The sequence below is a fragment of the Dermochelys coriacea genome, chromosome 1, assembly GCF_009764565.3.
Source record: "Dermochelys coriacea isolate rDerCor1 chromosome 1, rDerCor1.pri.v4, whole genome shotgun sequence".
Taxonomy (NCBI): Eukaryota; Metazoa; Chordata; order Testudines; family Dermochelyidae; genus Dermochelys; species Dermochelys coriacea.
Genome location: NC_050068.2, coordinates 158,978,798 through 159,263,997, shown reverse-complemented (window position 1 = coordinate 159,263,997; position 285,200 = coordinate 158,978,798). Strand labels below are relative to the sequence as shown.

Here is a 285,200-nt window from a genome sequence, read left to right as displayed (position 1 = left end):
GAGCAGGGACACTCAAACTGTGGTACTTGCACCACTGGTGGTACATGAGCTTGTTGGAAGTGGTACACCAAGAACTCAAAAAAAGATTTAATTTCACATGAAGTCATAGCATGCACTGCAGCACATCAGAAGAGGCTCAAGAGGCAACATGCACTTTGCTTTCAACCATAACGGTAAACATTTGATCATGCCAGCATCGTAATAGTATTATTTAGTTGTGTGTTGTGGCTGTGCAAAAGGATACTGTATTCTCATCTGGTGCAAATCTGGCTGTCTTTCTACTAGGCTCAACCTTCAGCTTGTGCTGAGCTGCACAGCTAGAGCTACTGGGGGAAGCTTGATTCCATGTCATGCCACCAGAGTTCCCCTCATAAGAATGGCCATACTGGGTCAGACCAAAGGTCCATCTAGCCCAGTATCCTGTCTTCCAACAGTGGCCAATGCCAGGTGCCTCAGAGGGAATGAGAAGAGCAGGTACTGATCAAGGGATCCATCCCCTGTCACCCATTCCCAGCTTCTGGCAAACAGAGGCTAGGGACACCATCCCTGCCCATCCTGGCTAATAGCCATTGATGAACCTATCGTCCATGAATTTATCTAGTTCTTTTCTGAACTCTGTTATAGTCTTGTCCTTCACAACATCCTCTGGCAAAGAGTTCCACACGTTGACTGTGCGTTGTGTGAAGAAATATTTCCTTTTGTTTTAAACTTGCTGTCCATTAATTTCATTTGGTGACCCCTAGTTCTTGTGTTATAAGTAGTAGTAAATAACACTTGCTTATTTAGCATCTTCTTTGAGATGGGGCGACCATATCTGCATGCGGTATTCAAAATGTGGACGTATCATGGATTTATAGGAGTCAATATGATATTTCATGCCTTATTAATTGTCCCTTTCTTAATGATTCCCAACATTCTGTTTGCTTTTTTGACTGCTGCTGAACATTGAGTAGATGTTTTCAGAGAACTATCCACAATGACTCCAAGATCTCTTTCTTGAGTGGTAACAGCTAATTTAGACCCAATCATTTTATATACATAGTTGGGATTATATGTTTTCCAATATGAATTACTTTGCATTTATCAACATTGAATTTCATCTGCCATTTTGTTGCTCAGTCACCCAGTTTTGTGAGATCCTTTTGTAGCTCTTTGCAGTCTGCCTGGGACTTCGCTATCTTGAGTAGTTTTGTATCTTCTGCAGATTTTGCCACATCACTGTTTACCCCCTTTTTCAGATCATTTATGAATATGTTGAATAGGACTGGGCCCGGTACAGATACCTGGGGGACACCACTATTTACCTCTCTCCATTCTGAATACTGACCATTTATTCCTACTCTTTATTTCTTATCTTTAACCAGTTACCAATCTATGAGAGAACCTTCTCTCTTATCTCATGACTGCTTACTTTGCATAAGAGCCTTTGGTGAGGGACCTTGTCAAAGGCTTTCTGAAAATCTAAATACACTATACCCACTAGATCCCCCTTGTCCACATGCTTGTTGACCCTCCTCAAAGAATTCTAGTAGATGGTGAGGCATGCTTTCCCTTTACAAAAACCATGTTGACTATTCCCCAACAATTTATGTTCATCTATGTATCTGACAATTTTGGTCTTTGCTATAGTTTCAATCCCTTTGCCCAGTACTGAAGTCAGGCTTACAGGCCTGTAATTGCCAACGTCTCCTTTGGAGCCCTTTTTAAAAATTGGCATCACATTAGCTCTCCTCCAGTCATTTAGTACAGAAGCGGATTTAAATGATAGGTTACAGATGACAGTTAGTAGTCCTAAAGGAACTCAAATGTGAAATTGCAGAACTCTTGGGTGAATACCATCAGGTCCTGGTGATTTAGTACGGTTTAATACATCAATTTGTTCCAAAACCTCCTCTAATAACATCTCAATCTGGGACAGTTCCTCAGATTTGTCACCTAAAAAGAATGGCTCAGGTTTGAGAATCTCCTTCACATCCTCAACCATGAAGACGGATGCAAAGAATTAATTTAGTTTCTCCATAATGGCCTTATTGTCCTTGAGTGCTCCTTTATTATTTAGATCATCCAGCAGCCCCACTGGTTGTTTAGCAGGCTTCCTGCTTCTGATGCACTCAAAAAAAGTTTTGCTATTACTTTGAGTCTTTGGCTAGCTGTTCCTCAAAATTCTTTTTTGGTCTTCCTAATTATATTTTTACACTTCATTTGCCAGAGTTTATGCTCCTTTCTATTTTCCTCATTAGGACTTAACTTCCACTTTTTAAAGGATGCCTTTTTGCCTCTCTATGCTTTTTTTTACTTAGTTGTTTAGCCACAGTGGCTCTTTTTTTGGTTCTCTTGCTATGTTTTTTAATTTGGGGTATACATTTAAGTTGAGCCTCTATTACAGTGTCTTTAAAAAGTTTCCATGGAGCTTGCAGGGATTTTACTTTTGGTGCTGTACCTTTTAATTTCTGTTTAACCTCATTTTTGTTTAGTTCCCTTTTCTGAAATTATATGCTACAGTGTTGGGCTGCTGTGGTGTTTTCCCCACCACCTGGATGTTAAATTTAATTTTATTGTGGACACTATTACAAAGGGGTCAATGCTAAAAGACCCAGCGGAAATTCCCTCCTGTCTTCAGGGGGAAATTGTGATTATTGTGAAATCAAACATTTGAAAGTCATGTGTTAAGCTCCAAAAGTCTGAAGGTTTTTTGTTTAAGTTAATAAAATGTTGGGGGTGGGGGTTAATTTGCCTTCTGGTTTGAGGCTTTAGGATGAACTTACTTCACATTCAAGCTTTTCTCTGCAAACATGACAAAATAACCCCTCCCCCACACACACACACACACTCCCCGTTAAAGCAAGCAGAGAATCTCGGAGCCTCTCACTTTCAGGAGCTGGAATTTAAGAAACACCAAAAATATCACAAAAAGAAAAGGAGTACTTGTGGCACTTTAGAGACTAACAAATTTATTTGAGCATAAGCTTTCGTGAGCTACAGCTCACTTCATCAGATGCATTTGGTGGACCACCAAATGCATCCAATGACGTGAGCTGTAGCTCACAAAAGTTTATGCTCAAATAAATTTGTTAGTCTCTAAAGTGCCACAAGTACTCCTTTTCTTTTTGTGAATACAGACTAACACAGCTGCTACTCTGAAACCAAAAATATCACGACTCAAGTCTCAAGAGTTAGCACAGGGATCGCAACCTTTGGCACGTGGCCTGTCAGGGAAATCCACTGGCGGGCCGGGATGGTTTGTTTACCTGCAGCGTCTGCAGGTTCAGCCGATCGCAGCTGCCACTGGCCGCGATTTGCCGTTCCAGGCTAATGGGGGCTGCGGGAAGCAGCAGCCAGCACATCCCTTGGCCCACGCCGCTTCCCACAGCCCGCATTGGCCTGGAACGGCGAACCGCGGCCAGTGGCAGCTGCGATCGGCCGAACCTGTGGACGCTGCAGGTAAACAAACCATCCCAGCCCGCCAGCGGATTTCCCTGACAGGCCGCGTGCCAAAGATTTCCGATCCCTGAGTTAGCAACACTGGAATGCTTGGCTGCTATTTGAGCCTCTTCTTAGTAGGTGGAAGATACTGTGCCATTTGCCCTGCATTGCAGACATCCAAGGGCCCTGCTTAGGAGGGTGCTAGAGCTACTGAGGAACTAAAGGCCTCCTGGAACTGAAGCTGCCAGAGACCTATATAAAATCCTCACTGCCAGGAAAGACTTTGGCTCACGTTCACCCATAATCCAGATCAATTTTAAGTCCCTGCTGCTGCTTAAGATAGACCAATTTAAAAAGCCAAACCAGAGAGTGTAGTTCAGTGGCACACACCACGATAAAGATTTCCTCTATGACATAGTTGTTACTTGTTGTTTGAGTAACATGAGGTTCATAAGTAATAATAATGGCTGCTTTATAGCATTTCTTTTTGGTGCCCTGTCTGAAGACCTGAGATGTTTAGAAAGGATGTTATAATTGAATATTTTAGGCTTCCTTTGGCATTTATTACTATAGAGTCCAGAGATACTTAAGCCTATTAAGACCTCAAATGTGCACAAAAAGGATATATGTACATATGCTACTTCAAACATCAAATTAAGGTGGAATGTGAGCCACTGAAGTTTGCTGATCTAGAGTTTACTATGATGTCTACGTAGCTTTTGTCTGACTCACAGGTTAGGTGGGGTATGACTCAATACCAGGGCTAGAACTGTGTAAAGACTGACACCAGGGCCATCCTTAGGATTTATGGGGCCCTATGCAAGTTACCTGAGTGGGGATATTAAGGGATGGGGGAGGCGGGGGCTCCATTGAAGGCAGTCCCCAGCTGGCGCCGCTGACCTCAGGATGTCGAGGGGGCACAGCTACCACCCCACCTCCTCTGCCCAGTGCCACCCTGCCCTCTGCTGCCTGCCCAGGGCACCTAGGCGAGCTCAGGGCTTCTTTCACCCCACGGCTTAGGCTGTCTGCTTGGGTGCCCATTTTTCTGAGGATCCCATATTGGCCTGGGGGAGCGCTTTGTGCACATGCCCTGTTGGCTTGTGTGTTAATCTGCATGGGGGAGCAGTGATGGAGGCTCTGGCCAGGACCCCCCCTCCCCCCACGCACCCAACTTTGAGAGGAGATGCCGCTCTCCAGCACACATGGCTCCCTCCCAGCACTCATGTCAGCTCCTACGTTGTTGACCTCCCAAGGGGCAGAGAGAAACCTTCCAGCCAGCACGGGCTGAAGGGAGTGAGCAGTGGGCAAGGGGGAGGGGCCAGGCAGCTTCTTCCACTCCCCACCTTTTAATTTCCCACCCATGCTGCAGATTGGCTGTCCTGATTCACTCTGCACATGTGCAACAAGGAAGACACCAGGTACAAACTGCACACAAGCAACCCCGGCCAGCCTGCCCACGGGTAGGGATAGCGGACTCAGAGCACATCACAAGCTGAACAGGCTAGGGCCCCTCAGCCCAGGGGTGCCCCAAATTTTCAGGTGCCCTACCCAGCCATGCATGCTACTTATGCCTAAGAACAGCCCTGACTGAGACTGCTTAAAAACAGAGGCGTTGCAATAGGTCTCTGTGGTACAGCTAAAGAGGAATGTGACTTGGCTGGAGGGCTGAGTCACTGAAACTGCCTAAGACTTACACCTCAGCAGGGGGTGCTTGCAAGAGGTGGCCACTCTGTTACCGTGGGCAGGGGGTATTGTAGGCAAGGGAGGGCATTGCCTTCCCAAACAGCCTGACGTCCCCCCGACCCATGCTCCACCCCCAGCCCCCATCCTGCCTGCTGTTCCTTGGGGCAGGCAGGCTGGGGGCTGCGGTGCACCCCTGGGGCTATGCCACACCACGGCACCCGTCTACCCAGGGCTGCTCTGGCCAGGGCCGGCTGCTCAGCTCTCCGGAGCCTGGGGCATGCCAGCTGGGGATTGGGCTGGGCGGCGCAGCCTGGGAAGACTGGGGCCATGTTGCCCAGTGCTCCGGGCCCCCAGGGGGGCTGGGACAAGGGTTGCCAACTTTCTAATTGCATACTGCTTCACCCGCAGGCACTGTCCTTCCCCAGCTCCCATTGGCTGGTTCTTGGCCAATAGGAGTGTAGAGCTGATGCTTGGGCAGTGCACAGAACCTTGTGGCCCCCCTGCCTAGGAACTGGACCTGTACAACACTATATCAGAACAGGTAGGGACGAGCCTGCCTTAGCCGGGCAGGACCACTGACCAGACTTTTAACGGACCAGTAGGCAGTGCTGACCGGAGCCCCCCAGTCGAAAACCGGACAGCAGGTCACACCGTAGCTGGCGCCATACTGCCCGGTGCTCTGGGAGGCACTAGCTTGGGGCAGGGGCCAGCCGCCACGGTGGGGGTTGGGCTCCTGTGGGCACAGAAGGGGTGGGGCCTCAAGCAGAAGGGGTAGGACTAGGGGCCTCCTCAAGCCAGAGGTTCACCCACCAACCATGTCTGTTACAGTTGTAGAGAGCCTTAAAAATGGGATGCAAGCACAAACTAATAGTTTTGTCATTCTGCTGAGAGGGGAGCAGTTGGGATTTGCTGGAGGGACAAATGCAAAGAACAAAGAGGAGCAGACCAAGCCAAAGACGAAAGAAAAGGTGCAATAACAGACATCACAAAAAATAAGCATATTTTCCTTCGGGGGGGGGGGGGTGTAGAATGCAATAAGGTGTTGCACAAATGATAATATTTACTTACTAATTAAAGTCACATTGGAACAACTTACCAAGGGCTGTGATGGATTCTCCATCACTGACCATTTTTAAATCAAGACTGGATGTTTTTCTAGACGATGTGCTCTAGGAATTATTCTGGGGAAGTTTTTTGACAGATGTTATACAGGAGGTCAGACTAGATGATCACAGTGATCCTTTCTGGCCCTTGGAATCTGAGTCTAATACCTGTGGAAGCCTCCAGCTGACATCACTAGGAATTCTGCTCTAGATGAAGACGAGTACTGCATATACCAAAGACTACACTCCACACTGAAATTCAGATATCCTTGTAGTAAATGAACCATCTATGAACCCAAAAATGGAGATTACAAGACACTTTCACTCCCCAAAATGCTGCTGGAAAGCAAAAAGTTTTTGTATGAAGGCAGCTTCTATTTTAGTGTCCTGAGATTAATATTGCATTTGTTATTACTGCCAGCAAGAATTGCTCCTCTCTAGAGCCACCTTCTTGTGTAACCGTGGATAAGTCACTTAATTTCTCTGTGCCTCAGTTTTCTATGTAAAGTGTGTTTCATGGTGATATGCTTCATAGATGTTCTCCTCTGGCTGAATTCATTAATCTTTGTATAGCACATTCAGCTTTCCAGACAACAAGGCACTAGAAAAAGTGAGAAGTATTTATTATTAGCAGCTACAGGCATAGGTGCGGACTTGTTTTAGCCTGAGGGTGCTCCACCCTCGCTCTACCACCTCCACCAAGGCACCAGCTGTTCTCTACCCTCCCTGAGCCACCAAACAGTTGTGACTTGTGGGTGCCCTAACTCCAGAGCAATTCACAGAGTTGGCACCTGTGACTACAGGGACAAGGTAAAACAGATTCATAGATTTTTAAAGCCAGAAAGGACCATTATGATCTAGTCTGACCTCTGCATAACAGGACAAAAAACCTCACTCAAGGACTTCTACATAAAGTCTCTAATTTCTGCTTGAGCTATGGGATCTCTTTTAGAAAGAGATCCAGTCTTGACTTAAAGGCTTCAAGTGATGGATAATCCACCATGTACCACAATAAATTGTTCCAATGATTAGTTACACTCACTGCTAAATCATGGCCTTATTTCTAAATAAGTTTTTTTAGCTTCAGCTTTCAACCACTAGATCTCACTATCCCTTTTTCTGCTAGAGTAGAGAACAACCTATTATGAGAAATTTCTTCCCTATCTGAATACTTTTAGACTGTGTTCAGATCACCTCCATCTTCTCTTAGATAAACTAAGCAAATTGATCTGCTTGTATGTTTCACTATAAAGCATATTTTTTGGTACCTCAGATCATTCGAGTTGTTCTTTCCAATGTACAAACACCCTTTCTGAAATGTGGATACCAGGATGGACACAATATTTTAATAACTGTTTCTAATACTAGAGAGAGAGGCAATACTACCTCTGTACTCCTACTTGATATTACCTTGCCTATACAGCCAAGGACCATGGTCACCCTTTTAGCTACATTATCACATTGTGAGTCCATGTCCAATTTGTTATTTATGACCATTAAGTCCTTTCAGATTCACTGCTTCCAGGAGACAGTCCCCCATCTTAGAAGTGTGACCTCAGTTCCTAGATTTGGCTGGGTTAAAAATGAATGTTCAAATGAGCCCAATTTACCTAGTGATCCAGGTCTGTCTGGGTAACTGACCAGTCATTATTTGACTACTCCACAAATTTGTGGATCTGCAAATTTTACTAGCAGTGATTTTATATTTTCTTCCAGATCAAGATACTGATTAGCATTGGAACAGATCCTTGCCAGACCCTGTTAGAAACAACCCCATTGAATGAGGAGTGTCCATTCACAGTTAAATGGATTAAAATCTGGTTAATATATGCTATATTTTGTAAAGACCTATTTTTTAAAATAGTAGAATCAGAATATCACACAGGACACCGTCAAACATCTTATAGAAGCTTAAGTAAATTGTAAGTTCACAATTTTGGCTGGAAAAAAGGTCTCTCACCAACAAAACTCAAGTTTGTTTGATAAGACCAACTCTCCTTAAAGCCATATTGATTGGCATTAATTATGCTGCCATGTTTTTTATTGATTGTGTCACAGATCATGCTTTGATTCCCCCCTCCCCCCAGGATCAGCATCAGGCTAACTGGCATCTCATTTATCCTTTTTAAATAGTGCCACAACTCTGACTTCTCTTCCCCCCCCCCCGCCCCCCACCCAGTCCCTGGAATACTGGGGAAATTTCAAAGTTAACCTTAATGATTCAGAGTTCCTCAGCCACTTCTCCTAGTACTCTCAGCTGCAAGTTATCCAATCCCTCAGATTTTAAAATGTTTACTTTAATAGTCAGGTTTCAGAGTAGCAGCCGTGTTAGTCTGTATTCGCAAAAAGAAAAGGAGTACCCGTGGCACCTTAGAGTCTCTAAAGTGCCACGGGTACTCCTTTTCTTTTTACTTTAATAGTCGTTTCACATCTTCTCTAGTTACTGATGGCATAGAAGTAGTTTATAGTAAGATACGAATACATCATGTTATATCTTTCTGAATACAAAACAAATAATGTTGAATACTTCTGCTTTTTCTGACATGTGATTGATAATTCTATCATTCTTGTCAAGTATGTGAAGGGCAGGGATAGAAAATGATGCTTTTCAGAACCCAATGTTGAAAACTAACAGCTTGATAGGTACAATTTAAAAAAAAAAAAAAAAAAAAAAAAAAAAAAAAACACACCCCACACCACAACCCACCTTGAGGGGCTAGTATGTGTTCCAAAGGAAGCCATAGTTCAAACAAACAAAAAATCCTAGGTTTTAAAAGGTTGCCCTCCCTTTTTACACCTTCTTGAAAAATCAGTTAATCTCTTCCTTTTCCTGGCCTCTTTTTACACCCCAGCTGCAGTACACACACCCCAACCAAGTTTTTTTTTTTTTTTTAAACCCTAATGCCTTGAATTTCTCTTCCTCTTATTTCCCCTTTAGTTAGGAACATGGATCTTGATTTGGATACAATATGGCAGTTTCTATCTAGTCCAGTAACATGTATGACAGTGGTCGATATCAGATGCTTCAGAGGAAAAATGTAAGAACCTAGCAGCAGGCAGATTATGTGAGGGAGAACTATTCACATGAGACAAGGATGAGACCTAAAAGGCTGTTTTAAGCCTCATCTTTGCTCCTCTTTTCTTTCCCAGAGGCATATGCTAAAGTAAACACACCCATAGCTAAAAGCAAGCTAGCTAGAGAAACACGAACCTGTCCTATGAGCCATAAAATGACTCTTTAGGCCCAACCATATTGGGATCCAGGAAGTGGGCGGGCAAAGCCTGTCCACTGCTAAAGGATCCCCCCCAGCCTAAGAGGGGGGTTCACAGGACCTGGAAAGCCAAATTATGGGGGACAACTAACGAACAACTAGGACAGGGGTGCGGTTAAAGGGTCAAACGAAGGGAACAGGACGGGGACACCGAGCAGAGAATCCCGGACAGCGCCTACTTCTCCTTGAAGATGTCAAGGAAGTCAGCGGACGATGCACAGAGGAACTCTGCCCGGAGGCGTGAATGGACAGAGGATCGGAAATAGGCCCCACAGTCACAGGAGACTCCATCGGCCAACCTCCTCGCCCTGGTTTTATAGATCGCCACTTTAGCCAGGGCCAGGAGGAAGTTGGCCAGAAGGTCCCATGACTTGGTGGGGCCATGACCAGGGAGTGCATAGATAAGAAGGTGAAGGGAAAATTGCAACCAAAATCTTAACAAAATATTTCTGAGGACCTGGAATAGGGGCTGCAGCCTGGCACACTCCAGGTAGATGTGCGCCAGGGTTTCCCTCAAGCCGCAAAAGGGGCAGGTGTCCGGGATTGGGGTAAACCGCACCAAGTACACGCCCATGCTCACGGCCTCTGTGAAGGAGCTGCCAACTGATATCCCCAGCAGGCCTTGGGACCAAGGTGGAATAGAGGCCAGCCCACCTGGGCTCCTCACCCTCTAGGGGTGCAGGAGGTCTTGCCACTTTGTGTCAGAGTGGGACGCGAGGGTGAGGAGCATGAGCGTGTATAGATGTTTCCTTGGCGCAGCCTGGAAGTGGACCAGCTGCAGCTCGTGTAGCCGGCTCATGATTAAGGGGTGAGGGGAGCTGGTCGGGTCCACGGAGCAGGGGTCCAATGAAAAAGTCCGGAGGGCCTGGCGTGGAGGGTGGGTGGGGCATACCCTCCCTTAGGATCCGGTCGAGGTAAACCCGAGCAGCGGATGGCAAAGTGGCCCTCGCCTCCTGAAGTACGCGCAGGGGAGTACAAAGTCTGGAGAGCCCCATGCGCTGAGCGAGCGTCAGGGGATCCAGCCAGTTTCCCCAGTTGTAGTCCAGGAGGTCTCCAACTGGTGACTTCTGCCAGGACCAACCTCCGGCGCACTGCGGGGGACTCTGCCATCTGCACACGGAGCTGGGGGTTGTGTAGCAGAGGCTCCGCAAGGAGATCTTCCCCCATGGAGGACACCATGGACCTGGTCACTGTGAACAGTTTCCAGGTCCGGAGAAGGTCTTGGTAGAAGACCTGCAGCTTGGAGAGGTCTCATAGAAGACCTCTCGGATGAAGATAAAGGAGCTGCCGGCCATATCAGAGCCCCCAGAGGCGGCACAGGAAGGCGTGCGCCAATATGCTCCATGCTGGACTACCTGCACCATAAAGGAGCCTCTGGAGGTGGAAGACATGGACCTGACTGCAGAGACTTCAGGCCCTGCCCTTCCTCCTCCAAGGGTAGATGTCAGGACCGCACTGGGTCTCTGCAGGGGTCCTCCCAGAAGAACTCCAGAATCAACGTCCGGAGGTTTACCAGGAAATCCGGGGCTGGGACCAGGGTGTTGAGCCGGTACCAGAGCACGGACAGGACTAGTTGATTAAGCACCAGTACCCTCCCTCGAAGGGAGAGACACTGGAGTAGTCCTGTCCATCTCCGGAGCCGCTGTACCACCCTGCCCTCTAAACCGTGCTAGTTCTCCAGCGGAGAGGCATGCGTGGCAGAAAAGTAAATGCAGAGATAGAGCAGCGGACCTGTGCTCCACCAGATGGCCTGAAGCGTGGGTGGGAGGGAGCTTGCCTGCCACCAGTCCCTTACCACCAAAGCAGAGCTCTTGACCCAGTTGACCCGGGCGGAGGAGGCTGCCGAGTAAACGGCCTAGCAAGCCTCCACCCACGCCAAGTCACCCGGGTCCTGGACCACGAGGAGCACGTCATCAGCATACGCCAACAGGACCAGCCACAGAAATGGCTCGATCACCAGAGCGTACAGCTGGCCCGAGAGGGAGCACCCCTGCTGTACTCCTCGCCCAAAGCTGACCGGTTCAGTCAGGGTCCGGTTGAGCCTGACCAGACATTCTGCGGAGGCGTACAGCGCCCAGAGAAAACCCACAAACTGGGGTCTGAAGCCAAACACTTGCAGAGTGCTCAGGAGATACCTGTGATCCACCCTGTTGAATGCCTTCTCCTGATCCAGGGACAGGAAGGTGAATGACAGACCGTCCCTACACCCGAGTTCCAAGAGGTCCCGGACCAGATACAGGTTGTCGAAGATGGTGCGGCCCGGGACGGTGTAGGTCTGGTCTGGGTGAATCACGTCCGCCAGCACAGACCCTAGCCGCAGCGAGATGGCTTTTGCTACAACCTTGCAGTCCATGCTGAAGAGCGAGACGGGACGCCAATTTCGTAAATCGCGGAGGTCCACTTTCTTTGGCAATAAGGCGAGCATGGCTCGCCTGCATGAAAGAGGGAAGACCCAGATGGTGACTAGGTCTGGGCAGAGGACATCCCAGAACATGCGGTAGAACTCCACGGTCAGCCCGTCCATGCCCGGAGATTTATTGGTGGGCATGCGACGGAGGGCTTCCGAGAACTCGGCCAGAGTGAGAGGCAGCTCTAGCCGGTCTCAATCACCCACGCTAACCGTAGGGAGCTCCTCTCAGAGCACTCTGCAAGCATTAGGATCGGTCGGATCCGGGGAGAAAAGGCTTGCGTAGAAGGCTCTCGCCCTCCCGCACATCTCCACCTGATCCGTGAGGGGGGTGCCATCTTCTGCCAGAAGGCAGATGACATGTTTCTTGGCCCCCCTCTTTTTCTCCAGGGCATAGAAGTGGGAGCCGCGATCCATCTCCCGAACGAGGTGGATGCGGGATTGAACAATGGCACCCCGGGCCTGATTGTCTTCGAGGGCCCAGAGCTCCTCCCGGTTCTCCAGACACACCCCGCAGAGGGATGGATCCTCGGGTCTGGCGGCCAGATGCCTCTCAGCTTTAAGACCTTCCGTTCCAATTGCCCTATCGCCGCATCCCTCCATTGGTTGGTGCCCTGGGTGTAGTCATGGCAGAAGAGCTGGGCGCGCACCTTTCCCGGTCCCACTACTGCTGCGACGAGGGAAAGGCACGCCACTGCCCTCGCCAGGCCAGCCAGAACTCCCGGAAGGATGCCACGAAGCCCACATCCTCCAACAAGCTGTTAAAACGCCAATAGGCTGTCCCCGGCCTATCTGCACAGAGAGATACCGTCATAGTGGCTAAATGGTGATCAGAGAACGGGGCCGGCCAGATGCTGGAGGAGTGGGCCCGTGAAAGGTGGAAACTTGATAAGTAGATGCGGTCCAACTGGGAGTGGCGTGACTGATGGGCCTCCACCCAGACAAAGGTGAAGGTCGAGACGTCGTCCGGGTGGTGGTCACGCCAGACGTCCACCAGGGAGTGATGGTCAACTATCTCCCAGAGGACATCCGTGGCAGCTGGGCACAGCTCAGTCCTGCTCCTCGAAGGTAGTATTAAAGTCCCCGCCCAGGACCAGGCACTCGTGAGGATCCAAGGTGCCGAGGAAGGCGGATGCCTGCTGAAAGAAACGCAGCTGCTCCGAGCCCAATGTCAGGGCATAGACGTTGACAAGATTGACCACAAGCCCCTCCATACAGGCCCAGAGGTGCAGCAGGCGGCCCGACACAGCCTCGGCAACCCCCAGCACCTCGTGCCGTAGGTTGGGGGAGAACAGCGTTGCCACTCCAGCCATACAAACTGTGAGATGGCTAAAGTAGACCCTGTCCCCCCAATCCAGCCACCAGCTGTCTTCAGCAGTTGGGACCATAGGGGTCTCCTGCAGGAAAACCACAGGAGTACCGTTTACCGTCCCCCATGAGGGCCCTTGCGGCCCGGAGGATTTGTTGGAAGTCTCCCCATCGTGGAGAGTGAGCTCCACCTTGTTACGGGATCCACGGATGTCCTCAAGGAACTCCCACAGCTCCTCTCGCAGCATATGGGGGGCCGGGGTCATTAGCCCCGGCTTTCCTCTGGAGGGACCACCGACAGCCCCATGGCCCACCAAAACGGGCAGGCAAGGGATGGACCCCCGATGTGGTGCCCGATGGGCTGGCACCACGTGGCCCCCCTTAAACCCCAGCTCAATTGGGGACAGCGGAGGGAAGATAGCAGCCCCTGGTGAGTCGGGACTGGGAAATACAGAGGCCGCTCCCTGGGGGCCATACTCTGGGAGCAAGGAGATGACAGCACCAAGGGCAGCAATGATATCATGGGAGGTGGAGGGGACAGGGATCCAGAATAGGAGCAGGGCAGGGATCGGAAGCAGAGTCAGGGAGAGGGGTAAAGGCAGGATCCTGGTCTCCAGGAGCCACACAGCTGGATGTTGGCCCCCCTCAGTTGAGCTCTAGGGACTGTGGGGTGGGAAGGGGTCCCTCCATAATGCTGGGCTCTGGCACCACGGCCGGCAGAGTAGCCACAGCATCTTCAGTGGGGTCCCCGCCCGGGAAGGAGGTCGGTTGCCCCATGCCCACAAGGGACAGCCTGTGGCGCCTGGGTCCCAGCCGCACGGCACCAGCCGTCGCCTCAATGGGCTCGGCGGCCGACAGCAGGATGCCACCCACGGCTGGGCAGATGGAGGAGCCCAGGCAACCCTCAGAGGCGGGAGCAGAAGCAGCAGTTGGGGGGGGAAGCATTGAGAAGGGGGGGCCGGGGTGAGGTCACTCAGATCGAGGCCCGCCGGCAGAGGGTCGTCCTCCCCCTGGGTAACCGGGGTCAGACCCAAGGCCTTGTTCTCCTTGTAGACAGAGGGGAGCTCCCCTTCCACCACCCTTGAGGTCTCCCCGCCAATGCCCGAAGTGACACTGTCCGGAGCCCCGAGGTGAGCAACGGGGCAGGGAGGGGCTCCATCAGGGGCCTTGGAAGGAAGGGGCTCCAATGGAGGGACAGTATTGCCCTCCCATGCTGCCAAGTCTTTGCCAGCTGGCACCGGGAGATGGAATGTGCCCGTGGGCAAGGCAGAGGGCTCGGCATCGGTGTCCCCTTTTCTGGTCTTCCTAGGGGCTTCCGCATCGGTGGAAGGGAGCGGAGCTTGAGCCTTCCGCTTGCCCCGCTTCCCCTGGACTAGGGCCCAGCCCTCCATGGCATCATCAGGGGGCCGGCTAACAGGGGTCGGGTCGGGGGGTGGGGGTGGGGCAGCATGAGGGAGGGAAGAGTCCCCCTGGGGCAGGCCCTCTCCCATGCTTGGTGGTATCCCTGCCGCACCCTCCTTTAGGGGCCCCGCGCTCGTCTGGGCGTGCTGGGGGGAGCGCCCCTTGGGCCAGAGTGAGAGCAATGGTGGACTGAGTGGGAAGAGGGGCGGCTCCGGGCAACCTGGGGCGATGACGGCGCTGGTGCCCTGCTGGGGCTCGGGGGTCCCGGATGCCCCTCCTTGCCAGGCCAAGTCCCTCCAGGCATGCCCCATCACCCGGCAGAGGTAGCACCGGGCCTCCCCCATGGAGTAATGCACCCGGTAATGGGCCCCCTGGTAGGGGGATCAGGAAGGACTCCTCGAGGGCCTCTCCCTCACGCGCCGGCGGCGGCAGTTGAAGCTGCACTTGCCGGCGGACCGAGAGGATGTGACGGAGGGCGGGGTCCTTGCAGCCCAGTGAGAGAGGGCTAAGGATGGAAGTGGGCTTCCCCAGGGTCGAAAGGGCGGCATTGGGAAGAACGGGAGGGACGGAGGTCAGGACGAGGCGGACGCCCAGGTTGCCCAGTGGCTCCAGGGGGACGAACACGGCCCCCACCGCCAGGCCCTTCTCCACCGCCTCCTGGGCGGCGGCCTCCAATGCTAAGACGACGATGACCTTGCCATACATTTTGGAGGCCGCCACAATGGCCGTGGGCCCCACCACCCTCGCCCGCACGTAGGTCTCCACGTGGGGCGAGGCGGGCACCAGAAGGCAACGGCCGCCGTGCTTCCTGGTCATGGTGGGAGAGGGGCCCTGGTCACTATAGATGGTAGCGGAGGCGGTGGGCGGGAGAGATGACGTAGCGGCGGGAGTGGGGGGGGGGGCTTCCGCCACCTGGACGTACGCCATGGGGGTTGGGGGAGGGACACCTGCAGAGCTGGTGGAGGGGCGCCCCAGCTGCTGGTGGGGCTGGGGCATTGGGGGCAGCCCCTGCCATGGAGGGCCTGGTCTTTTTGGCAGGGCCCTTCCTCTTTTTCCCCTGGCCCTTCCTGCCAGCTGGGGGGGCTCCCCTGGTATCTGAGGGGGCGAGAGGCATGGTAGCAGCGGAGGTCACTCTGGTGCCCGCCGCTGCCCCGGCGGGGGCAGTGGCAGGTGGTTTGGCAGTGGCAGTTGAGGTAGAGGCTTGGGGGGGTGGCGGAGGAGCCCCACCTATCGCATCCCCCCTCCATAATAAGCAGGGAGGGAGGGGAAAACACCAGAGAGAGGAGGGGAAAGGGGAGGCAGGTCAACCACTCTTCCCTGCTAGGCTGCGGGCAGGGGAGGAGGGTGCCAAAATGGGTGGGCTGGATAGGGGGCTATCAAGTGCTTGTAGGGGACAGTCACCGACTCAGGATAGGAATCCGGCTCCTCTAGCTGCACTGGGGGGGGTCACAACAACATTAGGGGGGTAAAGTGAGATGGGGCAAACTCAGATAGGGGAAGGGCACAAGCGCATGGGTGCGGGCAGGGGCACACTGAGTAAGGGGCCAATCAGGGCAGGGGTACCCCGTGGGGACAGGGGAGAACCAGGCCGGAGGCAGGACAGGGAACCAAGGAGCTAGCTGCAGAGGCCCTGGCTGGGCAAACAAACAAAAGCTGCAGAGGGAAAAGTGCAGGGCAGGCAAACAAAACTGAAGCCAGTGAGGTGCTGGGGTAAAGGGGAGGGCAAAAAGGCTGCAAGGGGCAAATAGCAAGGGACAAAGCTGGGGGCTTGCTAAAGGGGGTCCAGTCCAGTGGGATGGGGGGGCTCGTGCACCCACGTGCGCTGTCAAAAAGAGTCAGTGGGATCTGGCTGCTGCTTCAGGCCCAAAAGCTGGGGAAAGGACGTGGCAGGCCTAGCAAGCAGCAGAGTCCCAAAGGCAGAGCCTGAGGCAGATGGCAAGTGTCCACTGGGGGTGGTGGAGGGGGTAACGATGACGATGGGTGGGGGTTAGGGGGGACATGCAGATGGACTGGGGGGCAGGCTCCACCCCACACCCCCCCAAGTGTCCCCACAAACAGTCAAAACCCCCACCACAAGAGCACAGTTCAAAAAGTTACTCAGCCTGAAGGCCCCCTCCACAGTGGTCTGCTGCTGGGGGAGCGCACAGCGATTCTGCAGACGGCCTCATCCCCTCCTTCTTCGGGGTCCAGCAGCTCCCAGGCAGCAAAGGCAGCAGCAGCCCGGTGGCCAGGCAGGCAGAAAGGACCCCTCACAGGTGGTGGTGATGGTGGTGTCCACAGCAGCAGTAGCGACGGCTGGGGTAGGGGTCCCTCACTCCCCCTCTCCAGGGAGTGGGCCAGCAGCCCCCCCCAAGGGGCTGCAGCTGGAGCAGCAGCAGCACCCAAGCAGGGGAGTCCAGCAGCTAGTCAGCAACCAGGTAGCAGAGAAAGGGGGAGGGGGTGGTGTCTGGCCCAGCCCAGCCCGGCCCAGCCAGGGAAGTAGCTGGAGTGGTGGCAGCAGCAGCAGCAGCAGCAGCAAGAGCCCAGGGCCCAGTAGCAGCAGCAGGAATCTCCCTCCTTCCTCCAGGCCAGTTGGGTTCAGCAGAGAAGTCAGAAGCACCTGTACTAGCCACTGGGTGAACAGGTTGCTGGTCCCTGAGTGACCAGGGCAGGGGCTGCAATAGAGCAATCAGGAACCTGCCAGAGCCAATTAAGACAGGCAAGCTAATCAAGACACCTGGAGGCAATTAAGAACTTTCTAGATTCAATTATGGCAGGCAGGCTGATCAGGACACCTGGTTTAAAAAGGACCTCCCATCAGTTAGTAGGGGAGCACACAAGGAGTGAGAAGGCGTACTGCTGGAGGAGTGAAGAGTTCAAGCGTGATCAGGCTTCAGGAGGAAGACCCTGCAGTGAGGATAAAGAAGGTGCGGGGGGCAGGAAGGCATTAGGGAAGTAGCCCAGGGAGTTGTAGCTGTCACGCAGCTGATACAGGGAACATTGTGGACAGCTTCTATCCACAGGGCCCTGGGCCAGAACCCAGTGTAGAGGGTGGGCCTGGATTCCCCCCCATCCCCTGGTTGGACACAGGAGGAGTTGACCTGGTCTGTGAGAAACACCAGAAGGGAAGGTGTAAATTGGAAAGGGATCTGCCCTGTCCTCAACCCACTAGGTGGGACACAGACAGCGGGGATTTGTTCTCAGTTTCCCCCCCATGTTGGCCAGTGATAAGGTTAACTGAGTGGACGGTAGATTTGAGCCATGCCCAAGAGTGGCCAAACTGAGGGCTGCCATGAATCTCTGAGACAAGTAAATCCGCCAATAAGTGCGGGACCCAGTAAAGCAGAGGAGGAACTTTGTCACACCAAGTAAAATTTAAATATTTACTGTAATGCTTCAGAAATGCAACTTTACAGCCTCATGAATGCATTATATCCAGTCCATATGGCTGTAATAAATAACATAATGTATGCAATGGATCATTCATATGCAATATTCATGGTCAAGACTTACAAATGTTCCTGAATGCATTACAATAGATCCATGCCAGTTCTTCTGACAGATCTGCAAACAAAGGAGATGCACACACTAAGTCTTGGACGTTTTCAACTAATGCAGGCAGAAGAGTTAGGAATTCATATTCATCATTCTGAGACAACTTAATAGCTTCCAAGAAAGAAAAGGTAACTGGATTGTTGAGACTTTAATCACTTTCCTTCATTCAGAAGTGTTTTGGCCATGCCACCCTTTACAAGATTATGGGACAAGGCTAGGAGGGCAGGTCACACCCTCAAGGTGGAGTTGTAGTGCCCTCTGGCCAGTGACAGCCCTCTTTGTTAGAAGGGCTGTTAATCCCAGAGCCTTAAAGGGTACATCTACATAGTCTGCAACAGCAAGTCTCAAAGCCCAGGTTGACAGACTCAGGGTTATGGGGCTTGGGCTACTTCACTAAAACTAGCTGTGCAGATGTTGCAGCTTGGGCTCTGAAGCCTATCCCACTCCCAAGGCTTCAGAGTCCAGGCTGCAACATCTCCACAGCTGGTTTTACTGAGGTAGCCCAAGTCTCAAACCCAAAACTGTCATCCCAGGCTCAGACTTTCTGTAACAGGCTGCCACTTTGTGTGGACACATCCTAAGGAGTGCTGTGATTGGCTGGCAGGTGGGGAAGCACCTTGTGTTGCCAACTCTTGGGACTTCATTGTGAGTCTTGTGATATGGTGTTTCTTTGAACCCCAGCTCTGGGAATTAAGGTAGTTAATATCTCATCTTTTATAAAAAGAGAAAAAAAGTCTAGCCCCCATGGTTGCAGACAAGCCTGAAAAATGTGACCCAAATGCAGCCTATTCAGAAACCAGAAGACAAATTAAAAACTATTTTAAAAAAACCCTCTGAATTTTTAGCCAGACTCATGATATTTGAATGCTTGGGGTCAGCAAGAATTAACTCTCAAATGATGTGCCAAACCCAAAGCAGGACTCTGTGCTTTCACCCTGCCACCTCAGATACCTCATCTGCCCCCATAATCTTCTTTGGCTATCCTTCAATGGAAGGATAAGGTCTGCCAACGGGGTTCATTAGTGAGTTTAAGTGGCTGAGGAGCCCAATTCTTGCCTTGCAGATTTTCCCACAGAAGTGACAGGCATAATCTTGGAGGAGATCTTGTTGTTGGCTGGACTGTTGTGTCCTTTCTTTCCTCCTTTGTCGCTTCTCCGACTCATGAGCACATCTGTTCTCCTCAAAGTGAGCTGCGGCTTGGCATATGGTGTAGCTTCACTGTGTTCTGTTCCGCACCAAGTCCTCCCAGTTTGTTGGGTTGATGCCTCCCTTTAAGATGTACTTTCAATAGAAATTTGAAATGCTTCCACTGCCCTCCGCGAGCCCTTCTTCCCTGACTTGAGAGAAGAGTACTTGTTTCGGGAGGCAAATGTCAAGCATACATACACAGTGGCCAGCCCAGTGGAGTTTTTTCCTGACTTGCGTTTCTATACTGCTGATGTTGGCTGCAGAGAGAATGCTGTTAGTGTGTCGGTCTTCCCAGCTGATCCTGAGAATCCTCCAGAGACAGCGCTGCTGGAACTGCTCCAGCCGCTTGAGATATCTGTAGATTACCCAGATCTCTCACCCATAGAGAAGGATGGGGACGACAACTGCCTTGTAAACCAAGATCTTGGTACCTGTTTGTAGATCCCTGTCATTGAAGACTCATTTGAGTAGTATTCTGAAAGATGTGCTGGCACAGCGGATCTTTTATTCAATTTGTATCAATGCTGGCTGTTTGGGAGAGGTGGCAGTCAAAGTATGGAAAAATGGTCCACATTTTCCAGGGGTTCTCTGCTGATGGTGATCTGTGGAGTATGAAGAGTAGTTTGTGCAGGTTAGGTCTGGTAGACTGGTTTTCCCTGATGTTGGGGGGAGGGGGGGGGAGAGAGAGGCAGTGATAGGCAGCTGCAAAAAGATTTAAGGTGCTTTGCAGGTTGGCCTTTGTGTGTGCAAGAATGACAGGTCATCTGCATACTGAAGGTCAGTGATGCCAATTCTCGTGATCTTAATTGTCTTTGGAGACAAAGATTAAGGAGATGGCCATCCATATTATACACAATCCTGATTGTCAGGAAGGCGGTTGCGAATGAGCTTCAAGGTAAATGGAGAAGAGTGTTGGAGCAATGACACAGCCCTGCCAGACACTGCTGCAAATGGTTCAGTCTGAGCCATTGCACAAAATAGTGGCACTCATCCCATCATGGAGTAGTCAGATGATGGAAATGAATTTCTGTGGACAACCAAACCTACACAGTAGCCTCCATAGGGCATCACAATTGATAGAGTCAAAAGGCCTTGGTTAGGTCGATGAATACCATGAACAGTTCCTGGTGTTACAACACACTCAGGAGAAGTGCAGAGAGTGCCACAAAGATCACGTTGGTTGTGCCTTGGGGTGGCCTGAAGCCACACTGATTCAGGGAGGAGTTCATCAAGGGGAGGAGGCAGTTTAGTAGTATCTGGGCAAGAATTTTCCCTGTGATGGAAAGGAGAGAAATGCCTCTGTGGTTCCCACACAAAGATTTGTCCCCTTTCTTGACTATTGTAACAATGTTGGCATTCTTAAAGTCATGTGGAATTTCTTCATAGGTCCAGATTGTCAAGGAGTTGGCAAAGTTTGTGCTGGAGCATTGTTCCATCAGCTTTAAAAAGCTCAGCTGGGATGCTGTCTGGGCCTGGTGGCCTAGGATTTTGTGTCTGAGTGATGGCATGCCAGACTTCTTCAGAATATGGGGGGGGGGGGGAGAGAATCAGCAAGGTGTTCAATTGCTGAGCATTGTGGAAAAAACTTTGTCTTCTGAGACTGTGGATTCATGGTTTAGTAGCTCTTAAAGTGTTCCTTCCGGTGTTTAATAGCTGCATTGTTCCTGAGGAGGGTGGAGCCATCCCAAGAACGTAATGGGGTTGGGGCCTTTGGAGCTTGGCTCACAGAGCTTTTGTTGCTTGAAAGAAGCTTCATGTCATCCTGGTCTATGAAACCCTGGATCTCAGAGGCCTTCTCTTGCCACCATTTGTTTTTGACGGTACATAGCCTACTTTGGCTTTAAGCAGGTGATAGGCCTCATGTTTTCATTTGTTAGAGTAATCATTTTGCCAGTTACAAAGTGCATTTTTTTCTGTTGAATTAATGCTAGGATTTTTTGTTTTCATCAAACCAGTCTTGGTGCTGATGAGTAGAACATTCTGTTTCAACACATGCCTTGTGAATGGTTTTTTAAATTGATCCCAGTGCTCTTGAATGTCAATGATGTTGTAAGGCAGGTTAGAGTTTCTCAGACAAGTGTTGCTGGAATGTCTCACAGCTGGCTTGGTCCTGAAGTGCTTTGATGTTGTACCGCTTTTGCTTAGTCTTTTGGTGTTTGCAGTGTGGTGGAGTGAGCTGCAGGTACATGACTGATCTTACTAATCTATCATCTGTCCAACAGTGATCGGCACCGCTCACAGCTCCTGAGATGTCGGTATAGTCTTGGGTTCTGACTAGGACAGTCAAGGAGGAGCCAGTGTTTGGACTGAGGATGTTTTCAGGTGATAAATTTGTTGATCATAAATACCATCTTTAGGCAGAGTAGGTCATGCGCCACACATTTGCTAAGAAGGAGAATACCATTGGGGTTTACATTTCCCACCCCTTTACCTATTGTGCCTCTCGAGTTGGGAATCCCATCCAACTCTGGCATTGAAATCTCCCAGGAGGATGAGTTTGTCGGCCTTAGGTGTGGTTGTGAGGACTACATCAAGAGTTCTATAAAATGCTCCTCTATAAAAGTCTTCCTCAGAGTGTTGGGCACATGCATGGATGACCAGGGCATATTGGTTGTTGCTAAGCTTGAGCCAAAGAGTCATGAGATGCTTGTTAATCCCCATGGGAAGCTACAAAAGCTGATTGGTGATCTTATTTTTTCATGGCAAAGCCAATCCTGTGAATGTGTCTCTTCTGGTGACTTTCCTTTCCAAAAGAAGGTGTAGCCACCTCCATCCTCTTTTAATTGGCCCTCATCAGCCCAGCAGGTCTCACTAAGAGCTGCAATGTCAATATTGAATCTTGCCAGTTCTCTAGCAATTATGGCAGCTCTTCTTTCTGGGCATTCACTGCGCTTAGAGTCCATAATAGTGTGGACACCCCAGGTGGCAAAATTCATTGTCTTGTATCTCATTTCAGCCCCGGAGTTGAGTGAGGCCTACATGCACATTTGTGATTAAAGACTCCCAGAGATCACTGCTCCCGTCTTCCCCAAGACTAGTCTCTCACTGCAGGACTTTGTGCAGGTGTGAACCCTTTGGCAGAGACCTTCACATGAAGTCTTTTAACATGGGGAAACTAATGTACACGGTTAACCACACAAAACTTGACAGAAGGAAAACCCTGACCCAGTGGCAAGGAGATCCAAGACAGCCAGGATCCTCTCTCCTGCTGCAGCCCCCATCTGCCTTTGCAGCTGCAGAGTACTAGGTCCTCTATATGCGCCCGATTGACCATTGCGATCTTTTGAAGTTTGGACCACGGTTAGTCAGGAGCTTTGCCTCAGACTTGCTTGCCAAGGGGGACCCTACCAGGAGTATAAAGGCTCCAGACAACATAGCTCTGAGGGTCATCAGCCTATGCAAGCCTCTCCACCACAAGAAGGTTGCAGTTTATCAGAAAGGGCCCCATAATATAGGCTAATGGTCATGTGAGTAACATCAAGGCTAACAGATTGGTGTGTGTCCAGAATTGGTGTGTTTTGAACTAGAAGAGTTCAGAACTCAGCAAGTTTCCAGAATACCTTTTGGACTTTGAAGCAATAGCACAAGGTGTATTGCTTAGGCTTTAGTTACTCAATATATGCACATACATGTTAAATTTGTTTCTTTCCTAGGATCTCTGCTTTATGTGGTTTGTCCTGGCAGCAGGGGTTAGAATTACTGTGGGTGGTGGTTTGGTCTCCCAACCTTGGAGAAGGAAGGAGATGAAGTAATTCTCTTTTGTGAGTTCGGCTGAAGCAGCTGGACCCTGAAGGATGCCCAAGGTCTTGTGTGTAGTAACCTGTGTAGGGCTGAAGGCATTGGAAATATCAAAGCCTTGAGTGGAAGTGGGTTAATCAGGCTTGGGACAGACCAATTATTCCAGTTTTGAGCACCAAAATGGAGCAAGCCAGCTTGTTTCCTCCAATCGCTGCCAGGACAGGTTGTATTTTGGGGTATTAAAAAAACCCAACTATGATCATTTGACCAAGCTAAATTCTTGTGCTTGTCTTCACTGGCTCCTGCCATTTGCAAAAAGGCCTTTGGAACATTTTTCTATAGTGTTTAATACATTAATCTTCCCTTTGGCTATCAATAAGTTTTTACTAAATTAACCCCTCTCACCACAGTCCCCTGGGACATAAATTCCTGCAGCCACTAGGTGATATTTGTTGTTATTTCAAGTGAACAATTTGATCAGTTGCAAGCATGTCACTGAAAGTCTGCAAGCAGACAACTTGCTATTTGTAACTACCTCTGGGTTAGGAAGTGAAATCCTCCCTTCCCCAGCAAGTGGTTGGAAGTTCAGACACAGAAACAGACTTGTCAGCTGGCATCAGTGATAAAGCACATACAACTTAGACCTGGTCTTCTCTTAGAAGTTGTACTCCTTTAACTATGCTGGTATAGTTAAAGTGATGCAGCCCCCTGTTGTAGAAGGGGTTATTGGTAAAAGGTGAGTTATCTGTATAGCTCATTCACCTTCATGCTGGGAATAAGCTATACTGCTATAAAGCACCTTCATGCTGCATCCACACTAGGGCTTGTATCAGTATAACTATTTGGTTTTAAAAAAAAAAAATCACAACCCTAACCAAATTTTGTTATACAAATGCAACTTTCAAGTTTAGACCAGACCATAAATGTCAACTTAAAACAGAGCACACATGGAATTCCCTCTGGGCAGTGTTCAGTCTGCACTTGCCACACTAGTACAATCCACAACAAGAGTGTAGAGGGTCTTTCATACCTCCAGTACATTTAATTCTAAAACCTTTGGTTTGGAATACCAGAAATTATGGGAGCTATAAACTGTTACTTAGACCTGATTTAGTAAAACGTTTAAGCACATACTCAATTGTTTACTGGCTCATGGCCATAAGGAGTGAGACATCTTCTTCACATATGTACTGCATGCAGGAGGTTACATTTTTGATAGTTTAGCATTTATTTTGCTTATTGTGGCCTATCCTTCACAATAACTTTCAGTAGCTATTTCCAAAATTTGGTTGACTAGTCACTTGTGACATGAACATGTTCCCTGGTTCTTATTTTAATATCTGTTCATGCATCGGTTTATGGTACCAAAATGATAGGTCAACTCTGCAAGTCAACTGAACATAAGATTTTTTTGGTCTGCTAGCAGCTGATGACTATTACCAAGTACAGAGTCACATGAATAGAGCAACCATTTCTATACTAAACATGTCTTGTTATCTGTACAATTGAAGACAAACATTTCCTACCTACGTTTATAAAAAGTCTACAAAAAAAAGTAAGTCTTAATACATTTTGCCATCTTAATCTAGGAGGATCAGCTCAGAGACAAGCTTTTGCATTCCCCAGATCCTAGGGTCAGTCAGGGGCCAGTCCTGCCCCCCAATGTTAAAGCCACCTTAGTGCTGCTCTAACTTACACCCAGCTGCCAATGGTGCCAAGGGGCAGGATTGCCAGGGCATAAAAGCTACCCAGCCAAATCCCTGGTGCCATGCAGAGATTCCCCATCAGCAGGGAAAATTGTGGGGGGACTGAACCCATTATGGCAATCAGAAGAGTTTTAAGACGAGGCATTGAATGTTCATTTACCTTTCTAGAGTGGTGAATACAGACTCCTGTAAAATAAACACTCAGTTGCATTTTGACCATCAAGTAATAAAAAAGCAGGTTCTCTTTAGTATCAATTCCATACACTACCACTGCATACAGGTCTCAAACCATTTTTCAAAAAACACATTTTCTTTAACAAAAACACTTTAGAAAAGTGTCAATTTCTCTTCATTATTTCTATTTGCCAATAAAGATTAAATACATACGCTTAATGTCTTCCAGCTGAAACCCTTGAACATAGGGAACAATGTCAGTGTTCAACTAGGGTATATTCCCCCTTAAAATGGCATACAATATTCATTGGCATGCAAGAACAAGATTGTCACTCAAAAAAAAAGTTTCTGCCTCCAAGTTACACATCAAACTTTATAAATTTAAATATTAGAAAGTTAAAAAGCCACCCAGAAGGAAATAATGAAACTTATGTCCAGACAACTGTTCTTGATGAAGACAAGCTATTGATGCTCAGAAGCATAGAAATAAACTATACACAATCATCTGAACTGTTCAGGAAAGCCTCAGTTGCATCACTGATATTTTACATTTAATGTTTAAGAAATCACAGCAATGTCATACTTAAGAGGTTATATGCACATACATGTACCACAGCCTTGATGGCTGTGAAAGAAACCCCAAAGAGTGAGGTGGAATAGTCAGCTGGCATAAATTGTCACTACTCCATTGACGTTTTCATTAGTTGAAGATCTGCCCCTCAGAAGCCTTTTCCTGTAGGACTGACTAGCACTGGGTCAGATCTTGCAATAAATTGATTCCTTCCCCTTATATTTTTGAGCTGTAAGCTCTTTGGGATGGTGAGCACAACTTCCTGTGTGTTCATCCAGCACTTTGTTTAACGGTGCCCTGATCCTAATTGGTGTCTCTGGGTGCCACAAATATAAAGTGTGTTTCTTTTGCACAGGTATTTCCTGAAAGGGAGAGGTAGTTTTAAATATTTTTAGCCAATCAGAAGTGTCCTTCTGTGGCAGAGGGAGAGGCTGTGGTCAGCTATTACAGAATACCAACCAAAAGAATCTTAGACATGTGGAGTAAAAAGGCAAGATTAAATTTCAGCATTTTTGACCAGCTTCCTTTATTTTCCATCAAGCAGAAAAGCAGCATGGTCCACTGGTTAGGGCACTAGCCTAGAACTTGAAGACCTGAATTTGAGTCCATATCCTGCCACAGGCTTCTTGTGTGATCGTGAGCAAGTCACTTAGGCAAGGTCTGCACAACAAGCTTCTGCTGACATAGCTATGTCAGTAAGGGATGTGATTTGTGACCACCATGGCTGTACCAACAGAAGCTTCTAGTGTGTAGATAGCTTATTTGTAGATATAACTTTGTGATAGGGTGAATTCCCATCCTCTGCTAGAGAAGGAAAAAAACAGAACTAACAATATGTCCACACTTGGGGGGTGACTAATTGTCTCTTGGCTGGCAGTGGGGGAGTGGATGAGCTAAGTGATGAGCTCTAAGTCACCTGGGTCTTATAAGCAGAGTGAGGGAGCTCAGCAAAGGGGCTGTAGAGAAGTCAGGACTCTCCTACAACAAGCAACCACAGGAGCAGGGTAGGCATAAGCTTCTGTGGGCATTATTTCCCTTTCTTTTAAATTGGTTTTAGTTTTGCATTTGTAATTACTTAAATACAATTTCTCACAATAGACATAATTCACAGGCCCTTAGTGCTGTGCCTTTCAAAATAAACATGAGTCATCACAGCCCTTAGGTAAACTTCATGAGCTGGCTGTTACTGTGAACTAGAGCTGCAGCAAGCTGTTCGCCTGAGATTCAAACTCCTAAAGCTAGTAAATACATTTCCATTTACTGATTTCACTCATGATGGTTACCATCATCACTGCAGGACCATTCAGTTTACTACAGTCTTTTCATGATGCTGTTGCCAAGATTATTTTCTTCACCAAATGGAACAAAGTATCATTGCCCTTTTGGCTGAGCTGTTGGCTGGCATTCTGGATCTTGGAGGGTTATTTCTGTTAAGTGGGAAATTGAGGAGGATACGACAAGGCATTCTTGGGCTGAAGAACGTACACAAAGCAGGTAGTTTTTGCCCAGAAATCCTGAAGTCTGCACTCCAGAAAGTTCTATGCCCAAGAAGCCTTGTACCCCTCCTTCCTATTAGGGTCACACTCAACACCTTCTCCTAGCTTTCTACCTTCAAAGGCAGGCAGCTTGCAACTGATAGGAGTCCCTGTGTTTGCAACCAGGGGAAACACCTTAGTCCACATGTCTTAACTCTGACCTGCCACATAGCTTAACCTCAGGAGATTCCCACCTTCAGCAGTTTTTACTATAGGGGATGACCAATGGCCCCTTCTGTTGAGCCAAAAAGAGTTCATGGCACACCCATTGGCTTTAGAGTCGTGGATGGACATTGGATCCAAGACTCCCTTTATGGCAGCCATTAGCATCTCTCAGCCTAACAATATTATACACCCTGCAAAAGATCACAGGTCATATCCAGCTTCACTGCCAGCTTTACCTTGGACATGCTTGTGACCATGGGAAACCCTCTGCTTACCCACCTATAAGAGAGGCAACAACCTTAGCACCAGTGAAAACCTATACACTCTTAACTGGACACATCACACTTCTATTAAACCAAGGGCTCATAAATGAATTTGACCATGACAACAGCTTTTTCTGTGTCTTTTGGCGGGGGGGGGGGGGGGGGGGGAAGAGAGAAGAAAAGGAAGGAGGAAAGAGCTGGTTTATTGGGACACATTTTTGTGCATAAGGCCCTAATACTGCAAAACATGACAAAGCTTAAACTTCAGCACAATACTATTTTGACCTGATTTCCATGGGACTACTTGTATTTGAAGTAAGTCACACGCACGGAGGATCATCAGTGAAGTAACTAGTTACATATGTTACTATGTCTACAGATATGACTAACTTTAGACAAAGTCAACTGAACTATTCACAGCACATAAGTTGTAAAGATCCTTAACAGAGAGAGCTAAGCTTTTTTAAAAAGTTGAAAAATGAAACAGACTGTCTTGAAAACATTCAACACAGGTTCCTCATTGATCACGATCAGTTTTCGTAAGAAATCCCTGCAACAAATAACTGCTTTGTGCGGTTAAACATTTGCAGCCATTCTACAGTATTTGAACTTTCAGGATGAAAAAGGGCAAAAAAATTTTCAAACAATGCATGAGTGTCTAGAGCAGCAGTTCTCAACCAGGGTCCCCAAGCTGGTTTCAGAGGTCCCTATGCCCCCTGTAGGGCTTAAAAGCCTCAATCCCCAATGCCCTCCCAGGGCGCTGAAAGCCTAGAGCTCTGGTACTCCCACAAGGCAGAATCCCCAAGTCCACCCCCATGTGGGGCTAAAGCTGGGAGCCCAGCCCCTGAGGCCTAAGCCCTGGCACAACATAGGGCAGAAGCCCCAAGTCCCCCATGACAGGTGGCTGGAGTCCTGAGTCCCCCATTTCATGGTTGAAGCCCAGAGGCCCCCACACAGTGGGCCCTGGAGTTTTTATAGCTAGGGGGGAGGGGGTGCATTCAGAAAGAAAGAGATTAAGAACCCCGGCTCTAGAGTCATCACCTGCAGTCACTGTTAAACCTGTCACGGGCTTTACCTTTAAAGCATCCCATTGGCATGAATACTGGTACTTTCCTCTGTCCTCAACAGTTTCCTGTTGCAGCAGTGCTTGTTATACAGTCACTTGGAAAGGGGCTGCATCTCTCTACCTACAAGTATCAGGGAGGCAATCCTCCCTTGTTCTGGGAGTTAACAATAGTCCACATAAAAAAAAAAAAAGGTACAATTGAGCACTCTCATAGTGCAGGGTTACCCCTCTCTCCTTAGAGGAACAATAGCTCTAAGTGTTTCTGAGATAAGGCTATATTTCTAACCCTTTGTCAGCCTAAAGGCTGAAGCAGAGCTTTCTAAGCTCTGAAGAAAAAGAAACTAAACTAAAGATTCCTCTATTTATACAGGAGGTTAAGCAATAGGTTATCTTTAGCCACTTGCTTAATTAGCACTCTCTGCTCTGGGATCTAACTCTGCTTCCCTATAAGTTTGCTGCTTATTAAGCTGGAATCCTTCCTTGTAGGGAGCTGCCTTCTCCAGGTGCAGCAGGTCTCACAGGTGCATTGGGTTGGAGTTGACTATACCCCAAGAGGTCATTAACCTCTTTCTGGCAGGTATGGAAGCCTGTCCCACCACAACTTCTTTAAAGAAGACACAGATTGCTGTAAGTATTACAATAAGCTTGAATCCTAGCACTTCCTCCTTCCCACATCTGTGCTTCTAATCTTGATGCAGATTCCAGACCGTAAAGAGACACCAGGGTAGCAATATCACACTTTGCTCAGCTTTGTGTAGAACAAACACTCTAATATGCTTTCAGTTGAATGTAGCTTTTTTTTTGTTAAAGAATGAAACATTACTTTTTGGTATTGCCAACTCTCTCGGTTCATGTGAGTCTTGTGATGCTTTTCCTAAAGAGGCAGCTCCTGGAGTTAACTGCTTACATGAGAATTTCAGCTTTCATTTAAAAAAATTCTAAGCCGCATGGTTGTGAAGAAACTCTTGATAATGTGGCCCAAGTGCACCCTGAAAACTCAGAAACCACAAACACCAATAAAGGAACCCCAAGTTAGGGTTTATTTAAATCTAATGATTTATAAGCTAATATCAGGATTTTTTGATGGCCTAATTCATTTTGAATGACTGAGGTAGCAACAGCGTTTCTAGTTCTTTAAGTTTGGCTACTTATTACCTTTATCATTTGTTTAGCAGGACTCGTTTGTTTTGTTAAATCCAAAACTTTCCATAATGTATGTAGCAGTATTATGCATGCTATTTCATACAGAAAATAACACCAGGCCTTTGCCCTGCATAAGGTGAGCATGAGACCGGTATCAAGCATGAGCAGGAGAGAGAGATGTTTTTGGCTGCTACCGTGCGGGCTACATAAGCAGCTGACACCTAAGCCAGGTCAGGAGAGGGTTAGCAGCTGAGGATCCCAAGAGGAGGATGGTGTCTATCTCTGGCCCGTGAATCAGGTCAACCACTTGAGTGCTAATCCCCCTTCCCTTTGCATTTCACTCTTTGCTGACTTAGGCAGTATCGACTCAGCTTGCTGGAGTCTGCGGATTCCCTCTTTAGGTGCCTAAGTCTTTCCATGCATTGTAAGGGGAGCCTGGGTGCCTAGTTAAGGGCTGAGATTTCTACTAGGCAGCAGGGCAATGACCACTTAGGCATTACAATGCAGAGTGGAGCATTGTACATTTGAGGATCTAGGCATGTGTTACCAGGCAGTGCATATTTCAGTATTATGTAAAACTTCATATCAAACAAGTACAGAACATCAGTGATTTGTCTGATGAATGTTTCTCTGGCACTAACTCTCACTAACTAGTGTTTAGGGAGTAGACTCCTGTCACTGCACCTTTGCTTTACTGATGTTCCCTTTGTTATAAGCCTGTCAAGAGAGTTTTGTTCGGACATGTACGTGTCTCTCTTACATCATCATACATGGCACTGAGAAACATAGAATTATGCTGAGAACTATGTAGTACATTGATTGATGTGGGATTTGTAGGTAGTTAAGACCTTTGAAAATCAAGACACTTATTTAAGAGCGTAATTTCAGTCACCCTCATTTTAAAATATGTACTAATTACACATACTGTCCACAGACAGACCCAAACCATTACCATTTACCCAAAACTTCCGTACCTTGGGGGTTAAAATAAATGGAATCTAGAGCTGAACCATTAGCCAAAATCAGCCCTTGAACTGTGAACATTTGAACAGTGGAATAGCTTACTTGATCCCTGTCGTCTGTGATGGGAATCTGAAACAAACAAACTCTCACTCTCACTCACTCACATGGCCCTGGCCCTATCTTTATAATGAGTGCAATTAAAACCCTGGTTTCAAACACCCAAGAACATTGGTGTGTTTAATACCCAGATACAGAACCACATTTTGCAGCTTACACCCATTTCTAATTTCTATCCTATCAGTGTGACGTGGATGAGGTGCAGTGCTGTCAGATGGTCAGGAATTAATTCAGGGAAATCCTATGGACTGTGTTATAAAGGAGGTCATACTAGAGAATCACAATGGTCCCTTCTGGCCTTATAATCTATGTAGGGCCAAGTATAGTAAAGCAGCACACTGTATTTGCAAAGTAAAAAGCTACTTTGTCTTACTTTCCTGTTTATTGTAAAAACAACCTTGTTTTTAAGTTAAATGGGAAACAACTGAGTCAAGTGAAATATCTGTCTCAAAACAATTTTATAAAAGTCAAACTAAACACAGAATGATAAAAGTAAATTGCCACATTTTTATTACATGGCAGTAATTTCAAAATAAATTACCAAGAGAGGAGCTCAGGCGGTTTATCCTGCAGTGTGCTGCCCTAAATCCAGGAATGCCCATGTAGCCATATTACATAGTGTAAACAAGATGATCACAACTAATGACTTCTAATCTTAATGGGTTATCTTGCTCCTGAACTGTCACGTTAACTACTGTAGGTCATTCTGTATCACACAATAGATATGTATTTTTAAAGCAGCAAATGTTATAGCGGCTGTTACAGCTTCCTCTGCTAAGCAAGCAGATACTGCTACTTGTGATCTTGAAAATTATTTTCCCAGTCATTTCTCTTGCCATTTCTGGCAGAGATCCAGCTTGTCTTTAATCTTGTTTAAATAGATGTACACATTTCTGTCTTTAAATAAAAAGGACTACTTTATTTTTGTTGTGCATTACAAATACATGTAATATTTGATTAATGTTTCTGTCCTAAGGAATGCTGCAAAGAGCCGAAACTTACTCATTAAATAATATTTAAAAGAAAGAAACAAGTCACTTGGTTCAAACCACAGATTTCTCTGGTCGGGAACCTACATATTAACTGACCTGGGAAAATGAGATCATTTGTAAGTCACCCGGTTCCTTCCCTCTGCTTTCTGCTCCATTCCTGTAAACAGGCTGAGAATTGAAATGTCAGACTCTTATTTCTTAAGCATTTATAGTCCTACTGATTTTATTAATACTTAGTGCCTTTCATCAAGGAATCTCAAAGCACTGTACAGAAGTGGATGTTCTATCCATTTTACACATGGAGAAATAGAAATGGAGAGTGAAATCCTAGCCCTATTGAAGTCAGTGGGAGTTTTGCCATTGATTTCAGCAGGGCCAGGACTTCACCAGAAAGGTTAAAATGACTTGTCTACGGTCAAATGGGAAATCGGAGTCAGGAATAAGGTCAAATGAGAAATCAGACTCAGGAATAGAACTAAGCTTTTCTGACCCTCTGTTCCTTTCTTTAACTTTAAAAAATGACACTGTTTCTATTGAGAAGGATTACTACCTGTTTCAGTACCCCATTGGCTCATAAGATGGAAGATAGGATGTGGTGGGACAGCTAAATGTGTCTACTTTCCCTATGGGGGGAGGAAGGGAACAGCACTGGCCAACCTCATTTACATAATGTCTAACCCATAGTTTATCTATAGTTCCACATGGTATGTTTTGTTGGTTTAGTTGGAATTTGTCTTGTTTTGATTGTTACTATAACTGTTATGAAAAGGCACAGAAATTTGCAAGATATCTCCTGTATTCAGTGGATCACCCTGGTTTCATAGGCAGTATAATAGTTTAGCCACAGAATTCAAGTTCAACAAAAGAAGCTAGCAGGCTCTGTCTTGGGGACTAGGACATCTATCTCATGGAGAGCCCTGTGTGCTTGGGTGCCTCACCTAGGTATCTGAACTATGCAGAGAGTGGTTCTATATGACTGGGCCAAGCTGAATTGGCAGTGAGGACAGATGAGACCAGCAGTGTTGACAGCATGGAACTGAACCAGGTAACCGCACATCAGAGTAGTACCTGGTGGTGCAGACTTCTTTGGACAGGAGCAATCAGATGGAAGAGAGCACCTACTTACGTTCTTAACTACTAGTGAGTCAACTTGGACTTGTGAGTGTGGTTTTAAATAGGTGGGGGTGTTTTGTGAGTAGGAATTCTGGACTTAAAGAGGCCAGACAATTAATATTTGGGGCTATGGTGTTGGTCATATTCCTGACTGTAGTGGGGCAGTCACCCTGCTCCGGCCCTGAAAGGGTTAAAGCCAGCCTTGGAGACAGCTGGGGCTGTGAGAAAAGGCTGGGCTGATTGGGAAGGCAGTCACAGTTGGGGCCACACCCCAATCAGGCCACAGCTGGCCCTATAAAAGGCCAGTGAGCCAGGAGCTGGAAGAGTTTCTCTTTAGCTGTAGAGAGAGAAGGACCTGGTTGCCTGGCAGAAAAGGGTACTTGGAGTGGAGCAGGGCTGGGGAACCTAGGCTGGAAAACCCCTAGGCTATAGGCCTTGCTAAAGGCCCACAAAGGTACTGGGGCTACAGAGGGGTAGCCTGGGAATAGGCAGAGGTAGCTGGTCTAACCCCCTTGCTGATGAGTGGTTTACAGACTGCCCTATTGGGTGGGGGCTAGAGGGTGACTGGCAGTGACTACTAAGGCAAGGGGGGGGGATGGAGGATTGGGGGGTGGCCCTGGGTGGGGAGACCCAGATTGTGGGTTACTGCTGGGGCAGAATCCTGATATAAAGTGGCATGGGGTGTGGGAGCGGGGGCAGAGGCAGGCGAGACACCAGCCTGTTGAGGGTGCTCTGGGCTGGAAGAGCTAATTCCTGAGACAACCAGTGGGAGGCACTGCACTGGTGAGTCGTGCCTTGCTACACTGACTGGGTTTTGCTCAATTTGTTGTCTGTAAATCTATATACATGGTAACTGTTTTCTTTTGTTCTGTTCCCCCCCCCCCCCCCCCCAAAATAAAAGGTACATTGATTCCACATTCCTAAGGACTCTGAGTCCTTGTGCGTGAGTCAGGGCTACTTCCAAAAGTGAGCAGGGGAGGTTCTATTTTAATTACCCAGAAATAGGAGTAATTGGTAAGTAGGAGCTCTGGCAGGGCTCTAGCCTTTATTTTAGAGAAGGACCTGGGAATTGTTTCTGCCATTGTCACCTAGCAGAAAGGTTTATAGGTTAGAACTTCTAATTTTAAGTAGAAAGTCCCAATCCATGATCCTTTAAAGCTCCTTGCTGTGGGAATGTAGGAAAAATTACATCTTGTGTGCTCATTTGCCTAGTGAGATGGAAATGGAAAGCCTGTCATCAAATCCTTATCTTAAGTACTAAACCCTAGTGTCTCTCCTACAAAGGTTCATGGCCTTTCAGTGCTCAGCTAGACCAATTGCAAAACAAGTGGAGTAATGCTTACCCTCCTTCATAACGTTTCTGAGACCCACAGAGAAAATGAATTAAACCGGCAAAAAGCATTATTATTAAATCACATCTTTTCCAATGTAATAACAAAGACAGAAGTGAAGTGGCTTGGGTAGGAGCCCCACTGACCAAATACATTAGGCCAGTGGTTCCCAAACTTGTTCCGCGCTTGTGCGGGTATAAGTGGGGGAATAGTCCTACTATTGTGGGGAACTTTCCTGGCTTCTTCTGCACTACCTTGATGAAGTGGGCTAGCAAAAGGATCTGAGTCCTCGCTCCCACTTCCTTTACAGTGGCCTCCCTGCCCTTGAGGACTCCCCTTCCATTCTCCTGTCTGGCAGAGTCCCTTATAACCCCAACAAGGCTGGGCCCAGAATTCCTGGGGGCTCGACCCCCAAACTGCTGTGGTCACCTAGGACAGGAGCTAGGGTGTCCCACTCCGGGATACTCTCTCTGCACTGGGCACTTCTCTGACCCACTGACCATTACACAGAAGTTTAAAGCAAATGCAAGTTATTTAATCAACAATTAATTTTAAAAAGAATAAGGAAAAAGGGGAAAGGTTTAAAGGAAACACATCACCCCACCCTGTGGCAGGGAACATCACAAACAGTGTCTCTGGAATGTCAGGCAGGTCACAGTCTGTTTGTTGTAAGTCTCAGGCCCTGGCTGTGCTGTGGGTTGGACATGTGCTTGGTGTGGCCACATGCTCTCAGGCTCCAAGTGGTAGGACCCTTTCTTCCCAGTGTTTAACCCCAACAGGGCGGGGGCATGATCCAAGCCTGGCGCAGAGCCTCTTGGCTGAGGCGTCTCCCTGTGCTGGGCCAGGGTCCCCCTCAGTCTCCCCTCTGCTCATCAACACCCAGCTCAGCCCCAGCTGCACCACTCTGTCTCTGCACTGCTGCTGCTCTGCCTCCAGCTCCCTGGGCTGCTTCTCTGGCTCTGGTTGCTGCAGCTCTGCTCCCAGGACAGGTCTGCTCTGCAAGCTGCTTCTGTGACTCTGCTCCCAGCACTGACCTGCTTCCTGGGCTGCTTTTCTGGCCCCTCTGGCTCTGGTTGCGCAGCTCTCCTCCCAAGGCAAGTCGCTCTCTCTGGGCTGTGCCTCTGGCTTTGGGGCTGCAGCTCTGCTCCCAGGACAGAGTCTGCTTTCTCTGGGCTGCTTTTCTGGTCCCTGTGGATCTGGCACAGCTAGCTTAGCTTGGGCCCCTGCTTTCTCCTTAGCTCAGCCCCACTCTGTTTGACCCCAGGCAATTCCAGCTCCACACGGAGGATGGGACCTCCTTGGCCTCCTGATTAGCCTGCTTGCCCGGTCATTCAGGCTGACCTGGAGCACTGCCTCTCCCTATTGTTCCTGGGGGACTGTCAGTCTCTGGGTCCTGATTCCCCATCAACCTTTCCCCCTTTTAGTACTGGAAGCTAGCAACTAAAACACCCCCACTGAATGTTAGTAATGGGGAAAGCCCCTGGCGGCCCGGGCCAATTTGTTTTCCTGCCGTGTCCGCAGATTCGGCCATTGCAGCTCTCAGTGGCCACGGTTCACCACTCCAGGCCAATGGGAGTTGCTGGAAGCGGCGGCCAGTAAGTCCCTCGGCCCGCTCCGCTTCCCGCAGCTCTCATTGGCCTGGAGCAGCGAACCGCGGCCACTGGGAGTCGTGACCGGTCCGAACCTATGGATGCGACAAGTAACAACTGGCCCGGCCTGCCAGGGGCTGTTCCCCGCACAAGCGACAGAACAAATTTGGGAACCACTGCATTAGGCATTAGCTGTTGGTACAAAAAGACCCACGGTTTAGTTTAGGATCTGCCACTAAGTTTGCTGTTTCTTTTAAAGTACTTTTAATGAGTGTTTGGAATGAAAGGAGGCAGTGCATGTATGTGTAGCTAACATAGGGCATGTGGTTCATATCTTGTAAGTTGTGCATGATTAAGGCTTGTTTAGAGATGCCTTCCTAATCAGGGCACTTGTAGAGCCTGGCCTATCAGAAATCTCTCATTTTGAGAGATCACTCATTTTAATTCCAAAATTACCAAATTTTACTCAAACTGTTTTCCTCTCTTTTATTGTTGAAAGTTTATATCCTCAGAAATAAAGAATCATTAAGCTAAAGGTTATAGAAAGTCATTTCTATTAAAGGACTTAATTCCACAGCATTGTATGGTTTCCTGCATGAATAATTTTGTCTGCCACTTACACTGGCATGCAATAACCAAAGAATATGACTAAGACATTTTAGCGTTTGTAGATCAAGATTAGAGTAAACTGACTTTCTTGAAAGATGTTTGGGTTTTTTTCCGTATTGCCCTAACCTCCTTCCCCTTTGTGGCATCACATGGCAGTGCCAGCAACTGGGGTGTGGCTAGAGAAAGAATCGGGCACGTTTTAACAAGAGCTTAGGGTCACAGCAAGAGCTGGAACCAGAAGGCAGAGCAGGGCTGGAGAAACACTGTCTGGTTGTTCCCAGCCTAAGTGCTGAGCAGCCAGTAACCTGTGCTGCCTGGTTCCCGTCAGCCAATCAGGTAGTTCTGCTGTAACTATAAGTGCCAGGCTTGGCTGTTGGCCCTCATTCCTGACAGGAGGGAGAGTTGTTTTGGTTCCTTAGCATGTTTGTATTTCTTTCATGTGTAACTTTAATTCAATTTCCTGGGTTTGTATCCCTATCATTTTTTTAACCTTGAAATTACTGATATGTACAGGTTCAGAGTCGCAGCTGTTAGTCTGTATTCGCAAAAAGAAAAGGAGGACTTGTGGCACCTTAGACTAAAAAATTTATTAGAGCTAATGCTTTCATGAGCTACAACTCACTTCATCAGATGCATTCAGTGGAAAATACAGTGGGGGAGATTTATATATACAGAGAACATGAAACAATGGGTGTTACCCACACAACACACACACACACACACCACACACAAGCTTATGCTCAAATAAATTTTGTTAGTCTCTAAGGTGCCACAAGTACTCATTTTTCTTTTTGATATGTACACTCAGACTTAATTCCATTTAACAGGTTTTTAATCTCAAAATTCTTTATCTTAGAAACCCAAAAGAGGAGGCTACCATGTGATACTAAATAGCTTAAAAATAATAGACTTTGAATAATTTCTTTACTTTTAAAATCAGATTGGAGCACAGCAGACAATTTTAGCTGATTTACCACTGTGTTGCCACCACTAGAGAAGTGGAGAGCAATCAAAGCATACTGGTGAATCTAGCCCTTAATTTGCAACCTTCGCTGCTTTAGAGGGTGTTAATGAGACTGGCACTACATGAAAATGAGCCGAGGCAGACCCAGTCCATGACTTCCCAATGTCTGTGCTTTAAGGGACCTACAGGTGCTATTTCAATCTATAGTGAATCATAGAATATCAGGGTTGGAAGGGACCTCAGGAAATCTAGTCCAACCCCTACTCAAAGCAGGACCAATCCCCAACTTTTGCCCCAGATCCCAAAGGGCCCCCTGAGGGATTGAACTCACAACCCTGGGTTTAGCAGGCCAATGCTCAAACCACTAGAACTATCCTTGCCGCACGCCCCCCTCCCCCCGGCCACGGAGGTGAAGTAGTTTTGCTATGTAGAGCCTTTAAAGATCCCATGGGCATGAATGCTTGAAAACTCTCTACTAGGCTTCTTCTTAGCCTATGCACATATCTCATATAGCATCTGACTAGGATTCATCACTGAACTGATCTGCTGGTTGAATCATTAGCTTCTCCGGCCTTGGGTCAGGTACTAACAGGGAGTGCAACGTGAACACTGATCCATGCCCTCCATTCTTCCAGTGAGAGTTCTTATAAGTGTCCAGTCTTCCTCATGCCACTGAGTCATTACAACCAATAGCGCTAATGCATATAAATTAGACTGTAAATGATTGGTGAGTATTTCTGATGTTCCAATGGCACATTTTAAAATAAACTGAGCCTGCTGCCTGTTTCTATAATCATAAGCTATTAGTTGTATTATCTTAAAAACTAGTTCTTCAATATAGTATATGCACAAGATTTCAATTAATTTTAGTTATTGGGAAGTTTGAAGTGCCTGCATTGTTCCATTGTTATCATTTGTATGAAGAAACACAGTAAATTCTTAAAGGACCCAGTTTTAATTAATTTTAACTCAAGCTAATTAACAGACTTGCCGGTAAATTCTCAGAAAATCATTCTGTGTACATGGAGTAAGGGCTGACAGTTTGGAGATGAGGCGCTGTAATTTTACAACACAGGTTGTATCCCTGATCTAAGTGTAAAATGGAACTTGCTTAACTATAGTCCCAACCAGCACCTCCATTTTTTTTAGATTAGACTATAAAGTATACTGTTAAGTACAGATATTTTATTGACATTGATTTAGTAGCTCTATAAGAGTATAGCAGGAGAGAGAGTGATGTTAGTTTAGCATATAAAAGGCCTTATGCCTCTGTCAGCAAACACTTAAGTTCTTTAAAGTATACTGGCTGGAGAAATCCTTTAGGCTACAACTACATGAAAAAGAAATTAGAAAAGCAGTGTATTCAATATTCCTTTCTGGATAGGAGAGCTATGCAAAGCTTTGTGTCCTAATCTTTGGGCACCTGGAGAGTAAGTAAAAGCACTCTTCATGTCCCATAGGCATAGGGAATACTCCATGCTTTTGCTATACTCTTTACAATAGCTGTCCAGAGAATATCGCGTAGGAACTCGGCCTGATGCACAATAGGTCAAATTCAACCTGATTGAAGTCAGAGTTGCACTTGAGAAATTTCATCCAATCATTCATTCAGCTTCCTTTGCCTTCACAACATCAGTAAGAAAAGGTACTCTGCTAGCTTTCCCCATTGTCTTGGGAATGGTGAGGCCACATTTAGGCTCCTGCTCTGATTACTTCAAAGAATAAGAAAATCCATAGGCACAAGAAGTGTTTCTACAGCACAAGCAATGCACAGAGTGGCAGTATGTTATCCACATCTTTGTGTAACATCATCTTTGACTTGTTAGCAGTCAGCCATAAGCTAAAGAATTGGCCAACAAACTCCAATAAACTAATTTGTAAGGCTATGTTTCATATGTGTTAGTGATTTTAATCAGTGTTAATTACCCTGTCTTCATTCATATATATATATATATATACACACACACACACACATATATATATATGTGAGACAGCATATACACAGACTTCTTTTTTATTGGGCCATATGGCAGTCTGAAATATACTGGCCAAAAAGTATAACGAGAGAGACTCACAAAAATCAGTCTGCTATGGAACACTCATTGATTATTTTCAAAATGAATTTCAGTGTTTGCCCAATACAGGATGTGCTGTGCTGTTCTTTCCTTACACAGCCTGGCTACAGGTGCAGACCCAAACTGCTTCATGTGACCATAGGACAAGATGCTGATTCTCAATTCCAAATCCAGCATGGAGGTGGAGAGAGCATTAACAGTTAGTGCTGAGCTACCCCACTTCCAAAGGCAAACAGAGGGAGATGATTGTTACAAGTAGGGAGACTCCAAACCATTAACTCTTGACTATGTCCAGGATTGGGCTCCTTTTCCTCAGTTTGGGGATTTCAGAAGGAAACGCTATCCGTGGTCAGGTTAAAGAAGTGTGGAGCACAGCTCTTCCTCTTCTGCTGAAAAGAGTAGGGAGAGTTCCGCCTTCACTCCTTTTGAAGGCATCTCAGCTTGCACACAGCAGTTGCTCCTCTTACTACTACTTCACAGACATGATTTTGGTAATTAATTAATCTTTAAATATTCATGGTAAATAGGCCTAATAGCTTGTGATGGGATGTTAGATGGGTGGGATCTGAGTTTCCCAGGAAAATTCTCTGTAGTATCTGGCTGGTGAATCTTGCCCATATGCTCAGGGTTTAGCTGATCGCCATATTTGGGGTCAGGAAGGAATTTTCCTCCAGGGCAGATTGGAAGAGGCCCTGGAGGTTTTTCGCCTTCCTCTGTAGCATGGGGCATGGGTCACTTGCTGGAGGCTTCTCTGCTCCTTGAAGTCTTTAAACCACGATTTGAGGACTTCAATAGCTCAGACATAGGTGAGGGTTTTTTTTGCAGGAATGGGTGGGTTAGATTCTGTGGCCTGCATTGTGCAGGAGGTCAGACTAGATGATCATAATGGTCCCTTCTGACCTTAGTATCTATGACTGGTGAAATGAGGATATACCTGGTATAGGCCTTGCTGGTGTGCTAGGCTAGACAAAGGTGTCCCTTCTATGACTGTCCCTTTATACTTTTATACAAACCAGTCACATATTACAGTCCTGACTAGTTGGTTACCACCCTTATCCTTGTAACTACTAGTTTGAACAAAACATCCCCATCCGTTACCCTGTCATCTCATCCTTATTGTACTCGGGGCTGGTGTGTTCCTGTGCCTTCTCCTAGGAATGTGTTTACGCCATTACTTGAGAACTCTAGGTGTTCCTATTCCATCCTCTCAGGTCAAGAATGTGCTTACTTGGTGTTAGCTAATACCTACAGTGCTGGTGTTTTGTCAAAGTCAGACCTATTCTGGTTCACAGCCTTGAGTTCACACTGTTAGTTATGCCTAGGGCTCCCACAAAGCCTACAGCAGTTAAGATACTACAGTGCAAGCAGCTAGAGGAGCCAGTTCCCCGGCTGCAGAGCTTAGGGGGCTTCAAAAGGAGTCCCCCACCACTGACTTGCCCTCAAGAATCCAGAAGCCTACAATGATCAGATTTCCAATATACTGTCACCCCTTTTGGCCCAATCAGTTAATCCACAAAGCCTAAAATACTGGCTGTTTCTATTAGGGGAAGAAATTCATGACAGTCATGAATTTCTTTGGAGCTATCCTGTTTGTGTACATCTTTGTTAATAAAGTCCTGTTTCCTTCAACACAACAGGAACAGAGAACAGCAGGCAGTTTCCTTGCTCACAAATCCAAGCTGCTTTCCAGCCAGCACTCTGCCCAAAAGCTTTCTCTTGGCTTTCTCCTAATGCCACACTAAAACTGCTTTTCTGTCTGCTTTGTGCAGAGGCTTTCTGCTTCTGACCCACACAACAACTGTTGCTAACTCTTGCATTTTTTTTTCCCTACAAGTAACAGATTTTGGCTGGGTCTGGAGCCAGCCTGGGGAAGCCACGAGGACCTCCAGTGCCTCTCACAAATTTCAGCCCCGCTAAGGGGGAAATCTCCCCTGAATGGCTGCCTGCCCCACTTGCCCACCTCCTGGGAAAGAGCAGCCAATTAGAGCTTCTGCAGGAAGCAGACAGAACTCTCCTCCTCTGCTTAGGAGCAGACACCATTCTCACAGGAGGGGAGCAAAAGAGTCCAACAGCTCCAGGCAGCCCAACTCCCTCCTCCCCTTCCCTTTCTCTGAGCAATGGAATGGCTCCTCTGGTCCCTTTTCCCAGGCTGGGGCACAGGGAGAGGGGAGCAGATGGAGAACCCCAGGAGAGACAGAAGCAAGGCTGAGGGATGGGGGAGTAGAAGTGATGCAGAAGCTGGGGGCAGGATTGATCTGGAGATTAGTGGTAGAAGTAATTCCTGGTCAGGGGTTGCTTAAATATGGAGTGAGACCTCCAACAGCAGGGGCCAAAATCCCCTCTACCTAGTACATTTCGGAGCATAAGCAACACTAATTGTCACACTGGGGACGGGCCTCAAGTCAAAGGCCAGACCAAAAACACACAATATAATTTTTTTTAAAAGAATACCTAATTTGGGGAGCCTGGCTCATGATTTTTGAGACTTTGGTAATGGCAAGATGGAAGACCCATGCGTTGCTTTGGGCACAGCCTGCTAAAGTTGCCAGGCTAATGGTCTCAGAAAAGCACAAACTCTAATCTCAGCTCAGACTGGTAGAGATGCTGAACTAGAGACTCCAACTAGATCCATTTACCAAGCTATACATGCTGAGCCTGACCAATGATGTCACAGAGGCCTGTCACTTCAGATTGACCCAGCCCTCTACTTATGATGAGCTAGTTACATCACAGACACTTGTTCCTTATCAGTCCAGCAAGTTACAGAGGCTAAACAAGAATTAGAGCGGGTGGGATTTGCAGTGGGACCAGCAGTAGGGGCTGAATGTGGCCTGAGTGTTTGAATTTCAGGTCTTCCTGCCAGTGGGTGGAGCAGCAACTGAGGGGAGGAGAATTCTCTAAGCTGGGAGTCCCCTGAGTAAAAAGGAGACAGATGCAAATAGTTAAGATCTGTCTCTCTGCTGGTTTCCCTTTGCCTGCAAGGCAACAGAGATGAAGATGTGACATCACCAGCAAAGTGCTTGCTAGAACATTGCATTCCAAAGGAGTGACTGTGGATGGGGGCGGGTCCAAAGGGATTGAAAATTTGTTATTAATATGAGCCTTCAATTCAATCTGTATGGGTGGATTTTTGTACCCCCATAGAGCCCTCTTGACTTTACTGAGGCTATACAGAATTACAATGGTCCACCTACATGGATCCAGTTGCAGGATCAGGGTAGTGCTGATGGTCTTTCTAGCCTTTCTATTTAGAGCATTCATACAATACCACTATGATGGGGTTCCCAGGGTTCAACCTGGACTGTGGGACCACTAAGCCCTCAAAATGCACCAACCTGGGCTGCCTCTCACACTGTGACACTGATGTCAAGCTACAAACCTCTGGCAGCCTCTGCTTCCTTCTCCTTTAAGGCTCACAGGTGCCAAGGTGCTTTAGCACCAAGATTTGCTGCTGATCTTTCTCCTTTTTGGCTGCTTGCAGTTTTTACAGTGCCAAGCTTGCAACTGCATCACTAGTGCTAATTTTTATACCTTCCCTATCCTGAAATAAGCAGACAGAAAATAACAAACTGGTAACCTTCTCCTTGACTGTTCTCAGTCACCACACTTAAAGTCTCACTTAAAATCTCTACACAGTGTCTGACATGCAAATCTCACTCAGAACAACAAACTGTTTCATTTTACCCTGCTCACTGTGCCGAGGTACAAAGAACTGTGGAACCACTGGGTCCCCCCAAACCTACCAACCTGGGTTGCATCTCGCGCTGTGATGCTGATGTAAACAAAGACACTGAATGGCTAGCCAACTACACAAGCAGTTTTCTCTCCCTTGGTGTTCACACTTCAACTGCTAGAAGAGGGCCTCATCCTCCCTGATTGAACTAACCTCCTTATCCCTAGCCTGATGCTTGCATATTTATACCTGCCTCTGGAAATTTCCACTACATGCATCCAATGAAGTGAAGTATTCACCCAGAGAAGGTTATGCTCCGATACATCTGTATATAAGGTGCCACAGGACTCTTTGCCGCTTTTACAAACCTCTGCAAGGCACTGCACTTACACAGACATCCACAGGCAAGGACATACCCAGCTGGCTTACATGAATGAACTCCCAGTCACTCATGAACCATCAACAGAGGGGCTCCAGACAATTCCGCCCAGCTCCCAAATCTTGCACCCCAGAACTGTACCATCTTGCACTGGTCAGAAGCCTGGCCAGTGTATGCTCATTACCTAGTTCGCCACTCCGACAAAAGGGTAATGGATGTGCAGTAGCCCTTGTTAACCTGAGCTGAGATTTCCCAAGCACTTCAACCAAAACATACTGTTTTAGGTAAAATATAAAACAGAAACTACAGAAAGATAGACTTTAAGTGATTATAAGGTCAGAGGTAGTTACCTTAAGAAAATTTATAAATAAGCTCGCATTCTAAATCCTAAACTTTTAGTCTAAGCAAGTGTTGAATCAAACAATGTCTCACCCTGATAGATGGTACAAGCAAGTTACTGTTTCTCAATACTCAGGCTGGAACTACCTTCTAGTCTGGGACCACCCTCCCCCACTTCAAAGTCTTTGTCTTCCAGATGGTCTTCCTGGTGTTGAGGAGGGAGAGACAGAGGTTAAGTCGTGATGTCACTTCCCCTCTTTCTTCCAACTTGCTGGAAAGATCCTTGCTATAACGAGAGTTATTATATACCTTCTGCAAGAAGTCTCTAGGATAGTGGATTGTGTTGATGAGCCATTAATGCTATCTGGCTATTGATGGCTATTTCTTTGTAGTAACTGGTTGTGGGTGTTCCCAACCTCACAACATATTTCAGTAAAATCATATAATTTATAACTTCACATACAATGATGGTATGTACAATCCAATAAGAGGTTATTGTTCAACAGATCAAGACTTACAAAATGATACCTCACAAGGCACACTTTTTACAAAACATATCACAATGGTGAATATGGGGGTTCCAGCATGCTACTGTGAGGTACAGAGTGTCACAACCATCCTTAAGTTTATTTCTTTTATCAGATGTTTATTGGAGGTGGAATCCAATTCTCTGCTGGAGCCAATGAAACTGCAATTTGTACCAGCAGACAATTTGGCCATTTGTCTCAACAGTTAACAATTCCTTGGAGACCAATGCAGATAGACCAGAAAAAAGTAACTTTCCTTCACTGTCAGAAGGAGATTAGACTACACATTCTTTCCCTCCACCATCCCCATTATTTCTGAACTTGGGCAGGGAAACATTTAAGATACCTTAGTACCTGTTTTACAGGAATTGAATCTCACAGACAGCTGCAGCAGCACAGGAGCTAGCAAACAGAGCTGTAAACAGGGGAGTTTGAACGGGAGTTCCGTTGGAGGAGAAGATTAACAGGACGTAGGTGGGAAGACTATGACGGATACGGAGGCAGCTGTGGGAGTGACTCCTGTAGTGGAAGACACAATGAGGATGACTGGTGTGGAAGCTGTGGTATGTACATGATCCTGGGGGTAAGGGTTTTGTCTGCATGAAATGCCGTCTGATAGAGCTGATGGAGGAAAAGATCCAAGGTCTGGAGATGCAGGTGGAAAGTCTGGTTGAGTTTAGGAAGGGGTTTGAGCAGATGATGGAGCAAAGACATGAGGTACCTGAAGGGAAAAGCTCAGACTTACAGATGGAAGCAGGGCTCGGGAATTTTGAGGGGAGACTGTGTGTATATAAATCTCCCCACTGTATTTTCCACCAAATGCATCCGATGAAGTGAGCTGTAGCTCACGAAAGCTTATGCTCAAATAAATTTGTTAATTTCCAAGGTGCCACAAGTACTTTTCTTTTTGGGTGAGGAAAATGGTCAGTAGAACCATATGACTAAAAGAACCAGGCAGAGGAAAAGACGGGCTAGTGAAGGAGAAATGGAGCTCAAGATCAGGTTTGCAGAGTTGGAAAATGAAGAAGGGGCTCAGCAGGTAGTCACTGAAGGTGGAAGGGCAAGGAAGAAGAGAAGAGAGGCTAGTCCTATAGGAAAAGGGGAAGAGTCAAGGGACACTACACCAAATATGAGCCCCAGGAGCATACAGGATGGGTTGAAGAGGATTATAAGGGAAATAGGAATGGAAAGAACTTGCAGCCAGAGGGAACAGGGGAGAGACTGGAGAATAGCACCTTCACCAGGAAAAGGCAGGTCTATGTGATCAGGGACTCTTTATTGAGAAGAATAGACAGGCCTGTAACTAGAGCTGATCCAGAGAATAGAAGGGTGTGCTGTCTTCCAGGTGCTAAGATACAGGATGTAGACCTGAGGTTGAAAAGGATCCTAAAGGGAGCGGGAAAGAATCCCCTAATTATCCTTCATGTGGGAACAAATGATACGGCTAGATTCTCACTGGAAAGTATTAAGGGAGACTATGCTAGGCTGTGGAAGACGCTTAAGGAAATCAAGACTCAGGTGATCTTTAGTGGGATCCTGCCTGTTCCTAGAGAAGGGCAACAAAGGTGTGACAAGATTATGACTGTCAACAGATGGCTTAGGCAGTGGTGCTATAAGGAGGGCTTTGGCATGTATGGTCACTAGGAGGCATTCATGGACAGAGGACAATTCTCTCGGGATGGACTTCATCTGAGTAGGGAGGGAAATAGACTTCTAGGATGGAGGCTGGCACAGCTGATAAAGAGAGCTTTAAACCAGGAATTTGGGGGAAATGGTTGGGATATGTCCAGGTAATCTCCACGCCAGATTTTAGCATTGAGAGGGAAGAAGATGAAGTAGAAGAATACAGCTGTGGGTAGGAGAATGTTTATAAGGAGCGAGGGCAGTGTGGATACCAATCTAATAGGTTATACTGGCTGTAGAATGACTGTGCCTAATAGGGTACAAAATGTGAGCGAGGCTAAACAGCAAAAATTAAGATGTTTGTACACCAATGCAAGGAGCCTAGGTAACAAAATGGAGGAACTAGAGCTACTGGTGCAGGAAGTGAAACCAGATATTATAGGGATAACAGAAACATGGTGGAATAGTAGTCATGACTGGACTACAGGTATTGAAGGGTTTGTGCTGTTCAGGAAAGACAGAGATAAAGGTAAAGGTGGTGGAGTAGCATTGTATATCAATGATGAGGTAGAATGTAAAGAAATAAGAAGCGATGCAATGGATAAGATAGGGTCCGTCTGGGCAAAAATTACATTGGGGAAAATAACTAGTAGAGCTTCTCGTACGATAATGCTTAGGGTGTGCTATAGACCGGCAGGATCTAATTTGGATATGGATAGAGCCCTTTTTAATGTTTTTAATGAAGTAAATATTAATGGAAACTGCGTGATCATGGGAGACTTTAACTTTCCAGATATAGACTGGAGGACCAGTGCTAGTAATAATAATAGGGCTCAGATTTTCCTAGATGCGATGATGGATTCCTTCATCATGTAGTTGCTGAACCGACTAGAGGAGATGCCATTTTAGATTTAATTTTGGTGAGTAGCAAGGACCTCATAGAAGAAATGGTTGTAGGGGATAATCTTGGCTCAAGTGATCATGAGCTAATTCAGTTCAAACTGAACGGAAGGATTAACAAAAATAAATCTGCAACTGGGGTTTTTGATTTCAAAAGGGCTGACTTTCAAAAATTAAGGAAATTAGTTGGGGAAGTGGATTGGACTGAAGAACTTATGGATCTAAAGGTAGAGGAGGCCGGGATTACTTTAAATCAAAGCTGTAGAAGCTATCGGAAGCCTGTATCCCAAGGAAGGGGAAAAAATTCATAGGAAGGAGTTGTAGACCAAGCTGGATGAGCAAGCATCTTAGAGAGGTGATTAAGAAGAAGCAGAAAGCATACAGGGAGTGGAAGATGGGAGGGATCAGCAAGGAAAGCTACCTTACTGAGGTCAGAACATGTAGGGATAAAGTGAGACAGGCTAAAAGTCGAGTAGAGTTGGACCTTGCAAAGGGAATTAAAACCAATAGTAAAAGGTTCTATAGCCATATAAATAAGAAGAAGAAAACTAAGAAAGAAGAAGTAGGGCCGCTAAACACTGAGGATGGAGTAGAGGTTAAAGATAGTCTAGGCATGGCCCAATATCTAAACAAATACTTTGCCTCAGTCTTTAATAAGGCTAAAGAGGATCTTGGGGATAATGGTAGCATGACAAATGGGAATGAGGATATGGAGGTAGATATTACCATATCTGAGGTAGAAGCGAAATTCAAACAGTTTAATGGGACTAAATCGGGGGGCCCAGATAATCTTCATCCAAGAATATTAAAGGAATTGGCACCTGAAATTGCAAGCCCATTAGCAAGAATTTTAATGAATCTGTAAACTCAGGAGTTGTACTGAATGATTTGAGAATTGCTAATATGGTTCCTATTTTTAAGAAAGGAGGAAAAAAAAAGTGATCTGGGTAACTACAGGCCAGTTAGTTTGACATCTGTAGTATGCAAGGTCCTGGAAAAAATTTTGAAGGAGAAATTGGTTAAGGACATTGAAGTCAATGGTAAATGGGACAAAATACAACATGGTTTTACAAAAGGTAGATCGTGCCAAACCAACCTGATCTCCTTCTTTGAGAAAGTAACAGATTTTTTAGATAAAGGAAACACAGTGGATCTAATTTACCTAGATTTCAGTAAGGCGTTTGATACTGTGCCACATGGGGAATTATTAGTTAAATTGGAAAAGATGGGGATCAATATGAACATCAAAAGGTGGATAAGGAATTGGTTAAAGGGGAGACTGCAACAGGTCCTATTGAAAGGCAAACTGTCAGGCTGGAGGGAGGTTACCAGTGGAGTTCCTCAGAGATCAGTTTTGGGACCAATCTTATTAATCTTTTTTTACTGACCTTGGCACAAAAAGTGGGAGTGTGCTAATAAAGTTTGCAGATGATACAAAGCTGGGAGGTATTGCCAATTCAGAGAAGGATCAGGATATTATACAGGAGGTGACATTGTAAACTGGAGTAATAGTAATAGGATGAAATTTAATAGTGAGAAGCGTAAGGTTATGCATTTAGGGATTAATAACAAGAATTTTAGTTTTAAGCTGGGGATGCATCAATTAGAAGTAACGGAAGAGGAGAAGGACCTTGGAGTATTGGTTGATCATAGGATGATTATGAGCTGCCAATGTAATATGGCTGTGAAAAAAGCTAATGTGGTTTTGGGATGCATCAGGAGAGGCATTTCCAGTAGGGATAAGGAGGTTTTAGTACCATTATACAAAGCACTGGTGAGACCTCACCTAGAATACTGTGTGCAGTTCTGGTCTCCCATATTTAATAAGGAAGAATTCAAACTGGAGCAGGTACAGAGAAGGGTTACTAGGATGATCCGAGGAATGGAAAACTTGTCTTATGAAAGGAGACTTAAGGAGCTTGGCTTGTTTACCCTAACTAAAAGAAGGTTGAGGGGGGATATGATTGCTCTCTATAAATATTCAGAGGGATAAATTCAGGAGAGGGAGAGGAATTATTTAAGCTCAGCACCAATGAGGACACAAGAACAAATGGGTATAAACTGGCCACCAGGAAGTTTAGACTTGAAATTAGACGAAGATTTCTAATCATCAGAGGAGTGAAGTTTTGGAATAGCCTTCCAAGGGAAGCAGGGGGCAAAAGAGCTATCTGGTTTTAAGATTCTACTCGATAAGTTTATGGAGGAGATGGTATGATGGGATAATGGGATTTTGGTAATTAATTGATCTTTAAATATTCAGGGTAAATAGGCCTAATCCCCTGAGATGGGATATTAGATGGATGGGATCTGAGTTACCAGGAAAGAATTTTCTGTAGTATCTGGCTGGTGAATCTTGCTCAGGGTTTAGCTGATCACCATATTTGGGGTCGGGAAGGAATTTTCCTCCAGGACAGATTGGAAGAGGCCCTGGAGGTTTTTCACCTTCTTCTGTAGCATGGGGCACGGGTCACTTGCTGGAGGCTTCTCTGCTCCTTGAAGTCTTTAAACGACGATTTGAGGACTTCAATAGCTCAGACATAGGTGAGGTTTTTCGTAGGAGTGGGTGAGTGAGATTCTGTGGCCTGTGTTGTGAAGGAGGTCGGACTAGATGACCAGTGGATGGAGGGATAGCTCAGTGGTTTGAGCATTGGCTTGCTAAACCCAGGGTTATGAGTTCAATCCTTGAGGGGGTCTATGACTCACAAAAGCAAGAATGGTCCCTTCTGACCTTGGTATCTATGAATCATTTAGTTTGATCGGGTGCCCTTTGTAGACCTATAATATACTGACATCTGGTGGATATGGGAGTAATTGGTGGGAGATTTTTTTGTTTGTTTTGTTTTAACATAAAAGTTACACATGGAAGAAACACAGGTTTCAGAGTAAAAAGAAAAGGAGTACTTGTGGCACCTTAGAGACTAACAAATTTATTAGAGCATAAGCTTTCGTGAGCTACAGACTTCATCGGTGCATTTGGTGGAAAAAACAGAGGAGAGATTTATATACACACACACAGAGAACATGAAACAATGGGTTTATCATACACACTGTAAGGAGAGTGATCACTTAAGATAAGCCATCACCAACAGCAGGTGGGGAAAGGAGGAAAACCTTTCATGGTGACAAGCAGGTAGGCTAATTCCAGCAGTTAACAAGAATATCAGAGGAACAGTGGGGGGTGGGGTGGGAGGGAGAAATACCATGGGGAAATAGTTTTACTTTGTGTAATGACTCATCCATTCCCAGTCTCTATTCAAGCCTAAATTAATTGTATCCAGTTTGCAAATTAATTCCAATTCAGCAGTCTCTCGTTGGAGTCTGTTTTTGAAGCTTTTTTGTTGAAGTATAGCCACTCTTAGGTCTGTGATCGAGTGACCAGAGAGATTGAAGTGTTCTCCAACTGGTTTTTGAATGTTATAATTCTTGACGTCTGATTTGTGTCCATTCATTCTTTACGTAGAGACTGTCCAGTTTGGCCAATGTACATGGCAGAGGGGCATTGCTGGCACATGATGGCATATATCACATTGGTAGATGCGCAGGTGAACGAGCCTCTGATAGTGTGGCTGATGTGATTAGGCCCTATGATGGTATCCCTGAATAGATATGTGGACAGAGTTGGCAACGGGCTTTGTTGCAAGGATAGGTTCCTGGGTTAGTGGTTCTGTTGTGTGGTGTGTGGTTGCTGGTGAGTATTTGCTTCAGATTGGGGGGCTGTCTGTAAGCAAGGACTGGTCTGTCTCCCAAGATCTGAGAGAGCGATGGCTCGTCCTTCAGGATAGGTTGTAGATCCTTGATGATGGTGGAGAGGTTTTAGTTGGGGGCTGAAGGTGATGGCTGCTAGTGGCGTTCTGTTTTTTCTTGTTGGGCCTGTCCTGTAGTAGGTGACTCTGGGTACTCTTCTGGCTCTGTCAATCTGTTTCTTCACTTCAGCAGGTGGGTATTGTAGTTGTAGGAATGCATGATAGAGATCTTGTAGGTGTTTGTCTAATTCCAGCAGTTAACAAGAATATCAGAGGAACAGTGGGGGGTGGGGTGGGAGGGAGAAATACCATGGGGAAATAGTTTTACTTGTCCCATGATCCGATGAAGTGAGCTGTAGCTCACGAAAGCTTATGCTCTAATAAATTTGTTAGTCTCTAAGGTGCCACAAGTACTCCTTTTCTTTTCATCCATTCCCAGTCTCTATTCAAGCCTAAGTTAATTGTATCCAGTTTGCAAAAATTCCAATTCAGCAGTCTCTCGTTGGAGTCTGTTTTGAAGCTTTTTTGTTGAAGTATAGCCACTCTTAGGTCTGTGATCGAGTGACCAGAGAGATTGAGTGTTCTCTGTATGATAAACCCATTGTTTCATGTTCTCTGTGTGTGTATATAAATCTCTCCTCTATTTTTCCACCAAATGCATCCGATGAAGTGAGCTGTAGCTCACGAAAGCTTATGCTCTAATAAATTTGTTAGTCTCTAAGGTGCCACAAGTACTCCTTTTTTTTTACATGGAAGAAAATAGGGGTCCAATCTATGCATGTCAACTCCCTATACAGTCAGTGAGAGTTCATGGGGCTTGATAGTTTTGTGGAATCGGATCTAGGCTTGTTCCCTAAGTTGCTAGTCTCAAGAGGTTTGCTCAGACTGGTCTTATATGGCTCAAGAAATGGGGATTCTACCATTTCCCTTGTGGGAGACACTGTCTTTCAGTCTGTCCTTCAGCAAACACAATGTTTGCTTCCCACTATTACTTCTATTTATACATCCCTGGACCGTGTTCAAAAATTTTTAGTCTGATGTTTACACCCTTCAAATAATTGTGGGAAGTGTTTGTAGACAAAGATACATAATGTATTACTTTTCTATTTTTTAAAAAAGGGGGGGGTGTCTTTCAGAGTTCATTTTAAAAGTCTCAGTGACCACAACTTTATAGGCATGAAATGAGTAAGTGATGGAGGAAAAAAGCGAGATTTATACTAAGAAAGTGTAGCAAGCTCCCCTGTTGATATAGTGGAGAGGAAGAGAAGCACCCACCCTCCCACCCTCTTCTGGAAACTGTAGCCCAGAGCTCTTTTTTTAAAAAGGCAGGTGCCTAGCCTCCTGTCCTCTCTGCTTCTTCCACCCAACCCACTTCTCAGGATGCTCTTTTCCCATTACCCAGCATTTCCTTGAGAAACATGTGTACCATTTTATGGCAGGTCGGTATTTGACTCTCCAGTCAACCTAAACTGCTTCACTTCAGGGTACCGCATTCAAAGTCCAAATTACCCAGTCTGACCAACTCAGGCAGCCTGAAGGCACCTTCCATGCCTGTCATTCTTTCTGTTCAAGTCTGGTGGCAAAATCTAAGTGAACAAAACAAAAGTCAGGACAAAGCAAACTTCCGCACCCTCCTTGTGGGTTCACAAGTTCTCTACAATCAGTTGGTGTCAGTTTCCCAAAAACTTCTCTCACTCCAGATTTCCTCTTTCAGTCATCTGGATGTCTCCCAGGAACCTTACTAGAGATACCAATCACAGCTCCTGATCCTTTTTACTGTCCTCTTATTAATAGGTTTCAGAGTAGCAGCCGGGTTAGTCTGTATCCGCAAAAAGAAAAGGAATACTTATGGCACCTTGTCTCTAAGGTGCCACAAGCACTCCTTTTCTTATTAAGAGAGAGAGAGTAGCTATTTTTTATATCCTTTTCCAGCCTTTAATATAGGGGTAGCCTTCAGTTCCCAATAGTTTCCTGGATTGCAATTCCCAGAATTTCTGGTGCTGAACTGAAATAGGAACTCAGTAAAGCTGAACCATCCTGAAAGGGTCAGTACACCCTGTTACTGGACCATTAAATGTACAGCAGTGACAGAGCATGGATACTAAAGCAGTTCAAGTATTGCCAAACAATGTTTGTAAATGTTTGCTTACATACTGAACCATTACCATGTCCATGTAGTCTTACTGTTTGCTGTTCATAAACATCCAGGTGAACAGCTTTTGGCTCATGTGAAAGTTTGAGGAATAGCTGTTCTCTGTACAAATATCCATATTTGCATATAAACAAGGATGTTCATGCTTGAACAAGGGTATCTGTAATTCATTATTCTGTTTAAAAAGTCAGTCATCCAGCCAGGAGGCAAATATGTAGCCAGGTGAACAGTCACACACCACAAATAGTCAGACTGACCACATTGTACACACAGGCTGGAAACTTCCAAACAATACAGTGAGTAGTAATTTATAGATTTGTAGAAACCAGTTGCAGTCTGTGAATACTTCACAAACAGAAAAAGGGCTAAATTGCCAATGCATAATTTTTATTGGACCAACTTCTGTTACAACAATCTATAACACACACCTGCCTGCTAACCTTAACAGCCCACTTCAAACCCTTTTGCATAACAATCTAACCCTTATTGCCCATTCCATCTCAAGTGATCTCCATCAAGGTGTCACCCCTTATGGGTAACTGTCTGTCCCAACTCGTATTTAGCTCAGACATACTGCTTCCTTCCCCAGACTTGAAGAAGAGCTCTGTTCAAAAGATTATATCTTCCCCCAACAGAAGTTTTTGTAGGTGGGTGCTTTTGAAGAAGTGTATGTGTTTGCGGGGAGAGGAGAAAGACTCTGCCAGTTTTGGGGGAGGCTATTTTCAGCATATTTATACACTTCTTTCATGTTCTAGTTATTGAGTATGTATCTATCATTGGTATAATTACTATTTTAGTAATGATTACATTGTTATGAACTACATAATTACTGTGATGTTGCACTACATATGCTTTATGAAAATATGCTTATGAATGTGATGTAACTAGAATATGCTTTATGCAAAAGTCTCTTGTAAAGTATCATTACAAAGCTTATCTACTGACTGTGTTCATCCTATTTGTATGCATGTATCATTCTTTTATCTGAAGCTAGAAATATGAAGTATAATTCTGAGGTCCTATTGTAATTATGCAAAGTGTGGGCCACTAATGGTGGTTTAGAATTTTGAGGGTCCCATTGACTAGGACAATTGGTTGTAAATGGCTCTGTTTACTTGCAAACTTCCCTGTGTACGCGTGGGCCAGCCCAGGAAGAATGGAGGCTGGGGTCTCCCAGGACATGTGATCATGTCACCTGATACTGGAATCCATCCTAAATCTGGTACTTTTCCATTTAGAAGGAGGGGTGGGGATCCAGAGAGAAAAAAGATTCCCACCTTGAGCCAAAGCTATAAAAAGGGGTGGAGCAGGACAGAGAGGGAGGCCAGTCATGAGAACACTCCTGCTTTCCATCTGAGATGTCTGCTGGAACTAACAAGGTCTGTACCAGGGGCAAGAATTGGGCCCAGACTAGGAAGGAGTCTAGTCTGTGAAAGAAGCTTATTGGAACATCTCTGAGGGTGAGATTTTACCTGTAATCAGTTTCTTAAGGTTAGAAACACGCTTAGACTTGCGTGTTTTTGCTTTATTTTGCTTGGTGACATACTTTGTTCCATCTGTTATTACTTGAAACCACTTAAATCCTACTTTTATACTTAAAAATCACTTTTGTTTATTAGTAAACCCAGAGTAAGTGATTAATACCTGGGGGAACAAACAGCTGTGCATTTCTCTCTATCAATGTTAGAGGGTGGACAATTTATGAGTTTACCCTGTATAAGCTTTATACAGAGTAAAACTGATTTATTTGGGGTTTGGATCCCAATGGGAGCTGGGTGCTGGAGGCAGGAAACCTGCTGAGCAGTTTTCAGTTAAAGTCTGCAGCTTTGGGGGCGTGGACCAGACCTGGGTCTGAGCTGCAGCAGGCTAGCATGTCTGGCTCAACAAGGCAAGGTTCTGGAGTCCCAAACTGGTAGGGAAAATGGGTTCAGAGGTAGTTCCAACACGTCGGGTGATGGTCACAGAGACCCCCTTCGGACTGAACCCGTCACAATTACATTATCATGAATTATAGTATATTAAAATCATTGCAATCATGTACGACCTGTTTTCACTAACATCTGAGTTTAAAGACATTACATTTTACTGTAGCTTTGACAGTTTTATCCAGAATCTTCTTTAAATCTAGTTCCCTGGTATGGTCTGGATGCACATTAAGGATAGCTACATTATTCAGTTCCATCTGTCCCATTGATGACTGGAGATATTTTTTTAAGTCTCCTGAAGCTGGAGAATGAGTGTTCCACATAGATGATGCAGGCATAATAAGAAGGATTCTTATAAATTTGCTGTATTCTGGAACCATAGTGCTTCCAGGGTACTGCAAATTACTCTAACATCTCTTTCTTGAAGGGTAACAGCTAAATTAGACCGCATTATTTTGTATGTATAGTTGGGATTATATTTTGCCACGTGCATTACTTTTACATTTAACATTGAATTTCATTGGACATTTTGTTGCCAACTCACCCAGTTTTGTGAGGTCCCTTTGTAACTCTTTGCAGTCAACTTTGGACTTAACTAGCTTCAGTAATTTTGTATCTCCTGCAAATTTTGCATTATCTGCAAATTTTGCCACTTCACTGTTTACCCCTTTCTCCAGGTCATTTATGAATATGTTGAATAGGACTGGTCCCAATACAGACCGCTGGGGGGACACCACTGTTTACCTCTCTCCATTCTGAAAATAGTCCATTTAGTCCAACCCTTTGTTTCCTATCTTTTAACTGGAGTGCCTGGCAATGCTTTCAGGATCATCTAATGATCTTTAAATTAATTTAATGACAAGCCTTGTTATCCTGACTCTGTTTATAAACAAACTCCCTGCCCCAAGGGCAGAAGCTAGGAGCAGCACAGAATTTATCACATTCTACGCTCAGAGCGCCTTCTGGGGCGAGGGCATGCACTGTGAGGACAACTCCAGTATGAAATTCGGGGGGGTGAGGCAAGAACCACTATGATTCATGGGTGCAGAGCACCCACAGAGTCAGCCAGGGGTAGTGACTTATATGGGCCCATGGTGCGAGGGCTCCAGCAATATTCAGGGCCCGGGGGCCTGGCTCCACCAATGTTTGGGGCTGGGTCTTTTCCCCCGGTCCCGTCTGCCACCCTGCGTGCCTCCCCCTGCCCCAGAGTGTCCCTGCCTCAAGAGGGCAGCTGCCCCCTGCAGCTCCATGCTGTGCTACGCTCTGCTGACTCCCAGCATCAACTTCTGCCACAGGATCCTAGTGCCCCCTAACCACTAGTGCCAGGGCAGGCTGATCCTGCCCTTGGGCTTCTGCCTCTGACCCTTCCCTTTTCCAGCGGGACCCTCCACCAGCACAGGTGCTCCCCAGCCCAACCCCCCACCGCAGTGAGGCTACAGTGAGGGGCAGCAGCAGGAAGAGGAGGCACACGTGATAGCAGCCCCCCCCCGTGCACCCATCACGGGGAGGCAAGGGGCTTCCTGGATCTGAGAGGGGCCCTAGTAGCACGTGCAGTGACAGTGGTGCAAGGTGAGTGTGCTGCCAGGGGGGGGGGAGGAGAAGAGAAGGGCCCCTCCCCCGGAGCTCACTGCTGCCAATGGGGAGAGGACTGGGGGGAGTCCTATTCTCTGGCCCCAACCCTGGGGCAGCCTGCCTTCACCCAAAACTCCTCATCCCTGGACCACCCCAGAGCCCACATCCCCAGCCAGAGCCCTTACCCCTCTGCACCCTAACCCTCAGCCCCAGCCCTAAGCCTGCTCCTGAACCCCTCATCTCTGCCCCCCACAGCCTTCACACCCACATCCCAACCCTCTGCCCTAGCCCTGAGCCTTCCCAAGCCCTCATCCTCCTGCACCTTAACCCTCTGCCCCAGTCCTGAGCCTCTCCTGCATCATGAACCCTTCATAGTCAGCCACAGCCCTCACTCCTGAACCCCAATCCTCTGAGCCCCTCCCACACCCCAAACTCCTCATCACCAGTCCCACCCCAGAGCCCTCACATTTTGACATTATTTTAAAAAGTATATATCTGCTTACAAGGCAGGTGGGGGTGGGATTTGGACATGTTCTGGGCACCACCAAAAATTGTACAATCCTGCCACCTCTGGAGTCAGTGCCCTTGGGTCCAATAAAAGATAAGGTAATATCTATCTTGTTTCTCTCATCCTGGGACCAATATGGCTACAACACTACAAATGATAATTTGACCATCTCTAATTGCTATGTTTGTCAATATCTTTCACCTTCTGAACCATTATTTTAACTTCCTTTCTTTAAATATAGGTAAATTATTAGATTACTGGGGTAATACATACAAATGTCCTGAATCATTTTCTCAAAGTAAAAAAATGCCCTCATACAAGATGGCTTGGCATTGCAAAACATAACAGCAGGTCTTTAGGAAAGGTCAAATAAACATATCAGCAGACTAATTGGCCTACACAGGATCTCCTATCTTCTAGATCTTCCCTTGTAAGCTCTTTGAAGCAGGGACTGTCTTTTTGTTCTCTGTTTGTACAGCACCTAGCACAACAAAGTCCTGGTTCAAAACAGGGTCTTCTAAGTGCTATAATAAAACAATTGATAATAATAATGCTTAGTGAAGGAGCTTAGAGAAGGGAGATATTCCTCTCTTTATTTTAGGAAAATAGGAGTTGTGACACCAGGTCCAACATTTGCTGTAAAGAAACCATTACCTTTCAGATGCTCTGAGGAAGGCAAACGCATAGAGAATGTACCTATTCAGATGTGCAGTTCTATGGCGGAAGGTACTTCTTCCCAGCCAACTACTGAATGCCAAACGCTTTATGGCCTGAAATATTAGGCATTATTTCTAGGGTTGTGGATTAATCGCAGTTAACTCACACGATTAACTCAAAAAAAAATTAATCACAATTAAAAAAATTGATCGTACATTTCAACAATAGAATACCAATTGAAATTTAATAAATATTTGGTTTTTTTACATTTTCAAATATATTGTTTTCTATTACAACACCAATAACAAACTGTACACTGCTCACTTTATATTTTTATTACAAATATTTGCACTGTAAAAATGATAAAAGAAACAGTATTTTCCAGTTCACCTCATACAAGTACTGTAGTGCAATCTCTTTACCGTGAAAGTGTAGCTTACAAATTTAGATTTTTTGTTTTTGTTACGTAACTGTACTCAAAAACAAAACAATGTAAAACAAGTCCACTTAGGCCTACTTCTTGTTCAGCCAATCGCTAAGACAAACAAGTTTTGTTTACATTTATGGGAGACTGCTGCCTGCTTCTTATCTATAATGTCACCTGAAAGTGAGAACAGGTGTTCGCATGGCACTCTTGTAGCCTGCGTTGCAAGGTATTTATGTGCCAGATATGCTAAACAATCGTATGCCCCTTCATGCTTCGGCCACCATTCCAGAGGACGTGCTTCCATGCTGATGATGCTCATTAAAAAAACAGTGCGTTAATTAAATTTGTGACGTAACTCAACTCTTGGGAGGAGAATTGTATGTCTCCTGTTCTGTTTTACCCGCATTCTGCCATATGTTTCATGTTATAACATGGATGATGATCCATCATATGGTGGTTTTAAGAGCACTTTCAAAGCAGATACAATAGTTACAGCTCTTGACCCAAAGTTTAAGAATCTCAAGTGCCATCCAAAATCTGAGAGGGATGAGGTGTGGAGCATGCTTTCAGAAGTCTAAAAGAGCAACACTTAGATGCAGAAACTACAGAACCCGAACCACCAGAAAAAAATCAACCTTCTGCTGGAGGCATCTGACTCAGATAATGAAAATGAACATGCATAGGTCCACTCTGCTTTGGATCGTTATCAAGCAGACCCATCATCAGCATGGACACGTCCTCTGGAATGGTGATTGAAACATGAAGGGACATATGAATCTTTAGCACATCTGGCATGTAAATATCTTGCAACGCTGGCTACAACAGTGCCATGAGAACACCTCTTCTCACTTTCAGGTGCCATTGTAAACAAGAAGCAGGGAGCATTATCTCCTGCAAATTGTAACCAAACTTGTTTGTCTGCGCGGTTGGCTGAACAAGAAGTAGGACTGAGTGGACTTGTAGGCTCTAAAGTTTTACATTGTTTTATTTTTGAATGCAGTTATTTTTGTACATAAATGCTACATTTGTAAGTTCAACTTTTATGATAAAGAGATTGCACTGCAGTACTTGTATTAGGTGAACTGAAATACTATTTTTTTTTTGTTTTTTTACAGTGCAAATATTTGTAATAAAAAATAAAGTGAGTGCAGTACAATTTGTGTTTTTGTTGTAATTGAACTCAATATATTTGAAAATGTAGAAAACATCCAAAAATATTTCTTTAAATGGTATTCTATTAACAGCGCGATTAATTGTGATTGATTTTTTTTAATTGTGCAATTAATAGCAATTAGTTTTTAATCACTTGACAGCCCTAATTATTTCCCTTGTATCTTTCTTTTTTCATGGCTATAAATATTATACACTGATAGGTGAAAGGGGGAAGAAATGGTGCTCAGGGCATAGCCCATTGTAATGCCCCCCCACACACAACATATCGCTGAAAGAATGGCACTATGCTTGTGCCTCCCCCAAGCTCTACTGTAGATTGTTGAGGGACATGTCTGTGTGTGGTGAACCATGTCAGGAAGGGGTGTGACTAGTATGCTCTTGCACTCCAGCTATTTTCTACTTCCTGTGGCCTACGGGGGGCATGGGAAGTTGAGTGTAAACTGCAGCAACTCTGGAGCTGCTTTGACTTATACCAGGGGTTGAGCAGGGCCCAAAAATGGGTGATTGAAATGTGGCTTAAAGCCACCTTTTGCTTCCATCACCCAACCCATCTGTTCCTGTGCTGAATAAAGACAAATGGGCCCTTTGTCTCAACTTCTGGCGGCAACAACTCCAGAGACTGCCAATATATTTAATCAAGTACTGTGTTTGTTTGTTTTTAAATGTATTGCCTTTCACTCTCCTGAAGGAACCTCTTGTTCTTTTACTGTGGGAAGGAGTTAAGAAAGAAGTGCCTGACATTGTTTTTCACTCTTTCATAATCTTGGCTATTTTAGTCAAGTCTCTTACCAAGTGAAATAATCCCAATCTTTGTAGTCTCTCATTGTAAATACTGCCATTCTCAAACTATATTGTTTCCCTTCATTGCACCCTTTCAGTATTTCAGTTAGCTTAATTCTCTGTTTTAAGACAGGTATGTAATATTCTGTTCTTGATTAGATTATTACATACACTTTTTTTTGTTTTGTGTTCAACTAGTGGATTAACTAGATATGTCTAGATATGTTGTCCTTGCCCTCAGGGACACACAAGTGCTGTAACTGTGACCAGATCTAAGAGTGGGGGGAAGACTAAAAGGTCCTTCTTCCCTCATTACTCTTATGCAGGACTACTCACAGGCCAGCCTCAATCTGGCTCTTACCTTGTAAACGCCTTTATGAAAGGAGCAATCTGTTTTTAATATTCGTCTTTAAATGCCATGCACAGCTGTGGTGCTGCAGAAATTAATAATAATAATGAAAACAATTATTGCAGGTCTGGATGGCTCAGGAGACTGACCATGTGACAAGGAACATTTCACTTCTGGGTCATCGGTTTGAATCCAGCCCCGCTTGATACAGACTGAAAATTATTACCATTTGATTGTTTAGGGACCTGTGTGGGGAACTGAGTAGGTTTCTCAATGCAGTATTTAATGGACGGGGGGGGGGTGTCAACAATTTTAAGCATCTGCACCAAATTTGGCACTTATTAGCACAGCTGTTGGCACTCACCACTGAAAGACTGAAGTGTGAATGGTGCAGAAACTCTACACTAGAAAATTAGATCGGCCAGTTACATTGCTCAGGGGTGTGAAAAATCCACACCCTCAGAGTAAGGCAACCTAAGTCCCCCAGCCAAGTAGACAGCGGTAGGTCAGCAGAAGAATTCTTCCATTAGCCTAATTACCGCCTCTCGGGGAGGTGGATTTACTACAGTGTTGGGAGACCCCCTTGAGTTGCTGTAGTAAGTGTCTACACTGAAGTTCTACAGCAGTGCAACTGCAGCTGTGCCGCTGTAGCATTTTAAGTGTAGACATAGCCTCCTTCTCTCCCTTGTATGTGCATGGCGGGGCTTGAGGGGGTAGGGAAGGGTCCTCCAGTGTAAGTTAGACACACACTGGTGAAACAATGAAAGGGAGCTGTCTGTGCTGTACCTGTCTTGTGGGTAAAAGGAATCTTTCATTCCCTGGGCATTTCAACCAGGCATCTTTTCATAAGAACTACAAGAAGTCAGGGAGAAATGGAAGTACATTTCAGAGCAAGATTCTGCTACCATTACTCACACATCAGTTCCACTGATTTCAATGGGGCTATTCACAGAGTAAAGAACTACTCAGTATGAGTGAGGGTGGCAGAATCTGCCCATTAATTTACAGAGAGTAGAGCAGAAACTTCTGAACAGTACAGGCTGCAGCTTCTGGTCCACAACTGTTCTAGGACATGACAGAGGCAGAGAGGTTGCTCTGAAGAAGAGAATTTGACCATAAAATTCACTAGAATTCAGCCATAGAAACTGACTTGGCCAATCAGAATGAGTGGGATTAGAGTGACTGCCAGAACTCTTTTTAAAAAAAAAAAAAAAAAAAAAAGAGCCAAACTGAGGGTGACGTCAAACCAGAACAGGCTGTTGGAACACGTTTTTCCCAACACCATTCAATTATATTTCTAGTCTTTTATTGTTTTAAGAAGTCTGGCAATGCTGCAGTGTATTGATAATACCATTCTCTAATGTTCAGTTCACAATATATTATTCAGATAACAATAAGCTAGATTGACTTGGTCTACACACCTGTACGGGAGGAGGGATGAAGGAAGAACACCTTCACTCCCGCTTACATCAGGGTATGAGCTACCCAGACTTTGGTCCAGGCACATAGTGGAAGTGGGTGTGGTGTACACAATGCTCGCCTACTCAAGAGTGGAGAATTCTGTCCACCTCCCACCACACCATCTAGCACAGATGAGCTAGTATAGGGGTTGTAATTTGCTGCTAGTATAAGCCAGTAGTCCCACGCACATACACCCTCCCCCAAGACAAGGGAGAAGCAGGGACAGAATTGTAGAATGGAAAGAAAGTTTAAGAAGCAACTTTAAACTGTTTTTATGAAAACTGTTGATTCCATTTCCCATGATGACGGAAAGTGTGGAGTCAATTAAGGAATACACAGAAGGAAAGGAATCGGTGCTGGGAAGAAGAATAGGTGAGGTCCAGGTGAGACTGAAAGCATAAGAGAGAAAAGGCAAACTGATTAGATATCCTAGGAAGAGTTAAAATAATGTAGTTATGTGCTTTGTACATTAGCACAACATTACCTGAACAATTCCTGCAGAACTGAGAAAATAACAGGTTTTAGAATAACTGACCTACATAATAAGGCATTGTACACACATCCGGGTTCTGATGGCAACATGCTTGCATAAATTCCTCCTAATGTTTTGAGTGAATAAAGTATTCTTGGCTTTCTGTCCTGAACTGTTGTGTAGTGTTGCTGGGCATGTTAAGGAACCACCATGTTTCACTTGAGAAGTGGTTGCACTTCAGTGGTGAGTGAATTCATGTACTGGAGCACTTGCTGGCTTTCCAGGAAACCTTATTTCAGCCTCTTTGTATGTGTTGAGACATTTGTAATTACAAGCTACTTTTTTCACAGGCCCCCCTTCATTGTTTTGTGCACAGAATGACCAATGCTTACTGAGTGGGCAGCTATTCTATATTTCTTTGTATCATCACCATTCAGTTTTATCTACCGTACACTAGCCAAACCCTGCACTCAGTACGAGTTATTAACTTCCTGTGGCTTTTCTGTGGTGCTCTTGGCATAGCTCAGGTCTTTGCGAACATGAATGAATTTATCTGCATAACACTCTAGTAAAGTGGCATTATTCCCCACTTTTACTCGGGTTTTAATTGAGGCACAAAGATCAAAGCCAAATTGTAAAAATGTCAACTAATTTTGAGTGTGTTGAGAAGCCCTGGGCCTCTGATTTTTCAGAGTACTTTACATTTTACAGCACTTATATGTTTAGAGCAGAGCTCCTGTTGGTCTCCTGCCTCATTCATTACACCTTCCAACTTCTATAACAAGAAGGCAGGAATCCTGAAGACAACAGCCATTTTTAACACTGATACATTCCTAGAGCACGATCCTTCCTGTGGAAAAATAGTAAGTAATCATGTAATTCGGGACTGCATCTGAATGCACCCAAACAAGGGTGCTGACATTGCCAATCATTCATTCAATGAATGCTTGACTTTGCAACCTGAATGTTCTTTTAACAGCTTTTGGATGTGATTTCCTTTGTTTTTTAAAAACTTAAATATGGGGGGGGGGGGGGGGGTGGAAACCACACTAACCTCCACATGTGTTCCTCAGAAGAACACCTCACACACACAGCACCTCTAGCAAGCTGCTACTCTGAAACCTGAGAGTAGCTGGAAGCAGTCAAAGGCTGCTATCTCTATGTGGCTGGGCGCAAGAAGGGGGACGTGATGTACACTTTTTCAGTGAGTCTCAACCTCTTGGCTGTATAGCAAAGAAATGTTGGATTTAGGACCCTAGATCATTCCAAGTTCTTAGGAGCGTGGTCTATCAGATCCTTCTCCCTCTTATGCCTTCCCCACTCCTGCATCTGTCTCCTGCCCCAATCTTTCCCAAGCTCTTGTTCCAGCCTCAGTTGCTGCTCTTTCTTCTACGACCCTTCTGCTCCTTTCTCCTGTCCTGTTCGAACCTCTTTTACCTGGACTCCTCCACCCTCTTTCCTACTGCTCTGCATCTCTTCCTCCTTCCCTCTCCCCTGCTCTATATTCTTCACTCCCTGTGCTCTCACTCCTCCACACTGCCTAGATGCAGCAGGAGGAGCACTGACAGCACAGGAAAGACAGAATCTCCCTGTTTTAAGTTGGCTGGCACTGCACAGTCTCCTGGCCATTAAGAGGAGCAAGTGCAGGAAAGTCCAGTTTCCCCTGCAGCCCTCGGCTGAAGTATGCTCAATGGCTTTGTGGGGATGGCACAGAGCAGTCTGATTACATGTAGGAGCTGGTGACATGTGAGGGGTTGGAGCATGCCCAGTGCAGGTGAACCTCGAGAATTTATCTGGCAAATCCTAACCAGCCTCTGAGCATAAGCCAACTACATTTTTTCAAAGGTTTAAAAATTCACCCAAATGTAGGTGAATTTTTATGGGGACAGTAAAAGGCACATCACTGACTACAGGGAAATACCCTTGCCATCTTTCTAATCCTTGAGCCAAAGCATGCAAGTCATCACAAACATAGAAGTGAAAGACTCAATAAAAAGTTAAACTTGGAAAGTTGCAGGTGAAGATCATGTCACTAGGGAAGTGCTGAAAGCTTGCAATGATGAGAAGATCATGTCACTAGGGAAGTGCTGAAAGCTTGCAATGATGAGACCATCAATGAAATAATTGAACTCTTCAACAAATATGGGAGCAGGAAAAGCCTCCAGAACAAAGGAAAATAGCATTCTAGTCAAAATGCCAAAGAAAGGTGATCTAAAGCAATTGCAAGAACTAGTGAGATGTTGCACGCTTTTCAGTGATAGGTTAAGTTTTCTATAGTATCATCTTAAGCAGAATAAAGGATGTGATCGAGGCAGAGTTAAAGGAAGAACATGGGGGGGGATAGCTCAGTAAGGGGGAGGGAAGCTCAGTGGTTTGAGCATTGGCCTGCTAAACCCAGGGTTGTGAGTTCAATCCTTGAGGGGGCCATTTAGGGATCTGGGGGAAAAATTGGGGATTGGTCCTGCTTTGAGCAGGGGTTGGACTAGATGACCTCCTGAGGTCCCTTCCAATCCTGATATTCTATGATTCTAAGTCTTACAGCTTCTCAACTAAATGTTGTAAGAATTTGTTTTTAACCAGGGGAGAACTTTCATTTTTCCCTAACTTAGTTCTCTGTCTGGAACACTTAACTGATGCTTCCCAAAAAGTTCAACCTGAGGCAGACAATCGGCATGGAAAAATTCATCCCAAATGATTAAAATACAGTGAAAGTATAAGTAACTAAAGACAGTGTATTCTAAAGAGATGCATTGGGCAATGTTAACTGTAGGCAACCCTAACAGCTTTGCCTATAATGATGCAATTTGTTGTACAACTCAAACAACTAAAAGATGGCAACCCTATATTTCTTGTGGAGGGATGAGGCTTTAACATGTAGGCAGTTTTGCTAATTATATTTTCTTCTCACAAAGCAGTTTTTGCAACAAAAATTAGAGACGTGCCTGTATATTCAAAAAGAGAGAGAATGTTCCACAAAAAGGGGAAAGGAATCACTCCAAAATAAGCATATGATCACTACCAATCATTTCTTCTCCACATATGTTTTACTCAGAAAAAAATGGTGAAGTTCAAAGCTCTCTTGTGGGTGTGTGTTTTTTTTGTTTGTATGTTTTTTTAAACTTGCATAAGCTGCATTTCCCCAGTAGATTATCCCTGCTCTCACAGACCTTGGCAGCATTACAGGGGTCACATTTTCACATGGATGAACTGCTCTTGAATGATTTTTCCAAAGTATGAAGTAAGGACATTCTTCCCTTCAAAGCAGCAATGTATGTCCTTTTTGCCACTCCAGCTGTTTTTTAAAATTCATTAGACACTTTATATGTTGTATTCACCACCAAGGGATAGTGTAAGAAGAATTCCCCCATTAATATTAATTTTCCTTACAATGAAGTATTTCACTTTTTTTTTTTTTTTTTTTTGCTTGTTTGGAAGGATTCCCCTTTAAAATCCAAGTGCAAGAAGTATAGGATTTTCTTCACAGTTCCACAATGAAGGGGAGAGTGACAGTTCTGATTATCTTCTGCTAACCCTTTAGAGATCCATAGTGTTGCCCTTGTCAGAGTTCCCATGAGAGTACCCGTTTAGCACACAGCAACGTCTCATGCCCTAGAAATCGCAGAAGAGGCATTAGCAAGGGTCACTAAGCATGAGGCACTCCTGCCACCATTTCTTACAAATACAAGTGGTTGTTGTAAACTACACATCTCCTAGTATAATTCTGTGTGGTAGGGTGAACCTACAATGGCTTGTTAAGGCCTTGATTCAGCAGAGCTTTAATTTTAAGCACATGCTTTGTTGAAGAGGGTTGAGATTACTAACCAGATTAAAGTTAAGTACATGGTGAAGTGCTTTGCTCAGCTGAGGCTTGAGTGTTGCCTGATCATTTTATGTGATTAAAATATGGATGCTTTTCTAGGGCCTGCTGCAGAGACTGTGATCCTTGAAAGTGCTCTCTTATTTCCCCCTTTAGATTTGTATTTTCAGCAAGTCCACTGAAGGGGATTAGCTACCACATTGCAATGAGTTTTGTTTCTTTGTTTTCTAGACTGACTAATAGGATTATGTTTACTATATCCTGAAATTCAAATACAGGAGCAGTCAACCCTTTGTCATGGCCAGTGTACAGGCCTGGTTTTTTGCGTAGGTCTGTAGAATGTATTAACTTGTAATCAATGCAGTCATTCTCTGCATTGATAAATATACCTATAAGGATTCAAAAGTCTAAGTCTTGTTAAGATAGATAAGACAGAGTACTCTATGAGAGAGACTTGCATGCAATGACAATAATACATTAACACAATATTTCTATCATGTACTCAGTATTCCAATGGTATATTCTACTGCAGGGAATGAAGTGGAGAAAAACAAGTTTTATCAGCTCTATTCAACTTTTAATCCTTTGTGTGTGCACATACATACATGTGCTAAGATTTACCATTTACAAATAGGATGTAACTATAGTTAATTTAAGAGATTTTTTTTTTTTACTCGCTAAACAGGCTTCACATTCAAAAGTTTTTTTCTCTAAGTGTATTTTCACTCAGACTTATTATTAACTAATGAGTCTGCCAAGCACAACAGGCAACAGTTACTTTTTATAGTTAAAGTTACATAGATATGGCACACCTATAAATGTGTATATATGAACGTGTGTTATATATACCCACACCAAACAGCATAAAAACATTGTCAATATCTATCTTATCACATCCCACAAAGTGTTAAAATAAAATTAAGGTTGCAAAGTCAAGGACACAAGTGTTAGGAAGTGTCAGAGTCAAGGTATCCCATACAAATTTAAATTGGTTCCCTTGTGCAGCTGCATTATGATACATTCTTTAATTATATATGATCTCATACTATTTCACCTCCCCCCCCCACACACACACAGAATAAGCCCTGCCTCTGTCAGTGAACGGGTAGATTTGTCATCTTATCCTCCACATTCAGTGTGTGGGCCTAGGCTTTATTTAACATCCACCATCCAAACCCAGCACTGAATACAAAATTGATTTCTACCTTGGCATTTCCATAATGCTCTCAGAGTATCTGAGTGCTTCACAAACAGCAATCAATCTTCATAACACCTATCTGAGATTAGGTGGTGTTATCCCCATTTTACAGCTGCGGAAATGGAAGCACAGAGATTTAAGACCAAAGTTGTCGAAGTGTTCACTAATTTTGGATGCCAAATTTGAGACGCCCAGGACCTGATTTTTTTTTTGGAATACTTAGAATTTCTATAGAAGCACATATGAACTCTGTGGCAGAGGCAGGGATAGAATTCAATTCTCCAGTGTGCCATTCTTCTCCCTTGAATATGAGAACAATCTTTGTGCTCTTGGAACGAATTAGGATTGTATAGTGAAGAAGGCTGTTATCTGTTGGACACGTCTAATTTGTTGAAGCAGTTGGAAGGTAGGTGGTGAACACGCAGCAGAGAACTGCTGGAAGACAGTCTATCTTGTGCACTGAATGAGGCAGAGGTCCTGTGAGGAAAAAAATGGCATGTGAACATGTCAAAGGCTGTATCGTAATGCATATGCATAAGGGGGCTGAATTAAGGTTGAATGGGTAAGCTGAATAGTGACATTCCCTAACTTTCCAATGCTTGACTTTGTATCCTTAGTGTTCTTTTAAAGTAATTTCCTATTTTCTTACATAAAACTGAAAAAAAACCCTACCACGTGGAAGCATATTGACTCCCACATGCTTCATCAGCAGGTTTGGGCTACTTAGAGCCACAGCAGATCTCTACCACTTGAGTAATGGAGTAATTGATAGTGGTAGGAGGCTGTTATCCTCTGTGTGGACCAGCCACTAAAGAGGGTTGAGACATAGGCTTTGCTAGTGTGTGTCACAGCTATTTGGCAGTTATACAGACTGACCTGGACCACTTGGTAGGTGGACTCATATGAAAAATATGGTATCATAGGCCATGCCTGCCCTGTAGTGCCCCCTGCTGAGTCAGTGTGATGCTGTAAGAACACTCTACTTCAGTTTCTCTTCTCAAGAAGCCAATAATTCCACCTCAGTCACTCTTGATGCTTGATTCAGTAATACCCTCCTTAAGGCTTGTTTATTACAAGACCCCTACAAAAAGGGCCAGATCAAAAAGTCCCAATAAGAAAAGACCAAGAGTGAGAGCAGACACTATGTACATACCCATTAAACAGGGTGGACCAGCTGTTCCAAATATTTTGTTACTATCAAGCCCGTCAGTTCAACACTATAGGGGATTGGAGGTGCTCTAACCCAGCCAAAAACACTGGGTCTTTACTGAAGAAGAAAATTGCAGCAATATAAACAATGGGTAAACTACCATGGATTTAAAACAAAAAAACCCACACATGACAGACCCTTCTGAAATTTACACATTCTTCAATCTATGGATTTGGGATAAGACTAGAGAGAAAATTCATTCTTTTCTCTCAATGACACCTAGTGCAAATAATCCAGATCTTAACCCAAATCACAAGCCAGAGAGTTTCAAAGATTGGGGAGAGCTGTGGAATACACATAGTGGGCCAGCTATTCGGTAAAGAGACTTTTCTAACTTAGTTTTGATCTCTAAATAACTTTAACTGGCCCATTCTCCCCTGGTACCAATACTTTCAAGTCAGGAATTATGTTTCTCAACTTTTTAGAATGCCTGTTTTATACTAAAAGCAAATTTTAATAGAACCTATGCCATCTGGTCAGCTAGGAAATGAAAAACTAATTTATAATCAAGCTTTGCAGACAGCTTTCCTAACAAAAAAAAAAAGTGTCCACATATGACATGCTCAGAAAGGGATGTGGATAGACAAATTACCCCAAGAGAACGGGGTTTGATCTGGAGAAGAGGACCAGCAACCTTAGCCTGTAGTACAATAAAATTAAAATTTCTTTCAGATACTGTTTCAATGATACCTCACACCAGTCAAGTTTAAAAATATAGAGAGATTACATGGGGATTCATGTTGGAGAAACTGTGGTCAAAGAGGAGATTTTATGTGTGTGTATATATGGTGGACCTGTCCAGTCATTAGATACTATTGGGAAATCCGTAACCAAATGTCACAAATTGTTGGATATTTATTACCAAATGCTCCTTTGGTAATCCTCCTGGGGCTTCCTAGTGGCAATGGTCACACAAAAAGAAAATAAAGAATGAATCTGCTAATAGTGGCTCAGCAATTGGTAGCCTCTCATTGGAAACTAGAAAGAGAGCCCAACCACTGAGGAATAGTTCCCCAAAAACGTTGTGGTTATGGAAAATACATACACCAATTATGCACCCATCACAATAGATAGAGGACAGATGTAACAAAATATCTGAGTTTCTCTTTTATTCATTCAGTGCCCAGACAAAGTACATTCACCTCCCCGCCCCCCCCACCCCAAAAAAACCCTCCAACACACCTGTCCAGTTTTCTGGAATATTAACATTTGGTCGGCATACCTGGTCTATTATGTGTATACAGAGATTTCACACAATTTAATAAAATCACTAGAAATGACACGGTGTTGTAATGATGCTCACTCTGTAATATGGTAACACGCTGTTAAATAGAAAGATCTGATGACGAGATTCCTATATAACAGCTCTTAAAACAAAACTAACAGTTGTAATCATTGTTTTGTTTCCGATATTTGCAGGGCAAGGATTTGTAAAATTGTTAGTTTCCTAAATATATAGCTTAAAACCAAAACAAACAAAACAAATCAAGAAGTCCCAACTAAACAAAAGGTACTTCTGGCTTTCAGGTTCCTCTGATGCCTGCCTGCTAAGCTCTATTCTTAGTAGTCTCAGCATTCTCACTCTTTAAGTCTCTCCTCGTGGCAGGAGCCTCAGCTCTCTTCTGGAGCCTGATAATACCAGAAATTATTATCCTCTCCCTACCAAGAATCCTGAGCTCTCCTCCTGGAGCTGGCTAGTAATTTATCTCCCTCAACTGGCCCCACTTAATCCTCAAGTTCAGAGGGTTTGGAAACCTTCTCCTGCTGGGCTTGGATCCCAGCTAACTCAAGGCCTTGCAGGGGCCCTCTTACTCCTTTCAGCATCTGCAAACAGCTGACTTGTTGTGAAGTCAATGGCAGCATTTATGCTGGCTCTTTTCCTCAGCTCATTCCTTATTGGCTGGGTAAGAGGACAGCCCTGCCCCACCCTTTCTGCATGGCTCCAGGTCGCAGTCCCATAAAGATACAATACCAGGATCCCCTCTAAATGCTACTTCTTCCTGGGACCCCTTTCCTTTCTCCGCATGTCTCCTAAGTCTTTGTGTATCAGACCACTCCAAACTCGTAAAGGGCTATGCCAGACGGCAGGGTAGATTGACAAGTAGGGGCAGACTACACCATCAGATGTGCATTTTAACAACCAGAAGCAAAGTCATACATCTAGGAATAAAAATGGAGATCACATTTATAATATTGGGGACTTTGAAAAGGACTTAGGGGTTGTGGTAGAAAACCAAATGAACATGACCTCATAGTGCAATACTGTAGCTGAGAGGGTGAATGCAAATCTTGGATGTATAAGCAAGGGAATATGAAATAGGAGTAGAAAGGCGATATTGCCTCTCTATACAGCATTAGTGAAACCGTTACTGGAATATTGTGTCCTGTAGGCTGCAGAGCTGCAGGGGAAGAGGGGAGCACCTGAGCTATGGCTCAGCAACTTTTAAACAGAAATGTGGAAAAAAAATTGTTGCCATCTGACCCATTTTTGACCACCCTGGCAACCTTTTCTACTCTTTTGCCCGTCAAGAGATGTAATTTGCCAGAGTTTTTTGCTGCACGCGCATACAGCTGCACATGCAGTGAGCTTGTAACTAGTGGCGCCACAACACACGCTGGGAGCATGCTGCAGCCAGCACCCATGTGCTGCTCTGTGCATGGCATGCAGTGACACGCCCTCACCTACCAGCTGCCAAAACAGTGATGGCACTTCTTAGAGCTAGGAACCAGACAGGAAGCAGGGCAGACCCATCGCCAAGGTGAGGCTTGCCAGCAGGGAGGGTTAAGGTAAGAAGTGAGGTGGGGAGGCAGTGGCTCCTGGGAGGAGATGATAGGAGGTCTCCCTCTAGGGTGAGGCTCCTGAGAGGGGTTGGGGCATGGAAGCTTATTGGCCTGTGGGGAGGGGTGGTCAGGCTCCTACTGGGAGTGCCTGAGAGGAGGAAGAAGAGTAAAGTGGGAGGGTTGAATGGCAGGGGATGTACCACTTTAAAGGATGCTCTGCAGCTGCTGTTGTGTCCAGTTCTGGTGTCCACAATTCAAAAAGAATGGTGACCCTCGGAAGGAGTTCAGACTAGAAATAGTTAACAGATTTTACAAGGATAATTCATCATTGGAACAACTTACCTGGAGACCTGTAGATCCTTCATCATTTGAAGTCTTTAAGTCAAGACAGGATCTCTTTCTAAGAGATATGCTCTTGCTCACAAAGAAGTTATGGGCTTGATACAGAAAATATAAGCTAGGGTTCTTTGGCCTGTGTTGTTGCAAGTCAGACTAAAATCATAATGGTCATTCCTGGCCTTAAAATCTATGCATTTATTATAGGAATTTATTAATCTATTTTCTGACAGCAGAGAAATGTAAGACTGAGGAATCCTGGGTTCAATTTCCAGGTTACTTAGGGTACTGTGCTGTAGTGATTATAGATCCTTCTACACCTGTGCCTCTATCCTGCCTCTGTCCCCTCTGCTCCTAGACAAACCCACACCATACCTCCTCACTTATACCCCCCCACACTCCATCAGTGCCCATCTAGCCCCCCTAGTCTCTGTTCCTGTCCCCAGTCCTTTGTTTCTCTGCACTGTCTGGCTGCTGCAAACCGGTCTTCTTCTGTACTCATTTCTCCATTTCTTACCACTTTGCATTCCATTGTGGATGCTGATGCTGCCGCCACCACCACACCTCCTTCTCCCGCATGCTACCTGAGCACCCCAGAGGAGCATTAAGACCACAGGTGACACAGTCTCTCTACTCTCAGTTCCTGTGCCCAGCACCACTTTGGCCTCTGACAATTACAGGGGAAGTCCAGCTGAGCCTCTGCAGCCCAAAGCATGGAGCATGCTCAGTTGCCCCATAATGATAGTGCATACAAAGGGCAGTAACATGTAGACAGAGTATGCTCAGTGCAGATGGAGTCTTCAGAGAATTTATTGCAATACTCTAACAAGTCTCTACTGAGCATGTGCAAACTCAGATTTTTCAGAGGCTTATAACTTGACTAAATTAACGTGATATTCACTGTAACAGCAAGACACATCCATGACATGAGAGCAAGCTCCCTTTCAAATTTCAAGCCGCATCTCCAAAGCACAGAGTTGCTGGAGCATCTCAAAGAAAAGGTTGCTCACATTTTTTTTTAAATGGCAAAACAATATATTTTCTCCTTAACCTCATTCTCAGAAATGTCTGAAATGTTATTGTTTTGGAAAGTTTCAGCAATTCAGCTGAAGGCAAGATACCTAGCATGGAAAATTTCAGCTCAAAGAGCTAAATTTTGGCAAAATTATAAGCAACAGAAAACAGGGTCTTATAATGGGAAGTGTGGGGACATCTTAACTGTAAATAGCACTACCAACTCCTGTAATGCATTATTTGAATGTCAGAACAAAAGAAATAGTATAAAAATTAATTAGATTTTTTAAAAAATTGGTTAAAGAAAAATGGCTCAATTCTACCCATATAAAGAGCCAGCGAATCTCATTTACTTCAGTGGGTTACACAATTATAATGAAGGTATAATTACCTGTATTTTCTTAAGCTGTTTTCGAAGTTTTGCCTTCTTTGGCTATCTGCCTATGAGAATTTACCTTAATGGAACAGTTCCCTGGTCCATTGTTTCCTGAAATCAAAGAATGCCAATAGGCAAGTATAATTAGTCTCATTGCTAGGTATTTGGAACGAACAGTGGGGGATACAAAAGTTACAAGGAGATCTATGAGCCCAGATCAGAATAAGAAACAATGAACCACTACAAAGGTTAAAATAAATAGAAGAATTGAAATGCAGAGGCAGGTAATATTTGTAAATATAACTCAGTGTTTTTCAAACTTAGTAATGTTTCTGGTTTGTTTTGAAAGAGGATGTATGGTATTTTGTCCTGGTTCATATTTTATACAAACTGATTCACCAATATCTAGTTACCATATGGCTTTAAGATGGCATGTGCTTTTATTACTAATTAACTTTAAAAAACCTGAACAGCTTTGTCCCTACCTCAGCAGAAGGTCCTGTGTCCAGAGCTATCAGTAGTTCATTATCAGTTTTTAAATTATGTGAGAGTTTTAGGCAGTGACTGTTCTTCTAGTTGGAGATAACACTCAGAAAGCTACATCTATCCCAGAACATTGTGAACTAAGATTATAGTTGGTATTGGAGTGCATTCAGTGAATAAAATTCTATATCTTTGTCCTTTAGCCCCAATAACATGTTTAATTTAATGAAGGTCTGCAGAGGTACAAGAAGATACTAACAAAGCATTTTGTAATGTTGATAGCTATACACTATGACAGATATTATGACTGCCTGCAGTATCTTTGGGGGAACATATTGCATTAAGTTTATGAATGGTCTATATGTCATTGTGGGCCAGAGTTTGTATGCAACTTCAGAGGCGAGGGTTACCACAACTCGTCCAGGAATTAAAACAGCTGGGAAGGGGTGGGAGGGTGATTAAGGCTAGCTGTGGATGCATACACTGGTTCAAATTGGGTTTCCTAGAGTTCATCAGACAAAGAAAGGGGTTTAGTATGAAAAGACTGAGTTTAAACTGACTCAGGGCCTTCATTCTGATCCAGCAAATGGACAGGACCTTCTGGTGGGGGGAGATAACCCTTGTAAAAGGGTTGAAGAGACTTTGGCTCACTAGAGCCATCTAAGACGATGGGTGACCTCTCATAAGCTTTTAGCATAGAAACTTTTTTTTGTCTTTGTGTTTTAAATGTTTTCTGTGTAAAGCTTTTACATACATATTTTTCTTTGAGAAGTCTGATTGGTAACTGGTATGCACTGTTGTAACCCCTGGAGAAAGGTTAACCACCATTGCTGGACCCTGGTCAGACGTGCTAGGGAAATTGCAGTGAGGTATAGGGGGATTGCAAGTCAAAACCGCCCAGTCTGGAGGGAGAACCTCCAGGTGTCTACCTGAGAGAGGTGATGGTTGGAAACCTGAAACCTTACGTGGATGCCTTCAAGAAAGGCCAGGAAGGGGGACAAAGGTGCTCTTAACCCTGAAACTATGACATATACCTGTCAAATGGACCATGGTTTGGTTGCAAGAAAGATCTGGATAACTGTGGAATATTTATTTTTTCTTGGTGATATGCCCACATTGTAAATCTAATCATTCTGAGACATCAGGAAAGATTTGAACCCTATGATGGTTATTTCCTTGTGAAGAGTGGACATACGCTAGAAAGAATCTAATTTGATGTCTATAATGCTGGTCCTAGTGATAATTTTGTCATTGACTTCAATGAGACCAAGATTTGGCCCATAATTCCTGTGATAATTTTAGATAAAAATAGCAAAGTTTACACACACAAAGCACCACTTTCAGAACTCCAAACAAATCAGCTCTGAGTTAAAATTCTCAGTCAGACTACAGCTAAACTTTGTGTTCTAGCTCCTCCCCAAACACAGTTAATGAATCCTACTAAGTACTGTACCCAGTTTGCCAATCCAAATCCCCCCTCCTCCTGCCCAGAGTCACTCAGACACACTGATCTGAAGTCTGTGGGCCACATTCAGTTCTGAACATCTATTCTGGGGTTACATTACATCTAACTTAGAACCCTAAGAATCTAATTGCCTTCTACGACGAGATAACTAGCTCTGTGGATGAGGGGAAAGCAGTGGACATGTTGTTCCTTGACCTTATCAAAGCTTTTGACACGGTCTCCCACAGTATTCTTGCCAGCAATTAAAAGTATGGGCTGGATGAATGGACTATAAGGTGGATAGAAAGCTGGCTAGATTGTCGACTCAATTGGTAGTGATCAATGGCTCCATGTCTAGTTGGCAGTCGGTATCAAGTGGAGTGCCCCAAGGGTTGCTCTCGGGCCGGTTTTGTTCAATATTTTCATAAATGATCAGGAGGATGGTATGGATTGCACCCTCAGCAAGTTTGCAGATGACACTAAACTGGGAGAAGAGGTAGGATACAGAGGGACCTAGACAATTAGAGGATTGGGCCAAAAGAAATCTGTTGAGGTTCAACAAGGACAAGTGCAGAGTCCTGCACTTAGGATGGAAGAATCCTATGCACTGCTACAGACTAAGGACCGAATGGCTCGGCAGCAGTTCTGCAGAAAAGGACTTAGGGGTTACAGTGGACGAGAATCTGGATATGAGTCAACAGTGTGCCCTTGTTGCCAAGAAGACCAATGGCATTTTGGGATGTATACGTAGGGGCATTGCCAGCAGATCAAGGGATGTGATCATTCCCCTCTATTCGACATTGGTGAGGCCTCATCTGGAGTACTGTGTCCAGTTTTGGCGCCCCACACTACAAGAAGGATGTGGAAAAATTGGAAAGAGTCCAGCGGAGGGCAACAAAAATTATTAGGGGGCTGGAACACATGACTTATGAGGAGAGGCTGAGGGAACTGGGATTGTTTAGTCTGCGGAAGAGAAGAATGAGGGGATTTGATAGCCGCTTTCAACTACCTGAAAGGGTGTTCTAAAGAGGATGGATCTAGACAGTTCTCAGTGTAGCAGATGACAGAACAAAGAGTAATGGTCTCAAGTTGCAGTGGGGGAGGTTTAGGTTGGATATTAGGAAAACTTTTTCACTAGGAGGTGGTGAAACACTGGAATGCGTTACCTAGGGAGGTGGTGGAATCTCCTTCCTTAGAAATTTTTAAGGTCAGGCTTGACAAAGCCCTGGCTGGGATGATTTAGTTGGGGATTGGTCCTGCTTTGAGCAGGGGGTTGGACTAGATGACCTCCTGAGGTCCCTTCCAACCCTGATATTCTATGATTCTATGAACCCCAGGACAGTGTAACTTATCTGTAGTTTCAGGGATTTAGACAAGTTGCAGATTTTAGCATAAAACTTTATGGATGGTGATAATTTTGTACAACACACCAGTCTACACAGTCTCCTCCAGGAATTAGTCAGTGTGAAAAAGAGAAAGGTAGATAATTTAAAAAACTGGATTTGAGGGCAATCTGCTGTGATTGATTGTGGGTGTCAGATATGACCGATAAATACTCTTTATTATTTGGCTTTGCAGAAATAATGAGTTATGCAGTTGCTTCCTTTGTGTAATCTGCTGGCCATTTCCTAGCTATTGGTTGGATGAACGGACAGTGTAATATGGCAATGTCACAAATGCCTCACTGTTTTGGACCGTTCAAAAGTAACATTTAAACTTCCTAAATTTTCATCCACATTTCAATGCAAAAGAAAATTTGTGAAAATATAGTTTCATTTTTAAGACTGATTATGTTCTTAAGTGACTTCTATGTTACCCAGGATATCTTACATGCAAGGTGCTATGTCTTGGTTAGATGTTTAGGTTGTGCCAGTCTACTTGCCACATCACAATGTGATTTTATTTCCTGTAGCTATATCACAACCCCAGAAGTAGCAGATATGGCCCCTGCGACCTGAGAGTTGGCCCGGAGCTAATAAGACACCGTTAATCTTATATGTGGAGAGGGATGAGGTAGTGTAACTTAGAAAGTCTGCGAGTCACCATTAGGTGCACTTACACTACCATAGTATAGCTGTAAGTGTGTGCAGCCAAGGAAGGGCATGCCTCAATTTGAATGACGACATTCCCTTTTTACTACCTGCGCCCTCTCTGCAGTGCTACCTCTATGGTAAATAGGTGGATTTCACTGGCTGAAGCATGCAAGTTATACTCTCCACACACTTAAATCTTCCAGAGTGGTCAATGGGCAGATTTTCAAAAGTGCTCAGCACCCACTAGCTCCTGTTGTTCTGAGTGGGAGCTGCTAGCTGCTAAACTCTTTAGAAAATCTGGCCACTTCATTTAGATGTTTCAGTGGGAGCTGAGAACTTTTGAAAATCTGGCTGTATGTTACTATTTGCCTTACCATTTATACCACCCTTAACAGTATCAGTGGTCTTGGCCATATATATGTTTTCTAGTGTTGGTCAAGTGGATTGCAGCCCTGCAAATTTATGCAAATATCTGAATAATCTTTGCAGCCTGACAGTTTTAATGAGGTTTTTAAAGTGCTATAATAGTTCATCACATGTTTGATTTTTCATTGTTTATAAATGTATAACCATTGCTAGTTGTAATATATGAATGTTTGGAATCAGAAGATCAATGATTGATAGATTAAAGTCTAATCCAGAAATAAGTTTTCCTGTATGGCTGCTGCCTGGTGAAAACTCTGCAAACTTCCTGAGCTGTATTCCTGAGCACTGCTGACTGGGCCATTAAAAATCTGGCCAGCAGCACAGTGGGGCTAAGGTAGGCTCCCCACCTGCTGTGGCTCTGTGTGGCTCCCGGGAGCAGTGGCATGTCCCCCCTCCAGCTCCTACATGTAGGGCAGTCAGGGGGTTCCACACGCTGCCCCTGCCACAAGTGCCAGTTTTGCAGCTCCCATTGGCTGGGAACCACTGCCAGTGGGAGCTGTGGGGGGGTGCCTGCAGATGGGGTAACACAGAGAGCCACCTGGCTGCACCTCTGCAAAGGAGCTGAAGAGGGGACATGCCGCTGCTTCCGGGAGCCACCTGAGGTAAGCACCGCCTGGAGCCTGCATCCCCTCCTGTGCCCCAATCCCCTGCCCAAGCCCTGATCCCCCTCCTGCCCTCCAAACCCCTCGGTCCCAGCCTGAAGCACCCTCCTGCACCCCAAATCCCTCATCCCCAGCCCCACCCCAGAGTCCGTACCTCCAGCCGGAGCCCTCACCTCCCCCCTGCCCCAGCCCAGAGCCCCCTCCCACCCCTGAACCACTCATATCTGGCCCCATCCCAGAACCCATACCCCTTCCCACACCCCTGCCACAGCCCAGAACCCCCTCCCATACTCTGAATCCCTTGGTTCCAGCCCCCAGCACCCTCCTGCACCCCAAACCTCTCATCCCTGGCCCCACCCTGGAGCCCTCACCCCCTCCCGCATCCCAGCCCCCTAAGCCAGCCGGTGAAAATGAGCAAGTGAGTGAGGGTGGGGAGAGCGAGCGACAGAGGGGAGATGGAGTGAGCAGGGGTGGGGCCTTGGAAAAGGGGTGTGGCAGAGGCAGGGCCTCAAGATGGGTGAGGCAGGGGTGAAGCAAGGGTGTTTGGTTTTGTGCAAGTAGAATGTTGGCAAACCTACTTCCTGCTTGTTTTCCCAATGGAATAACCCAATATAGTCATACAGTAAACATCCCAATAACCAGGTCAACATAAAATATTCGTAAAATTACAGATCAGCTCCATATCTGTCACACAGGGCATTCCGTTTATACCAGTGGAAGGCTCGTTTGGATATAGATATGGATACAATAGGCCTGGTTCACTAATTGGTTACTCCAATTTTGTGCTGGCATGATTCCACTGAACTGGATTAATACAGTGGTGAATCAAGTTCCAATTTGCATTTCTACATGTAAATGGAGGTCTTCATAAATACAGATTTATACCTACTCATAGATGCCTATAGCAAAATTAAAAACCAGGATTATTGAAAGCTATTTTAGAAAACAGAAGAAACAGACACTTAAGATTACCTACTTCCAACATTTCATATTTTTATATATATTATGCACAAAGTTGTGTATTATATGTACTATATGCAAATGATCTGCCCTGGAAGAAATCTGAGTGTCTTCAGATTTTTTGAAAGACTTTGATTTCTTTCAGTTATCTGTCTTGCTTTCATAAACCCTGATCCTGCAGTGACACTGTCATGCATGTGAGTATTCAATAGGACTGTTCACATCCATGTTATGGAATCAGGGCCACATTCTAAACTACCAGGGTGAATAAAGGAGAAGCAAGAAGTGGCAGAGACCATACAATTAACCATTGTGTAACTAAACACAAGTTCTGCTGTCATGATGGTATGGTATGGTGGAGGGGGGAATACAGTGAAGCAGTGCACACATAATTTATTATAAGACAAAACACAATCCTTCAATCTGCAGAAGCTTCTTGACTCCCATCATTTGTAAGCAGGCATTCTAAAAGTCCAGTCCTGTGTGCAACAGGACCAGATAGATTAAAACTTTTACCAAATGCTTGTATTTAAATGTTACAAAAAGACTAGTTTCCATTTGAACATTTAGAAGATTCTACAGCATATGTTATATACTTTTGAAAGCTTATACTTCACAGATGTTTCTTCTGACTGCTGTTGCCTTAACCAGAGATACCATCTAGATATCTCGGCAACAGAGGGAGAAGACTTAGTGTATTGCACAAGAATTTAAACAAAATTTATATAGCTGCTGACTAACATAATATACTCTTATTGCTGTGAGGGGATTTTAAATTGTTTTCTAATTTCCTTTTCCTTGGCAAGGTGAGATCATTCCTCCCATTCTCAGCACTCCCACAAAGAGTCCTAATTCTTTGACTCCCCCTGGTTGCGAGTAGGCCTCATATTGACCATGACTAGACAGGTCACGATCAGGTTACTGAATAACCTGTCACTATCAGTGCCTTGTTAGACTAGAAAAGTCATTACTACAGCAGTAATATAACCTTTCTTGTGAGATCTGAACATGCCACTTCCACAGTTGTTTAGCTGCTATCAATCTAGACACAGGGAGTCTGACTCTTTGATCCAAGTGGTGGTATCTAGTTCTGTTATCTGTGATTCCAGGGCATGAGAGGCCAGATACAGCAGGACTTGAAAAATTTCACTCACCAACTTCTCAGTGGTGAGTAGCAAGTTTTCCATGGCCAGGGATCCTAAGTAATTGCTCCAAAATTTAAGCTTCCATTTAAAAGCATAGTGTCTAAGTCTTGAGTGCAAAAATAACCTTCCAATTGTGAACTTAAGCAGTAGTGTCTACCTGAGCCTACAAGCAGGCATTTCCATTGTTTCTGCTTGCTGCATATAGCATTCCCAGGCAACAGCAGAACAAAATTAAGAAACCTCTGGTCAGTGTCCCTCTGCTGTTGAGAACTCTACAGACATTAGTTAAAAAGACAAGAATCATGTCAACTTTGCTAGGCTGCTTTTTGGGAAAGCTCTGAGTAGTAGCAGAGAGGCACGTGGAGCAAGTGGTAATACTGGAGAAGAGCTCCAAAATGTGTGACGGTGGGAGGGACAGAGTTACTGATTCTCCCCCTGAAAGAGTCAGGAGACTGTAAGAAGCATTCAGAGAGGGTTGTGGAGCCTCAAATTTATCATGTGATACAAAAGCTGGAGGCCCATATTTGGGTGCCTATCTCCCACTGAGGATCTGGGCTGGAGCTTCCTAAGCAATGTTCAGGGATAGCACCCTCACCTGCATTCTCCCCAGCATGTTGCTCCTGGACCTTGCTGGTGTCTCAGTTGTCCCATCTGTAAAATGGGGGTAATTCTTTTTGCTTTACAGGGTTGTTGTGGGGATTGATTAATATCTGTGAAACACCTGGAGATCTTCTGAAATGCATTATAATAATGAAGGAAGTCAATGCCTGTCCTCCCTCCCTCTCAGTGCAAAGCTCTCCTTCCTAAGCCATTTAACTGAGGGCTGTCTTACACATAAAGACAGAACAGGTGGTTGCCCAGGACAACAAATTGTTCAGTGATTCTTTAGAGGTTTGCGATTTGGGTCTGGACATTTTCCTGTTTACTTAGCACGGGGGAAGAGCTAGAAATGGTGCAGATTGGACTTGCATCCTATTATTTTTTCAAGAGTTTCAGACCTTCATTTCAATTTAATTATCTGGCACTCACTTACCATTACTGGAAAGGTTTAGAAAAACAAAACACTAATGCTGCAGCAGGTACAGGAAAAGCTCCTTAGATTTCACATCTTTTGATTGTTAATATTTGTGTTATGATTATGTCAAAAACCTCATCGTGATTACAACCACAGTATTTATTCCGTGTAACTATACTTCATACTCAAGTCAGTAAACGATATACCATATTAATATGGAAAATGAATGTAAATGCATAGCGATTGAGATCAGGGTGATTACTAACATGCAAAGTCATTTATCTTTATTGTTACCTTGAACGTCGTTCCGGTTTCGTTGGTTCACCTTTATTGTCAAATCCTAGGCTGTGAGCTTTCCAGGGCAGATATCGTTTTTATTTTACTCGTTTACACAGAGTGTATATGTGGACACACCGGGGGTCCTAATCCCTGCTGTGTTCCTCAGTGCTAACATAAAAGAAATAGTAAATGGTCATCATCTCCTTTCTGATCTTGGGCTAGAAGATGCATCCGATGAAGTGGGCTGTAGCTCACGAAAGCTTATGCTCAATAAATTTGTTAGTCTCTAAGGTGCCACAAGTCCTCCTTTTCTCTTCACTCAGCCAGGGTGTTGTGCATGGCTACATCAATGGCGCTATACTGATTTATACGGGCTGAGGAGCTGGCTTCTTGATCACAAGTTATTCCTCTAATTACTTCCTAACTATATCCATCTATCTCCCCGTCTCTTGGAGGCGGTGGGAGGGAGGAGTGATACATTAATGGAAGTTCAGAGAGAGGGGATGGAGGGGTGCGATTATAAAAGTGATTTACTTGCGTAAACGTAGCGAACAAAAGAGATCCCCCTGAAGCTCCCACAGCGTGGAAAAAACGGGTAAGGGGAGGTGAGAAAACTAGCTCTGGAGGGGAAGGTGATGAGAGGTGTCTCTGGGGGCGAGGTTATTCCGCACTCTGGTGGTGGCAGCCCCGTCCTCTGTAATGAAAAGCACCGGAGAAATGCCATGCTCGCACACGAACTCGTTGGCAGAAGCGGCTGGCCCCAAGGGATGTTGTCTGACCGGTGATTTCCATACTTCGCCTCCCTCCAGGCGACCCGCCGGCTCGAACCTCGCCGGGGGACTTTGGCACCGGCTCTTCCTCCGTGGAAACGCGGCCGAGCGCCGCGTGCTCCAGCCGCAGGGAGGGCTGGGCGGCAGCTGGCAACCAACTTTTCCCTGGGCTGGGCTGGGCTGGGCCGGGCCGGGCCGAGCCCCGCCCCGGGTGGGTGGCGTTTCCCCCCCCCCCCCCCTTGTCCCTTAAGGGCTGGGTAAACTTTTTCCTGCCGGCTCCCGGCGGCCCCGTCACATCCGCTGGCCGGAGCCCGGCGGGGAAGTTTCTTGGCGCTTGTTTCCCAGCCCAAACTCTTGGGCCCCGCCGCTGCGCGCGGAGCGCCCCCCGGGCTCTGGCGGGAGCAGCGCTGGGGCGCGTGCGAGGAGGAGCCGGGCGCCGGGTGCGAGATGAAGCCGGGGCGTGGGAAGCCGGAGCCGCCCTGCCCCGTCTCCTCCTCCTTCTCCTTCCCGGCTGCTGCAGCCCCGCGGCCAGGCGGCCGCTCCCTCCTGCCTGAGCCGCCGAGCGTCCCGCTGCCGCCGGGATGGGGACGCTGCCCGCGGCTCCCTGCCTCCTGCTGCTCCTGGCTGGCGCTGCCGGGCTGGGCCGGGCCTCGCTTCTCCTTCCCCCTGCGGGTGTCTCCGCCGGCCCGCCCAAGGCAACGGCTCCGGGAGCAGCCGCCAGCTGGCCCCCCCCGGCGAGGCGGACGGCTTGGCCTTAGCCTCGGAGCCCGGGGCCGCCGTCAGCTTCTTGGCCATGGTGGAGAACCTGCAGGGAGACTCCGGCCGGGGCTACTACCTGGAGATGCTGATCGGGACCCCGCCGCAGAAGGTGAGACTCCCGGGGCCAGCGACTTGCCTTCCAACGGGGCTGCAGCCCCGCCTGCTACCCCCGCGCCTGCCGGCTGCCCCGCGTGCAAGGCGCTGCGCACCGCGGGCACGTCAAGGAGGAAAGGCTTGGGGGCGGGGGCGCGTTCCTGGATATTCGGCGGGTGGGGGGTGGTCGGGGAGCGTTAGACGCCTGTCGCCGTCCTTCCCATGCTGGCCAGCTACTCCCGCTGAGGAGTTTCCCCGACTTTCCTCCTCCCCGGAGCAACGGTCTCCTCCAGCTCGGCCGGGAGTGGGGACCGGGCTCCGCTGAGCTGCCACGGGTGCAGGGGCCGGCGCACCGTCCCTTCAGAGGGGCCTTCTTCCTTAATAAAGGCACTGGGGCCGCCGCTCACAGCTGAGGTCCCTTGCCGAAGGGGTTGTGCAGGAGCTCAGTTTAAAAGCACTGTTCAAAAGGAGATCGGTCTATATATACACGCGCTATTGAAGGGACCCAAGAGACCCTTCTCAGGTAGTGTGGAGGACTAGAGAGGTCCCTTTGATTGCTTATGGAGAGGAGGAAAAGTCACTCCTGGCTTCTTCGTCTTTTTTTTTTTTTTTTTTTTTTCGTATCGTAAGCATGTTGGCGAGTTAGACGTGACTGTTACACATGTGAGCGATGACGGCAAGTGTTAAAGGACTGGTTTGACTTCCCCCACCCCCACCCCCTTGTTGCCCTTTAATTGCCAGACAGTATTGTTCGGTGGCGAAAAACAAGGAGAAACGAAAAGATGGTGTATTGCCCTCGTGCTAAGTACAGTTATACCGCTTGCAACTCTTCTGAAAGGCAGCATTTCCACTCATTGGCACTTTGCACGAAAAATGAATGTTCTCGAGCACAGTAGTCTTAAGGAAATCCTGCAGAGCCGGTCTTTTTATTTCAAACTCTTTGATGTCAATTTGATTTGAAACAAGTTTCTCTGTCAGTCAACAATATTGTATTTAACATACCTTATCTTAATCTTGATGTCAGCCTTGAGGTGTGATGGAGTAGGCTGACTGCCAGACGCTCTTGACCCCCCACATAGAGATTACTCAACCACTCTTACTAAACTAAGTACTATAGTAATGCAAAGTTTTAAAACATCTTACATTTTATTTAAAAGGTAGCCTCTATACTTCTAAAAGTTAAAGAATGCACTTCCTGTGGTTGGAATTATTCCTCCTCCTTGCCCCCTCCCCTTACAAATTCTTTCAAAAGTTTTGAAAACTTAGTTGTTCTTTCATCTGTGTCATGTGAAGCCTTGGTGGATTGTTGGTGGGGATGACTTATCAGCTGAGAAGGATTAATTTTCTAAAAGCCCTGGGGGCTTTGTGTCATTTTTTTCCGCTCAAGTTAGTACTCCCACTCTTTTAATGAGATTTAAGTGAATGAAGGGACCCTATGTAGGTGAAAATGCTTGGTTTTTGTTTTTTTGTTTTTATTCTGGCTTCTTACCATAATGAAAAGTTAGTCAGTCATATAGATACTTAGTAAAAGGAAAAGTTCAGCTAATAAGCCTCTCTGGGCTTGTGTATAATAATTTTTCTGGTTTGATAGAAGAGGAGGATTGGCCTAATTGCCATTCTGACTAATTGAAATGTATTACAGTCGGTCACAAAGCAGTACATGGATTCAGACAGAGTTGGATATTTTATGATATGAGGGCTACTTGGATTTGATGTATCAGATCTATCACTTGATTGCCCCTGGGTTCAAGAAGAATTTTTTCCTCAATATTGAATGCTGCCCAGGGTGTGGGGAGTGTGTTTTCCACTACTCTATGGAATGTCCAATACTGTCTTCTGTGAGATTCAAGATATCAGACTTGATCATATCAATAATCTGATCCTATGTGCCTTAAACTACAACACAACTGTATGTAGAAAAAGGTAAATAAACAAGAATATGAATAGCTCTTACCTATACACTTTTAGTGGTTCTGAATTAAGAAGAAAAACAAAATTATGGAGATTCATGTAGACCTTCAGGAATAATATTACTAAGAAAGATGTTCCTTATTTCAATGATATGCCCCAAGTCCTTACTCATAAGTGATATTACTTTAACTGTTAAGTGTATTACAAGTAATGTAAAATTAAAATAAACTTTGGTCATCATTTTACATCTGAAATTGGGTTTAAAGTTTAACTCACTGGAAACTGAATTTTCTCAGAGTAAAACATTGAAACATGATCCCATTGATGTTTATAAGTAAAGTCATGGATATGCTTAAATGTTTGCAGGATCATGGCTTAAAAAAAAAAAGTTTTAACTGAACGCGTGAGGTGCTTTACACACCTCCGTCTCTGCTTGACTCTGAAATCGCAAACATATATCTGATGCAAATGTACTTCACAGTGAAGAGTGTAAACTGGTAAGCAACTAAAGGGTAGTGCATCTCATCCTCTTTCAGCCTCTATAAAGATGATGATTTATAGCACAGTATCCCAAAAATATCAGGACTCCAATTTAGCTGCCAATCCACACTCATTCTATTATTACCAATAGATTCAAGTGCACATACATTCTTTGAGAATTATTTGAAAGCTAAAAATGTCATGGTGTGTTTTGAGGAATGTTATTATATATGTCTTTTATTTCATGGAGTTGTCCTGTTTCTGATTAATGGTGTACTTTATGGCTGGCTGCTGTTCCAAATCTGAAGATTGAAATATGAGTTGGCAAGAAGGCATTGACTGCACTAGTCTAACTTTAAATCTGGAAACAGATTACATGCCTTTACTCAATATTGTATTATTTTTGCAAGCCTCGAAATGGAAACTATAAGCACTTTGATAAGTGGAATGAAATATTGTCTAGTTTTATGTCTTCTATGTATTTTTACTAAAGCGTGGTCTACTTTGCTCCTTCCTACAGTTTTTGACAAACAAACAAGAGACAGAAGCCTAACTTAAAAAAAAAAAAAAATTCCCCAGATTCCTCTTGAGTCTATCTTAATCGTTCTTAACATTTGCAGAGTAGCACTTTCCTCAGATTACACCCATCTTGCTATCCTCTCATCCCATTGTGTTTCCAAATTGTGCCTATATTGAGACTACACAAATATTTTCCTTGTAACTTTAATGCAAAACGGTGGGTGGAGGAACTATATACCTCTGAGTAGTCAGCATGATGCAGCTGAGCTTTGATCAGTTGCCACTGAAACCGTGGTGGAACTTGAATTTTATTCTAGTGACCAAACATCTGTTTTACGCACCCAGTTCAGTTTAATTATTAATGCGAAGCATGAAAGCAGCTTTTGTAATGGCAGTTTGTTCTGCTCAAAGGGTCAGCAAAAATCTGACCTATAACTGGCATTTAGAAAGTTGTATTAAGGATAAAGTGGTTATTGGGACTAACTGTCTTCATTGTAAACCATGAATTCCAATTTCCATAAAATTAACTGGAGACAGTCCCTCTATCACTGTCCAACTACAAAAAAAAACAGAGGAATATATATTAAATACCTTAACTATGTGTTGGGCACTTAAAATTTGTGGCTTGATGTTTCAAAGGTTATAAATTCTGACAGTTCTGGATTCAGTTCCTGGTGTGATGATGGGAGAGAAATTGCTGCCAGTGAGGAGTGACAAGAGGGGCTGAAGACTCATGGTGATAGGATAGGATAGAAAAAGGGAGGCCAATTGGGTAAAAGCCAGTTGAACTAGGGCAGTATAGCAGATTATTACAGGCTAAATCAGTGGGCAGTGATAGTAGGGAAGGGAAATAAGGGATAGAACTAGGCTTTGAGTGGGTGAGAACTGGAAGGAAAACCTAGGATGGAATCAGCAGAGTAAGGAATATTGTTTTTTAAAAACCATACACACACAGGAACATGGCCTCTGGGGATGGGTGATGCTATGTGGACCTTCTAGACTACCTTTGACATAAAACCTTAAATAGTCATAGACCTGACAAGATGTGTGCCAAGGTAGATTAAAAAGTACTATCTGTTGCATCAACACATAGGAAGTATTTTTCTGAAAAGCATTTTCTACTCTGTGGACTTGTCTAGACATGTTAACCAATACATTTTAATATGATGTTAAACAAGACTTTGGACCTGCTATGGATAAAGCAAGTCTGTGACACCCTGTACCCCATGTTCACCACTTTTATATGGTTATGATATATTTTCTACAAAGTATGCCTTGTAAGGTATTGAATGAATACACATGATCTGCCGAACATCATTGTCCTGTTATGATGTATGTGACAACACTGCATGTGAAACTGAGATTTTACTGCATAATATTACTAAAATGTGCTATGCTTTGGGAAATGCGGAGAATTACTCCTCAGGGACCACACAAAAGACTGAGCACAGGTGCCGAGAAACTATTAACTGCTTAATTGGGCATTCACCAGCAGGAGGGAAGGTATAAATAGAGTATTTACAATTCCTCTGAAGGATGGTTTGGAGAGCACATATGCAGTGGAAGTGCCTACCCCTGTGACCCAGCAAGGATTTTTCCCGTACAAAGAGTTTGGGTATAAGAGAGGTGGGGAGAGGAGAAGAGCCCTGTTCATCTCTCCTCTCCTTGCCACCACTTTTCTCTCCGCTTATGACATCAGCGAATATCTAAGGGCATTGAATCAGGGGGAGAGAGGTCCCAGGCTGAAAGGAAATCCAGCCTGTGAACTGACAATTGTGAATTGCCTGTAGCATCTGGTGTGTGAGAGAGCTGTTTGCTTCAAATCTTACATAGCTTGATAAAGTTTAGGAATTAGATTAGTTCTATCTTTTATTTATTTTGTAACCAATTCTGACTTTTATGCCATATTGCTTATAATCATTTAAAATCTATCTTTCTGTAGTTAATAAACTTGTTCTATTGTTTTATCAAAACCAGTGTGTTTTGGTTGAAGTGTTTGGGGAATCTCTACTCAGGTTAACAAAGGCTGGTGCATAATCGCTTCTTTTGATGGAATGATGGACTATTAATGAGCTTGCGCTGGCCAGAACTCTACTGAAGAGTGCAAGACGCACATTTGAGGGGCAAGGCTGGGGACTGGAGTTATGTGGGTGTCACCCTGTATATAATTTGTGGGTGGCTGGGCATAGCATTCATGTATCCATCAGAGTGATTTTTACATGCTGGTGGCTGTGAGTGAACAGAGCCTGTAGGGGTTGCTGTTCACCACCAAAGCAGCGTAAAAGACATCTCTGGCTGTAGGATTAATATAAGAATGGCCAAGGATTAAGGGGACACAGCAGTTCAGTGGTCCAGATTGCATCCTGGGGAATGTCACAAAGTCACATTTGAAAATGTGTTAGCTGGTCAGAGTCAAGCCTAGGTACTCCTCTTGCAGGAAGCTGAGTACAGTAACATCTATATTTCAATATCTGCTAATATGAGTCAAAATTCCTTTCTATCTTTTCTCCTTTGCTGTGAAGTGTGACTTTATTCATAGTTAGAGTGAATTTGAGAGGGAAATGGCTCCCAGCCTCTCTTCTGCATGGATTTTGGTTTCGGTTCATGTCTTGTAAGAGTACAAGATAATATTCAGCAGTTCCATCCTGTAATTTGTAAGCATCATATTCATTTTAAGAAGAAAAGTGGTTTTTCTGTCAGACACAGCATTTCTACGACTTTGTCTAACCTCTCACTGCTTTTCCAACTTAGCTTTTGTAACGTAAAGAAGCATATGTTTCAGATGGTTTTGTTTACTTTAAAAATATACCTTACTAAATCAAAAAAGGAATTATCTTTTTATAGTCTGTTCTGTGTGCAAATTTGAGTAATGCTATCTGAGGAATTGAAAGAAAAAAACCTGCTATAAAGCAAAGTAGCATGCAGTGGCGGTGTAGCCATTTTGGTCCCAGGATATTAGAGAGACAAGGTAGGTGAAGTAATATCTTCAGGTCACTGAGGAAGAGCTCTGTATAAGCTCGTCTGTCTCATCAACAAAAGTTGGTCCAATAAAAAATATTGCCTCACCCACCTTGTCTCTCATATAAAGCTGAGTAGGTTAGTTAACCCAGGGAGAAAAGTAGGTTTGACTTAATGTCACTGCCTTTACTTTTCAAACTGGGAAGAAGCTTTAAAATAACAGTATAGACAGAGTGAGTGCGCTCGCTCGCTCGCTGTCTCGGTTCTACAATGACACCTAGGACCATGGTCTCTGAGACCCTCTCAAGAGAACTAAAAACATAATAGTCCAGTGGTCTAACTTCCTTTGCCCAAGGCAGTTTGGATTGTCATTGTTTCCTTCTCTCCCCTCCCCCAGTATTGTTTCCCTATTCCTTTCTTTTTGCCTTCACCTGCTTTTTTTAACTTTTTTTTTTCTTTTCTTTTCTTATTGGTGTCTTATTTTCTAGAAAAATAAACCATGTATTGGGGAACAAACTATTCTTCCTGCTCTGTAGCTTTCCTCCTGAGATGCAGATTTTTGGTTTCCAGTTTAACAAGAAGATCTAGAAAGGTTCCATGTTCATACAGTACACAAACGCCCCACTTACATTATGAAGAAATCGTGCATGGGAGAGAGGGGATTTCCACAAAAGGTAACTTTAAAAGGTTGGATGAAAAATTTCCTATTAACTGGGAAAAAAAAAAAAAATACAGTGAATCAAATACAATTAATGTGTCATAATTAACAGGCTCTGTTTTAAAAGGGTACTGTCAAGATGATTACACTTGAGAATTATTTCTCCTTACCTGTTTTTTTATGAAGAGTAAATTAGACTTTTAAAAATTGTTACTTTCCTTCTAAGTCTGTACTTTAATTCAGTTTGTGACTACTGCAATTAAACTGCCAGTAAAATAGAACATAACCAGCTGTTTCTCTCTTTCATGCCTTAGCACAAACTGCTACGTATGGCTTGTATGTGTTCAAAAAAGTTTAAATCGCATATAAAACAATGAAGTTGACACTGATTTGTTTAAACTAAAAAGATATTCTAGAAATCTTGTTTTTGTTTTTTATTTAAATGAAAGCTGAGAATCAAACAACTGCATTGAGCTGGAGCTTTAAGCAAAGATCAAATATTACAAGGCTTGCAATGAAATTATGAGATAGGGTTGTCAACTTTCTAATCGCACAAAACCGAACACCCCTGGCCCTTCTCCAAGGCCATGCTTCCCACTCACTCCATTTCTCCCCTCGCTCCGTTACTCACTCTACTCCATCCTCACTCACGTTCACCGGACTGGGGCAGGAGCTTGGGGTGTGGGAGAAGGTGAGGGCTCCGGCTGGAGGTGTGGACTTGGGAGTGGGACCAGAAATGAGGGGTTCAGGGTGTAGGAGGGGGTTGGAGTGTGGGCTAGCACATCCCTTGGCCCATGCCGCTTCCCACAGCCCCCATTGGCCTGGAGTGGCGAATCGTGGCCAGTGGGAGCTGTGATTGGCCGAACCTCTGGACTCAGCAGGTAAACAAAGGAGCCTGGCCTGCCAGGTGGCTCTAGCCTGGCGGGCTGTGGTTCAAAGGTTGCCAATCCCTGCTTTACTCTTGAACAGTCCCATGGGCTTAAAATAGGTAAATTGTGTAGGCTCAAAAAGTGGCTGCCAAAGCTACACTGGCATTTATGATTACACCTCAAAAAAACAGGTGGAGAGTGTAGCAAGGGCTCAGGCTTTTATGTTGTCAGATTGTTTTAGTTATTATCACTGAGTTATCTAATTCATTGTTGTCTACCATGTTAGAGGGCTTTCCCTCAACCCTCCCGCTTCTCTGGTTCTTGTCACATAGACAGCAAGCGGCAAAAGACCAGAAGTCCGAAGTGCAGACAATGTGATGTTTATTGGAGTTAGTTTCCAAGCAAGCATGTTCCAAAGCCCTTCACACCAGTTGGGCTTATCCCTATATACCAATAGTCTGTTCCCCAGTGTCATGTCGTCTTCCCCCACCCCTTCCCAGTTCTGGCATCTCAGAGCGTTTACCCCGTGTACCCCTTCCCAGCTCTGATGCCACAGAGCCTTGCCTGTGTCCCTGTTCCCCATTCCCTATTCCGGCCCCCCCCGCCCCTTAGCAAGCATGATTCCAATTTCCCCTTCCACTTCCTGTTTGACCCCAGTTTATATAGTAATATTCCTAGCTATACCTTAACCAATCATTTTACTGAAATTTAACTAACCAATCCTAACACGTAACGTAATTCTCTAACCAATTATATCCCACTACCCTAATTAACTTACACCTAGCAAAATTAATTCTACAGCAGACAGAAACAATTGGAGAACCAGACAGATTAACAATAGAAAAGTGGGGGCCATAAAGATAAAACAGTATAGACGTGAGGGTTTCACAACCACAAGCATTGATAAGTGATTTCTTGCCAGACAAGATGCTATCAAACTGCATTTTCTTTAACCATCTTAAGATCTATTTCTTTAGCTGGTGGTGATGGGCACTATCAGGACAGTATTGTCTTCCTAAGAGCCCAACAGCACCTTATTTCAGTGTGACTGGTTTGGCACGTGAGGATGAGCGAAAGGCCTTAGCCTAAGAACAAGGCCTCAGACTATTCTAGTGAGAGAAGGCCCATACGCAGGTGGACTTGTGATTTTGATTCTTTTGTTTTAAACCTCCATAACTAGCTAAGTGATAAAAATACACCTAAGTTCTTAAAGTATAGGCCTTTACAGCAGTGTTTTCCCCAGGAATTGAAATAAGGGTGGGGGTTGGATTATTCAGGGTGGGATGAGGGCTGACGAGGGTTGAGACTGTGAGGGCAAATGTGGTCTGTATGGCACCATAGTTAAAACTGAAAAATGTTTCATGACCATTTTATTAGATTTAACTCGTGTTTTAAAATAATCACAAAAATTAAAGTTGGCTACTCAATCCTGCTACAAAGCACTACATCTACATCCGTCTTGGTTTCTTGTAATTTTGCACTCTTCGGTGTCATCTTGTGTGTCCATTACTTGCAGACCTTCGTGATGTGCTGACGATCAGGCAGAGGGTGACTTCTTTCAGAACACAAAATTCTATTCAATGAGGAAAAAGTATGCTCAACTGTAGCTGTTGTGACTGGGAGTAGCAAGAGATGAATCCTACTTCTTTTATCCCAGGAAACATAGCATAAAGATTGGGTTGAACCACTAATGAGGAGAAAGAAGTTGAAGTTAAATCTTCGTTCATTCTTCGTATGCTATTCCACTCTGTGTTCAAATTCTCTATTCTGTTCTGATCGCATACCAGCCCTATTCCTCACTCCACTCAACTGTAGGTATTTTATAAGACCGGCATCTGTAAAAGCTACGTGGAGGTTGAGTAGAATTCAGAAATCATTATTGTAGATTTTGTAAGAATCAAGTCGATGTATTTTTTTTTCAACTGGCTTAACAAGCACTTCTTGTCCTCTTCACTTGGAGTCAATATAAGTGCCTTCAATAGTCAACTTCTGGAAGAAGCAAAGACTTCAGTCCAGTACGTTTTCAATGGATATCTCTGATTGATCCAAGGGTAGCTTCTATTGCTGGACAAAGATCTACTACTGTTGTAGCAGATGCCTGGATGACCGTGTTTAATGACCCAAGTGGTTTCAACAATAGACGTGCAAGAGAGAGAATCATGATAGTCTTCTCTGAACTTAGTAACAAAAGTAGTCCACCAGCCTCACTACTTAGATCTGTCCTACCTTGGTGGATACTTTCCCAAGCTAGTAATAACCATTGCAGTAATTAAGACCACAGCCAAGAATCACTCATGAGATAGTGCATGTTTTCCCAGGTTGGACTAATTTGAACTTCAATCCCAGTGTATCTTCTATTTGTTTCCAAGACATTCAGTCCTTTTGGACTCTTGCTAGGGGGAAAAAAAAAGTATAAAAAAGCCATTAAATGTGTGGCTTTTTAATATCTTTTTAAGATTCTGCAGCTTGTACTTTGTACTAGTGCTAGGTGGAGTAGACGGCCTCTGTAGTGTGTGTGTGTGTGTGTGTGTGTAGGAGAGATTAGGGTTACTTTTCTCTGAGCAAAGCTTGTACTCCACTATGTCTTCCAGAGAAGTTTGTAACTCCATTAAATGCACAAGCAGCCATCTGTTTGGGGTTCAGTTTACAAGCATTTAACTCTTCTAAGATGTCACAATGCAGCTGATGTGTCTTCTATAACCTGAACATCCAGAATGCATCTACTAGCCTACCACGGACATCAAGATAACATATGCAATGACTTAATACTTGATGCCTATTTGCATTGGTGCTTCATCAGCCATATATGGACATATTTTGAATATGGTGAGAGAGTTCTTCGCTTTTTCAACTGTTGCACCGCATGCTTTTAGAGAGTCAGCTGAGCTTTTTCAGAAAGATAGCGAGCATTTGCCAGTCTTGTTCAAAACCAATGTCCGCTTCCAGATTAACAAGTGACAATGCACTTAAGATTGGCCTCCAGTTTGTAGTGTGTGGTATCTCTTACTTAAATAGAAAGTATGATGCCACAGCCATGTTGAGTCACATAAACTGAGTTGTCTCCAGCATTCTTAACAGCCTCATTAAGTTCTTCTAAAATTGGCTTTGACGGTGACTGGCTTAAAAGGCTTTCTGCATGTTGATGCAGTCCAGAGGCATGGTGTTTTGCAGCCTTTTTCATATAGGTTGTCAGTATTGGCTTAGCTGATCAGTCTGGTAAACCAAGCTCCTCCACTTTTACTATATAAATCCATGATATGCCCACATCTTAAATACTGCATGTAGTTCTGGTCACCCCATCTCAAAAAGATATATTGGAATTGGAAAGGGTACAGAGAAGGGCAACAAAAATGATTAGGGTTATGGAACAGATTCCATATGAGGAGAGATTAAAAAGGCTAGGACTTTTCAGCTTGGAAAAGAGACGACTAAGAGGGAATATGATAGAGGCTCATAAAATCTTGACTGGTGTGGAGACAATGAATAAGGAAGTGTCATTTATCCCTTCACTTAACAACACAAGAACCAGGGGTCACCAAATGCAATTACTAGGCAGTAAGTTTAAAACAAACAAAAGGAAGTATTTCTTCACACAATGCACAGTCACCCATGGAACTTTTTGCCAGGGATGTTGTGAAGGCCAAAATTATAACAGGGTTCAAAAAAGAATTGGATAAGTTCATGGAGGTTAGGTCCATCAATTGCTATTAGCCAGGATGGGCAGGGATGCAACACCATGCTCTGAGTGTCCCTGGCCTCTGTTCACCAGAAGCTGGCAGTGGACAACAGGGGATGGATCACTCGATGATTCCCTGTTCTGTTCATTCCCTCTGAAGCACCTGGAATAGTCACTGTTGGAAGACAGGATACTGGGATAGATGGAGCATTGGTCTGACACCATATGGCCGTTCTTACATAAAAATAATTACAATAAAAAAGTTTAGTACAGAAATCCCCAAGATAATGACCTCTTGAGATAGCAATGATGTGAGATAATGACCTTTGCAAATAATGCATTTTAAAAATCTTGGCCTACTAGGAAATGTATTTATATAAGTTTCCCAGTCACAAATCTAACATTTTGTAGTGAAGTCACTAAAACATAGTCCAATACTCTGACCGTTATTGTCTGTCGTGCTACCACTCTGTCCCCAATGGCCCTGCACTGCCACTTGCCACTGTGACCTCTGCAAGTCAGTGTCTCGAGGTTCCACCCAGTTCTCGGGGCGCGGGCGGGGGGGGGGGACAGGAACCTTGCTGCTCGTGCAGGCTGGGCCATCTCTTCCACAGAAACACTGTCCCACAGCAGATCTAAGCACTTGGATCTGATTATCAGTGATTTCAGCTCTAGTGGTCACTTATGAAGCCTAATCAGCTCTTTCTCTAAACAGGAGAGAGGGGCTGGTCAAATAGTGTCTGTGACTCTTATGCAGAGCCCACACCACCAAGAAAAACACCTGTGCCCCACCCTTCCTCTCTCTCTCTTCAGTAGGATTTGGCATCCAAACCACCTGCTTAGGGAGTGCAGTTCAGTTGAGGGTGACCAGGGCTTAATTTGTAACGAAAGAGATGCCAGGGCTCAAGCAAGTTTACTTTCATAACTGATGTGACAAGGCCAGAGGTCCCAGGGCTATGAGCTGCCCAGCCTAGAGGTGCTGGGGCTCCACCCTGGCAAGCCCTAGCACAAATTATGCACTGAGGGAGACCCCCTCATTCAGGCAGGCTAAGTACAGTTCTGCTGCCCTTTACTCATACAATAAGGATAACATTTCATAACCCCCACATTTTAATATTTAAGTGATTTGTAACCCAACACCACCCAAAATTGATCACTTGGGTAGCACAGGTCTGTCTGCTGGATACCTAGGCAGAGTAGGTGTGTTCAAATACAGTCTGGTCCTGAAGCCTTTCCACCCATCCCTGGCTCATCACCAGCTGTCAGGAGAGAGCTCATTCAGACCTTGCTTATAAATAAATAATTTGAAACTATAAGGTATCCAAAACAAATGTGCCAACATTGTCATAAACAACAGCTGTATGAGGAAGCTAGTCTTTGTTCATACTTTTCAAACCTATTATGCTTTTTCAGGTACAAGTATTTTATCATGTACTGTGTATGCTTTTAAAGTGTGTATTAATGTTTCAATTTCAATTCAAACTTCCAACCAACAACTAAATTGGCAACACTGCATGTAACTGGGGAGGAGGGAGTGTTGAGGAAATTCAGGGGGGATGTACCCCTGTGGGGGTCTAGAGAAATCCCTGCTTTACAGGCAGGCCTGAATATCTATGTTCTAACATACCCTATACCTTCTTCCACTGCGATCACTGAAGGTACTACACTGAACTATGGCTATGAAGTTTGCCAATGTAGACGGGGCTAATTTAAGGCTGTGAGTTTCTGGTAATTTCTAGTGACTCTAGTGTTGAGTTAAAAGGGATCATTTTAAACTGTTGGACCCCAAGTAATTTTATTTTAAAAATTACCAAAAATACTTAATGCAGTGAAATGAAAAGTGGTAGGCCTGCTCTTCCCAACTGTTTCTCTTACTGTCAATTCAGGAAAGACCAAAATTAAAACATAGAATTATTGATATAGGCTATTCCTGAGACTGTCTCAGGAATTGCCGTTCTCCTAGTTAGGCCTGGTCTACACTATGAGTTTGTCGGATTTAGCAGCGTTAAATCGAATTAACCCTGCACCTGTCCACACAACAAAGCCATTTTTTTCAACATAAAGGGCTCTGAAAACTGATTTTTTTTCTGTACCCCTCCCCAACGAGGGGATTAGCACTGAAATCGACATCACCATTTCGAATTAGGGTTAGTGTGGATGCAATTCGAAGGTATTGGCCTCCGGGAGCTATCCCACAGTGCACCATTGTGACCCCTCTGGACAGCACTCTGAACTTGGATGCGCTCGCCAGGTACACAGAAAAAGCCCCGGGAACTTTTGAATCTCATTTCCTGTTTGGCCAGGCAAGCTCATCAGCACAGGTGACCGTGCAGTCCCAGAATCGAAAAAGAGCTCCAGCATGGACCGAATGGGAGGTACTGGATCTGATCACTGTATGGGGAGTTGAATCCGTGCTATAAGAACTACGTTCCAAAAGACGAAAGGCCAAAACATTTCAAAAAATCTCTGAAGCCATGAGGGACAGAGGCCACAGCAGGGACGCAACACAGTGCTGTGTGAAACTTAAGAAGCTCAGACAAGCATACCAGAAAACCAAAGAATCAAACGGATGCTCCGGGGCAGAGCCCCAGACATGCCGAATCTATGCTGAGCTGTATGCAATTCTAGGGGGGGCAGCCCACCCCTGTCCGTGGACTCCGATGATAGGGTACTCTCCGTCATGCCTGAGGATTTTGTGGATGGGGAAGATGAGGAGGAGGAGGAGGAGGAGGAGGACGAGCTTGAGGAGAGCACACAGCACACCATTCTCCCCGACAGCCAGGATCTTTATCACTCTGACTGAAATACCCTCCCAACCCAATGAAGCCGGAGAAGGGACCTCTGGTGAGTGTATCTTTTTAAATATAATAGATGTTATAAAAGCAAGTGTTTTTTAATGATTAAGTAGTTCTGAGGACTTGGGATGCATTCATAGCCAGTATAGCTACTGGAAAAGTCTGTTAACGTGTCTGGGGATGGAGCGGAAATCCTCCAGGGATATCTCCATGAAGCTCTCCTGGAGGTACTCTAAAAGCTTTTGTAGAAGGTTTCTGGGGAGAGCAGCCTTATTCCGTCCTCCGTGGTAGGACACTTTACCACGCCATGCTAGTAGCAAGTAATCTGGTATCATTGCATGACAAAGCCTGGCAGCGTATGGTCCCAGTGTTTACTGGCATGCAAGCAACATCCGTTCTTTATCTCTCTATTATCCTCAGGAGAGTGATATTGTTCGTGGTTGAACGTTCAACCTGGTTGAAATAGGGGGATTTAATTAAGGGGACATTCAGAGGTGGCTGTTCCTACTGGGCTAGTTGCCTGTGGCTGAAAAGAAATCCTCCCCGCAGTTAGCCACACGGGGGGGCATTGGCACTGAGCTGTTGGCATTTGGCTAGCAAGGATCTTCCCCGATACTAGCCACGCAGTGTGGGGGAGAGGTAAAGCGATCATCCCAGAGAAATGGATGTGGGGGGAAGGGGTTAGTTTGGTTTCTGCTGCTGCACATTAACAAGAAAACCACAGCACTAAATGGCCAACTCAACGTGCTTTGCTTGATATGGGAGAGGAGGGCGCTGCTGTTATGAAGATTGCAGAAGCTGAAAGACTATGGCTTACCATGGCCGCCTGCAAGCCGAATTCTGTTGCCCAGCACTGCGTGTGTGATCTCTAACACCAAAGCCGCAGGCACTCAATATAAGATGCAAAATGCGACCTTGTACCAAAATCACATGTGCTATGTAATGTGAATAGCGTTGTTCACTGTGAAAGAGTATAGCTATTGTTCTGTAAAACGTATCTTTTTAAATACCTCACTCCCTTTTTTTTTCCTCCAGCAGCTGCAAATGTTTCAAGCCTCCCGCCTCCGTCCCAGATAAGGTAGCAAAAAAATCGCGCAATTAAATGTTCTCTGAGCTCATGCAGTCGTCCGGCGCTGACAGAGCTGTGTGGAGGGACACAATAGCAGAATACAGGATAAGTGGCTGATGAACGTGAGGAGAGGTGGCGGCAGGAAGATCAGAGGAGGCGGAAGGCAACACTGGGGCTCCTGCTGGATCAAATGGACGTGCTCGGCCTCTGATGGAGGTTCATGAATGGCAGCAGGATCACAGACTGCCGCTGCAGCCCCTGTTTAACCGCCCTCCCTCCTCCCCAAGTTCCATAGCCTCCTCACCCAGATTCCCAAGAATGCGCGGGGGAGGCTCCAGGTACCGAACCACTCCACCCCAGTGGACAGCCCAAGCAACAGAAGGCTGTCATTCAACAAGTTTTAAAGTGGCCTTTTCCTTCCCTCCGACCCTCCTCCCACACCCCACCTGGGCTACCTTGTGAGTTATCTCCCTATTTTTATAATCAATTAATAAAGAATGCATGTTTTTTTAAACGATAGTGACTTTATTTCCTTTGCAAGCAAGCTGTGATCAAAGGGGGGATGGTGGGTGGTTTATAGGGAATTTAGAGGCAACCAAGGGGGCAGGTTTTCATCAAGGAGAAACGAACAGAAGTGTCACACAGTACCCTGGCCAGTCATGAAACTGGTTTTCAACACTTCTCTGATGCGCAGCGCTTCCTGCTGTGCTCTTCTAACCACCCTGGTGTCTAGCTGCATGTATTCAGCATCCAGGCGATTTGCCTCAACCTCCCACCCCGCCACAAACGTCTCCCCCTTACTCTCACAGAGATTGTGGAGCATTCAGCAAGCAACAATGACAATGGGAATATTGGTTTCACTGAGGTCTGAGCGTGTCAGTAAACTGTGCCAGCAACCCTTTAAACATCCAAATGCGCACACTACCACCTTTTTGCACTTGCTCAGGCTATAGTTGAACAGCTCCTTGCTACTGTCCAGGGTGCCTGTGTATGGCTTCATGAGCCAGGCATTAAGGGGTAGGCTGGGTCCCCAAAGATAACTATAGACATTTCAACATCCCCAACAGTTATTTTCTGGAAGTAAATCCCTTTCTGCAGCTATTTAAACAGACCAGAGTTCCTGAAGATGTGAGCGTCATGTACCTTTCCCAACCATCCCATGTTGATGTTGATGAAACGTCCCTTGTGACCCACCAGTGCTTGCAGCACCATTGAAAAGTACCCATTGCGGTTTATGTACTGACTTTCCTGGTGGCTCCGTCCCAAGATAGGGATATGTCCGTCTATAGCCCCAACACAGTTAGGGAATCCCATTGCAGCAAAGCCATCTAGTATGACCTGCACATTTCCCAGAGTCACTACCTTTAATAGCAGCAGCTCAATGACTGCGTTGGCTACTTGTGTCACAGCAACCCCCACAGTAGATTTGCCCACTCCAAATTGATTACCGAGTGACAGGTAGCTGTCTGGTGTTGTAAGCTTCCACAGGGCTATAGCCACTCACTTCTCAACTGTGAGGGCTGCTCTCATCTTGGTATTCTTGTGCTTCAGGGCAGGGGAAAGCAAGTCACAAAGTTCCATGAAAGTGCCCTTACACATGCAAAAGTTTCGGAGCCACTGGGAATCATCCCAAACCCGCAACACTATGTGGTCCCGCCACTCTCTGCTTGTTTCCCAGGCCCAGAATCAGTGGTCCACGGCATGAGCCTGCCCCAGTAACACCATGATCTCCAAATTGCCGGGGACCGCAGTTTTAGAGAAATCTGTGTTCATGTTCTCATCACCGCACTGCCATCGCCTCCTTGCCTGGTTTTTCAGGTGCTGATTCTGCATAAACTGCATGATCATGCGCAAGGTGTTTACAATGGTCATAACTGCTGTAGTGAGTTGAACGGGCTCCATGCTTGCCATGCTATGGCGTCTGCTTGGGCAATCCAGGGAAAAGGGCGCAAAATGATTGTCTGCTGTTGCTTTCACGGAGGGAGGGAGGGTTGACTGACTACATTTTACTCATAACCACCTGCAACAAATTTTTGGCCCCATCAGGCATTGGGAGCTCAGCCCAGAATTCCAATGGGCAGCGGGGACTGCAGGACACAGTGCACCGCTCAGAATGTCGACGCTTGCCACTGTACTGTGGGGACACACCGGAGAATTAATGTGCTTAGTGTGGACGCATGCACTCGACTTTATACAATCTGTTCCTAAAAATCGACTTCTGTAAAATCAGAGTACTTTCATAGTGTAGACATGGCCTAAGTCATAGTAGTTCTTTTATACATGTTAGGGGAGACACTATCATCAAAACCAAGCAAAATAATCACAATTATTAAACAATGCTATTTTATTACTAAAGAAAAAAATTACTAAACAAAACAACATCAATGACAAATTACAAATGATAAGATGGCTATTTCCATTACAATCTCTTCTATATATGTCTCTGTGGAAAGCTAACAGACATTACACTCTGAGAATGGACTGCCTCCTTGGCGTTCTTCGTTTGGCAAGTTAAGACCAAAGGTATTGTTTCCAAATACTATTGTGAATTCAATTTTAGTATCTTATTAGATGTATGTATGGGCAAAACAACTTGTTTAAGGGCAAGAGGATCTTGTTACTTTGTTAATAAATAATCAGACTGTTCATAATTGGGCAAAGTAAATATTAACTAAAGTAAATATTTAAATTAGTTATTTAGAAGTAGCCATTTAAAGATTTTTGTCTTGAGAAGGGTCAATTACAAAGATTAAGAATTTTTAAATCCCTCTATTTCTGTTTAACAAGATGTATTCCTGGAGACAGGGACTGAATGGTCTAATCACTTGATGATTAACAGGAGGAACTGTTAGTATTTTAAGTTACAGTAGCATTTCAATATCCCGGTAAAATCATGATACGAGTTTAAATTCCTGTGCAGTGTCTTATTAGTTAACTTTCTGTTACCAATCCATGTTGAAGTTTTGGAGTGACTTTCCTTGGGTGGGTTTCTTCTCCCTTCTCCTACCTTCCCCCCCACCTGTCTGTGGCAGATTGCTTGTAGAGATGGACAGTAATTGTGAAGTGTTTGCTGCCTAATCAGGGTAGTAGAGGGTGTATGTGTGAGGTGTGCTTGCTTCAGAGTTGTATATAAAATATTCTTTTTCTCTATTTCCATGAAATTAGGAAAAATGCACCTTTCAGGCTTGTTTAGATTCAAAGCTACTTGCTGTTGCTCTTTCATTGGCTGCATGGCTTTGGGGATGGCTGAGGTGATACCTTCAGCTCCTGAATATGCAGTTTTCCTAAGGAATATGCAATATTTCTTTAAATACCTTTTGTTCTTGTGGTGGGAAAACATCAGATAACATTTAACGTTAGTATTCTTTCTTTTTTTTTTTTTCAGTCTGTTCTCTAAGATTTAGATCCATTCAGTTTCTTCAGGGTTTAATAGGAGTTGAAAGTCTGTTTCAAATGAGTCAAAACACTTCTGTTCTTTCTATACAAGTCAGCTCTTAAAATCTTTTTTTAATTAAATTCTTGAAGTTTAAATCCTCATAAAAGACCTGCCCCAGCCCTGTCTTTAACCAATCTTTGGAGAGGTTGTTTTTGTACTCATGAGTTAGGTGAGGGATTGATTAAGCATTACCAGATACTAATTTCCCAATTAATATTCTTATATGAATAACCCGTTTAGAATCAAATTACTTTGCTATATTTGTACATAAATCATTTTACTGTTTACACAGCAATCATATTAGGAGCTTTGCATTTAGCGAACATATTTGCAAGTATGCATTTCACAAAGTTTTTTGCTATTTCAATGTTTAAGAAACAAACAAAAGGTTGAAAACACTTCCAACTAGGCACCTTTCCAACAGGCTCTTCTGCATGAAGTTTTTTAGGTTAATTATAAATTTCATTTCAGCTAGGATATTTCTAGACTTCTTTGTGTAGATTTACTTAGACCAGTGGTTCCCAAACTTGTTCCGCCGCTTAGCAGGGAAAGCCCCTGGTGGGCCAGCTTGTTTACCTGCGGACATGGCAGGTAAACAAACCGGCCCAGCCCGCCAGGGTCTTTCCCTGCACAAGCGGCGGAACAAGTTTGGGAACCACTGACTTAGACCGATTATTCTGATAACATGCCCTACGTTCTTTACACAATCGGATCTCTGCCTAAAATATGAATACTTTACATGGTTTGCCTTCTTGAAATAAGGATTACCTTTGTATCAAACTCGTATCTTACACAAAGATGTGTCCTATTCTTTGATAAGACAAACTGATGAGTTTTGGTTTTTCTTTTTGACCAGATGGTTTTTAGTTTTAGAAGCTACCACTTGCAGTATAGTTACAATTTATGATTACAGACTCTGATAAAATATTATGCATAAAACACAAAAAATAACTTTGTATGTGTCCTGCAAAGCATCATATAAAGGAAAATAATACACAGGGTATGTCTACACTACGAAATTAGGTCGAATTTATAGAAGTCAGTTTTCTAGAAAGCATTTTTATATAGTCGAGTGTGTGTCTCCCCACACAAATGCTCTAAGTGCATGTAGTCAGCGGACTGTATCCACAGTACCGAGGCAACCATCGACTTCCGGAGCTTTGCACTGTGGGTAGCTATCCCACAGTTCCCGCAGTCTCCTCCACCCATTTGAATTCTGGGTAGAAATCCCAGTGCCTAATGAGGAAAAAACATTGTCGCGGGTGGTTCTGGGTACATATCGTCAGGCCCCCGTTCCCTCCCTCCCTCCGTAAAAGCAAGGACAGACAATCATTTTGAGCCTTATTTCTTGAGTTACCTGTGCAGATGCCATACCACGGCAAGCATGGAGTCCACTCAGCTAACCGTCACTGGGTGCTGGCAGACGTGGTACTGCATTGCTACACAGCAGCAGTTTATTGCCTTTTGGCAGCAGACAGTGCAGTATGACTGGTAGCCATCGTCAACGTAGTCCTGGGTGCTCTTTTAACTAGGCGCCTGGGCAAACATGGGAGTGACTCAGCCAGGTCATTTCCCTTGTTTCATCTCATGGCGATTGAGTCCTACCAGCAGTGCTCTGTCTTTTAATCTGCAGCCAGCAGAAGTTGGTGCAGTATGACTGCTGGCCATCGTCTTCTGCCGAGCACCCAGGAGGTGACAATGGCTAGCGGTCGTACTGCACAGTCTGCTGCCAGCAAGATCTATAAAGATAGATGAAGTGGCTCAAAACAAGAAATAGACCAGATCTGTTTTGTATTCATTTTCTCCTCCCTCCCTCTGTGAAATCAACCGCCTGCTAAACCAAGTTTTGAGTTCTATCTTTGAGGCGGCCATTCAGTTCCTCGCAAAGCCATCCCCTTTGTTGATTTTAATTCCCTGTAAGCCAACCCTGTAAGCCATGTCGTCAGTCACCCCTCCCTCTGTCAGGGCAACAGCAGACAATCATTCCGCGCCTTTTTTCTGTGCAGACGCCATACCATGGCAAGCATGGAGCCCGCTCAGATCACTTTGGCAATTAGGAGCACATTAAACACCACACGCATTATCCAGCAGTGTATGCAGCACCATAACCTGGCAAAGCGAAACCGGATGAGTAGGTGACGTCAGCGCGGTGACGAGAGTGATGTCCCACTGTTATTACTGCTTGCTGTGCGCTCCACAATATCTGTGAGAGTAAGGGGGAGACGTTTATGGCAGGGTGGGAGGTTGAAGCAAATCGCCTGGCTGCTGGTTACACACAGCCAGACACCAGCGTGGTTAGAAGAGTACTGGAGGGTGTGGTGTGCATCAGAGAAGCTTTGAAAACCAGTTTCTTGACTGGCCAGGCTACGGTGTGAAAGTTGTTTGTTTCTCCTTGATGAAATCCCCCACCCCTTGGTTCACTCTACTTCCCTGTAAGCTAACCACCCTCCCCACCTCCCTTAGATCACCAGTTGCAGAGGCAATAAAGTCATTGTTGCTTCACATTCATGCATTCTTTATTAATTCATCACACAAATAGGGGGATAATTACCAAGGTAGCCCAGGAGGGGTGGTGGAGGAGGGAAGGACAAGGCCACACAGCACTTTAAAAGTTTAAAACTTATTGAATGCCAGCCTTCGTTACTTGGGCAATCCTCTGGGGTGCAGTGGCTGGGTGGCCGGAGGCCCCCCCACTGCGTTCTTGGGCATCTGGGTGAGGAGGCTATGGAACTTGGGGAGAAGGGTGGTTGGTTACACAGGGGCTGTAGCGGCGATCTGTGGTCCTGCTGCCTTTCCTGCAGCTCAACCATACGCTGGAGCATATTAGTTTGATCCTCCAGCAGCCTCACCATTGAATCCTGCCTCCTCTCATCACGCTGCCGCCACCTTTCAGCTTCAGCCCGCCACTTACTCTCTTCAGGCCGCCACCTCTCCTCCCGGTCATTTTGTGCTTTCCTGCACTCTGACATTGTCTGCCTCCTCGCATTCGTCTGTGCTCTGTCAGTGTGGGAGGAAAGCATGAGCTCAGAGAACATTTCATCGCGAGTGTGGTTTTTTTTTTTTTTTTTTTTTCACCTTCTAATCTTCGCTAGCCTCTGAGAAGAAGATCCTTGAAACACATGCAGCTGGTGGAGGGGAAAAAAAGGGACAGTGGTATGTAAAGACACATTTTATAGAGGTCCCTTCTCCGCCTGGCGGGTCCGGGAGGCAGCTTTGGGTGGGTTTGGGGGGGTACTGGCTCCAGGTCCAGGGTGAGAAACAATTCCTGGCTGTTGGGAAAACTGGTTTCTCCGTTGTTTGCTGTGAGCTATCTATAACCTCCTCATCATCGTCTTCCTCGTACCCAAAACCTGCTTCCGTGTTGCCTCCATCTCCATTGAAGGAGTCAAACAACATGGCTGGGGTAGTGGTGGCTGAACCCCCTAAAATGGCATGCAGCTCATCATAGAAGCGGCATGTTTGGGGCTCTGACCCGGAGCGGCCGTTCACCTCTCTGGTTTTCTGGTAGGCTTGCCTTAGCTCCTTAAGTTTCACGTGGCACTGCTTCGGGTCCCTGTTATGGCCTCTGTCCTTCTTGCCCTGGGAGATTTTGACAAATGCTTTGGCATTTCGAAAACTGGAACGTAGTTCTGATATCATGGATTCCTCTCCCCATACAGCGATCAGATCCCGTACCTCCCGTTCAGTCCATGCTGGAGCTCTTTTGCGATTCTGGGACTCCATCATGGTCACCTCTGCTGATGAGCTCTGCATGGTCACCTGCAGCTTGCCACACTGGCCAAACAGGAAAGTGAAATTCAAAAGTTCGCGGGCCTTTTCCTGTCTACCTGGTCAGTGCATCTGAGTTGAGAGTGCTGTCAGAGCGGTCACAATGGAGCACTCTGGGATAGCTCCTGGAGGCCAATACTGTCTAATTGCGTCCACAGTACCCCAAATTCGACCCAGCAAAACCGATTTCAGCGCTAATCCCCTTGTTGGGGGTGGAGTAAGGAAATCTATTTTAAGAGCCCTTTAAGTCGGGGGGAAAAAAGGGCTTTGTGATGTGGACGGGTGCAGGGTTAAATCGATTTTACGCTGCTAAATTCAACCTCAACGCCTAGTGTAGACCAGGGCACAATGTTAAAACAAAATCGAAGTTATAAAGCTGGCTTCCACAGTCTGTATAAACATACTTGGAGGTAATAAATATTTTGACTCTAAAGCCATGTTCATCTTCCCTGATATTTGCTTGTGCTTGGGAGATAAGGTAGAAGCCTCTTAAAATTGCTTTGGTCAGCTTCAATATTTCATATAATTAAACAAAAATGCTTGCATGTGAGGTACTTTTCTCCAAATACCATATATATGAAAGTAATGATGTATTTATCATAAGCTTCAGTAAAGGCACTCGCAAATTTAATGACCTAATATTAAAAATAATGTTAATATAACTTTTGCATCTGTATTGAGACCTATCCCCTACAGTAGTATCTAAAAGCTGATCCCAGTGGCATTCTGCTTGTAATCAGTTTTCTTGTAAATGCTGTAGTGTAGTGAGCAGAATGCCAATGCTTCAGTTCCCAAATTCTCCCTAAAGGGTAGAAATGTTAATTGTATTTAACAAGATCGGGGGAGGGGGGGATTTTAAGTTTTTTCATAACTTTCATGGGGCATTTGTGTTTTTGTTTTTATATATAAATAAAATAAAAATAAGATTATACATTAAATCTTTTGTGTTCTGTGAGATCAAAGAAAGTTTCTGTACCTTTTCTATGTACACTACAGATCTCAGTTAATTTAAGTAAATCAATGCAAGATTTTGAGAAGTGCTACTGAGATTAAAATTCTGTTCCTTGAGCACCCTTGTTACTAAGGGACAGTAATTGGCCTACAACATGCAGACATGCATTGCTGATCATGTTGGGAAAACTTGGCTAGTGGCCTTGTGCACGCAGGTCATACAGAGTAACTTTTCTAAGACATGAGGCTGGGCATTTGCACTGAAGAGCAGGAACAATCTCTGATTAGAACATCATAATTTTAAAGAAATACCACTTCCATTAACAGACGTAGAATGTGGCTTACCCAGGGCATTTGTTTCAATATAATTAGCTCGCGTTTTCAAAATCCACTATCTTAAAATAATTGCAAGCAATCTAATGCTCATGAGCAACCCTACAAACCAGGGAATTATGTACACAGTGGAATGTGGCAGAGATTTGGGGCTCTGATTCTGTAAATGCTTAAACATATCCTTATCTTTAACTTTGAAACCAACAGTACTCCTCACGTGTGTGAATTTTAAGCGTGTGCGTGGTTTTCAGGATCAGGGTCTTTGAGAAGCTAGAGAGAGAACTCGACTCACAAAGACTTATGTTTTGAAAAATGGTGTGTGTGTGTGTGTGTTAACTTCAAAAGTGCCTCTAAAAATAAAATAAATATTCAGTTTAGGAAGAATGGCTGGAAATGACCTGAAGTACATGTAGGTACCCATGATTATCAGTAGAGGCATCTTGCACCAAATCACATCTTTTAAAAATTTGTTAATATTTTTTAAAAAATCTTGTACAAGGAGGAATTAAATGAAGTTGCTAAACTTCACACTGCTTTAAAATAAACAAGGAATAGCTTGTGTTCAGCAATGAAGCATGTTCATATATCATGAATAGGATAGATGGGATATGCGATAAATCTAGACATTGAGAATAAATATCAGTCTGAAAAACGACACCACAAGAAATGGCACAAGTGTGAGTAGGGGAAATGTTAAGGAATTGGCAGAAGGGAAAGCACAGTAACAAATACTGGATATTTTGTTACCATGATTGGCTGATTATTATTATATTTAAACTGTAGTAGCCTTTTATTATTGTCAAAATGATAATATATTTAAAGCATTTTCCATATCTCTCTTCTAAATGACTGTTTATCATTCCCACAGTCCGATGTTCATATTTCTGTTGCCAGTATGATTTAGTAAGTTTCAGTAGCTCATTTTTGGTATTTTAAAAAATGCTAATCTAAACTACAAAAAGCACAATCCATGTAGCAGGGCAGATTGACTAGTCCATATAACGCTCATCCTCTTGTAACCACAAAGGAAAGAGACTAGTGCTTTGTAGGGAAGGAAAGGAACTTTGGCCCAAGTCCTACAATGTGCTCCACAGGGCAGATCTATGCATTGGACAGAGCCTTACTATTTTCAATGGGGCCCTGTGCAGGTGAAAGGGGCCATGATTAGGGTAATACTTACAAAGTGAAATCTTGGCCCTACTGAAGTCCATGAGATGTATGATGGTTGAGAAAATACTGTGGAAATACTACAGAGGAACTTTTTTCAGAGTAACAGCCATGTTAGTCTGTATCTGCAAAAAGGAAAGGAGTACTTGTGGCATCTTAGAGACTAACAAATTTATTTGAGCATAAGCTTTCATGAGCTACAGCTCACTTCATCGGATGCATACAGTAGAAAATACAGTGGGGAGGTTTTATGTACACAGAGAACACAAAACAATGGGTGTTCTCATACACACTGTAATGAGAGTGATCAGGTAAGGTGAGCTATTACCGGCGGGGGGGACCTTTTGTCGTGATATGTATGTTGTTGTTTTTTCCCTTCTCCCTGCCCTCCTGCTGGTAATAGCTCACTTTACCTGATCACTCTCGTTACAGTGTGTATGGTAACACCCATTGTTTCATGTTCTCTGTGTATATAAAATCTCCCCACTGTATTTTCCACTACATGCATCTGATGAAGTGAGCTGTAGCTCACGAAAGCTTATGCTCAAATAAATTTGTTAGTCTCTAAGGGGCCACAAGTACTCCTTTTCTTATAGAGGAACTTGTTTCTGAGTTCTCTTCCGTTTCACTGCAATAGAACCTTAATTTATGTTTTAATCTGCTAAAAAACGTAAAAGTAGTAGCTCAGTAAAGAGCTAGAAATAAGTAGGGTTGCCAGGTATCCAGTTTTTGACTGGAACACCCACTCGAAAAGGGATCCTGGCAGCTGACCAAGCCATTAAATGTCCGGTCAGTGACGTAGTGGGGCTAAGGCAGGCTCCCTGGCTCCACATGGCCCCCGGAAGCTGCTAGCATTTCCCTCCGGCTTCCAAGCGGAGGCGTGGCCATGGGGGCGCTGCCCCTGCCCCAAGCGCTGGCTCTGCAGCTCCCATTGGCCAGGAATCACTGCCAATGAGAGCTCTGGGGGTGGTGCCTGTGAAGGGGGCAGCATGCAGAGCTGTCAGGCCGCCCCTCCACCTAGGAGCCAGTGGGAAATGCAGGCCGATTCCGGGAGCCGCCTGGAGCCCACACCCCAAACCCTTTCCTGCACCCCAACCCTATGCCCCAGGCAGAAGCTCCTCCCAGAGCCCGTACCCCATCCTGCACTCCAAACCCCTCAGCCCCAGGTCTGCCCCAGAGCCCACACCCCCAGCTGGAGTCCTCACCCCTGCACCCCTCATTTCTGGCCCCACCCCAGAGCCCACACCCCCAGCCCAGAGCCTGTATCCCCTCCCACACTCTATCTTCCTTCCCAAGCCTCCTCCCACACTCCGAACCCCTAATTTCTGGCCCCACCCTGGAGCCCTCACCCCCTCCCGCAGCAACTTCCTGCCCTGCCCGATGAAAATGAGCAATGGGAGGGAGAGCGAGCAATGCCGGGAGGGGGGGATGGAGTGGGGAGGGAATGGAGGGGGGGGACAGGGCAGGAGTGTTCGGTTTTCTGCAATCGGAATGTTGGCAACCCCAGCTAGAAGAAGTGCTGGGGGCATGTCTCATGGTAAGCCAGTACTCTTTACAGAATATTCTACACAGCATGTACTATCGCTAAAGTCATTTTGCAGTTGACTGTGTTTGTCTATTGTGCTATCCTTGACATTTTCGTTTGCTTACTCACTGACTTGCAAAATTTGTTAATCTGCATATCTCTCAACAGCCTAACCAAACAATGTGACACACCTGTAAAATGTGTGGCACTGCCCATGTAACACAATATGTTGAGAAATGGTTAAGTTTTCACATCTCCATTTTGTCTTGTACGCCTTTTTTCTTTTTCACATGGATTGCCGGTCCTCTCACGCTAGCTTCATTTTTAAACCTTCCTTTGGTTTAGATGTCTTTCTTCTCCTCTGCCCCTCCACTGCCACTCCCACCCGATCAGCCTGGGGACTCTCCCAGTTTACCTTCATGAAACTGCATGCTGTCCCTTCTCCCTTTGATAGTCATTGTAAAAGAGCTTTCGCTGTTGGGCCAGCTATTTACATGGAGACATTAGCCAGTGCTGCAGAATTAGTTGGGTAGAGCTGGGTGGGCCACTTATTCAGAATCGGAGCAGCTGTATAACACAGCCAGTCAGAAACAACTGAGAACCATTCTATGGGTTCTTCTGCAGGGTACAACAGAATAATTTGACTGTGTAACTGCAATCTGGGAACTGCCCAGAAATGATGGCAAACCTTGGAATTCTTTGTCACCTGTGGAGTTCCACAACAGGTCTCAGTCATTTGTAGAGATTAGCAAAGTTGGACAGTACTTTGTTCCAGGCTCACTTGAAAAGCATTAGCTGTAAATCTATATTCTATGTGCAAAAAAGTGGGACCATGTTTTATTGCTGTGCACAACACTGGGATCCTATACACCTAGGCATTCTTCCAAATATTCTTCTAATTCACTTTAATTTAAAGAAATAAAATCTATCTTCAAAAGGAACAGGTGGGAAAAAATCTATAAAGTGAAGCTCTGTCTTTTTGTTTTGAGAAATCTGTCTGTAAATGTTATAATCTCATTCCAGATAGAGAAAAACTGTAACTGTTTTTTAAAAAGTCCATATTTAAGAATTATAAAATGATTTATTTTCAGAAATGAAATTGTAAAAGAACCCAACTAGCAAAATCAGTGCCAATAAATAACACACAACTGCGGACAACATAGTGTATAGTAGTTAGATTGCATTTTCTGTCTTGTTTGATGGTTGCAAGCAATTCTTACCAGATGGGCTGATAATGTAATTAGGAATCACTGTGTTAAATGATGCAGTATTTAAATTGGCTGCTAATTTTCCTATCTATTAACCAGCTTTTAAAAAAAAAAATAGTATTATCCAAACGATTTTTGGCTGCTAATCACTAACTACAAACCTAACTGTTTTCCCTCATTTAATATATTGTTTAGCAAATTACTTCTAGTAAGGTTGATTACAGATGTGTAAAACAAAATAAGAGATAAATTAATGCTACATGTTTGGGTTTTTTCAACTATTGTAGACTTTTAGTGTCTCATGAGATGTGCATGTGTCAGAGTGTAATACTTTACTAACTAAGCTTCTCACTTGTGCAAGCATTGGAGTTTCTAAACATATTAAGGGAATAGTTCCTAAAGGTGGGCAGCAGCCCCTTGAATAAGCTTATTGTATGGGAACACTCTAGCAAGAGAGTAGGACTATAAATCGTATTTGAAGTAGGAAGCATGAGAGCAAGGGAGGACAAGTTTTTTGAGCAGTATGTGACCGTAACAGCTCCTGAATGGTTCTTTGCATCTTCACTGGTGTGAGGGGGTAGGTTCTTAAATTGAGGTAAAAGCCTAGTGAAGACCAGACAGTTCATAGTTTTTCCATAATTTAGCAGGTCAAATTAAGTGTTTCAATTCAACCTGCTAACTCGGGTGAAAACTACAAAATGCCTTGACTTCACTAGGATTTTACCTTGAGGTAAGAATTTTCCTACCAAGCCCCCTTCCCCACCTCCACCTCAATAAAGACAAGGCCACAAGAAATTGAACGTGTGACCTTTCGATCTAAAAGTACAAACCTCTGCTGCTGCAGCTAAAAGGATCAGGTCCACTAGTTTGGAGGCAATAGCAGACTTAAAACAAACAAAAAAAACTATTTGCACAGTCCAGTCTTCAGAATCAAAGATCAGCTGTGGTTTCATGTGGATTATACAACAAATAGCATCGAAAGCAGCAGTGGGACTTGATCGGGAAAAGGTTGTGTTTAAATGTTGGTGGGAGCAGTTTCAGTGAAGTGGAGAGGGCACGGTAACCTGTCACTAGTTTGCATCAGAACTGTACTGTGATTAGTTTGTGCTGAGAACTCCAGTGAGGGGTGCCAGGTGGTAGAAAGGGGGGAATGACCAGGTTTCCCCCATCTAAAACCAGCAAGAGATCACTAATAACTCTGACCAGTGTGGGCTCAAGTCTAAAAGAAAGCCAGGACCCAAGCAGATAGCAGATCTATGGGAGGGTTCCAGTGCATCTGAACTTGAATGATCACTGCCTTCTCATTTGCCTTTTCAAGAACATACGAAATGTTGAGACTCTCAGTGATTGGCAGGATACGGTTTCCTGAAGGGATGGCTGATGTCTGCACGTTTGAGTATTTAGCTCCCACGCTTAGGCATTATCAGTACCTCCCTTAACTATCAATAATGTTACTATAGCAACACCAGATGTTCTAGCAAATAAGTGGGACACAAGGATCAGCACCAGAGATGACTGAGGTGTTGCCAGATGGAAAAAGACAACAAATCAATAGTCAAATATTTTGTAGCTTCTAAAACTGATATTAATCAATGGAGAGGGTTTTTTTTAAAAAAACAAAAACCCCTAAAGAAACTCTGGTAAGTCTATCACAACCCTGGTCAAGCTTCCCAGAATGCTCACCCGGCTGCTGGTTTTGGACCCGCATGCTGGGACTTTGTGCCTGTAAGCTCCCCTTGGTCACTGGATAAACTGGCGTTTCTGGCACACTTCTTGTCTGGTACCCCTTCTGGAAGTGGGACTCCATGGCCTAGCTGCCTGGGCCCCCAGAACCAGTGCCTACCTCTGCAAGACCCGAGTAGCTTATGCATACCCATTTCTGAGAGCTCCCTCTCATGGGCATTCTGGTTTACTGTTTAATCATTCTGGGACACTTTATCATTAAAGGAAATAGACACACTTTGCAAAGGAGTTTCTAAAAAAATCGCTGGTTTTACTTCAGACAGCACAAGAGATATAGCTCTAGGTAAAATATAAACACTGTAGGCCATTCCCTGGCTCGGTTTCCTCACCATTCTTGAGTGTTCTTTGGAATTTGGGTCAGTATTCTTTCAGGGTTCCAAGTCCCCTGTGTTAGACTGTACTCCTCCAGCTCATGGCTTCTCCTCCAAAACGTATGGAGTCTTTCTCTGTGACGCCTGCAGTCAATGTCCTTCCGCTCCATCTGATCAAAGAGGTTTCCTCTTGCTCAAGCAACCTGCCCCATTGAGTCCCTCTGTGAGTACTTCCTCAATTTCTCCACCTCTGTATGCTAGTGAGGATAACTGGCTTTTTTTGTTCACCTTCTGGGGGAATTCCATTGCCTCTTCCTGCAGACAAGCTGGGTCAAACTGTTTTTTGTAGGCTTTAGCCATCTATTGTTCAAAGGTACTCCCCTTTGAATGGGAGCCATTAAGGTTAATGACTTGGGATTGTCCCAGGTCTGGGAGACATATGACACCAGCTCTGAAAGCAGATGGTTGATTCCGCATATGCTGAAACACACTAAATGACACAGCAACTTCATAAAATGAGCCAGAATTCATAAGTGGTGAATAGCTTGCCCAAATCATTACATCTTTTGTTTTAAATTGAAATAGAGCAGTATACAGAAAACTCTGTTTGATGTTGGATCAAAACCAAATACTGGGAGATTTGAGGAATCCTTTAAATTATGTATTGGCAGGGATTTTGACTCCCCAATAGACATTTTGCTTGGGTTTAATATCTTGGCCATTTCAGAACAAATGTAGATTGTGCCATATAAATATATAGCCTTCCTCCTCACTATGTCATAACATGTTTAGCATATTGGATTTTAAATACATTTATGGCTTTTTATTTCTCTTTACTAGCACAACTTGATGGCATTTTATATTATTGCGTCTTCAGCAAAAGAGCTACAAAAAATAGTGTGTAAAATGTCACGTTCAAATTTGGCATGGCAAAGAAAAATGTCACTACCTTGTCTGCTTTTGGATTAGATGCTCTTAGTGTAATCCTTATTGTGGTCAACCCAACATGAATCGGACCAGTGGTGAATTAGCCACTGGGCCAATGGGCCCCCGCCAATTGGAGGGCCCCAGAAAAATAGGCACCCACATTCCCAGGAAGGATTGCTGGGCGGGTGGAGTGGGGCAAGCTCTCACGCCCCGGCAGGAGTGCCGGGCGGGGGAACGGGGGACTGCAGATGGAAGGAGTTGGGAGGGACCCCCAGTTGATCTGGACCAAGGCCCCACAAAACCTTAATCCACCTCTGCATAGGACTTAAATCCAACAAAATAACACTCAAGTGTCCTTATAGATGTTCATTGCATGTCCCACAGTTCTATTAAAGGTGACCTACAAAGGAAAAAGTAGCTTCTACCTTCTTATATATACGAAATTGAAGTTAGAAACAGCAATTAAAAAAAAAAACAAACCTTTCAGGCTTTCCTTTATATGTCAAATAGGAGCAAACAATCATGTCTTTTTTTTTTTTCTTAAATAATGCTTTGCACTTTAGCAGTCTTGTTAACTTATAATCTTTTGTTTGTGTTTCTGTTCAGTTGTGTTACTGTGCTCTTGTATTTCTCAACTTCCTCTGACATTTCATGTCAAAACATGGTGGTTGTTGGATACCCTCAAATAAGTAACAATGATAATTCTAGCTTTCAGTGTGAACGGCAAGCTGCTTCTGTTATATTGGCTATGCACAGTGCAATGTAAAGTAGGCTTCAATATTTGGCAATACAGAAAGGGTCTCCTTCATGATGAGATGTGAAGGAGCTGAAAGGAACTGTAGACCTAAAAAAGAAAACTCAGTAATTTACACCCGTCCCAAAATGTTCCGCTACTCACTGGATCTATTGTGAAGACTACAATATATCTGTTTGTATTAACTGTCTGTGTCTAGTTATGCATAAACGTATAGATGCAGAATGGCAGTTTGAATAGCAATTTGTCATGTGAATGCTGGTTATACTAGAGTGGGCTTGCGACTTTTTTGTGTTCTACTACTGTTCTTTGTATTTTATGGGGGATTTTTTTTCTTTGTTTAAGAACCAGACAGAGTGAATCCTGTACTGCTCAGTGAAGTAGGCAGTAAAATTGCCTTTTATTCAGGGATTCATGAATTGTGTGGTGCTGCCTTTCTGGGGTTTTAAAGTATCTTTTGTATATGAGCTATTTGTGATTTTTGATTTTTAAATTAAACTCCTCCTCCATGTATGGTGCCATGTATTTTACTGATGTCAAGACAATACATACACACATAATATTACTTCACTCAAGGATCACATTGTTTGAGAAACACTAATTAATTTTTGCAAATACAGATTAACACGGCTGCTACTCTGAAACCTGTAATTAATTTGAAGTCTTGCATCTAGAGCTGGACATAATTTTTCAACTGAAATGTTTTTTTCAACAAAAATGCAGATTTGGTGACACCAAAACATGTTGTGAATTTGTCAGTTACACCAAATTGTTTCAGGGTTTGTTTGTGGGTTGTTTTTCTTAAAACCTTTTTAAAATTTCATTTCAACACATTTGAAATTAAATGTTTCAATTGTTTTATTTCAGATTACTCTTTGTTTTGAAATTGTTTATTATATCTATAAATGTAAAAATGCTTGGAATCCAAATGAAATGTTTCATTTCAGGTTGAACAAAATGTTTTGTTTTGAAATAAATTTATATTTTCAATTTTGGGGGGAATTGCCACTGAACTAATCCGTTATTTGCCCAGTTCTATATGCAGACCCCCCCCCTTGAGGTAAAATTTGTTTTTTCTAATGGGCTTAGTCACTGTAGCCATTTCTTTCTGGAAAGAATACTCATTTCTATTGTAAAGAAAAATAGAATAAAATTGTTGTTCTCTCTAGATAAATTGTAAGACGTTATTCCAAACCATTGGTTAAATGAAGGATACAGTTTGTCAGCTCATTATTTTATTGCCAGTCATACATAATGTTTTTCTTAAAGCCTCAGCTCTGGGAATCAAGTGAGTATGGGTATTTCAGCTTTCATTTTTTAGGGAAAAAGTAAGTTTCTAGCTCTTGTGAATAGAGCTTGAAAACATGATCTAAATGTACCCCAAAGTCTGAGAAACCAGAAGGCAAATAAAAAGTATCCAAAAACTATTATTTTAACTTGCTTAATGACAGGTTTCAGAGTAGCAGCCGTGTTAGTCTGTATTCGCAAAAAGAAAAGGAGTACTTGTGGCACCTTAGAGACTAACAAATTTATTAGAGCATAAGCTGGTGCCACAAGTACTCCTTTTCTTTTAACTTGCTTGTGATTTTTTTTTAATGCTTTTGGTATTGATAGCAATGAGGATAAGCTATTCTGTCAACAAGTGAGCAGTTCAGAACATTGTGCCATAGTCTGATGGTCAGTTATTTTATCTCTACTTATCTGTTCAATCCCATATCATTTATTAACTAGGTAAACTAAAGTTACCCAAGAAAGTGAGAATGGAAATGTTTTTATTTTTTAAATATGCTTCTTGGACTTGCCAATGATTGCCCAATAAAAGTTAATTGAGATGCACTCCCAATGCAAGTTTGAAAGTGACAAATCGTAAGGTCATTTAATGATGATGGTGTTCTTGAAAGGTTAACTTTGGAGAATTTTTGATTTTGGAACATTTCTACTCAATGTTGCTAAAATGATCATTTCAGGATGAATTGTGAACTAAAATATCTTGACCCAAACTCTACCTTTTATTTATTTATTTTTAATCTGTCCTAATGCTCCTGCTTCCCCCATATTTTATCCTTGTTTCTTCACTTCCTCTCCCACTTCTAACCTGTCTTTTCCTTCCCATTCCCAGATCTCTCTCTGCTGCTAGTGCTATAGATATTTGAAATCTGTGTTTTACTTATCTAATCTTTTGAGTAAGAGGAAACTTTCATCTCCCCTTAGTTCTGCTACCAGTGAGTCCTGGGGCAAAAACTCCATAAGATCTAACATATCTGATATTTTAATTGCGCTACATTGGGAATCCACCCTCAACTACCGCCTCCGTTTACATTGATTATACAATGGCCACATTTTCAAGCCCAGGTTATTAACATATGCCCTTGATCTCTTCCAGCCAATCCTTTATCCCGATCTTTATCCCTCCAGCCAATCCTGACAACGCTTACACATGTGCTTAACTTTAAGCATGCATATAGTTCCATTGACTACTTGTGTGCCTGAAGTTAAATGTGTCTGTCCACAGGATCAGGTACTACATAAACTCAAGAGTAACCCTAAGTGTTTATAACACTTTTTAACACTTTTTTTTCCCAAGGTTTAGCAGGAGCCAAGGAGTAAAATGAAATTCAAATGCAGAAGAGCTTCATAGGTGGAGCCAGGCTGCAAGATCTTAGTCCAGTGGTTCTCAAACTGTAGATCAGGACCCCAAAGTGGGTTGCAACCTCATTTTAATGGAGTCTCCAGGGCTGGCGTTAGACTTGCTGTGGGCCAAAGCCCAAGTTCCCCCCTCCTCCCTCCATCCCCTCAGGCTCAAGCTTTAGTCCCCCCTCCTGCGGTCATGTAGTCATTTTTGTTGTCAGAAAGGGGTCGCTGTGCAAGGAAGTTTGAGAACCTAGTCTATTTCCCCCCTGTAGTCAATTCCAATTGTAGATGTACTTTTCAAGTGATCTTGGTGGAAATAGTGATTGCAGCTTTTTATAGCTCTTGTTCAGTACCTTATCCAAGGTGTCTCTCTACAGGCAACAGGCTGCCTAGAACTATACATAATGGGATACTAACAATTCAAAAAGAATTTGATCCTTAAAAGCTATTTGTGGAAAGTACTGAATGTATCTCCTTCTTGAATTAGTGTTTCAATGCTCTACCTCTATTCCTCCTCCCCTTCCTTTGTAGACATGTGGATTCATCAAAGCATTTTACTGTAGCGGGCTAATTTGATTAAAGGTCACAGCAATATATCTTCCCTTACAGTGATTTTTGCATAAATATTTGAGTTTATTCTCCACAGCAATATTTATCTCCGTTTATAAATTTAAGATTGTACTTATGTATTCATCTAAGCTTAAATTGAATATGAAAACAAAACCCCCTTTCTTTTCTGGTTTTGCAGTTAAATATTCTGGTTGACACTGGAAGCAGTAATTTTGCAGTCGCAGGTGCTCCAAACCCTGATGTAACATTGTACTTCAATACAAAGGAGTAAGTATCTTTATAAAACTCTTTGAATAGGATTGAATGTCCTGAGTGCTGGCCTGTATGTGGAAAAGACAATGCAAAGCAGGTGGATGGGCTTCTATTGCAGTTGATTGCTGAATGTGGTGCATATGTCTCTTGTTTTTAGCACGAGAGTCTACCACCCTTCCTCATGCTGAGTAGCTCCTTACTCCACAACTGGTTCCACTGATTTCAGTGAAGCTACTTTCGGCATGAGGTGGGTTTTTTTTTTTTTAATCTGGCCCTGAATTACTTGTAGGATACCATGTGCTCTAGAACCAAATACAAGATCAAGATAAGCTTCAAGATTAATTGAAATAGCCTCAGGCCTTGTCATCTCAGGGTTTGGCTGTTTTCACCATTTTTTCTTCTTGCCTACCTAAAATAATTTAAGCTTTCTGCAAAAAGATGTAACTATATATCTAGATTTGCCAGAATTTCACTTTTACTTTTTTTTTTATCATTTTAACTGATATCAATCAGACATGCCAAACCCACAAAAAACCTGCAGAAATTGGGCTTCTTTTTGGCTTAATTGGCTTGTTGGCTAGTTTTTTGGCTTGTAGCTTGATTTTTTTTTTATTTATTATTATTTTGAGAGAGGCTCCCGGCAAGCAGAGGAGGAAGATAGTCAGGGTGCCCAGGAGCCCACCACAGTTCCAGACTGCACATTGGGGGCATCTAGTCACATAGAAAGTTGGGGTTCTTAGGGATTGGCTTGTTTTGGCCTTGTTTTGAAATGGGATTAATTTGGGATTAGCTTGATTTTGGGTTTATTGTTCGTCGGTGTGCTTATTTACCACATGAAAGTTGGCAACTGTGATATCAATGTTTATTTTTAAGCATTTTTAAAATTTTTATTTTTAATTTTAATAGTTGTGAAAACTTATGCATTGTAATTTTTATTATATTTAAATTTTCACAGTTGTGGGAATTTATGGGGGTGGTTAGAGAATTATTTAATGACAGTAGACATTGAGATTCAAAAAGTTAAAGCTTTATAACCATTAAAATGTGACTTGTCAACGTTGTGTCAAAATATACAGTGTAAATGTCTTTAAATCAAAGTCTGTTCAGAAGCAGCATTATTCTTACTCTCTTTCTATAAATTTTGATTTATCATCTAACAATATTTCCTCTTCAATGCTCTCCCTGTGATTCTTAATATTGTGAGTCTTTGTATGCCAACTGAACAACCCTTATTCAGTAAAGATTTTAAGGAGGATATAAATGTTATGGGGAAGCTATCACCTGATAGCTTCCTGAGTAAAGCTGTGCAAATAACGGATTTTTTCGGTTTGCTGGCAAATCAGAAAAACTGGGCAAAAAAAATCAGTGGGTCAAACCAAACATTTCAGTTGGATTTAGAGCATTTTTAATGTCTTAAAATGTATTAAATTTGAAGGACGTTTCTAAATCAAAAGCCGTTTTGAATTTTAAAAAATCAAAATGTTTTGTTTTAAAATGTCTAAAGGAAAGTCTTCGACTGTTTGGGAATTATTTTTTGTTTTTTTTCTACATGAACAAGTCAGCAAAGCTGACGTGAATGTCTGCAAAATGTTTAAATATCGCTCAATCTGCATTTTTTTTGGCCAAAAAAGTTTTGGCTGAAAAATTTCACCCGGCTCTACTCTTGAGTTGTGAATGGAGGAAATCCCCCCTCCCTCCGCTGGTAAGCTTTCAGAAGCTAAGGAGGATGGCCAATTCCAGCCCTCCTGTGAGGGCCATGGGGTGGGGGTTGTGGGAGGCCTTGATGAGTATCCTAAGGCTCAACGGGTGGGAGTGTTTCCTCACTGGGAACCCATGGATGGAGTCTAGAGTGTGGCAGGGAGAGCCAGGAAGATGTTTCTCGATCCTTTGACCCCCTCCATGGGGGCTGTGGAGCAGTGGTAGAAGGGGGAAGGAGGTTTTCCTCTTACCCTACACCCTCTGGGGTCTGCTGATCCCCAATCCTCCAGTAAACCACGCTCTTTCTTGCCTCTGCCCCAGAAGGCCTTAAAACAGCCCCAGTCCTGCAAACATCCAGAGGCTCAAAAGAGGAGAGCCTAATTTCCATATCTCTCCTAGGCTGTGTAGAAAACGATCCTCTATGTTGAGGACCTGCAGAGAGTTGGGTCTCCCTTTTGTATAGACTGTAGGACATCAGAAGCTTAGGGACTCCTTTCACAGGCTGGTAGGTGAGGACTGGGTTATGAGGAGACTTCATGGCCAACAGCCCGGGGGGAGGAGGAGATCCTTCCTTGCCCTTCTTCTCTTCCCCAGGACTTCTTAGTATCTGTAGGGACAGGTCTTATCTCTAGGATGTAGGACCATTTTAAATCTACCACCCACCCCCATCCTAAGAATTACCATACAAAACACTTGAAGGCTGTAATTACATGTCAGTGTTTTGTATATGTTGTCTTTGAAAAACACTGGCAGAAAAAATGGACATTGAAATCCAGGGCTAAGGTTGTTCTTTGCTGTGCTTGTAATGAGTTTCACTAAAATAACCACAACTGAGACTCACTCCTGGGAGATAGTTAACAAAAGGTAGGTGACACTGAGGGAATACAGAGAGGAACAAAAACATTCAACAAATCCTAACTAAACATAGTATAAGACTTTGTAGCACAAGCATTTTGAACATACGAACATGGATAAATCACATGTTTCTAATTCCAAACACTTCTTTAAAGCATAGACATACTGTGAGTGGAATCCTGGTCCCACTGAAGGCAAGGAGAGCTTTACAATTGATGTTGGTGGGAGCAGGATTCCACTCCATTGCAGTTTACAGAGGCTAAAGATAGGTGCCTATTTTTATTGCTCTAAAACAAAATAAAAATAATTTCAAATCCTTCCTCCCCGTCAATTATATCTCATGCAATTTCAATTCCATTAGACAACAGCAGTACATGCTGGGGATTATGAGGTGCTCTGACAATCTTTCATTTGAAAAGTTAATAGTTCAGCTACTCTTAGTTTAGTATGTAAATTATCATCCATAAGGATCTGTTTCAGTAATCCTAAAGTGAGATAGTGAGAATGTTCTCTGGTAATGGATGGAAACCACTTGAATCTTTTGCAAGCGAATTGTCAAGAAAAAAGTTTTTAACATTCTTTTTCTCATGCTGTTCAAAAAATACTTGTTGGTGAATGTAGCTTGCTACTTTTCCACAAAGGATTTACTTGAACTGTTGTGTGGGGTGTTTAATATATTTCAGATGATATCATGTTGAGTCTTCAATTAGCCTAATCCTTTATTTTTTTTAAAGTTACTTTTTCAAATTGTTTGGTCGTGAAAATCCATCTAGTTTTCTTCTCTAAAACCTTTTAACTTATCAGTTTTGTTAGCTAAGTCTACTGCCTTAGAACTGATTTGAAACGTCTACTGGGGCATGCATGTTTTTGATCATCCCTTGGACTTGGGAGGTAAATCTAACTACCCAGTCAAACATATCTTAAAAATTGAGAGCCAGGAATATCCATAAATTGAGTCTACAGCCAGAAGGGACCACTGGGATCATCTAGTTGGACATTCTGCATGATATGGGCCATAGGACTTCCCTGAAAGCATTCCTGTTTGAACTAGCATATATCTTTTAGAAAAACATGATTTTAAAATGGTCAGTGATGGAGAATCCACCACAACCTTTGGTAATTTTTTCCAATGGCTAATTGTCCTCCCTGTTTGGGCAAAAGAAAAGAAAAAAAAATGTGCTTTATTTCTAGCTTGTTTTAGCTATATCTAATTGACATCATGCTAAAAATATACATAAGGACAAGCAGAAGTAAGTCCCACTGCCTAACAGTATTCTTGTATGGTTTTAATGGCACATGCACCGAAGAACTGAGTCCAAATAGAATACCCAACTTTGCCTTCTTGGCTAAATATTTAGTAGTTTAAACCATGGAAGAGGTTTATGAAGAGTTTTACTGTTTTGGTTTGGTGGCTTTTTTGTGTTTTGTTGTTTGTTTTTGGCGGGGGGGGTGGTTGTTGGTTTGGTTTTGGTTTTTGCCTTAGAGGAAGAATTGGCAACAAGGGAAATGGTTGAAGGTCTGCTTGGCATGTTGATGTTTTTGTAATTGGGGGAGGGGGGGGAAGAGACAGAAACAACTTTTCATTCAAATAGTTCAATCTATTGATTCTCTCATTCTTTGCTATTGTTTGAGTTTCTTTAGACATTGACTTGGATCTTTGGAGACTGTAAGGGATTTACAGGAAAATATGAAGCAAACTTTCTCTCTGCCTGGTTTTACTGGCTTGTGGGGTCTGGGTGTGGCATTTTTGAGTGGTGAGTGGGGATTATGAAATAATTCCATGTACTGATCATGGACAAGTTGGGTGCTAGGTTTTCCTCATATTGCTCTGCCAGTGAATCTTCTCCTGAACTGATCTGCTTTCAAGGAAGACATGTATTGGGTTATGTTTTATTTAATACTGAAGATGAGTACACAACTAGCACTCAAATGAGACCACAGCTTATTTCCATTTTTGACTGAAGTCAGACTTGAAGTGTTTTTTGTGTTTGTTAAACTGATTCTTCTTGGGTTTTTTTTCTCTGCATGTGTGTTTTTTAAATATTACAGTAGCATGTACGTTATGCTAGGCACGCTCCAAGTACAGAAGAGGTTAGTCTAAGGCCCAAATCCTGTAACATGTGGGCAGACTACAGTGCCCATGTGGATCTGGGTGTAACGGTCTACCGAGGTGTGCAGGATTGGGGCCTAAGAAAAGACTTCCAAAAGGTTTGGCTTTTAATGTACTTTTTTTCTGTTTTGTTAGCGACATAAAACAGTAAATTCAGAAATAATTTCAGTCACTTCCCCAGTTCCTCATTTCCCTCTCCTCTTCCCTCCCCTAGATCTAGTCATTGTCCCCTCCCTCACAAATCATCAACTCCTTTGTCACAAAAAAAATGCCCATCAACTACAGGTGCTGGTGTCAGTGGTGCTCCTGAAGTGCATGCCCTGCTGCTTTGGCTGCCTTCTCGACTTGTGCCTTCTGCCTCTTAGAAAGAGCCTAAGGCTTCTATAGGCTGCATCACAGGAGACACTGGGGGGGCTTCAGTCCCATGTGCTGGCGGGGAGAAGTAGGGTGCTAGTGGCCCTACAACCCCCATAGTTGCTTTACATGGAAGCAAGTCAGGGCCTTTTATTTATCCCAGAAATTCCAGTGCACTCCCTTCAGGGAGTGCTGGAGCCTCTTATGTTTTTCTAATCATGGCCAATATGGTTTGTGTAGGATTCTTTTTGTGTTTGTTTAAAATACTGGGACCATGAACTAGAACAACTTACTAGAAGTCAAAGACTCACTAGAAGTCTTGGATCAGTCAGATGAAAATATTGGCTTACTCTGGTCATGCAGTCCAGAGCAGATGTAATAAGTGTATATACATGCCATAGAATAAAACTACCTCCATCAGGGTGTCATCAGATCCCAGGATGCTGATGGGTTGTCATTCTCCTAATAAATGAGTGAAAGTGATTTATAGAATAAGGGTTAGATGTTCTCAGTGTTGCTAGCCACATGTATTCAGAAATCAGAAGTATGATTTTTCTCCCCCTCTTCCCATCCCCCTTCCCCTCCTCCCCCTAAAAAAGGGGGCTTAAAAACGGTGACCATTTATAAATGATTTTTTTTTTGCCTTCCGGTATTTTTGAGCTTTTTATATGGAAGCCTTCACCCCTAATTTGTGTGTGATCATTTCAAGCTTCAAATACGACCTTTAAATGCATTCACACAAGGAGATCTCACTGCTTGCTAAGAAGAGAAGGACTCTCTCTTCTTAATCCCTCCTATCCTCTGGTGTTTGGAAAGCTGTAATTTTTCACACTTTTTTGCCCCCTTCTTTATCCAGCCCCTCCCCCACCAATTCACGCTCTCCCATACTCTGTTGTCCCACACAGGCCCCCCCCCAAATATACCTGCCCCCTTTTTTCTCTCCCTTTCCCCAACCCCTTCAGATTCCTTCATAAATAGTGCCAATTATTCAGACGCAATTTTGATTTTATAAAATTGTTTTAATATTACAATACTGCTTTGAGACTTCATTTGGGATCAGGTCAGAGGTGAAAGTAAGCCAGTAAACCCCGGGGTGGATCAGCTTCCCCAGGTGCAATTTAAAGGGCCTGCGGCTCCCAGCAGTGGCTGGAGCCCCTGGCCCTTTAAATTGCTGCCAGAGCCCCGCTGCTGGAGGCCTGGGGTAGCGGCGGGAGGGCTGGGGCAGCGATTTAAAGGGCCTGGGCCCTTTAAATGGTCCCCGGAGCCCAGCCACTGCTTCCCCAGGGCTCCGGCAGGCTCTGGGGATGATTTAAAGGGCCCAGGGCAGTAGTGGCGGCCGGTGCTCCATCCCCGGAGCCCTGCTGCTGGAGTCCTGGGGAAGCGGCAGAATCTGGGGATGATTTAAAGGGTCCAGGGCTCCAGCCACCGCTACCACCCAGGACCCTTTAAACTGGTGCCAGAGCCCCCGGCTGCCACTGTTACCCTGGGGTGGGGGAAGGAGGCACTTGCTGGTACAGGATGGGCTGGGGCTGGCTCTGACCTCCCTCAGCCCCGCCCCTTCCGCCCAAGGCCCCGCCCCACCCCTTCCAAGGGCCAGAGCCAACCCCAGCCCAGTCCCGTACCGGTAAGTCCCTAGTCTTATTTTCACCCCTGGATCAGGTGCCCCATTGTTCTAGGTGCAGTACAGATGGTATACACAATCACGTTAACACAACTGTAGCAGTGACAAGTTAAAGGTGGTATGACTGCTTCTGAAATTTAAGGAAGGCGGATGCTCCTCTGGTTCGAGGACATGTTTAGTGACTGAGGTACACACCTGGCAGGAAGTTCATGAAGATGTACTACTGGAAGCAGATATTTCCAAAATTTGTAGGGGAACGTGCTTCATAAAACTGCAATCAAAGAAGAATATCTCTAATTCAGATGCATGAAGGAAGTGATTTTTTTTTCCCCAATGGAGAAGAGGAGAATAGACTCTGCAAGCAGACTTTCTAAAGAAATCCATAAGTGCATTAGAAAAGAAGTGCCATTAAGATAAGGGAAAAGTACAGTTTCAGTATGTACTGTACTAAAGGTAGCACTAGGAAAGTGGCATTGAAGAAATGCCCCTAGAAGTGGTGCATTAGTTCACCTTTCTTTTTTTTCTTTTTGAGGATTATGGACTCTAACAGACCACAATGACTTTTTAATGGTTAGACAGCCCTTAATTTTAGGGAATCTATGAATGGAGAATGGAGTTTAGGATTTTTCTTTTCCCCTACCACTAGGCGTAAGGGCTTTAAATTTAAGTGAAAATTTTTAAGTTGAAAACTGCAGTTTGGCTGACTGATAGTCCAACAAAATAGCCAGATGCCCCCTGTGCAGGGGTGGATGGAGGGCAGCATTTGGAACTATGATTTGGTCTTTTGTTCATGGGTCAGAAGTTTGGGTATGCAAGAAAGTTGACACTCTGCTTCTTGAGAGTGCTTGCCTTTCCCCCTTTTTGGACTGGAGGTTGAGCTCCAAAGAAAGCTTTTGCATCCTTCTCTTCAACAAGGGCTGTGGGAATCACATGCAGATCAGGCTGAGGTTTCTTAAGGAGTTTTCCATTGAGCATGAAAGGAGTTCTCCTTTTCTAGGGAATGTCATGATTGTATGGAAAAACTGTGAGCCTTCTATGCAATCTTGGATGCTTATGCAGTCCCTTATACACTACACTCATTGCTACTGACCTAATAAGTTTCATGGTTTTTTCCCTGGCTCTGCTGAGCTTACGGAAGACCCTGTTACAGAGTAAGTTCACAGGAAAGGAAGCAAGTGAATTGACCAACTTCCACTTGCCTCTTGGGAGAGGGAAAAAATCTGGAATCCTTGTAACAAAAATATTCACAGCTATGTTGGTTCTCAAGGAAAAAAAGTGCTGAGCTATGTTAATGTGATAACCATTTTGGTGGGGTTTTACCCCAATTTTTTGGGGGGGAAAGGTATCAGGTTATGAAGTCAAAATTTTCCTGTCCTTGGAGGTTGGACAATTTTTATTTATATATAATAATAATAATAATTTAAAAAAACATGTAAGGTAAACTATTCAACTTCACTGTGATTTGCAAAGATACAATGCACAATTTTGGGAGAGGATGCTGTGTTGTGTTGCATAGGCTCACTGCACTCTTCCTCAAGATTCCCATGAACGTTAGAAGTTAGGGGAGTTTTGCTTGGTTTTGGATTTTGATGCAAAAAATTTTCATCCAGCACATCTTCATATGAGAACCATATACAGATGGTTCAACAAACACAGCTTGTTTTTAATGTATATTTATTTAAATTATACATTATAATACTGTTTTACGTATTTACACATATTTAGTCATCGCTATAAAACTCACTAACTTAAAGGCTCCCAGCAAGGGCGGTTCTTACTCTGTGATAGTAAAGACGTTTTTAACTAAACTAAGCCCTGTCATTTGGCACTAAAACACTGAATGCCAGGAAATTGGATCAAAAGTCAATTGCAAGAAATTCAAGTTTCATTGCTCTCCTGTAATGTTCAAAAAAAAAAATCATTGTGAAGTTCATGAGATGATGATTGTGTTCTTGTTAGAAACAGGGCCTTCAAAATAAAATCCTAATCACTCTGTTTTAGTGCCTATGTCAAGGCTCCTAAATATGACCTACATTTTTAGCTTTTAAAGAATGGCTTTTGGCATGTCTGTCTGAAAATAAAGCACTAGGCTATGGCAATTCCATTTTCTTATACCAGCCCTCCTGCCTTGCACACATGTGCTTGGTGAGGCCCTGATCCTGCTCTCATTGAAGTCAAGGGCAAAACTCCCACTGACTTTAGTGGTGTAGAATCAAGTCCTGAATGTTAGTGTTCAGAATGCTGTATTCAGACTTTCTTCAGGAAGTAGGACCATACCAGCCTCATCTTACCTCACTTTATATGTCTCCTTGTCAATCTCCAAACCCAATAACATAAAACATTTCTAGTTTCCAAAACCCGTGTGGATTTGCCCCTTCCTTCCTTCCTTTCAGAACTCATGATTCCTTCTGCCCTTCTCTTTGACTTGCTGTTTCTAAACTTTTGCTGCCCCAAGTCTATACAGAACTTTTCTCCTTCCTCCTGTAAGTCAATGAGTCACTATTAAATCTGTCTCCTTCCTTGAATTACAATTAAGACTGCCTGAAATGCATACAACTTGTGTTTTGTTGCTATGTAACTAGGAATTACATTCCTATTTACCCAAAATGGAATTTTGAATAATGTTAATTAGATGTCTGTCTAAAACTATTCAATTAGCTTGGCATTTCAATTTCAGTTTTGAACACAGAGCTTTTCAGTTTCCTGTAAATTGAATGTTTGCAGTGGTGTTGTAGCTGTGTTGGTCCCAGGATATTAGAGAGACAAGGTGGGTGAGGTAATATCTTTTATTGGACCAACTTCTGTTGGTGAGAGAGACAAACTTTCAAGCTTACACAGAGCTCTTCTTCAGGTCTGGGAAACTAACTTGAAAGCTTGTCTCCATCACCAACAGAAGTTGGTCCAATGAAAGATATTACCTCACCCACCTTCTCACTGTAAATTGAATGCACTATTATTTATGTCTATACTGGTAATGGTGCATCCAGAATCAGGGTCCTATTGTACAGTGTCTAGTACAATCCCAGATTAAAAAGCCATCTCAAATTCTGAAGAGTTTAATCAGTGAAGGGGTTAAATACCAAAATAGGGGGTCAATTTCTCTTTCCATTCTCTACCCTTACAATCCTCCTTGAGTGTGTGTGACTTGTTTTCCAGAAGTCACTTTTTTTTTTCCTTGAGTAGGAATAATTTAAAGTTAAACAGTATTTGCATGATAAAGGAGCAGTTCATTTATTTTATAGCATCTCTTCTGTCTCCCACCCCATTGTATAGGTCAAGTACATATAAGTCACAAGGCACTGATGTCACTGTTCGGTATACTCAAGGAAGTTGGACTGGAGTGCTTGGCACTGATGTCATTACTGTTCCAAAGGGAATCAATGGCACCTACACTGTCAACATTGCTACCATTCTGGACTCGGAGAATTTCTTTTTACCGGGGGTTAAATGGCATGGGATCCTTGGACTTGCCTATGATGCCTTAGCCAAGGTAAGGCTCCTCCCCCACCCCACCTTTCATGATTAAAATAAAGCAAAAAATAAAAACAGGGTAATGAAGGGAGGTGCTTTCAAATGTCCTGGAGCATTCCCCTAGAGGCTTTAGACTCCTTGTTCCCCCCATTTCTCCCCACAAGCCCTTAACAAAGTTGTCAAGGCTTCCTGCCAGTTGCCCAATGTCCGCTGGGAGCCTATCAGGTTTGGCAGATCCCAGCAAACCTAAATGGAGCTAAAAGAAAAAGAGTACTTGTGGCACCTTAGAGACTAACAAATTTATTTGAGCATAAGCTTTCATGAGCTACAGCTCACTTCATCAGATGCATTTCACTGAATAAAATTTAATTTTAGATAAATAGATAAATATAAATAGATAAATTTCAGATAAATTTGTTAGTCTCTAAGGTGCCACAAGTACTCCTTTTCTTTTTGCGAATACAGACTAACACAGCTGCTACTCTGAAACCTAAATGGAGCTGTCACCCCCAATGAGGATTTAGGCTTGTCTGGGGGCTGATGACCCAGTTTTTGCTCATTTGGCCTGAACAATCTTCTAGTGGTGGAAGGTTTGGCTGTTGAACATACTACAGCACCCGGGTAAGTAAAGTCTGGTAGGAGGCCACACATCTCCTAATACATATAAGGCTGGGACATGGAGCGTTCTTGATGAATCTCTTTATGCTTGCTTGGAAGCTGATGCATGTACTAGGCAAAGCCCCATATTGCTGATTTTATTTCAAACAAACAAAAACCAAACATGCACTGAGATTTGGAGTATATATATCTGTAACGTAAGAGGGGAAAAACTTTTACAAAAACATGCATAGGATAAGTTATTTTTATATACCACACAAAGCCCTACTATTAAAAAGCCAGGAAATTTGGAGGGAAAAGGTTAAATTTACAATAACTCTAGAGATCTGGAGATGAAAATCAGACTACCCAAACTACCTTAACTCAACATTCATTGTGCTGCCCTGAGAAATCCAGAAACTCAAACTTGCCCACTTATAATGTAAAATGTGTTAGCAGTTGCCACCAGAACTAGAATGCTTTACACCTAATTGGATGGCAATTACATTGAGTTGAACCTTCCTTACTGTAATTTGCTGTCACTGAGGGTAGCAGGGAGGGAAGGAGCTATTTTTCAAATTGCTGATTAGGCAAATAACATACTCAAGGATTTTGCTCTCTTTTTATTAAGGTATTGGTCTTATGAAGTTCTAAGGGTGCTCACCTCACAGGATCAGGCCCTAGTGTTCTGTGTGCTGAACAAATAGCCAAGTGTTATGAAATGCAGAGCTGATATATCTCAATATAAACCTGCACAGCTTAACTGCTTTTATAGAAAGTGTAAAGGCTAGCGTGGGGGCACAGTATCACTCTAGATATGTAGTGTATGATACCAATTATTAAACCAATAGTTAATTGTGGTAAGTGCATTTTGATATTCCACCCCTTCCAAAGGAAGGAAGGTGAGATTTAGAAACTGAAGATTAGAGTTCAAATCTGAATTGCTGGATGATTGAGCTCTAAAATGCTGTCATTTGACCATGGAAAAGTGGCAGGGAAAACTGATTCCTGATTCTTCTGCTGACCCACAATGCAATAAATGGCAAATCCTTCTGGAGAAATTGAGTGCCCTTCGGTGCTTTTAGCAGTGAAATGCGTAGGCTTTGTCAGGAGCCAATACTGCAATCAATGAGTACACTGATGTCTTCTGGATGCATGTAGCAATGGCCAAGAATAAAAATGTGTGAGAAATATCTAAAGACAGGGAAATGACAAAAGTTTGTCTGTTCTGTTTTCCTTTTAATTAATTATTTAAATCTGGAGTGTTTGTTCATCACTCAGTTGTCAGAAATTCATCTTAGTCCACTGAAGAGAGATTTTGTGATTTGATTCGCTTGTTTCCACAAAACCCTTTTAAAATGATTCTTAAAGCAGTTTATCATCTGAGCGAATAATCCTGCATTTATCTGTTTTTTTCTTTTCTTTTTTTTTTTCCCCCCTCAACATACTCTAGCCGTCAAGTTCTGTGGAGACATTCTTTGATTCCCTTGTGAGTCAAGCAGAGATTCCCAACGTTTTCTCCCTGCAGATGTGTGGAGCTGGAAGGCCTGTTTCTGGAAGTGGTACCAACGGAGGTAGTCTTGTGGGTATCTGTCAGTCTGAAAGGGAAAAATCATTCAAACTAATCATTCTCTCACTTTCCAGAGTTAATAAACATAAGAAATCTATTTTAATTTAAAAAGTTTAAAGTGCCTCTTTATTCTTTCAACCTTTCATCCATTTGTACTTAAATATGCTTCACTAATTACCTTTGTTTTTTTTTCTTTTAGTGTTTTTTGAGCCAACCGCTACATTTTATATTGAATTTTTAATTAGAAACTTGTAAGAAAGAAGCACTGTCCCTTAACTTCTTGACTTGAGGCCAGATTCACCACCTCTGCTCACACTCAGTTGTCCCTTCCTCTGCAAGTAACATAATTTCAATTAACAGGAACAGTCGGAATAAAGTAGTAGTTGATGTGAATAAGGCTGGCAGAATCTGGTCCCTACTCCTTGCAAATTTTTGCTACAGTTATTTTTGACAAATGTGCAAGTTAATACACTTGAGAAATGTATATGACAAAGACCAAATTCTGATCCTATTGTACATAAGAATGGCCATACAAGTCATCTAGCCCAATATCCTGTCTTCTGACAGTGGCCTGTGCCAGAGCCTTTAGAAGAAATGAAGAGAACAGTATAATTTTGTATGATCTGTCATTTAATCCCAGCGTCTGGCAGTTGAAGATCTAGGGACACATAGAGCTTGGGGTTGTGTCCCTGGCTATCTTGGCTAATACCATCAATGGACCTATCCTCCATTAACTTATCTAATTCTTTTTTGAACCCAGTTATCCTTTTGGCCTTCATAGTATCCCTTGGCAATGAGTTCCACTCACCCACCAGCATGAACTACTGTCATTCCAGTATATTTTGTACCCCGTTATCCATCAACTTTGTGAAAAAACTTGTGCAGATACAGACAGACATAATCTTCCTTTCCAAAAGTGGAAACCCATTATTACTGTGTCCCATGGATTATCTTCATTCCACCAAGTTTCTACAATGCCTATTATATCAATATCCTCATTTAATGCCAGGCACTCATCTTTCTTCATCTTAGTATTTAGTCTTAGTATTTTGTCTTCTAGCATTTGTATATAAGCACTTGTGTATTTTGTCAATAGTCAGTTATTTGCCTCCATGTGTTTATATTTTAATTGGATTCTTTTATGTGTGACTGTTCCTCACTAGCTACTACCTGCACTTTACCAATTTATTTCCTATTCTTTGTGTTGACTATAGAGTTCCCCCTTTAATAAATTCATCCCTAAGGGATATCTCTGCCCAAACTGCATGCTTCTCTGCACCTGTTGGCTTTCCCCCAGCCCTTAGTTTAAAAAAAAAAAAAATCCTCTACAGCCTTTTTAATTTTACATGCCAGCAGTCTGGTCCCATTTTGGTTTAGGTGGAGTTCATCTTTCCTGTATAGGCTCCTCCTTTCCTCAAAGGTTCCTAATAAACTTAAAACCTGCCTCCCTACATCATCATCTCATTCACACATTGAGACACTGTAGTTCTGCCTGTCTGCATGTGGAACTGGAAGCATTTCAGAGAATGCAACCATGGAGGTCAATAAGACCAAGAAATGGCCTTAAATGAAAACTATCTAACTTTAGTGTATCAAAGGTACAATTAACAGAAATAGAAATGCTACCAGGCACTAATAATGGTAGCATTGACTCAACTGCCATATTGCAGTTCTCTTAAGTGCATCTAAAAATTGCATTATTAGGCTAAATTAACTCTTTTGTACTCTTAAGTGAATTTTTAATGTGAAGGCTAAATGCTCTTTCCCATTCTTGTGTGTTGCCTAGATTCAGCCTTGGCAGTATCATTAAAAACTCTGTTTAATTTTAACTCAAGAAGGGAACACCCATAAGGAAATCAATTTGAAGTTGGCAGGCGTTGCGGGTACTTAGGACATTTCAAGAGGAGGTCCTAAATAGGAATTTGACTTGTTAACTATAGCAAGTGCCCTCTGGCATCTTGACATTTGAAATACTTGAAACATATCCTTTTATCCAATTGTATTCAACAACTGAATTTTTGCAGATGGAGCTCAGTAAAATGCATTTTTCCTTTGTAATCACAGTTTTCTTAGTTTTTATGCAAATACAGGGGGGAAAAAAGTTTGCATTACTCTGAAACTTACGATTTTGTCTCTTCAGATCATGGGTGGAATTGAACCAAGTTTGTACAACGGTGATATCTGGTACACACCTATAAAGGAGGAATGGTATTACCAGATTGAAATTCTCAGACTGGAAGTTGGAGGCCAGAACCTTAACCTGGATTGCAGAGAGGTATTTGCAATGAGAAAACTGTTTGTCTATAGGTTTAAAAAAAAACAAAAAAAACAAAAAAAAAACACCCTAACTATTTTTTAAGCAAAGTTTTCATTCATTTGGTTTAAAACAAAAAGTTAAGCAATCAAAGTTAAACTCTTTGTATTGCCCTTCTATATGGAAGTATTTTGCAGCCCTCTTTACGAAATTTAAAAGTTGGTGACAACCCGTGAAAAAGAATAAACTTTGTACATCTTAAACAATATGATGTGTTTGTATATATGCCAAACACATTAAAAGGAAAATGTTTCAAACAGCACTGTCACAGGATGGCTGGCCCAAGGTTACTGAAATAGGTCCAGCGCCTCTGTCCCAGAACAGCTGCTTCTAGTTGAGCCAATTAAGAGGGCAGGGCTGCCTTTGGGCTATAAAGGGTCTGAGGGAATTCAGTGAGGACACAGCGGTCCTTACCCATATGCAAAGTATGCAGCTGCCCCAAATTTCCTAGTGCCCTGTGCAGCTGCATGCTGTTCCAGCCCCTGCCCCGCCTCTTCCCCATGGCCCCCGTCCCTGAGGACTGCAGCAGGGCTGGGCCTGGGACTCACCAGTGGCAGGAAGTGCAGCGACCTTGACACAACTGCGCCACTGGTGAGTGCTGGGGGGTGCCTCCCCCCCTTCCTCCAAGCCAGCCCCGTCCCTCCCCTCCCACATGGAAGCCTGGGCCGGCCGCCCCCCCCACACCCACACACACAAACACCATGGGGGAGCTGCGTAGGGCCCCAGAATAGCTAGGGACGGCCCTGAGTGAGGGTAAAACTAGAAGGGGACCTGCAGAGTGAAGCTGCAGGGAGAGGGGGTCTCCTGTAGTGGTCCCTTATGAAGGAATTTGGGGCTGGGTAAGAAGATTTAGCTGAAAGTTTTTTGTTTTTCCTTTGGGAGAAGGGAAGGTAGACCCTAGCATCTTCTCCATCTGCTCTGATAGTGGGAAGAGACTATACCCAGTGTAATGCTAGGTGCAAGATTTTGTTTTTGTGTTTTCTTTTTTGGAACTTTGTGTTTTAACAAATAAACCAGGCCCCAAGAAGGGTTCTGAGTGGATGAGCAGAACTGTGTGCAGTTTTGTTTAAGGAGCCCTGAACAAAGCGAAAAGGGGGCAGAGCACTGCAGAGGCACCACTGGCCACAAGGGGTACTCAGCTGCAACCACTGTGTAACAAGCACCTTGAAATGGTACTGGTGAGAAGTGGGTTGCCATTGCTTCAGTAGCCTTTTGGTATGCGTCCTTCACAAAAAAACCTGCCACTTAAATCTTTAGTTTTATCACTGAAGTTAAATATTTTTGCAAGTACTGTTGCTGCTATTATTTTCTGTCATTTATATAATGCCCAAGCCATGCTAGTCACTGTACAGAAGTCTGAAGACATAGTCCCTGCCACGATCAAAGCAGACCCCTAATTAAAGTTTAGGAGCTAAACATTAGGCAAAGGTCAGAGTAGTTATAAGGTTAGCTAGCTTGTTAGTCTTTCTGCATTTGCATAGATGCAAAAATGATTACCCTGAGAGGATGAATTGTGATTGACTGGACTTACCCTTCAATATTTGCGAATGAATTAGGATATAGAGCATTTTTGTAAAACTTACAGTCACAAGAGACAACAGTCCTCCTTTCCTCTTTGGAAAAACTAGTCTCTTTTGCTTCAATCCTGGTAAATTGTCTAGTATTCTATTGCAGTTATGGTCTTGATCCTTCTGGGTGAGGATTTGGGGGAGAGAAGTGCTGAGTTGCCAGCATAGCTGCTACATCTGGTGGATTGTTATCTGTGATCCAGTAAGATTAATCTAAGGCAAGCAGGCTTTGCATACTGGTGGGTCTAAACACACTGTGACTAGCATAGAAAGCATTGAGCTGTTAGGTTGTGAGTAATATTGCTTTCTTTGCACCTTCACGTATATTTCTGTCAGTGGATGGCCATCATGACTGTGTTTGCTATAAACTACTTCCAAGTGCAGCTCTCAGATGCTAGCTGGTGGTGACAGGAGTAACTGAAAATAATAAACAGGCTGCTGTGCTTATCATTTGTGTTCACTAGCTTGTAGGGTTTGTGTTAAACATACATGTCTTGACCACAACCTCCTCCCTCAATTCCCTTTCCCTCTGCTCCATAGAAGCATTTCTGCACGCATGCTGAATGAACACTAAATGGTTTGATGTAATGCTTAAACTCTCCGCATTTCTTTTAGCAGTGCTCAGCAATCCAATCCAATAAATTGGAAAGAGTACAACGAAGGGCAACAAAAATGATTAGGGGTCTAGAGCACATGACTTATGAGGAGAGGCTGAGGGAGCTGGGATTGTTTAGTCTGCAGAAGAGAAGAATGAGGGGGGATTTGATAGCTGCTTTCAACTACCTGAAAGGGGGTTTCAAAGAGGATGGCTCTAGACTGTTCTCAATGGTAGCAGATGACAGAACGAGGAGTAATGGTCTCAAGTTGCAATGGGGGAGGTTTAGATTGGATATTAGGAAAAACTTTTTCACTAAGAGGGTGGTGAAACACTGGAATGCGTTACCTAGGGAGGTGGTAGAATCTCCTTCCTTAGAGGTTTTTAAGGTCAGGCTTGACAAAGCCCTGGCTGGGATGATTTAACTGGGACTTGGTCCTGCTTTGAGCAGGGGGTTGGACTAGATGACCTTCTGGGGTCCCTTCCAACCCTGATATTCTATGATTCTATGATTCTATGATCTGCAGGACCAAGCACTACCAAAAGAAGAACAAAGTATCTTTTGGTTTTAACAAGATTTGAGTTTCATCAGTGCATTTCAGAACTGCATTAAAATATTCCATGTAATTGATCTTCATTAAACTTAAGGATTTAAAATTGTGTTACTTCTGTAATTTAAGAGTGTAAACTAATTAAAGATTCTGTTTCCTTGTTTGTTTGTTTGTTTTTTAAAATTGTGCCATAAACATCCAACTCATAAATAATGTTGCATATATTGATTCAATTGATAGAAAAAGAAGTTCATAGAAAAACCTACCATTTCCACATGTTTTTATCATTAACGATAGTCACTAACAGGTATTTTGTAAAAGGCATGCCTTGTTAATGTTTATGTATTCATATACTGTACTTATGCTTCAGAAGCTTCTTAATTTACTGGATTTTGTATAGTGAAGAGAAACGTCCATTTTGCAAGCATGGATAATAATGTGATAAGACTTGAATTCACCATTCTGGTTCAGTGGTTCCTTTTTCACTTCTGCCTTTTTTTGCCTATTACAGAAACGGAGGTAAAAAGTAGATGAAGTGTTTGGCATTTGTATTGTTGATGGTGACTCGTATGACAAGCACTGCTACTGAAAAAGAACAGTCCAGTCATTGTTATGAAGCAACTGACTACACCATTTAACCCACATACAGTATATTAACTGTGCTCCTTCCCTCTTGTTCTTTTAGTATAATGCAGACAAAGCAATAGTGGACAGTGGTACCACTCTCCTTCGCCTGCCCCAGAAAGTCTTCAATGCTGTGGTCGAAGCAATTGTGCACACATCTTTGGTAAGCTGATCTTGTAAAACCTGCCTTGTTCCTAGAAGGAAAACCTGCATGTGGATATTTTCGGGTGTTGGCTAGCACTAGAGTTCATGAGTTCTCAATCTGGGGGGTCCCGAACTCGTGTCTGGAGGTTGCGATCACCCTGCCCACGTTGCTAAATGGGCGATGACTCTGGGTAGGGTCGGGTCCCAGTATGGAAAAAGGAGTCCTAATATGGAAAAGGTTGAGACCTATTGCAGTGGCGTTATGCTTGTTCTGATGCACTGAAGAACCATTAATGTGATTCCCTGCTTCTCAAATCCAGTGCACTTGAGTCTGACAATTAGTTCACTGATTCAAAAGTAAATGTTCATGAAACATAAAGGGCTGATTCTACAAGCACTTCCTGTCAGGCATAATGCCTACTGTCATTAGAGTCTCATGGACTTCAATGAGACTATTCATATCTATAAAGCTACTTATGGGCCTGATTCTGCCACCATTATGTTTAGAAGCATCTTGCTCTGGAACCAGTTCTACTGAAATCAGAACTGTTCATGGAGGGGGAGTCAGAGTGTCGGACTCTGACTCACATGAGTAATGTTAGCAGGATCGTGTTTAGCATCCAATATACTTCAGTAGCAGTACTTTCTACTGCAACACAGTGCTGTAGTACCACTTTCAACATGTTTTGCTTGTGGAAGGCACTGTTTCATTGAAGTATGACATTTGCTTAGATTAACATTCTGTTAAAAAGTGGTGGTGGGAGGGGGACTCTTAAATTCAGCTAAAATCCTTTATTTTAATGACCTGCATGGTCCATTTATGTGGTATAAAGCCATGCCTCCCAAAATATATTGGTTTGGCATATAAAAATAAGGTAGACAAGTGTAATGTAAGAAACTGTTATTCTTGAAATCAAAGCAAGCATTCAAAACCGTATAGTCTTGTCCTGTCCAGGTAGAATGCCAGCACATGGTATTTTTCAGACTATAAGCTCTATCTTCCTAGAGAAGGTTGAGAGAGAAAAGAAGTATTTTCTTTCTAAATTATTTTTCAGTAGTTCAGACCAAAGGCTGAAACTTTCAAAGTGCTGAGCACTCTGTCCTGGGTCAGCCAACCACTTGGCATGTGCTTAACTTCAAGCACACAAGTAGTCCATTGACTTCAGTGGGGACAACTCCCATGATTAAGTGCTTGGCTGGCCCAGGAACAGTGCTCGCCACCTTGCCATACTGAAGCCCTTAACACAGAGCAGCCTGTTCAGTGCTGGATAGCCCATGGGCAACTTTGATCTTTCAGAGTCCTTTGTGGAAATGAGCAGATCACCATCTCAAAACATTTCTCCAAACACTGCTGTTATCCATTCTTTGTAAAATAAGTGAACCATACACACCATGTGGGAGGAGTACTATGGCATCAGTTGAGCAGAGCTTGTCCTAAAGGGACCAAGGTCAGTTCAGTAGTTAAGATGTTCGCCTCAGACTTTAGAAATCCAGGTTGAATTACCTGCTCTGCGTGTGATCTTGAGTAAGTCACTTAATCTTTATGTGCCTCAGTTCCCCATGTGTGAAACAGGGATAATAACACTTCTTTACCTCAGTGGTGATGTGAGGCTAAACTAAAGATTGTGAGGTGCTCAGATACTATAGTAATGGGGGTTATATAAGAATGATAGACGGGTATTGCATTAGGAAATGTTGAATTCTAAATGATTGATGACTGTGTTCTGACTTCCAAATGGTAGGGGTTTTTTATTCACATATTTATTTTAAGACTTTAGAGAAAGTTTTAAGCCATGTTTGCAAACACGTGTCACCACTGAAATTTTCTATATAATTAATTTCCGGATATATGGCTTCAATTTGTTATGAGAGTCTATTTTGGTGAATACGCATAAATAAACCATGTGAAAGGAAGTTGGGTTTAGCTTTTTTTGTTCGCCTACACAGAATGTTTGGTGTAATGGTGTTTCATACAGCAAGGTACTGTGTGGTGTGTGCTGTTTCATAAGGAAACAGGAACAGGCACAAAGTACTGCACAGGATTAAGGAAGTGTGTTTGTCTTGTCTGGCATCATGTCAACATTTATGTGCTTCAGGGAGTAGAACAGGATGTTTGTCTTGGGTGGAGAAGCTCTGCAAGGGTTTATTGTTTGCTTGGTTAATACCATGGCTGTAGTGAGAAACGCTGTTAATCAATTTTATTTCAAAAGCATGTCAAGTTGTATGAGGGTAAGGCAGGAAAAGGGACTAAATACCTGATCCAAAGTCTGCTGAAGTCAGTGGAAAGGTTCCCTTTGATTTCAAAGGGCTTTGGATAAGGCCCTAAATTCATAGCTTGGAAATCACATGAAGACAGTAGTGTATCTCTGGAGAAGCGAGGAGGTTCTTGACTTTGTTAGATTGTTTGTGTTTAAAATGTACCTATTCCTTTGTATCTATGCTCAGCTCCAGATGTACATGAAAGTTTGGGGAGTGAGTGAGGAAGCGGCAAAGGCTAGTTACTACTTTTCCTGTTTTGTTAATGTTGCAGTAATTGCTCAGGGAGCTTATGAGTTTGACCATCCTGCCTACATATTTACTGCAGCTAGTTAAATAGTTTCTAACTATTCTGTCCCTGCTACCAAAGCTAAATTAGTGTTTTGATCCACAGACCTAATAGAGATGTTCATGTCCCACAGTCCTTCCAAAATCCTACCACTAGGCATATTAGTCCTTTTGTGTTTATGCCACAATAAGATTTTTTAATAAACTGTCTTAACACTAATCAGTTTGATGCATTAGAACAGCCTGAAGGGTTGACATGACCTCACTGATGGCTTATAATGGACACAAGCTTCACACGTCTTATCACAGAAGAAGACAAACATCTCCACTGGACTTGTCCACCCTTGAGTTCCCCTAGTTAAGGGAGAAGAAAGCATGCCTAAATACTAAAGAGATTAAAATTATTGTTATATGCGTCTATTAGAGGATATGTAACATGTGTATGTCACATTTTTTTTTCGATAGATCCAAACATTCTCCTCTGGATTCTGGACTGGTTCCCAGCTTGCATGCTGGGATAAAACCAAAACACCATTTTCCTTATTTCCTAAACTTTCTATCTACCTGAGAGATGAAAACTCTAGCAGATCATTTCGGATCACTATCCTACCACAGGTTTGAACTTGTCTTATTATTTGGATTTGATCAGCCACACTACAGTCTAAAAAAGAAAAGGAGTACTTGTGGCACCTTAGAGACTAACAAATTTATTTGAGCATAAGCTTTCATGAGCTACAGCTCACTTCATCCGATGCATTCAGTGGAAAAGACAGTGGGGATATTTATATACACGGAGAACATGAAACAATGTGTGTTACCATACATACATCCGATGAAGTGAGCTGTATTTTTGTAGCTCACGAAAGCTTATGCTCAAATAAATTTGTTAGTCTCTAAGGTGCCACAAGTCCTCCTTTTCTTTTTGTGAATACAGACTAACACGGCTGCTACTCTGACTACAGTCTAATAATTCCTTACAGCAACAGAAGTAAACTTTATGATGACATAGTTCTTTCATCTTTGCATTGTACAGCCTGCCTTCTCATCCCATTTGTATAAAGCTATTTTGGTGATGCACAGATAATCCACCCCAGTCATTTATTTTACCTATCAATGGAATTCCTACTTACAAAAAATGTTTTTAATGGTTGTCTGAACAGGGCTACTTCTAGATCTGCTGAACATTTCTGATGAAATTTGAAAAGTAAATTTTAAAAGGGAAAAATTTCAATGACACTTTGCAAAAACATCCCCATTTTTTTGCTGACTGTGGAGCAGAAGGGGGAGTTTTCAAATTGTCAGGAAAAAAATTCCAAGAATGCTTTTGTACTCTCTTCTCCCATACAGTGTGAGGCACTTCTTTCTGAAAATGGCACTCTTGGCAAAGGACCTTATTATCCCTTTGCCAATTTCCCAGTTTGTTTTTATTGTCATTATAGCCTAGATGTAGTATGTACTGCCCGTTTTTTAAAATATAATGTTCCACTTCTGCTTTAATCATAAACCAATATAATTCCTGATCGCCTTTTCAGCATCGGTGGCAATATGAACTAAACATCAATTAACATCAGTTTTACACCCTCTTACCTTGACTGAAACATATAGGTAAACTTTACATGAAATAAAGGCTTGATGTAAGCTTTTTCTGTATTGACCATGTAGCTTGACAGTCTTTCGTCCCCTGAGTGAGAAACAAGGGTGTGGAACGGACTTTAGTTTATTCATTTAGAGGCTTGAAGCTGACATGAATGCTCTCTGGATCCACTGCATCCAGATAATCCTTTTTGAATATTTCTGTAATTTGAGTGCATATCCCTCCACCCCTCTTCCCTCCCCACACATAATACAAAACGTAAAAAGTTCACTTAGATGAAAATGAAGGTGACTTTTAAGTGACAGCTAATTAAAAGTCCAAATTTAACTAGTGTTCCTAGTTCTTAACTCCACTGACACTCTTCCCAGTTTTAAGTATCTTACAACACTCATCTTGCTCTAATTCATTCATTCATTTCTTATGAACTCCTGAGTGCTCAAAATTAGAAATCAAAAGCTCTGGAGAACACTCCAGATTAAGAGCCGTGTTTTTGCATGCATCCACAGTTATGAACTAATGTCATTATCTTTTAAATACTGTGGATTACTGCTACTTATTTTATTTATTTATTTGAATGAACAGCTTTATATTCAACCCATCCTTGGGATTGGACAGAATTTAGAATGCTACCGGTTTGGCATCTCTTCCTCCACCAGTGCCCTGGTTATTGGTGCTACAGTTATGGAGGGCTTCTACGTTATCTTCGACAGGGCTCAGAAGAGAGTGGGCTTTGCAGTTAGTCCATGCGCAGGTAAGAGAAACATTCCCCTTGGGAAATATCTGCCATTTTCAAAATTGGAGCTTTATCAACTGCTCTGTCAACAAGGGCGATCATTTTACAAGTTTGCAATTTGCAGATAAGTAGAAGCTAATGTGAATTTTCCACCACTGCCAGTAAAGATGAGATCATAGTAATAAGCCAGCACAGCTTGTAAAAGAGTAAAAATTGTGACTCTGACCTTTCACTAATATCTGAAAACATTAAGGTAGGTACAGGTGGAAAAGGTGTATATAATTTATGAAAGACTTTTACAGGCTTTTGATGGTCCTAAGCAAATGGTTAAGGACATGTTGTTACCAAGGGGTACAGAGTAAACTCTTGTCACTCATCTCTTAACTAGTCTTTAGGGAAACATAGGAGAGTGCATCAGTAATTCCCCTTGTGGGGTGCCAGAGCCTGGGCTCCATCACAAGCCTAAATGCCCACATTGCTATTTTTAGCCCCACCGTGTGAGCCTGAGTCAAATGACCTAGGCCCTAAGACTTGCTGCCATGGGTCTTTTGTAGCTGTGTAGACATACCTTAAGTGAGCCTAGCCAGCTGACTTAGTTTAGAGAAGCTTCTAAGCTGGTGGGCAGAGAGCCAAATGAGCCATAACTGGCTACCTAACAGCTTCCTCTCTCTCTCTCTGCCCTGTCGTTGTCATAAATCCATGAAATGTGGATACTTCATTCAGTTCTGAGAATCTTACTTCAAATAAAAGGGATTACACTTGCTGAATAAGAATGAATCTGTATTTATATTAGCTAGGATATAAACTGATCACCAGCTGGTGCCGGGAAGAATTCCACTCTCAACCAACGTCCTCAGCTCTGTGGTATAGTATCACACATTTGTCCATGTTTGAGTAGCAGCCGTGTTAGTCTGTATTCGCAAAAAAGAAAAGGAGTACTTGTGGCACCTTAGAGACCAACAAATTTATTTGAGCATAAGCTTTCGTGAGCTACAGCTGTAGCTCACGAAAGCTTATGCTCAAATAAATTTGTTAGTCTCTAAGGTACCACAAGTACTCTTTCACATTTGTCCATGTTTATTATGAGAACTTGCTTTCTTCATGTGATGTAAGCCACTGTCTAAAACAGGCTATTCTGCAGATGTGGCAATTCCCACATACATGTGAAAGTTGATACATGGCCAAATACACTAGTTACTCTGAGTTCACTTCTTGACAGCTTCTATATTATGGATATACAAGAGGTCTGGTAAACAAATTTTTCATCAGAAAACCATGAGTATGCATGGTAAACAGTCAACATGGTGTAAAGAGATTAATCAGCATAACTGGCTTCCCTCAGGGGCCAAACCATGACTTCCATATCAGCTCTATTACTGTATTTTAGTTGGAACTCTTAAGCCTATTCACCGGCTTAAAATAAACTGAATTACATTTCCTCACTTTTGAGAGTTTGTTGAATACATAGTTTCTTGTCCCTGGTTATATAATGAAACAGGGTTGGTGGTTAATGATAGAACATTGACCTGCACTTTGAATTTGCTGGGTTTTATGGCCTTTTAAATAGGGATTAAAAATATAATTAGCAAAAATTAAGAACTGGACCAAAACCAGTCACTGAACTGAACCCCAAGCTTCTTTTGAGGTTTGACTTGGTAAAGGTAAGAACTAGCTTATCTCTGGGAACCTCTCTTGCTTGCTCACCCCCTCAAGTTCTCCAGGATGTGCCAGTCAAACCTCCCCTATCAGGCATGTACCACACTGCTGTGAGGGAACTAACTGCTGGCTGGATCCCATGTGCTTTAAGCCTCTGGACCTCAGAGTCCAGACACTGCCCCATCTTGGAGACCCTAGGCACTCTCTTGGGGGTGCTGATCTTCCTGAAAGCATAGATCCTGTGGTCCAACTGCTAGTTCCCGGGACTAGGGCTGACTCCTCAGACTCTCACGCCCCCTCTCCCCCATATCTTAAACACACACCCCTCTCAGAATTCCAGTAGTGTGGGTGCTTTGGAGGTCCCAGGGTAACAAAAAACACACATACAGACTGCACAGGATTCTAACACCATTTCTCTTTAAGTGCACAATAAATACACAGATCTGTACAAAAATAATAAACTCTACACTCATTTCCCTGCCTCAGTTTTCTCACCACTCTGGAGGAGAGAATTCACAAGTTGTACAGACAGATTGCCCCAAATCTTCACACCCTTCTTTCTCACTTATCCATTCAGTTTCTCCAGTACTTGCCTTGCCTGTTTGGGAGAGAGCTGAAGTTTGAGCAGGGTCTGATAGAAGGCTAGGGGAAAGCTGTCAGTTTATTGCAGGAAGAGAAGAAATCCAAACTCTTACTAGTTCAGATAACCCTTTGAACATTTGAGCTTAATTTAAGGAAAGCTTCAAAACATGTTTCTTCCATTGCTAATTTCAAATCTGCCTCAATGTTATTTAAAGGAGTATACTGAAGTAGACCGTCTTTTTTCATAAGAATTTGTGCAAAGTTCTCAGGTGATAGGCTGGGGAGAGTAGTCCAGATTCTAAAGATCCAGTTTATTTTAAAACTGTTGGAAAAATTTATAACAAAACCCACCTTTTGGGGGGATGGAGGGAAGAGGAGGAAGGTTCATAAACTGTGGCTGCCTCATTAGAGCTATTGCAGCCTGTCATTGTCTCTGCAAAATAAAAACAAAGGGTTTTGGATCAGGCCCTAAATTCTCACTCGGGAATAGATGTTCAAATCATATGATTTTTTTTTAATTTTATTGTTTTTTTGCTTTTTAAGCAATGCAGATCTCATTAACCATAACTCCTACATGTAGTAAGATTCTGCCTTTTAATTTTTTTGTACTAAATGATAAGAATGTAAGATTGTCTCATGAATGAATTATGGAAGAAATATACTGTTATCAATATAAGAGATAAAAGTATAAAATAGCAGTATTTAAAAAAAACTAGTTTGACAATATTGCTGATTGATCATTTTCTAAGCTAAATCTGTCAAAGCATCTTCTGAGGGATTCTCATGGCCAAACACAGAAAGCAGATATAAAATGGTCATATTTACAGTCATTAAACTTTTATCTAAAGTAATTAATTATCAGACACTGCCAACATTTAAAAATACAAACCACTGAAATAAATGTGTGCTGAAATTTGCTTGGTCTCACTATAAACCTTTCAAATTATGCATGCATGCATGTATGCTTAAAAAGGAGCACCACCCCAGAAGTGAAATTCTTGCCCTAGAAGGCAATGGCAAAACATACACAGATATAAATTTGTTGGAATTTTAAGTTGTATCATGGGCACCTAAGATGGAATCCTGGCTCCATTTTATATCCTAACATAGCTAAAGTGCAACAGTGGTCATAATTGTTGGTTCATATTAAAAAAAAACTTTTAATAAATTAGAATAATTTCCCTATTTTATTCAGTTGTATTTTGGTGAGATGTTTTTCTGCTCCCGTCAGCTGTTCTGACAACCGTTTTTGATTGCCTATTTGTTACTCTCAGAACAAATTGAGAGATTAGGGACTATATATATTTAAAGGTTACCTGCAAAGCAGTAAAATTGTGTCACTTTTTTGCTGTGTTAAAATAGAATATTTTGTCTTATTTTTGTATTAGTAGTAGCGTATGGTCTGATTTACATTGTTTTTGCTGGAAGACTCCATGGGTGATTGGTGAAATACGGGGAATGACACATCACCCCTAGAAATTAGTTGACAGGGAAAGTGTTTATTATGTAGAAGTAGTAAGAAGGGATCGAAAAGCACTACTGTTTGTCATACAGTGTTAACCCTAACATATTAACCTGATGCCTTTACCACAACTGTTCCCTAGTTTTTCCAAAAATGTAGATGAAGCATAATTCTTACCCAAAAACTGTGTGAAGAACACAGCGCTAATGCAGTTATTCCAAATATCTAAAATACAGACCTATTTGAATTTGCTACTCTTGTAGTTTATTTTAAATCTTGCTAAGAAAAGTCATCTCTTCCCATCCTTCAGCATTAGCTGTTTAGATAATGTTTCTCTTTTTGTAATTTCTCAGAAGTTGGTGGCTCTCCAGTATCTGAGATTGAAGGCCCTTTCACAACATCAGATATAGCAAGCAACTGTGTCTCCAAAATGAGCTTTCACGAACCGATGCTGTGGATTATCTCCTATGCTCTCATGAGTTTATGTGGAATCATCCTCCTTGTCTTGATAATCTTACTGCTGCTTCCACCTCGCTGTCAGCGTTGCTTCACTGACAATGATGTAGTCAATGACGAGTCATCGTTAGTGCGTCATAGATGGAAATGAGGAACTTGATCAAAGTTAAAGAACCTCGGATTCTCTTAACACAATTAAGGATAAAGTTTCCAACCATGGAGAGAAAGCCAAGGCCTTGTTTCGTATACATTAATCTCAAATCACTGTTCTACTGCTGGATACTCTGCAGGCATATTGCATCATAACTTTTACGCTTTATTTTCTAATACTGATTCTGACCAAAACATTATAACCTTACTCAAGTGCTACCTTACTGGTTCTGCTCCTCAATAGCACAGCTGAACCTTTAAGATCTTAGTAGTACTTTTAAAAACAACAAAAAAACATTGTGATGTTCTTCCATCAGATGCACAATGTTATTCATCCCTTCCTCACAAGAAGAAAAGAACTGTCAAGTTTCTAATCTTAATCAAGCCTTGAAAGAAAAAAGATCATAAGTTTTATTGATTTTTCTTATTAATCAGATTAAAGAAATACTATTTTCTGTTTACAGCAATTCATTTTGAAACAGTGTTCACAGCACGGGGGAAGAGGGAAAGGTGAGTCTTGTGCAGCAGATGGAAGAAAGTCAGGTCAAGAAGAAATTTAATTTTATTTTCCAAGAAAATAAACTGCTGACATTTGAGTGGGTCTCTTTTTGTAGGCCATCCTTCCTAAATAGATTGAAGAGGAAAAATGGGAAACAAAAACTACTCAGATTTAGTGTAAAACAAGACTACCTCTGTTAATTTATAAGGATACTTACTCTTAGTAAGTGTGGCGCACATAAAACTGCTCTTAAACCACTAGAAATCTCTTACCACAAGATGCATTTTCTTGACTCCCAAATAGTTATTGCTTCATCCTCCTTTTATAAAATAGTTTTTCACTTAAATACATTAAGGTATGTCAGCTTAGCTCTGGCACGTCCATCTTGGTGAAAAATATATTGACACTGAGCGGTGGGAACACTACGTAAGAGATTGAAAAGTACTGGTCCAGTAATCCTAAAAATTATATTAAAAATAAAAAACCACTCTGGACCAGATTATTCTCAGTTGTACAAGCACAAATCAGGAGTTTAACGGCGATCAGAATATGACCCTTTCTTTAAATATTGATTATTTTCTTATAGCTAGTAAGCCAGTGTTGCAGTAGCTCAATCTTGGTTTCCTTCATAAGGTTCTTGCTCAGTCAATGGGGTGGCAGGGGGAAGGAAGGGAGGAAGGAACAGTGCTAGGCTCAGAAATTCAATTATAGTTACACTTTTTAAACACCACCTACATTTTGTGTCCTGGCTAAAAGTGCCTCTTACGGTGTTTTATTATAGTTTCAGATTGCTGGGTTGGCTGAGGAAATAGCTGGAGTTTGTTTATACATCTGAAAATGCTTTTCTTGGAACTAGGAGTAGGAAATTTCTGCATAGGTCTTGTTTTGGTTTTTTTCTTCTTCTGGCCTTATAAAAAAAACTATACTAAGAAATGTAAAAATCTGCGTAGCAAGAATGAGAAAAATGTGTTAGAATTAGGCCTATTTTCATAGATTTTTATCCCCATGATATTTATCACTATAAATCCACACAACTTCCCTTTTTATATTGTTAAAAAATTAGACTTTTTTTTCCTTTCTCAGTTCTAATATGAAGATGACTCAAATCATGCTAAGAAAGCACTATCTTTGTTTCCTCATGTGAGCTGGGTGACTTGAGGTTTTTTTTCTTTCACATATCACGGCATTTCTGTTCCATAGTGCACTTTCAGATTGCTTGGATTTTTTTTTTCTTGCAGAAAAGGAGAATAAAATGCAATGCACCTGATTTTCTGAAGTCCTGAGCTCCCACCGCTCCTGTTGATTTCACATGGCACTGGGGTGCTCAAAACTTTTGAAAATGTGGCCCTGAGTTTCTTTATAATTGAAGGTTCATACCACTGAAACAAATTTGCATTAGGAGAATTGAGTTGAAACATAAAAAGAAAGTTCTTTTTTGAGTTTTACCCAAAGTTTTTGCTTTGGAAAGAATGGTGTTTCTAGTTCTTTAATCCAGTTCCATTCAGTCCTCCTGAGTTTGGCTTGGCACATAGGAATGTGACTGAAAATAATCTTTTTGTTTAGGAAATATATTTAATACTCTTGTCATATTTTGTTTTAAATTAAAATATTTTTTGGCTTTTTGTACAGAGTCTGGATTAATAGTGCAGGGGAGAATGGAACAATCTCTATTACTTTTGAAGGGGAAAAACTGCATACCCTTGAAATATTTTCACTTTAGCTTTCTGATTACTGAAAAAGATATTAAGCAAATTATTGGACAAAATTATTGGTATACTTTGTATTGACAAGTTAGCTCTCTCCAGAGTAGTTCAATAAAGTATTTTTAATGCACTGTATTCCATATAAAAGCCCTTCTGTTTGTTTCATTTTAAATGGCATCAGTCAAGATATTTTAATAGAAATACTTGAATTACATAAGCTATAATCCAGTAACCGAAATTAAATAGGCAGTAATAGTGTGAGTTTTCATGGCATTCCTTGCCACTAAAAACCTGGCTTATGTTAAAGTGCTGTTAGTTATATCCGCTAGCCGAACAAACTTTATCTCAGTTACTAAATTGATACTTACCATGGCAGATATTCAGGTGGGTATTGCTTTGTTGCTCTGGCAACAGGAAAAGCAATGGGAACTCTTACAGGTTTCAATTGTTAGCCAGCAACACATTACGAAAATAATGCACTTGAGCATTTTTCTATGAAAGATGAAGCTCAATGATCAACTAAAATCTTATGAAGTGTTTCTTATTCAGGAGGATTTTTTTTTCCAGTTTTGAAATAGTGCTATAAGGTATCTGATACTCCTGTTGATTTATTTCAGGGATATTCATAGTTTTTTAAACCATGCCTTCAAAAACAAGATTATTGGAGAAAATAGGTATTGATTTCCAAGACAATTTGTCATTTTTAAAAAAAATAAACAAATGTACCCCAAATGATGGGGTAATAGACCAATATATCCCAATGCTAATATAACCATAGTAGTTTCTGATGCAATGCAGTCCCAATTTTAACATTAAATTTATTTACCAGGCAAATGTGGAAAAGTCATAGTTCATTGCATACAGCTTCTTTAATCATTAATAAAATTTAGCTGTTTCCTAATTAATTAGATGTGCCATTGATTTCACTTCATGCTGGAATTCAAGCTGCAGCAAGGGAAAACAAAAATTCTGTCTTCACTGTTCTGTTGCTCCAAGTTCAATTTCAGGGATCTTATTTTGGGCTAACTTGCTCAACTCAGGCAGTGACGAGAACAGATAAATATGACTTTGAAAGTATTTTTTTATATATTGTAATGAAGTTGAGCTGACTGCTAATGTTAATTAAATAGCCTACACTTAGCATCCTTCTGCTATAGATCTTGAACATACTTAAATCACACTGATTTATCAGTCATTAACATTCTAGTTCTGAGCCTTGCCTTTGTAGATTAATAGATAGTAAATCACAGACTCCTCAGAACTAAGAATCTGTATGTTTTTTTTAAGAAAGAAACACTAACCTCTTAACAATATTCTTATCTTTATTAGTTGAAAGCCAGTAATTCAGTAGAATCCTAAGGTGTTTTCTTTATAAGAGTGGAAGTCTTACTTGGTATTGATTGCAGCATACATTGTTTGGTAGTAGGTAGTTTGTATTGTCTGTGTATGAAAATCCCTGGTGCACCTATCCCAACGGTGTAGCAATTCTACGTAGGATTTGCTAAATACAAGAGACTAGATTCTATGGTTCAGAGGTCATCCAGAATGATTGTTCCATTGAAGTGATTTTTTATTTCTTTAATGGTCCCAATACTAGTCTTCGAATTCTGACATCAACTTTGCCAGCATGAAGAAGCTTGGAAAGGTAACCTGTAGAAATGAGTGTGAAAGTAAGTTAAATATGTGTAAATCAGAAAAGTAAGTTGCCCATAATTTGTAATTGTTTCTATTGTAAAAAAAAAAAAAAAAAAAAAGTTTAAAATCTACAGAATTGGCATTCTTTACATGAATTTCAGGTACAATTTGCCAAAATATTACAAATGATTATAGACTAGTATATGCCTCCTATAGGTTCAAGTTAAGTCAGACTCTACTCCTGGACTGTTGCAAACACTGGTTTTATAACCGTTGACATTCTTGTTGCTGTTTGACTATGATAAGCGAGTTAGGTTGTATCCCATTATCATCCTCCCATCTCTTGAGCTTCTCAGAGTAACTTCCTTCATATCTAGGCTAGGCTGGTAATGGTCCCAGGTCTTACTACTGCCTAATGGCTCTTAGGTGACATAATTCACTGCTCTGAAATTAACTGATGGTCTCAGCTCAGTTTATATAGGAAAGGGAGCCATATTGCAAAAACCTCTGTTGCAACTGGCGCTGACAGGCAGAGAGGCTAAGGATTTGTTGAAATGGATTAGTTTTGTTAAATAGTATGGGAAGAGACTGTACCCTGCACCTACTAAAAGATGGATCATGGCTGAAGCATGTTTGTTGGCAGGGCAGAATAGAAAAGCTTGCATTGCTGCTGCTCTGGCTTTACCTCTGCTGTGGATACTTAGTTCACAGTCTGGCACCTTCTGTGAGAATTCACTTGTAGGTATGTTTTAAAAAAACAAGACTATCCTGAAGAACCTATCTCATGTTCTTCACACCAGAGTGGATGCATAATTGTCATTAACGAGTGTAATGATTCCAGACTGGAATCTCAAAGCATCCACTACATAGTTTTTCCCACATTATGATTGCGAATAACCTTGTTTTTCTACATTGCTGATGGTGTATTTGCAGGCAAATGAAACTAGGTTCTTATATTTTAAATGTATTAAATATACATTACTACTTGCATAGCTTCACAAATATTTAAACTTTTTTTTTCTTTTCATCGTTAACTCGGCATGGTTGGCTCTATAGTTTTAGGCAGACGTTTATATTCTGACAAAAAATGCAGAGAGGATACTTTTTCAGCCAAGAAAAGCTTTAAATATAGAAAGTAATTCTAACTTTCCAAATGAACATAATTTTCAATTAAATGTTTAATGCCTTATTTAAAACTAAGTGATCATTGTCATCAGAATTTAAGTGTGTATTTGACTCTAGTTTGTATATTATGAGCAAAATAGGGAGAGTAACTTCTGACACAACTTATTCTTTCCCTTTTGGAATAAAACTGAACTGGTGACCAAAGAATTAAATTATGGCAGTGATCACACCAATTAATAATGGTAACTAAAAATAATGTTTATAAACTTTTAGTGTCAAAATATTATCTACATGTATATCTTCTCTCTCACCACTTGGGAAATGCTGGGGGGAGAGGGAGGGAGGGAACGAACGGGGACAGAAAGAAGAAATTCTAAAGGAGGTGACATGAGGGAATAATTGTAAGAGAGTCAGCAGTAAGTCAGGACCAGCCCTTAAGCCAGCATTTCTCAAACACGGCCACCAGGGACTTTTCTTGCAGCCACAGCCTCCTGGGGGGGCGAGGGGGGAAGCAGTGGCCCCTCCTCTGGGGCTGCCAGGAGGGGTTGGGCCTTGCCCCCCCTTTGGAGCCACAAATATCGGAAGAGCAGACAGCTGGTGTGAGTTCCCTATCAGCAGTCAAAACATATTTCTCTAATGCAGGGGTGACCAACCTGAGCCTGAGAAGGAGCCAGAATTTACCAATGAACATTGCCAAAGAGCCACAGTAATACGTCAGTGGCCACCCATCAGCTCCCCGCTCCCAGCGCCTCCCATCCGCCGGCAGTCCGGACAATCAGCAACACCTCCTCCCTCCCCGCACCTCCCAATCAGCTGTTTCTTGGCGGGCAGGAGGCTCTGGGGAAGGGGAGGGGGAGAGGGAGGAGCGAGGGCATGGCAGGCTCAGGGGCAGGGCCGGGAAGGGGTGGACTGGGGGCAGGGCCCGTGGCAGAGCAAGGAGTTGAGCAGAGAGCACCCCACAGCATATTGGAAAATTGGTGCCTGTAGCTCCAGCCCCGGAGTTGGTGCCTATACAAGGAGCAGCATATGAACTTCTGAAGAGCAGCATGTGGCTCCGGAGCCACAGGTTGGCCATTCCTGTTCTAATGCCTCATCTGAAGAGTGCATTACTGGCCAAAAGAGAGAGAGAGAGTGAGTGACTATAAGAATTTGAGTTCTGAAATATCTCTCATCTGGAAGGGAAAACATAAATGAGAAAATTATATTTTAAGTTGCCTTGTTTTTTAAGAGATAATCATGTATCAACTTCTAAAACTCTAACACTGAATACATTTAGTTCCACATGATACACCAGATGGAAATTTCACTTAAGGAAATAATTCCATTTATTGGAGAAATTTCTCCACCTGAGAACTCAATTTTATTGTAATGGTTCATTCAGAGTTGAATGTTAACTAAAAGAAGATGGGGCCAAAATCTTGAGAAAGGGGGATGCTACATTTATAAAGCCAGTCTTCAGCTGCTGTGCAATGTTATTCCAATTACTGCTAAGCATCACTTCTGGATTTTCTAAAGATTGGTATTTTTGTACAAGTTCCACTGTTCTTCGATGTGCACTATATAAAAATTTAAAATTTCTGCTTGTTTAAATAAATGAATAATTGTTCTAACTTGTTCAGTGTATCTTTTAAATCTTGTTGTATTTCACTTCCTGGTTACTAGTGTTCAGTATCCAACCACATTGTTCCCAATGCAATGAAATTCAGGATACCTTTGACCAAATGTAAGATTCTCAACAATAACCCCGCAATATGGCTTCAGCTCTAAAGTAAGAGTAGAACTTGTCTATAAGTGATTGAAAGTTAAAACCTGCAGAAGACTGACTGTTGTATGTGAGAGTGAGATTTTCACATTCATACTTAGAGATGAATTATTTTTGCTTCATCTTTCCCTCAAAAGTATTCCCCATTGGACAGAGATCAGACATGGAAAATTTTAGCCCAGTAAGTAAAACTTTTGGATCATTTAGAAATACAGATGGAAAATAACAGGTTTCAGAGTAGCAGCCGTGTTAGTCTGTATTCGCAAAAAGAAAAGGAGTACTTGTGGCACCTTAGAGACTAACAAATTTATTAGAGCATAAGCTTTCGTGAGCTACAGCTCACTTCATCGGATGCATTTGGTGGAAAACAAATGCATCCGATGAAGTGAGCTGTAGTTCACGAAAGCTTATGCTCTAATAAATTTGTTAGTCTCTAAGGTGCCACAAGTACTCCTTTTCTTTCTAGATGGAAAATAGTTATACTAGTAACACTTTGGCTATTTTAACTATAGCTATATCTAATGCTCCAGCTATAAGATGAAAAAGGGACACAGACTTCATAGTAGTATTGGTAATACTATATCTTTTTAGGTATTTATTTTCTTTTGGTGTCATACATAGAGATCTAGAAATATTAAATTCGCTCTGCCTATTGGATTCTCTCTCACAAGGTGGCGCTCCTGTGACATCTCTTAGATGTTCTTCTTTGAGACTTTCTTCACAACTGATAGAGTTCAATAAAATCAAAGCAATTTACAAGTTGTTTCCTTTTAAAAAATATCCATATACATAAATAATCTTATGCCAGTGGTTCTTAAACTTTTGCACTAGTGACCCCTTTCACATAGCAAGTCTCCGAGTGTGACACCCCTCCCCCCCTTATAAATTAAAAACACTTTTTTGTCTATTTAACACCATTATAAATGCTGGAGGCAAAGTGGGGTTTGGGGTGAAGGCTGACAGCTTGCGACTCCCCAATCTAATAACCTTACCACACCCTGAGGGGTCCTGACCCCCAGTTTGAGAACCCCTGTCGTATGCCATAATGATGGTCTGATTCTTTTTGTTGAAGAATCAGCATTCTATTTTTTAAAATCCTTTGTTTCTAAGTTGTCAGGTGGCATCTTTTATGTATTTGTACAAAATATGTTGCTAGTCAATGATACCAGGATTATTTGGTCAAACAAGATACATTTTTATATTCTAAAATGGAACAGTATTTTCAATTTACCCAATACTTTTGCATATATAACTATATATTTCAGTTGATTTTTTTGTCTTTTCCTGTTCAATGAAGCCTGGCTGTAACACGTCCATGTTTCCAGCTTTTTGGTAACAGGTCAGATGAGAGTTCTTTCCTGTGCTTGACTTTCTCCTACACTTCTAAAACTTGCACTGCTTCACATGAGATGCCATGAGATGCCAATCTGTACTCCTGAAAGTTTTCTCTAGGACTATATATAAACTTTGTCCTAACCAATACAAATATCCACAATTGGATTTGTTTGGTTTAACAAAACCATTTTTGCCTCTTTAAAAGCAGAGTAAGTGTGTGTACCACTCACAGACAAAACGCTTGTTAAATTTAAATATAAGGTTAAGAATAAAAATTCCTACGAAGAATAATGTATTTAGCACAAACCCTATTCAAAGCCAGGATGTTCAGAGTTAAGGTTAAATATATAATACCCCATATATCTGAAAGTATGAAAGTTCACGGTTAAAGTACCAAAACTAATTTGTCACTGCTCCCTCAACAATTACTTACCTGTTTTGTTTTTTTTAAGTGGCTTTGTAAGATGTCTGATTTTTGAAGAAATGTTTCTGAGAATTATAAGAACTCGTCTACCTAAAGGCTTAACTTTTGAACAGCCATGGAATTTGTACAGCTAGCAAATGAAATGGAATAGTGAACTGGGCTCCACAGACCTTGGTCTATAACTGGTTTCGTGTCCTCATTGATGTCAGATCTGTGTCTAATGGCACTTGCATTTTTGGTACTTGGAATCATTGGGCTTTATCCTAAGAGGTGCTGAATGCCTTCAATACCACACAAGACTCAGCATTTAAAAGAGGAACAGAGAATAATTGCCTTAATATGTTGTTTGTCGAACCAGGGATTTGTAAAGCAGTTTTTTTCCTATGGAACATATATAATTGTAAAGAAGGCTAGAGTTGTCAGCTCTAGCAAATGTATGATTAAGAGGATGATAATATGGTGTTCATGGTCATTGATAATAAACTTTATAATGGATATATAAGGTAGCATGATTTTCTCAGAACATTGCTGCAGGGACAGTTAAATTAGTTTGGGGAATTTAGCTGTGAATGCTCCTACTTTTCAATGTTTGAATTTCTTAAGTAAAGCCTTAAATCTGACATCCATCTTTTTTTAATTTTTGGGGTGGGGGTTGGTTTGGTTTGTTGGGGTTTTTTTGGGGGGGGGTGTTTCTTTGGGATTGTGTGTTGCTACCTACAATGTTCTGCAGGGATTTTTAATCCTCAAATTACTGATAACTCCTTCAGTTCATTCCTATATTCTATTTCACCAATTAAACTCATTCCTACCATTCTTCCGCATTCAGTCCTGCAAGTCCAACCCATCTCCACTCATTTTGCCCATCTCTACTCCTATGCCTCTACCACAAATACCGATTCAAGCTTGTAATGTCAGTTTTAATGTCCTTTTATCTGGAAGAGGTGAAATCTAATTTTCTCGTGTGCCGTGTGACTCTGGGCTAATAGTATGTGCCAAACCTCCACCCCTCAGGTTAAAGAATGCTAAGCATAAACCAAAACCATAAATTGTCCACCACCAACACATTGGATTCCAGTCTCATTGGCTGTTCCAGCTCATCATTTGAAAGTGCTTATTTTATTGCTCACCATTCTTTTTCTGTTACTTATTTAATTCCTGCGTTTTTTTTGTATTTTGTTTCTGCCTTTAGCTTCACTGAAAAGCAGATCTAATATTCTCAAAGTCTGGCCTGTGTCCCAAACCTTTGCTTCCAGGTTTCATGGAGGACATCAAGTATCCCCAGAGAGCCTATTTCATTATTTTTGTTTTGAAGCAGACATAGGCCCTGATCCTGCAAGTTACTGCTAACAGAACTCCATGAGATTGCAAGAGTCCATCCACCTGCATGGAAAAACAAGGAGTCCTTGTGGCACCTTAGAGACTAACAAATTTATTTGGGCATAAGCTTTTGTGGGCTAGAACCCACTTCATCAGACGCATGGAGTGAAAAATACAGTAGGCTCTGTGTGTGTGTGTGTGTGTGTGTGTGTGTGTGTGACATTGAGTCATTCTTAAATTTATCTTTGCTCTACCATGATTGTAGGCTGTTTGCTAGAGCATCTTGTGTGTGTGTGTGTAGATTTTCTATGTCCTGCATCACCATAGCAGCTGAGCACCTCACAAACATTCATGGCCAAGATTTTTCAGAATAGGAGCTAAGTGTTAAACTCTACAATCCATAATTAGGTACCTAAGAGAGTCGCATGGTATTTCCAAAGTGCTGAGAGCACTGGACATTTCTTATTAACTAATTAATTTACCTGCAATGGTATTATAAAGTTAGGGGGAAGTATCCCCATTTTACAGATATGGAACAGAGGCACACAGGATATCCAGTCCCTTCACTTTTGGAAAGTGTTACCCATAGAGATTCAGTGACTTGCTAAAGGCCATGCAGGAAGCATATTGCAAAGCAGGGAATCTTGCCCAGTTGTTCTGAGTCTTAATTCAGTGTCTTGGCCACAGACTGGAGAAAAGAAACCTCCACTTGTCAAGTTTTAAACTGTTTTAGATTCAAAGCCATTCTAATTCTCTCTTACAGCGAGCTAAAAACTTTTAATAGGGAGGACTACATCTCCCAGCCCCCTTCCCTCTTATTTGCTGTCCTGCAACATTCCTGTGGCAACTGCAGCAATTGTTTACTTTAAAAAGTAATAGCAGTTCAGTTCCTTCTCTCAGCTTTACTTCCCCGCGCTCTCACTCACACTCTCTCTCTCTCTCCATTCATTGCATGCTTTTCTGCCATCTGGTATCCTTCACACCCTGCCATGTTTTCCACCTGTCTTGTCTCCTGGCATCTGCTTCCTTACTGCTTGAACCTGTTTGGATATCCTGGCTATGCTGCCCAGTTAGTTCATGGCTCCTGGACGTTCCTTTTCACCTACCAGCTCTAGTCATGTTGACAAGGAATGGTAATGGCTGCAGGTGGCTGGCTAACTCCTGGTGGGGGGAGGGGGACTGCAATATCCCAGCCTCCAGCAGGGCAGGGAGTGGCTCCCTCTCTGTTGGCAGGGGCATCCTTCTCACAGCGCACTCCCCTGCTGTTGGGGGGAAGAGAGTGAACACTGCAAATCTTTCTCTGTTTTTTAATCTTGGGGCTCCCTGAAATGGCACAGGTATCTTTTAAGGGTGCAGGGGAGGGCACAGAAGCTGATCCTGGCAAATCTTGCTGCCACTCTCCCTGGAGGAGGGATTAGAAATATTGTTACTGATCTGCCTCAATGTGTAAGGTGAATATGTTGGAATTTTTAGGGGAAGCAGGGTGGCAAGGGAAACAAGATGAATCATAGATATGGGGGGGGGAGGTTGGATCATTTCATCAAAATTTGCCATGACGAAGTTCTAAATTTTGCTACCCTATTAATTATTTATTCCTTGTTCCTTGCACAACCCTAGAGCAGGCTTCCCCTCACTCTTCTGTGTAGGCTGATTGATTACTAGGGCTGGTTGAAATCATTTTTATCTTTAAATAAAAAATACCTTTTTGAATTATACAGAAAAAAAATTGGTAAACTTTCGTGTTATTTTCATATTTTTGATTAAACAATTTTAAAAATTTGCATTTAAATCAGTTGGAATAATTTTGAATAGCTTAGTCAATTCACTGATTTTTGTTTTGTTTTGTTTTTGTTTGGCACAAAAGATTTCCCCTCTTCTTTATAAGAACATAAGAATGGCCCTAGTGGTCAGACCAAAGGTCCATCTAGCCCAGTATCATAGAATCATAGCCTTTAAGGTCAGAAGGGACCATTATGATCATCTAGTCTGACCTCCTGCACAAGGCAGGCCACAGAATCTCACCCACCCACTCCTGTAACAAACCCCTAACTTATGTCTGAGCTACTGAAGTCCTCAAATCATGGTTTAAAGACTTGAAGGTGCAGAGAATCTTCCAGCAAGTGACCCTTGCCCCGCACTGCAGAGGAAGGCAAAAAACCCCCAGGGCCTCTGCCAATCTGCCCTGGAGGAAAATTCCTTCCCGATCCCAAATATGGCCATCAGCTAAACCCTGAGCATGTGGGCAAGACTCACCAGCCAGACACCCAGGAAAGAATTCTCTGTAGTAACTCAGATCCCACCCCATCTAACATCCGATCACAGGCCATTGGGCATATCTACCACGAGCAGTCAAAGATCAATTAATTGCCAAAATTAGGCTATCCCATCATATCATCTTCTCCATAAACTTATCTGTCTTCAAGACTAAGCATGATATGTCTTTTGCTCCCACTGCTTCCCGTGGAAGGCTGTTCCAGAACTTCACTCCTCTGATGATTAGAAACTTTTGTCTAATTTCAAGTCTAAACTTCCTGATGGCCAGTTTATATCCATTTGTTCTTGTGTCCACATTGGTACGTTATCCGACAGTTTCCAGTACCAGGTGCCCCAGAGGCAATGAACAGAACAGCTAATCATCAAGTGATCCATTCCCTGTCTCTCATTCCCAGCTTCTCGCAAACAGAGGCTAGGGACACCATTCCTGCTCATCCTGGCTAATAGCCATTGTTGGACCTATCCTCCATGAATTTGTCTAGTTCTTTTTTGAACCCTGTTATGGTCTTGGCCTTCACAACATTCTCTGGCAAGGAGTTCCACAGGTTGACTGTGTGTTGTGTAAAGAAATACTTCCTTTTATTTGGTTTAAACCTGCCTATTAATTTCATTGGGTGACCCCTCGTTCTTGTGTTATGAGAAGTAGTAAACACTTCCTTATCTACTTTCTCTACACCAGTCATGATTTTATAGACCTCAATCATATCTCCCCTTAGCCATCTCTTTTCCAAGCTGAAAAGTCCCAATCTTGTTAATCTCTCCTAATATGGAAGCCGTTCCAAACCCCTAATCATTTCTGTTGCCCTTTTCTGAACCTTTTCCAATTCCAAAGTATCTTTTTTGAGATGGGGCAACCACATCTGCACACACTACTCAAGATGTGGGTGGACCATGGATTTATATAAAGGCAACATGATATTTTCTGTCCTATTATCTATTCCTTTCTTAATTATTCCCAGCATTCTGTTCTCATTTTTGACTGCCACTGCACATTGAGTGGATGTTTTCAGAGAACTATCAACAATGACTCCAAGATCTATCTTTAGTGATAACAGCTAATTTAGACCCTATCATTTTATGTGTACAGTTGGGATTTCCAATGTGCATTACTTTGCATTTATCAACATTAAATTTCATTTGCCATTTTCTTGCCCAGTCACCCAGTTTTGAGAGTTCTGTTTGTAGCTCTTCACAATTTGCCTGGGTCTTAACTATCTTTACTAATTTTACGTCCTCTGCAAATTTTGCCACCTCACTGTTTACCCCTTTTTCCAGATCATTTATGAATATGTTGAATAGGACTGGCCCCAGAACAGACCCCTGGGGGACACCACTATTTACCTCTCTCCATTCTGAAAACTGAACATTTATACCCTTTGTTTCCGATCTTTTAACTAGTTACCAATCTATGAGAGCTCCTTCCCTCTTATCCTGTGGCAGCTTACTTTGCATAAGAGCCTTTGGTGAGGGACCTTGTCAAAGGCTTTCTGAAAATCTAAGTACACTTTTTCCACTGGATCCCCTTGGTCCACATGCCTCAAAGAATTCTAGTAGATTGGTGAGGCATGATTTCCCTTTACGAGAACGATGTTGACTCTTCCTCAACAAATTTGTTCATCTATATGTCTGACAATATTTTTCTTTATTATCGTTTCAACCAGTTTGCCTGGTACTGAAGTCAGGCTTACAGGCCTGTAATTGCTGGGATCACTTCTGGAGCCCTTTTTAAAAAATGGTGTCACATCAGCTACCCTCCACTCATCTGGTACAGAAGCTGATTTAAATGATAGGTTACAGACTACGGTTAGTAGTTCTGTAATTTCATACTTTGAGTTCCTTCAGAACTCTTGGGTGAATACTATCTGGTCCTGGTAACTTATTGTTGTTTAATTTATCAATTTGTTCCAAAACCACCTCTAATGATATCTCAATCTGGGACAGTTCCTCAGATCTGTCACCTAAAAAGAATGGCTCAGGTTTGGGGATCCCCCTCACATCCTCAGCCATGAAGACTGATGCAAAGAATTCATTTAGTTTTTCCACAATGGCCTTATTGTCCTTGTGTGCTCCTTTAGCACCTCAATCGTCCAGTGCCCCCACTGGTTTTTGAGCAGGCTTCTGGCTTTTGATGTACTTAAAAAAAAATTTGCTGTTACTTTTTGAGTCTTTGGCTAACTGTTCCTCAAATACTATCATCCCTATTGTTTTTCCCCCTCAGGATTAATTGATTTATTTAAATATTTATTGTCAAGCCCTTCCAGAATCATTATGGGTGTAGACCTTCACATTTGTGAAAAGTAGGTATAAAGCCTCTTTTAAATAGCGTGGGGGGGGAACAAGAGATGCTGGTGTTTTCTATCCTGGGGATTTTGTTTGTTTGGTTGGCTTTCGTTTTTTTGCACATCTTGTTTCTGTTTTTCACTTGAGCAGTGTAGTCAGGATTCAATATGTTATGTAATAAATCTATGCCATACAATGAGGTGAAACAAGATCAGGAAATAAAATCAAGGAGATATTTTACTACCTGAACTCGCCAGAGAGGCGATCTGGGTACTTAAACTTCTTGTGAAGGGCAACAAGGAGTCCGGTGGCACCTTAAAGACTATCAGATTTATTTGGGCATAAGCTTTCAGGGTAAAAAACCCACTTCTTTAGATGCATGGAGTGAAAATTACAGATACAGGCATAAACATATACTGGCACATGAAGAGAAGAGAACCTTACAAGTGGAGAACCAATGCAGAAGGCCAATTCAGTCAGGGTGGATGTGGTCCACTCCCAATAATTGAGGAGAAGGTGTCAATACCAAGAGAGGGAAAATTGCTTTTGTAGTGAGCCAGCCATTCCCAGTCCCTATTCAAGCCCAAATTAATGGTGTTAAATTTGCAAATGAATTTTAGTTCTGCAGTTTCTCTTTGAAGTCTGTTTTTGAAGATTTTTGTTGAAGTATGGCTACTTTTAAATCTGTTTATAGAATGTCCAGGGAGATTGAAGTGTTCTCCTACTGGCTTTTGAATGTTACCATTCCGGATGTCTGATTTGTGTCCATTTATCCTTTTACACAGACACTGTCCAGTTTGGTCAATGTACATGAGAGGGGCACTGCTGGCACATGATGGCATATCACAGTAGATGTGCAGGTGAATGAGCCTCTGATGGTGTGGTTGGGTCCTATGATGGTGTCGCTAGAGTAGATATGGGGAACGGGAAGGCAACAGGGTTTGTTATAGGGATAGGTTCCTGGGTTAGTGTTTCTGTGGTGTGGTGTGTAGTTGCTGGTGAGTATTTGCTTCAGGTTGGGGGGGGGCTCTCTCTAAGTAAGGATTGGCCTGCCTCCCAAAGCCTGTGAGACTGGGAGATCGTTTTCCAGGATAGGTTGTAGATCGTTGATGATGTGCTAGAGCGGTTTTAGCTGGGGACTATACTTGATGGCCAGTGGTGTTCTGTTATTTTCCTTGTTGGGCCAGTCCTGTAGAAGGTGACTTCTGGGTACCCATCTCGCTCTGTCAGTCTGTTTCCTCACTTCCCCAGGTGGGTATTGTAGTTTTAAGAATGCTTGATAGGGATCTTGTAGGTGTTTGTCCCTGTCTGAGGGATTGGAGCAAATGCGGTTGTATCTGAGGGCTTGGCTGTAGACAATAGATCATGTGATGTATCCTGGATGGAAGCTGGAGACATGTAGGTAAGTATAGCAGTCAGTAGGTTTCCAGTATAGGATGGTGTTTGTGTCCATCACTTATTTGCACTGTAGTGTCTAGGAAGTGGATCAGTCCAAGCTGAGGCTGATGGTGGGATGGAAATTGTTGAAATCCAGGTGGAATTCTTCAAGGGCCTTCTTCTCATGGGTCCATATGATGAAGATGTCATCAATGCAGCATAAGTAGAGGAGGGGCGAAGGGCCTAGAGCTGAGAAAGTGTTATAAACTAGCCATAAAAATGTTGGCATACTGTGAGGCCATGCCGGTACCCATAGCAGTGCCGCTGACTTGCAGGTATAAGTTGTCCCCAAATCTGAAATGGCTGTGGGTGAGGACAAAGTCACAAAGCTTAGCCACCAGGTGTGCTGTGGCTTCAGAAGGGATACTCTTCCTGACAATTTGTAGTCCATCCTCATGTGGAATATTAGTGTAAAGAGCTTCTACATCCATGGTGGCCAGGATGGTGTTTTCAGGAAGATCACGAATGCATTGTAGTTTCCTCAGGAAGTCAGTGGTGTCTCGCAGATAGCTAGGAGTGCTGGTAGCATAGGGTCTGAAGAGGGAGTCCATATAGCCAGATAATCCTGCTGTCAGGGTGCCAATGCCTGAGATGATGGGGCATCCAGGATTTCCAGGTTTATGGATCTTGGGTAGCAGATAGAATACCCCTGGTCAGGGGGCTCTAGGGGTGTGTCTGTGCGGATTTGTTCTTGTGCTGTAGCAGGGAGTTTGTTGAGCAGCTGGTGTAGTTTCTTTTGGTCACCCTCAGTGGGATGGGAGGATAGGGGCCTGTAGTATGTGGTGTTGGAGGGTTGTCTGGCAGCCTCCTGTTCTGTCCTCTGGATGGCTGAAACGACACACTGTACTTCTAGGTAGAGTGCTTCTGCAGATGTGCACAGGCTGAAATTGTGAACCAACAGCATCACTTGCCCCATAACCTCAGCTGCACACAATGCAATGCCCTCCCCAGACTCGGACATTATAAACAAAGGGGCTGACAAAGGAAGTGCTGTCGTCAGTCAGTGATAAGCTGCCAAAATCGGAAGGACTGCTTCCTTCAGTCGCTCCGGGTCTTCGGCGGCCCCGAAGCACCTGCTGTCAAAGACCCGGAGCGCTGCCGGGTGAGTAAAAAAATTAAAAAGGGAGGGGAGAGCCTCCCCAGCCAGGAGCTCAGGCGGGCCGGATGGGCTGCACTTTGCCTACCCCTTTAGCAACCGGCTCTAAACCGCCTTCGACATTTTAACAAGCGGTTTGCGCCCAGCGGCTCCAGCTGCCCCCTGGCCGCGGGCGTGAACCGCTCAGACAATGAGGAGGAGGCTGCCCGACCCCTCTCCACCACCCTCTGCTGCAGGCCGCTCCCCTCCCCTCCCCTCCCCTCCCACGGAGGCGTCCCCCAAAGAACCCACAGCATCTGCTCGAGCGAGGAGGGGGGCGAGGTAAGATCTTCTCTTGGACCAACTTGGCGGGGGTGCGGGGGGGCGAGAGCCGAGCTCTGGTTGAGCTCAGGGCAGACCCGCGGGCGTTTCTGGCAGGAGGGGGGGGGGTGTTTGGCAGTAGAGCAGCGTCCCCCCCGGCCCCTGCCTTCGGACGCACCGGAGCCCCGACGCTTGCCGCGGGGGAACAGCGGCGCGACGCCAGGCAGCCTTTACGCTTGACCACAGGCCGAAGAAGGGAGCCGCGCCCGCGCTCCTGCCGGGGCTGAAAGGCCGGCCCCAGCCGCGTCCCGGCCCGTGCGCTGACACCGAAAGCGCCGCCAGGGCAGAGCCCCGTGCGCACGGAGAGGGGCGCGCTCCCCTCGCCGCTGCTTCGCCCCCACAGCCCAGGGCGCGGCGGCGGACTTCGGCACCGCGCGGGCCCAGCGGCCGCTCCCCACGGCAGCGCCGTCTCCTCCCTCAGGCCGCTCCTTCTGCTTCTGCTCCCAGCCTGCCCCGAGCGCCGCCCAGCTGGCCCGGTGGGCGCCTGGTTCCCCCGGCGCAGCGAGGTTTGCGCTCTCCCCAGCCCGGGGCGGGGCCGCCGCGGAGAAGCCCCGCTGCCCGGGAAGATGCGGCTGGCCTGGAGCAGTGAGTAGGCGCCGCGCACCGGCGGGGGCGGGAGCCAGCGAGCTGCCCCCCCCCCGCCCTGGGGCCGGGCTGGAGGCGGCGGGCGCCGTCCCTGCCGCCGGCTTCCTTCCCCCCCGGGGGGGCTGGCGGGCCGGTCCTCTTTCCCCGCGCCGCTCTGGCTGGCCGCCAGAGCTCGGGGCTCAGCCTCCTGCTTCCCGCGGGCAGCCCTCGCTCTCCCCGGCCCTCCAGCAGCAGAACAAGTCGCACTGTGGCTGCTTCTTGGGGTTTGGCCCCCCCCCCCCCCCCCCCATCGTTTACCGGCAGGCGCTTGGGACATCAGACGTGTTGCGGCTTCTCGCCCCCTCTGCCATCCCTGCCTCTCTTGGCGCTTTTCTCCTGGGCTTCTGCCCCCTTCCCCAGCCACGCTGGGACCGGCTCTCTGCCCCGGCTGGCGAGCACCGCCGCCCTTCGGCCCGCGCACAGCGCTGTGTCGGCGCCACTGCGCCTCCTCGCCCCGAATGCTGGCATCTCTGTACAATGCGAAATGCACCGCGGCCAGCTAAACTACCCCCGCCGCTGTGGGGCTCGCTGCCTCGCGGATCATTTGCACGGTGTTCCGTGGGGAAACCAGCGATCTGCCCAGGGCTTTGGGGGAGCTGGGGATCATGTTGGCACCGTGCCGAGTTCCAGACCCGTAATATCCGCACTTTTTAAAACAGACGGACGGACGGACAAACAAAAACCCTCCCATTGTCCCGGTCCTGCTTTGAGCAGGGGGTTGGACTAGATGATCTCCTGAGGTCCCTTCCAACCCTGATATCCTATGATTCTATGTCTCCGCCATCTCGCTCACAGATCTGGGCCCTGCAAGAGCTCAGCGCAGTGTTCAGGGGTGTTGCTGATGCAGGACATATCATTCTCCTGTGTTTGCAGAGCTCAAAGGGATGGTGACGATGGGGAGAAGTTTTTTCACAGTAACTGGATGAAAAGAAAAGGGAGGACTTGTGGCACGTTAGAGACTAACGAATTTATTAGAGCATAAGCTTTCGTGAACTACAGCTCACTTCATCAGACGCATTTGTTTTCCACCAAATGCATCCGATGAAGTGAGCTGTAGCTCACGAAAGCTTATGCTCTAATAAATTTGTTAGTCTCTAAGGTGCCACAAGTCCTCCCTTTTCTTTTTGCGAATACAGACTAACACAGCTGCTACTCTGAAACCAGTAACTGGATGCTGATGGATGTAGCGCCCCCTCCCCTCCCCACCCCCTCCCAAAAAAGCCAGGCGGCTGCTGGCATTCACAGAGCAGCTCCACACAAGGATCACTGCATCCGGGCTCAAGAAATGAGCATTGATTGGTGGAATACATCATAATGCACTTTTGAGACGACTGGGGGGGTTGTAGAAGTTTTGAGTTCAAAAGGCTGCGTTCCTGGATGTGTGAGCCAAGCTTGCACCAGACAGACAATCCACGGACCCCAAATGAGAGCTGCATTGAGAAGCGAGTGGCAGTCGTGCTGTGGAAGGTTGCAACACCAGATTGCTTTCAGTCAGTGGCGTCTGTTTGGAATTGGAAAAATCACAGAGGGGGCCATTGTTATCCAAGTGTGTAGGGCTGTTAAATATCTCCTGCTACGCAGGACTGTGAATCTTGGTAAAATACAAGAAGTAGTGGATGGATTCATATCACTGGGGTTCCAGAACTCAGGTGGGGTGATAGCACACACATCCCTCTTCTGGCTCTAACCCACTTTGCCACCAAGTATATCAACAGAAAGGGATATTGTTTTCATGGTTATATAACTGCTAGTGAATCACTGATGATCTGTCACTGATATCAAGGTAGACTGGTTAGGGAAGGTGCATGATGTTTGCACGTTTAAGAACATGTGCTTTAAAAAAAAACTGCAAGAAGGGACATTTTCCCCAATGGGCAGATTACCATAGGTGTTATTGAAATGCCGATATTGATCCTGGTGCAATACAGCCTACCCCTTGCTCCTCTGGCTCATGAATTTGTACACTGGTCACCTTGGCAGCATCAAGGAAAGATTCAACTACCATCTCAACAGGTGCAGAATGACTGTTGAATATGCTTTTGGTATATTGAATGGACACTAGCATGGCTTATTTAGTAGATTGGATCTCAGAGAGGAGAAATATCCTCCGAGTTATAGCTGCATGGTGTGTAATGCATTATAGCTGTGAGACAAAGGGTAAAAGCTGCCATCGGGATGAAGGGTTGGCATGAATAGGCTGCTGAATTTGAACAGCAAGAGACAAGGGCTAGTGGAACAGCCAACTGTAGAGCTATACAGCTGAGGGAGATCTTAAAAGGCCAGTTTGTCAGTCAGCCACAATGGTGTTGTCTAATGTTATTACATAACGCCTCTTGGGTGTTCTTACTATGGGTGGGGCTTTGCTTCCTGCTATTCACTGTAGTTCCTGATGTAAACTAATAATGATACGGAGTCTCCAAAAAATAGAACTTCATTATGTGCAGAGAACAAAGTTAAGTGTAACAAACAAATGCTAAGTTTAAAAAAATCTTTTTACCAACACTGTGACTTCGAAATCCCAATTGAAAACAGAGGTAGGGCAGGGAACATTTATGTCCATGTATCTGAAACCTGCAACAACATGGCTACATATACGCTGCCCTGTGGTTTTCACAGGTACCAGTGTATGTGTAGCTATTGTTCTCCTTGTTCAGTGTGGAGTGATAGGCATAAGGATGTACACCATGGTGGTGTGGGAGTGTAGTGAGCAGCGACTATTTTTAAACAAGGAGAAAGGTGGGGGAAGGAGAAAGAGATGAGCACACACTGGGAAAAAATTGACAAGCTTGCAGTTATGTAAGTAAACCACAAGAATGTGATAACGGAGTCCTTCATCTATTAACTAATTAGGTCTTCTGCTCTTTTGTATCTTTCTTAGGCACCAATACACTTTAATTTATTTGTTCTTTCAGAGCCAAGTATATTACAAAATTGGACCAAACCAATAATTGAAAATAGTAATAATAATAATAATAATCCCCCCAATTGAACAATAAGAAACACTTGCCTGATGCTCAACTGGGTGGACAGGACTGCAGAGCCTTTGCTATTTTTTTTAAAGTTCTAAATCATTGTTTTTTCTGTGATTTTTAGTTCTAAAAATTTCAACCATTTTGATGCAAAAAGCTGTGACTCAACATCCTTCACAAATATAGGCTTGTGGTAAAAACCTGGATCTTTAACTTTTACATTCCATCAGAAACTTTCATCTTTTTTCTGGCTTGACCTTTGTATTTTGGCTCAGTAACAGGTTTCTCTGAATCATTTTCAGTTTGTCCTTGTGTTGTTCCATTTCTTAGTTAATTACATCAGACCAAATTTCCACTGAGACTTCAGTGATTTGTAATCTGTTGAGTCTGTCTGAGTAGGTCTCACTTCCATGGGCTCTGTAGACTCCCCCCAGCTCAACAGCTTCGGACTTGCAAGGCTCATGTTAGTACCCTACAAATAGATGTGTAGACAGTGTTTTGAGGTTGCGACTTTGGCTTTGAAGCTTATGGAGGGCTCCTTTCTGAGGCACAACTTTAAAGCACAGTCTACACAGCTATTTTAGATCACTATTCCAAGTCTGTCAACCTGGACTAGGAGGCTCACTTCTGCAGCTGTGTAGACATACCCTCTAAATTTGCTTTTTAGTGCCATGTGAAAAATGTGCTTTTTTTAAAAATCTATGGCCTTATCATATATATGCAAATTCCAACATTATTTATGGTAGCTGGATGCAGCTATGGAGAGAGAAACTTTTTGAGAATTCTGCCATCTGTCTTGGAGAAACTGGGACATTAAGTCCCATTTTTTTCAACCAAAATGAATCTGATGGTGGTTACAGAACTTTTGAATGCATTTTAGAACTGTTAGGTATTCTCTCTTCCTCAGTGAGGTTCAAATACTGTGGTGAACACTCATATATCAGAAGCTAAGGATGAATCTACCTGAGACCTTCACTCATCTTTTTCACTTTACTTTTATTGCCAGAGCCAATGGCAAAGACTTCCTCGGGATATTTCTCTTCGTATTCTTGGATGGTATCTTCAGCAGCTTGGACACAATATTCTCCTTTTTTCTATTTAGAAATAAACTCAGTAGCATTCATTGGGATTGTAGTTTTCTAAGAATGGCTGCTTATAGCTGTTGGAGGGTCATTTTTCATGTTTCATCATCCTTCCTTAATATCAACGCTGATCCTTTTAGTCCTTCCTTTACTATTTCTCTGTTTCTATTGAAGTGCTTAACTCTGCAGTGAAGATATAGCTTTAACTTGCATTATTTAAAGTTACGTCTCCTGAGCTAGGCTAACTTGAGTGAATGGGACCCACTTGGACTTGTCTTCACTGCAAAGTTAACTCAACACAGAACTTGAGTGTTATGCTAACATGAGGCCCTCATCCACAGAGACAAACTCTGAACTTGAATGTGGTGGTGCTTTTAATCCTTGTTGGCTGTCTCATTGGAGGGTATAGGCTAACACTTGAGTTAGCACAACTCATCAGCTGCTAATTTGTGTCCACAGCTACAGAGTGTCTTATCTCCCTTCAAGTGCTGCTAGTCCTCCAGCACTTTCCCACAATTCCTCCCATGTGCCCAGGAAATATAGAAAAGTCCTCCCACAATTCACTGGGAAAGAATTCCTGGAGCAATTCAGCTAACTACAACATTAAAAACCCTGGATATACACCCAGAAGTCTTAGGCTATGTTGTTACTGACAAAAATGGTATGTTTTTACCACAGGATAACTAACAGATATGTTAGCTATACTGCTGTAAAATCCCAGTGGAGATAAGGCACTACTTTTATTTAAAAGTAAACTAGGTGAGGTCAACTACAGACAGGAATATAGTGTTGGCCTTACCTAGGTATCTCGCGATAAACAATAAAAGTGCTTTGTCTGTACTTAGGATTTTACAGTGGGATAAATGTTGTCTGTTATCTAGCGTAAACAAACAAAAACCCCCACCATCCTGCACACCTTTGTGTTAGTGAAGACAAAAGTGTAATGCCACACGAGCGAGTGCTGTACCTGTGTGGACAAATTAGCTCAAGTGTTACTTTGCTGTGTTGCTGCTCCTGCTAGGGCTAGGCTAGCTCAAGCCTAAGAAACTTGAATTAATTTTTCAATGGAGACAATCACTAACTGTGGGTCCTGTCAGTTGACATTTGTCTGGAGGAGTATACCCTAGGCTAAGTGCATCAATTATTTCTTTAAAATGCTTATTTTGTACTTCATTGAAGGTAATGTGTAAATGAAGGTTGCAAGTTTGTTTTTTTTGTTTGTTTGTTTTTTAACCAAGTGGAAAACTTTGCTTTTCAGATTATGACATTAAAAATAAACACTGATTGACCCTTGCCTTTCTTTGGATGCTGAAAATGAACAAAAGACTTCTCTTGAATTAAGCTAATGTTAAAAAGCTTGATAAGCCTGGAACCAGGGTCTTAACAGAACAGCGTGGATATTTTTTATGATCCTGAAAATCTCTCACATGATCACCAATTCATCAAGGTTCTGCTCTTTCACCTTTGACAATTATATTCAGAGTCACATTTGATCTGCAAAAGGGTGAAAGAAACTGAGTTTCTGCCCTGTTTTGAGGGTGACCTGTCTAGCTTGCTGCGTAGCAACTCTTGACATTGTTCACATTTTACTTTAGAAGAATCCTCTGTTTTCATTACTTAACTCCGTTCAATTGTTTGCTTTTCTAACCACTCCCTTCAACGTCAGACATGCTGAATCAGATAAATCGTACACTAGGGTTTAGCAATCAGTGAATGCTAATAGAGCTAGCTAAAATATACTAAAACTTGATGCATTTTTTTTATTGGAAATGTCAAATTTTGACCAAAAATATGTAATTTTTGACATATTTTGCAAAAATTACATCCTGTTTTTCAACTAGCTCTAATACAAAGCTCTTGTTTGCAATATCTAATTACCTCCATTTCTAGCATAGGCTATGAGCAGCTTAACTAGTTATTAAAAACCTGTATAAATTGGATAGTAATTAGAACTGGTAAAAAAAAAATTTCCAGCAATATCTCTTTCCATCAGAAAATGCCATTTTGTTGCAATCTAAACTTTCCTCAGCAATGTGTCAATGTTGATGAAATTTCATTTAAAAAAAAATCAAAATGAAGCATTCTGATATGGTCAGAATGTTCTGTTTTGACTTCTGTGGACAGGGACATTTCAATTTTCCATTTTGAAATGACTTTGTCTCCAATTTTTATTTTACATTCTAAATTATAATATAAACAAAATGGATACAAAATATTTTGATTTTATTGAAGTGCAGTGTTTCACCTGACCCAAAATTGATTTTTTTTTTTAAACAAATCCTAGTTTGTGGGAAATTTAGAAATTCCACTGTGGCCAGATGACTATAGGAAAGTAGTGAAAACAAGTATGCTAGCCCCAGGCTAAATAAATCCCTGTTACCATAATAATCAAATGGCAGTTCCTCCAGGTTAATCTAGACACCTGGGGCCAATTAAGAGTCTTCTAGAAAGCAGTGGAGACAGGTTGATTGGGACACATGAAGCCAATCAAGGGCTGGCTGGAACTAGTTAAAAGCCTCCCAGTTAGTCGGTTAGAGGCATGTGTCAGGATTTGTAGGAGGAAGCCGCGCTGCTGGAGAAACTGAGCAGGAAAAAACCCTATGAGGCACAAGGAAGGAGGCCCTGAGGTAAGGGTGAAGTAGATGTTGAGGAAGTGGGGGCTGCTGTGGGGAAGTGGCCCAGGGAATTGTACTCATCTTGTTTCAAAAGTTCAGCTACCAATAGCTGCTACTATTCAGGTCCCGGAGTAGAGGGCAGGCCCAGGCTTCCTCCCTCATTCTCCCCAACTGTCCCCGATTAATCACAGAGACTGTGAGACAACAGAGACTGTGCGAGGGAGGGTTGCTTCTTCCCACCTTCCTTGCTGGCTTATGATGAAAATGGCTCGGAGTGTGTGACTCTTGCCTCTAGAGAGAGAGAAGGGCTACATGGAGGGTCACAGTGAGCCTCTGAGGCTAGCATAATCCGTCTGGAAGCACGGGACCCACAGAGACAAGGTCAGAACTTTGTCACACCATGTAGCAAATCAGAATGAAAAAAATTCAGCAATTCAGAATTTTACATGAAACAGAAATGTTGGTTCCTGTACAGCCCTAGTGCTAATGTTTTTAAACAGCACTCAAATAAATCATGTTAACCTTGCATCATTTTAAACTCAACCAACTACCCCTCCAGTGTAGATGGGGCCTAGCATGCTGGGATTGTGCTAAAGCACAGGGAATTTGTGAACTTCTTGCTCAGGAATTTGATTTGGGAACCACCCATATATCCCATATTTATTCCTGGGAAAGGAAACTTCAAAAATAAACAGGAGAATCTCCAAATTTGATGTTCATCCTCATTTTCTTGTTTGATCTGCTGAGTATTGTTTAAAAAAAAAAAGCTGCCATGTTTTCCCTGCCCCTTTCCTATCTTCCAGCCCCCCTAAAAGGCTGCATTTCAGTGACGGTTGAAGTAGTTCTTTAATTAACACAGTGTACATACTCACAATGTGAAGCATTTGGGTCATTTTGGGGTGAAAGATGCAATAAAAATGTTATATTTTATTAACATGGGGGTAGGGTGTATGACACATCTCCAGGTCAGGGTATAAATTTTTATTTCTGAAGACAGGGAAGCCAAGTGTCTGGTACAATGTGACTGTATTTATCAGCTTCACTCACAAAAACATAGCAGATACACACCTGTCTCCTTGCCCTTATAGACACTACTATAGCTTCTACAATAGTGATGGAAATTATACTATAAGTAAGAGAAGCTGAACTAGTGGCTGTTGTCATTCCATATCTCTGTGCAGGCTTCTGAGCCTCCAGATGTGTGCAAATCTAGATTTCACAACTCAACCCTCAATCTGAACCCCAATTCCATTTACATATCTGCCTATTCAGGCCTAGTTTAATCTTCTCCTGTATTTCAAAGAGGATATGAAGAGCCCCCTGTGAGCTATCTGTAGGGTGGTTTTTTAACTGCCACCTATCACCGTAGCATCTGGGTGCCGCCAATCTAAAATGGATAGGAATAGCCAAGTCTCTAGATGATTTCAGGGAATCTCTGGCATGTTTCCTTTTCAGGGTCAAACCTCTGCTTGGAGATAGAGTGGTTTTTTTGTTGTTAATTGTGTTTTAAGACTTTTTTTTTTTTTAAGAGGTGGAAGGGATTGTCATTGTTGAATGCCATGCTAACTAACTCTGTCTGCAGCCCCACCGAAGATCTCAAATGGTGTGGAATGCCTGTGCATCAGGACTGAATTTCCCGCTCTCAAAATAGTGTATTTGTGTAACAGCACCATAGAAGATGCTATATTTTTAGTAGCCCTGTGTAGACTTCTTATCACATGCTGCCTTTTTTCTCATTAAATAATGGATTTGTTGTTTCTTATCAGACCTTGCGAAGTTATCAGGACTTATGTTAGCATCAGTGTGTGCTTGGTATTTGGGATACCTGTTTGCAGATATCGTATCTGAAGATTCGCTATCATCAGCTATTGAAAGTATTCAAAGCATTGGAGAGAAAACCAGTACTTAAGGGTATGTGGTCACATGACTTTTTTTCTGCTAATATGCAGTATATTATAAGTGAAGCACAGTGTTTGTAATTTAACCTGCAAATGAGTTGTTAGTTAATGAATGATTGGTTATGTGGTGTTCTCTTAAGAATGAATGAGCAGATTGTATAATAAGTAGGGTTATCGATTAATCACAGTTAACTCGTGATTAACTCAAAAAAACTGTGATTTAAAAAAATTAATTGTGATTAATCACAGTTTTAATCTCACTCTTAAACAATGAATACCATTGAAATTTATTAAATATTTTGGATGTTTTCTACATTTCAATATATTTCAGTTATAACCCAGAATACAAAGTGTACAGTGCTCACTTTATATTATTATATTTATTACAAATATGTTCACTGGAAAAATGATAAGAAATATTATTTTCAGTTCACCTCATACCAGTACTGTAATGCAATCTCTCTATTGTGAAAGTAGAACTTACAAAATGTAGATTTGTTTTGTTATATAACTGCACTCAAAAACAAACAAGTAAAACTTCAGAGTCTACAAGTACACTCAGTCCCTACTTCTTGTTCAGCCAATCACTAAGACAAACAAGTTTGTTTACATTTATAGGAGATAATGCTGCCTGCTTTTTATTTACAGTGTCACCTGAAAGTGAGAACAGATGTTTGCATGGCACTTTTGTAGCCAGCATTGCAAGGTATTTACGTGTCAGGTATGCTAAACGTTCGTATGCCCCTTCATGCTTTGGTCACCATTCCAGAGGACAAGCTTCCATGCTGAAAGACACTCATTAAAAATAATGTGTTGATTAAATTTGTCACTGAACTCCTTGGGGAAGAATTGTATGTCTCCTGTTCTGTTTTACCCACATTCTGCCATATATTTCATGTTATAGCAGTCTTGGATGATGACCGAGCACACCTTGTTCATTTTAAGAACACTTTCACTGCAGATTTGACAAAATGCAAAGAAGGTACCAATGTGAGATTTCTAAAGATAGCTACGGCACTCGACTCGAGGTTTAAGAATCCAAAGTGCCTTTCAAAATCTGAGAGGGATGAGGTGTGTAGCATGCTTTCAGAAGACTTAAAAGAGCGACACTTCAATGCAGAAACTACAGAACTTGAACCACCAAAAAAGAAAATCAACCTTTTGCTGGTGGCATCTGACTCAGATGATGAAAATGAACATGCATCGGTCCTCGCTGCTTTGGATCATTATCAAGCAGAACCCATAATCAGCATGAACGTATGTCCTCTGGAACAGTGGTTGGAGCATTAAGGGACATATGAATCTTCAGTGCATCTGGCGCGTAAATATCTTGCAACACTGGCTACAATAGTGCCATGTGAACGTCTGTTCTCACTTTCAGATGACATTATGAACAAGAAGCAAGCCGCATTATCTCCTGCAAATTGTAACCAAGCTTGTTTGTCTGAGCAATTGTCTACGTTTATAGTACACTAAAACACTGGTCAAAAGATCATCTCAGAGGACTGCTGGACCCACTCTCCCCAGTCAAATTCTTCTTTGCTCTCTATCCTCATTTGGCAAGCAGGTGCGAATTTCAAACCCATATAAATCTGTGGTATTTTTGATCTGATGTTTGTAGGTTGACAAGGTTTGCCTTTATAAGTACTTGTGTGACCTTGCTCTGATATATTGAAATTAATTGGTCATTTTGGTATATAATGGTGTTTACATAGTGCTCAAACAAAGCATGTTCTGCTTTCTTCTTCACTACAGCCCCACCCCCCAAAAGACAGAAATGTGACCATTGGTCTCCGTGCTCACCTGGAAGCTATGCTTATCGATTACTCAGTGGTGGTGGCAAGGAAAAGTTGGCCAAGATTTGTTTTGAAGATGAGCTGTAAGTATCACTCTACTTTGAGTCTAAGCAAGGGCTACCTGGAGTAGTAGAGGCATTTTGGTTTAGCAACAGACTAAAGTTTTATTATAAAGAGACATTTCTTGGATTAACGCCAACTACATAATACAAAACCACCAATCTTGGGGTTTTACATTTTCAGTACTATTTACCATGCTACGCTCCTTAAGTCCCTCAAGCAAGACACCACCATTTCAGCTCTCCTCTGTAAAGTATAGGTGTGATTCTAGGACAGGCACACAGCAAATGAGGAATGCTTGGAAATCCAGAGGTGGGATTCATTTAGATGTTGTGGTTTTTAATTTAACGATTATAAACTTTTTTTAAAAAACCTCTTAAATTTTGTTACATCTGATCCATATGTTTTCTCCCTTTGGGATAGCTCATTGCTTTCTTCATCATTGGGTCCAAATGCTGTTTTCATTGAATTCAGTGCCAAAATTTTCACTGACTTTACTGAGGCAAAAATTTGATTCTGTGTCCTTATTTCTGTGTAGCTGACACCCCTGAAATTTTAATTACTGTCTCTTCTGACTACATGATTGGCTTCATTGTATGAACTCTTAGATATCTTATAACTTTAAACCCTGAATAATTCTGTTCCATCTGTGTGGAGATTGCTGCCCACCCCCTTTTTTTTTTTAGCCCATTACCAACACTAAACTCCACCCAATTTTCTTTCTGTTCCATTGCATCTTTCCAGTCTCCCTCGCTGTGTGTATTCTGAAAGTATACTTATGTTTCTTTGATACTTTAGATTTTTTTCCTTTTAGTCTACTTTGTCATTTTGTTTTCTCTGTGCTTGTCACTAAAGTAATCTTTCTGTTCTATCTCTAACTCTTTTTTTTAACCTTGCATCTTGGCTTTTCTCTTTTGTTCATATAAACTGCTTTGGGCCAAGATTTTCAAAAGTGACTAATGATTGTGGGTGCCTCAGATTTCAGATGCACAACTTGAAACACTATAAAAGGGCCTAATTTTCAGAGGTTGGATGCTCAGTGCATTATGAAAATCAGGCCTTTTTACAGTGTCTCAAGTTAGGCACTCAAAAACTGAGGCCCTTAAAATCACTAGTCACTTTTGAAACTCTTGGTGTGGAGCTGTTGTGAAGATGCACTGGCCTATTCTATAAATCTGTGTGGAATGGTGCCACAAAACAAATTGTTTTTTCTTTGGCATTGTTTTTATTCTGCTTGCGCTGCACTTGTACAGGTTACAGTTTTGAAGTAGACTCATTATGGGTTCTCTGGAGGAGATGCGCCATAGATATTTAAGACATGGCTCTATTGCTTTCAGCAGACTCCTCAATTAAATGATTAAGCTAAGAACAAGAATACCAGGAATGACTTTGCCTAGGTAAATATCACCGCCCTTCTGGAAGTACAGTTCCTGACGATGATGTATTTATTTCAATTTCAGGCTCATAAGTGAACAGAAGGGTAATGTTGGAAGAGGTATAAACATTGCCATTGTGAATTGTAAGTAAGAGAGGAATGTTATGGGGACAATGGTAGTACACTAAGAAAAATGATTTTGCATGTCTGAGATGCAATCTAACAGTCTTCCTTCTATATTTTTAAACTACCACTTCCTCTCTGTTGGACACTTATGAAAGTAGAGTAATCAAGAATAATGATTGTTTGTCACGCCCCGTCACTTTTAGTGTGGCCTTGCAATGTGTGAATGACTGAACCGAGAATCATTTGGATTCAAACTTTCCTCTCTTATACTCCCTCTGTGCCCCTTCCAGCAAGCTTTTACCTTCTAAACTAAAAGCAATCCCTGAAATATGAGTGATCGATACACTTCTTAAAATTGGGTAAAGAATATTGATCTGAAAAGATGTATAAAAAGGACTACTGCAGATAGTGTAATGAGTTACTATTCTAGATAATAATATCTAACTTTTATACAGTGCTTTACATCTGTGGATCTCAAAGCACTTTACACATGAGTTCAGTATTATCCCCATTTTACAGATAGGAAACCTGAGGCATAGAGTGGTAAAATTTCTGCCCTTGGCCTGTCCGGTGACTTTGGGCAAGTACCAGAAACAGAACTCGGGTCTCCTGAGTTCCAGTCCAGTGCTCTATATACTAGGTGACAGTGATATTAATCTCTGGTTTAAATCCTTAATTTAGTTTCTAGTCATAATGAGTTTGGGCTGCTCTTTGTGTATGTCATTGTAACATCATCTTGTGCCCTCAAGTTTTTTGTACTCCCCTCTGTCCCTCCCACTTATGGGTGTAAAGGTACATGCAGTCCATCTTTGGCACTGTCCCAGAGGAAAACCACAGCCTTCTCCGTGGCAGTAGTACAGAGACTGCCATTCACATCTCTTTCACTGCCTTAGAGGAGTTCTGTTTCCTTACACAGCAGCAGCTCGTAACTTTCTAGTTTTATTAGATTCAAATTCCTCTTCGCTTTAACAAAAAGAAGCACTTGAAGAAAAAAATCTTAGAATAGTAGGGGGGGAAAAAGCTTGTTAAATTTTCAGTGGTTGAGAATGGACAACCATGAAAAATTGTCCAAGTGGCCCTGGATTTTAAATTAGAGAGAGTAGATTTACTTTGCATGTCATGTAAAAGAAATTTCTCAGTTCTCTAATGACTAGGATGAGGTGCAATATATTTAATAGTGGCCCCTCCTGTGAGGAATAAGAGCCCTGAGTCTGGAAAAGCAGCTCAGATGTAGTGTGATGTTTGCTTTGACCCAAAAATGTTGCAATATTAAAAAAAAAAAAGGTTCTGTTTGTTCTGTTTGCCCACCCACTTGAAAGGTAAATAGCTACACAAAGAACCAAGTTGTGTACATTGGTGTGGCTCCATTGACATCGGAGATATCCTGTTTATACCAGCTGAGGAGCTAGTCCAAAATTTTCATTTCTTTGTCACCAAACTTATCTTGTATTTTTACTTTCTATTAAAAAAAATCATAAAGGATTTAGTGGCCACAGTAGACAACCAACTGAACATGAGTTCTTCGTGTGAGACTGTTGCTAAGAGGGTGATCGTGATCCTTGAATGTGTAAGTAGAGGAATATCAAGTAGGAATAGGGAGGTGCTATTACCTCTGTACGTGGCATTAGTGAGACCATTACTGGAATATTGTGTCTAGCTCTGGGGTCTACACTTCAAAAAAAATGTTTAAAAATTAGAAAGGGTTCAGAAAAGTAAAAGCAGCAAAACTTTAATAATGAGAGACTACAGAAGCTGAACCTAATTAGTTTATCCAAGAAAAGATTAAGAGGTGACTTCATTGTGGTCTCCAAGTACCTACGTGGGGAACAGATTTTTGATAGTAGACAGCTGTTTAATCTAGCAGAAAAAGGCATAACAAAATCCAGTGATTGGAAACTAGCCAAATTCAGACTAGAAATACGGTGCAAATTTTAAACTGTGATAGTAATTAACCATTGGAACAACTTACTTATTAATATAGTGAATTCTCTTGAAATCTTTACATCAAAACTAAATCTCTTTCTGAAGAATATGCTACAACTTAAACAGACATTATGGGTTTGATGTTGAAATTATTAGGTGGGGTTCTCTGGCCTGTGTTATGCAGGAGATCAGACCAGATAAACACAGTAGTCCTTTCGGGCCTTAGAATGTGTGAAAATATTGCATAATAGAATATCTTCCATCCTTCCACTGAGAGGTAGTTTCTGGCTAAACAAATATTCACATGTACTCCTTAATTATCTTGCTTCCTTTATCCACTGGTTCAGATAGAAAAGTGGCCATATCTAACATTGCAATACAGTAAAACATCCTCTGCATATTTTCTAATTAATTAAACCTCTCCAGACTGTATCAACACTTTTTTCTATAGCATCACTTTAATATGTTAATTCACGTTGCTGTCCCCTTTCTATTCTAAATGAACAATTTTTGTTGTTAAGAAAGAGAAAATTATAAACCAAGATTAACAACACAGGAAAAAAAAGCGATATTCCACATACAAGCACAGTAAAATCCAGCATCCTCAGTTTGGTGTGATCTCTGGTCTCTGCTCAGGAGAGGCCCAGGTCTGGAATGTTATTTCTCCAGTTCTGGACTCTGCCTCCCAAATTGTGGACAACAACTTTTACAGAGTCCTGTGCTTTTAAGATACTTCCCTCTCCCCATGATCCTGCCAAGGATGAGAGCCAAGATGAGCCAGAAAGGGAGTAGCAATTGTTAGATCTTCCCACTGAGTGGCAGCATACAGTGTTCCTGAGGAAAGCACCCTCCTCTACAGGGAAGTGTATATTGTTTCATGTTCTCTGTGTATATAAATCTCCCCACTGTATTTTCCACTGAATGCATCCGATGAAGTGATCTGTAGCTCACGAAAGCTTATGCTCAAATAAATTTGTTAGTCTCTAAGGTGCCACAAGTCCTCCTTTTCTTTTTGCGGATACAGACTAACATGGCTGCTACTCTAAAACCTGTCATTATGCAAGGCACTGAATTTAGCCGTATGGAATAGAAATCTATCAACTTCATGAAAAAACTCATACAGATACAGACATCATCTTCCTTTCCAAATGCAAACAGATGGACATCATACTAAAAGGACTGAAGGTAAAAAATCTATTACAATCTACATACCACACAGACTATGCTGACAGCTTGTGCCACACGCTCTCAAAGAAACTGCGGAACCACCTGATCAACATCCTCTACAGCAAACAGGGAAAGATTAAGAATGAGCTCTCAAGACTGGATACTCTCATGAAGAACCAACCTCCCACACAAACTTCCTCGTGGCTGGACTTTAGACAAGCCATTTACCACACACACTTTGCTTCTCTACAAAAGAAAAAGGACACTAAACTATCTAAACTACTATATGCCACAAGGGGCCACAACAGTGGTTCCCTTAACCCACCCAGCAATATTGTTAATCTATCCAACTATACTCTTAGCCCAGCAGAAGAATCTGTTCTATCTCGGGGCCTCTCTTTCTACCCCTCCACCCCCACGAACATGATACAGTTCTGTGGTGACCTAGAATCCTATTTTCGATGCTTCCAACTCAAAGAATATTTCCAACACACCTCTGAACTACTTACTAACCCAAAGAGACGGTCCTACCAAGACTACAAAAAGAAGGATTCTGGGTGGACTTCTCCTGAAGGTCAAAACAACAGACTGGACTTCTACATAGAGTGCTTCTGCCGATGTACACGGGCTGAAATTGTGGAAAAGCAGCATCACTTGCCCAATAACCTCAGCCGTGCAGAACACAATGCCATCCAGAGCCTCAGAAACAACTCTGACGTCATAATCAAAAAGGCTGACAAAGGAGGTGCTGTCGTCATCATGAATAGGTCGGAATATGAACAAGAGGCTGCTAGGCAGCTCTCCAACACCACTTTGTACAAGCCATTACCCTCTGATCCCACTGAGGGTTACCAAAAGAAACTACAGCATTTGCTCAAGAAACTCCCTGAAAAAGCACAAGAACAAATCCACACAGACACACCCCTGGAAACCTGACCTGGGGTATTCTATCTACTACCCAAGATCCATAAACCTGGAAATCCTGGACACCCCATCATCTCAGGCATTGGCACCCTGACAGCAGGATTGTCTGGCTATGTAGACTCCCTCCTCAGGCCCTACATTACCAGCACTCCCAGCTATCTTCGAGACACCACTGACTTCCTGAGGAAACTACAGGTGATCTTCCTGAAAACACCATCCTGACCACTATGGATGTAGAAGCCCTCTACACCAACATTCCACACAAAGATGAACTACAAGCCGTCAGGAATAGTATCCCCGATAATGTCACGGCAAACCTGCTGGCTGAAATTTGTGATTTTGTCCTCACCCATAACTATTTCACATTTGGGGACAATGTATACTTTCAAATCAGTGGCACTGCTATGGGTACCCACATGGCCCCACAGTATGCCAACATTATTATGGTTGACTTAGAACAACGCTTCCTCAGCTCTCATCCCCTAATGCCCGTACTCTACTTGTGCTACATTGATGACATCTTCATCATCTGGACCCATGGAAAAGAAGCCCTTGAGGAATTCCACCATGATTTCAACAATTTCTATCCCACCATCAACCTCAGCCTGGACCAGTCCATACAAGAGATCCACTTCCTGGACACTATGGTGCTAATAAGCGATGGTCACATAAACACCACCCTATACCGGAAACCTACTGACCGCTATGACTACCTACATGCCTCCAGCTTTCAACCAGACCAGACCACGCCACACGATCCATACAATCGCATTTGCTCCAACCCCTCAGACAGAGACAAACACCTGCAAGATCTCTGTCAGGCGTTTTTACAACTACAATACCCACCTGCTGAAGTGAAAAAACAGATTGACAGAGCCAGAAGAGTACCCAGAAGTCACCTACTACAGGACAGGCCCAACAAAGAAAATAACAGAACGCCACTAACCATCACCTTCAGCCCCCAACTAAAACCTCTCCAACGCATCATCAAGGATCTACAACCTATCCCGAAGGACGACCCATCACTCTCACAGATCTTGGGAGACAGACCAGTCCTTGTTTACAGACAGCTCCTCAACCTGAAGCAAATACTCACCAGCAACCACACAACAGAACCGCTAAGCCAGGAACCTATCCTTGCAACAAAGCCCGTTGCCAACTGTGTCCACATATATCTATTCAGGGGACGCCATCATAGGGCCTAATCACATCAGCCACACTATCAGAGGCTCGTTCACCTGCGCATCTACCAATGTGATATATGCCATCATGTGCCAGCAATGCCCCTCTGCCATGTACATTGGTCAAACTGGACAGTCTCTACGTAAAAGAATAAATGGACACAAATCAGACGTCAAGAATTATAACATTCAAAAACCAGTCGGAGAACACTTCAACCTCCTTGGTCACTCGATTACAGACCTAAAAATGGCAATTCTTCAACAAAAAAAACTTCAGAAACAGACTCCGAGAGACTGCTGAATTGGAATTAATTTGCAAACTGGATACAATTAATTTAGGCTTGAATAAAGACTGGGATGGGTCATTACACAAAGTAAAGCTATTTCCCCATGTTTATCCCTCCCCACACCCCACCCCCGCTGTTCCTCAGACGTTCTTGTCAATTGCTGGAAATGGCCCACCTTAATTATCACTACAAAAGGTTCCCCTTGTTCTCCTGCTGGTAATAGCTCACCTTACCTGATCGCTCTCATTACAGTGTGTATCGTAACACCCATTGTTTCATATTCTCTGTGTATATAAATCTCCCCACTGTATTTTCCACTGAATGCATCCGATGAAGTGAACTGTAGCTATTTATGCTCAAATAAATGTGTTAGTCTCTAAGGTGCCACAAGTCCTCCTTTTCTTTTTGTACATCTTATGTAACTGATCAATGCCTGACTCAGTTTGGCATTTGAAAGCATAACATGAAAATTGGTTATTGGTTTTGCAGTTTTCCTACTAGCAAAAAAAGATGTGTCATGAATTTGTCAAAGTATTTTGAAGTCTTGAGAATTACCTCCAATTTTACATCTGTTTCATGAACTCAAAAATTGGCCCACTTGAACAACAATGAAATGAATTACGATTATTGACCAAGATTTTCTCAAATGAGTAGTGAGTCTGGGAGCCTAACTTGAGCCACTATAAAGAGGCCAGATTTTTCAGAAAGTGCTGAGCAGCTGTCCACTGAAAATTAGGGCTATTGAAATTGTCTCAAGTTGAGCATCCAAAATCAACAGCCACTTGAAAACCTTAGCCGTTGTTCCCAACTCTAGTTAGGAATTAGTAGAAAGTGTATATGCAAGCACCAAAGCTTATAAGACAATTCACTCATTCTTTTAAACATAAACTAAAAAAGTAAAGCCAATTCCATTATTTTAAAGAATTTGAGCAGAAATCTTTTATGTCATGCTACAGTTTTGGTGTTCAGTTGCAGGATAGCTTTAACAGATCACTTCTGTGTACCATTGGTGGGCAGAAATTAATGCTGTCAAGGAGAATCACTATGGTCATATATGTATACACCAGATTAATTTTTTAACTTAAAAGGAAATCTGGAACTAATGAAAACTAAAAATATAATTTTATATTACTATAGTTTCAAGTTATCAGAGGGGTAGCCATGTTAGTCTGTATCCACAAAAACAACGAGGAGTCCGATGGCACCTTAAAGACTAACAGATTTATTTTAAATAAATAAAACAAATAAATCTGTTAGTATTTAAGGTACCACTGGACTCCTTGTTGTTTTTATTTTTAGTTGTAACCATTGTGTTTACTTTCCCTTTACATATCCCCTTCCTTCCCTGTATTTAAAGTGTATCATTTCTTTATTGCAGATAAAACAGGAAAAGTTATATCTACAGAGTTTTTTGACATGTGGGAAGGAGGTAAGAGCCAAAGTATTACCAAATAAAAGTGGCAGAGGGTCTCTTGTAGACACTTTTCCATACAGAAGACATTTGGACTAAAAGTATTTTTTTTTCAATTAAATATTTGACAGTTGCTAAAGATCTCCAAGAATAATCAGTAATTAATTTAAAACTGATTGCAAAACAGATTTCTCTCTGCTCATCTGGAGTACTTCACAGTTTAATACGAAAGAAAAAAACTAAATTGTGTCAGGCCTTTATTTTATTTCTAGATTGCTGTGCTGTAGACGATCAGACTAGATGATCATGATGGTCCCTTCTGCCCTTAAAGTCTATGAGTCTAATCTGTCTCCTCCTACTTACTCCAGAGCTCCTGAGAGGTGCTGATTATTCTGTATGCTCACTGTCTTTTGTGGGAATTGAATGCTCTCAGTACCTTCAGGACGGCCCTTTGCCTGGGTTATGGGGGAATTATCTGGCTAGAGAAAAATAAGTAACTTTGCTTCTGTTTTTTGGAGACGCAAAGCTGAAAAGTAGCAATAAGGTGAGTATAAGGTGTTTTGTGCATCGGCATGGGGGTAATGAATAATCATTTATTGTATCAACAGACTTCTCGGGACCCATGACTACTTTCATTAAAAATGCACCTCAAGGGTCACTTCTCTTGATGGTGACCCATGATGACGGAAGCAGCAGGTAAGCAAGAAAGTGTGTACCAGCCCAGTGCTAGAATAATAAATGGCTTGCAACTCAGGTTGGTAACCTTCTGAGAAGCAAAAGTTGTTACAGCTTGAGCTATGATCAGGTTTAATCGCTTACCTCCTTCTCTCAGTCATTTGTTGCTGTCCCGTTTAACACTTACCCATTTAACAAGGCCTGAACCTCTCAAAAAACACTCAGATTACATGAAATTTGTTCAAACAATAAAATGTACAAAAGAGAGAGAATCCCTAATAACATAAAATTTTCTCTCTGCTCCCCTGTGCAAACTCATTGTCTTTTATTAACATCAGTGGAGTTGCACAGGTGTAAGTGGGCGTAGAATTTGGTTCCCTGAATTTTATGGCACATTACTGGACAGTTCTCCAGTAGAAGATACAGGAAGGCTTTAAACATTATTCATTAATAGGAAATCAGAAATTACACCACAAAATATCAAGGCTATATCCTTTCTTATGTAACTTATTTTTTGAACGTTCTGAATTTCAAAGTCTCCAATGTTAAATTTTTCAACTCTTCTACTAGATTAAAGGATGGTGCAAAAAAAGCAATAGCAGAGCTTGGCAGTAAAGAAATATGGAACTTGAAGTTCAGGTCAAGCTGGGCCTTTATAGCTGCCAAAGGTTTCAACCTACCAGATAACATTCAAAAAGAAAAGGTAGGGTTTATTTTGTTTTCTGTTTTCTTTCTTAAAACTGTAATTTTCACAAACCCTTCACAACCTTGTGTTTGTGACTTCTATCTGGAAACAAGTTTCCAAAAGTGATTAGTCATGTAGGATGTCTCAATTTTTGAAAGCCCAACTTTTAAGGACACCTTTAAGGAGGTCAGAATTTCAGAGGGTAGGTGCTCAGCATTTTCTGAAAATCAGGACCCTTTAAGAGTCTCAAGATGGACACCCAGGCAGGGAGATGTCCGAAATCACAAGTCATTTTTGAAAATCTTGGCCTCCTCAGACTTGATGAAAATTTAAGAGGAATCATTTCTGTATCAGAACTTCTCCTCATAGCAGTGGTATTTTAATTTATATGCGCCGTACAGTCATCTTTCTGTGATGCGAGGGGGAAAGAAATTGATATGCTTGGCCCAGCTCAGTTTTGACAGATTTCTCTAACTATTCTATTTTCTGAAGATGTATGGAATTATCCCTAGTTTCACATCTTTTCCAGAATGTTGTTGGGTGTTACTTACTGAAACAGGTTTCAGAGTAGCAGCCGTGTTAGTTTGTATTCGCAAAAAGAAAAGGAGTGCTTGTGGCACCTTAGAGACTAACAAATTTATTTGAGCATAAGCTTTCGTGAGCTACAGATCACTTCATCGGATGCATTCAGTGGAAAATACAGTGGGGAGATTTATATACACAGAGAACATGAAACAATAATATCGACTTCCCTGTAGATCTCAGTGGGATCAGAGGGTAATGGCTTGTAGAAAGTGGTGTTGGAGAGCTGCCTAGTAGCCTCTTGTTCATACTCCGACCTATTCATGATGACGACAGCACCTCCTTTGTCAGCCTTTTTGATTATGATGTCAGAGTTGTTTCTGAGGCTGTGGATGGCATTGTGTTCTGCATGGCTGAGGTTATGGGGAAAGCGATGCTGCTTTTCCACAATTTCAGTTCGTGCACGTCAGCGGAAGCACTCTATGTAGAAGTCCAGGCTGCTGTTTCGACCTTCAGGAGGAGTCCATCCAGAATGCTTCTTTTTGTAGTGTTGGTAGGAAGGTCTCTGTGGGTTAATATGTTGGTCAGAGGTGTGTTGGAAATATTCCTTGAGTCAGAGACGTCGAAAATAGGATTCTAGGTCACCACAGAACTGTATCGTGTTCGTGGGGGTGGAGGGGCAAAAGGAGAGGCCCCAAGATAGGACAGAGCTCTCCAACACCACTTTCTACAAGCCATTACCCTCTGATCCCACCGAGAGTTACCAAAAGAAACTACAGCATTTGCTCAAGAAACTCCCTGAAAAAGCACAAGAACAAATCCGCACAGACACACCCCTAGAACCCCGACCTGGGGTATTCTATCTGCTACCCAAGATCCATAAACCTGGAAATCCTGGATGCCCCATCATCTTAGGCATTGGCACCCTGACAGCAGGATTGTCTGGCTATGTAGACTCCCTCCTCAGGCCCTATGTTACCAGCACTCCCAGCTATCTTCGAGACACCACTGACTTCCTGAGGAAAATACAGTCCATTGGTGATCTTCCTAAAAACATCATCTTAGCCACTATGGATGTAGAAGCCCTCTACACCAACATTCCACACAAAGATGGGCTACAAGCCGTCAGGAAAAGTATCCCCGATAATGTCACGGCTAACCTGGTGGCTGAACTTTGTGACTTTGTCCTCACCCATAACTATTTCACATTTGGGGACAATGTATACCTTCAAGTCAGCGGCACTGCGATGGCATACTGTGGGGCCATGCGGGTACCCAACATTTTTATGGCTGACTTAGAACAACGCTTCCTCAGCTCTCGTCTCCTAATGCCCCTACTCTACTTGCGCTACATTGATGACATCTTCATCATCTGGACCCATGGAAAAGAAGCCCTTGAGGAATTCCACCATGATTTCAACAATTTCCATCCCACCATCAACCTTAGCCTGGACCAGTCCACACAAGAGATCCACTTCCTGGACACTACGGTGCTAATAAGCGATGGTCACATAAACACCACCCTATACCGGAAACCTACTGACCGTTATTCCTACCTACATGCCTCTAGCTTTCATCCAGATCATACCACACGATCCATTGTCTACAGCCAAGCTCTACGATATAACCGCATTTGCTCCAACCCCTCAGACAGAGACAAACACCTGCAAGATCTCTATCATGCATTCCTACAACTACAATACCCACCTGCTGAAGTGAAGAAACAGATTGACAGAGCCAGAAGAGTACCCAGAAGTCACCTACTACAGGACAGGTCCAACAAAGAAAATAACAGAACGCCACTAGCCATCACCTTCAGCCCCCAACTAAAACCTCTCCAACGCATCATCAAGGATCTACAACCTATCCCGAAGGACGACCCATCACTCTCACAGATCTTGGGAGACAGGCCAATCCTTGCTTACAGACAGCCCCCCAACCTGAAGCAAATACTCACCAGCAACCACACAACAGAACCACTAACCCAGGAACCTATCCTTGCAACAAAGCCCGTTGCCAACTCTGTCCACATATCTATTCCGGGGACACCATCATAGGGCCTAATCACATCAGCCACACTATCAGAGGCTCGTTCACCTGCGCATCTACCAATGTGATATATGCCATCATGTGCCAGCAATGCCCCTCTGCCATGTACATTGGTCAAACTGGACAGTCTCTACGTAAAAGAATGAATGGACACAAATCAGACGTCAAGAATTATAACATTCAAAAACCAGTTGGAGAACACTTCAATCTGTCCGGTCACTCGATTACAGACCTGAGAGTGGCTATCCTTCAACAAAAAAACTTCAAAAACAGACTCCAACGAGAGACTGCTGAATTGGAATTAATTTGCAAACTGGATACAATTAATTTAGGCTTGAATAGAGACTGGGAATGGATGAGTCATTACACAAAGTAAAACTATTTCCCCATGTTATTTCTCCCCCCAACCCCACCCCACCCCCCACTGTTCCTCAGATATTCTTGTTAACTGCTGGAAATAGCCTACCTTGCTTGTCACCATGAAAGGTTTTCCTCCTTCCCCCCCCCCACTGCTGGTGATGGCTTATCTTAAGTGATCACTCTCCTTACAGTGTGTATGATAAACCCATTGTTTCATGTTCTCTGTGTGTGTATATCCATCTCCCCTCTGTTTTTTCCACCAAATGCATCCGATGAAGTGAGCTGTAGCTCACGAAAGCTTATGCTCTAATAAATTTGTTAGTCTCTAAGGTGCCACAAGTACTCCTTTTCTTTTTACTGAAACAGATTACCTACAGGAAAGACTTCAACATCATTGTCCTATACTATGAGGTCTTCTGGGCAATAAGGGGTTTGGATAATAAAATTTTGAGGAATGATTATATAATAGATAACTGGGTGAGAGGGTGCCAGTTTAAGATAAGCAAAATGTGAAGTGTATCTGATGATTTCCAAGCCCCCTGTCTCCATATCTTTTACCTCTTGCTACACAGGGAAGCATGAAGTTTTCCAGGATGACAGTCTATAAACAATAAACGGAAGGGGGGTTTTTTTGTTTGTTTGTTTTTTAACCAGATCAACCATTCTGAGAATAGCAAGAACAGATATAACGGCTGGCCAGCTGAAATCCAGATAGAAGGTTGTATCCCAGTAAACCTGATCTGATCTTACATTTTGCTAATAAAGTCATATAAATTATTTTTATATGTGGTTGCAGTCATAAAATCGATAAGCATCTAAACAGCTGCTATAAACTAATAAAGTCATATATACAATTTTAACCACTTGTCCTTCAGAGGTGGTGTTCTGCAATTGGTCTGAAAGCAAATACCTGTTTTAATGACACATGCAGATGATAAAATCCATTTTCTGGTCTGTAAGTATGATGGTATGGTAGATCTGCCAGGATTATCAAAATGGTACTGTATTGTCACTGTGAATGGCAAATCTAATTTTTATAGGGTGCTTTCTGTTCTAGGTTTAGGAGGAAACAAGATATAAAATAAAGTTCTATTTCTTTTATCACAGAATTCCTAGCAGTGAAACAGATTACTCTGATGCAGTGAATTAGTAATTCTTTATCTCCTAAGAAAAGTTTGAATTGCCATTACTTTTAATGTACTGATAATTAACCTATTCTAGCTGCGAGTCACTTATAAGAATTCTGTGCTGATGATCTACACCCTTAAATTTTATGGATTTGCTCCTTCACCTCCCCCACCTTTAATTTACTGAAAAGAATTGTTCAAAGTAATTTCATACAAAAATCACTGTTCAGTCACCGTTGTGTGTGTTGGTTCTCTTCCATTTCCTCTGTTTGGATGTTGTCTGTTTAGACTGTAAGCTCCTCAGGTCAGACATATTATCGTTATATTTGTCTGTAAACTACCTAACAGACTGTTGGAAATACAAACCCATTAGTAAATTCAGATCAGATCCAGTGTAACACCTGCTGAATGTGGCCTCATTCCTATAATTTATGTAATTAAGTTTTCTTCTAGATATAATGAGGCTGGCTCATACTGTAAGGCAGATTTACTGACGTTTGGGGGCTGCTTAGGATACGTCTGCACTGCAATTAAAAACCCACGGCTGGCCCATGGCAGCTGGCTTGGGTTCGTGGGGCTCACGTGCAAGGGCTGTTTAATTGCGGTTGTATCACCTTTGGGGTTTAGAGAGCATGGCCCTTTTAAATCTTTTTGTCCTGAGGAAGAGGAAGTAGTGATTTAGCAGGAGGGAGCAAAGAGAGAGGGAGACCGACAGGGGGTGTGTGTCTGGAGCTCCAATGGCTACAGCTATTAGGCCTCACAGAGTGAAGCAGCTGAGAACCCACCCAATGCCTGGAAGGCACAGAGCGGCCAGTCGGGGACACCCAGGACGAGCACTGTGTCAGGGAAGAATCGCCTGAAAAGGACAAACCGGAGCTGGACCCAGTGTCGTTGCTGCCCAGAGCTGTATGGGGCCGTGCGCTGTATTCCCTCTAAGGTGCGCAGCTGCACACGAGCGTATCTAGGGCTGCTCAGCAGCCGTGCAGGCACGCGCACAGGTGAGCGGGGAGAATGTGGAGGGTGGGGGCAGTGGGTGAGGTGATGAGGGTTTGGGGGAGCTTGGGGCATGCAGCTCAGGGGAGGGGGGGGAGAGAGAGAGAGATGCCTCTCTGCTCTGGCCCCACCCTCAGGACTGCAGCAGGGACAGGAGATGTGACCCGGGGTGCCTGGGGCAGCCCTCACTGGAAATGCCAAGGTCAGGGCAGGCTGCACAAGGTAGAGCTGGATATTTCCAAGACTGGCGGGTAACACTGAAGTTAAACTCCCCAACCAGTCTCACACTGTGCTTCTAATCCCCCACACTGGTTATCAAGAAGCAAAAAAGAAATCACACAGCCCCCTTATTGCATTCCAGTTCTCTGGCTCCCAATCAGTACCTAGGTCCAGTACAGTGAGAAGTTTATTTAAAAAACTCTGCTCACATATACAAAATGTTCTTCTTACCCCAAAGGGTCAGCCACATCACCAGGTCACTATACGTTTGGAACTTACCCAAAATACCATGCTGCCAGCTTTCAGAGTAGCAGCCGTGTTAGTCTGTATTCGCAAAAAAGAAAAGGAGTACTTGTGGCACCTTAGACACTAACAAATTTATTTGAGCATAAGCTGCCAGCCAATCCTTTAGTGTCTAAAATTAAAGGATTATAAAGAAAAAAGAACAAGAAGAGAGTTGTTAAATAGTAAAACAGTCACATACATAGAAAGACTTCAGAGTCCACATATCAGGTTCCTAGCAGTCTTGGTGAATTTGCTGGCTTGAAAGTCCGTCTGGAACACATCCACAGCTTGGTTACTCCAGAGGTAAGCAGCAGGACTTGAGACAAAATGGAGAAGATGCAGCTGCCTTTTATAGTCTTTTGCCATGCGGCTTGTGCTTGTGCTTCCTTTTATTCCAAACACAAGCTTCCCAGCACATGACCTGGAAGCCTTAGAGTTCTGTCCATAGGCATGCCTCTGCATGCCTTGCTGAGTCATAAGGTGTAGCCCTTGACCTTTTCAATGGGTTCATTGTACAGTTGACGTTCCTTAATGGGCCATTAAGCAGGCTAGGCAGTGCTGATGCCAAACTGACGGAGGGTGTCACTGTCACCCAGAAGCATAGCACAAGTTTGAAATACAGACATACATACACATCTATAACTCATAATACAAATATGATACAAACATATAAACAAGATTATCATAGTTGGCAAACTAACATTTTTGCAGATACTTCATATGGCATATCTGACACAACTCATTGCAATTTTACAATATTGATATTAATAAGATCCTAAAGTGTCCCTCATGAGAGATGTGCCTCTTCCCCGGCCCCAGCTCCAGCCAAGGGTGTGGTGGTAAAAGGAGAGACACATCTCGTCCCCGGCCTGTGACAGGGACAAGAGATATCTCTCTAACCCGGGCCCAGCTCCAGCCGGGGAGAGACGCTTGTCTCTCTCTGTCTCTCTCACACACACTGTGTGTCCTTTTTTCTCACACACACACAAACACACACACACGTAGGGTTGTTGTTGTTACTACTTGATACTTCCTGCAATGCACGTATATTCTGTGTAATTTTATTCTTTCAAAGTGCTATTTTTTTGTTTTGACTGGTCTATGCATTTCATAATTTTTATTTCTCTTATGCTTAAATTTAATTCTTTGAGTAGTGAGTTCTAAAATGCCTAACCTGTCCTGGCTGGAGTAATTATCCCTATGATAACTTTTTAAAAATATATTCTATCTAGGTTTTTTGTTTCTACTAGCGGCACACATCTGCACATTACCTTGATATTGGTGTACATAACAAAATTCAATCCGCATATGGGTGGAAAAAATTGGAGGGAACGTTGGCCATGAGTACCTGGGCTTGTGAATTTGCATTGGGAATAAGGAGGGAGGCTGTAGCTAGCCACGCTGGGAGGCTATCGCTCTGTGTGACTTTGCAGAGGGCACCAGAGGGGTTTGTTGGGGAAATTTTTCTGTCGCCGAAGACAACCAGGAGCACCCAAGACTCACCACTGGACTGGAACTTTGCCCAGGACTCCTGAACTCTGAGTGTAGACGTATTGCTCAGTGTCTGCCCTTTCAGACTGCTACCACTGGGCCTGTGGGACCTTGGGTTCAATGTAACCCTGTTTTATCGCTTCTCCTGTTGTTTTTTCTCCTTTAGTCCTTCTGTAAATCAATATTTCCCTTTCCTATTTTTATTGTACTGGGGCGGGAGGGGGTGCCTACGTGTATGTTCACTCTTGGGGGGTTGGAACAGCTGCCGCTGGGGTGGAAGGGACTTTCCCTGCTGCATTCCTGCACGCGCTGTCTCTTGGCCAGAGCTGCCTGCAGAGCAGACTCCATCTTGGCCATGAGGGCACTGAAGTTACACGGCATAGATGTTCGAGCACAGGATCTGGGGCCTTGCGAGGCAGGAAGGTCCCAGAGCTCAGGCTTTAGCCTGAGCCCAAATGTGTACAAAGCAATGGAACAGCCCATTAGTCTTAGCCCCATGAGCCTGGGTCAGCTGACATGAGCCAGCCATGGGTGTTTAATTGCAGTGTAAACAGACCCTTAGCAGTGGACATGTCTTCGTGACTGCTCTTTCCTAAGCACATTGGATGATGTATCAAGAGAGTGGGAAGTTGATCAAACTGGTTTTGTCTTTAATGTGAGCTTGTGATGGATGCCATTTTCTGAAACTATGAAGATGCAGCAGCCGCCAATGTTCTGGAGGAGATTTGGGGACCCTGGGCCAGGAGCGGAGCTGGATGGCACTCCCTCTCTACCCCACATATGGCCCCCGCCATGTCCCCCTGATTTTTCATCGCCCCCGTAGGGGCATGCTCCACAGATTGGGAACCTCTGCCTTAAAGACATGGGCAGTTAGGTGGGAATTACAACAATCCTCTCTACCTGTGAACTGCACCAAGTTCAGCTTGGATGCAACTCAGAATTGGACCAGTGTTGTTCCTTCAGGCTTGTACCTCATAGAAGTAGGACAGAACAAATCCCAGAGGGCTGGGTTGGTGTAGGTATAGAGTTTATGTAACCTTGATCAAGGACTCTCAGCCTCATTTTATTGAAGGAAAGTGCTAGTGTTTGGAGGAAGAAACTGGCCCTCAGGACAACATCACTGGACTTGGATGGGGAAGAGAGGAAAGAATTGGACATTACCAAGAGAAGAGTGAAAGAGGAAAATTTGAGGAACAATCAAGAGCCAGGAGCACTGAAAATTCAGTTTTCCTTCTATACGAGGAGATCTTTAAAGTATCCGGGGGTAGCTGTGTTAGTCTGTATCCACAAAAACATCAAGGACTCCTTGTTTTAGAGTTTAAGTTGTATTACTGCTTTCTTCAGCTAGGAGACAGTAGGAACTCACTAATTTCTACTCTCTCACACAAAATGGTGTTCTCTTCTCCATTTAGCAGAGATCTCATAGCAACGCATTGTAAAGGTTTTGGTAAAATGCACTACAGAACCTTTACTATTATGTGTGTTACATGGCATTGATGCTCTGTGGTGGTGGAGCCCTCTTTGGTTGGAGGGTGTCCAAGGTACAGGGTCTGGAGTGGAGAGGAGTACAAATATCTGCATGCGCACTCCTGGAGGTTAACAAAAAATCCCTAAACTCATCTAAAGATTGCCCCATCTTGTAAATTAAAACAAAAGTTTTTTGTTTTTGTTTGTTTTTGACTTAAGCACTTACCACTAGAGATGTTTAGTCCGGTGTTTCAAACACTGCCACATTTTATTTACATTTATGCACGGTAGATCTTGCACAAGTCGGACTGATGATGGCATGTTACTGAATTGGCAGATAAGTGAAAACACTTAAAACCAAGAGTAAATGCATCATAAAATGTATTTTGTTCATTTAACAAATGTATTCTAGTTTTAAATACTTATCATACTTCATAGTGGACTAGGCAGCTCATCTTATTTCGTTGTTTTCCCATTTGCAGTATTACAGAGCAGATTCAAATGTCAAGTTGACTGTTCTAAATCATAACTCACTTTTAATGTCATCAGTTTATTTAAAAACTCATTATAGTACATGTGACTTGGTTTATTATATTTAAAAGCAAAACTGCAAACCAGAAGGCAGCAAAATATTTCCAATCTATGTTGGGGTTTTTTGATAACTATTTTCTCTCAAGAGTGTTTGTAAATGTATATGCTGCGCTGATTGGGTGTGCATGTTGATATAAATTGGAAAGAATAAATACCTGCTAAAGTAATACTATAGTTTTACTTATAGCTAGTAAACAAGTAGTTTTATCTACAACTTGCTCCACCTCAATTGTTTCTTGCACCTTACTGGTGGCAGGCTTTAGTTTTCTCTTTAATTGCCCTGATTAGTTTAGAGGAATAATTATATTTTAGACTAGATTTATAACATGCTTGATATAACCATGGAACTGCTTCCATTTTTTTAACGTATGTGTATGTGATGCATGTCTATAAAGTGTCAACCATTTATTCCTTTAGAAATACAGTACATTGTTCTGTAAAACAGGACAATATTTTAAGCAGCAGGACCTGTGTTAGTTTTTTGTATAGGTAGGTGGCGCTTAGAATGAGCATGCTATGCCTCCTTGGTGAGCCTGAGCATCCCATCAGTGCAGTAAGTGGCAAGGTTTGGCTCTGTATCATCTAGGAGATTACCTTGTTTACTGGAAATAATATAGAGCCCGCTCCTGATTCCACTAAGATCAGTGAGAGCAAGGCTGATCCCTCCTTAGGACCCTGATTCAGCTAATCATTTAACCACCTGTTTAAGTGCTTAGCTGAGCTTTGGGCCTAACTAACTAGTAGTGTTCATGTAGTGTATTCTTCTATGAATGTTAATAAAAATGTATTGTGCAATTTGCATGGCTTGTCCTTATATGATTCAGCTAGTAAAGAGATTACCAGGCCCACTAGAGCAGTGGTTCTCAACCAGGGGCAAATGTAGCCCTCGGGCTATGCAGAGGTCTTCCAGGGAGTACATCTAGATATTTGTCTAGTTTTACAACAGGCTACATATAAAGCACTAGTGAAGTCAGTACAAACTAAAATTTTGTACAATGACTTGTTTTATATTGCTCTATATACTATACACTGAAACGTAAGTACAATATTTATATTCCAATTGGTTTATTTTATAATTATATGAGAAAGAAAAATGAGAAAGTAAGCCATTTGTCAGATAAGTGTGCTGTGCCTCTTTTATGTCTGATTTTGTAAACAAGTAGTTTTTAAATGAGGTGAAACTTAGCTTTACACAAGACAAATCAGACTTCTGGAAGGGGTCCAGTTATTGGGAAAAGGTTGAGAGCCACTGCTCTAGATCTATGGCTTGTACTATATCTACCAGAGTTATATCAGACATGAACTTTTTGCCAGTTACTTAGGACACATTAGTAGATATAATGGGCCTGATCCTTAGCAGATATAAATCAGCATAGCTCTACTAACTTCAGTGAAGCACTACTGATTTACACTAGGTGAGTATCAGCTCTCCATAGGTGATATCCGTACTGCACAAGTACCTAACCTCCCTTCCGCAGGCTAAATTGCCCATAAAGCTGTAGAGGCAGCATCCTGACTACATCCTTTTGGGTTCTCACATGGCTACAACTGAAGGTATTAAGACAACATCCAGGTAAATCATGTTATGAGGAATTCCTCTCAGCTTTATTTTGGTGCTTGTCTGGAACAAGGAATGCTGTTTAGAGAGGTATTTCAACACAAGCCATTATCCACAGGGCCCTGTAGCACATAAGAGTGAAGTGCCTCAGTTATCCTCTCACTCTCCAAGGTAAAAGTCCTAACTTGCTGGTCTTGCTTCTCCTTCTGTCACAAGAAGCAGTGGCTTAAGTATGTCACGGCCCACTCTTGACCATTTAAGTAGAATTTAGCAACTGTCCTTGCACCCTATCCCCTTTCGTTGTAACACAGCATAGAGAGAAATGGCACAAATGTCATTAAAAAATATTGAAAATGCTGCAACTGATTTTCCTATTTAACTGTGTTGTGTAAGAGAATGAAATGCATTTCACAATCTTGATATGGCTATTAATACTTTTTTATTCTTATGGCTCCTATTGCAGGACCTTCGGATGGGGAGATATCAGAACAATTAATCAGATATCAGTGCTGCATAAAACAATATTTTACATTGATCAATAACTAATTCCCGGGGTCCTCAATGTAACCTCATGCATTTGATGCTACCAGTCTCAAAGTAGGAAGTTTTATTGCGCTATTAGAAGAAAAAATAATACAGGAAAGGAAAAACATTTAATAACTAAAGGGCACACCCTGATACCCTTACTTATAGCTTACACACTCTTTGCTCAGGCACAAGTCCCACTGATTTAAGTCAAATTGAAAGAATAGCAAGTGAAGCAGCACTCTCGGGTATGTATAATGCTTGTTTAGAAATGAGCAGGCAGGCTCAAAAGTTCCAGCCGTTCTGACTAGCTGCAGCTGAAATGCTGAAAGAGACTAGAAATAAGGGAGTTAATGCTGGATCTCTTGAATAACATTCTAGCGAGAACAGCTTGTCCATTCCTAGAAACATTAACTTTTGGTTTCATTTCTCCACTTAGCTGTAAGACAGCACAACTGTATGTAACCTTTCTGCCCCTCAGAGTTAGCAGCAATTAGGGCCAGATTCAGTATCTAGAGGTTCCTTTTCAATAACACAAGGCAAAAGCAGCTCAAGCCCCCATCCAGTGACCTGGGACAATTACATACCACTATCCCCACCCCTCCAGTTGCCTCTAAGAGGCAATACTTCCCCTCTCGTAAGCACCGAGTCTGAGAATAGCAAAAGCCTTTTAATAAAGGAGGGAAACAATGCGGCATTATGTGGGGAAACACCACAAACAGGATTCATAACATAAACCATGAGCAAAAGACCCACCCCCCAAGTAAGTTTGGCAGTGGCCTTTTCCCCTCAGGGTTTTAAGTCCAGCAACCCACATGTCACCCCACCCACGGTTTTGCCCTTTGTCAGTGCAACCCCAGAGTTCAGAAGTCCATCTGCAGAGTTTACCTCCCAGCCTGAGTGAAAGGGGGAGATATGGGAGCACCTTACATGCTCTGCTGCTCAGGTTGACGACCGATTGCCACGCCTCTCCGTGGGGTTCTGCTGCAGTCTTCACCTCCAGATGTGCCTCTCCGCCAGCCGTCCTGCTAGCCGCTCACCAATAATGTCTTCAGCCCCCTCCCCACCCCTTAACACAGCTCTCAGTGATTTCAGCTCTTAGTAACTTTAACTCTTTAGAGTGGTAGCCGTGTTAGTCTGTATCAGCAAAAACAATGAGGAGTCCTTGTAGCACCTTAGAGACTAACAAATTTATTTGGGCATAAGCTTTTGTGGGCTAAAACCCACTTCATCAGATGCATGGAGTGGAAAATACAGAAACAGGTATAAATACATGAAAAGATGGGAGTTGCCTTACCAAGTGTGAGGTCAGTCTAACAAGACAATTTAATTAAGAGTAGGATACCAAGGGAGGGAAAATAACTTTTGAAGTGGTAATGAGTTGCCCATTTCAGACAGTTGACAAGAAGGTGTGAGTAACAGTAGGGGGAAATTAGGTTTAGGTTTTATAATGACCCAACCGCTCCCAGTCTTTATTCAGGCCTAATTTGGTGGTGTTCAGTTTGCAAATTAATTCCAGTTCTGAAGTTTCTACTGTCCTTGATTCACATACCCAGGATAACAACACTTTATTACTCCTGTCCCAATAACAAAGAGACTGGGGATCCCACAGCAGCCAAAGTGACCATTTGGGCCAGAAGTCCCATCATGCTAGGCAGGGTGGGTGCGCGCGCCCATGCAAACAAGATCAGCCCCTGAAGTCCTTTTCCACAGCTCACCATCAGATGTCAGGGTAGAGCTCATTCTGACTCTGCTTACATGTAGTTATAAGGATACAGTATGAGAAGGCTGTTTAACTGAGGGAGATTCACAGCAGCAGAAGAAATGGTAGAATCATTTGATTCCCCTGTATTAAATGTTTTCAGTTGTGCTGTCAACAATTCTTTTAACTTAGACAAGTTTTTTTTATATATATAAAGAGTAATGGGATGGGCATTGGAGGTGCAAGCTTAGGGAATACAGCAGAGTTGAGCTACTAAAGGTGGTTACAAGTTACTTTATATATTCCTTGCTATAAAGGTTATCTGTGGTATCAGTTCATCCTGTTTGTTCCATCATAGCCTCCTCATAGCTCAGTTGCAAGTCTAAGGCAGTAAGTCTTTCCATTTCTCCTAATGAATTCATTCTTTTGAGTCACATTTCCATAGAAGGGTATTTGGTTTTGCACGCATAGTACTGAAATACATTTGTCAGCTGCATTTGGGAGATTTCAAATATATGACCTGTTAGACTGAACTAAGGCAGAAAGACATCTGTGTGGGCCAGTCTGATACTTTTACATTGGATAGTACCTTACTCTGCAAAAACTCCAAGTGAGATCAATGGAGCTACTTCTGGAGTAAGGTTCTACTCAGCTTGAGTAAAGGCATCACAATCTGGCCCCATACTGGCTATTTTAAAAGACTGAAATAAATTAATTTCTAAGAACTGTTCCTATGAAGGACAATAATGAAACCACCACTAACCAAACTGATACATTAGCTCCTTATGTTTGACAAAAATTGGCTACCCACTATGTTTCAGCCAAAGCTAATGTGTATATTTTAAACCATCTGCTTCTGAACCCTGGTTTACACTACGAGTTTAGGTCGAATTTAGCAGAGTTAGCTCAATTTAACCCTGCACCCATCCACACGACACAGCCATTTGTGTCAACTTAAAGGGCTCTTAAAATTGATTTCTGTACTGCTCCCCGATGGGGGGTTTAGCGCTGCAATCGACATCGCTGGGTCGAATTTGCGGTAGTGTGGATGCAATTCGATGGTATTGGCCTCCAGGAGGTATCCCAGAGTGCTTCATTGTGACCGCTCTGGACAGCACTTTCAACTCAGATGCACTAGCCAGGTACACAGGAAAAGCACCGGGAACTTTTGAATTTCATTTCCTATTTGGCCAGCGTGGTGAGCTCATCAGCAGAGATGACCATGCAGTCCCAGAATTGCAAAAGAGCTCCAGCATGGACCAAAGAGAAGACACTGGATCTGATCCCTGTATGGGGAGACAAATCTGTGCTATCAGAACTCCGTTCCAAAAAACGAAATGCCAAAATATTTGAAAAAATCTCCAAGGGCATGATGGACAGAGGCTGTAACAGGGATCCGCAGCAGTGCCACGTGAAAATTAAGGCACTCAGGCAAGCCTACCAAAGAGGCAAACGGCCACTCCAGGTCAGATCCCCAGACATGCCGCTTCTATGATGAGCTGCATGCAATTCTAGCGGGTGCTCCTACCACTACCCCACTCCTGTACGTGGACTCCTGCAAGGGGGGAGTCTCACGCAACAGAGATGAGGATTTTGGGGACGAGGAAGATGATGAGGAGGCAGAGGATGAAACCATTCTCCCAGATAGCCAGGAACTGTTTATCAGCCTGGAGCCAATACCTTCCCAACCCAGGCTCCCAGACCATGAAGCCGGAGAAGGCATCTCTGGTGAGTGTACCTTTGTAAATATAATACATGGTTTAAAAGCAAGCGTGTTTGATGATTAATTTGCCCTGAAGACTTGGGATGCATTCGCGGCAAGTACAGCTACTGGAAAAGTCTGTTAACATGTCTGGGGATGGAGCAGAAATCCTTCAGGGACATATCCATGAAGCTCTCCTGGAGGTTCTCTGAAAGCCTTTGCTAAAGGTTTCTGGGGAAGGCAGCCTTATTCCATCCTCCATGGTAGGACACTTTACCATGCCAGGCCAGTAGCACGTAGTCTGGAATCATTACATAACAAAGCATGGCAGCGTATGATCCCAGTGTTTGCTGGCATTCAAGCAACATCCATTCTTTATCTCTCTGTGTTATCCTCAGGAGAGTGATACCCTTCATGGTCACCTGGTTGAAATAGGGGAGTTTTATTAAGGAGACATTCAGAGGTGGCCGTTCCTGCTGGGCTGTTTGCCTGTGGCTGAAAAGAAATCATCCCTGCTGTTAGCCACCTGGTGGGGGGAAGGGTGAAGCAATCATCCCAGAGAATTGGGTGTATGTGGTGGGGGGAGGTGTGTGCTGCACGTTAACCTGAAAACCGCAGCCCCTCCTTTTAAATGGCCAACCCAACGGGTGCTTGGTATGGGAAATGAGGGCTCTGCTGTTTGAAACCATTCCCACATGTTATGAAAGTGCTATGTAATGTTAACAGCTTGGTTCACCGTGAAAGAGTCTACCCATTGTTCTCCAAAATGTGTCTTTTAAAATACTACTCTCCCTTTTTTTCCTCCCGCAGCTGCAAATGTTTCAACGCTCCCCCTATCATCTCCATCCCAGAGGCTAGCGCAGAAAAGAAGATGAAAAAAACGCACTCGCAATTAAATGTTCTCTGAGCTCATGCAGTCCTCCCGCACTGAAAGAGCTCAGCATAATACGTGGAGGCAAACAATGTCAGAGTCCAGGAAAGCAGAAAATGAACGCGAGGACAGGAGGGATGAGAAAGAGGAGAGGTGACGGCAGCGTGATGAGAGGAGGCAGGATGCAATGCTGAGGCTACTGGAGGATCAAACTGATATGCTCCGGCGTATGGTTGAGCTGCAGGAAAGGCAGCAGGATCATAGACTGCCACTGCAGCCCCTGTGTAACCAACCGCCCTCATCCCCAAGTTCCATATCCTCCTCACCCAGACGCCCAAGAACGCGGAGCGGGGCTCCAGGCACCCAACCACTCCACCCCAGAGGACTGCCCAAGCAACAGAAGGCTGGCATTCAATAAGTTTTGAAGTGCAGTCTGGCCTTGTCCTTTCCTCCTTCCCCACCCCTCTCGCACTACCTTGGCAGTTATCCCCCTATTTGTGTGACAAATTAATAAAGAATGCATGATTTTGAAACAACAATGACTTTATTGCCTCTGCAAGCAATGATCAAAGGAAGGAGGTCGGTTGCCTTACAAGGGAGTAGAGTGAACCAAGGGGGCGGGTTTTCATCAAGGAGAAACACACAGAACTTTCACACGATAGCCTGGCCCATCATGAAACTGGTTTTCAAACTTCTCTGATGCTCAGCACGCCCTGCTGTGCTCTTCTAACCGCCCTGGTGTCTGGCTGCGTGTAATCAGTGGTCAGGCGATTTGCCTCAACCTCCCATCCCTGCCATAAACGTCTCCCCCTTACTCTCACAGATATTGTGGAGCACACAGCAAGCAGCAATAACAATGGGAATATTGGTTGTGCTGAGGTCTAACCTAGTCAGCAAACAGTCCCAGCAACCTTTTAAACGTCCAAAGGCACATACTACCACCATTCTGCACTTGCTCAGCCTATAGTTGAACTGTTTCTTACTACTGTCCAGAGTGCCTGTGTATGGCTTCATGAGCCATGGCATTAAGGGGTAGGCTGGGTCCTGAAGGCATTTCAATATCCCCAATGGTATTTTCTGGTCTGGGAAGTAAGTCCCTTCCTGCAGCTGCTCAAACAGACCAGAGTTCCTGAAGATGTGAGCGTCATGTACCTTTCCTGGCCATCCCATGTTGATGTCTGTGATCCACCAGTGCTTGCAGCACCACTGAAAAGTACCCCTTGTGGTTTATGTACTGGCTGCCAAGGTGGTCTGGTCCCAAGATAGGGAAATGCGTTCTGTCTAGATAGCCCCACCACAGTTAGGGAATTCCATTGCAGCAAAGCCATCCACTATGACCTGCACATTTCCCAGACTCACTACCCTTGATAGCAGCAGCTCAGTGATTGCGTTGGCTACTTGGATCACAGCAGCCCCCACAGTAGATTTGCCCACTACAAATTAATTCCCAACTGAGTGGTAGCTGTCTGGCATTGCAAGTTTCCACAGGGCTATTGCCACTCGCTTGTGAATTGTGAGGGCTGCTCTCATCTTGGTATTCTTGCGTTTCAGCATTTCAGAGTGGGGAAAGCAAGTCACAAAGTTCCATGAAAGTGCGCTTACGCATGCAAAAGTTTCGCGGCCACTGGGAATTATCCAAGACCTGCAACGCTATGCGGTCCCACCAGTCTGTGCTTGTTTCCCGGGCCCAGAATTGGCATTCCATGGCATGAGCCTGCCCCATTGCCACCAGGATGTCCAAATTGCCAGTGCCTGTGCTTTGAGAGAAGTCTGTGTCTATGTCCTCATCACTCTCGTCACCATGCTGCCATCATCTCCTCACCTGCTTTTGCAGGTTCTGGTTCTGCACATACTGCAGGATAATGCACGAGGTGTTTACAATTCTCATAACTGCCATGGTGATCTGACCAGGCTCCATGCTTGCCGTGGTATGGCATCTGCAGGAGAGCAGAACTGCAATGGAAGTGATGGATGACGATGGTTAGCAGGCCTACTGCAGTGTCTGCTGCCAGCAGCACCAGGACACAACAGCGGCAGTGTCGCTGAGCTGAGCGGGCTGCACACTTGCCGTAGCATGGCGTCTGTAGGAGAGCAGAGTTGCAGCGGAAGTGGTGGATGACGATGGTTTGCAGGCCTACTGCACCATCTGCTGACAGCAGTATGGCGTCTGCACGGAAAAAAGGCGCGAAACGATTGTCTGCCATTGCTTTCACAGAGGGAGGGCGACTGACGACATGTACCCAAAACCACCCGCGACAATGTTTTTGCCCCATCAGGCATTGGGAGCTTAACCCAGAATTCCAAAGGGCGGCGGAGGCTGCAGGAACTGTGGGATAGCTACCCACAGTGCAACGCTCCGAAAGTCGACGCTAGCCACAGTGCTGTGGACGCACTCTGCCGATTTATTGCGCTTAGTGGGGACACACACAATCGATTGTATAAAATCACTTCTATAAAAATCAACTTCTAGAAATTTGACTTAATTTCGTAGTGTAGACATACCCTGAGAAGCATAAATCCCACTGAAAATCTCATTCCCAATTTTGCTCCCATCCCTTGCGTGTGTAAACTGTACTGTATGACCTAAGCTGTTCTACTGACTTCACTGGAGCTGCTCAGCAGCAGCAACAGTGGCATATCTGGGCTCTGAGAAGGCCGGTGTGAAGTGGACAGCTGGAGCAGAATATGCAGTACACACTTAAGGGTCTGTCTACACAGCGGCAGCGAGGTGTAATTCCCAGATCACCTTGTGATTGCAGCAGCCACCTACCTTATACCACACAGGTGGTCTCCTGTGCCCATGAAGAGTCTCATGAACTTCAGTAAATGCATCCCATGAAGTGAGCTGTAGCCCACGAAAGCTTACGCTGAAATAAATGCGTTAGTCTCTCAGGTGCCACACGTCCTCCTGTTCTTTTTGCGAATACAGACTAACACGGCGGCTACTCTGAAACATGAACTTCAGTGGAGCTCTGGTAAGATGCAGGGGACTGCCTATGCGCCGTAAATTTGGAGAATTAGGACCTAGATCAGTCACATATTAAAAATTAGACCCCCTACTCCGCATCTTCAATCAAAGCGAAACTGACCCTCGTTATTTCTCTTTAATATTCTTGGGGCGGGGGGGGAGGGTTGCCTCATGCTACCTTCATTATGTACAATCAATACACACTGCAAACCACGTCTGTCCAGCGCAACGCCTGTAGACCTAAATTAGGCACTACCTTGTGAGATTATATCGCAGAGAAGCTCCTGCGGTGTCTTTCGTTTCTCCTGAAGGGTGTCACGGAAGCTGGGTGGAGCTACCGAGCGCTGTATATAGCCAAGTTTCAGAGTAGCAGCCGCGTTAGTCTGTATTCGCAAAAGGAACAGGAGGACTTGTGGCACCTTAGAGACTAACAAATTTATTTGAGCATAAGCTTTCGTGAGTTACAGCTCACTTCATCTTACCTGCAAAAAGAAAAGGAGTACTTGTGGCACCTTAGAGCCTAACACATTTATTAGAGCAGAAGCTTTCGTGAGCTACCGCTCACTTCATCGGATGCATTTGGTGGAAAAAACAGAGGGGAGATTGATATACACACACACAGAGCACATGAAACAATGGGTTTATCATACACACGGTGAGCTGCAGCTGAGGAAAGCTGATGCTCAAATAAATGTGTTAGCCTCTAAGGTGCCACAAGTCCTCCTTTTCTTTTTGTATATAGCCCAAAGCAGCTGAGTAGCCGACGTCCCCTTTCAGCCCGCCATCTGAAACGGGCAAGAAGCTTTTCTCCGGGGTTCCTTCCCAACGAGTCGCGTAGCACCGCCGCGTGGAGAGCTGGGCTTTCTCCACTGCCCGACAGCGAGGAGTTACCTTTGGCAGCCAGCTGTGGGCAGCCCAGGAGCCTGAAACCAAAGTGACGTAACGGGGTAGAAAAGTTGCTTTCTCTCTCCCGCCAAAAACGAGGGCGCTCTCTTGGGGAATCCCGCCTCGTGGCATAAAGCGGCGCGGCGCGCGGGCTCCTGGCGGGAGGAATCGCAGAGGCTTGTTAATTCGACACTGTAGAGCCGGAGATTCCAGGGGCGCTGGACGGGGAGTCGCTCTCCAGTGTCCCGCACCGCCTGGCTAACCTCGCGGCTGGGGGGGGGGGGGAAGGGAGGCGGGGCCCGCTAGTGTGAGACGAGCGGCAGCGCGGCCCACGCCTCGTTTCCTTTCCCGCGGGCCGCCTCTCGGGGGCGCGGGGCAAGGCGCTGAACGCCTCCGAAAGCGCAAAGAAGCCGACGTCGCGCCCGCTGCTGAGTTTCGTTTCGGCGCGTTGCTGTGCGGTAGGTGCCGCTGTTGCCAGCCGCCGGGCGCCTGGGGAGCAGCGCGGCCGCACGCCGCCCGCCAAAGCTTACGCTCAAATACCTTTGCTAGTCTCCCCGGTGCCGCGAGTCCTCCCGTCCCTTTGGCGGGCACAGGCGAACCGGGCGGCGGCTCTGAAGCCTGAGTTCAGTCGCGTCCCCCGCCCCCGGCCCGCCCCAGTGTCCTTCGTATCCGAATCTGGCCCCCTCAGCCTACCCCACAAAGGAGCTCGGGTTGCGGTCCCTAGGCTTCCCACACTTCCTGAAATAAGTCAGGTGCCAGTCAGTCGGAGACTCTTTATTGTCTACCGCAGCTCTTTGTACCGCTCCTCGCTTGTAAAACAACCTGCAAGTTCCAGAGTAGCAGCCGGGTCAGTCTGTATTCGCAAAAAGAAAAGGAGGACTTGTGGCACCTGAGAGACTAACACGTTTATGAGAGCAGAAGCTTTCGTGAGCTACAGCTCACTGCATCGGATGCATTCGGTGGAAAAAACAGAGGGGAGATTGATATACACACACAGAGAACATGAAACAATGGGTTTATCATACACACTGTAAGGAGAGTGATCACTTAAGATGAGCCATCACCAGCGGGGGAGGGGGAAAACCTTTCATGGTGACAAGCAAGGTAGGCTATTTCCAGCAGTTAACCTAAAAGTTCATATCGATAACTGTCCTGTTAGAAGAAAAGGGAGGACTTGTGGCACCTTAGAGACTAACACATTTATTAGAGCATAAGCTTTCGTGAGCTACAGCTCACTTCATCGGATGCATTTGTTTTCCACCAAATGCATCCGATGAAGTGAGCTGTAGCTCACGAAAGCTTATGCTCTAATAAATGTGTTAGTCTCTAGGGTGCCACAAGTCCTCCTTTCCTTTTTGCGAATACAGACTAACACAGCTGCTACTATGAAACCTCTCCTGTTAGGAGAGAGTGGTTTTTACATACGTAGCCATTTGGCAGCGGTACGCAGGGCCGTCCTTACCCATACGCAAACTACACAGCTGCGTAGGGCACCGCAATGTCCAGGGGCGGCCCACGGTACAGGAGCCACTGCCTAGGGTTCTGAAGCAAGAGTTCGAATAAATTCTTGGTTGTTTCCCTGGAATAATACAATATTTTCTGTTTTGCTTTACATACTACCGTGTCTGCTAGTAGCCTAAAAAACACAAGGCAAAAGATAACGACTGGTCCTTAACTATAAAGGTAATATTCTTGGAAGCCACAGATTCTAGCACTCGGATGTTAGTTTAGTTTCCCTAAGTTCTGTCAGAGAAAAGAAGGATGGAGATAAGTAAGACATAGGGTGGCCAATTTTCTACTCGCACAAAACCAAACATCCCTGACCCACCCCTCACTCGCTCCATGTCCCCTCACTTCATTGCTCGCTCTCCTCCATCTCACTCACTCTCACCAGGCTGGGGCGGGGAGTTGGGGTGGTGGGGGGGGTGAGGGCTCTGGCTGGAGGTGCAGGCTCTGGGGTGGGGCCAGGAATGAGGGGTTTGGGATGCAGGAGGGGGCTCAGAGCTGGGGATGGGGAGGGCTGCAGGGGGTGGGCTCTGGGAGGGAGTTTGGGTGTGGGAGGGGACTCTGGGCTGGGACAGGGGGTTGGGGTGCGGGGGAGTGAGGGCTCCAGTTGGGAATATGGGCTCTGGGGTGGAGTTGGGGATGAGGGGTTCAGGGCTGGGGTTGGGAGGGACGTGGGGGGATACAGGGTCTGGGAGGGAGTTTGGGTGTGAGAGGGGACTCCGTGCTATGGGAGGGGGTTCGGAGTGCGCTTACTGTGGCTCCCAGGAAGCTGCCCCCAGGTCTCTGCAGCCCCTAGACCAGAGGTTTTCACAACAACATTTTTGGTGGCTGGTCCAACAAATTTTCCTAAAATACTTAATTAGCTTTAGGAAAAACTTATAAATATGCACATATACATGTCCAAATCATTGTAATTTATTTATGTATGGGTTTTTTGCAGACTCAGTAATAAAAATAATGTACAGTTGTATTTTGGTGCTCCTTGCTCTCGTTGCCTTTCCTGGGCCTCCACAGATGCCCCTGGCCCCCACTGCCTCCCCCAGCCCCCCATCGCCCCAAGCTCCCTTCCGTGGCCTCTCATCCAGGCTCACCCCCCTCCTTGCCTCTTGACCACGGTGCCAGGTAAGGCCTGTACTGCTGAAGCCCCATCACCCTGTGCTGAAGCCCAGAGCCAGAGCCTTGTGGCTGGAGCAGGGGTCGGGAGGCTGAAGCCCAGAACCCACTGCCAGAGCCCCAAGGCTTTTGATGAAGAGGGGGCTGAAGCCTGCCCCTCAGAGCTTCAGTGAGTGGCCACTGCTTTGCCCCCTCCCGCATCTCTGCCCAGGAGGCCGTCTTGGCCACAGGAAAACCCTTTGGTGGCTGCAGCCACGGTGTCCGCATTTGAGAGAAACTGCCCATATGCATGGGTGGCCAGGGAGGCTCTGTGTGCTGCCCTTGTGCCAGCAGACTCCGCCCCTGCAGCTCCCATTGGTCACGGTTCCAGCCAACGGGAGCTGTGGAGCCAGCACTTGGGGGAGGCAGCGCACGGAGGCTCCCTGGCCACCCATGCGCCTAGTGGCCACAGAGACCTGGCAGCCGCTTCCAGGAGCCACACAGAGCCAGGGCAGGTAGGGAGCCTGCCTTAGCCGCAGCCCCCTGCTGTGCCACCGACCAGACTTTTAATGGCCCAGTCGGCAGTGCCAACCAGAGCTGACAGGGTGCCTTTTTGACCGAGCGTTCCCGTAGAAAACTGGATGCCTGGCAACCCTAAAAGAGTTAATAGTTTTGAAATACTCCTAGCATATAGCCAGGTAAAGGTTCTCTTTCTCTTTAACTAATTACTTATGTTAGCAGGTGTTACTGTATGAGAACCCAAATGACTTATCTGACAGAAATCTGGATTATAGGGAAATAGCACAGAAATCACTGCAAATAACTTAGAAAATCTAGGTGAAATGAATAGGCAACATGATGTATATTAAGGATGTTTGAGAAAAACTCTTTACTAACTATATTGAAATATATTTTGTAAGCTTTCTTAAAAAAAAGAGGGGAGGGGGGCTGATCCTCAACTGCTATAACTCAATGTAGCAAAGAATTTTAGATTTCTTAGTCATTATTGGATCAAGTAATGGCTTTTGTGTGTGTGTGATTATATTTTGTCAAAAGAAACTGAGATTTGTTAATAGGAATGTTATGGTATTTCCAGCTTTTTTAAAAACCCGTTTGTAACTGCAAAGTAAATGTTTTATTTCTTTTGATGATCATGATGGCTGGTGCTGTTAACTGTATTTGCATGGACCATAAATCTTGATATATGGATTCTTACTACAGGTCCTAATTTTGGCCTAGTTTACTATATCTTATGGGGAGAAAGCAATAAAAGAACCTAAGATCGTCCCAAGACACTGCTGATAACGGATAGAGTTGCTCACTATTGTTCAGTGGTTAAGCATGATCATGCAGTAGGCCCAAAAGCTTGTTTATAAAATGAAGTAGGCTGTGTAACAACAGTTTATGTAGAACTAATTAGAACATAAATATTTACAACACTTCTGTTCTTTTAGTCCAGTACGGTTGGAGACAATAGGCTAGATCCACCGTCAGCTGATGCAAATTAGTGTTTTGATTTCAGTGGAGCTATCCTAATTTACACTAGCTGAGTATCTGGCCTAATAAGATCTTAGCAGATTGGTATATGAACTAAATTAACAATGCTCTTTTGATTATGAAATGTGGCCATATTTTCCGTAAGGCCTAATGACTTGATTTTTACCACAGGAAGACATCCTGAAGACTCCAGTGTAGCATGATGTCTGGGAAGAATGTCAAGAGAGAGAAAAATCCCCCATCTCCAAAGGTGAATAAAAAGGCACAAGTGAGTGACACACACATATTTGGAGGACCATACACTAAAATTTGCAAGGACTATACAGCCATCATTTTGATGAAATACAAGACCAGATATTTGGCTGGTGTACAGTGAGAATAGCTCCACTGAAATCTGCTCTTTTAACTATACATATAGTGTTGGGCATTGATTTTGTTGTCAGTGGACCAGGTTTGAGAGAATTATGTGTATACGTACATGCTCCTCTCTGGGGATCTTAGGAGGTGGGAGCAGAGCTGTGCCTCCAAGCAGAGAAGCTCTGGGATGTTCTCTTTTGTGAAGAGCTGATGCAGGCCGAATGCCTCAGGGAGATCTAGGGAAAGGAGCACGCTGAATAGCATTCCTAGCACCTGCTAGCATAAGTTTGCAATGGACTTGCTACCAGAAGGTCTTGGGCAAATAGTGAAGGTAGGGCCCTGGCCATCTCACCAACCAGTCTGGTCACAATCCCTCGAGTTGTACCGGTTGTGCTAGCGAGCCCTCTTCTCTTACTGCTGTTCACAGGAGCACCAATCTCGGCGTTCTGCCAGGGTCCCAAGTGGGTGCTCTGGAAGGGGGAGGGGGCCTCTGTCCCTGCACATCCCCAGCACACCTGCACTGGGCATGCCCAGATTTAGCTCTAACTGTTAATAGTCCCAGTGCATGTTATTTCATAACTTTGCTATTTTCCTGCTGTGTAGGAGGAATGCAATTAATTCTACATAGAAAATGCTTGAGTCTTCAGGCTCACTTTGGGTATCTGCTTTAAAAAAAAAAAATCTCTGTTTTGGTATTTGCAGTAACCATATGGTATTGTCAGTTCTTGTTAGTGCTCGTGGAAGGTGCTGGAATGACAGCCCTAGTGACTGAAATGCTTTTAGCCACAGAAGAGTTACCTGTGGGCACCAACAGCAGCAACATGTTTCCCCAGAAGGCCTTGCCAATGTATCCCAACCCTTTTCTGCAGGGACTGCCTCTCACGGTAAAACAGTCATTCAGTTTCTATGGCCATTCTGACCTAAGCCCCTCCAATGAGAGTGCTAACTAGAGAACCGATCCGTGACAGTCATGGTGTTCGCTTTTGTAAGGATGGACACCAGTCGGGGACTGGACAGCAATCCCAAGCTCATTTCACTTAGGCAGCTGAATAGTTAGTAGACGACGATAACCGGGGGCACTTCTGAAGGTTGCCTAACAGTCTTCGAACCCCTCACTGTGCAGCGTAATGCACTAGAACGAGTCTGTGCCCCCTTTCTGTAATGTCCCTCATCAGTTAGGAAGCTCATCAGAGAAGGGTGGAGAAAAAGCCACCAAATCTCCATACGAGCCTTCAAAGTTGGAGTTGTTTCGAAATTGAGAGAAATACCTTAAAATAATTATTGTCATATGAGCAGAGAGGCTTTCAGGCAGGGGATTGTGTGAGGCCAGTAAGTGCGGGAGTGGGTGGGGCAGGCTACAGGCTATTACAAGAGTGGGTGGAGCAGGCTACATGGCCTGCAATGTGCAGGAGGTCAGACTAGGTGATCACGATTGTTCGTTCTTACTTTAAAGTCTAAGTCTATGAACGGGATGGGCAGAGCCATGCTAGAGCTTTGGGGGCAGAAAAATGTGAGTGTCCTTTATAAAGTACTATTGGCTGGTATTTGACTTTTTTGTATGTACAGAAATGCCACGCTTTCCTTGTGTCAGAGATGGGTGGCTATACAGAGCTACTTTGTGTATCTGGGTCTACACATTGACAAGAGGTGCCTATCTGATACATTAGGCATCTCTGACGATAATTAAAAACACTAGTACCAATGGAATCAATACAAAGAGAAACCACAAAGCAAACTCACAAGACAAGAGTGATGAAATAGATTAAAAGGACTTCCCCATTTTCCCCATGCCTCACCCATCCCTTGAGCAATCATCCCTGCCTCACCAGCCCTCTTAAGAAGATGAGCCTTCCAAGATGTTCTGAATATCAACAGATTAGACTGTTCTGAACCAATTAGCTGGGAGGAGCAGGGCGCATTCCAAAGGGAAACGGTCCTCATGGAAAAGGCCCTGCCAGCTGCCTCACTGTCTCATCCTGAGGTGGAGGGGGTCTAGCTGAAGCACCTCCATACATTTCAACTGCAGCAGGGATGGCACAAGGAGGGAGATAGTCTCCCAACCAGACATGCTGAGACATGTGGGTTGTGTTCTTCAGAAAATATGGAATACACAGTTCTTTCCAATATTATGTATTTTAGTGTCTCACAGAGTGTCCGTCACTGTGGCAATCACTCTTTTTACTACAGATCTGTTTATAGCACACTGCTGCAAAAAAACTCCTGGCATAATGCTGTGTACCTGTGACATTCTCCACAATACAGTCTGGACCGTTGGACAGCTGTCCCCCGCCCCCCCGTGTCCCCCCTAGTTCTCTAGCCTGGGATGACTTTTACACTGCTTAGCTTCTACCCCTTGGTGCTATTCACACACAGCTTTTAGCATGAAAAACCATTCCACTGGATTATAGGAATGCTTCAAGCAAGCCACTCCTGAATTACATACAGGGTGACACCAGCAAATTCTTAGTCCTAGCCTGGCTGCCCAGAAATGTGCATCTTCTACTGCTCAGTACCCTCCTGGACAGTACAAGCTCATATGTAGTCTGTCATTTCAACAAAGGAAAACGATTATGCGCCAGCCTTGTTATTTCAAGTAGAAGTTCCCAAACACTTCAATCCTAATGTACAGTGGTTTAGATAAAACAAAATAAAACAAGTTTATTAACTCTAGAACGATGGATTTTAAGTGATTACAAGTGATGAGGCATAAAAGTCAAATTGGTTAAAAAAGAAAACAATGCAAGCTAATTCCTAACTTTACTAAGGTAATACTATAAAAGCAAAAAGGTCTATCTCACCATAAGCTGCAGTAAATTTCACAGGCTGGGTCTCCTTCCAACCTTAGACCCCTCCCCCTGTTCAGTGTCCTTCAGGAATTTGTTGATGCTGTGAGCAGAGAGATAGTAGGAGGACAGGTGATGTGGCAGTCACTGTCTCTCATTCTTATACTCCTCTCTCCTCTTTGAGGATTACCCTCCTCCCGCTGGGGTGCAAACATACAGGCTCCTGTATGCGTGCGGTTTGAACCGTCTCTGAGATAAAATGTAAATTTCTTATTTATACCTTCTTCAGTGCTGGAGAATGGCTGCTTAAGCTGGTGATCACTTTTTAACATCTTGCTGGTGTGCCAGTGTGTCTTTGTCTCTGAGAAACTGGTTTATGGGTGTTATCCAGAATTACAGCAGATTGCAGTAAGAATCATACAGTAGAAACTTATAACTTTACACATAATGATGCTACACATATTTCAACAGGATAATCATACTCAGCAGATTATGAATGTTCAAATGATACTTCAAGGCATACTTTGCACAAAATGTATCATAACCTTATAAAAGTGGTGAACATGGAGTACTGGGTGTCACAGTATCTCATCACTGACACTGTGCCTATATTTGTAGAGACTTTTTATTGAAACTGGAGGTCAAGTTCCTTCTTCCATTTATAAGCGCTTTTTTTTTTTAAATCAGAATGCAGAACACTCCTTGTGCAGTCAATATGAGGAAAAGGTTCGCCCCTGTATCGATCTCATTGACTCCTTGAGAGCCCTCGGAGTAGAAAAGGACCTGGCTTTGCCAGCAATTGCAGTGATTGGAGACCAGAGTTCTGGAAAAAGCTCGGTTCTAGAAGCCCTGTCTGGAGTCGCTCTTCCTAGAGGCAGTGGTAAGAACTTACCTCTCTGCTTTTCATGTCAGAAATCTGACATTTCCCTGGGTCACAGTGGTGTGTTATTCTGTAAGGGTGCTGGAGGACTGCTTTGAAATGGTGGGGAGAGGGGAGCCTGTGATCTGGGAGACTGAACATGGGGCTGGAAGGCAGAAAACCTGGGCTATGTTGTCAGCTCTGCCAAGGACTTCTCATGTGACCTTGTACAACTCACTTCACTTCCCTGATCTTCAGGTACCCCTTTCTTCAAAATGGGGATAACTGCAATATATTTATACACCTATGTAATGAGCTTTCAGTTCTTCAGATGAGAGCACGAAGAGCCTACTCTAGAGGTCCTTGAACTCCGGTGGAAAGACTACTATTGCAATGATCCCTACTACTGTGTAATTGCAAAGAAGTAGTAGTACGATACATGTTGAAAATAAACTAAGGACAATATGCTGGTATTTCAGTGGCTTCCAAAGAGGAGGGAAACGTGTTTCATTCTTCATACATGACTAGTGCTTTATGATTGTTTAATTTGATAGGTATTGTTACCAGATGTCCTTTAGAGCTCAAACTGAAGAAAGTTCATTACATACAGGAATGGAAAGGAAAAATTACTTACTTGGAGATAAAGCAAGAATTGAATGATCCTTCAGAAGTAGAAAAAGAAATAAGGAAAGATAAATGTAACCTGGGACGTCAATAACATACTTTGAATCTTGTATTTCCTTGTGGCCCTGATTCTGCAATGATGTCTGTGTGGGCACAGGAGTTTATTTCAGGATTGAGGCCTGCGTTTGCAATGGCATCATAAAAAGTGGGGATTTTTCACTCTTCTGTTCTGGATGTTTGTGCCTAGTTAAGACATTATCATCATTTATGCTTTTCTATAGCTCCATAAGTGTGCATAGTGCTTACAATAGGTAATATTTGCAAGCGGGTTCCCTGCTGAGCTGGCCAAATAACAAATTTATTGGTTCACTGGTGATTTTGGAAAAAAAAAAAAAAAAATCTTGTTTTGGGTCAAACTGAAAATTGTCAGTGAATTGGAAAAAAAAATTGTTTCAGGTCAAATAAAACATTTCATTTCAACCAACTCGAAACTTGTTTATTTGATATCAGCCATTTGAATGGTTTTGAAATAAAATGGAAGTTTGTTTTGTTTTGAAATTTGTTTTACATATTTTTAGCTGAAACTATTTTGTGAAATTGACATGAATTTGTGAAATGTTTTGGTGTCACCAAATCTACATTTCTCGCTTAAAAAAATGTGTGAAAAATTTCACCCAGCTCTACTCTGTGCTTCAAACCAGACATACACTTATGCTGGATGCTGACAGATTAGCAGCAAGCTTGTGGTTTAGCACTCCACTGTTCTTTGGGGCTGATATTTGCTATTCCCTGTGCCAAGTCTTGGATATTGTTGTCCTTTACAGTATAAAAAATGAAGACTGATCTTTATTATTTTATACTATATTTATAAATCTTCTTTCAAAGCTAAAATGAAGGGATAACTTTTCTGTAGAAATAAATTTAGCAATAGGTTTTTTCTTCATCCACATCATTTTCTAGTCTAAATGCCATGACAAGCGTCTAATCTTTGCTTTTGTGTCTCCTTCCTCTAGCCCAGGATGCAATGGCTGGTGAAGAAGTGGGCATTAGCCAAGAATTAATTTCCCTAGAAATTAGCTCCCCGAATGTTCCAGATCTGACACTGATTGATCTGCCAGGGATTGCGAGGGTGGCTGTGGGGAATCAGCCAAAAGACATTGGAAATCAGGTAAAGTATGTAGGAATTCTGGGCTGGGAAACTGGTAACTGATGGCAAAAAAGATTAGGGTGTCTTGATCTGCATAATCTTCTGTTTAATAATGGCACAGAACAGACAGATATGTAATTTCCCGAGAAGAAGTAAGATATAACAAACAAGGGGTTTAGTGGAGGAAGTGCTAGCATTGAGAAGGATGTGCCATATACAAAAAGGGGGAAAACTCTAGATTCTGTAGACAAGAATGTTTGTTTGAAAATGTCTTTGTGCTCTAATGGAACTGCGTGTGTGCGTGCATGTGCGTTCGTTCACCCTACAGAGGTTTCAGCGGAGCTGGTTACAGGGATTTTTGGCCCCCAGGAAGGTCATTTTTCCAGGCACCAATCCTGCTATCTTTCCTGCCCATCCCCATTAATCCTCCTCCATCTTTCCTTTTTATTTTCCCTCCTTCCCTCTCCCTATTCTATTCTATTCTATTCTAATTGAAGGAGAAGGTGTTTGTTAGATTTTCTGTCCATTCAAAATCTCCCTTGGACTCACAGCATCTGATCTTTACATCCTTAGTGGTGTCCCAAAAGTTGACTCTGCATTTCTGGGGAAGAAAGAAGGATGCTCTAGAAAGCTTGTCCGATTCAAACAATGATGAGGACGATAGTCAGTCTGCAGAAATTACTTTCTTTGGCTTTACTGAAATTTTTGATCTAGTGTTTTTATTTTTGTAATGACCCTCTGACATTTACACTAAGGCAAATGTCTTCTCATTGTCTCTTTCAAAACAATATTTTAAATGCATGGGAAAAGAAGGTGCACATCTGAAAATGGCATGCTCAGGGCTTCCTTATGCCCCAGCAACCCCTGAGAGTCATGGTCCTCTGAGGCCATGGGCATCTGGCATAAAATAGAGCAACTCTGAGGCTACCCTAATTTACGCTCAGTATCAATCCACTGACTACCAGCCCTAAGACTGAGGGGATACACAAGTGTGTTAAACTCATTTGCACACATCCACTTCCTGAGCAGCAGCTCAGGATCTGGGCCTAAATGTTATATTGTGAGACTTGTTGTCTTTAAGTTTTCAGTAGCATCATAAAAAGCTAAAATTTGATGTTGCTTAATCATTCCTAATTTAGTTCTAAGTATACCTGCTTGGACTTGTAAACCTATTACAATAAAGACCATCATAAATGTTATTCTGTGCTTTTAAACAATGTTGTCCAAGTTGGTCAAATGCAGTATGTTTACATATGTTTATTAACACGTTTAATTTTACCTTTAGATGATAAGATTTCAGGCTGTATTGTGTTCTTCTGAAATTCTAGTGTAACTTTTCGTCCCATAGTCACATCTGTAATACTAATGACACGCTATCAAATCTGACCACGATTTTTGCAGTACTGGACCCAAACCACTGAACCATTAAGTTCTATCCCGTGCCTCTGGCATTACTCAGTGCTTTGAGGAAAGTGAAAAAACACCATAATGCACCTTGGCAATTATGCAGTCGGCATAACCATATTAGGAGGTGGGGGGGCGGGTAGCTAAATAAATTCCTTTGAAAACTATGAAATCTGGAAGAACCAAACCTACCACTTGTAATAGGACTTACCTACCATAGCCTATGTGAAGTAATAAACTTTTATTACTTTTCTTATTTCATTACAGATCATAAATCTAATTAAAAAGTATATTTGTAAGCAACAAACTATAAATCTGGTAGTTGTACCAAGTAATGTGGATATTGCAACTACAGAGGCCCTAAGAATGGCTAAAGAGATGGACCCTAAGGGGGAGAGAACTCTAGGTAATTAAAGGTACATATATTTAAAAAGAAAATGGGATTGGGTTGTGCGAAAAGTCATTGTACTTGCAAAGAATGTTTATTACTAAATACTGGAGAGGTTGAGCATTTTCTACCAGTTACCCAGGTGGCTAAAAGACTCATAGGAAAGCAGCAAAGGAACGAGAGATTTGTATTTTGGTGATGGGCTTGCTATCATTTGAAATCCACACAGGATTTTCCTATCAATGCTTCATTTCAGAATCTGAATTTCAGACCAACAAAAAATCACAAATGCTTTAGGGGAAAATGGCTAAAGGAGTGACCAACCCCTTCCCCTGAATTTATGAGTGTTATCCTATTCCGTTAAATGTTCCTGCAATTGTCTGTTCTGATACTTTGTGAGCCTAGAATCATTTGGGAGTCATTTCTTTTAATGACTCTCCAGGGAGAATATACTCATGTGGAAATCCTTTCCTGGGCACTCCATGGCACTTAGGCCCTCACAAGTTCTTTAAAATATATAGTGTAGTATATAGAAATCTATGGAAAGAGGACATAGGTGCAAGTGTGCTACATTCATAGTGCATTAATAAGGTAGTAAACATCAAGTATTCAAAAAGATGTATATTAGACAGTGGGTCAGATCCTCAGTTTCAGTAGAGCTACTCCAATTTATACCAGTTGAGGATTTGGCCCTGTGTGTGGATAATGATATACACACACACATACATTCCCAGACTAAAACTATGTTAAGATGGAGTTCAGGTTGGGTGAATAGATCAGTAATTTATAGCAAGTAAAGATTACACTGGTGTCATTATCCAAAAACCAAGCATTATAAACCAAGGAAATTCAGAGATAAGGTTAAACTCAGAAGAAATACAAATATGTTAGGGTATGGAAATTCACAGGTAAGGCACCCAAACAACCTTAAATCTGATCTGTAGTGACGCCATGGAAAAGCTATATGGTTATGACTGAGGCATTTTAGTGTCCCCAGATTAGATTAAACTGATTTTTAAAGACACATTAGAATTTGTCTTTTTTTCTTTCATGGTGAAAACTCTGTTTTGTTCCTTTACTGAGATTATTCAGGATATCAGATAATGTGACACTAAGTGTTAAATGTCTTAAGGACCCATTTTAAAATAATTTTAATTAATCAACTAACCAATTTGCTTGTAAATTCTTTTAAAAGAGAGAGTAAATGCTGAGATTTTGGGGGGGAAAGATATGAAAAATACAGCATATATAATGAAGTAATTAGATCCCTGTTATAAATGCAAAAGGCAACTCAGTCCTAACTGTGGAAGCACGAGTGGTGCTTCCATCTACAAAGTGTGTCACCTCTCTAAATACAATCATTCTTTTGTTACTTCACAGGGATTCTCACAAAACCTGATTTGGTCGACAGAGGAACTGAGAGCAATGTCGTTGACATCGTCCGAAATCTCAGTGTCCCCATAAGGAAGGGCTACATGATTGTTAAATGTCGTGGGCAGCAGGACATCCATAACAACTTGACACTGGCCTCTGCAATTCTTTGAGGAGCATGAATATTTTAGGTAGCTTTAAAATCAATACACACTGAATATTGAACAGTTTTTTCCCTGTTACGAGTTTAAAAAAGAAATCACAGAAAAGTTAGTAAATGCATGCCCTTATACATCTATGCAATGGTTAAAGCCAGTCATTGGGATACATTATGAGCAATAGCATAGCTAAGAGGGGAGCAGGGGGAGCGGTCATTCCTCCACTGAGCACAAGTGGCGCCTTTTTAATTTTTTGTCAACTTTTTAAATTTCTACTCATCCGGTGGTGCTCCGGGTCTTCGCCAGTCAGTCCGGCACAATGGGAGAGCTTTCATTTTTGTCTCCAGAGCCAGATTTGTAGTTGCTCTCAGCTGTTATTGGAGGAATAGGTGCCAACTTTCCCTGGCGCCGGTGGGTGCTCGCGCCTCCCGGCCCCGCCCCAACTCCACCCCTTTCCTGCCCCTGCCCTGCCCCCATTCCAACCCCTTGTCCAAAGTCCCCGCCCCAACTCTGCCCCCTCCCTGCCCCTATTGGACCCCTCCCCAGCCCTGCCTCTTCCCCAAGTGTGCCGTGTTCCCCCTCTTCCTCCTCCCTCCCAGCGCTTGCTGTGCAAAACAGCTGTTTTGCGGCAGCAAGCACTGGGAGGGAGGGGGAGAAGTGGGACGCAGTGCGCTCAGGGGAGGAGGCGGAGGTGAACTGAGGCGGGCAGGGGAGCTGCTGGTGGGTGCAGAGCACCCACCAATTTTTCCCCGTCGGTGCTCCAGCCCCGGAGCACCCACGTAGTCGGTGCCTATGGTTGGAGGGAGTGCCACCACTGATGGCTATCTGCTGAGGAGGCTTTCTCTCTAGTTCCATTAATCTCTTTGATAGCTCCATCATTCCTGAGGATCACAGATGCTGTAGAGGGTCTTTGTCACAGATAAAGTTTTCTGAGAACGCCTATTCCATTTTATTTCTCCAAAAATTCATGCTGGAAATGTGTTGTTTGCATGTTTGCAAGAAATAATTTGACCATTTTGAATACTATTAGTAAGTGTATATAGCTGGCCAGATCGGTCAGTTTCTGTACTATAGTGTATGAAGTATTCTGGAATCCTTTGGGATGAAGGAAGGAATTCTTTGGGATGATATTTATTTATTTATTATATTCTTTCATCTCTTTTAGTATTCTTTTGGAAGAAAGAAAAGCTACTATCCCACTTTTGGCAGAGAGACTTACGCAGGAACTGATAGAGAACATTAATGTAAGTTAGCAAACTTGGGCTATTGGCTCTTTAAAGAACTATTTGGTGAAAACACAAAAGATCAAATGTTGTTTGGATCTTTTGCCAAGATATTTATTTAAGCTGTGTAGTAGCAGGTCAAAACTTTCTGAAATCTTAACTAGCTTGTAGAAAATAAATATAAAGGAGACCTTTTCTCATAAATTAATATTTTTAGCTAATAGTTTACCATAAAGCAATTTACAGATCTTTAAGAAGCATTAGGTGTGTCAGGGTTCCTTCCCCACTCTGAACTCTAGGGTACAAATGTGGGGACCCGCATGAAAGACACTCTAAGCTTATTTTTACCAGCTTAGGTTAAAACTTCCTCAAGGCACAAAGTCTTTGCCCTTAGATTAGGTAAAACGCTGCCACCACCAAGTGATTTAACAAACGATCAGGGAAAGGACTACTTGGAGTTCCTATTTCCACAAAATATCCCCCCAAGCCCTTACACCTCCTTTCCTGGGGAGGCTTGAGAATAAACAAGATGAGCACAGACCAGCCTTGGATTTTTAAGACCCAAAAACCCAGTCAGATTCTTAAAAATCAGAACTTTATTAGGAGAACAAAAAAACATAAGAGAACAACTCTGTAAGATCAGAATGGGCGATAATCTTACAGGCAGTCAGATTCAAAACATAAAGAATCCCTCTAGGCAAAACCTTAAGTTACAAAAAGACACAAAAACAGGAATACACATTTCCTCCAGCACAGTGAATTTCACAAGCCAAAACAAAGAAAACATAACACATATACTAGCTAGATTACTTACTAACTTTACAGAAGTTGGAGGGCTTGCATCCTTGATCTATTCCCGGCAAAGGTATCACACAGGCAGACAAAAGCCTTTCCCCCCCCCTCCAGATTTGAAAGTATCTTGTCCCCTCATTGGTCATTCTGGGTCAGGTGCCAGCCAGGTTACCTGAGCTTCTTAACCCTTTACAGGTAAAAGGACTTTGCCTCTGGCCAGGAGTGATTTTATAGCACTGTATACAGACAGGTGGTTACCCTTCCCTTTATATTTATGACAAGGTATATTTCTCTATGTATCCCCTGATTTAAACTGGGGATTAGGAGATCCATACCAGTTTTATGTCAATGCCTTGTAAATCATGCCACAACTACCTAATTTCCTTCCTTGACAGTGTTACTGGCATAGTGGATAGGGAAGAAGCAGTAGATGTGATATACCTTGATTTTAGCAAGTCTTTTGACACAGTCCCACGTGACATTCTCATATGCAAACTAGGGAAATGTGGTCTTGATTAAATTACTATAAGGTGGGTGCACAATTGGTTGAAAGACCATACTCAAAGAGTACTTATCAATGGCTTGCTGTCAAACTGGAAAGGCATATCTAGTGGGGCCCCACAGTGGTCAGTCCTGGGTCCAGTACTAGTTAATATTTTTGTTAATGACTTGGGCAGTGGAGTAGAACGTATGCTTATAAAATCTGTGGACGACAACAAGCTGGATGGAAGGGGTTGCAGGAGGACAGGATGCAGTGGTTCTCAAACTTTTGTACTGGTGACCCCTTTCACATAGCAAGCCTCTGAGTGCGACCCCGCCTTATAAATTAAAAAAATGTTTTTATATATTTAACACCATTATAAATGCTGGAGGCAAAGCGTGGTTTGGGGTGGAGGCTGACAGCTCGCAACACCCCATCTAATAACCTGGCAACCCCCTGAGGGGTCCCGACCTCCAGTTTGAGAACCCCTGAAATTCAAAATGACCTTGATAAATTAGAGAATTGGTCTGAAATCAACAAGATGAAATTCAATGAAGACAAGTGAAAAGTATTTTATTTAGGAAGGAAAAATCAAATGCATAACTGCAAAATGGGAATCACCGGCTCAGAGGTAGTACTGCTGAGAAGGATCTGGGGTTACAGTGGATCACAAACTAAATATGAGTCAACAATGTGATGAAGTTGCAAAAAAGGCTTAAATCATTCAGTGGTGTATTAACAGGAGTGTCATATTTAAGACATAGGAGGTAATTGTCCCTCTCTACTTGGCACTGGTGAGGCTGGAGTTCTGTGTCCAGTTCTAAACACCAAACTTTAGGAAAGATGTGGACAAATTGGAGACAGTCCAGAGGACAGCAACAAAAATGATAAAAGGTTTAGAAAACCTGACCTATGAGGAAAGGTTTTAAAAAAAAAACTGGCCATATTTAGTCTTGAGAAAATAATAGTGAGGAGAGACCTGGTAGCAGTCTTCAAATCTGTTAAGGGCTGTCATAAAAAGGACTGTTATCAGTTGTTCTCCATGTCCAATGTAGGTAGGACAAGAAGCAATGGGCTCAATCTGCAGCAATGGAGATTTAAGTTAGCTATTAGGACAAACTTTATAATTATAATGATAGTAAAGTTCTGGAACAGTTTCCAATGGAGGTTGTGGAATTACCATCATTGGAGGTTTTTAACAACAGGTTGAACAAACACCCGTCAGGGGTGGTCTAGGTTTACTTGGTCCTGTCTTAGCACAGAGGGCTGGACTTAATGGCTTTGCAAAGTCCCTTCCAGCCCTACATTTCTATGATTCTATTATTTTTCCCTCACAGAAATCACTACCAACTTTGGAAAATCAGATAAAGGACAAACTCCGGGTGGCAAACAACAAGCTACAAAAATATGGCAAAGGTGTGCTAGAATCAGTGGAAGAGCAGATGCTCTTCCTAGTAGATGTGAGTATAAATATGGATCTGGTAACTCATGTGAATAAAAACTGTTGGTTAGCATTTGGAATTGTGTGGATATTTCAAGTTGGTCTCTTTTTCTACGCTGCATACTCAGTGTGTTGCTTCATGAAATCACTAACTACAGACACATCCACATGCACTTTTCTTAACATAGAAGAATTAGACCATGAGCATTACCCTTAATTCCCGCTCTTCATAAATCCAGAATATATACTCACCAATAAAATAAACCACATTAAAAATAAAATTGTTCCTGTTTTATCAATGTCAGCTTTGATACTACAATAGGTGAATTACATTTGGTTGCATTAATTATATCAATGCACTGAAAGTTGCTGGTAATAGAAGATGCTGTATTAGGCAAAGGCATAATAGAAATCAAGAATAAGTAGTCCTATTCCATATTTACAAGGCCATAATATTTTGCACAAAATTAAAGTGATTTTTAAAAGCAACACTGTTTTCCACCTGTATTCTGACCAGCCCAGATAATCCCATACTACCGCTTCACAGACACAACTCGAACAATCCCAATGGTGTGCAGTGAGTAGGGATCGGGGATATGCGTTAAAACAGAGGTTCTCAAACTTTAAATCTGGCGGGGCCATATTTTAATACACAGACTGCCTTGTATATCACTTTCACTCACATTCAGAATAACACAAAATTCTGCTACAGTAATTGCTTACATGGAAAAACAATATTAGGGAAGCATTCAATGTATTTTTAGTTTCTTTTGATGAAATTTAGCTGCCGGAAACAAGGAGAATTATTGTTATTCATTTATATTACCGGAGCATCTAGAACAGCCCAAATTGAGATCAAGACCTCATTAGGCTAAGCACTGTACATACACAGATTAAAAGATATTTGCTTCCCAGAAGAGCTTGCAACCAAAATAGACAAGGCAAACAAAGGATGAGAGGGAAACACAGAGAAATGAAGTGACCTGCCCAAGACCACACAGCAAGTCAGTGGCAGAGCTGGGAATAGAACCCTAGGTCTCCTCCTGAGTCTTTGCCCTAGTCACTGAACCTCAGTGTCCTGAGACCAACAGCAGGTCACAGGCCACACAGTCTGAGCACTAATGTGTTGAAATACACAGCCTATGAGCTCTGACTGCCTCTCAGAATGTCACTTCCACAGCTACAGACAACCTGCAGAGTTTGAATTCCATAGTTTTTCAGGGAGCAGTGTGTAACATTTGCTCCAGCATTTCCCCTCCCTGCTGCAAAGTTTGGGTTATGTATCATTGCAAACAGCTCAGGGTCTGAATTCAGCCCCTGAGTTGTTTGGCAATTTCCTGTCTCTTTACAGAAACTCAAACTCTTTAACCAGGACATCATGAATTCAGTGCAAGGAGAAGAAATCGTAGCTGATAAAACAAAACAAAGACTATTCACAGAAGTTCGCAAGTTCTTTAATAAATGGGAAGCCAATGTTAATAACAGTACACTGAGAGGTAAGCACCAAATGTTGGCACTTGACCTGAAAGTTGTTCTGCGCTGACAGACATCTGTGAGTGCCCAGAGCCCTAGTGAAATCAATGGGGCTCCATACAGATGCAAAGGTCTGCTTGCATGGACCAGCTTGTTCTTGTTGGGGGCCCTTATCCATCATTAGAGATTAGTCCAAAGGGCACATTCCATATCTAGATCCAAGCCTATGTAAATTGTGCGGGTGTTCAAGTATAGAGTTTGGTGTGACCCAGTCACTACTTTTAATGATTTCTACTCTCACAGTTCTGTTCTACCTGAAGTTGTACCAGCCCTAAAAATTAAGGCTAATGAAAGTAAATCCTTGCAGTGATACACGTTTGGTTCCTGGATTGTTTCAAGCTGTTTGTTTCCATGACTGTTAGCAAGTTGATTTACCAGAGTCATAGACACAAATCAAAATTCTGAAGTACTGCAGGTAGTGTATTTGCTAATACTTCTCCAGGAATGCCAGCTTGCTAAATTGCCACAAGAACTCCTCGTTCTTTCAGCTTGCTAAAGGTAACACAGCCTGTTAAAAGAAAAGGAGTACTTGTGGCACCTTAGAGACTAATAAATTTATTTGAGCATTAGCTTTCGTGAGCTACAGCCCACTTCATCGGAAAAGTGACTGTGAATCTCTCTGCATGCTAAACAACAACGTTATTGTAATGTCAAATTTGAGATGATAAGCTGTGTTTTCAAAATGGTCAAATGGAATTAGGTACCCAAGTGCCTTAGGCCCCTTTGATATCTCAGCCTGTTACACAGAACTCAGACAATTCAGAGATCCTTCCTGCAGTGACTTTAACTCTGCCCCCTCAAATATCTACAGGACTACAGGCAGTCTTGTTAACCAGTCACAGAGTGTACATACAGTAATCCAACAAGTCAAAACTTTATCTCTGCAATCTTCATATTCCTTACGCTAACCAGAGTATTGCTGTAGCTGTTCTGCATCCAAATAGACACATGAGAACTAAGAAATAGCTTTGGGCCCTTATTAAATCCAGGCCTTTTCACATAGATTTTAGTATAAAAACAAACACATCTCGAATTATTAGAAATAATGGTGCTGTTGTTTTAATTGCTGTAGTAAAAGAAATTATGAAAGAAGAAGTGTGGGGCTTTGAAAATCACTATCGTGGAAGAGAGCTCCCAGGGTTTGTCAATTACAAGACATTTGAGGCCATTGTGAAACAACAAATTGTACTGCTGAAATCACCATCTATCAAGATACTGAAGACAGTGACTGGTGAGTTTCATTCACTTAGTTTGCCATAAACTTTGACCATATTCATCTAGCTGCTTTTATAACCACTTAGCTTTAATTCATATGGCAAGTTTTTAGGGGGCAGATGAGTTTTGGGGCTGGAATCAGAATGATGGTACTTACAACTTGTGGAGTGTAGCTAACTGGTAAAATATTGAAATATTCAGTCCTCCACGTACTGCTTCAGATCAAATATATAAATGCAAATGTTTTCACTGAGACCATAAATACCAAATCGTATTTTAAATGTAGGTAGGAGAATAGTATAGATTAAAGAGTTATCACTAAACTACATCAAATTTAAGTAACAATATATTGCTACAAACGGTGGAAGTATGATACAGATAATTTTGGTGGAAGTGTCAAATTCATTTTACTCTGTTTCGTGCAAGTGCCATTACGATCTCCACAGGACCCATGGACTCAATATGATTCTAGTTGCAGTGTTACAAGTCTTCCATACCCAGGCTCCAAATCCCCAAATGGATTGGAATACTCAAGTGTTTAAAGATAAGAATGTGTTTACAATGTTTTGCTAGACCAGGGCCTCAAAGGCGAATGAACTGAAAATACTTAAAGTTTATTAAGTTTAAATATTTTTATTTAACTGATTTGCAAGTGAAAACATTTTTTACCACTTGGAACACAAAATAATACACATCACAAAATAATGCATATCACAAAACCATCACCCACACAGAATAGAAATACGCAAACCATGAAGCTTTCAAATTAAAACATTATTTAAGCTACAGCTGAACCCAATTTGTTAATGACTCATACAGTTCTTATATTTATACTGCTGACATGAAATTATAGTTATTCCTCCTTTGTCTTTTTAGAGCTTGTACAAGAAACTTTTACTGAAATTGCCATGCAACACTTCGAGAATTTTTTCTATCTTTTCAGAGCAGCTAAGGTAAGGGGCTATTTATGGCCGTGGTTCTCAACTGGGGTACATGTAACCCTGGGGGTACGCAGAGGTTTTCCAGGGAGTACATCAGCTCATCTAGATATTTGCCTAGTTTTACAACAGGCTACATAAAAAGCATTAGCAAAATCAGAACAAACTAAAATTTCATATAGACAATGACTTGTTTATACTGCTCTATATACACTGAAGTACTTTTCACACAACGCACCGTCAACCTGTGTAACTCTTTGCTAGAGGATGTTGTGAAGGCCAAAACTATAACAGGGTTCAAAAAAAGAACTAGATAAATTCATGGAGGATAGGCCCATTAATGGCTATTAGCCAGGATGGGCAGAGATGGTGTCCCTAGCCTCTGTTTGCCAGAAGCTGAGAATGGGTGACAGTGGATTGATCACTTGATGATGACCTGTTCTGTTCATTCCCTCTGGGACACCTGACATTGGTCACTGTTGGAAGACAGGATACTGGGCTAGATGGATCTTTGGTCGACCCAGAAGGGACATTCTTATGTTCTTAAATATAAGCACAATATTTATATTCAAGTTGATTGATTTTATAATTATATGGTAAAAATGAGAAAGCAATTTGTCAGTATTAGTGTGCTGTGACACTTCTGTATTTTTACATCTGATTTTGTAAGCAAATAGTTTTTAAGTGAGGTGAAACTTGGGGGTACCCAAGACAAATAAGACTCCTAAAAGGGGTACAGTAGTCTGGAAAGGTTGAGAACCACTGATTTATGGTATCTACATCATCATTAATGGCATGTGCTTAGAACTGTCTTAACTCTTGGTCAATCTATTATCTAACTGTATAACTTCCCACTGATTGATAAAATGTCTACCACTGTATTCAGTGAATGGTGTAGAGCAGGGGTTCTCAAACTTTTGTCCTGGTTACCCCTTTCACACAGCAAGCCTCTGAGTGTGACCCCCCCCTTATAAATTAAAAAAATGTTTTTATATATTTAACACCATTATAAATGCTGGATGCAGAGCGGGGTTTGGGGTGGAGGCTGACAGCTCATGTCCCCCATTGTAAAAACCTCACAGTCCCTTGAGGGGTCCCAATCCCCAGTTTGAGACCCCCTGATGTAGAGTATAAAGTTACATAGTGAAGCAATAGATATATAAAAGTGAGGGTGCTGAACAATAATGCCATGAGCTTGAGGGCATGGGGCCTGATTCTGATCTCACGTAACTGGTTTTACACAAGTGTAACTTCACAGGCCTCCATAGAGTTACTCCAGAATTACGCTGAGACCAGAATCACAGTTAAACTCATGAAGTTCCACTGGGTGCATAGTTTGTGGGACTTCAGTTCCCTGATTGCTGTCAAAGGGGGAATTGGTGGGACAATCTTCACGTGTAGGCTGGCAGTTAGCCTGTCCTGTGAGGTCTTGCCTTAGGTATACAGAGCACAATTAGCGGAGACCTTGACTTTCATTTAGTTTAAAGCAAAATTGTTTGTTAATAAATAGGTTAATTTGGTCATTAAACTGATGCATAATTTAATCATAGAGGAGATTCCTGACTCTGAAGGTGTCACAGAAACTTGGGTGGAGGGTACCACTGCCGCTTTGCCAGCTCAGTTCACCCCAGCTGCATTCTCAGTATGGTCTGAAAGGCTCAGGGTGGTGGTATAGCTTCATTCTTCGCATTTGACTTCAAAACTGGGAATCTCCCTGCTCCTAAGTGTTTGTTGTGGGATGAGCTTAACCTAGTAACAATATGGGGGGTTCAGAGTAGTCTATTGCCCCTCTGCATTCCAGCCAAGCTGACTACAGCTTTCTGCAGCCTGCGAATGAAATCATTGAGGCTTGTTGTTCTGGGTAGCTTTGATGTCTACGCAGAGGAAAGCTGTATTGAGTCATCTTGGTATCTCATGTCTGCCTTGACAATCAGAGATACAATGTAGGTTGTTTCTGGATCTATGCTTAGAGTGGAAAATGCTCTACAGCTGTTTTTTGAGCAGAGGTTGATGATTCAGTGAGTGTCTAATAACACCTTTGTCATGGTTGGACCGTTTGCCTCTACAGACTGAGGTCAGTGCTGACTGTGGCTTCTTTTGGGAAAGTAGATAGATTTGGATGGATGCTTAAGAGTCATGAGTTGCTTTATAAATTGTTGGGTGGTATTGGGTCTGCTCTATTTATTCTTCTTCTAATTTTAAATCATAGAATAGAATTGAAGACATAAAACAAAAAAAAGAGGAGGAAGCTGAAACTGTAATTGCCAATCAGTTCAAAATGGAACGCATCGTTTACTGTCAGGACAGTCTTTACAGTGAAGATTTACAGGAAACTAGGAAAACTCATGGAGCCCTTCCTCTTGGTGTTGCTGTTACTCAAGTTAAGTCTCTTGCATCTCAAAAACAGCATTCCATTGATGAAATGGCTTATCACTTGAATGCATATTTCAAGGTGAGTTTCTTGTCCATGTATTTCCCCCCATCAGTTCTACTTTATAGAACATAAGTACCTGGGGGAAAATGTACAGCTGAAATTTAAGGAGGGGGTGATTCCTTTACTCGTAACTTTTTTTTTTTTTAAAGAAAGTAGTATGCTTCGAGTAAATACTAGATTAACAGTACTGAACACAGAAGACCTTTATGGACAACAAATGTTCAAATATTCCTAGTTGTAGTCATTGCTTTTTTGGCACTTGTTCCCGTTACTGTTCACAATTTGCAGTAAGCTATGGAATACCCTCTTGCTGCCAGGTGTAATAGTGTGCCCTATTACTAGGAGTGTTGTAACACTGAGAAGTCATAACCACAACATGAAAGGGAGTTAATTAACTATACTTTTCTATTCCCAGCCTAATAGCTAGAAAGCCTCTCAGTGGAATGATCAGTTGTAAAATTGCAGGACCTTATTTTCTGTGTTTCTCTCATACATCCTTGACTATTGATACATCATCCTATTGATGATCTTCTTTTCTCTTAGGGTGCAGGCAATCGTCTCTCCACTCAAATTCCTTTGATTATTCAGTCCTATGTCCTCCAGGACTACACTGAAAAGTTACAGAATGAAATGTTGCAACTTTTGCAAGATAAAGATCAGTTTGATATTCTTCTTCTTGAGAAGAAAGATGCTGTCACTGAAAGGAAAAATTTGAAAGAACGAATTAAGCGTCTGACACAAGCTCAACAACGCTTAGCAAAGTTCCCAGGTTAAAGCAGATGTGCTAAGCAATACCACTTTTCTTTAATTCTCTTCTGTGTGAGTTAGTTAACCAAGACCTAAATATTCAGTGGGAACTGTTGGGTACTCAGGAAAACCTTTACTCTTGAAAATCGGGCCACTTATTACATGTCTAAATATGGATTTTGGTGCCTAACTTTAAGCTCCTGTTTTTGAAAATCCTGGCCCCTGTGACCCATTCATCTCTAATTGGGACTAGCCTGCATACATGGGCGGTGAGTTCTATGGGCCTGTGGTGTCTGGGCACCAGGAATATTCCTGGTGCCCAGGCACCACAGGCCTGGCTCCAGCACTGTGTGAGGCCGGGTCTCCCTCGGCCTCGCCTTCTGCCCCCGGGCACACACCTCCTCCCCCGTGGGTCCCCCGGGCCATTTAAAACAGCCTGGGGCCCTCACTCAGCACCAGCAGCGCAGCAGAGCTGAGCGGCTTCCTGCCTGCTTGATCCACATGGCTGCTGGCCCCGCCCTGCGGCCCCTGGGCAGGGTGGGTCTGTGTCCTGCCCCAAGCGCCCCTGCAGCCAATGGGAAGCTGTAGGGGCAGTGCCTGGGGGTAGCAGCACACGGAGACCCCCAGTCTGCCCTGCCTAAGAGCCCTAGGTAAGCTCCATACCCCTCCACCCCTTCCCAGAGCCTGCACCCCTCACCTCCTCCTGCACCCCCATCCTCTGCCCCAGCCTGGAGCCTGCACCCAGCACCCAAACTCCATCCCAGAGCCTGCACCCCAGACCCCCTCCCCCACCCAAACTCCCTCCCAGAGCCCAATCTCTCACCAGACCTGCACCCCAATCAGCTGCCCCAGCCCAGGGCCTGCACCCCAGATCTCCTCCCTCCACCCAAACTCCCTCCCAGAGGCTGAGGCAGGCCGGGGGTAGAGTTTGAGGGGGGCAGGCTCTGAGCGTTCTGGGCACTACCAAAATTTTTAAAAACCTGCTGCCCCTGCCTGCATAGGGGAGAGGGGAGCCCTTCAAATTTCAGTGTGTGGAGTTCCTTGTGGATTGTCCTATCTTCAGGGGGAAAGAAGAGTTCCCTTGTAACACTGGACACCCTGGAACCCTGACGAGAGCTGAAAAAGCGTTGTTCTAAGTCAGCCATAAAAATGTGGCATACTGTGGGGCCATGCAGGTACCCATAGCAGTGCCGCTGATTTGAAGGTATAACATTTCTCACCCATAACTATTTCACATTTGGGGACAATGTATACCTTATGCTCTAATAAATTTGCTAGTCTCTAAGGTGCCACAAGTACTCTTTTTCTTTTTTTAATATATTTTGGCAGTCATCTGGGGATTTTAATGAAAATTCTTTTACATAAGCAGGATGAAATGTCTGACTTTATTCAGCACATTGCCTCATTCTGTAATATTGCATCCTCGAGTGCAACATGCTTCTGTAAGGCATCACATTAATGTGAGATGTCTTGAGATAGCCTTTCCATGCATGATACACAAAGACATCTGCACCTACTGTGGACATTGGAACTATTGGTTCCCAGAGTAAAATACTGAGGTCGAGATGTTTTGGGTAGAGAATCCTTGACAGTGATCGCGCAGAAGAAATCAGAATATGTCCAAATCTGACAACGCTCAGAACATTGCAAAACTCTTCATCTTCCAAAAGTCTTCCTGCATGAGAAGAAACTAGGCATTAAGGATGGATTGTGTAAACTGGCAACTCAAGATTATTGTGTGTGATTACAATGTGGGGAATTCGACTCCCACTTGTCCTTTATTTTATTATGCCCCCAGTGTCTATGGTTACAAACTAGTACACAGTTACCTGGCTTCATGAGAGCCCCACTTGACTTGTGATTATAAGTCCTTTTCCTACTTTGGGCTGTGTCTTTAGTTGTAGTGAGAGCAAATTTACAGGTTGTCTTCAGCCTGTCATGGTGAGCTTTGACCCAGTCATCCAAACTGGTCACGTCATCTTCTTCAGGGCCCTCTCTGTTCAGAATATCTAATGGCAACCTGGGATCTCTCCCGAACATGAGATAAAAAGGAGCATAACCAGTTGATGAATGGATTCGGCTGTTATAGGTCAACACCAACTCAGGGAGATGTTCCTGCCAGGCTTGCTTCTTTTTTGGGAGGGAGTGAACTTAGCCTTTCATGCACTGTCCAGTTAAACCTCTCTCATTGAGCATTTCCTTGCATACGATAGGGTGTTGCTCAGCTTTTACCTATGCCGTACAGTTTGCACAACTCAAACATCACCTCTGTCTCAAAATTCCTCCCCTGATCCGCAAACCAGTGTTTCATGAGGACTTCGGCTGTTGTCCACACTGTATGGTTTCTAGTTGGAACTGCGACATTGAATTGGGTAAACATGTCCATGAGAACCAATAAGTTGTCATACCCCCTCTGAAGATCTCTCTAGCAGTGTGTAGTTCATTGCTAGGACCTACATTGGGACAGTCATATTAGAACAGATTAAAGGGGCTTGGGTGGGAGGAAACACATCCTTGGCTAGGGCACACCGTTTGCACTGATGGATCCCTGATTGTACTTCGCTACCCATCGTGGGTCAGTAATAGTTTCTCCTCAGCACCTCGAGTGCTCCTGTCTCCAAAATGGCCCTATGATCATGCCTGGCTTCATAAACTTGCCAGCATAGTGACACAGACACCACTAACTGCCACACTTCTTCGCCATCTCGGGGGGTGGTAGGACATCTAGAACAGCACTCTGCGGTGTAATCTAAATCATTCCTACTGTCTGGCCAGCTTCTTAGACTGGGGGTATCTGGCCCCAAATATCTGGTCTGGCCTCGTTTGGCTCGTGACTGCCACTAAGACAGGTCGGACATTGCCTTCTCATTGCAGAGTTTGGATCTCCTCCCATGAGTACTCCAAGATTATCGCACTCCCTTTTACCAGGTTTTGTATTGCATTCTTTACCATCACTTCATCCTCGGGCTTTGGATTCTCTAGCCACAAACAGGTCTGCACAACTTCTGCAGGAATGACCAGCAAGTCTTTTTCCAGATCTTCGCTCTCTTCTGATTCTTCCTGTAGAGGCAATCTAGATAGGGTGACTGCATTGATGTTCTGCCTTCCAGGTTTATACCATGTTTTCATATATATACTGCTTTCTGTATTTTTGACTCCATGCATCTGATGAAGTGGGTTTTAGCTCACAAAAGCTGATGTCCAAATAAATTTGTTAGTCTCCAAGGTGCCACAAGGACTCCTCGTTGTTTTCGCAGGTTTATACTGTAATTCAAAAGTGAATTCAGCAAGTTGGGCCACCCACCACTGTTCAGTTGTGCTTAAGTTAGCCATTGCAAGATATCAGAGTGGATTGTGATCTGAGATCACTGTGACCTTAGAGTATGCTAAATAATCCTTAAATATTTCAGCCCACTTAAAAGGCAGGCAGTTCTAGTTTAAAAGCACTGTAGTTTTTGTCATGTCTTTCTGACTTCTTCAGCCCTTGGCTTGCGTATGTGATCATGCACTTGGCCCCCTCTGGCTGAGCACCACACCCAGGTCATGCAGGCTTCCATCGGTTGTCACTCTAAATGGCAGGCTAAAGTCAGGAGATGCAAGCACCGTGGGTGCCAGGTTTGTATAATTTTTGGTGGTGCCCAAGCAGAGCCATCCCGTCCATAGGATGGACCAGGGCAACCACCCAGGGCCCTGCACTTTGGGAGGCCCTACACTTCAGGGGGACCTACGCAGGGTCCAGGGCAGACTGGGGGGGAGGTGTGAGCAGTGAGCAACCCAGCCCCATCCCGCCCTGCTCTGCCTTTTCCCACCCTGCTCCCACTCCACCCCTTCCCCCAAGCTCCTGCCCCTGAGCAGCGCTGGGGCTGGGGCCAGGTCACTCACTGCTGCCAGTGCCAGGCCCCCAAACTAACCCCCCAGGCCACCTTGGACCCTGTGTCCCATGGGGCAGGGGCAGGGTGGGGCAGGGGTAGGCACCACCATGTTGTGTGACGGACACTTGACAAAATTACCAGACTTAGTAACGAACATTGGTGGGGGTGAGGAGAGGTGTAATTATGTCATTCAGTCATTCAACCCATAAAATAGCACACAATTTTCCACACTGGAAAAAAACAGCAACCTAGCTAATAACAACAACAATAATAATAATAAATTGAACTCGTATAATTAATGAAAAATTTGTGTATATTGTATATGAGATTATTACATGAGAAATGAAAGTGAGCTTGCATGGGGATTTTACAAGGCACTTATATCATTTAAACACATTTGGTACCCTGAGTAATAACAACACTTCTTGAAAATCACGTAAATAGAGAATCCATGGTCCCCTTCCCTCACCCCATTGCAAAGGCACAGGGGCTATTGCTGGCTGCCCTAGGGCTGCAGAAAACCCTATGGACAAAACATATGGAAAGAAGGGGATCAATTTATACAGAAGGCTGAAGGGGGACTCACATAGTGCATTAATTAACACTTAATAAATATATCAAAATTAAATCCATTACAGAGATAAGAACCTGTAATGACAGGCTTTACTTCATGAGATGCTCCAGAGAAAGAAGACCCAGAGGGAGTAATGGTAGGGGGACTCCTAGGAAGGCCAAAGGGGCTGTTAGAGGGAGTGGACAGAGAGCAAGGGTAGAGGCAGAATCGCTGCAGGGTTGGCCCAATCTTCTGCCTCTCCCCTGTGGCTGGAAACACTGATCACTATCGCTATTGGAGGGAACAATAGAATGGAATGCCCAGAAGAATGAATGACTTGAGGACAATTTCCTGATGGGACCCTTACCCTTGCAGAGCTTTTCATAGAATCATAGGATTGGAAGGGACCTCAGGAGGTCATCTAGTCCAACCCCCTGTTCAAAGCAGGACCAATCCCCAATTTTTGTCCCAGATCCCTAAATGGCTTCCTCAAGGATTGAACTCACAACCCTGGGTTTAGCAGGCCAATGCTCAAACCACTGAGCAATCCCTTTTCTAGCTCCAACATTTATATTTCTACACAGGGGTGGTTTGGCCCACAGAAGTAAAAATCTGCACATCTTCCTTGTGGATTTGGACAAATGGAAAAAGCCAGGTACCATTCAAGTGACTTTTAAAATTGCCTATGAAACTGAGTTAACAAAATAAATGAGCTTATGAACAACCAGAAAACATACTTCCCAAGTGAAAAACTATAACTGGACTTCTTTGCAAAGAAATTGGAAGTTTTCTTATAGGAAAAGCCACAAACTGCCTGGAAAGGAAGAGTAGATTGAATTACTTGCCTCAGTGAAATTCAATACCCAGAGAATTGCTGGGCCTGTGATGATGATGACCAGGGCTTGCTCACCCTGTGGCTCCCCGGGCTATGGAGGCAGGGCCAGGCAGGTCTGCATCTGCAAGCAGGCCCCCTGCCTCAGGTGCAGCTCCCATTGGCTGCAGTGGCCAATAGGGGGAGCCTCCCAGCCAGTGGGCTGCGGGGGAGGGGGAAGGCAAAGGGGGAGATTGTAGGGAGCTCGGGAGCAGGGGGAAGGGGAGCTGTCTGGAGGCACAAAGGGGGGATTCTCTGGAGAGGGGTGATGGGGCATAGGGGCAGGTCGGGTTCTTTCCGGGGGGCAGAAGGGGAGTGATGGACAGAGCCAGCTGCAGCCCAGGTCTGCTTAGTGGGGTGGGGATGGGGTGCTATAGCCGCCCCAAGAAGCCCCCTCTGTACTATGTATTTTATGCCAGCCCCGGGGTGCCCATCGCTGCTCCTTCTCCCCACACCAGCTTCATCTATCTGTCCCCACAACCTCCCGCCCCCCCCCCCCCGCTATGTCTGTGTCTGACAGTGCCAGACTCCTGCTACTCTCTGCCCAGGGTTGAGAGCCGCCACCTACAGCTCCCTCCCCCTCCCTGCTATGGAGGTGCAGCCAGGCACCGGGGCCAGTCTGGCACCGGGGCCAGCTGGCTGGGAGCCGGGCCAGTGCTGGGGGAGGAGGGGAACGGAGTCTCTGCCAAGACTCTCTTGTGGAGAGGTATGGGAGCCATCCCCGAGGTGAGAGGACACTATGTTGCTGACCCACGGGGTGGGGCCCCCCCAAAGCGTGGGGCCTGGGGCCCAAACATTTGTGGAGCTGGGCCCACCTTCCTGAATATTCACGGAGCCTGGTCACCACGGGCCCATATAACTCACCGCCTAAAGCACAGGTGGTGACTTAGCTGGTGTCTTAATTCGCCAAAAGCTGTCTGACAGGCATCATCCCACACAAAGCATTGGTCCTTTCCCTTCCTTTCAGCCAGCTGGCCCACTAGTCTATAGTGGAGCAGCAATGTGCACAAACTTTGGGCTCAATTGTCTGTAATAGCTCATGAAACATAGAGCCTGTCGCACTTGTTTGGCATTCTTGGGTACCAGCCATTTTCCAGTGTCCTGGTCTTCTCCTCATCTACTTGGATTCCATCCTTCAAAATCCCATGGCCCAAGAATTTGACTTTTTCACGTAGGAGGCAGCACTTGTTCAGCTTCAGCTTCAATCCATGTTCCTTCAATCATGTGAAAACCAAGTCCAATTTTTCCATATGACTCTTGACATCTGAAAACACAAATGACATCATCCAGGTATATCAGCAAGGTGTCTAAGATATAGTCTCCCAACACTCCCGCTCCATTAGTCTCTGGAATGTAGCGGACGCAAAGCACAAGCCGAATGGCACATGGATCCATTTGAACAGCCCAAATGGAGTCGTCACCATCGTCTTTTCCTGGTCTTGTTTTTCCACTGCAACCTGGAAGTAAGCAGAGGTTAGATCAAGGGTTCAAAACACTCTTGCATCTCCTAATGCATCCAGTGATAGTGGGTAGGCATCCTTGCACATTACCTCATTCAATTTCCTGTAGTCACAGCACAATCGCAACCCATCTTTTTTTATTACGATCACTGAGAGCGATGCCCAGGGGCTCTGGATTTCTTTAATGACGTCTTGAGCCACTAGGTCCTGGATGTCTTTTTACCTCCTGCAACATTCGTGGTGAAATCCTCCAGTGTCTCTGCTTTATCAGGACAGCATCTCCAGTGGGTATTCAGTGTGTCACTGTGGTGATGTAACCAAAGTCTCACTCATCCCTGGAGAAGACCTCTTGATGTTTCTCTAGAAGCGCCTGCAAACTGCTGACCTGTGTAGGGGTTAACCCTTGGCGGTCCACTTGGACTGGAATGGATAGCTCTCAGTTGGGTGCCACTTGTGGTAAGATAAACTGTGCTCCCTTTTCCACTTTTGTCACCCGCAGCTCATCCCTGTTCTTCTTCAAGTGCTTGCTAATGTCGAATCCATGATAGATGTGTGTGTGCCCATGTACATGGCTGCCAGAGATTTTTGCCTTAGTGGTATCCATAGGGCCGGCTCTGGCGCTCCCTGGAGCCCCACGCTCATGTGCTGATATATGAGGCACCGCCGCCCCTGTGCCTTCTCAGTTCCTTCTTACTGCCCATGAAGGTTGCTGGAATGCCTTTCTCTCTTGTAACTGCAAGTGCTCATAAGTGGTTGTCTTCTAGATTCTTGTACATCGTTATTCATAGAGTTAGTGGTTAGTTGAGTTAGTTAGTTAGTGGTCCCCTTAAGGACGTTGTCCCAGGGATGGGGCATGCCCCTGTCCCCGGGCTTCAAACCATGTTACACTTGTCATAAGCCTACGCCAGTCAGCGACCCCCATGCCAGCTGTCTGAAGTATCTGGGGAAGATGCACATTAAAGAGAAGTGCAGAATTTGTAAGAACTTCAAGCTGAGAACACAAAAGGACAGGGATATCCATCTGAAAGCCCTCTTGATGGAGGCAGCTCTTAGACTCACCTCAGAACCATGCCTTTCTGACTCTGCACCGAGCATGTCTACATTGATACAGTGTGCTCCACTGGCACAGGGCTCACCCTGATGCCATTCGCCATCACCGGTTCCAAGAAAGCAGCACAAGAAACAGCGAGGGCACTCCCCAGCACTGAACAAGGACAAGAAAGGGGTGGCAGGCAAAGAACCCATGCGTGCTAGGCCACCTGCCCTCTCTGGAGCAGCAAGGGGCAGCCTCTCCACCAATTCCCTGAGCCCACCTAGGGAACCACTTCCAATTCCTGAGAGCAGTAGGGGACCTTTACGTTTGGTAATCCCTTCGACACTTTCAAACGACCAGGGAGCAGGACCTCACGTCAGCTGCAGAGTCAGCGAAGGCATCTCCCTCCAAAGGGAAGCCCTCCATGGGGGTGCCACAATGGTCACTCAGCCATCACCTGTCCCCAGAGTCATGGCACTGATCTATCACATCATGGCCCCAATCTCCCACACCTCAACCACGGTCTCTGATTCAGTGACCCAGGTGGCCAGCTCTGTGTTTGCATTCTCCAGCTTCACATTGGTCTCCTTCTTCCCGGTATCAACTACCCTCCTCTTGACAATGGTTGCTGACACTGCAGCACCCATCATCAACTCCCTGAAGGGCCCCAATGCCTTGATCACTGGCTCAGCGCCACTCTCCACCATCTCAGCACCAGTCCCCGCCTACGCAGTACCTTCTCCAGAACACCACCAGTCACCTTCTCCTCTGCACCGTTCTCTGGCCTCCCATCATAACCAACAGAGAAAGGCACTGACAGCCCTGCCATGGTCCCTGAGGGTAGAGTCCTCCTTGGAGTCAGAGGGGAAGTTTGGTTCCCAGCCTCAGAAGCACCAGTCAGCTTGGGAACCAGACTCTGGAGCAGGGCCTGCAGCAGGTGCCTGGCCTCAAGAACAGTGGCCAGTACACTGACCGTACTGGAATCCATGGGGGCTCCCCGTGAAGGTAGGGCTGTACTCCCAGTGATCAGCCACATCCGAGAAGCAGTCCATGGTGTCGCCTGCATCGACGCAGGAACTAGACTTGGGCTCTAATACCACGACCGAAGGGCAAGTGTTGGCCCTGTTGGAGACTTCCCCGATGGAGATTGGGGCGGCAGCCCCTTCCCTGGTATTTCCATCCTCCTCCTTATCCCTAGATGAGGTGGTTGTGGGTCCCACCCACCCATTCTCACCAGATGACTTTCAGGCTCACCAGGAACTCCTTAAACGGGTGGCCTCAAACTAGGGTTTAGAGGCAGAGATGCTCACTGAGTTCACAGATAGCCTTTTCAATATACTGGCGGCGGCAGCACCCTCTAAAGTTGCACTGCCAGTGCACGAAAGGGTGCTGAAGGTGGTCAAGGCCCTTTGGCAGACCCCCTCCTCTCTGCCACCAACATCTAAAAGGGCGGAGAAGAAATATTATGTTCCGGCTAGGGGCTATGAGTACTTATGTAACACCCACCCCTCAGATCTCTTGTAGTGCCTGCCGCAAATGAGCAGGACAGGTGAGTGCCATGCCTAAAAACAAGGACACTAAGAAGCTGGACCTTTTTGGGAGAAAAATTATTCCACTGCCAGTCTCCAATTTAGAATATCCAACCAGCAGGCATTGCTGGGGAGATATAATTATAACATCTAAGGCTCTTTGGTAAATGTAAGGACTCCCTGCCACAAGAACTCTGACAGGAGTTCACGTCCATCCTGGAGGAGGGCAAAATGGTAGCCAGGGCTTCTCTCCAGATGGCTCGTGGCTGCAATCCTTGGGGCTGTCCCAAGAAGTGCAGCAGTCTATTCGGGACCTTTCATTCGAGGGCAATGCTCTTTTTTCAGAGCAGACGGATATCAGGCTGCGTGCCCTGAAAGATTCCCATGCCAAATTTCACTCCCTGGGCTTATACACCCCACAGGCCTCCAGAAAACATTTCCAGCCACCTCCACCATCTAGATTCTTGGGTCCACCACATCAGAGCTTCTGCAAGAGAAGGGGCAGAAATAGAGGCTTTAAACATCGTCATTCCACCCCATCCTCCTTGGCTGCCCAGTTGGGCCCTATGTGACACCCAGGTGGCCAGTGGCAGGCATTTTGAGGGTGCGCCCGAGGATGGTGTTCCAGTCTGGCCTCAGGATCCATTCTCCCCCTTTTGTTCCTGAACTGTTTGTCTCCTTTTCTCGCTACATGGACTGGTTACAGATACACACTGCAGTTTTCCTCCCTCCCACCCCCCTTCCCCATCCCTCTTCAGGGACCCTTGTCATGAGCAACTCCTCATCCAGGAGATGGAAACTCCTACAGCTAGGGGCTGTAAATTAAATGCCCCAACATATATGTGGAAAGGGGTTTTATTCCTGATATTTCCTAATTCCGAAGGTCAAAGGGGGCCTCAGACCCATTCTAGATCTATGTTGCTTCCACAGATACCTCAGGAAGTTGAAGATCTGCATTGTCTCCTTGGCCTCCATCATATCCCCTCTCTGGATTTAGGATACTAGTATGCCGCCCTCAACTTAAAGGATGCCTATTTCCATATTTCTGTTTTCCACGGACACAGGAGATTCCTCCAATTCTTAGTGGGCCAATGCCATTACAAATTCAAGACACTGCCCTTCAGCCTTTTGTCTTCTCTGAGGGTCTTCACAAAGTATATGGCAGTAGTGGCTGCTTACCTGAGACGTCAAGGGATGCAGATCTACCCATACCTTGACAACTGTCTTGTCAGAGGTAGGTCACAAGCCCAGGTTCAGCGCAACATCAGTCTGGTGCGGGCCACCTGTCGGGATCTGCTTATAAATGAGGCCCCTGTTCAGTGAATAGAGTTTATAGGAGCAATACTCGATTCTACCCAGGCCAGGGCCTTTCTGCCAGAGTCCCGATTCCAAGCCATGTTGGACCTCATCACCTACGTCAGAGCCCATCCGCTCACAATCGCCCAGCTCAAGCTGCTGGGACACATGGCAACATGTACGTATGTGGTCCAGCATGCGCATCTACGCCTCAGACCCCTGCAGACATAGCTGGTCTATGCTCCCAGAAGGCAAGATTTGGACCTATTGGTCACAGTCCCATTGCACATCCTGGTTTGGTATACAGACCCCCAGTTGGTGTTGGAAGGGGCACACACACACCTTACATGGAATGGACATGAGCAACACATCTCGGAGAACAACAGTTATGAAAAGTTAGTAACTTTTTTTTCTTCCAGGGCCATCCTTAGTTGGGGAACCATTCCTTTGGGTCAGTGTACCTCTGCCACCCTGGTTCAGGGGCACAACTTTATGGCCTTCTCATTTGAGCTTAACAGCCTGACTGGCACTTTTCCTTTGCTGACATTAGCAAGTACATATGCAACCAGGAGTCCATTAGTGCCAACCAGTGTTGGCTCCACAAGCACTCGGAACCTGCCAAAGTCACCTGGTACCCAGTAGTGTCCATCAGTGAACTTCTCACTCTGGGGGGTATAACCATATTCTGTCTTCCTGCCACCTTAACATAGCCAATTTGTCCCATGGGACCTGGGAAACAGCCCTGTCTCTCCACTTGGGCTAGTACCACTTCAGTGTAGCATCCTTCTTAGGTTGCCCATGACAGTTCATCTCCTGGGTCCTTCTCCTACTGGTAGTAATTCTTTGAGCTCTCTTATAATATTCATTCCAAGAATTCCCAGTACCTGTTCTCCATTAGAGTCTTTTCTGAATATGTGTCCTTTAAACTACAGATATGTCCAGGGCCAGCCTTAGGGCAGGGCAATCTAGGCACCCACCCAAGGCGTTGTAGCCAGGGGACATCATGGTGCAGAGGCCAGGGGCTCAGGCTTCCCCTTGCTGCCTGTGGGCTGCAGCCTGTTGTGACAGAAGTGTCTGCTTCCCTGCTCCTGAGCGGAGGCTCCCTGAATGAAAGCCATGGCACCCAATGGAAGGTGAGTGTGACATCTCGGCCAGCCAATGGGAGCTGGAAGTTAGAATCATAGAAGATTAGGGTTGGAAGAGACCTCAGGAGGTCATCTAGTCCAATCCCCTGCTCAAGCAGAACCAACACCAACTAACTCATCCTAGCCAGGGTTTTGTCAAGATGGGCCTTAAAAAACCTCTAAGGATGGAGATTCCATCACCATCCTAGGTAACTCATTCCAGTGCTTCACCATCCTCCTAGTGAAATAGTGTTTCCTAATATCCAACCTAGACCTCCCTCACTGCAACTTGAGACCATTACTCCTTGTTCTGTCATCTGCCACCACTGAGATCAGCCTAGCTCCATCCTCTTTGTAACCCTCCTTCAAGTAGTTGAAGGCTGTTATTAAATCCCCCCTCACTCTTCTCTTCTGCAGACTAAATAACCCCAGTTCCCACAGCCTCTCCTCATAAGTCATGTGCCCCAGCCCCCTAATCGTTTTGTTGCCCTCCACTAGACTCTCTCCAATTTGTCCACATCGTTTCTGTAGTGGGGATACCAAAACTGGACACAATACTCCAGGTGTGGCTTCACCAGTGCCAAATAGAGAGAAATAATCACTTCCCTCCATCTGCTGGCAATGCTCCTACTAATACAGCCCAATATGCCATTGGCCTTCTTGGCAACGAGGGCTGACTCATATCCAGCTTCTTGTCCACTGTAATCCCCAGGTCCTTTTCTGCAGAACTGCTGCTTAACCAGTCGGTCCCCAGCCTGTAGCAGTGCATGGGATTCTTCTGTCCTAAGTGCGGGACTCTGCACTTGGCCTTGTTGAAACTCATCAGATTTCAAGTTGCCAGCCTCTTCCAGGTTGGGAGGGGAAGGGATGGGAACTAAAACTGCAGGGTAAAGAAGAGACCAGTAAGTCTCAGGGGGTCCTGACCCTGTGCCCCAGCTCCCAGCCCTTGGGGGACCCCCTCTCTGTGCCTCCATCCTCCAGTCACCTCAGCTCCCAAGGGCCCCTTTCCTGTGCCCCCATCTCCTAGCCCCCCCCCCCAGATCCCAGGGGCCCCTTTCCTGTGCCCCAGACCCCTCCCCAGCTTCTAAGGGCCCCTTTCCTGTGCCCCAGACCCCTTCCCAGCTCCTAAGGGCCCCTTTCCTGTGCCCCTAGACCCCTCCCCAGCTCCTCGGGGACACCTCCCTGTGCCCCCAGCTCCCAGCCTCTCCAGCTTCCAGGGGCCCTCCATGTGCCTCTAGGTCCCAGCCCACCCAGCTCCCAGGGGGACCCTCTCTGTGCCCCCAGAGCCTGGAGGACCCCTCCCTCTGGCCACAGCTCCCAGTCTCCCTCTGTGCCCACACAGTTCCCAGGAGGCCCCTCCCTCTGCCCCACAGGTCCCAGCCTCCCAGTTCTCATGGTGTCCCTCATGTCTTCAAGGTTCCCCCTTCTTCATGGCACACTCTAACCCCTCAGTTTCCCATGCTCCCCAGCTCTCAGGGGCTCCCCCTTTTTCTTACTCATCCCGAAGGGAGTGTTAGTGCAGGGAGTTTGGCTCCCAAAATATCCCCATCTTCCACCATCATCACCCAGTGTGCAGGAGCATTTTAACCCCTCCTCCCCCAATAACCCACCTTCCCTGGGGCTGGCGAGGGGCATTTGAATATTGGAGATTCTCAGTATTGGGGTGGGGAGAGATCTGCCCTCCTGAAGCCCCCATGTCACTCCCCCCCACCCCTGGTATCCCCACACCAATGTGATTCTATCTATCTATACACCTCTGGTTCCCTCCCCCCCTTAACTACTACAACACAGCATCAGTGGGAATTGTAAGTTCTGCAGAGGAGAGGTGCCCCTGGGGAAGTAAGTCAGTATTTTGTTTACAGAGATGGGTGATTAAAATAAGAAAGGTTTCAGAGTAGCAGCCGTGTTAGTCTGTATCTGCAAAAAGAAAAGGAGGACTTGTGGCATCTTAGAGACTAACACATTTATTTGTTAGTCTCTACAGCTACAGCTCACGAAAGCTTATGCTCAAATAAATTTGTTATTCTCTAAGGTGCCACAAGTCCTCCTTTTCTTTTTAAAATAAGAAAGGGCTGGTGATTAAATTAAGGATCTGAAATCAAGCCTGTAAAACAGGAAGCCCTTGGGGCGGGGTGGGGGTGAGGAGAAGTTGTTTTAGAGAGAATACAGGGCACTCAGAAGAAATACAGCCAACCCCTCTGAGCCAAGGTTATTCGGAAAAGAGAGAGATTTGAGGGGCATTGGTGAAAAGGGACTAAAACCAAGGGAAGGGATAGCAGTGGTATAGAGAGGTTCCTATTTTACTTGTGGTACTTATGTGGCCCCTCTCAATGTTTAACCTATTTCTCCTCCTAGCCCCTCAGTGAGGTAGAGCAGTGCTGTTATCCGCATTGTACAGATGTTCTAAATCGACAAGCCCCAGGTTAAAGATGGATTCCAGTTCAGGTGACATGATCACATGTCACTGTAAGACTTCATTACCCACTTGCCAGCACACAGGTATACAGGAAGACTTACAAGTAAACAGAGCCATTTACAACCAATTGTCCTGGTTAATGGGAGCCATCAAGATTCCAAGACACCATTAATGGCCCACACTTTGCATAACTACAGTAGATCCTCAGAGTTATAGTTCAAATTTCTAGTTTCAGATACAAGAATGTTACATTTATACAAATAGGATGACCACATTCAGTAGATTATAAGCTTTGTAATAGTACCTTACAAGAAACCTTTTGCATGAAGCATAGTCCAGTTACATTATATTCACACTCCTTAGCATAATTTCATAACATCATATGGATTGTGCTGTCACACCTCCAACTTTCTTTCAAGAGGAAGAGCTGCCCAGAACTTCTGTGCCTGTTTATTTTCCTTTCCAGCCTGCAGTGGCTCTAATATACCTCAGAAGACTCATTTTTTTTCTCAGCTTTAAAATGTGGAATTTTCTTGGTGTTTGGTTTTTAATATTCTCCTGTGAGAACTGCAACTCAGTCACTTTAGTGTTGTGTTTAAGAGCCTTCTGGAAGTAACTAGTCTTTATATAGAAGTGAAAGCAGCATTGCCAACTATCATGATTTTCTCATGAGTCTCGTAATTATTGTTTTCCTTAAAGCCCCAGCTCCTGGATTCAAGTAGATATGCAATGATTTCAGCCTTCATTCTTAAAGAAAAATGAAGTTTCTAGCCCTTTTGGCTATGGAGAAAGCTTCAAATGTGACCCCAGTACACCCTAAAGGCTCAAAAAGCAGAAGGCAAAAATAAAGAACACCAGCTCTATTATTTTTACATAATCTTATGGTTTTAAGGCCAATCTCATGATTTTTGATGAGTCTGATTCATGATTTTTGAACATTTGGGATTGGCAATACTGTGACAGTGACTTGAAAGTGTCAGTTTCACTCCTGTTTAAGGTCAGTTTCTAGTCTATTATTTGTAGTGAGTCACCCATACAGCTCCAGGCAGGTGCAGTATAAACTCACAGGGCATTGCCTAGTAGATCATTTAACTTTTGCAAACATCCTATTCCAAGCTTGGTGAGCAGCAAAAAAGTGATAGAAAGTAATCTAGATTTTTCTACAATTGTTTCAATTGCTGAATTCAAGAGTTAGTAACAAAGTAGGAATATACATTAAAATTTTAAATCTAACCAGTGTTCCTTAAGTGATTTGACACAAGATATGAGAATGTTAGTATTAGAGCTGAGTGGATCTAATATGTATTAAATTCTTTCTTTTTATATAGGAATTAGATACGGTGCTCCTGTCAGCTAATTTCTAAGTTGTTATCTAAAAAACAAACAAACAACAAAAACCCCTAGAGTTTTCAGTTGTCTAAGGAGCCTTGGAATCATGGTTAAGTTGTTTCCCGCCCCCCCAAAAAAAAATCTGAAATGGCACCTCTGTCTGAGAGGGAATTCAACTGGGGATCCTGGGGCTGGGGACCCTCAATGGGAGATTAGCCTGGGGAGAAAAAAAGGAGTTTGGGTTGGGGCCTAGGGGGAGTGTGGAAAGAAGAGAAAGGAGGCCAGGGAGCCTGGATGGGAGTAAGGGGAAGTAGAGAAGGAACCTGGAGCTAGGGACCCTACATGGAGAGGAGACGACAGCTGGAGAGAGCTGTGAAATTACCCAACGTACAATCTGGACTGATGAATAGCTGTGCCCCTCAGTTCTCCAACCTAGGGCACCTTTTATACTGCTTCGCTGTGAAAGCCACCACTCCTGGTCTGCCCACACACAACTTCCAGCATGTAAGATACTCCCAGCTATACCGTCTGGGTGCTATGGCCAATCACTCATGAATTACACTGCAGAGTAACACCAGCAAATTCCCATTCCCAGACTTGCCCCCAGAAATGTGCATTTTGTACTGCCTAGCACCCTCCTGGACAATACAAGCTCATATAAAGTCTGTCATTTTATTAATAGAAAATTAACTATTATTTCAAATGGATTTCCCCAAACACATCAATCCAAACATATTGGTTTAGATAAAACAATAAAACAAGTTTGTTAACTACATAAAATGAGATTTTTAAGTGATTACAAGTAATGAGGCATAAAAGTCAGATTTGGTTAGGGGAAAATAAAGGCAAAATGCAACTAATATCTAACTTAACAAGCTAAATGAATTCAAAACAAGGGTCTCTCTCTCTTTCTCACCGTGTGCTTCAGCAGTCTTGCTGGCTGGATTTTTTTTAGCCAGGACCTCTGTGGACAGGGCTGAATTTCCAATTAGCACAGTAAGCACGTACTTAGGACACCAGCATTCTAAAGGTGCCTAAAAGTTAAAAGTGGGTTAAAAGTTTCATTTTTTACAGAAAACATGAAGGTCAGCTTTAGGCAGCTTTAGGCTGAAGATGTGCCTAGGGGAGCATCTGGCCCTGCATCTGGCAGTTCCATGTTACTTTCCTTGTCCTTCAGGTTGTGGTGATGCCCTGGGCAGAGAGAAAGGGAGGAGTATTTGGGGGCATCGGTTCTCTTTTCTTATACTTCCCTTATTCTTTAAAAATCATTTCCAGCAGAGGTTCAGGAGACAGGAATTCTGTGGGGACTGGAACCTCCAACTGTTTCTTTGCCAAGATGTAGATTCTCATTCACCGCCCTTTAGCCTGCCAAAGATTGGCCACTTATACAGGCAATAGTCCATTTGATTTTGTTGACACCTGGTTTGTGACTATTTTTGCAGACTTGGAATATGTCTCAGTAATATCATACAGTAGACCCTCATAACTTTACATACAGTGTTGCCCCACACATTTTACCAGGACAATAATGATCAGAAAATTATGAGTTTTCAAATGATACTTCACAAGGCATATTTTGTACAGAATTTATCATAGTCCTGTAAAAAGGGTAAACATAGGGGTTCAGACTGTCACAAGAGTGAAGCAACAGGACAAAAGAATCTGAGGCTGAAGAGACAATGGACTGGGGGAGTAGGCTTGAGTTTGTGTGTTTGGGGAGATTGACTGGGATTGTTGAGGAAATTGATTTTGAATGTGCGGGGGGGCACTAAGACTGATTTTTGGAATGGATCAGAAATTTATCTTGGGTGTGGATTCATTTTGCTTTGGGTTGTTCTCCATGTCTTAACCTTACTACAGCCTTACTACAACACTTAGAAAGTAAGAGACATTTATACCATGAGTCTCCATGATATTTGTTGTTTTTCTTAGAGCCCCAGATCCTGGAGTCAGGTGCCTCAGATTCATTTTAAAGTTGGTTTCTAGTCCTTATGGTTGCAAAGAAAAGCTTGTATGCATGAAATCTAAGGCTCAAAAACCACAAAGTCCAAAAAAACCCCAAAAAACCTAACATTTATTATTTTTTAAAATCTCAAGAATTTTAAGCCAATCTTTTGATTTTTGGGGACTTGATTCATTATTTTTGAATTCTTGGGGTTGGCGAGACTGAGAGGCAGTACATACTATTGTAAAGTTTTGGATCCCCTGAATAGACCCTGCCACCTTCTAGTTATTCATTTTTTAATGCAACCTTCTATAAATACAAGTTGCATTAACCATTTATGAATACAACATGTGAGAGTGAATGCAACACTGATTCTGGAAACTTGAATCACTTGTCTGTTGAAAGATCTCACAGCCTGACATAAGGCAAAGGAGAGAAGGATGATGCATTCCATTGTGAAGCCAATTTAGGGTGAAGCTAAGGGAACTCTTTCAGGTTACAGAGTAGCAGCTGTATTAGTCTGTAACCGCAAAAAGAAAGGGAGTACTTGTGGTACCTTAGAGACTAACAAATGTATTTAAGCATAAGCTTTTGTGAGCTACAGCTTACTTCACATCCGATGAAGAGAGCTGTAGCTCACAAAAGCTTATGCTCAAATCATTTGTTAGTCTCTAAGGTGCCACAAGTACCTCCTTTTCTTCTTTCAATTTAGTTTCGTTTCTCTTGATTTTCTCTGAGAATGTGGGTGGAGTAGGTGACAAAAGAAATGGTATTGCATTGCTAAATCAATTCATAATTATGCTAATGGGATACTTCTGAGTTAGTTTCATTTCTTCTGTTTTCTATCTGGTACCTTGGGTGGAGCTGCTGATAAAGAAAAGAAGAAATTCTGTATTGTATAATAGTTTCCTGTTGGGCTGAATACAAGGCAGGTAGGAATTGTTCTCCTTCTCTTTTCAGTAACTATTTAAAAGTTTGTATGTATCTTTAATTCATCTCTTTTCATAGCTAAATGTGGGTAGGGCTGGTAGAACACAGTAAGGATATATGAAATAGAAGAAAAATAAATGAGTTTTTGGGCACAGGATTTCTCCCTATAAAATTATCCAGGTTAGAAAATAAATATGATTGTTTCCTCTTTATGAGGATGTATTTGGGAGCCAAAGTTTTAAATTGCTGAAGTGTGATGCATTTTTAGGGGTTTGTGTGTTGAGAAGGCTGAAGTTGTTTCGAGAATTTAGCCTAACAGCCTGGATAACTGTAATTGTTTTCAGTGCTGTGAGCATTGTGTCTGGTCAGACTTTCATTCCTGTGGAGGCTGCATGGAATTAAAGTATAACAAAGAGGATGGGGTTTAGAGCCAATAATTCTGAGGCAATCACAACAATATCACAGGCAGAAGTCTGTGCCACTTTTCAGATGGATAAAAGTTGAATTAAAATTATGTTTGGGAAAGGCGGTATGTGAAAATGGCATCTTCTTACTAAACAGTCAGGCCCCCTGTGCATTTAGCGTTCAATAGTTGCTAGATTTAATGACTAAAGTAAGTTTGGCTTACTTTCCATAGCTCCAAGACAGCTATGGAAAAGTGAGCAGGATCTAGTCAGGTTCATATATTAAAGAATTTGTGCAAATTATTGCATAATTTTCATTACTAACAATAAAATCAATGGGTAACAATTGAATGTATATTTAGGATGGATTTAATGACACATTGGGAGATAAATACATGAAAGCAAGGGAAAAATTAATCCACCATTATATTGATGAATGGGGGTACAGGTTACTCTGGGGGAAAATAATATGTTTGACTTTACTACTGGCAGTCCTGTCAACAACAACAAAATGGGGGTGGGAAAAAGGAGGAGAGAATTGTGGAATACTTTTGGAAAATACTATTTTTTCCACAAAATTTGAAAAAAAGTCAGCCAGCTATATGCTAGTTAAAAAAAAACAACAATTTCTTCAAAAAATTCCTCTTTCTTTTGTTTTTTTCATTTCCAAATATGGTCCCTATTTCAACCATATATTTTTCCTTAGATGAGATATCTCCACAGATTAACAGGTGTTTTCAGGAGCATTTTGGAACTGATTGCTACCCAGTCTAGCTTAGCTGCCTCAGGGCCTGGACTGAAGGCCTGCAAAGTGTTGATTTAAGGTGTCTTTAAAAATAAAATTGGGCCTGTACCATTTTTCTTCTTTATGAAGTATAAAGAAACCCTAATTGGTGGTTGTTTTTTTAAAAAAAGTTCTATTTTTTCCTGCTGGTTTCATGCATTAGAACTGTAACTAATGTCAAGTCTAGTCTTCCCCTTTTTGCTGTAGGCCTTGTTTTAGAAGACACAGAAGTCTGGATCAGCCAATTGATAAAGGGGATGAGGGTTATGATACTTCCACTAAAGAATTTTTCTTCTTACTCTTTTTTTAAGCGTCTCAATTAAGTAGGTTTTTAATAAAACAAATGCCCCCTCCATTTTTAAATCAACTGCATTAATGAGGGGAAAAAAATCACTGCCTCTCTCAATCAGTCTAATAACTGTGAGACCATAAACCTCCTATTTCTCCAGACATTCTTCCAGGAAAAAGAGGATAGACATGACCTGAATTTTTACTACATTAAAACTAAACAGGAAAAGAAAAAAAGAGTAAACTTCCACTTCTCCTTTTCACAATACTATATAATGCAGCAAAAAGGCCACAACCCCTTTTCGTTCTTTTGCAGGCCACTTTTAAGCAAAGGGAGTGGTCCACTTGTAAAGAGCCAGCCACCAGTTGGCCAGATTTGCCTTTATGAAAAATGAAATGTCATTTTTCTAAATCCACAGGCTCATGGAAACTCTCCACAAAAGGAATGGCTGGAGAGCGGAGTGTTGGTTTGTGCTCCTTACCTCTGTTTGCCAACTATCCATTTAGGCCCCATTCCTGTAGATACACATGTGCTAAAACTCCCAACTCCACAAGTAAATTTAAGTGTGGGGGTGAGTATTTGCAGGATCTGGGCCTTAAATAGGACACTTGTGGGGCAGAAGCATTCTACTCATACCCCCTATCACACTGGTAGAGCTGCTCACATTTTTTCCTATCGTATTGATGAAAACATGTTTTTTTCAATTATAATTTTTATAATTATAAATATAATCTGATTTTTTAAATGAAAAAGAAAAATGATTGAAAATCATTTTTTGAGAGCTGATCATTGTTAAAAGGGCATTTTTGAGGGGAAATTGGGGGAAAACGTTAAAATGTTTAAAAATCTCCCATTAAAAGCAATTGGCATTTTTTTGGAGCAACTCAGCACAGTGATGCAGTATAAATAAGGGGTCACCTCAGCTGGTTCAAACCAACACAAATCCATTGGTTTGAAAAGAACTACACCAGCTGATTCTACCAGAGATCTGGCCAAACCAGTAACAATATGGTTTTGACTTTCTCCATTGTTATTACTATTGCAGAGCTGAATTCACTCACATCCACGTATCGTTTTCAGAGCAATATAGAAGAGTTGCCAGACGAGGCATTTGCTTTTCAGTGACAGTTAATGAACAAGTCCCAGAGCTGCTGGGCATCTTCATCTGGCAAGCAAAGAAGCAGGCAGATAATGTATAAACCATCACTGCGTAGGATGCCAGCACAGTCAGGGCCTGGAGCTTACTTGACGACCAAAGAATCACAAGTATTCCTTGGAAGAACACCCGCCGCACAGTCAAATGCAGCTTTTGCAGCATCACTGCCAACACAGTCTAAAGCAGTTTTTGCGGGATCATTCTCAACTCAGTCAGAAGATGATTTTGGAGTACCACTCCCGCCTGAGTCAGAAGACAGTTTTGTAACATCGCCCGCTCCGGCACAGGCTAACACAGTTTTTACAGGATTGCTCTCAATGCAGTCAAATGCAGTGTTTACAGGATCACATCCAGCCCAGTCAAAAGGAGGATTTCCAGGATATTTCCCAGTGCAGACTAAAGCAGTTTTTCCAGGATCTCTCCCAACACAGTCAAAAGAAGCTTTAAGAAGACTGCAACCAACGGAGTCAAAAGGAGCTGCTGCAGTGCCACAGCCTTGCGCACAGAGTGCACCTCCAGAGTGCAATGAGATGATTCAGAGACACATAGGAGCAGTCCAGTGGGCGGAGTCTGAAAAGATGACACAGCAAGGGGGAATATATCATTTCCAAGAGCAACAGAATAAGGCAAGTCACATATTTGGCATCTGAGAGAAAACTGACTCCTTTGAGATTAATGTTCAGCTGCTGTCAGGGCTGAATTTTCAGTAGTCTGGGCTCACTTCTGCATACACAATTTGCAGACACAGATCAGAACAGTTCTTTCTGTCTGTGTGTGTGATTGTGTGTGCAAGTCTGGGCACCAATCCTGCAAACACACATGTTTAACTTCATGCACATGTGTAAATCCCTTTGATTGGTATAGTACTTTGTAAATCACATGCATAAATATTTCCAGGATTGGGGGCCAGGTGCTCAGTCGTGTAATTACTAAGATTTGCCACTGCATTTCATTTGCAGGTGTAAAAAAATGTAGGCATAGAAAATAGAAGCGCCACAGCCTAACTCCAACTTTCCCCTAGAATGTATATCTTAATGAATATTCATATTAAGAAACTTTAAACAGATATTATGAGATTTGAGTTTTTGTTTTTTCTTTAAATGAGGCTCCAGTGCTTTCAACAGAAATTGATAAAAATACAAAGACTCTTATTTCATATTCTATGTTTAACACTGAGAAAATCAGAATAGGCATTTGAAAAAATTATATTAAAGTTATTAAAGCAGTTAAATAATGTTATTAGATAATAAGCATTGCAGTTATGATCAGGGGGTGCAAAAATATTTTCCCCATTGTGATAAGTATTGTCTTACTTATCAATAAAGATAGCTATTCTGCATTTTGTTTCAATATATCTATTTCCTGAAATGGTGCTCTCTATTCAGGGTAGAAGATAAGAATTTAGCTTTTTATCTCCATACACAGATACCAAATTTTAGATTAAGATAGGAAGCTGCCTATCTGTTAAATCATAAAATACTACAGGTTTCAGAGTGGTAGCTGTGTTAGTCTGTATCAGCAAAAAGAACAAGGAGTCCTTGTGGCACCTTAGAGACTAACAAATTTATTTGGGCATCAGATGAAGTGGGTTTTAGCCCATGAAAACTTATGCCCAAATAAATTTGTTAGTCTCTAAGGTGCCACAAGTACTCCTCATTTTTTTTCATAAAATACTAGTTTTCTCAAAATGACATGGCTACCTTAAGTGCAACAACCTGCTTGAGACCTGGGGAGAGGTTGCCTGAGGGAATTTTGGAAGAGGCAGCAGGAAGTCAATCTGTATGTGCAGTCAAGGACACTAAGATGTAGTTGGAACAGCACTGTAAATAACTGCTCTAATAAACAGCCAGTTTTATTTAATAAAAGTGGAGTCCTTGTGCGTTATTATACAGCAGGTGGTACATGAAACAAGTGACATCAAGTAATCATCTTTTTTAAAAAAATCAGGTGTATTAATTCTTTCCCTGGGCACAATATCCTGCCCTGGAAGGGAGGAGATAGGGGAAGGATCAACATAATAATCTAAAAGCTATTGACCAGCTGTTAGCCCATAAAGAAATTACAGCAGAACCTCACTTATCTCTGCACACTCTGACTCACATACAAACTATATATTTTTCCAGAGCACACAGCAGTGATTAAATAGGGATAATGTGCTGAGGTTTCTTATTACTAAGACCTTCATTATTTAACGATATATACTGCAATACATGAACTAGCACATTATGATGCATTATAAATTAATACAAGAAAAAAACTTCAGTTACCAAAAATAACTGAAGAAAGGACATTTGATGGGGTGGTGTTCTTGCTTTTCTTATTGTGTATTTACTTACTGCCCTAATTTATAAAATTCAGTAATTTGCAATGGATATTTCAGCCATTGATGCAAATTAGCTAAATTTTGCTGAATTTACAGAAACATGTTTACCTTGTCAAGAATACTACAGAAGACTTGTAGTTCACAGTACAAAGCTAGTGATATGGTGGGGTAAAGTACAGTTTGCTGATGATGTACATCATTTATGGCACAGACATGTTTAACTTTGCCTGATTCTGTGAAAAGAGTTCAAATGAAATGTAATGTTATTCTTACAGAACGCAGAACACACTTGTACAACCAATATGAGGAGAAAATCCGTCCCTGTATTGATCTCATTGACTCCCTGAGAGCGGCCTTGGAGTAGAAAAGGACCTGGCTTTGCCAGCAATTGCAGTGATTGGAGACCAGAGTTCTGGAAAAAGCTCGGTTCTAGAAGCCCTGTCCGGAGTTGCTCTCCCTAGAGGCAGTGGTAAGAATTTACCTTTCAACTTTTCATCTCAGAAATCTGACTCTTCCCCGAGTTGCAGTTGTGTGTTTCTATCTGATATTCTGTAATTCATGTCAGTTTGGGGACACTGAAAGTTAGGTTTAGATTCATCCCTGACACAACCCAAAAGAATTTGTATTTTCCCCATCCCATCATACAGAAAACACTGTTATGATGAGAATTGTGCAGCAACTGGAATATCCCTTTTGTGGAAAATTCCACTATTTTGAAATTTGCTTTAATTCCATATGGGAATAAAATGTCATATTTCAGACTTAATTGTGAATCTACTTTTAGAAATGTTATTTTGGGTCAATTGAAACATTTAGATTCAATAACATCAAAATGTTTTGTTTCAATGTTGACTTTATATTCAGCAGAGGTAATTGTGTGGAGTGAAACCTCTGAAAGGGAATCAACTGCTCCTTAGCCAGATAATAGCAACCTTTGTTCCAGAGAACCCTGTGCTGGCACAGGAGAACATCTACCTGCTGCTCTCATGACCCAGGCAGCAGTATGGGCATGCAAAAGATCTTCTGACAGCATATGCTGAAGCTAGTGTCTAAACAGGAGACACATGCATTGTGTTCCAGGTATTTACGGAAGACACCATGTTAAAGCTCTGCAAAAGGTGTTGTTATTCTAAGCCACTTTGTTATACCAATAAAATAAAAACCAGCAGCATCTTATTAAAGGGCATAATACAAAATGTCACATTTATTGTGACTACAAAAAGAATCATAGTAGGCAGTCAGTTATAGCTATAACATTTCATTCAGTTTCACATTCATTCACACACTCGTTCATACACACACACAGGTTCTGCAGCTGCTGTATAGTTACCAGTCCTGAATATAGCTTGAGTTCGTGGCTTGGGTTCATAGCTTGTGGCAGCTAATTGGCCAGGAAAGCCGGGCACAAGGAAGAGCTGGGTCTCTGTTGGGCATGCACCGATGCCCTTCCATGTTGGCAGCAGAATGCTACCCTCCAAAGTCTTCCATCTTACCCATCCTTTTTGTAGGCTTTAGTTTGAATCCAGAGTCTATAGGTCTTGCTGTGTCACGCTGCCTCTGGGTCCTGTGTGATTGATCACCCGTCAGTTGCAGATATGACTTTCAGCCTAGGACCTGGCTTTGACGTTTGTTCAATTGTACTTTTGTTCTTTTCTTTTGAGGGTGGACTCCTTTTACTTTGTCAGGGCTGTTGTCTGCATCTTCAGCCATTGGGCGTTTACACTTTATTTCATCAGGACAGGCTGGGGCTAGAGGTTGATTCCATCATCCATTCACATTCACACATCTAAACTAAACTAATGAGATTACAGCAGGGTTTTGCAAAAATGAAGGTTGCAGCAAGCTTTTATAAAATGAAGTGAGCATTTTAAAACGGAGGTTGGGACAAGTTAAAATGGAGTTTGAGTTACAATATGGACAAGTGTAAGGAATGGCAAACAGTGAACAGAAGTTACAATATAGAAAGTATAATGAACGACAAACAGTGAGAAGTTACAATGTTGAAACAGTGTAAGTTTCCGCGATTTAAGCAGCAATTGGATTGAAAGTGAAACTCAATTGGATCGAAAGTGAAACTCAATTAGCCAATTATTGGGGTAACTGGTTTTATGAATTAATGTTGTTTCATTCATAAAACTTTGCTTATGAAGTTATATTAATAAAGTGAACAATTAAAAACAATTTCATTGATCAATTCTACAACTTTACTCTGTCTAACAACAGAAGAACTACCAGGGACAAGGCAGGTAAACCAAAGTACTTCCAGAGCACCCTTCCGCGTCCTTGCTTCACCTTCACACCTTCTTTGTGTGAGGTAGGCCAGAGTGGAAGTCTGCTCCTTTTTGTATCTGTCAAGTTTGGTTGCTATTCCTGAAGGGAAAGTGCCGTGGAGATTAATAGAGTTGAAACAAGTAGGGTTCTATGAAAATGAAAATCAAGACTGGATGTTTTTCTAAAAGATATGCACTAGCATGACAGGAAGATATTGGCCTGATGCAGGAATCACTGGGTGCAATTCTGTGGCCTGTGTTATGTAGGAGGTCAGACTAATGGTCATAATGGTCCTTTCTGGCCTTAAAATCTATTAAAATTAAACAGGGTTTGTTAGAGGGCTTTCCCTTCACCCTCTCCCCTGGTTCTTGTCATTCAGACTGAAAACAGAAGACCAGAAGTCCAAAGTGCAGGCAATGCAATGTTTATTGCGGTTAGTTTCCAGCAAGCATGTATACCATAACTATGATGCTGCAGAGCTTTGTTTCCCAGTGTCTTGTCCCCGCCTCCTCTGCAGGCATAATTATACCTGAAATGCATGCCCACCCCTTACAATTTATGGTCCTGTTCCATTTTTTTTGGGGGGGGTTATACCAATAAAATAAAAACCAGCAGGATCTTATTAAAGGGGAAAAGGCAAAATGCCACATTTATTGTGAATACAGAAAGAATCATAGTAAGCAGTTAGTTATAGCTATAACATTCCATTCAATCTAATATTTATTCACACATTCATACACACACACCCTCATAGGTTCTGCAAGGTTGTTATCATATTACCAGCCTTAGAGTTGCTCATGCCAAGCCACTGGCCAGGTGACCTGGACACGAGGAGGGAGACACATCTGACGCTCCTGGAAGTTGGTTTGCAGAATCAGACCCCAAAGTTCTCAGTTTCTAGAGTCCATTTTTATAGGAATTTCTTCCTATGCCAGTCTATGGGAATTGCTTCATCATGCTGTTGCTGAATCAATCAGCAGATGGCACATTCCTGATGGCTCCGTGCTGCCAGATGTTATCTTGTTCTTCAGTTCTCTCATCCTTGAGGCTGTAGGGTGGATTCCAGTCTGCTCTCTGTGGGTCCTCTGGTTGTTTTCACTTGACGCCTTCTTCGGCAGATGGACACTGGATTCTAAGGCTGGCACCTCCCTGATCATTCATTTATTATCCACACCAAGCATCCATCCACATCCATCCTCTATCTCTATTTTAATCACAATTGTTAACAAAGCGAGATAAATACAACAAAAGGACGGGGAGTATCTGTGTGCTGTTTCTGTTGTTACAAAGTATTGCTTTGAGAACAGACTCCATTTTAGGATGTACTAACACAATTAGCAGTTTGCAAGTTTCACACAGAGAGGGAGAGAAACAGTACCAAAAACCAAGAGACCTCTTAATTAGTAATACCATGGAATTTAAACTATGGGGAATCAAACTCATTTGTGATTTTAATACAGAACTTCTTTAATATGATCCAACAGGGGATCATGGGTCTGGAGTCTTCGTCCATCCTCTCTTGTACCCCAAGGGAGGGGTAAGGAGTGAGGATGTGCTATGGTCAAAGGCAGGCATTTCTCTGGCCTTTTAGTGTTTTATCTTCCCCCCAATCCTCCCTTGCCCCTCCTGACTGGTTGTTTGACCTTGCCTTGAGATAAGAGTTGTGTCAGTCTTCAAAAGTATGCTCATATATTATATTCCCATCATGCCCAGTAACACTTTAACTGCTCTTATCTGTTCCCATTATACTAACAAACCCATCTAGCTAGGCACAAGTAACACACACAGTGTCTTTGTCCTTTGTTCACATATATTAGTAAGAATGTATGTGTATCAAAAGAATCAAACAGGCAAGCAAAACCCAAAATACTATCTCAAGTGAAAATACAGGCCTGAATTCTACATTGTCACTAGCACTCCTAATAGGGTTCTATAGAAATAACTCTTAAAAATCTATAGAAATTAATACATCTACAGAATATTTAAACAAGCCTATGCAATACAAAATGATATCCCTACTATACAACCGGATCAGGATACAATTCTATAGTCAGGATATGATACTGAACAGCTATTTTAAAGGTATAAAGCATCTAGCATACACATACCTTTAAAGTTTCCTCTCTCTTCAGATATATATTACTAGTTTCCATTACCCATTTTAACTATATGAAATAGCTTTCAAACAAATGTGAAATCTTTCAAGACAGAATCAATTTTTAAAATATGGTTACTGCACAGAGCTGCATACAAATAGGATGATAGTTTTCCTCACTGCCCTACCAATGCCCAGCATGCTTTCCCAACTCTCAGATATTCCATAGTATGTGACCTGTGTAAACACACTGAAATGCTTTGGGCATTCTTCTGCATATTGTGGGAAAAGCTACATTCGGTGGTGTGCTCTGTACTCATTCAAAAGGATGATCATTAACAGAATTAACTCTCTTTATGGACACCTGCAGGTATTGTTACCAGATGTCCCTTAGTGCTTAAACTGAAAAAACTGGCTCCTCAGCAGGAATGGAAAGGAAAAATTAGTTACTGGGATATAGAGGAAGAACTCCACCATCCCTCAGTGGTGGATAACAAAATAAGAAAAGGTAAGTGCTATTTATTGCATTCTGATTTAATTCATCAGATCCTCCTTTTTCATCCTTTATTCCCTTCTGTTAGGCAGCATAACATTTCCCAGATTAACACCCTGCATCATAACTTTTGAGAATGCCAAGAACACAGGAAGCCATATTCACAACTGGAATAAACCGGCACGACTCAGCTGATCTCAGCGGCGTTGCAGCATTTTACATCAGAAGTGATTTGCTCCAGGAGTTTTTAGACCAGCTCACGCCATAGTGTATCTAAGTCATCATTCTGCACTTGGCTTTGACGAATTCCTAGTATTCTAGGGGAAGACAAAAAGAAAACATGTATTAGAATCATAGAATATCAGGGTTGGAAGGGACCTCAGGAGGTCATCTAGTCCAACCCCCTGCTCAAAGCAGGACCAGTCCCCAACTAAATCATCCCAGCCAGGGCTTTGTCAAGCCTGACCTAAAAACTTCAAAGGAAGGAGATTCCACCACCTCCCTAGGTAACCCATGTCAGTGCTTCACCACCCTCCTAGTGAAAAAGTTATTCCTAATATCCAACCTAAACCTCCCCCACTGCAACTTGAGGCCATTACTCCTTGTTCTGTCATCTGCTACCACTGAGAACAGTCTAGATCCACCCTCTTTGGAAACCCCTTTCAGGTAGTTGAAAGTAGCTATCAAATCCCCCCTCATTCTTCTCTTCCGCAAACTAAACAATCCCAGTTCCCTCAGCCTCTCCTCATAAGTCATGTGTTCCAGTCCCCTAATCATTTTTATTGCCCTCCGCTGGACGCTTTCCAATTTTTCCACATCCTTCTTGTAATGTGGGACCCAAAATTGGACACAGTACTCCAGATGAGGCCTCACCGATGTCGAATAGAGGGGAACAATCACGTCTCTTGATCTGCTGGCAATGCCCCTACTTATACATCCTAAAATGCCATTGGCCTTCTTGGCAACAAGGGCACACTGTTGACTCATATCCAGCTTCTCGTCCACTGTAACCCCTAGGTCCTTTTCTGCAGAACTGCTGCCTAGCCATTCGGTCCCTAGTCTGTAGCGGTACATGGGATTCTTCTGTCCTAAGTGCAGGACTCTGCACTTGTCCTTGTTGAACCTCATCAGATTTCTTTTGGCCTAATCATCTAATTTGTCTAGGTCCCTCTGTATCCTATCCATACCCTCCAGCATATCTACCTCTCCTCCCAGTTTAGTGTCATCTGCAAACTTGTTGAGGGTGCAATCCACACCATCCTCCAGATCATTAATGAAAATATTGAACAAAACCGGCCCAAGGACCGACCCTTGGGGCACTCCACCGGCTGCCAACTAGACATGGAGCCATTGATCACTACCTGTTGAGCCCGACAATCTAGCCAACTTTCTATCCACCTTATAGTCCATTCATCCAGCCCATAATTCTTTAACTTGGTGGCAAGAATACTATGGGAGACCATGTCAAAAGCTTTGCTAAAGTCAAGGAACAACACATCCACTGCTTTCCCCTCATCCACAGAGCCAGTTATCTCATCACAGAAGGCAATGAGATTAGTCAGGCATGATTTGCCCTTGGTGAATCCATGCTGACTGTTCCTGATCACTTTCCTCTCCTCTAAGTGCATCAGAATTGATTCCTTGAGGACCTGCTCCATGATATTTCCAGGGACTGAGGTAAGGCTGACTGGTCTGTAGTTCCCCAGATCCTCCTTCTTCCCTTTTTTAAAGATGGGCACTACATTAACCTTTTTCCAGTCGTCCGGGACTTCCCCCGATCTCCATGAGTTTTCAGAGATAATGGCCAATGGCTCTGCAATCACATCCGCCAGCTCCTTTAGTATTCTCATATGCAGCTCATCCGGCCCCATGGATTTGTGCTCGTCCAGCTTTTCTAAATAGTCCCAAACCACTTCTTTCTCCACAGAGGGCTGGTCACCTGCTCCCCATGTTGTGCTGCCCAGTGCAGTAATCTGGGAGCTGGCCTTGTTCGTGAAGACAGAGGCAAAAAAAGCATTGAGTACATTAGCTTTTTACACATCCTCTGTCACTAGGTTGCCTCCCTCATTCAGTAAGGGGCCCACACTTTCCTTGACTTTCTTCTTGTTACTAACATACCTGAAGAAACCCTTCTTGTTACTCTTAACATCTCTTGCTAGCTGCAACTCCAGGTGTGATTTGGCCTTCCTGATTTCACTCCTGCATGCCCGAGCAATATTTTTATACTCTTCCCTGGTCATTTTTCCAGTCTTCCACTTCTTGTAAGCTTCTTTTTTGTGTTTAAGATCAGCAAGGATTTCACTGTGAAGCCTCAAGTACTCACATGGCACTAGCTAGTTGTTCAGTGCTCCACATGATGGGAGAAAACACCTCTCCTACCCCAAGGGCTATCAGCTTATGCCCTGAAGTTTAAGATTTGATTGTCCTTGGCTTAGCTTCCATAGTCACCTACATTGTTATTGGTCATAACATTGTTTGTTTTTACATATATATTTATTCTCTGAGGTTTTCAAGATATCATTTTTAAAAAACTGGTAAGGTAGCAAGGCAAGTGACATAAAAGTCAAATAAGCTAATTATGCATCTGAAGATTTCTCATGAGAAATTATTTACTTTGATATCAAGAAATAGCAGCAATACAGCTATAAAAATTATGTTATTTTGAATTAACAAATCAGTCGCATGTACTAGCCAGCTTCTGTGAGGTGGTGTTTGATTTAGACAGTGTGGTCTGATGGTTAAAGCATAGTATGGCACTCAATATCCTTCCATTCTGTTCATGGCTCTGCCACTGATTTGCTATATGACCTTGGACAGGTCACGTAATCTCTGTGCCTCACTTCATCCATTTATAGAATGTGTATAATAATCCTTTGCTACCTTGCAAGGTTGTCAAGGATTAACTAATGCATGTCCAGTATTTTGGAGATGAGGAATCAATTGTGTAAATGCTAAGTATTTTATTGTATCACTATATTATTATTTTTATAAAAACATCTCCATGTATTTGATTTTTCTACATTGAGATTTCTGAAAGTTTAATTCATAGTGTATTCTTCAATTTTTATTAAGGCTCAAATCCTGAAAAGAGTCCAATCATGTCCCATTGATTTCCATGGGATTTTGTGTGGGGAGGATTGGGTCCTAAAATGCCCTTCTTTAAAAAAAAAAAAAAAAAAATCCCAGGAAAACAGGAGCTTTCCAATTCTGATATGTTCTAATCTGAAATTCCCACGAGGAGTTTCTAAAATTTGCTTTTCTTGTCTTTCCCTTTCCTCCGTTGTAGCCCAGAATGCAATGGCTGGTGAAGGAGTGGGCATTAGCCAGGAATTAATTTCCCTTGAAATTAGCTCTCCGAATGTTCCAGATCTGACACTGATTGATCTTCCAGGGATTGCTAGGGTGGCTGTAGGGAATCAGCCACAAGACATTGGAGAACAGGTAATGCAACATACATGTTCTGAGCTAGGAAACAGTTAAGTTACATTAGTAGAGATCTAATGCACAAATTATCTTAAACAGAAGGTTTTGCTGGAGGATTTAGACCAGTGGTTGGCAACCTGCGGCCCATCAGGGTAATCCGCAGGCAGGGCTGCCCGCAGCTCCCAGTGTCCACCGTTCTCCGCAGGAGTGTGCTGGTCACCGCTTCCCATAGCTCCCATTGGCCGGGAACGGTGAACCATGGCCCCAATGTACACAAACTGTCTCGCGGCCCGCCAGCAGATTACCTTGATGGGCTGCAGGTTGCCCACCACTGATCTAGACAATAGTATTCTATACAGTTAACTTGTCTCACAACCAGAATTAAAGGTTTCAGAGTAGCAGCCGTGTTAGTCTGTATTCGCAAAAAGAAAAGGAGTACTTGTGGCACCTTAGAGACTAACAAATTTATTAGAGCATAAGCTTTCGTGAGCTACAGCTCACTTCATCGGATGCATTACAGAATTACCAGAATTAAAGATGCTGTAGACAACAGACATGACAGTTATTGGTGGAGGAACTGCTGAAAATAAGAGTGATGGTCACTTAGAATGAAACACATGCTGGTCAGCCCTACAGATGAAATTCAGCAAAAGAAAGTCTCATAATTAAATAAATCTCTGTCTAGTGTATTCTTCTACAACTGAGGACCATGGTGTATAGTAAGGAAAAGACAAACTGGCTCCATTAATTTTCCTGTCTCTCAGTGCTTCCCACATAATGGATCAAATTCTAACTTCAGCAGAGTTATTGCAAATTTACAGCAGTGTAAATGAGAGTAGTATTTGACTCATTTTTTCTGAACCACGTTGAACACTTTATGAAGTGAAAAAGATAATGCATAAAGTAGAAGTGAGTGACAATTTTCTGGTCTTTAGTTTAGAAAAGATAACAAACTGAAATATTTATCAATCAAATAGGAATTCTAAGAACAAGGCACTTGTAACATAGACCTAGTGCAGTGGTCACCAACCAGTCAATCACGATCGACTAGTCAATCCTAGAGGATCTTCCAGTCGATTGCGATTTCTGGTAGTGCAGTGTGGCTGCCACTAAGGCAGGCTCCCTGCCCACCCCGGACCCATGGCGCTCCCGCAAGCAGCCCGCAAGGCCCCCCAGCGGGGGTCAGGGGTCTCCCTCCGTGCGCTGTTCCTGCCTGAGAGCACCGCCCCCTCAGTTCTCATTGGCCGTAAGAGCTGCGGGGGCGGTGCTTGCAGAGAGGGGCAGCCCATGGAGCCATGTGCCCCCCGTCTCCCCTAGGGGCCGCAGGGGCACGTTGGCCCCTTCCAGGAGCGGTGTGGGGCCGGGGTAGGCAGGGAGCCTGCCTTAGCCTCACTGCACCTGCCGCTGACCAGGAGCTGCCTGAGATAAGTACTGCCCATCAGGAGGCCACACCCCAACCCCCAGCCCTAAACACCCTCCCAGAGCCAGCACCCCATACCCCATCCTGAACCCAACCCTCTGCCCCAGCCTGGAGCCCAAACTCCTACACCCAAACTCCCTCCCAGAGCTTGCACCCTTCACCCCCTCCTGCACCCCCAATCCCCTGCCCCAGGCTCAGCCCAGCATCCCCTCCCACACTGTGAACCCCTTGGCCCCAGCCCAGAACCTGCACCCGCTCCCGAACCCCAACACCCTACCGCAGCCTGGTGAAAGTGAGTGACGGTGGGGAAAGCGAGCAATGGGGAGGGGGGGTGGCGTGAGTGAGGAGTGGCTTTGGGGAAGGGGCAGGGCTTTGGGAAAGGGGCGGGGCCTCGGGAAAGGGGCAGGATAAATCCTGGGTTGCCCTTAGATTCAAAAAGTGATCTTGGGCGTGAAAAGGTTGGAGACCACTGCTTGTTAGTCTCTAAGCTGCCACAAGTACTCCTTTTCTTTTTGCGAATACAGACTAACACGGCTGCTACTCTGAAACCTAATGTTAGCAGGAGCTTGAGGGGTGGATGGTGATGTATAGTAGATATGTGTATTAGTACCTCCCCCACAATACATGTAAATAGTAAATTGTAATGAGAGGTGCAGAACTTGACAAATGTCAGCAAATGTTGATTGAATCAAAAGGGTTTGGGCAATGAATTGTCAAAGATAATACAAGTGGGCTCCCTTATCCAGATGGAATGCAGGAAAACAATCACTTTATTTTGCAATGAAATTACTATAGTAATTTGTACAACTCTACTCATTGTATCCACAATAAAATAGTTGGTGTGACACCAGCTGCACATGACAATTGTCCTGAATGACCCACATTCTCCAGATGCAAAATAAGGGAGATAAAGCATCTTACTTTTTGAATATGACAGAAAATGGTGTTGAAGGGAAATATAGAAGACAAGGGAAGATTTATGGAAACTCAGACAGGATAATAGTTACATGAATTTAATATAAGTAGAGCTATGTGAACCTTTGGCAACACAACACAGAACCATGAGAAACTCTGATCATTGGGATTCAAACATGGGGGAAAACAGCCAAATATGTCAGTTTTATTTACCTTATATGAATCTCTCATAGAAAGGCAAAGACAAGACATTCTGCTCTCTTTTGATAGGCATACTTTTGAGATGGATGTATGTAGCTCTACATTTTATCTGATCTTGACGTATCAATATAATCCAACTTGATTTTTTTCTTAGCTGTGCATTTAGACAATAGAATTTGGTTGTTTCTAATGCAGGTAAAATATCATTAGCATATTCATCATTGAATAGATTGTGTACCGGGCCTAGTAAATTTTTATGACCATTTCCCAACGCTAATATAATAGCACTCTGGGGCATGTACCATATTTGGATTACCTTTAGATAATCAGACTGAATTCAGCCACTGACATTTGCACATTAGCTTCTATTGTATGATTGTATCCATCGTGTGTATGACATTCCACCTAGTCAGATGATGAGCAGCCTGGCATCCAATGCCATTTGTCACATCAAACTTTACTGCATTTCTTTCTTACCAAATTTTATTACAGATCAAAAAGCTAATTAAAAAATTTATTGCTAAGCAAGAGACTATAAATTTGGTAGTGGTGCCAAGTAATGTGGATATCGCAACAACCGAGGCATTGAAAATGGCCCAAGAGGTAGACCCTGATGGAGAGAGAACTCTAGGTGAGAATACTTTTAAAAATACAAATGGGGGGAAGGTAGGTCAGAGTTCTAATATTCTTCCCACCCTGCCCCCAACCCTGCAAAGAGTTACCTGCTATGAGGAAAAAAACAAGCTCTGTGGAATAACATGAATTTTGCACACCGATAAAAGGGAACTGATACCTAAAGGGATAGCTCAATTTGGGACCCTACTGCCATTGATACTATGCCTATAAATATCTTGAAAACGACAAGATTAAAAAATAATATTGTAAAAGCTCTGCTGTTAATTTGATATCCCTAGGTGTTCCTGAGAAAGGTGGGGGCAAGAGAGAGGGGCTGGGGGAAAAAAAAACTTACAGCACCGCTGGAGAAGTCACTTTAGCATATGCTGTCAGGAACAGTGCTGCATTGGGTGACTAGATACCCGCAGTAGATTTTTCCCATCATTAATTCCTGTGCTTGTCTAATCTTCTCATCATACTACTTCACAGGGATCCTGACAAAACCAGATTTGGTGGACAGAGGAACTGAGTCGTCAGTTGTTGATATTGTACGAAACCTTGTCATCCACCTAAGGAAGGGTTATATGATTGTTAAATGTCGTGGGCAGCAAGATATTCATGACAAGCTCACCCTGGCATCTGCAATCCAGAAGGAGAGAGCATTCTTTGAGCAGCATGAACATTTTAGGTAGTTTTCAAACAGTTAAAGGGCCTGATCCAAAGTCCATTGAGGTCAATGGAAAGATTCCTGCTGACTCCCATCGGATTTGGGTTAAGCCCACAATGAGAATTATCCTCAAATTTAGCTTGGGGTGCTTGGGGTGGGGTTTTTGTTTGTTTTGTTTATTTGTTTGCATCATCTGTGTGGTAGTGTTTTCCAAAATGCAAGAAAGAGTGTACATGTCAAATAACTTCTCTTAAACTCAGTTTCTTTTCAGATTCAAGTTTGATTTAAGCCCTGATCCAGAAACCATTTAAAAATATGGTGCCCATTAAACTCTGAAATAGTACCAAAGGAGTCAAGTTAAGCATGTGCTTTAAAGTGCTTTGCTGGCTCAGGCATTCATGCATATCGTTCTATCCACTGGAAAGTATGGGGGGAAACTCACTCCCAGGAAAGATATGGTCTGTGTCAGGAGAACGCTCTCCTCCACAGATGATTGCTCTTTAGCATTTCAGGCATAAAAAGAATTTTTGAACGTGAAAGTGGTTCTGAATCAGTATCCCTACCATATATAGCAGTACATTCATTCTTATAATACAGCAATAAATGTGGATATTCTTATCTCATGATCTTTTTCTGAAGTTAGGGTTCTGAACCTTTGCTGAACAGATTGAGAACAAAAAAACAGCTCATCATTTAAAATCTAATCTTACACAAAAGCAGACTTGGCAGGATGAAGTGAGGCTATGGCTGCACCTTCACTAGCATTCCCCTGCTTGATCAGAAGAAACTGTATTTACCTGCTTTGTGTTGCAGAACTCGAGAAGACACTGCTTTCTTGTTCAGCAAATGTGAGTCGTCTATATTCATATTCCTTATTCTGTTTCAGAGTTCTTCTGGATGAAAACAAGGCCACTATCCCCATTTTGGCAGAGAAACTTACAAGTGAGCTTGTGGAACACATTAATGTAAGCTAACAAAGAAACACTTTACATCAGGTTGTTTACTTCAGTAACCATTAAAAAAAATAGGACCCAATTCTGCAGTTTTGGAGGATTGGGCCTGTAAAAATTATTTCTATGAATAGCTTTATTTACCCTGCCTGATGGCAATCTGGAAGTACATGGTCCACTATACTGAGCCTTGGCTTGGCAGTCAGGGTAGAGCTGGGAGATTAGTTGATTTTTCAGTTCAGCTGCCAAACCGGGGGTATAATCGGGGGAAATGTTCATTTTGATTCCAAAAATGTTTGGAATTTGTCAGTAAATTAGAAAAGTCCAGCTCTTCCCCAGCTGAAACTATTGGATCATATTCAGATAGTTTTGGGTCAACAGAAACTGCTTTTTTCAGTGAATAAACTATTAGTTCAAAAACATTTACCCAGCGATAGTCAGTTGACCAGTATTTGATTCTCAGCTTTGCAGCTGACCTACTGTTTAACCATGGGCAAATCACGTAATCTCTCAGTGACTCAGTTTTTAAAGTGGGGATTCTGATATTTGCTTTCCTTTGTAAAGCACTTGAGATAAATGGAGGTATAGTGCTAGCTAGAGCGAACTATTATCATCATTGTCAACTTTTGGAAGCCTGAATAATTTATATAGAGTAAATATGAAATATTTCAGATACTATGTGTGCTTTTTATAAATAACTGTTTAGTAACAATGAAAAGGTTGCTAAGATGCACTGGTTCCCTAAATAGGATGCCGTACTAGACCAGCAAAGCAACACTGCTTTTTTTTATGTAAGAGAAGCACTGAAGAACACCACTCTTTAAACCTTCCCCATTCTTTTCTCAGTACAGGCAGTGTTGTTTTAGACTTCAGAGCATACCTGGACTTTTAAGGGCCGTGCAAGATTCATAAAGCTCCATGTCACACTCTGAAATGTTCTACTTCTTTCAAAGAATGGAATTGTCCAAACTGTACAAGTATTGTTGTTTTTTTCTCCCCTAGAAATCTTTGCCCACTTTAGAAGAGCAAATAAACATTCAACTCCAAAAAACAACTGAAGAGTTACTCAAATATGGCAAAGGCACACCAAAAGCAGAAGGCAAGAAGTTGTTTTTCCTAATAGATGTAAGTATAAATATGTATTTGGTTGTGTGGCACGGCAAAAAGAGCTGAACAAGTACTAAACTTTCCTGATTTTGATAAGCTCAAGAATTTCAAAGGGAACAAATTCATTTCTGTCATCAACACTTTGTAGGGCTTTCATTGCTTACAATACACATAAGCCTAAGTGCATCCCTGGATTTAAACCATGGATGCGCTTGGCTCCTGGTGTCCAGTTTGATGAAGCTCTTCCACCTGTTTCTTCTATCTTTTTACTATGAACCCCACCCAGAGGTTATGGGTCTATTACTAGTGTGGGTTGGTGAGATTTGGTGGCCTGTGATGTCCAGGAAGGCAGACTAGATGATCACAGCTATCCTTTCTGGCCTTAAAGTTTATGAGACCTACTGTGGTGAATGGCTGTTCCCACAGTCCCTGGGTAGGCTGCTCCCACAGAGTTGGCACCTATGCAGGTAAGTATATAGATATTTTTTAAAAACGCTGTTACAAGAAAATAAAAAACTGAGAATAGCAAAACACAAATGACTCTTTCCCCATTATCACATTGAAAGAAAAGCTGGTGAATTGCACTAGTTGAGACAATTTAACTAAAACAGTTTGGCTAAAATCAAACAATATTCAAAGTATAAAACTAAAATAGGATAAATTATTTTTCCCTCCCAATTTCCCATGTCCATAATTAACATTGCCTGTTGGAGGGTTAACAATATCATTAGCCTGCTGCAAAATGCTTCGGAGTTCAGGAAAACAACCTGCTGTCTGCTCCTGGGCTCAGCTTCTTCCAACTCCCACAGGGCACATGGCCCTTTGCAAAGCAGCTGCCCTGACTGCTTGTCCTCAGGGAGTCTGACCCCAGCAACAGGGAACCTGTTGGAGCAGACCCAAAACTACCACACCCAATTCCAGAAGCTTCTGGGTGTGGAGTGCTAAATCTGCCGAGCAACAATGACCCAAGAAGCTGGAATCCCACCCCATGTTGGTGACTGACCCCTAGCCCTTGATTTCCCCCCCCCAATCCAGCCCACTCCTTTCTACACCCTACTCCCCTGCCTGCAGTCTAGCAGGGAGGAGTGGACGACCTGCTTCCCCTTTCCCCTCCTCTTTCTGGTGTTTTCCCCTCCCTCCCTGCTCATTATGGTGGGGGACAAGGTGGGTGGGGCTCCTCTGGCAGACCCTGCCGCCCTGTTGCCCCCCGCCTCCTCCCGGAGCCTCTACCTCCGCCGCCGTAGCCGAACCACCTGCTACTGCCCCCGCTGGAAAAAACAAAACAAAACAAAAAAAAACAATGACCCAAACACAAAACATACCTCCCCCTATGGGTCTTTTAAAAAGATATCTCCCTATTAGGCAAATGGGTTACATCAGGGGTTCTCAAACTGTGGGTCGGGACCCCAAAGTGGGTCATGACCCTATTTTAATGAGGTTGCCAGGGCTGGTAATAGACTTGCTGGGGCCTGGGCCTGGGGCTGAAGCCCGAGCCCCACCACCCGGGACTGAAGCCAAAAGCCCAAGGGCTTCAGCCCTGGGTGGCAGGGCTCAGGTTACAGGCCCTGCGCCCAGGACTGAAGCACTTTGGCTTTAGCTTCCCCACTCGGGGTGGCAGAGCTTGGGTGGGTTCAGGCTTCTACACGACCCTCCTGGGGTTGCATAGTAATTGTTGTTGTCAGAAGGGGGTCACGGTGCAATAAAGTTTGAGGATCCTTGTATTACATTACTTTCACTGGCGCCTAGAAGTAGCATCTCCCAGTAATGGCCCCATTGCTCTCTTAGCTGTTATGAAGGTGTGAACCTGAAACAGTCTGATCTGTTAATCCTAGTTTTGTTTTCTGCCGAGGCCAATCCCCAAGTCAAGTCTGATTTAATCCTTTGAGTTCAAGTAGGCAGCAATACAAAATAGAACAGGGAAACCAAGTGACACATAATATTCAGAAGAAGTAATACAGACAGTGAGCCCCTGAGAAAGCCAAGGTCTTTGGTCACATAACTATAAATTTCAGGGTAACGCAGGATAGGGAAAGCTGAGATTAGCACATTTACTCAAAGGTTTTAATCTTTATATACACATATCTAGCTGGCCTGCAACAGAACCACATCTCTCAGTATGAAAAATGAAACTAACAAAAGTGGGATAACGTATGGCTGCTTCTACCCAGCCTCGCGATTGTCATCTGGCCCCTTTTGGTCTGTGTGGAAAATTGTCACTGCTAATTGTTGTGATGGCTGCTCAGTGGTCTGTATGAAATGAGTTGGTGGTCTCAGCAGTTCTCAGTGGACAAGTGTCCACAATATGGAAAAAAGAAACCTCACAATCCATGCTGATTGCTAGTGCTCTCAGCAAAGAAACCAAGGAATAAATGAACATTGAGAATGAACTACCCCTCCAGAACAGGACTGAGGCACATGGACTGAATGCTGGTGGAGAAGCTCATACATCTGCTGTCCTGACTGATAACTAGACAACTTCAGACTCAAAGGCTGTCAGGAGCAGTACATTTAAAAAAAAAAAAGAAAAAAAACCTCAAGTTTTTCAAAAGTAGGTGTTTAAAATTAGGTACCTCAAGCCACATATAGGCACCCAAACAAATGGTCTGATTTTCAAAAATGCTGGGCACCCACCCATGGCCAAGAAAATCAGGCCACTTATATATGTGCCTGAATCTGGATTTAGGAGCCTAGATATAGGCACCAGTTTCTGAAAATCTTGGCTGATGTTAGATCAGCTTTTAGAGTAAAGAGAAAGGGACAAAGGAGGTGAATTAAGATTTAGGTTGGGATATTCAAAAGCACCAAAGTGAGTTAGCAGCACAAATCCCATGGACTTGTCGAGCAGTTCAACGCTGGACAGAACTTAGTCAATATGACATTATAGCGTTCCATGGTTACGTCTCAATGATTTCCATAACACACGTCCTCAGTTTACAAATTTAAGATGGTGGTTGTTTTTTCTAACTGCCAGGCCTGCAGTCCCAACCTGGAATCTGCAAGTCAATCTGGATACTTTTCTTTTTCCCAGGAATATAGGTTCTGCAGACAAAAGTAGGCCCTCAGCATTGATACCTGTGTAACTCCAGCAATCTTCATTGGCTTTGCATAAATCTAACTGATTGGAATTTAATAAAAGATTGCCTTGATCCACAAGGAAAATAGAATCAAGTTCACTCTTGCTTAGCTATGCTGCCTTTCTAGAACTCAGAGTGGTTTTTTTCAATCTCATTACAGAAAATCAAACTGTTTAATCAAGACATCATGAGTTCAGTGGCAGGAGAAGAAAAGTTGTTAGAAAATGAAATTAGACTGTTTACAAAAATCCGCACAGAGTTTCAAAAATGGGGAAAGATACTTGATCACAGTGCACTGACTGGTAAGTACAGGGGCTTGCCTGTGAAACTGCTATGAAATACTTATTTTGACTGAAGTTGTAATACAGCTAATAGATCATGTTAATGAAATTTTAAAACTTGAATTGATGAGAATTTATCTACCAAGATCACCAGCTGGTGTGAACTCACATAGCTCCATTGAAATCAATGGATTCCCTCCATCTCCATTGAAGTCAATGGTGCTAGGACAATTTCACTAGCTGACAATATGCCCTTAATTCTTTGAATAACTCATGTTAAAAAATTCTTTAAACGTCTATGGTTTAAAGTCTAGCAATTTATGAGTAATAAAATAACCACTTAAAGAACAGCCATGTTTCACAGATAATCCAGTCTGCTAATTGCTTACTGAATCCAGATCTAAAAGGAGAAGAATGTCTCACAGAAATCGAAGTTTAAGATCAGCTCAAAACATTTCTAAACTTCTCCGAATACCCATTAATTCTTCCTCTTGGTCAACATGTAGCATGCATTTCTGTCGAGCAGCACCTATTGCTATACGTTTTTAGCTGTCTGTGCATGTCGATATAAACATAGCTAAATGTAATTCTACATGAATAGTTACAAAATGTATGCAGGGGTACATGTCACTGAGGGGCAACTACATGTAGACACAGGTGTATTCTATTGTCCCACCACATACCCAAAGCCAGTTAATCTAAAGGTATTAGGTGAGTGAAAAAAGTAGGAAAACAGGTGGAAAGAGGAGATAGCAGGTGAACAAAAACACAGGAAAAACAGAAGAGAAGAAAGCTAGTAAAAACTAGTTTCTTTATGATGTTACTTATTCCCTTTGAGAATCAGTTGAAGCGCTTGTGTGTGTCAATAGGAGCATTGCATGTAATAGCATTGCATGTAAAATGGAAATAATGATACTTCTGCCTTCCTTTAGAAAGTAATTTGAGATCTACCCATGAAAAGAACTGTGTATGAGGCAGGTATTATTGTTTATATAGCTGAAGTCATTGCAAGGTAAGTTCATCTAACAGTTCTAGTTGCAGATCATTAAAGAGCTGGAATAACTTTTAAAAATAGCAGATAAATGGAAGACTCAGGACTTTTACTAAATTATGCAGGTTTTGGGGCTTCCTATTCTAAAGATATTTTTCTTGTTGACTGATTAATTTTACAAACCTCTATACACCTTCCTTCTAAAGTTTTGCCTCTCAAACTCCAGTTTATTTGACACAAACTACACCACAATTTTTTTGTAGTGTTTAACTATAAACCCATAAGTATTTGAAATCTCTTAGAGCTTCTGAGAGGAATGGTCCTTAAGAACTGAATGCAGCATTACCTGTGTACTTCCTGGCTCCAGTCATGCATGAATATGCTATAATTCCTATACCTACCCACAATAAGTCAAGATTGGATGCCTTTAAAGCACTAGTAAATGTGGATGTGAGGTACACATGTATCAGTCAGAGCGGAACAAATATTATTTAGGATGGCAAATTTCTCCAATGTTGACAATGTTTTATTGATGGTGTTGTCTGAGTGTTCCAGGAAGTTTAAACTAGACTTCCTTATATTTGGTTGTCAAATTGTTTTACATCTTTCTCTAAAACATCAAGTATTGGCCCCTGCTGAAAGACTGATAGGAGTTGCTGTACTGGATCAGAATACTGGCCTATGTTCCGGTTTCCATTAGTTTAAATCAGGGGTGGGCAAACTACGGCCTACGGGCCGGATCCAGCCCGTGGGATTGCCAGCCCCGCGCCGCTCCCAGAAGCGGCCAGCACCACATCCCTGCGGTCCTTGGGGCGGGGGCGGAGGGCTCCACACGCTGCCCTTGCCTGAAGGCACCGCCCCCTGCAGCTCCCATTGGCCCGGAACGGCGAACCACGGCCAATGAGAGCTTTGGGGGAGTTACCTGCAGGTGAGAGCAGCATATGGAGCCCTCTGGCCCTTCCCTCCTCCCAGGGGCCACAGGGACGTGATGCCGGCCGCGTCTGGGAGTGGCGCAGGACCAGGGCAGGCAGGGAGCCTGCACCATGAACCCCTGCCCTGAGCCCCCTGCCACACGCCACACCACTCCTGCACCCTAATCCTCTGCCCTGAGCCCACCCCACACCCCTCCTGCATCCCAACCCCTTGTCCTGAGCTCCTTCCTACACCCCACACTCCCTTCCACACCCCAACCTCCTGTCTCAGTCCTACATTCATGGCCCTGCATGCAATTTCCCCACCCGGATGTGGCCTCGGGCCAAAAGTTTGCCCAACCCTGGTTTATCTGGTCGTCTCAATGAGTGAAACAGTTCATTCTTAGAAGTAGTAACGTCATATTTTGGCTCAATTCTACAGAAATCAACTTGTTTAAATTATGAACTGTGTATTAGTTCTTCCAGTCAAAAGTGTCTTCAGAACAAAAAACTAAACTTCCACTTTAAATCCATAATTGTCTTTATAAATTTGTTAGATTTGTTATATTAAAATAGTGCTATTGTTTTAATGTTATAGATAGAAAAACTATACAACATGAAGTGTGGAGATTTGAAGAACAGTACCGTGGAAGAGAGCTCCCGGGGTTTACCAGTTACAAGACATTTGAGGCCATTGTAAGACAGCGAATCATGGCACTAGAAAAACCAGCTATTGAGATGCTGAAGAAAGTAAATGGTGAGTTTCATTTACTAAGTTTATCCCAAGCTTCAGAAATATTGGTTTGCGTACATTTTGGTTGTCACAGCAAGAGCTGTATCTTGGCTGCTTCAGGCAGAGGGAAATGAATCTGAATCTAACCAGTTTCAAGCCATGAGACTGATCTTTAGACCTCAAACCTCTTGGTCTTCAGACTTTGACAGTACAAAATTCCTAAATGGACAGTATTTCTGAAAAAGTTAGAAATCAACCATGATAAGAAAATGAAAAATCATCTCAGATATGGTAAGGAGGGATTAAAAATTGAATAGATGAGACATAGCTCCATGGCAGTGTCCTTTGGATCATAGGCGCTAACTCTGTGGGTGCCCTGAGGCTGGAGCACCCGTGAGTAAAAATTGGTGGGTGCAGAGCACCCACTGGCAGCTTCCCGACCTGCCCCAGCTCACCTCCGCCTCTGCTCCGCCTCCTCCCCTGAGTGGGCCGACGCGTCCTGCTTCTCCCACCTCCCTCCCAGTGCTTGCGCCGAGAAACAGCTGTTTCGTGGGGCAAGCCTGAGATGGAGGGGGGAGGAGGGGGAACGCGGAGCACTTGGGGAAGAGGCGGGGCCAGGGCAGGGATTTGGGGAGGGATCCAATAAGGGCAGGGAGGGGGTGGGGCCAGGGGGGCGCAGGGGGGCACCTGTGCTTTGGATAGATATGAAGAATGACCAGTTTTCACAAATCTTGTACTACCGGTAGCTCAGTCCTTTATTTTATGTCTCTTTTCTCCCCTCAGAAATTGTCCGAAAAGCTTTTACAGAGGTTGCCAAAGATCATTTTGAGGATTTTCAAAATCTTAACAGAGCTGCTAAGGTGAGACACCACATGCTGTCCAGAGAAGAGCAACAAGAATGATTAAAGGTCTGGAAAACATGGCCTATGAGGGAAGATTGATAAAATTGGGTTTGCTTAGTTTTGAGAAGAGAAGATTGAGGGGGACATCATAAGTTTTCAAGTACATAAAAGGTTGTTACAAGGCAAAGATGAAAAATTGTTCCCCTTAATCTCCCAGAACAGGACAAGAAGCAATGGGCTTTAATTGCAGCAAGGGAGGTTTAGGCTGAACATGAGAAAAAACTTCCTAACGGTCAAGGTAGTTAAGCACTGGAACAAATTGTCAAGGGAAGCTGTGGAATCTCCATCATCTGAGAACAGGTTACACAAACACCTGTTAGGAATAGTCTAATTATTGTGTAGTCCTGCTTTGAGTGCAGAGGACTGGACTAGATGACCTCTTGAGGTCCCATCCAGTCTGACACTTCTATGATTTTATGTAACCTGATATAAGTCAAGCAATACTGAATGGCATAATGTATTGTATATAGAACTACATGTTACTCCTTCACTCTTGATTAGTTACTTATTTAATTGTTGTACCTTTAAGCAACTGTGAAGATTCCAGCACCTTTATGAATATGAATATGAATAGGTAACAGAGAAACTGTAAATAAATGGAAATTTGTATACACAGGAGAAATTAAGGTTTGTTACATCATCCAGTAACATTGTCATAGCTATAAACTGTACATTTCCCAGTTTCTTGAATGGATTGCACTATACTTTACACCATATATGTGCACAGCACTGCACACAACAAATTTTGAGTCCCTGCCCCAAGGAGTTTACAATCTCAGATTTAATTCCTGCAGGGATTAAGCATGTAAGTACTCCCAGAGAGTTAAATGGGACTACTTAAAGTCAAGCATGCTTATAAATCTTTGCAGTGCCTGTGTTAAGCGAAGAACAGAAGACAACACCACAGGAAGTGGAAAGGTCAAAGACAATATGATGATGGGGCTGCTTAGAGATTTATATATATCATGTGGGGGAGACTCTTTTTTTTTTCTTTTTGATGTGACTGTGGTCACTGAAGAACTAAGTTTTGAGAAAAGACTTTGAGAGAGAAGTTGGAAAGGCTGCTGCTCACAGGGAACTGCCTGAAAGAAGGCCCAGGGGCATACACAAGATAGAGGCATTTATGGCCTAATTTTCAAAAGTGATGAGCATCCACAAATCATTTTGAAATCTCTGGGAGATGCAGAGGCTCAGCAGCTTTGAAAAATCAGGCAGCAATCAGGTAAGTGACTTTGGCTGAGCAAAGAAGAGGGCAGGAAGTTTAAAGGGAGACAAAATCAGAGGGGGAGGAAGGAAGGCGCTATGTTGTGGAAGTCCTTGAAGCTGAGAACAAGGCTGAATTTGGCTCGGGAGGCAATGTGGATCCTGTGAAAAGATTTTAAGAAGGTCTGAATGTAATTGTAGCACTGAGGAGAGGTAGATGATTTTCTGAAGTTTTGGGTGTATTGAAAGGGTAAGGAATCTGGAAGGCCAGAGAGGAAGGGTTGCTATAGCTGAACCATTAGATGCTCAGTGCTTGGCTGAAGGTTGGTTTGTTGGGCATGGCCAAAGGTGTGGATTTTGTTCGTACTCAGGGAACTCAAGTGGCAAGCTTTTGGCTGCTCCTGTCCACAAGTGTAATGGGGGCAAAGGCAATGTGGCCTCTCCTGCCCCCTTGCATCAGGTGACAGGGAGCCAGAATCTGGCTCTTACCGTGTGCTCTTGGGAACACTGTGATACCATGTCACATGTTATCTGTCACATGGGGCTGGACCTGTACTTACCTGCACCATCTGTTGTTTAGTGGATTTTGATAGTTTTCTTCCCCCCACTTCTCTCCCTTCACAGGACAGAATTGAAGACATTAGCAAGAAACAATCAGAGGAAGCTGAAACAATTATCAAAATCCATTTTAAAATGGAGCAGCTTGTATACTGCCAGGACAATGTTTACAGACAAGACTTAAAAGTTATTGAGAAAGAAATACCAAAGGAAGTAGCCCACAGTCTGAACTTGGTCTCCTTGAGTTTCAGTTCTGGAACTGTCCAGAACCACCCTGCCATTCAGGATATGACTTATCACCTGGAGGCATACTTCAATGTGAGTTTATGGATTCCTACTACAGCAGTTTTTATTCCACTCCAAATCCTGCAGCATGTGCCAATCCAGTTCCCATTGCAATCAATAGAAAGAGTCTCTCTTTGTTTTTAATTTAAGAAAACACTGGTAACATTTATAAGGTATATAATCCCCCACCTTGATGTCCATGGATAACATCTTTTTGTATTAACTGGAATTTTGAATAGCCGATGCAAAATGTCTATGGGCAAATTTAGATGTGATGTGAAAGGCATGTACAGTACAGTATCAATGTACAGAATCATTATGTAGGTATAGTTACAAGTTGAGTGTATAATAGAGGCTTGCTTCATCATACTGCATCTGCCTTTTGATTATTTTTCCTGCTCTGTTACACCAGATTTCACCAACTTAATGACAAAACTTATGCCTCCTCTGAATTTAGCCCTATGTACATCAGCTGAGAAATTAAGGTTCTGATTTTTAGCCTCAGCTTGGTCTACAGCAATGCACCACCAGCAAAATGCAGGTGCAGTGGCACAAAATGGTTGCACCTGGAGATACAAATCGGTACATCCATAGAACTAGAGGCGGCTATTGAACAAGCAGGCCTCAGGTTCCATTTTGTTCTCATGGTGAAGTGATTATTTTAGCAGTAGATGTTATGAGGTAGGATGAAAAGGCAAACGAGAACTTGCTTTTATATCATCTCACACAGATTTGTGGTGTCCTAAAGTGCTTCATTTGGCAATAGGTTAAATAACACTAGAGCAGTGAATCTGCACCAAAGAGAGCCATTAGACACACAGCAAAATTTTCAAGAGACCCTATGCAGTTAAGTGCCATTGATTTTATATGAGAATTAGGTTCCTAGGTGTATCACTTTTTTGAAAAGGGGATTTAAGCACCTAAATACTCTTGAAAATTTTACCCTCAGCTTGATGATTTGAAAGGAGAAATGTTGGGCAATAGACTGAGATTTCTCACAAAAGGGTCCTGAATTTAAGTTCCCTCTGCTAGTCAGTCATCTTGAATAGCTTGTCTGAATTATATATTGCTGCCTCTGTTGTACTCTGATTTGTTAGATTAAGAGGGAACTAGCTCAGTAAAAAGCAATTAGCTTTCTTGGTTCTAAATAAGTGATCAAATCCCCAGGATGACATCCTTTAAGGCTACGGCATAGCACTAAGGCAGCCCTGTACTTCACAGGACTAGTCGACATGCTAAAATAAGTTCTGGATACTGGGAGTCGACTTTGGGCTGTGCCCATTTGACTGCTTGTGCCAGACAGGTTGATAATGTTAAAGGGGTTCAAGCTAGAATCCTACGATTTGAAATTTAGGATAGTACCTTAGGTTTTTGTCAGTCCTACGTAATTACTTATGAGCCACTCCATTACTACCCCCCAGCAGTTTGTGGAAGCAGGTCAGCCACACTCTGTGGCTTCTGTGGAAGCAGTTTCTCAGCTTGTACTTTCCAATAGTAAGTGTTATTTCGTGGATGGCCCTCTGCTGGCAAATGTCAACATTAATTAGGTTTCAGAGTAGCAGCCGTGTAAGTCTGTATTCGCAAAAAGAAAAGGAGTACTTGTGGCACCTTAGAGACTAACACATTTATTTGAGCATAAGCTTTCGTGAGCTACCGCTCAATTTATCGGATGCATTAATTAGGTTATACAGATAGTCAGCAGTGACTGGTCTGCCTTGTGTTTATGCTCCTGAGAATACTTATGGTTGAAATTAGCAGAGCATCTCATTCATGTTTTCAAATGGAATTAAAAAGGAAAAGTTGCATTTCAGCTGTCTGAACTATTTCCAGACTAATTCATGAAGATACTCACTGGAACAATCACTTGACACAGAATGTTGTAGCTTCTTACTGACTTTCACTAGAGAGCCCTTCCCATGTCCTCTCTTTGATAGTAATGTTTTATAACCATCTTCTGTTTTCAGAGTGCAGGTAAACGTCTCTCCAACCAAATTCCTCTGATCATCCAATTCTACATCCTTCAGGACTTTGGAGATAAATTACATAATTCAATGCTGCAACTTTTACAAGAAAAAGAAAAATTGAGCTTCTTTCTTCAGGAACGGAAAGATGCTGCCGATCAGAGGCAGTTTCTGAGTGGACGAATTGATCGTCTGACACAAGCTCACCTTCGCTTAATAAAATTTTCTGTGCTGTAGCCTCTCTGCTTTAAATGGTCTGTTTCAAATGTCAGTTCTTGGTACTGAAAAGACCTATATCTGAGCTTTGTATAACCCTTTAGAAATTGTGCATCGGTCTACATTGGCCTTAAAAACTGAATGAACTAAGTCAGAGTTTAGCTAAATGACATAATTGCTTTAACATCATCAGTTATGTGTGTTACATGTTCATCTGTGAACCATTTTATTTTTAAAGTCTTGTTTTAGTTAGTTTAATGTATAGCATTATGAATTTCTTATGCTTCCCAGTAATTATGTTGCTACTGGTTTCAGAGTAGCAGCCGTGTTAGTCTGTATTCGCAAAAAGAAAAGGAGTACTTGTGGCACCTTAGAGACTAACAAATTTATTAGAGCATAAGCTTTCGTGAGCTACAGCTCACATGCATCCGATGAAGTGAGCTGTAGCTCACGAAAGCTTATGCTCTAATAAATTTGTTAGTCTCTAAGGTGCCACAAGTACTCCTTTTCTATGTTGCTACTGTGAAACATTCTGCCTGTGTACATTTTAACAAGTGAGGACATGAGCTCTCTGGTACAGACCATACAACCTTCAGTAGGCAAATGAATTAAACCATATTGCAGTGAAAGACTGAACCAAAAGTGTAAGTATATTTTAAATGTGTGCTTTCCTACTCACCTTTTTTGTTGTGTTCTTCCACATGCTTTATTTTAGCCATGGAAACTAGTTAGTCTATTTTAACATTTTGGAAGTATGGTACATATTTAAAAAAAAACCAAAGGTAAATGTCACTTTGCAAGTGTAGTGTGAAGATATAAAGTTGTTAGATGCTAGATCCTGTGTATGTGTTTGACACCTGATGTCCTGGCCCAATTACTGGCAAATAAACTAATCTTAATGTGGCTCAATAAATAATGAGTTGAGATTGAGTTGTTTGAGTTGTGAATGTGTACTGTAATTATGCTTCTATGAAACTCTACAAGTACAATATGAGTTTTAATAAAGCGACTGAGGTTGATACTATCAGAGAGTTCAATAGCCTATCCAAAGGGGTGGTAGAGAAGTATACACCGCTTAGGTGGACCTGTGTTTGTTAGCCACCATGGAAGAGCTGAGGGGCAAATGGGCATAGACTAACCTATCTTTAGTGTTGGCATCAGCCGGGTGATGTGGAAACTTTCTTGGCCCTCTTCAGCTCCAGAAACCAAAGCCTTATTTTACCACTGGGGGAATTCTGTATCACTGCGCATGCACAGAATTAATGTCCTCTGCAGAATTTTTTTCTCTGCAAAAAAATACATTTGGCTGGAAAGGCACTGAAGTTACACTTTTTGCCCATGAGCAGCTGGCTGATCAGCAGTAGCAGCCAACAACATTCCTCACAGCACCTTGCCCGTGGAGCCAGGTTAGGAAGCATGGGATATGTGGATGGATGATGCATGTGTGGCTGCGGGGGAGGGGGGGAGGAGGGGGTGTCACCGACTGAGGTTCAAAAGGGCCAGTGAGGGGGACAGACTGGGACAGAGGCTAAATGGAAATGTGGAGCAAGACCATATAGAGGTGAGGGGTGACTGAGTGGGGATACAGAGACTCATGGGAATGGGGGGGGGAGGAGGGTGCAGGGACACATGGGGACAAGGCAGATATGCCTGACTGAATGGGAGAGGCTAGAGGTCAATCAGGGTCTGCATGGGGGAGGCTCCCCAACTCCCTAACAATCCCTCCCCCTCCAAAGAAAACCCATTTCCATATTTCTCCCACCCACACCCAAGAACCCTCCAGTTTCACTCCCAGGCTTCTTCCCAGCAATTACTTCCCTCTCCTTCAGCTCCTCCATTACCCCTAACTCCCCCGAGATTTTGCACTGCTTGTGAGGGATGTGGGAAATACGGTTCTGTATTGCAGTTTAAATGAATTATTACTCAAAGTTCTGTATGTATTTGCCTAGTAAGGAATCTATTTGTCAAAAAACATTTCCTGAATCTTTTTTGTTGTCTGTATTGTTACAGACATATTTGCTGACAGGCATTTTGAAATAAATTACCAAAATAATTGAAAGTGGCATGATTATATTGTGTTATTTTGACAAATAAAATATACTGAATTTTGCAGAATTTTAAAATATTGTGCACAGAATTTTTAATTTTTTGGTGCTGAATTCCCCCAGGAGTAACTCGTAAGAACCCTGTCTCCAGAAGCTGCAAGGAAGGGACTCATGCCTTTATCAGAGAAGAAAAACTGAGGGGTAAGTCCAACATTTCCCCTTTTAGAAAAATGTTAGCAGAATCAATGAAATAATAATAATAAATAGTTAATGTTAAGGTTGAAATATTTAAGCACTCTGGTGTCATTACAAAATTCCTGAAGTTAAGGATGCTCCACCAAAGTTAACTCAGCTACTTTGTACAGATGTATGTTTTCTATTCTTGTTTTTCTTTTTAAATGTTAACTTCAATATATTATTCTTTATAAAAATGTATTTATATAAAAAGATGCAGATCATAGCCACGTTAAAGAAATAGTGACAGCCTTTAGCTTTTAATTTGTCCTGACCTTTGAAAACATGATATTTCAACTTTGTTTCCATTAATGCTATTTTTTTCAAGCATATATAATCCCCTTAACAAGGGTCTCAGGTCTTTGTAGAGCAATTCCAAAGGGAGTGGCCCATTCATGCAAATTACAGCTGTCTCTTTTATGATCAGTGCCTAAGTCTCTCTCTGATAGTTATGAACATTTAGTTCTCAGCAGGAAATAACAGGCCACCTTCCTGGCCTGATGCTCCTCCTTAGCCTGTAAAATGAAGGGTGCACTACTTCATTTGTATTAAACTATTTCCCAGCAGAAGCTTTTCCTATGGTCCTTTATAGAGTCACTTCCAAGATGTGCCAACTTTTTCGGCTTCCCCTCTAAACACCATTACCAGGCTCCCACCATCCCTAGCCCAGCTACTACCCTTCATATTTCAAGTCTGGGAAAGGCATGAAAGCTTAAGAGCAGATTCATTACTGAGTTGGGAGACTCTCCTGAAACAGTCAATGAAAGACACTGCTGGAACAGGCCTTGTAGGGCAGCAGATGTGTACCTTATTCTTGGCAATGAACCTGGGAGCGCAGCACACTGCACCCCAGCAATGTCTCAAGCTGCCTCCCTATACTAGAAGCCCTGGAAAAAATGCCCCAGAGTTCATCTTCGACAGCACCAATCCCTAAACATCTAGTATTGGGGAATACCAGCACTTCCCCTTCCATTTCCTTTCCCTCCCTATTCTTAGTGTTGCCCTCCCCTGTTTTTCTTCTTCCTTTTCCTCTATCTTTTTCACATTTCCCTCTCTTTCCAGTCTCCATCCTTTCTCTCCACCTCTTTTTCTATCACCCTCTTTCACCCACTCTTTTTCCTTCTTTTCATCTCCCCCATCACTCTCTTCTTACTTCCATTTTCTTCTGCTCTGCTAAATTTAAGTTTCAGTTCTTGGGTCTGAGGCATGGAAACTGAAACTGACACGATGATGTAGGCAAAAAAAAGAACTCCCATGAATGACCAAATGTGCACGGGTTTCAGAGTAGCAGCCGTGTTAGTCTGTATTCGCAAAAAGAAAAGGAGTACTGGTGGCACCTTAGAGACTAACAAATTTATTAGAGCATAAGCTTTCGTGAGCTACAGCTCACTTCATCGGATGCATTTGGTGGAAAAAACAGAGGAGAGATTTATATACACACACACAGAGAACATGAAACAATGGGTTTATCATACACACTGTAAGGAGAGTGATCACTTAAGATAAGCCATCACCAGCAGCAGGGGGGGGAAAGGAGGAAAACTTTTCATGGTGACAAGCAAGGTAGGCTAATTCCAGCAGTTAACAAGAATATCAGAGGAACAGTGGGGGGTGGGGTGGGAGGGAGAAATACCATGGGGAAATAGTTTTACTTTGTGTAGAGTAGCAGCCGTGTTAGTCTGTATTCTCAAAAAGAAAAGGAGTACTTGTGGCACCTTAGAGACTAACAAATTTATTAGAGCATAAGCTTTCGTGAGCTTCCGATGCATCCGATGAAGTGAGCTGTAGCTCACGAAAGCTTATGCTCTAATAAATTTGTTAGTCTCTAAGGTGCCACAAGTACTCCTTTACTTTGTGTAATGACTCATCCATTCCCAGTCTCTATTCAAGCCTAAGTTAATTGTATCCAGTTTGCAAATTAATTCCAATTCAGCAGTCTCTCGCTGGAGTCTGTTTTTGAAGCTTTTTTGTTGAAGTATAGCCACTCTAAGATCTGTGATCGATGAGCCTCAGAGAAGTTTGCATTCATGTCATTTTGAGGTGATGAAAAGGGATGAATTGATAAAATTATAAACTGCCAAAAGAGAATTCTTATGAAATTGCTGTTAAATGGAGTAATCTAACAGCAGAAAAAGAGAAAGTGTGAGGAGCTTCTCCTTAAATGTAATTTTTGTTTACTCACTGCTAGCTGTCACATCCTTTTTTCCTCATCTTTGCTTCCATTATGCAGCTATATCAGTTGCTACATAAAGATGCTGCTGAGTTTTCATGATAAGTCTGAGTTTGCCCCCACCCCACCCCTTAATAAATAATAATAATATTAAAAAGAGAGACAAGAAAAGACAGCTTAGCCTGATAGGTGGTGATAGGTTAAGTCTTGGGCTGCCACTGAATTCTTCTGGAAAATGTAAAGTGATTTGTATATGGGCTTGCTGATTTATAATGTCATAAAAATAAAGGGTTTTTTTCACAGTTTCTAAAGTTTTGGTGTTTTTTGTCCATTTTGTAATGGGGGAAAAAAACAATAGAGAAATAAAATTAATGTCATTGGATGGATTCCCCTAGATGATATCTGGTGCACAGTACCAAAATATAGTTGTATGAAGCTAATCATCAACATTACTATTAATTATTTGTAGCACCTAGAGGTCCCAAAAGGTATTGGGCTCCCATTGTGCTACGCACTGTGCAAACACATAATGAGACACAGTTCTTGCTCCAAAGAGCTTACAATTGAACTGGGGAAGACAGCAAAGATGAGGGAGTGGGGAAGTTGGAAGACACAAAGCAGTGAAGTGACTTGCCTAGGGTCACACACAAGCTTATTGGCAGACCTGGGACTAGAATCTAGGTCTTTTGTGTCCCACTCTGGTTTCTTAGCTACTGAGCCAGGCAGCCTGGGAGGATGCTGTGGTTCTTCATATCTGGCATGCTTAGGAGAGCTTGTCAGGCACAGCAGGAACAATACACTTCCTTTAAACAAAAAGTAGTTCTCTTGCCTTTTTCACCACAGAGATAGAGCCCAAAGTGTAACTTGATCTCAAGAAACCCAGTCACTGGAGAAACAGATTCTTTCCCCCCAGCCAAAGATGTGAACAAGGGATCAAATCCTCCCAATTGGAGGAGAGAGAAGAGGGGCGTGTGGCAGGGAGAATGAGATCAAATGCAGGCAGCCAGGAAGCTTGCAATTATAGAGGAGTTTGGGGACACATCTCTGGCTCCCCTCATAAGCTCTTTTGGCTCCAAAGGACATCATCAGCCTCTCTGCTGCCTTCCTGTTGTGAAGATGAATCACCAAAGGTTTGGCAGAGTGGGAATCCCTGTTGCTGATCTGCAGAAGACTCAACAGACAAGGATGGAGCCAGGGGACTAGAGCTGGCGATGGTGTCTCAGGGCCTCAGACAGCTTTAGCTCTATGTCTCCCCCTTTGCTGATGGGGAGTCAAGAGGCCGACATGGAGAACATACGTTTCATGGATGAGGGGAGCATGGATGGCTTCTGTCTTCCCCCACACTGTATGTGTGTGTGTTGGGGGGGGGGGGAGTAGGGACAGTGGGAGAGATTGGGGAAACATATGGCAGAGGGGATAATTGCACACATGAGGGAGAGAGGCAGGAATGTCCCTGTAAGTGCTGTCCATATTAATGTCCCTCATTCTTGGGAGGGTCCATCTCTCACCTGAGCTCCTCAGCTCCTTTTGTGAAGATCTACCCCGGATGAAGCCAGGGCTATTAATCATGGAGGGAGATGGCTCAGCAGCTGAACTGCTCTCCCTCGGAACATCCTGGGGGACAGAGCCCACCCCAGACCTGATGGGCTTCCTGACACAGGAAGCAGAATGGGATTCTGCTTCATATGATGATCTAAGACCTCATGACAAGGGTGCCAGAACCTTCCCCCCCGTCCCCCTTCTACAAGGCTAAAGTGGAAGAGGCAGAGACAACCTGTACCTAGTGATAGTGGGGAGGCACAATTTAAAGGTTCTTCCCCCCCCCCCCCCCGCTGCAAGCAGTTCCTCCCCATTACCCTCAGTCTTCCCTCCTTGCAGCTCCCAGCTGTTGCTCCTGCCTCTCCCCACAGGGTGCAGCTCCCAGCTCACCAGCTCCAGCAGCTGCTGCACCAGGCCCCACCGCACCATGTGACCAAGCAGGGCCGGCAAATAGTAGCAGAAGTCTGGGAGTATGTGACACCATGTGCCCACCCCCACCCACTACGCTTCGCGTCTGGATGGAGGAATTAAACTACTACTTAAATATCCCACAGAGAGCGCATTGCAGAAGGCCTGAGCTATTGACTATTTTCAGTTTAGTCCCTGGGCAGGAGCCCCGAGCCACAGACTTCTTACTAGCCTAGCCCCCATCCAGGACGCTGAAACTGCCACTTGCCCCATGGCTCAGCTGCGAACCAGGACGACTGATCATCCCACTTGATGCGAGCACCAATTCCCCGCTACCACCGAAGGGGGCTCCTCAAAGGAGACCCGAGGAACCTTACCCATCCTAATTCCGGATGGGACAATTTTTCAATATCTTGAAATTTTCATGGGAAGGGAAAAACCATTTCCTGCCCAGTCCTAATAATAATGATACTTTTGCATCTGGGAGGGGGAATGAATTGGGGACCCAGGTGCTGGGGACCCTCAATGGGAGATTAGCCTGGGCAGAAAAAAAGTAGTTTGGGTGGAGAACTGTGGGGGGGGAGGAAGGGAGAGAGTGGAAAGAAGAGAAAGGAGGCCAGGGAGCCTGGATGAGAGTAAGGGGAAGTAGAGAAGGAACCTGGAGCTAGGGACCCTACATGGAGAGGAGACGAGGAAAGACGAGGAGGAGGAAAGAATCTGGAGGCTGAAGTGACGATGGGGGGGGTAGGCTTGAGTTTGTACATATGGCGAGTTTGACTGTTATTGTTGAGGAAATTGGTTTTTGAATATGCAAGGGGGGCATTAAGACTGATTTTTTGAGTGGATCAGAAATTGATTTGGGTGTGGATTCGTTTGTTTTGCATTGTTGTCCAGGTCTTATCTTTACTACAGCAGTGGTGCCAACGCTCATGATTATTTGTTGTTTTTCTTAGACCCCCCCAGCTCCTGGAGTCAGGAACTTCAGATTCATTTTAAAGTTGGTTTCTAGTCTTCCTGATTGCAGAGAAAAGCTTGTATGCATGAAATCTAAAGGCTCAAAAACCCCAAAGGCAAATAAAAAGACTCAGCATTTTTTAAAATCAAGATTTTTAAGCCAATCTTTTGATTTTTGGAGGCCTGATTCATTATTTTTGATTTCTTGGGTTGGTGAGACAGAGGCAGTACATACTACTGTTAAATTTTGGATCCCCTGCACTAGACTCTGCCGCCTTGCATGAAAAAAAATCAGTAACTGCAGCCGTCTATAAGTCGCATTAACCAAATACAACATTGTTTGCAAAGTGTGAATTGGGGGTGTTTTGTTCCAGGTGGGCCTTGAGTGGGCCTGAATGTTAAAAAGAGGCAGCCAGCTGTGAACCAGCTGAGCGGCGAACAGTGGAGAGGCTAACAGAGGGAATTTGACTGGGAGTTCGCCTGGGGAAAGCCTACTGAGGCTTTCATCTTGCAGGCTTCTCTGAGTAGTTATTGCAACAGCTGAGGGAGCTCTTAGAAGAAAGGTAATATGGATGGTGAGCGATGGGCTGTTGTGACCTGCACATGATGTGCTATGTTTGTCTTTCTTCTACAGGACAGAAGCGACTTTGTCTGAACAAAGTGCAAGCTGGTCTCCATATTGGAGGAGAAGGTTCAAGGTTTGGCGAAACAAGTATCAACCCTGCGTTGCATAAGAGAAAATGAAGATTTCCTGGACAGACATCAGGATATGTTTCTACGGGCATAACATTCTGAAGAATCACAGCAGGCTGCGCAGCAGGGACAGAAGGACGGTGAGGAAAATTGGCAGCATGTGACCTCCAGAAGAAGAAAGGGGAGTGTCCATGTACCAGCAATGCAGATACAGGTGAGCAACCGTTTTCATGTTCTCTCCACAGGTACTAATGCGGAGAGTGGACTAGATGATACATCTGAGGGAAGGGAGCAGAAGGAGACTCCACCGATTGGAAGGCATGAGATGCACTGTCCTAGGGATGGGGGATTCCACGACTACCACTCCCAAGAGTAGAAGGTGGGTGGTGGTGGTCAGGGACTCCCTCCGAAGTGGGACTGAGTCATCTATCTGCCGTCCCGACCAGGAAAACCGAGAAGTGTGCTGCTTGCCAGGAGCTAAGATTCATGATGTGACGGAGAGACTGCCGAGACTCATCAAGCCCTCGGATCGCTACCCCTTCCTGCTTCTCCACGTGGGCACCAATGATACTGCCAAGAATGACACCGAGCTGATCACTGCAGACTATGTGGCTTTGGGAAGAAGGATAAAGGAGTTTGAGGCGCAAGTGGTGTTCTTGTTCATCCTCCCTGTGGAAGGAAAAGGTCCAGGTAGAGACCGTCGAATCGTGGAAGTCAACGAATGGCTACGCAGGTGGTGTCGGAGAGAAGGCTTTGGATTCTTTGACCATGGGATGGTGTTCCAAGAAGGAGGATTGCTAGGAAGAGAGGGGCTCCATCTAACGAAGAGAGTGAAGAGCATCTTCGCAAACAGGCTTGGCTAACCTGGCAAGGAGGGCTTTAAACTAGGTTCACCGGGGGAAGGAGACCAAAGCCCTGAGGTAAGTGTGATGCCAGGAGGAAGCACGAGCAGGAGAGCGCAAGAGGGGAGGACTCCTGCCTCATACTGAAAAAGCAGGACAATCAGCGAGTTATCTTATGTGCCTATACACAAATGCAAGAAGCCCGGGAAACAAGCAGGGAGAACTGGAAGTCCTGGCACAGTCAAGGAATTCTGATGTGATTGGAATAACAGAGACTTGGTGGGATAACTCACATAACTGGAGCATGTCACAGATGGATATAAATTGTTCAGGAAGGACAGGCAGGGCAGAAAAGGTGTGGGAGTTGCACTGTATGTAAGAGAGTAGTATGACTTTTCAGAGCTCCAGTATGAAACTGCAGAAAAACCTGAGTGTCTCTGGATTAAGTTTAGAAGTGTGAGCAACAAGGGTGATGTTGTGGTGGGAGTCTGCTATAGATCACCGGACCAGGGGGATGAGGTGGACGAGGCTTTCTTCAGGCAACTAATGGAAGTTACTAGATCGCAAGCCCTGGTTCTCATGGGGGACTTCAATCACCCCGATATCTGCTGGGAGAGCAATACAGTGGTGCACAGACAATCCAGGAAGTTTTTGGAAAGTATAGGGGACAATTTCCTGGCGCAAGTGCTGGAGGAACCAACTAGGGGCAGAGCTCTTCTTGACCAGCTGCTCACAAACCGGGAAGAATTAGTAGGGGAAGCAAAAGTGGATGGGAACCTGGAAGGCAGTGACCATGAGATGATCGAGTTCAGGATCCTGACACAGGGAAGAAAGGAGAGCAGCAGAATATGGACCCTGGACTTCAGAAAAGCAGACTTTGACTCCCTCAGGGAACTGACGGGCAGGATCCCCTGGGAGAATAACATGATGGGGAAAGGAGTCCAGGAGAGCTGGCTATATTTTAAAGAATCCTTATTGAGGTTGCAGGAACAAACCATCCCTATGCGTAGAAAGAATAGTAAATATGGCAGGCGACCAGCTTGGCTTAACAGTGAAATCCTTGCTAATCTTAAACACAAAAAAGAAGCTTACAAGAAAAGGAAGATTGGACAAATAACCAGGGAGGAATATAAAAATATTGCTCAGGCATGCAGGAGTGAAATCAGGAAGGTCAACCCACACTTGGAGTTGCAGCTAGCAAGGGATGTTAAGAGTAACAAGAAGGGTTTCTTCAGGTATGTTAGCAACAAGAAGAAGGTCAAGGAAAGTGTGGGCCCCTTACTGAACGGGGGAGGCCACCTAGTGAAAAAGGATGAGGAGAAAGCTAATGTACTCAATGCTTTTTTTGCCTGTCTTCACGAACAAGGTCAGCTCACAGACTACTGCACGGGCAGCACAGTATGGGGAGGAGGTGACCAACCCTCTCTGAAGAGAGAAAGAAGGGGTTCAGGACTATTTAGAAAAGCTGGACGAGCACAAGTCCATGGGGCCGTATGCGCTGCATCCGAGAGTGCTAACGGAGTTGGTGGATGTGATTGCAGAGCCATTGGCCATTATCTCTGAAAACTCATGGAGATCGGGGGAGGTCCCAGACGACTGAAAAAAGGCGAATGTAGTGCCCATCTTTAAAAAAGGGAAGAAGTAGAATCCGGGAAACTACAGGCCAGTCGGCCTCATCTCAGTCCCTGGAAAAAATCATGGAGCAGGTCCTCAAGGAATCAATTCTGAAGCACTTAGAGGAAAGGAAAGTGATCAGGAACAGTCAGCATGAATGCACCAAGGGCA

General features: G+C 43.4%; 3 protein-coding genes, 3 long non-coding RNA genes and 1 pseudogene across 6 annotated transcripts; 6 read left to right on the top strand and 1 right to left on the bottom strand.

The window, feature by feature from the left end:
* Window positions 1-66,375: 66,375 nt before the first annotated feature.
* On the bottom strand, window positions 66,376-82,187 carry LOC119846637. The gene is made up of 3 exons (XR_005289929.2): window positions 81,228-82,187; window positions 72,841-72,936; window positions 66,376-67,585 (listed from the first exon to the last, which is right to left on the bottom strand). It is a non-coding gene; the product is annotated as an uncharacterized LOC119846637 (long non-coding RNA).
* Window positions 82,188-82,253: 66 nt separating this feature from the next.
* BACE2 (beta-secretase 2) lies at window positions 82,254-145,061 on the top strand. Its single transcript, XM_038379872.2, is given in 11 exon segments — window positions 82,254-82,632; window positions 82,634-82,675; window positions 82,677-82,850; window positions 117,272-117,360; window positions 127,257-127,473; window positions 129,505-129,633; window positions 131,762-131,896; window positions 135,335-135,436; window positions 138,427-138,576; window positions 140,138-140,306; window positions 144,342-145,061. Coding segments are annotated over 11 exon segments (1,530 nt in total). The 5' UTR covers window positions 82,254-82,563; the 3' UTR covers window positions 144,596-145,061.
* Window positions 145,062-162,392: 17,331 nt separating this feature from the next.
* FAM3B (FAM3 metabolism regulating signaling molecule B) lies at window positions 162,393-186,353 on the top strand. Its single transcript, XM_038386892.2, is given in 9 exon segments — window positions 162,393-162,426; window positions 170,898-171,025; window positions 171,027-171,042; window positions 172,785-172,908; window positions 174,346-174,404; window positions 181,247-181,297; window positions 181,888-181,975; window positions 182,525-182,657; window positions 186,225-186,353. Coding segments are annotated over 9 exon segments (708 nt in total). The 5' UTR covers window positions 162,393-162,407; the 3' UTR covers window positions 186,315-186,353.
* Window positions 162,836-167,414, top strand: LOC122458487. The gene is made up of 2 exons (XR_006278537.1): window positions 162,836-163,379; window positions 163,630-167,414. It is a non-coding gene; the product is annotated as an uncharacterized LOC122458487 (long non-coding RNA).
* On the top strand, window positions 175,785-180,442 carry LOC122458490. Its single transcript, XR_006278538.1, has 2 exons — window positions 175,785-177,297; window positions 180,250-180,442. It is a non-coding gene; the product is annotated as an uncharacterized LOC122458490 (long non-coding RNA).
* Window positions 186,354-206,216: 19,863 nt separating the features above from the next.
* On the top strand, window positions 206,217-226,566 carry LOC119843397 (annotated as a pseudogene).
* Window positions 226,567-245,323: 18,757 nt separating this feature from the next.
* LOC119841172 (interferon-induced GTP-binding protein Mx2-like) lies at window positions 245,324-274,825 on the top strand. The gene is given in 15 exon segments (XM_043507104.1): window positions 245,324-245,530; window positions 246,825-247,565; window positions 249,534-249,610; window positions 249,613-249,727; window positions 253,995-254,132; window positions 257,404-257,558; window positions 260,569-260,707; window positions 261,181-261,379; window positions 262,245-262,323; window positions 263,311-263,433; window positions 266,650-266,791; window positions 269,271-269,429; window positions 270,189-270,265; window positions 272,135-272,386; window positions 274,318-274,825. Coding segments are annotated over 14 exon segments (2,544 nt in total). The 5' UTR covers window positions 245,324-245,530; window positions 246,825-246,910; the 3' UTR covers window positions 274,552-274,825.
* Window positions 274,826-285,200: the final 10,375 nt, after the last annotated feature.